General features: G+C 38.5%; 2 protein-coding genes across 3 annotated transcripts; both read right to left on the reverse strand.

Annotated features, from left to right (window-relative positions):
- Positions 1-2,670: 2,670 nt before the first annotated feature.
- ttf2 (transcription termination factor, RNA polymerase II) lies at positions 2,671-19,528 on the reverse strand. 2 transcript variants are annotated; one of them, XM_079619391.1, is made up of 23 exons: positions 19,226-19,528; positions 18,939-19,050; positions 18,685-18,771; positions 18,118-18,187; positions 17,033-17,998; positions 16,778-16,898; positions 15,571-15,750; positions 15,311-15,468; positions 14,805-14,886; positions 12,730-12,828; positions 12,417-12,567; positions 11,839-11,944; positions 11,526-11,710; positions 8,143-8,296; positions 7,491-7,582; positions 7,301-7,380; positions 5,528-5,664; positions 5,289-5,459; positions 5,127-5,179; positions 4,365-4,518; positions 4,142-4,224; positions 3,808-3,882; positions 2,671-3,059 (listed from the first exon to the last, which is right to left on the reverse strand). In XM_079619391.1, exons 1-23 carry the CDS (start codon positions 19,251-19,253, stop codon positions 2,915-2,917), a joined length of 3,489 nt encoding a protein of 1,162 aa, XP_079475517.1. In that variant the 5' UTR covers positions 19,254-19,528; the 3' UTR covers positions 2,671-2,914. The 2 variants fall into 2 exon arrangements, 1 of the variants encoding a protein (XP_079475517.1); XR_013798422.1 differs by lacking the exons at positions 2,671-3,059; positions 3,808-3,882 and having other exon boundaries at positions 4,365-4,520; positions 5,128-5,179; positions 19,226-19,361.
- Positions 19,529-29,314: 9,786 nt separating this feature from the next.
- On the reverse strand, positions 29,315-182,495 carry igsf3 (immunoglobulin superfamily, member 3). The gene is made up of 9 exons (XM_079617521.1): positions 181,437-182,495; positions 142,942-143,322; positions 85,480-85,899; positions 77,252-77,638; positions 71,656-72,063; positions 62,960-63,367; positions 37,206-37,616; positions 33,405-33,827; positions 29,315-32,339 (listed from the first exon to the last, which is right to left on the reverse strand). Exons 1-9 carry the CDS (start codon positions 181,474-181,476, stop codon positions 32,089-32,091), a joined length of 3,129 nt encoding a protein of 1,042 aa, XP_079473647.1. The 5' UTR covers positions 181,477-182,495; the 3' UTR covers positions 29,315-32,088.
- Positions 182,496-238,372: the final 55,877 nt, after the last annotated feature.

Genomic DNA, 238,372 nt, shown 5'->3' on the forward strand with positions numbered 1-238,372 from the left:
TCAGCCTCAGGACAGAGACACCCACATCCACAGAATTCAGCCCAACCAAATTATTAATGCACAAAAGGAAAACTAAATTAGTTAAGACAAAATGAACTACAATGTTATTTGGCCCTAAACAGAGATTACACAACAGCAGAATAGCTGAGCACAGTCAGAGACCACAAACTGAGGAAAAATATGACAAGGTACAGTCTGAAGAAGGGCACAGGCGAGCTTGTTGCCCAGAAATAGGTTATGCCTGTAGCCTACTGTAGGCTACTGCAGCCAAACTGAGTAGGCCTAATATAAACAGAGCTACACTTCTTAACCACCTGCCCTAACTATAGCCTAATGAAATTCAAAAACACTTCTTTAACTTTTTGAAGTTGGGACAAATAATTTCAAATTTGGGAGAGAACGCACAAGCTCAATATTTACGTGGGGGAAAAAAGAGACTGCATTTCACTATAGCGGCAAAGTAGGCTACATAAATTCCTGCCAAGATGGAAGAGTCGACTAAACAGTGATGTGCCCATTTACTCACACATGCACACACACGGAGAGAGAGGAAGAAAGAGAGAAAGGAGGAGGAAACGGAATATTAACATTGTTGCTGTTTAATTACAATGGCGGATCTATCACGGCGGAGAAAATTAATCGTAGGCTAAATGGAGGTTTTAATCACAAGCTAGAATTCCAATCCCCGATTTGCTAATCTGTGTTTAAAATTAAGTGGTCAACACAACTTTATTTAAAATAAAACCCAGATCTAAACTTTGCTTAATTTAGGCTATTCCTTATTGGTGCAACACACCCTTAGCCACTAACAGATGTATAAGCACTTTCTTAAAACGTAAAATAATTATTCTTTAAATATTATATGCATATTGTATTACATTTCTTTATTGTTTTGGCTAAGATAAATGAAAATGTATTGTATAAAATTGCAGCTTTTACAGTTTATCCTTTTAGTTATAGTTTAACCTTGTCTTTTATTGTGTTCACTTGCAGCTATAGAAAAAACAATGATATTGCAATTTTAGTTTGGAGGGCTAATCTAATTTAAGAAGGTTTTGAGCCACAAAAGCATTGTTAGAGGAAAAAATACATTTGTATAATTAGACTTGATTCAAAACCTTAAGATACAGACTTTTCTAACCCTGGTCTTTTCTATAATTATAAATTGTTCATTCTAAAACCTGCTGATGTTTTGTCCATAGATAATCGGGTTGTCAGTTCTCTTTGGCGTCCCAATAATTTGGTTGTTGGTGTCCATGACTATTCAGCTTTGTAAAACACCCTTCAAGTCTCTATTTGAAGATGTATATGAAGAGGAGACAATAACATCTGCAGAGGAGGAAATGCGAAAGAGGGTACAAATAAGTGCTACGAAAAAAATGGAGACAATTTTTAATGCGTGCGAATATGGGAATGATTTGAATTGGACTAACTTGTCTAATGGACTGATTGACGTAATAATTGAAGAAGACCCTGCAGCACTGAAAGAGTCACCGCAGACGAACCAGAACCTTCCTCAGCCAAGCCAGAACACTCTTCAGGCAAACAAGAACCCACCTCTTCAAGCAAATCAGAAGGAGAAGAGAGAGAGGGTCGCAAAGTAGTACAAGTGTGATTTTAGTTTAACACTGGCACAGATTCAACAATTTAAATGAACTCAACATCCAGCGGCATTTCAATCATTCAAAGCACACCTAACCATGGATTATCCCTTAATGAAAACTTTTTTTTCTTTTTTTTTTAATATCTTTTTGTGTAAATATTAAAAAATAAATATTGAATTTGCGTTGTTGCACTCTATTATAGTGCAGGACCTCATACTAACAGTTATTTTCTTCTGCCTGAAAAGATGTGCGACTCATGTTTAATTTTTCTTTTAAGTTTTCATTCTGAACCACTGGTAGGTCATCTTGAGCAGGTTGGTAATTTTCTAATTTGCTCAAGACATTAGAAACTAGAACAAATAAATTAACCTGTTTGCTAACTTTAAAAACTTTGAGCCAAACTAAATGACATGCATTAATCTACGGACTGTCACTATGTGGTCATCTTTTTACTGTATGCTGTGTTGTTTTACATCTTATGGTGTACTTTTTGCTGCTTACCACAATTCGCTGCCCCTGAGCTTCACTTCACTGTTTGAAGAATAAAAATGATTTGTTTATAAAGTAAACGTCTGCTGACACACCGTCTCTCGGTCTACACTATTTCCTGTACTGTCAGAGTTGCAGCCTTGTCACAAGCATTTCAATGCCCAGGGAACCATGCGTAGGCTTTACAAATCAAATCACTTTTGTCAGGGACAGTGCCAATTCATAGTAACCTAAACATAAAAACATTATATGCCTACAAATGCGCACAGACTGAGGATAACTGACCATAGATAAATTAGAGAATTATCTGATAACATCTAGTAGTAACATCTAGTAATGGTTACTACTGTCTTAGTCTGTGATGTTAAAACAACAAGGAGCCAGTGCTGTAGCTTATACTTTTTTCCCCACCGTTCCACAGCGATCCAGAAAATGAGACTTACTGTAATTTAGAGAACATACACATATACAGAATTATACACCTAAAATATAGATGAATAAAATGTACACACATACAATATAATTTATAGACATAAAATAATATATAATAGAAACAAATAATTTAACACCAATAGGTGCCTTTAACTTTTTATGGGGAGTCACTATTTCTTAAATCAAATCTCGTATTTCATATGCTTTAGACCTTTTATATTACAGCTGAGGAACAATTAAAAAAGACAGACAATTACCTAATGACATTCCTTAAATTTATTACATTTAAACATGCAGCATTTGAAAATAAAGGCTTTGCTTTCATGACAAAAACAAAAGTAGATAAAATTATGTTAGATTAACATTTACTTTTTGAAAAGAAACGCACATCATACACCAAAGATGACCCTGAGATCTGCCAGAGACAGTTTAGTGAATGAGGATCCAGTTCCAGACAAAACTTTCTGAGCCAGCTCCTTCTTCTTCTCCTGTAGAGAAGAGATCTTGTCTTCCACTGTCCCGTCACACACAAACCTGTGGGTAGATGGAACCACATGGCACTATCAACTAACAGATAATCTACGGTGTAAAGTACGTTTTTAGAATTGTAAAATGACTGTAAACGCAAGACATAATATATATTTTTTAGTTAAGCCTCAGGGAGCACACTCATGGACCGCCCACAAACTATTCACTGACGATTGTCGGAAAACTGGCAGTTCTGATCGGATTATCTGGCTTCTACGTAATATCTGTCTGTCAGGATGCAGCAGTCTGATTGGAAATGAATGGGTGTTCAAAATGGTCCATGTAGATTCTGTACAATGAGAGTCCTCAAAGCAAGTCTTATTTTACAAGATTAGTGAAGTCAAATATTTGAAAGAGTTTAATTCAATCTTAAGGTGTATAACTATTCAGTTTACTCAGTGATATAACCAGGCTCATGACTTTTGGATGGAAATTAATTCTGTAAAAATTTTCCCTAATTTCTTCTGTTTTCTGTACAGCCAAACAAAAGCAACACAAATGGTACAATTATTTTTTTTAAATGCTAGGCTATGCCTTATAAACCTTTGACTGCCCCTGACCTGTAGTTGATGGTGTTATATGTTGCTAAAATATGAACTGCAAGTCAAAAAGTCAGGCTATATGTCACTGTTGTGCAGATTTCCATCAGCTTCTTGTGAGCTGATTTGCTTGCACGACAGAAAACTACTTATTGCAATATTACTGTATAATTTAAAATGTTTATTACTGAACAAAAGCAACATCAACCCCTCACCTGTGAATTGTAACATCCCGGCATTGTCCCACCCTATAGATCCGATCACAGGCCTGGTCCTCTAGTGCTGGGTTCCTGTGAAGGAAGGTCCAGTTTATTTAGAAGGTCCATCTAGTCTCTTCAGAGCATACCAACTTGCAGTATAAACCGAAGCAGATGAGTTTGTGTTTTAATGTTGATTTTATTTGGTAATAGCTTAGAACCTTGCAACTGACTGCCCTCCTAATATTCAAGAATTCAAACAAGCAGTTGGAGGCATTCATGATCTATTTTTAATGTAAAAATTTACATTAAGCATCATTAAAAACTTTTGAGGACTTATGAAGTGGCTCACCAATGCATGTCGATGAGGAACAGATGATTCCCTCCAATCAGATTGATCCCCACACCTCCAGCACACAGAGACACCAGCATCACCTGCAATGAGCAGAAGGCTTCTTCATTTCAATGGAAACAGCAACTGAGAACACCAGCAGTCATCAAATAAATGTTTGTCTTATTAAACCCTCTCAATATTAAACCCTCTCTTATTAATGATTCTCAATGTGATCACATACCTGTGGTCCTTTAGGGTTAGTGTTGAACTCCTCCACTAGGTCCATTCTGCGTTTGGGATTGACAGTGCCATCAATTACCGCAAACGTCAGACCCATTTTCTTCAAGTGAACAGCAACAATGCGCAGCATGCTGGTCCACTGAGACACAATCACACTGCCAATCCAAAATGAACACTCATCAAATACCAAATGCAAGTAAAAGTCAAATAATCTGACCCTCTAGACTGTGAAATATTCAGTTAATTATTTGATAAATTACCAAGACCTTTCCACTAATTCACTATTTTATAAATCATTTTTGGCAGATTTTAATTTGTATGTCAGATACCCATCATTTGAATAAATAAATGACAATTTTATGTTTAGTGTACAAAGGACTGTGATTATGCTGGCTTGCAGGTTTTACTATACACAGCAGAACAAACTATATACCCATTCATACATTTTTATGTGTCCAAATGTATATTTACTGAATTATTTTCCATTACTTAAAAAAAAAAAAACTGGATAATTCCCTAAATAAAACCATGAATATTTCTCAAAAGGAAGCCACCAAAATTAGAAAAAAATATAAGAAATACACAACGTGTCAATTTTTTATGCAGTTTTATCAAGATATGGAGACTAGTTTGAATTTGACACAATGATCTGTGTCACAAATATGCAAAGAAAAAACAATAAATTAAATTGTCAAAAATATTTATAATGGATGGAAAGACATATTTAGCCAGTTACCTATAGCACTGCCATCAGTTGACATACCTTTTTTGAGCTTTCTTTCTAATTTCTTTTAATTCTGTCAGAATGGCTGAAATCTGAAAAAAAATTATATTTTAAAAAATACATATTTTATAATAAAATATAATAGAAGCTCATATACTGCAGATACATTAGACACAGCAGGGTACGGCAGAGGATGTTCACCTTAGTGCTTTCACGTGTGTCCTGGAAGAGCTCAGAGGAGAATCGAGTGCCATTGAGAGAGACGGTGTCTTTAGGGTCAGAGTCTGAGGGCTCAGAGAGAGACAGAGCACACAGCTGCTCTTCTAGAGACAGAGCTACACCATCCCCCTGCAGCTCTGTCTGATCTAGAGTCTGGAAAAACACACATCAGTATGTGAACAAGAGCATTAAGTGTGTGTGAGACAGTGAGGGAACATCACCTTCTTGAGCAGAGACAGGTGGCAGCAGCACTGCCTGAGACGCAGCAGCAGTGACAGGATGTGGATGGTGCTGGAGGCCTGAGGCTGCTGAGAGGAAGACTGCGAGTTCTGCTGAGACATCCCAAACTCCCGTGCAACTGAGACACAGGCACAATCATTACAGGGAAACTATAATACTGCCAATCTACATCAAATATATTTTATATTGTCTATCATGTTACAAATATGAAAAGAGAAGATCAATTAGACAAAATGCCTTTGTTTTTTCCCTATTTAATGAACTGTGTATTGTATTGTATTGTATTAAAATACAAGGTTTAATACAATACAAAGTGTATTAAACCTCTCCATGGCCACTCATGTGTACAACATTCCCAGGTGTACAAGCCATTAATAATTTAGCGAGTCAATGGTTAAACCTCATCGTATTTAAACTGCCAATTTTGGAACATGTAACTGAAGCTTAAGACTGAAAACGTAAGACTTAAAGGTCCCATGACATGAAATGTTCACTTTCTGAGTTTTTTTAACATTAATATGAGTTCCCCTAGCCTGTATATGGTCCCCCAGTGGCTAGAAACTCCAATCGGTGTAAACCGAGCTTTGGCTATCTTTCTCTGCCTTTGAGAAAATGAAATCTCAGATGGGCTGATCTTGAATCTTCCCCGTATGACGTCATACAGGGGAAAGGACCAAGGTTACCTCCCCTTTCTCTGCTTTGCCCACCCAGAGAATTTGGCCCGCCCATGAGAAAATGAGCTAAGCGAGCGCAACAGCAAGAGACATCATAGCTTGCAAACGAGCGAAAACTTCCCAAAGTTTTGTATGGTCCAAACATTTCACCGACGACTGTTTCCTCAACTTGGGCCAATACAGAGCTGGCCTCGATGAACGTCTGAAAATAAATCGATCGAGCTACCAAGCAACAATTTCTGATGTGTAATTGTTCAAGTTCAGACAGATAATCTTTCTCTCAAAATCGTTCAATACTGTTTATGCATGAGTAAGTCAAGCCAGTGACTAAAATATCAACTTCACATTGTTTCTTTTAGTAGGATGAAAATAATCGTATTTAAATTGTGAATAAATTATATACAGAAAGCGATCAAAGAACAATCTTTCCACACAGCGCAAGTTTATCTGGACACTTGCCAAACTCGTTATGAAATCAATGACGCACGTTACACTGCACAACGAAGCTCTTACTGTATTTACATCATCGTGTTCGCATTGGTGAAAGCATTAGAGAGAGTGCAGAAACTGCGGTGCGATAAGATTGGATCATTTTCGCGATCAACAGACCGTCATCTGCTTGCTCAATGCTCATCACGGCAACATTTTATGAGATGGGAATAGATCTAAATACTTAAAAAACTCCTCACGATTCGTTAATCTCGATAGCTGTAATAGTAAAAACTAATAATAGCTGTAGAAAAAGCATTCGAGAGAGTTTCACATGTATATGTTGCCATTTCATATGCAAGCATGTCAGCCAATCACAGCAGTGGCCGGTTACACTGAAGTCTCACAGCAGACACGCTCCTTCAAACAGAGCGTTCAAATCAGAGGCTAAAATCAGGCTAGGAAAAATGCCTTTTATTTCTAAATTATGACTATTTTTGATCTAAAAAACATACTAACATTATAAGGGCAACCCTGGAAACATTATAAAATAATAAAATAACCCCATGTCATGGGACCTTTAACAACATAATAAACACTTGCTAATATTCAGTCCTTAGTTAAGAACATGTTATGACAGAGACTGCTTGCCTTTCTCAAAAGGATTACTATTGTCTGCCTTTTTAGTGTTTCCTTCTTCATGTCTTTTAAGATAGTTTTGAAGTGTGGACCTGGGGGGGGGAAGAAGACAAGCCAATGTCCATATGAGATACCATGCACGCAACACATTAAGAAATGTACTGAATATGCATAACAACTGGGGTTCAGTGACATGGTATACCTGGATTGTGCAAACACAACATCATATACAGCCTGCTCATCTTCAGACAGCTTCAATCTGTGAACCTCGCAGGTCCGATCAGGCAGAGAAACCTGAAACAAAAGCACAAACGTTATAGGATTCCTTCAGGTAACAAATAAATCTGCATAATCTTTTTTTGCCATTTGTGATAACAGATCACTTAAGATTTTATAGAGATTACACTCACAAAAAATGCTCACAATATAAGTTTCCAGGACATTTTATTAATTTTCAGGTAAGGAAACTACAATTTAAAAAGTCCCTAATAAAGCTTTTCAAAGCCTGAGGGTTATATTAATTTCAAGACTATGAAAACTACACATTGTGTGTGTGTGTGTGTGTGTGTGTGTTTTATGAGGACACAAATTTGTATAGTATGTATTACACTGGTATTACAACTTAAACGTGGTTTATGAGGACATTTCATGAGTCCTCAATTCAAATAGCTTCAAAAACAATGTTTTAGTAAAAATGTAAAAATGCAGAATGTTTTCTGTTATGGGTAGGTTTAGGGATAGGGTCAGTGTAAGGGGATAGAATATACAGTTTGTACAGTATAAAAACCATCACGAGTATGGAATGTCCTCATAAGTATAGCAAAACAAACGTGTGTGTGTGTGTGTGTATGTACCAGTGGTTTTCCAGAAGAGTCCATCTGGTCTTTGGTCCTGCGAAGCAGCAATGCTCTGGTGAGGATGTTCAGTCTCTCTCCTCCTCTCTTTGAGCCATTATCCACTTGAGACTTCCACAGCTTAAACTCATCAAAAGGAGAGCATCTCAGAAACCTGCACAGCATGAGCAAAAACAACAGCAGTTAAAGTAGTCTGCCACATAATACATCTCCATGACGGACTGAATCGTTCAATCACTGTGCTGCAGAATCTTGGCCAACAGATACTTAGCTCTTGTTATTCACTCACTCGACTGAATCAACAATATCAGATTATTTATGAAATAATTTCACTGGATAACACTTGGGATCTTGTTACTCTCATTTCTATCCCAAAGAGAGAATTTTACAAACATTCTCCTCTTTCCTTTGCTTCCAATCCCTTCCTTTACTGAGGGGTTTATTAAGAAATAGAACATGAGAAATAAAATATTTCAGTTAATGCAATCTTTTATTTAATATCAAAGTGACGACTTATTTAGTAAAGGTAAGTGAGATCGGATTTCTCTCTCATCATAGAAGAGATGGATTGGAATGAAGGTGTAACTTTGCTAAACTATATCCAGAAACATCTTACGAAATACAAAACGCATGTTGATGTCAGGTTTAATTGAATGTTCAAAATGTTCATGCATATATTGTGTCTCATTGTCCAGCATGTTCTGACAGGCAGCAAAAATGTTTGACATAAGGCGAAAAAAAAAAAAGTTTGGCATATCTGATTCATATCCATTTTTTTTTTGTATTCCGAGCAGAAAAAAACATGGCTTTTGAAATGTACCCCATGTGTTGTTTGACATCTGATAAAATCTGATTTTTTGGAATGTGTGTTTTTTGGGAGACAGTTTTATCCAAAGAGACTAAGCTATACATTCCATTGTGATGGCATTTCCCAGGCCCATGTCATCAACTTGACATCAATTTTTATTATAAATAAAAATAGTATTAACAATTTCAATGAAACCTTTTCACAGACTGTGATGACATTAACCACAGTTATTAACATCATAAATCTAGCAATGTTTATATATATATATATATTTTTATGTACACATTAGTTACACTATCATTTGTGTTATACATTACATTGGTGTTAAAATAATAATAATAAAAAAGCTGAGGGAGTGACAGTAAATTCTCTCTTTTCTGACTGATATAAATAATATTTCTATTTCTTTATTTTTTTGCTATTTTGAGAAAGTTATGGAAACATTGTCATGGATATATTCTTGTGCTACTGGAGCAAATGGGAAAACAAAAAACATATTTACTCCCATCTCTGAGGACCATGGACATGTGAGAAGGGTCCATATACTTAATTTCATGGTGAAAAATTGTCTTTATGCAGACTATAAACAGAACTGGCTGTAGTTTAATATTAGGCTTCAAGAGTTTTCCTGCATTATGATAGATAATTGCTCAGCTCTCCAGAATAATTGTGTTATTGGTCAATTGCATCACTCCATGATCAAATACCACTAAAACTTAACCCAGGCAACCCAAAAAGGCAACCATTTTGCTACATTGCTTTGGTAGTTGTGTTTTTCTCGTATCAGCTGTATTTTTTATTTTCACATAATAAAAAATAATACAAATATTTAGTGACCATTTCCACTGATTTATTGAACAAGTATAATATGTATATGCTGCCTCTGGGCATGAATTTTTATGTATGCATCTATAACTATCCCTTTAAATACAAATATACAACATATACACAATTTATCTTCCTTTGAAACCAGGAGATAAAGGTGTTTTTAATTCACTCTTGTTGTGTTCAGATAATGTTAAAGAGCTGGATGCCTCACAGTCTGGTTCTGACAGACAGAGATTATGACTAACGGCGGTTTCACACCGCAAGCGTCAGCGGCGCGTGAGCCGAGCGTCAGCGTAACTACATCGCCACTGCTGCTGCAGAGTATTCTGGAAGCGTTTGTGCAGCGTCACAGCAGCAGCTCCAAAGCGTGTTTTCTCTAATAAACGCCGACAGAAGAACCATTTCAAACAATGAAATATTTCAAAAAATAAACCAGTATTAAAAAAATTTCATTACAACTTTGTAAATAGTGCTCTTTTGAGAAATGCATGTTTTCTATATCATTTTTTATTGTAATTGTATAGTAAAATTCTTCCTTAAAATCACTTGTTCATGTTTCATGTATAAAAATGGACTGAACTGGACGGTAAAAGACAGGGGGGACAGCAAAGACAGCAAACTCAGGTTTTATTTGGGTATTGCTAGAGCCTATACCTGTCCGAGTATTACATAATACACTAAAAGAAAGTTTACCATATTTTCTGGCTAGTGTACTTTATTTATTTTTATTATCACAACCATAGCCTACTTTCACTCAAACTGAAATAAGAACAAGTTTAAATGGGTAAATTTTCTATAGCCTATATTTTTGAGTCTTAAGACTCATTTTCTTTTCTGACATAGCCTACTCCAGTTCTTGTTAAAACACACTAGACATGCAAGTTCTGTGCATTTTGGGCACTTGTGTGAAATCATATTTATTTTGTCCATCAAATGTGTGCTTTCACATTAATTGAGCAGGAGCAGCGCAGCAAAAATAGACTCTGCGCCGAAACGATCGCGGTGCTGCTGCTGACGCGCCGCTCCCGCGCTGCTCCTGCTGCCAGTGTGAATGCACTCATTGATTAACATGCACGATGAAAAAAATACGCGCCGCTGACGCTTGCGGTGTGAAACCGGCGTTAGGCATAAGTCATGCTCTGCCCAAAATCATTCACTAATTCTCTATTTACTACATCATAGTCAATGTCTATCATTCAAATGCCTCAGTCATTCATTCATTCATTCATTGTCAAATCTCCATATGAGGAAAGAGTAAAAATGTGTGTATTCAGACAGCTGTAAACACTGTTGAGCACGGTGTGTGGCCTTACATACATGTTGTGTCCTGAACTATGGAAAAAATCAACTTAAAATTAGATATGACTGATCAGATTAAGATGCACTATATTCCTCAGCTCGAACAATAGAGTATGACGCCAGCAAAGCCGAGAACAGGTGTTAGACATCAGAGGCATTGCATGAACTGATGAAATGTATAGCTTAGTCTCTTTGGATAAAACTGTCTACCAAAAAACAAACACATTCCAAAAAATCTGATTTTATCAGATTTCAAACAACATATGGGGTAAATATCAAAAGCCAAGTCTTTTTCTGCTCAGAATACACAAAAAAATATAGATAGTATTCAGATATGCCAAACAAATATTTTTTTTTGCCTTATGCCTACATATTTTTGCTGCCTGTCTGAACAAAGTCCTGGGATATGTCTCGAAATGTAGCAAGAAAAAGCCAAAACTGATCGTACTTGAGCAGTGAATACATATCCAGCAGGTTGTTCTGAATGGGGGTTCCAGTGACAGCCCAGCGGGATCGGGCCCGTAGTTTACACACCGCCATGGACGTCTGGACCTTAGGGTTCTTAATGTTGTGAGCCTCATCGAGTATCACACGTGCCCAAGCAACACGTAAAAGAGGAGACAGGTCTGAGCCCTACAACCAGAAGAAATAGCTACTTAAAGCAACTTTTGGTACTGGGACAACAAAACTAACAGGTCCAGGCCCTCAAACATCTCAGCCAATCTAATGAACTATTCAAATGTTGTGGTCTCTATTCATACCACATGATCAGAGTCCCGAGAGGGTTTATCAGCATCCTCCTTCTGCACAGGGATCTCCTTAGAGACCAGACTGTACGTAGTGATCACCACATCATGCTCAGCAAGGCTGGTGGAGACACAGAATGGCAAGACAGGAACAGAGATTAAGATAAAAAAAAGACAACAGGAAATTATGAGAGCTGATTGAGGCTGATTGCACAGTGACCAAAAAAGTATTTGGACACTTAAAAATGTATGTTGTTTGAGAAAAATAAATAAAATAACCAATACCAATAATAATGCAGTGAGATTTATTTTTAAATAAATGTAGTAAAAACCTGAGGGGAGCAGACTTCAACAACTGTGCATTTTTTTGTGGATCTATTGAGTAAATAATTGTCACATGGTTTGGTATTTTGTTTTTAATGTATTAGCAATTTTACATGTTTGTGCAACTGAAGTGTCAAAGTCATTTTTGGCATCACTAAAAGTGTATGCATGTGAGTTTCATCATGCAATATGTATGATTCGCTAAATGCTTCACAGATATGTGTATATGGTCCTTCTGCTGCTGGTGTGTATGTAAGTGCGTGGCCTACATGCTTGAACTCCTCTGTCGGTTGGGGCCGTGGTACAAATACACACTGAGGCGACTACTCTTTATACGCTTGTCAATCTCGTTCTTCCAGTGATGCACCAGAGAAGCAGGACAGATGATTAACGTCCCCTGAGAAGCCACTATAGTGGAATCTGAGGATGGTAATTATGATACATACAATTCTGCATCTGTTAGAGTATACAACAGCTTTGAGAATAGCAGGCATGGCAGAAAGCCCTAATCAAAACACACCCACACATACCCACACACAAATTGAACATTAAGAGTTTGAGCTATTAATCATTGATGGATACCATTTTTAGAGATCCATTCCTCCAGTTTTTCATCCTTCTTCTTCTGAGACAGAATGAGAGAGATCATTGTGAGGGTCTTTCCCAGGCCCATGTCATCAGCTAAATAAATAAATAAAATAAAAATAATACATTAACAAGTTCAATTAAACCTTTTCACAGACTGTTGACATTTCCACAATTATTAATATCATAAGTCTAGCTATGTTTTTATATATATATTTTTTTAATTATGTACATTTGTAACACTATAATTTGTGTTTTACATTACATTGGTGTTAAAAAAAAAAGCTGAGGGAGTGACAGTAAATTATCTCTCTTTTCTGACTGATATAAATAATATGTAAAAAAAAAAAAAATTCCACTGAAAGTTGAGAAAGTTATGGAAACATTGTCATGGATATATTCTTGTGCTACTGGAGCAAATGGGGAAACAAAAATCATATTTACTCCTATCTCTGAGGACCATGGACATGTGAGAAGGGTCCATAGACTTAATTTCATGGTGAAAAATTGTCTTTATGCAGACTATAAACAGAACTGGCTGTAGTTTAATATTACATACATTATGCTCAGCTCTCCAGAATACTGGTTTGTTATTGGTCAATCGCATCACTACATGATCAAATATCACTAAAACTCAGGCAACCCTTTTGCTACATAGCTTTGGTTGTTGCATTTCTCATATAAGCTGTATTTTTATTTTCACATAATATATATATATATATATACGGTATATATATATTTTTTACTAAAATTTTTACTAAAAGTAACGTATATCACTTCATATCAAACGTCCTATCACTTCATATAATTTATCTCCCTCTGAAACCAGGAGATAATTGTGTTTTTAATTCACTCTTGTGTTCGGATAAGGTTAAGAGCTGGATGGCTCAGTCTGGTTCAGATAAATCAGGGAAAGACAGAGATTATGACTTAGAGTCCGCGGTCAGCCTATTTTCACGATCAAGTAAGCAATCTGGGGGTTATGTTTGTACTGTAATATTCTTTATCTGTGGTCCTATCAGGCCTCTATTTCACGCTTGCAGTTAGTTATGAGTAATCATATGTCTCCTATTTTGGCCTCATTTGGGTGGCTCCTGGTTGAGCTCAGGATAAAATACAAGGTCCTGCTGTGTGTTTTTAAAGCAGTGCATGGAATGACTCCATTTGTTTATGACATCACATCACTGACATCAACAAACAAACGTATTATTTCATGGATGTATTTAAACCTTAAAGGGGATCAAGTTTTCCGTTGTGGGTCTGAGGCTCGCATCTGCCAATAGTTTCTGTAAAGTTTGTGTAAAAATTTTATTTTTATTTTAAGGAGTAGGGCACTAGTGTGTGAGTTTTTAAGGGGATAGTTCACCAAAAAATGAAAATTCTTTCTTCATTTACTCATCCTCATGCCATCCCTGATGTATGACTTTCTTTCTTCAGTCCATCTCGTGAACACTCGTATGACAGTACACTGGAAGCATTGATTTATAGTTAAAAAGTAAAAAATTGGTCATTTCTTACACATACCTATCGTTTTGCTTCAGAAGACACCGATGCATCCACTGAGGTCATATGGATTACCGTCATGATCGATCTGTGTGGTTTTTGAAGTGTCATATTAGGGGAAGCCATTCAATGGCATTACATGGATTCACAGAAATTGATTATTTCCCTAAAATATTTTGGTTTATCTGTAAAATATTTGTTTACCTGAAGAAAGAAAGCCAAACACATAAGTAATACATGATGTAAATATTGAGAGAGTTTTCATTTTTGGGTGAACTGTACCTTTAACTGATACCATCGATGATTCATCTTGTTTTAAGTTTTATTGTATTTTTTGTGTTTGTAGAATTTGGGTCTACATGTGCAGTTGTAAAATGCTTTATAAATAAATTAAATTAAATTAATGAATAATGTAATGTTAAAAAAACCTTGACAGTGTGATGCAAGATCCTATCACATTGGGATCCTGATCATCTTCTCAGGGATTATTTTTCAGTAATGACTGGCTGAATAAATAACATAACATGTTAAATTGAAAAAAACATTCTTATAAGAGCACTGAGTATTACCCAAAATTCCTCCGCATGGTTTCTGTGTCTCTCTCCACAGAAGCCAGGCCAAAGCTCTCCTCTGATGAGGCAACAGCTCCACCTTGAGAAGATCATCATGACAAAGTCACGGTTTAATCATGTTTTTTTTTTTAACCTTACAAAGACACATATACTCATAGTAACTAAGTACAAGATCATCAATATTTTGATTTGGTTTCCTCCAAAGAGAAACACTGTACATGTTTAGTGCATATCTGCTACAATTGAAAAAAGAAAAGAAAAAGAATTGTGCCAATGTTTTAAGTACAGTATAATAGATGATCTCCTAGCTAAAACACACACAAAACAATACATTTTATTTCATGAGGTCGTTCTTATAGCAATAGCTGTATAAATACATTTCTGTAAATTAGACTATGATGGTATTATGGTGCGTTTAGTCACCCTTTATAACCAGTTTTATAACCATAAGAATTAATGAATGGGATACACAGAATACTGATTTATAGTCTGAACTGACTTGCCTTGATTCCTTTGGGATCCTGTACCTCTGTGTCTTCTGTAGGGCAGGACTCCAGTGAGTCGTGCAGATGGTCGATGACCTCAGTGGTGGCATTGCGGACAGCCAGCAGTCTGTTCTCAGTCATCCTGCCACCATAGAAAGCCTGGCTCTGAGGATTCACTGAAGAGACAACCGGCCAAATCAGTACATCAATACACTTACTAATGAAATGGGCACAGAAAACATCAATTTGTAAGAGAAGAATGAGATTAAACACTATACCTCCATACATCTGGGTGTAGCCTTGGCTCAGGTTCAAGCCCAGCGAGGCACCAGAGGATTCCTTCAGCATGGGAGCTGGAGCTGTGGGCAGGAGGATGGTGCCTCCAGGACGACTGAATGGATTGGACAGGCTGTGTGTGGGCTTAAGTTCTGCCTCTGCTCGGTCTTTATCTTGAGACTCTACATTTAAATAATTAGATGAATTCATTTATATTTCAACAGTTTTTCCACAGTATGATGGTATTAAGTTTATAAAGCTAAATTATTATTAATGCATGTTAAACATTACATTTTTGTCCACCAAATTATATTTTACAACTTTGAACACTTTAGTTGTTTTAAAAAAAAGTTTAAATTTTTTTTCAAAAAGTTATCTTATTGAGTTATTGACCTTGACACACAGTCATGAGGGTCTGTGGGGGTCTTCTCTATGATACTTCCTGATTTCCCCCCTGTGTTAGTTATAACAAATGATTTTGCAAAGGCAAAAAAAGTTTTTCAAAAATTGACAAACAAAGCCATAAATCAGTTTTCTAAGAAATAATAATCAAATATTATGCTCAATCATTTTAATTTTTTTAATTTTTATGAAAATGTAATTTCATTCCTATATTGAGGCTTTTTCATTTATTATCGTATTGGGATAGTTGTATCACCCTAACATTTACACTTCCGTTTAAAGTTTGAGGTCTAAGATTTTTTTAAGCTTGATTGAATAGAAAGATCAAAAGGAACTTACCTGAAACGGAAATGTTTTGTAACATTTTACAGGTTTCACAGACAGGGCTTAGACTAAGCAAGAATTAGGCCTTAGTTCAATTAGGACATTTAAGTAACTTTTATAAACGTGCCTTAGAAAAAAACATTACTGATGTGCATCTTGAGATAATATTTTAAGATTGGTCAGTGCAAGTTTATTTTAGTTGAAACAGCTCAAACAAGCATTTTAGTCTAGGACTAGCTTACTGTAAACCTTGTCTGTGAAACCGGGGAAAATGTCTTTACTGTCACCTTTGATTGACTTAATGCATTCTTGCTGAATAAAAGTTTAATTTCGTTCTTTTTTTTTAAATTATTGACCCCAAACTTTTGAACGGTAGTGCATTCCACCCCTAAAAAATACCAAAATAAATTTTAATTTTAATTAAAACCATGCTCATTATAGCAGAGGCATATTCAAGTCGCATATGAATAGCATTAGTTTTACCAGAAAGAGAAGCTGTGGTCAAGCTCAGAGACCCCAGGGCCTCTTCCAGCTCCTTTACCTGACTCTTCAACCGCTCTCCTTTATCTGGCAGAGCAGACACATTCACCACTGAAAGAGTGGCCTGAGAAAAGATGGAGCACCGATAAAGGGATACAAATTTAGCGTTAGGCAACATAAGTTGAATCGAATTCGTATTTTATCACACTATTATTGTTACTATCACAGAACACTAACTGTACTTAAGAAAAAAAGCACCTTCTTCTGCTTGAGCTGGGCTGTGAGATGGCTGTGGAGGTCCTCGCACTGACCCTGGTCTTTAGAGGCAGGCTGGAAACCAGGGTAAGAGGTGAGTGTTTTCTGAACATGTGCAGCTGGAGTCGGAGCACTCTGCTGGGTGGGAGGCTGTACCGACACCAGCTGAACATCATCATCCTCATCACTCCACTCACCAAACCGCGCTATGCCCTTCTGGTCCTTCTCCTGACTCTGGTTTGGTACCGTCTTCTGAACATTGAGTGCGGAGGGCTTTTCAGAAACTGGCACATCCCGTAATGTGGAGCATGAAGGTGACTGGCTCTTGCTCTCCAGGCTTTGAGTTTTATCTGTAGCTGATTTTGAATTAGAAGTGCTTTGCTTGTTTGAGCAGTCATCCTTTGTTTTATTCTCTACTGAAGGTTTCTTATCACGTCCAGATGAGCTTTTTGAAGGGCTTTGTGCAGAGCTGCCTGTTTTTTTTGTAGGCTTCTGCTCCTGCGGGACTTTGATGCTGGTCTCCGATTCAGCCGGCCCTTGAACACTTTCCTTCACAGAGTTTGGACTCTCAGGGCACGTTTCGTCCTCAGTTGTGCTCTTCGGTCTCTCATCATCAGACACTCTCTTCTTTATCTTCATCCCAGCGGGAAGCTTCTTGGTCCTCCAGGACTCTGAACCTCCAGAGTCTTTACCCTCACTGTCCAACACACTTTGACCAACCGGGCCATTTTTATTATTCCCTTCCATCTCTGTTGTCTTGAAACGGCCTTCTTTCTTTTTAGCACTGCCATGATCTTCACCGTTCACATGTTTATTTTCACCTTTAACCTCCTTTTCAGCATCTGGATCCCTCCTGTGTTCTGAAGATTTGTCTTGTTTTGTCTTGACTTTAAAAGGGTTCCTGACTGGAGTGAGGCTGGAGGATTGAAAATCGTTGTCTGACAAATCAGTCCGTCTCTCAGGGTCTTTCTGCAAAAAGGTTGTAAAACAACTGAATTGTGGCAATAAATATATTCAAAAAGTCTTAAGACTGATTTACTTAATACAGTATATTGTGGACACAGATATATAAAAAAATAAAAAATAACCTCTCTCCATGGAACACACCCACACCACTTCTGTCCCTCAGTTTTTCCAAGCATACAGCGATAAAACAACCTAATTATGAAATAAATAAAATATTAATGGTATCGATTCATAATCTTCTTTTCACTGTTATATTACAAAGATTGTTTAGAGATTTTAAAAACATGACCAAAACAAAAGAATGAGTCTCCATGTGTTCAGTTGCTGTCATAGATGTTTAGAGAAGAGTTGTCTTGGATTTATGACTAGACAAACATATAACACTTGCTTATGAATTAGGCTAAGGAGATTGAGTATTTTTTATCTCCAAGTAACCACATTCATGTAGTGGAAAAGAACTCCTTGTATGGAACATTTATAGAATTATCAGAATTGTAGAAATAATACCAACTGAGTTTGCATATGATTTCAATAACTATGTTAATCAGTCATTACTGTATCCTCTCAATTGACCAAACCAAGTTCTTCATTGTTCGTATTTGTTTCTACTGGATCTGTCCTCCCCAACACTTCAAATTTTCAGTCTCACAGTAGGTATATAGTAGATAGGTATAAAGCATAACTCTTACTTGTATCTTTCCTGTTTTTCACTGTAAATTAGTGTTTGAAGTTCAACCATGGAGTCTTCATGCTGAAGGCAGTGAGATGGGGGTATCCTGAAGAACATACATGTCATGATATCCTCAGAGCATGGCAACACACTGACCCATAGGTACACATGAGAAACAAAACCACGTATTCCCATGTGAATGTGTCCATGGATATAGGGGAAATAAAATGATGCTGACATTATTATAATGCATAAAGGTGTAACGTTACTCACTCTGTGGGCAGTGAAAAGTTGCAGGGTGTTGCATCACGCGCAGTGCAAACATAGAAACTTTTGCCTTTATTCGGTCCTTCCTTTACACCAGTCTTCAACAGACATATACTGCCTGAATAACACAAATAGAATCAGCATTTTTTTCTAAATACTTTTTTTTTTTACATTCGCATCCATGCATTGTTGTCTGGAGCTAACGTTACAGCTTGTGAACACGTACGTTACTGCTTACAGAGTAAAACTGTTCAACAATAATCTTTACATTGATAAACGTGTACGGTACTCACCGTGTGTTTCACACAGAACTCTTTCCATCTTCTTATGACAGCGGCTTATTTTATTCACTCACCGGCTTCACTTTCACAATACAAACCAAACTGCCGCCGCTGTCGCGGTTTTGATGACGTAATATGTAATGTAGCCAATGCATGCATTACTGAAAAGACCAAACTAATGTATTTAAATTTGCACATCAGTAACAAAATTAGTAGTAGCTTTGGTATTTTTGCAGAAGCTTTGTTTACTATGGTACATTTAGTACGGGCATGTTGCCCTATTGACCAAACAAATAAATGCCAAATGTAATTTCTTCAGATATTCCAGCAGGTGGAGTCATGTGCACATGAATGGAAGTGACGCGTAGTTGTTGTTTTTGAATATGATTAAGGTTGTTGAGCATGAGCTAATTCACTGTGCTGCTCACACATAGTACTGTAGTCCGGCCTACTATATTTCCCTGCTAACAGCATGGGAATATTATGAATTTGATCTGCGTGAATATGCATACACCTTTGATAACCTAATGATTCATATAAAGTGCTAATAATATAGGCCTAGGCCTATAATGATAATCTATCCATTATATCTAATATTGAGCTATATACCTCACATTTTAACATTGTCTGGGCTAATAAAGTACCCTTTGTTCTGAATCTTCACCAGAAACGTTTTGTTATAGGCAGTTTTCTCCTGTGCACTGTTTAAGATATGAAATCACCTTCAAATATGACCTGTCATATTTTGCTTCAAACAGATAATCTCCCAGACTGCTTCACAATTTTTCAATACAACTTCTAGGTTCATCACCACCCCAAATAAATATCTTCAAAAAAATCGCCATTCAGCTTTCTTCAGGACACCTTTTCATGTAGCCTAGATGTTCTTTTATTAGGCCCACTTCTATACTTTTTATTACAAATATTTAAAGATTGCTCAACCTTCTTTTTATTTATTTATTTAACTATGGACAATCTTGAAATATATATTTTTTGAATAATTGGAAAGTATTCTGTACAAGCCACTATGGGCTTTTTATTTTCGTTATTTTTCTTAAAATGTACAGCTTTATTGCTTGAGTAGCCATTATGCAAAAATAATGAATAACCTGAACCACATGATTCCACTTTAATCTATAGTCACTGTTAAAAATGTAATAAATCTAAAATAAAAATAATTAAAATACATAAATGAAGAGGCTTTATTTGTGTTATGTCATGACTGTAAAACTTTTTAGGCAGTTCATCATTAGAACATTACTGCAGTAATCTATGTGTCCTCCAAACAACATTTGTATTTTCCAAGCCAGCATTTTTCTTTATAATGTATAAACAATGAATTATCTGAAGTCTCATTCTCAGGAGTGTGAACGCCTCAAAAGCACATGCTGACAATACAAATTTAAGCATCTGCTCAGCTTATGCTTCGTCTGAAGTTTCTCCTAACCAGGCAGGTAGCTACCATCTCTGCCTGCTACGAATAAAGAACTAATGAATTATTTGAAATGCCATCTGGAGCAGCAATATTTCTCATCGTCATGAAAAGGACACAAGAGGACGAGTGTTACTCATCTCAAGGATGAGTGAAAACCCATCAGTATGCAGTTAATAACTGCAAAAGCCACACACACTCACAGAGATGTAGACAGTGGCATTTAGAATATGGCTTTTAAGTGTTATTATATAACATGTTTTGACTTTTTCTGTGCTTTTTTACCAGGAAGAATAACTGTCAGAGTACCACTGACAGCAACTAAATACTGACCTTAGCAGGTGACCGTATCCATGGGTAACACAAACAAATAAATAGAGAACTCTCTCTGTGTACCAAAACTGGTGGTGATGACACAGTGACGAAATTGTTGTATTTAGGCAGACAGTCTGTTTGTGCTTCGCTTTGGGAGTCAGATGCTCCCTGAAAGACCAGGGAAATGACAAGTAAAAACAGAGTTTAGCTCACAGCTAGTGCTGAGCGACCATGAGTGCTAGCACAACAACAGACTCCTTAAATCCAAACACGTCCCCTAAAGTTTGAGCTGGTCACAGAGCGTTTGACTTAACTTAGCTGAGTGTCTGTTATTCAATGAATTATTGATTATGTGGGATTGCAGCTATACTGTAGCCCTACCCATAATGCAACGGGCGCTCAGAGAGAGTGAAACAAATTCAAGCTTCCATGTCTAACCGTGACAGTGAGAACCCCCTCACCGCCGCCACATCCACATAACATCACCTGCGGCCGCTCAGAGTGTGAGGTAACACGTTTATTAAGAATGTGATCCGCTCGTGAGTGGAGACAGCAGCGTCAGTGAGGGATAATCCTGTTAGGGAGAGTGGCAAGTGCTTTTAGCTTCTCTACGCTTAGCTTCTCACTCATTCCTTCCCCGAGGTACTACAGCACTGAAGGAGGACAGGGCTGGAGTGAATTGTTGGCTTTGACTCTGGGGAGCGTGTGAGAGACAGGAGGAAAAGAGAGTGTATAAATCAGAATATTAAAGCATTACATTTCCTTAAAACAGAAGCCACCCAAGCTCCAGGCATAGTTCTTTCTATACGGTGTATTATTATGGTATCTCCAAATTTCACACTTTTTACTGAGTTTTACATGTTGTCCCACTTTGCTGCACTTTTCCTCATTTCCATATCTGATGCTTTCACACCTCTCGTTTTGCCATTGTTAAGTATATATTGCAATCTTCATTCTCACTGTTATCACCTCATGTATCACCTTCCTAACTGAGCATGCAACACAACTTCTCGCCCAGGCCTTGGTTATCTCTAGGCTTGATTACTGCAATGCTCTTCTGGCCGGTCTTCCATCATGTGCAATTAAACCTCTACAAATGATCCAGAATGCTGCAGCCCGTCTTGTCTTCAATGAGCCCAAAAGGGCCCACGTCACTCCTCTGTTCATCTCTCTGCACTGGCTACCACTCGCTGCTCGCATCAAGTTCAAGGCATTGACGCTTGCTTACAGATCGACCACAGGCTCAGCTCCCTCCTACTTTCACTCGCTCCTACGAGTCTACATCCCTACCAGAAGCCTGCGATCGGTCAATGAGCGACGGCTCGTGGTACCATCACAGAGAGCCACAAAATCACTCTCCAGAACATTCTCATTCACGGTTCCTTGCTGGTGGAATGATCTCCCTACCCTCGTCCGGAATGCAGAATCCCTGACCACATTCAAAAGACAACTGAAAACTCATCTCTTCCGTGAGCACTTGACATAAAAAAATAATAAAAATAAAAAATAATAAAAAAAACCTCTCCTTTACCCTCCCTTGTTTTGGCTTATGCTACTCTGAGCAATGCCAGAACTTTGTATTTTGAGCACTTCTTGCGTTATTTTTGCCTCTTCACGATGACTCGCTTGCTGTAGTCCTCAGTTGTAAGTCGCTTTGGATAAAGGCGTCTGCTAAATGACTAAATGTAAATGTAAAGAAAATGTAATGATGTAAACTTGTTTTATAGGATGTGTGTTGGTTCTTGCTGAATAAAAAACAAAAAAAGATCTTTTGATATTGTTGCTGAACTTTCTACAAAGCATTTTGTATAATAATAGCCTTGCTTCTTGCCCTTGTGTTTGCTAGTTAACTATTGTTAGTTAACTCTTTTTTTAGCCTATACAGAATTAACTAGATTAATTGAACGCAATTGAAATAGGCTAATTCTAATGATTTACATCAACTGAAAATACTCAACAACATGACAAAAGATGACTACATTTTTTACAAAATATCAGTATTCACATATGAAAAATGTGTCTCCGAAGAGTCTTTTTCTTTGATCTGTGTGCGAATTGTATCATCCACCAGATGAAAAATACAGCTTAAAACAATATGGAGACAAACAAAAGCAAAACTCCAAAGATAAAACATTTCATCAGTGTAATCGTTCATCTAAACAAAGCAGTTGACGAAACTGTTTCATCAGTTTTTGTTTTTTTGGCAAAAACAGGAAATTAGAATATGCTATAAAATATGAAGAAGATGGTTGTGTATTCAGACAGCTGAGGCAGAAACTGTAGTCGCTTCAAAAAAATACCTCAGCAAATAGTAGTCGATATTGGTAATTTCTTTAGTCTTAAAACTAGTTTGGCATGTATTATTAAGTCATTTAATCTTTGTCTCTACGTTACGAATGACTTCAGAAAAATGTATCATATGGAATTGATTAACATTCTTAGCAGTTTCTGTAAGCGATCAGTAGTTTTATTATTAGCACATTAATTAATTCACAATCATTCAGAATTACTCAGCCCCAGAAGAGCGAGTAAGTGGAGCTCAGCTTATTAGCTTGCTGTTGTGACAACATTTAATGTAGGAACATATTTCAGTTTGTGGCAGCAGTGTAAAATGAACTACAAACAACATTACAGAAGAGCTGATAAATGTGCACTATGGTTGAACATCATTCGACATGCGGAGTATGAAAGTAACCTATGCTTCCAGGTATGCTAGCAACTACAAAGCTAACATCTTATCTCTTTATGCGTGTGTGTACATGAAGGATAAACATCTACATTTATGCGTTTACCAGATGCATATCCAGAGATTACAATATGTGGTCAAACGCAATAGTGTGAGCATAATAAGTAACACAATCTTCTTTTGATGTGCCATGGATAGATCAGTATCTAAACATATTAGCATTTTTAGCCAGTAGACACACTCAGGTAAGCTAGCAGGAGTAACTTACAAAATCTGTTGAATAAACAAATCCAGCCAAAGGTGGGTTTTAGCTGGTTTAACTGGTCTTCCAGCCTGACTAAGCTGGTGTTTAACTGGTTTAAGTGTCTGGTTGGCCGGCTGGTTTCTCGTGCGTTTCCCAAAAGCATTTTTAGTCAACCAGTTGCAAATAAATAGATCATGCTACAAATAGCTAAGCAACATAACATGCAGAACAATCATATCTTTCATTCTATATATACTGTACATAATATAATTGTGTGGGAAACCCACAATTAAAACGATCATTTGCAAATAATGCAAAAACAACAGATAACATAAACAGGAAAGTATTCATTAACGTTCATTATTTACAGCAATATTCTGACATTAATTAAATCTCAAACCTATTAATTAGCAGAAGTTATTACTCCACCACCTGAGTGTTGAATCAGCATGGTTTGAACGATGGATGTGCGACAAAGTTATATGGTCTCAGTTGTGACTTACTAGTTAATTTCTCCAACAACTTATAATTAGGTAAGCAATGAGTTACATGGAAAGAAAATGCACGCCTGAAAGTATACATCTCTAAACCATCAATCAGCTAACCACAGAGGCTGGCTTAAGTCGTTTTTTATTTCAGCAGAGAGAGGCAAATTAAAAATGAAAGTGTTTTCAGTTTTTAGTCTCTAATAGAACATTCTTCTGCTGCTCACTTTGTTTCCTCCTCCTCTTTGGTCTCCTCTGGTGAAAATCACAGGGTTAGCGGCGTACCTGTAAAGTAGCTGAAGTTGCATTTGCCTAATGACAGCAATTTTACTAAAGAAAGGCATTTCTTTCTTGTGAACACCACTAATTGGGATGTATGAGAATTTAAATCAATTCAAATCCAGCATTTCAGGTGATATTATTACTCTCAGAAGGGTTCATGTGGATATGCTTCATATGTTTATACTTGAAGCTCAGGTTAGTGAAGACCACTGTGATGCACAGAAATCAATAGTATTAACCAGTGTAAATGACCTCGCTTTCCCTCTGATGAAACCCTTCATTTACATAACACTTAACAACAATAGCTAATAGGGGACTGGATTTAATGGGGAGGTTAGTAATGAAACCCTTCGGCACGATCTAAAACACGTCAACCAACTAAATGAGATGGTAGGAACATTCCCTCTGTAAACAATAACACGTAAACTGAACGATTGCTCTGAGGCAAATGAATAAGACAGCAATACTCACCTGAAATGCTTTAGATTTCACATTGCCTGGAACTAGAGCTCATTAAAGCGGTGCTGAGGCCCCATAGAAAACCACACATTTTAAAGCTCATCTATTATGGATGGCTGTAGATTGTAGTGAGAGTTGGGTGTTCAACAACCAAGCAAAATCAGAGAACATACGGTATACGGCAGTTTCCGGTGATATTTAGCAGTGATTATTGCTGTCAACATGAGAGGCTTGTTTATTTATATGAGATTGAATGTAAATGGTCATCACAAAGGCCTACTGCTATTTAGCGTGAATTAAACTATACACAAACATTCGGCTTAATTAAGATTGGTTTAATGTTTTTGAAAGAAGTATCTTTCATTTGATCAAAATAAAGTAAAATAAAATAAAATTGAGAATTATTATGATGGCAAAGCTGAATTTTCAGCATCATTACTCCAGTCTTCAGCATAATATTAGAATGATTTGTAAAGGATCATGTGACACTGATTTTGTGCTCAATAAACATTTCTTATTATCAATGTTGAAAACGGTTGATTCATGATTCTTTGATGAATAGAAAGTCCAAAAGAACAGCATTTGTTTGAAATAGAATTGTTTCAATGTAAATGTCACTTTTGATCAATTTATTGCTTCCTTGCTGAATAAAAGCATTGTTTTTAATCTTACTGACCCAAACTTTTGAACTGTAGTGTTTATATAATATATATAACGTACAGTCAAAATAATTATTTTGCGAAATAAAATGGCCAGATGCTGAACATATTAAATTGTCTTAAACTTTTACATTGACGTCAATGGAAGAACATGTGGTTACAGCTTCATAAAAATAAATTTTGTTCATAGAGCTCTGACGTCAGTACAAAAATATATATATATCACGTTCACACATTAATATATCACAGAGACATGTTTCAAGGTCTCCACTGGTGTCTATAGCAATGATAGATCCTTTTTAAAAACAAACAAACATTCTAGTCTTTATTAGGCGAACACACCTCTCCTGCTCAGCTGTGAGATATAATAGCGACTTGTTCTTTGTTTTTCATCTGATAGGCCTGTCAGACAGCTCGACCTTGCTAAGAGGCTGGGATGCAGCTGAAGCAGACAAAATAACCTGCATCACGCTGCTGTAAACATGAACACACAATCTACACCTATTCTCCATCCCATCTTTTTCCCAAGGCAGCTGTCTGTATTCTTTTATCCATTTTTATTCAGTCTTCTTTAATCCATCCATCTGATTTGTGCCGCGGTCTGTCAGAAACATGACCCCGGCTCTGGATGTTATTGAGCAGTGCATCCCGTGATTCATTGTAATCCTATAGGCGTGGTGTCTCCTCTCCTCTTGAATGCTTTTTTTGTTATATTACAAATGACACAAAGGCACACACCTGTGGCACAGGTTTGCTTTCATCAGAAAGTAATTCCCATTCCATTCAGCGCTTTCATAGGTCCTGTGACACAAAGCACAGGCGGTGGTGTCAGCAAATTGATTCGACACCGTTCAGACAGGTAATGTAATGAAGGATAGCGGGGAGACTGTATTTACAAATTCTCTGAGCAGTTTCTCCCGCAGGCCCAGAAATGAGAAACACAATCCCACATACATCATGGCGTGAGAGAAGTATTAATATTCATGAGCAGAATGGAGTTTTAGCTGGCGAGTCAGGATGAGTTATGATAGGTGTGATGTGATTTGGTCCTGGCCCCTGGTGGTCACGCCACGCTCGGTTAGCAGACAGGACAGCAACAGCGGACAGGACCATCTATCCCGTATGACAACCTCTCGCTATACTCACATCAGGCCATAATCACAAACACATTAATTACCGTTCAGCACACCATTGCTTCACAAATAGAGCAATATATATATATATATATACACACACACATATATATATATATAAAAACACCCACTGCAAACATTGCAAATTAAAATAATGTGCCACAGAGACTGCATGCCTGATTTAGCGTAAAGACCCCGTGAAATTAAAACGGGAGGTTTGTGGCTTTCACTTCATTTTTGTGGCTTTCACTTCATTTGTATTTTTGTGGCTTTCACTTCATTTGTATTTGCTTTGATGTCATGTAAATTCTAGTATATTTGTATTTACAAAATGTTTACATTTAGCAGATATTATGTACTATACAAGATTTTTTGGTTAAAAATTAACACAAATCTTTAAACAAGCACAAACGTTCTCCTTGCCATACATACTCAGATTCACAACTGTACACTGTAAAAAATGATTGACATGATTTATCAAAAAAAAAAAAAAAAAATTGTCTAATCAACTGGTTCTTATAACATCATATTTTAAGTTTCTGTTGATTAAACCAATTGAATGAACTTAAAAATGTATGGTAAACCAACAATATTTTTTTTACAGTGTAGACTTATAACGATTTATAATTTGAGCTGCCAGTTTGACATTTTTCTTTTGTAACAATATTTATTTTAAAAGAGACAAAACAAAAGTCGAAGACAGTCCCATTAAAAATGTTGGGGTCGGTAAATATTTTTTAAAAGATATTTAACAAAAGTAACAGTAAAGCCATTTATAATGTTGCAAAATATTTATATTTCAAATAAATTATGTTCTTTCAAACTTTCTATAAAAAACACTGTTTCTACAAAAATATTAAGCAGCACAACTGTTTTCAACATTGATAATAATAAGTGTTTCTTAAGCAGCAAATCAGAATATGAAAATTATTTCTGAAGGATCATGTGACACTGAATACTGGAGTAATGATGCTGAAAATTCAGCTTTGCCATAACAGGAATAAATTACAGTTGAAAAATATTATAATCATAATCATCACCTCAAATCATCATTCATCTACGCCAAATAGCTAAGCCGAAGCACAACTCGTGTACTTAGCAAAACAATGTTCTTTCGGGAGTAACTCGCCTCATCCGCTAGAGTACCACATCTTCCACACTGCACCTTTAGGACTTATAGTCTTTCTCGATTATTTGTCCAATTCAAATGCTCTTTAGAATGAGAACATCTCTCCCCCAAATAAAATCTGCAAGTAACTATCAAGTTACAACTTAATTATAGTTAATGACCATGACCTAACAAAAGCAAAAAATGAGCATTTGATATGCCCCATTCAAACTCTGCTTGTAAATCGATTTCAATGGGTCTTTAAATTCAAAAGTGTTTTCTCGCCATTTAAACGGGCTTCATTAGGGGTGTAAGAGACCTGCTGAAGTGACTAAATTGGCCAGTTATATTGTATATTCTTTTCTCTGCCAGTGTATATAAAAGAAGTGTCACCAAGCAGCACACACTTGAAGAGAGTAAAACAAGAATAGTTTTACAAAAGAGAAACTTTCCATTGTGTTTGGTTTAAATATCAGCAATGCCAGGATGCTACATTTGAGGGCCTACTAGGATCTAACTGCTATAATTTGCAATTACACATACAGAACAGAGCATCACAAAACATTAGGTAAACAAAGCGCAAAGGCTCGTCTTCATCCAGACATCATAATTCAGCCAGATGCTGAAACTGGCCACTGTCCATCATTAAACCAGGTTTGTGAGCAGCTGGAAGGGACAGCAACTCTCAATATGATTCCTCCACACTGCTCTGGAGGTTAACAAGCACTGGCCCATTATAATAACACACCAGCCTGCAGCCAGCCAACTCATCCACCCCACAACCCAGAGCATCTGACTGAATATAGACACTGAAATAAGACACTGGAAGATATGTCGGATCCCTTTCTCACCTTTAAGACGGTGTCTTTAGAGACAGGATTTTCCACTCTCTTCAAAGCCCTGGAGGTCAAGGAGTGAAAAGATTCACAAACGCTTCTGTTATTTATTAAGGTGTGTGAAAGAAAAGTACAGAAACCTTATTCTTTAGCTGAACGCAACTGTAATAAAAATTGTAATGTTGAATTCAAAAGCTTATTTTAAAGGGATAGTTCAACCAAAAATGCTAATTCTGTCACCATTTAGTCACGTCGTTCCAAACCTGTATGACTTTCATTCTTCTGTGGAACATAAAGATATTGAAAATTGTCTAAAAATACAATCAAAGTCAATGTAGGAATGTTCGAAAGGTTTGAAAACATATTTCAGTAAACTATCCCTTTAACAGCTGTAACTCTTAACATTTGTAAATTGGGTCCCATGTACAGTAATTGATACATTATATAAACACAATCTAAAATGCTGTGCACTGAACGTTTTATTGCAATCAACTGACAATAGCAAAGTGCCTTTTCATAACAGCAATTGCTACAATTGAATAAAATAAGCATCGATATAAAAAAAAACACAACAAAAAATGAAATTGAGTACAACAAAAACACAGAAGCATAAAAAAACATGGCAACTTTTTTAAATATTCAGTGCACTCTTTTGGTTATAAAAAAGGAACATAAAAATCACCACTTGAAAAAGCAGCACTGGCTGAACTGAACACACATCAACACAATATTTTTTGTCATTTGTTTTGTTTTTCTGCAGCTATACTGCCAGTACACAGCCATGACATGCAGCCCTCGAAATGCATTTACAACATTATGATTCAGCTGGGCATGTTGAACTACAAAAACACTATTTAGAGTTCGGAATAATTCTGTACAGACGGAATGACAGCAGAACGGCAACATCACACTCAATGCCACATTACACATCTCCTGCTTGAGGAAGGCAGACATTATTGATCAGATAATTACATTTCACTTTACATTTGAGGGTCGCTGTGTTAAACTGGCTAACATTCATTCAATCGAACAGGTGTGTTGAATCAGCGAGGCCTTCCACAAGGTGGAGATGGTGAGGATGCCATTGATCTGACATGATGTCACGACACACAGCTTTCAGACATTAGTAAAATGTCCCCCTTATTCGTCATGCACTGTACAGTTCAACAAAATTTAGTAGATAAAGAGAGCTAAACCACTGTATCATCTTTATGAAGATTCCCAGATTGGTTCAGAATCATGTCTCATAAGCCTCTAGACACGCTATTAGCCATATTATACTGTAGTTGCCTAAATGTTCACTGCTATTTCTGCCACATTCTGTCTATGCAGATTTATGAAGTTCACATATTCTATCTAGGAGTTTTATGATTCAATAAATAAGACAACCACAAGCTTCAAGTGGATCTAAATTTCATTTACAGAAAAGCTGCGATGTTGACTATCGAGATCACATGAGGGCGGCAGTGACGCTCTTGAGCGACTGTGAGAACAGAGTGAAAGTTGCACTGTCAGAAGGTCACCAATGTTGACTATAAGTGAGACCCATCCAGTTTGGTGTCATTAGACAACACATTATGTTTGGTAGTCCGTGTTTAAATTGAACAGGAAAGAAAATTTGACATAAAATTCATTCACGCTACAGCTAAGCTCTAAATGCTTTCAGTATGGAGGTTGAATCCTTCTTGAATGAAACAGGACTAGTGTGGATTGCAGAGCGAATGCGATGATCAAGTATTGTTATAGCATCTTCAGTGTTAAAATATGGCAGTGTTTTTGAAATGTTTATGGAGACCGACAATAATTTAGATGCTAAATTCACCCTCGAGAGATATAAATCACACTATTAGGTCTTCACAGGTTACAGGTTATGAGACGGCGCATTAAGATTTCACAATCTTTTCACTTTTTTTTTAGCGGTAACAAATCGGGCACCATATTTTAAACACAAACCCATAAAGAGAAGAAAAACAAGATTTGATGTGACGTAGAATATAGATAAAACAAAATGTCTAATCCCTTCATAACTCATATATTCGGAAGCCTGCCAATTTCTGCTTTCCTCGTGGATCATTACAGGGCACGTATGATGATAAAAAGGTCTTGGCACTGAGAATGTCCCTTGAGTAGGTAGTGTCCTGTCAGCCGTCTCCCTCAAGACATTGTTTTTACAAGAAGTTCAAAAACTCTGGAGCCCTTCATGCTCCTTTTGTTTCCATTCAACCTTGCATTATGAAAATTTGAGGACACTGAGGCGAACGCTCACTAAATGTGGGGTCAGTTGTGTATACTGTATATACACAAACACACAGACACAAATAGAAAAGGGTTTTTTTCAGGAGATAAATTGATATTCTTAACATTTTGGGAAGGTCAAGAATACCTAGAAATGAAGTGTGAAATTTCAGGTCATGTGGAAACATCTGAGCTCCAGTGGTGAGGAAACATGTCAGTGTCAAGACTGTCTTTTCCAACTGGATGACATCAGATGGCTCACGTCACTCGCGTCTAATCCTATTCGGAGTCTTTGAATTTGTGGCTTTTTGAAGTTGAACTGGTCTTTGGCAGTGAGGATGAGCTAGGGTTCATGTATATCCTCGAGTCGGTGGGCAATGAGGGCTTTCTATATCCTTTTAAACAGGCAGTTCTGTGGCACGTGCACACAAACAAAATCAATATACATCCTATTGTCAGCTTTCCGAGGTTTTTTCGAGGAAACATTGTCCTTTTCTTCCTTCATCAATACACCATTGTCACTAGAAACGTTCATGGTCCAGCAATGACCTTCAAGTCTTTTGAAGCAAATATCAGCACAGACAAAATAACAAATTATATGCAATGGTTTCCACCATACTTCATTAACGGGAATAAAAAAAGCAAAACGAAAACGAGGTTGGCGTCAGTCAGGTAAAATACATCAAGGCTCACGGATACTGCCACCTCAAAGGAAAGGTTCTCACAAAAGAGCATGAACGAAAAGTAAAATCATGTTTGGAAAAAAAAAAAGATCAGAAAAAAGAAAAAGCAAACGTCTAGGCATCACCACCAGTAGCCAACTTCAACTGAGGAAGGTCTTAGTCAGTCATATAGATGGATTGACAGGCCAGGCTAGAAGCCCAGATTACTTTCTGGTGGCCTCATCACGGACGAGGAGAGACGAAAAAGAGAGAGAGAGTCAGAGAGAGAGTGTAGATGAGCGAGTCTCAGAGCGAGACAGGGTCGTGTTTGTGTCACGGTTACTCCACAGAGCCAGGGTGAAGGCTGAGGGCCGGGGGGTCCAGACAGGTTGGGGAATAGCTGAGGTGGGGCTCTTTGATCCACAGGAGCGGCGCTCCGTTCTTGCCCTCCTGGTTTTTGCTGGAGCTGCGGCTCTTGTATCGCACCAGCAGGACAGCGATGAGGAGGATGCCAAAGATAGGGAAGGGGTAGAAGAAAACGAAGTAGAAGAGGGAGTCGTTGGAACAAACCACTGACTGTAGGGTAGAGACTAGAGAGGAGGGAGAAGCATGACAGAGAGTTAGAATAATTTAACCTGTGAGTTAAATATTTATTTAAACAAAAAGAGAGCACTGTGTCCAAACCAACATGATCAAATAACAAACGATTAATCCTGTCTTCCGTGTTAATGCAGCTCTGAATAGAACACAAGCTAACTATCTGGGCTTGAAGCCTGAACTGTTACAATGCTGTGTACTATACATTGCATACTCCCAACTATTTATTAAAAAAGTAAGGTGAAACAGTAGGCATTGTGCAACAAAATGTTTTAAGTTCTATACAATACTGTTGTCCCATGACCTCATAATGTTACTTGTCAGAGGTGTCAAGGGGCATCTAGTACACCTAGTATTAAGATGCGTTTTGGTCGATCAGATCAAAAGTAGATGAGGGAGACATTTCGATTTACATTTTGTGTTTTAATCCATCGCTTTTATCCACGTTTAACCACTTCTGTCCTTTCTTTGAGAGAAGAGTCTATGGGCAGGTACATGTATGGGGTTTTTCAGATCTTTGGATCTATTGGACAAAATAAGCTCACGCAATTTACATGTGAACTTGACGGGAGACAATGGAAAAACATGCGGAGAGCAGCAGCTTTTGTTTCTCCTTCGCAGAACGCTGTGCGTGCGTGTTAGAAATCAATGGTGAGAGAACATTGTGCTTGCTACTTTTTTTGTCTTCAAACCAAACAAAGTTTAAATCCCGTCTGGCTAGCACGCTTCCCATAATGTTTACACACTAAGTCAGTAGGCGGAGAGTAGACCGTCTTTTGTGGCTGTTCGAACGCATTTGACTACAAACTGATAGCAATCCAGTTAAATTAGTTTTCGACTACCTCTGGAAGTGGTTGAAAGTGGACAAGCTCAAAAACTTTCAGCCCCCGTTTACACCTGTATTTATTGTTGTCCAATTGTGACCCAATTGGCCAAAGCACATCTTAATACCAGGTCTAAACAGGGCCGGGTGGTCAGTGTAAAAGCAAAAGAAAATATTAACAACCAGAAGTACTTTGTGTTGATGTGGTTAGTGCTTATAAAGAGCAAAACCTCACCCTGCTCCATAACATTAACAATGGTGACTCCTGAGTTGTTGGTGGCCAGGCGGTACCATGCATTGCGTGGGTTCAGCAGCCACTCCTCCACGTGGCAGTAGTAATTGCCTGCATCTCTGGGCCGAGCTTTCTGGATGGTCAGACTGTACAGGTCAGAGGTGGTGCGCTCAAACTGCAGGCGAGAGTTTGGACCGGGTTCCTCTGTAGGGCTGCAGTTCCCATTACCGAACACTGCATCATGACCGATGGAAAAGACACACTCTTGCTCATCCTCCTCTTCTTGTCCCAAACGGTACACGTACCAGGATACAGAGAAGCGGGAATCTTTCGAGGACTGAGACGGAATGCTGCAGCCCAGCCGGATTGATCCATCTTCAGGTACGGTGATATTGGATTCTGCCTCCTCCACCTGTAACTTCACCACTGCAATAAAAACCATTAAATGCATGACAACATTTCTGTTCCTCAGAGACTGGGGTAGCATCTGTTGCAAACTACTTGTTACATGTATTTAGCAGAATACTCTGGTTTAATTAAAGGAATAATTTAGCCAAATATGAAAAGACTTTCTTTCAAGGAGAATCATTTCTGAAGGAACATGTAGCACTGAAGACAGGAGTAATGATGCTGAAAATTCAGCTTTGACATCACAGGAATAAATTACATTTTAAAATATATTAAAATAAAATAAGTTATTCAAATTGTAATAATGTTTCACAATATTACTGTTTTTACTGTATTTTGATCAAATAGATGCAGCCTTGATAAGCATAAGAGACGTACAGACCTAAAACTTTTGAATGGTATAAATGGGGTTTTATGATGTTTTTATGGTGCTTTTTGTCCTTTAAAGGGCCCATTCACACCAAGAATGGTATCTAAAATAGATAAATATCAATAACTATAAAAGCATACACACCAGCAGACAATAACGGTCAGTTTATTCTAAGCGCACGCTGCAGTTTTGCGTCTGCCACTTTAAATGTTTGAGCTCTTAAAGCAGGATGGATTCTGATTGGGTGTCAGTGTTTTTATCATGTATCAGCAGAAAAAGATCATTCTAAAAGTGATTCCAACGATATAGTTTCTCTGTGCCGTTATCGTTACAGCAGGGTTGTGGACTCTAATATTCTTTTACATGTAAAATAATTTTTAGAACTATATCTTTACCATTATAGTTAGTCCCTGGTCACCAGTTTCATAATTTTTTTTAAAGAAAGCAACACGAATTTACCAAAACAAATGTCTTTTTTTTGTGTGTTCAACAGATGAAAGAAAGTCATTTAGGTTTGAAATGACATGAGGGTGAGAAAATGAGAAAACCAACTTTAGAAAAGCTCTAAAAGTACATACACACCCTAAAATGAACTTTATGTTCTAGCAGGGCATCACACATCCAGAGACGTGGAACTAGCTGTTCAATATTTCACTCTCAACTGAAGGTGAGAATCGTCACATTTTGCGCGAGAAGTCGTAAGATACTTCAGCAGGGTCTGAGCTGAGTTGAGGCTAAAAATAAGACCGCATTTTCCGGCAGAATTTAAGGGGCTCCTCTTATCTTCTGCTCATGTAAAAGCACTGCAATTTGACTTTGAAGATGGCAGATTAGGAGGTGGTGAACCTTTCATCAACTATCTATTTGTAAATACATTTATATGGATGCTATTTCAGGCAATCATGCAGCAGGGAGGTGATTTGACACTCGCACTCGCATCCCCAGGGAAATAAGACTTGGAATTTTCAAGCACATATTTAGATATATTATAGAGATATATACTGTGAATATATGAGATGAGAAAATAGAAAGAAATATAAAACACAAAATTCATAAAAGACAGCTCGACTAAAGCAGTGCTGAGAAGATTAGATGCTGTATAGGGAGACGCATTCATGCTGAACAATAAAACAAACTATGCATAAACAACTATGCAAAATAGGACTTCCATAATTATCAGCATATTCATGTGAATTTTAGATTTGCATTATTTAGTAAGAATAATTTATTATATTTTGAAGTTATCTGACCAGTAAAAACCAACAGAAAGTGTGCCAAAACACACTTTTCTTGACCTTGATGAGTTTCAGAGGAGCAGATGTCTTGGCCACCTGTGCTCCTAAAGCAACTTGCTTAACGGACCCGAGGACAAACTACACAACAAAACGTGTCTGTGTAACAGCGGTAAGCCGACGACCCATGCGTAGGGCAGTACTATTGAAGAGTGTGTTGTGTGGAGAGGAGATCTGCCTTCCCTGCTTCTCAAATCTTTGATACGGTGCTGCTAAAGAGCACAGGTGGCCTCAGAGTAGTGCAAACCTCGCAGACAGTCCCCTGAACAATGCTAGTCCTGCATACAGAAGCTAGGTCATGATGTCACTGGAAAAAGTGGACATTATCGGCAAAGAGGGGGGTGAATAGATGAATAGCCGAGGCAGTTTGCATTAGGGGTCTTCATTGGCAGCTGCGCGGGGTGAATAGAGGAGCAGCAGCTGTGTGCCATTCAGATGGCCGTCATAAGTAAAGCCTCTGGGCTCCGGCAGTCGTGATTGTGTCTGTTATGAGGTTCTGACTCCCCCTTGTGAGTGCTAAGGTCTGTGGTCCGTGTGTGTGTGTGTGTGTGTGTGTGGGGGGGCTCCCTAAGGGGCTAATACAGTGTACGTTTGCATTTGAGGAGTCACACGTACAAAGCCCCCCGTCTCTCTTTATGTCTTCTTCTCATAAATGCACACATGCTGATGAATGATTCAGCTCGGGCAGGCATGAGCTCAGGATGGCTGCGCTCCATGGCGGTCTCAGGGGGAGAATGTTTTCATGCTGCACTTTCCGATCCTCTCATGCCAGATGGCCTGATAAGCCCATGGGACGGTAACACCTACAACTAAATCTCAAAGGCTCGCGAGTCTGCTGTAGGAATAAAGGCCAGCTCTGCTAGTTGGGTGCCACTGTAAACACTGCCCGACACTTTCCACGAACAGGATACAAAAAAAAGGACTAAATAATTCCTCCGAGAATTCTTTAGAAAATGTTGATCGTCAATTTCAGGAGAGCTGTTTGCTTTTGTTCATTTTAAGCAGTTTTTGGAACCCTGTCACAAAATTAAAGTTTAAAACCATGACTTGTGTAATTTTGTCATTTTTGGCAAAAAAACGAGCTAAAAACTAAATGGAGAAATTTATAAATTAAATTAAATAAATAAAAAAAGAAAACCACACCAAAATTGGAAAAATATTTGTTTGTTTTTTGGAAAGAAGTCTCTTATGCTCAAGGTTACATTTATTTGTTGATAAATATAGTATAAAAACGGTAATATTTCAAAATATGATTACAATTTTAAATATGTTTTCAAATGTATTTTATTCCTGTGATGGCAAAGCTGAATTTTCAGCATCATTACTCCAGTCTTCAGTGTCACATGATCCTTCAGAAATCATTCTAATATGCTGATTTGCTGCTCAAGAAACATTTTTTAAATGATTATTATCAATGCTGAAAACAGTTGCGCTGCTTAATATTTTTGTGGAAACCGTGATACATTTTCCAGATAAATTTCCCATAAGTTGAAGGAAAACATTTATTTGATATCGTTTCTTTGGGGTACAATGTCAAATAGATTAACTTGATGAATGCAAACACACTATAAAAAGTGCTACAAATCATGTAATTTCTTGGGTGATGTCATATGTTTTAGTAATGGAAAATCATGCAGTGTCAAACTTGGGACACAGAAAAATACATTTACATTTTTAGAAAAAAAAAATTCTTAGAAGTATATACATCAATTTCACAAGCAACCACCTTCTTACCTGGCTGTCTCACCACCACATGTGTGAAGCCGGAGAAGTCTTGTGCCAGACGGTACCAGGCTCCATCCGGGTCCGTGAGCCACTCCTCCACAAGACAGTAGTATGTTCCAGAGTCGCTGGTCTCGGCACGATGCAGCGTGAGGCCGTACAGCCGAGGAGAGAGCGTCTCTGACTGCACACGGCTGCGCAGACGTTCCTCCTCAGCGTACGCTCCGTACTCAAATGCTCCGGAGTGTTTGATCTTCAACAGCAGCTCATCCGGCTCTCCGGCCTCAGCCTTCCGGGCGTACCACAGCACGGCATGCTGAGAATCCGGGCTGGTTTGAGACGTGACGGAGCAGTTGACACGCACCCGACTGTCCTCCAGAAACTGCAGACTCTGGTTGGACTTGTGTACCTTCAGTTTACTCACTAAAGCAGGAGAAAGAAAAAAGGGGAAACGTTAGAACAGTGAATACTGAGATTTACGGCGTATTTACTGAATGCATATCAACAACAACAACAACAACAACAACAACCAAAAGACACTTCTGTCTGTTGTTCTTGTCTGATGGGAGTATCCTTGTTAAAGCAACACTAAAGAACTTTTCCTCTTCGGTCATCCTACAGGTTGGAAGCGGAATTGTTCATTACCGCTGTCGTAAATAATTTAGCGTACTGTCGCACACACGCTCGCTGTTTATCCAGCACCGACTTTGGAATGAACAATGTCCACAGACAAGGTAGAGTATGTTGCATGATTTCATGAAAGTATGATGTATTGCGACATCAGAAACAAAGAAAAACTAAATAAAGACTATTGTAACACTTGACGTAAAGCAAGTCAAATGTGTCGTTTTCTTATGTCTCATTCGAACTACATAAACGTGACCCGATCTGGCAAACTTACATAGTGTGGTTATAGCAGATATGGGGCCGCAAAGCGAATCCAGAAGTGTCTTTCACCTTGTTACGACTTGATGGACCACTGATACGATTTTGGAAACATTATTTTAAGGTAAAAAAAATTCTTTAGTGTTGCTTTAAATAGAAGTGTGTTTAATTGTGTTGAATATACACTTGCATTCTTTCTCACAATCTATTGTTTCTATTCTGAGGTAAATAGGCCTTTTATCCGGATGGATATACGCATGTTGTTGCCGAGGGGATGCTGGTATCACTCGTGTTACATGTGGCAGAGAAATAAGATGTCAGAAACAAGAGAAAAGCTGCGGGATCCTGGGCACACATATTGGATTACTACAGGTGTGTCAGGTGTGACCGCCATCAGCTATTTCACACCATGAGTGGATTTATGAGCACCAGAAGAGCTCAGGCAGACACAATGAAGACGGGAGACACACTTTCACACCTGCGAATACTAGGCCTCACACACTTACAAATGTAGATCATTTGATATGTGCAACAGAGAAGCGCTTAAAATTAAAGGGAGCAGATGTCCTATGTGAATCCCTGCTATTTGGCATAGGAACATGCAAATGGCTCAGGCACACTTTCAAACACATTAAACATATGCCACTGCATCACTCCTTCCATTTTCCCTCAACACACACACGGCGCCTTTTATCAAGAAAATAATAAATTGTTGGGACTTCATATGATTATTTCTTTTACATTTATTAATACCACAAATTAATGAGCATCTGTGGAACTTCACAGTCCATTTTTTTTCTGTGTTAATGGCTCTTTGTTAAAAATCCAATTTTCCACTGACACTTTGGCTCCAGTAATCCCCATCACGCATTTCTGCACTTCCAGCAAAGTCTCCTGATTCATCCCTAAGCCTGGACCTTCTCCGGAATAACAGCGGCATGAACACACTCATGCTTCTAACCAGTAGGCCTAAACTCAATCCCTGCAGCAAAGCTCCTCAATTGTCCTCAATCTCACCGATTTAACACTTTCCACCCCCCTTTTCAATTCCTAAGGTTTAAGACTTTAAAAAATGAAACTGCAAACTAATAAAGGAACTGCTCCTCAGTTTAGACTTTTAAATTTACTGATATGGGCTTTGTTCCATATTCTTAAAAGCCAAGTATAAACATACTCCAAAGATTCAGAGAAAACTACTACAAGTAATTAATGATCATAATTGTATTTGATGCGACACGTGTTGAGGAGTTTGCAGTATAATCGCTGTGTGTTGACATGTTGTCATCGCATCTGATATCAGACCAAGATTCTTAAATTAAAATGTCACACAGCAAAATGAGTTGTGTTCACTCTTGCAGGGCTGTCATAGTTAATATCTCCCCACAGTGCAAGACTCCAACAATACTGACAAGAATGAAAGTGTCAGAACCCCTTCAGTTGTTTATGGTAGTCACATTAGATCAGTTGCTTGTTTGCATGTAGAAAAAAAAAAAAAAAAAAAAAATCACAGATTCATAGTCACCTTTTAATAACGGTATATTTTTTTTTACTCCCCAATATGAGACAACACACTTTCTCTGACAGGACAACACACATGTACATGTAAGGCATGTAAATATACACTACTGTTCAAAGGGTTCAGCAAGATTTTTTAAAGAAATACTTGTCAGTATGGATACATTAAATTGATGAAAAGTGACAGTAGACATTTATAAAATACTTATTTCTATTTCAAATAAATTATGTTCTTTTTATCTTTCTATTCAATAAAGAATTCTGAATCAAATTATCCACAAAAAATATATATATCAGCACAGCTGTTTTAAACATTGATAATAATAAGAAATGTTTATTGAGCAGCAAATCAGCATAAAATAATGTGACATCATGGGACACTAAAGACTGTAATGAGTAATGATGCTGAAAATTCAGCTTCCTTTGACATTACAGGAATAAATTACATTTTAAAACCTATATAGCGAAATGGATTGCTATTATCATTACAATTTAAATAGTAATAATATTTCACAATATTACCGTTTTTGCTGTATTTTTTTATTAAATAAATGCAGCTTTGGTTAGCACATTTTTCAAAGGGACTCAAAAACATAAAAAAATTCAACTAACCCCACACTTTTATACACCAGTCTATTTTCATTGAACTACAGTGTTTAGGGTACTTATAAAGAGTACATTGAGAAACTGCAATGGGGCTGAATTTAATTCAGATCGACAACAATGAACATTAACATTAGTTTTTGTCACAGCTAACAGGCATTTCTCCTGTAAGTGCAAAATGTCATCTTGTGTGGCATTACTGGTTGGGCGCACACTAAAGATGCTCTCAAAGCGCTGGCAGTCGTTCCACAGGGAATCTCTACAGAAGACTCCAGAGAAAGCAGCTAATTGCAGGAGAATGACTCCTCAATCCTCTAAAGCAGAACCACCAATGGATGGGATTGCCACACAACAGATTTCTTAGTTTTCTTTCTAATTTCTCTGGTTTCGACAGAAAACAAAGGCTGAAAAAGAGATGTCAGGGATTAAAGACCCCATGAAATCAAAATTAGAGTTATGTGGCTTTTAGTTCATGTAGGTTACATTTGAAGCCATCTATGTGCTAGAGTACTCGTCAATGTTAATATTTCACTTTTATCTATTATAATTATCATCTGTTCAGAAGCCCTAGGAGGTCTTACATTATTTCCTGTCCTTTTTTCATGAACTCGACATTACATTTATTTACATTGTTATGTTGAGATCATAAAGCGACATCAAGCTCTTCAATACATTGCACACAAGCTTCCTGTTTCCATAGGAAATACGTCAGAAAAGTAAACTAGACTTATCAAGAGATTTTATAGGATCCCCAGTTGTGTGGTGAGATGAATCTTTTACAAGTTCCCTTTCAAAGTGGATCTTCAACGCTGTGTCTGATGATGATGCTATGGGGAATGCCCTCAGCATGACTGGTGTCTAAAGCTTGTGTGTTAAACACAATTCATTGGATGATGACGGTCCATGATGTCACAAGAAGAGCGCCCATTAATAAAATGATTCTGCTTCTCTGTTTGTGATCAGACCATTTCAATCCGGTTAATTCTGGGAAAGTTTTCACTGATCCAGTAATCGAATTCAGTTTAGTGTTTAGTACTCGTTGGTTTATGCAGTCAAGTCAAGTCAAGAATATTTGTATAGCGCTTTTCACAATACAGATTGTATCAAAGCAGCTTCACAGTATTAAATTAAAATAATAATAAAACGTCCATGTTTGGTAATGCTAATCAATAGTATTATTCATTGTTAATTAAATTGAGTATCCCCAACTGAGCAAGCCAAAGGCAACAGTGGCAAGTAAACGAAAAACTCCTTGCCACTGTTGTCAAGTCAAAGTGGTTGAGTTTTTGGCGTCTCCATGTGGTCCTGTTCGGTATCGCAGCTCATCTAAAATGAAAACAAGCTCTTTATTGTTGGTCTTTTACAACCACTATACACTGTGAGTTCTGTAAAGGTTTTTTTTTTTCCTGTAATGTTTTTTCATGGGTGCTTATTTGGTGTCCTTCTCCAGGGTTCCTTGAAGCTTGCAGAAAATACATTTTTGGTAAGAATAGGCCTTCAATCTGATTGTTTACTTTGCTAGATATAGCAAATATTGACCAAATGAATGTGTTAATTTCACGATAAGGTGTAACAAAACTGATCAATCCGATTAAAAAATTGAGTCGACTGACAGCACTAAGGCTATATTAGAACTCTAATAGTAACAATAATATGCTAATTCGTCTCTTCAGTTACCTCACGACAGTAGTAATGTTATGTTCTTCTTCGCACCAATATCCAGATTCCAACTAGCAGCAGCACCCTTTTTATGTTATTACAAAAATGGCCAAACCGCTATCTATGACACATTTATGAAAGAAACGCTTCTAGACAAAGATGACAGGACGCTGTAACAACTTGAAACTTTTGTCTTTTGAAATAGAAATAGCCGATAACTAGGATTACAATGATATTATCAACATTTTAATTTCAAAACCCAGCCGACGTAATGAATTCAATTTTCAAGCAAAGGGGAATTTGAATGCTACCGATTCCAATCTGACTCGTGTTTTGACTTGTGATCCTGAAACATAAATCACACAATTTATTTTGTCATTCATTGTTCAGAGGAGAACTGGGCCCCAGACTGATCCTGTTTTTCCCAAGGTTTTTTTCTCCATTCTGTTTTCACACACCTGATGGAGTTTGGTTTCCTTAGTTAGACACATTTAATATTCAAAATTATTGATCTGTACTGATGCTGTTGTATAAGAACTGAACTGAGCTGGATGATGACAGATGCTGGATTTTTGTTCCCGCAGAACTGCTTTATAGATGAAATACAATAGTTAATAATTGATGCTCTTTACAACGGAACTGACTTCAGACGAACAACTGTAAAGCTGCTTTGAAAAAAATCTAAAGGTATAACGAATAATAGTATACTGTTGTTTGATTCAGGCACTGGGGCACAATTAAATACAATCATACAATATTTCTCAGATTTACATAAGGTTATTTACTGAGGCTTTGAAATCTGAGAAAAAGTTATGCAAGGCAGCTCACATTTGTCTCCTGGGCAACAGAAAAACAACACAGCAAACATGATTGGAAACATTTACCATCTCGGTTTCAAGCTCACTCCTGGTCATACTTTTCTTTCAGCATAAGTGGACTGATGCTCTGTTCTCTCTCTTCCCCCCATTCAATTTTCTAATAAAGAAAATGAGCAGAGAAGGGAGCCTTTGACAAGATCAAATGAGGTCCATTGGTCTTTGTACTCTCTGTCCTACAGGATCAGCTATTCTTTCATTTTCTCCCAAGAGTTGCTGCAGATAAGATTATCTCCCCACTCAAATTAGTTATAGTTATGAATAATCTTGCGTGGGTTTGCCATCATTCACTTGCTTTTAGGGTTACCCTTACTAGGGTATTCTTCTGCACGGGTCTTCTCCTTCAGAGGGCCTTCTACATTTGTCCTATTGAAGGAAAGCGGCCAATTAAAATCTGACAGGATCCTCTCTGACTCCATCAGGCATGATTAAACAATTTAATTAAACAAGATATGTGTTCTAGACAAAAATGCAAGCCATTTCTTTTCTGTTGTAAATCGAATTAGGAAAATCAATAAATGTATGAAAATCAAGAGAGGGGGAAGAAAAGAAAGATGGGAGAGTAAGACTGGAGAAATGAAGCAAATCAAGCAGCACATTTTAAAGAGCTCAGAGCTTGATTACAGGCAGTTTGAGGCGGCTCTCAGGCGGAGTGCGAGGAGGTGCGGAGGGGGAGGTTGGCAGCGGAAAAAGCAAACAGAGGAAATGTTTAGAATGCATTTGTGATTTTCTAAGAAGACAGCGAGCTGCGCTCCCTCCTCCTGCGTGTGTCCAATTTGTTAGCCCCAGTTAATTACAAACACGCTGCGCTGCCGAGATAAAGATGCTTTTATTTGGGTTATTTATTGATGACACAATCTCCAAAGATAATGCAGCCTTTCCCATCAATAAAGGCATATTTATTAATTACATTAAGAAGACATTTATTGTGGTGACGTCCACTTTTGTAACGCACTGACATTTCTTATCATGTAGAATAAAAAATAAAAAAAGTTGGTCATATGAAAACACTATAACTGAGCAATCAAAATGTCCTTGCACATCCAAAAAAAGCATTTATTGGAACTAAATCGTGTAGATTTTGATCTCAGTGAGATCTTGGGTAAAAGTCAGAATGTGCGTTCCATTGACAGGTCGTAGGAGCAGTCAAGCAGCACGAATGTCACACTAAATGGCACAGCCAGAACATTGTCGGAAGCTGAAATTTATTGCAAAGGCAATAAATCAGGCCCACTCAGTCACAGTGAGGTAAAGAGGAATTAATGGGACAAAATGGCAATGCGTACCAATTCTTATGCTGTTCCTGACTGGGTGTAACACCTTCCACTCTGCACTTTCTTCTAAAGCATTCTAATGTTTGGAAAGAGCAGCTTACAGATTTCAATCTGATCTGAGCACAGATTGTTCAGTGAATATGTCAAATGTAATGCATGCTTTGCAAAAAGGCAGCTATTGAACGATAGAGTAGGTAAAAAACTGTATTAGACTGAACAGCGAACCACAGGTGTTATGTAAGTGCAGAAAAACACTTATTAATGCTGCACAGTGGCGGTCTAAATAACTTACATAGGAATCATAATCAAGGGAAACAACAAATCACACAATATAATGTTGATTACTGATGCACAGCGGACCAAAGACATAATGCACACTGAGAATGTGGCTCTCTCCTTGATTTCTTTAACAAGACCGTATCATTTAACAGCATGAAAAACACTAAAAAACATTTATGTAACCTGCGAAGAGGAAGAGATCTATGCTACAAAGTAAGTCTTATTTCTTTATTAAAACAGCGATGTTTCAAGAGTTCTGTTGATGACACAAAATCATGAGCAGTCATTAGGGATGAACAGTTAATCGGTAGCTGCTAATTTCAACCCCCACTGACAGATGAAGAGTTCTTACGACTGTCAATCACTTACAACATACTAATATCCCCGCTCATGCATATTTATGAGTTCCTCACGCACGCCTATTCGCCCCGAGCACGAGTGGAGACTGAGAAATGGTTGAGATGTACCTGTAAACATAAAAGTCTTTTTGGAGCACTTCTCTTTTTTTAAAGGGAGGGAGAGGGGATCCATTTGCTGCCTTGCGGATGTAAAGTGGCTTTGAGTGGAGCAATGACAAGTGGAGGTGGATAATCATCAGAGATGAAAAGAGGAGGCAGAGGAGTGCCTGAGAGGAAGAGAGGAATAGAGGAAAAAAGCACAACATAAAAAAAAATGGGGGGGTCAGAGAATGAGTAAACGGCGCAGAAATATTAAGAGGTGATCATTCGAATCGCAAAGAGGTGGAAGAGCTGCTCACTTTGAACAGAGATGAGGTGGATAACTGAACACAGAGTTGTGAGAGGAAAAGTGAAATTATGAACTGTGGAGTAGAGCGACTGCAAGTGAAAGTGCATCAAAAAACAAATAGTGTTTCTTTTTTATGAAGCACTAACTCAAGCACATTGAAGGCCAGCTTAGAGTCACGTCCAAACTTGACTGCTCTTCCATTAACTGTTAATCCAAGCAGCAGAGCCTGCAATGTGTCATATTAACGTTCGGATGTGTGCTTAATACCAGGGAAACAGATTGTGAGTGTGTTTTGAGAGGGGTGGGAGGTTGTCTTCCCTCAGGAGAGCAGTTTAAGCAGATCTGCCTTGCACAGTGAAGAATGGGGCTTGAGCACTGCTGCCCTCCGTATGCTACAAAAACATAATGGAAGCCTAATATCTATGCTAATGAGGCTGATACATCTCTGATTCCTTTGTGTTGCAGAAGGATTTCCAGCCGTCTTCTACAATGCAATTAGGGCTATATTGTAATTATGTGAATCTGTGCTCGGGCAGGGAGTCCACAGATGAGTCCTCGATGTTTCCTGGGCATATCCTCCCTCCATTAATCCTCAAACTTCTACTGAGACCCCCTCCCTTAACATACAACATATGCATGGGTTCGGGTCTGTGACACAGCAAAAAAACAGCCCAGAAAGCATAAGTTCAGGTCCACAAGAGAGGGCACATTGACATGTGTTTTTTGCACTGAGAAAGCATTCAACTAAATTCCATGTTTTCTTTTGGCCGGAGCGAGTGTCTGGCGAGGATTGAGGCTAAATGGCATCTGGTTAATGCTCCCGGTCATGTTACCCACAGGCCTTTCTGTCGTTTTACAGTCAGGGCCTCAGATGTGCTGTATGATAAACAGCAAAAACAACTCATCCAAAAAGTTAAAAGGAATGGAAACATTACAGGCACTGAAGAGTGAAGAAGTCAAGTGACATTAGCGAGCTCAGTGAGTGAGGAGACATTTTTGAAAAAGATGTGTGACATCCTCAGAGACTTTGAGTAAAAATGCTATGAAGTGTTTATGGATATAGAAAGGGGGAGAGTTGCTAAAGATGAGTTATTATTGGAGACATATTTAAGAAGTACTGGTGATGAATAAGGACATATTTTTGAGAGTTGAAAGTGTTTTTCAAGTGGTCCAAAAAGAGGTTTGAGCAAAAAATATATATTTTAAATATGCAAAATGACAGTTGGAGCACCATCAGTTAAGATTTCTTAACAAGGCTGGAGAGATGCCTTGCTGTCATTCTGAAATAGAGCCTAAAAAGTGACACATTTCGAACACTCTACATGGGTGGCAACTTTATACTTCATACAAAAAGCAAAAATATAAAAAATAATCAACTTATCTCTTTATTCGTCCACCATTTGGATGGATTTTTGTCATTGAAGTCACAGTGTATTGTGGGATCTTTGAAATTTATACCTGCAGTGCTGCTTTAGAATTATGCCAATTTTCCACATTAGCCTGTCAATGTAGGCACTTCACTAGGTTTTAATCCACCGTGCAGGTGTGTGTGTGTGTGTGAGTGCTGAAGGGCTGGTGAGTCTGGTGAGAGACAGTACCCTATATTTTGACCTTGAACATCATTTCAGAGCTAATTAATTACCAAACCCGTATGAAATGGTTTTGAATATGAATGCTTCAGAAACAAATGTGCTTCATCAATCTTCCATTGTGTCAGTGAATGTCATGGAGTAAGGTCTATTGCTTGGGCACTGAGATGGAAAATAAGGGAGCACACAAAGCTCCAGTGATTGAATTAGGAGCAAAGAGCTGGTGGTTTCTGGCTCTGCAAGAAATATAAGGTGCTCTACATAAAGACTCCTGGAATACTGTCTGGAATCAGTGCTTCTCGGGCCAAGAACCATCTTTGATCAAAGCAGAACATCCAAGTACTGCCAACTAACTCAAAGAAACTGACATAACTCTAGAAGCAAGATTAAGGATTGTGGGCAGCATAATGTCATATTAATATTCCTGTATATAAGGAAAACTGGTACTGTATGACCCTAATCAGTCTCTTAACTATAACCTTAACCTATCCCTAAACTTACCCATCACAGAAAACGTTAAAAAATATATATATATGTTATTACTGTCCTTGTATGGACATTTAGCAGTCAATATGATTTTTTTTTCACATAAATTAATACTTTTATTCAGCAAATGATGCATTAAATGGACCAAAAGTGTTGATAAGTCCCGTATAATGTTGCACAAACGATTTCTATTCCAAATAAATGCTGTTCTTTTGAACTTATTACTCAAAGAATCCTGAAAAAAAAGCATCATGTTTTCCACACAAATATTAATCAGCACTGCTTTCAACATTGATAATAAATGTTTATTGAGCAGCAATTAGCATACTAGAATGATTTCTGAAGGACCATGTGACACTGAAGTGAAGACTGGAGTAATGATGCAGAAAATTCAGCTTTGCCATCACAGGAATAAATTACATTTGAAAATATATTAAAATAGAAAAGCTATTTTAATTTGAAATAATATTTCATAATATTACTGTTTTTACTGTATACAAATACATTTTACTGTTTTTACTGTATACAAATAAATGCAGCCTTGATGAGCACAATACTTAAAAAAAAAAAAAAAAAAAAAAAAACTTTTGAACCATATTGTAGTATATAGTGTAAATAAATAACATTAAACACACCTACAACCTATTGCATGTGTTAATATACTTAGTTTATATTAGACTAATTGGTACTAAATAAAGAAATGTGATCTTAAAACCTCTCCCATCTGCCTTGTTTCTGAGTCAGAAGCCACTTTTAAAGCTTCCCTTCATGAAACTGAGCATCTAGATTCTACTTAGAGGGCAAACAAAATCATATCTCGCCTTTTGCCTTCATTTGCTTGATGCTCTCAATTTATCAATCTTGAATAAAAGTGTGGTGCACACACACTGATCAGCACGGCTACACAACATCCCACCTTCCAGAATCAGAGAACCACCGCTGTAGGTCACATCATTCTACAGTGAAATTTGGCACAGAAAGTGTCGTCATGCAGCCAGAAAGGTTCACAGATTTCTATGCTGGATCTCGGGAGTGGTTCTCCTCTCAGGTTTCTGGGAGATATGAAGACACCTGCTGTTCACACTTGCTCAGGTGCACCAGTTTGGTTTAGTATGGATGGTCAAGGAGGAGCAAAGCAGACAGAGGGTGGGAGAGAGTAAGAGAGCGTGAAGCTACAGGGTGTCGTGAAAGGAGAAACAGGGAATGTGTGTGGGAAAGGAAAGAGGCTGATAAATCCTCTATGCCCTGGAGGGAGATTGTGGTGTATGCTGGAAGACTATGCTCCTAATGAAGATGGACAGCAGAGATCCATCCGTGGGACAAAGAGATAGCGGTTCTCCGTGACAATTTAGATGCCGTCAATTACAGGCATGGTGAGAGCCATCAGTGGGCAGTATGACTGGTGCCCACTGGGCACGACAGGTGTGGGAGAGCATTGATCCGTCAGTGCCAGGACCCATTAATGTAAAGGACACTTGGAGCTTTAACAGGGGCCACTGGGACAGCACTGTATTAATGAGAAAGTTTCAACAGAACAGGGTACAAGAACGAGAGAGAGAGAGGGGGGGGGGGGGAGGAAATGTGAGTAATATTGATTGTTTGTTAATTAAAACCCTTTGATTTGTTTTCAAGCTAATAATACTCATCTCGACACCAAACAGTGAGATAACGCTCTAGCAAGTACTCCACAGAGCTTCCTCACATCTAAGACAAGAGAAAGCAGTTTAAAATCTGATGACTGAGCCATAAGTCTCCTCACACATCACTGAAGGTAAGGATTTGTCTGAGGAGAAAGCTTTGAGTTGACACCTCAGGTCTGGTGAGACTGTAAGACTGGATCCAGTCATGGCTGATTAATGGAGGGAAGCAAGTAACACAGCGAGATGTAGGCTAACAGAAAGTAATGCTCAGCAGATGAAGCACCACCTCTATCAACTACAACAAATGCAGGTTTGTCAGTGTGTTCAAGTCGACATGAGATGGAAGTTGCGTTTGTCTTTTCTTCCCTGTTGTGATGTATCTCCGAGTGAAACAGCACAAGCAGAAATGTAGGGCAGTACTTGATTTTGTCCATTGTGAATTGATTGGATGGTTAGAAGGGTTGTGGTTTGCTATCAATGTGATGTCATGTGAATGTGAGGGACAGAAAACACATCATCAGAGAAGAGTAGTGATGTCATTGCAAGAGGGAGGGGAAGTTATTTTGATTAGAGATTAGAATTGTCAATTTTGACTTCATGGTGACTTTAAAGACTGTTAGGAATGCTTCATGATAAAACCCATCAACAGTCATTTTCTTCAGTGTCACATGATCTTTCAGAAATCATTCTAATATGCTGATTTGCTGCTCAATGAACATTTTGGAAGCACTCTATTTTACAGTCCTGTCCTTGATTACGTCCTTACTATAAATTAAACCTGAACCTAATCCTAAACTTAACCTTAGACCATATTAGTTACCTTAAAATACTGTAAGTGCATGTACTGTAAAATAAAGTGCAACCAACATTTCTTATTACAATTAATGTTGAAAACGGTTGTGCTACCTAATATTTGTATATTACTTTTTTTTCAGGATTTCTCAATGAGTAGAAAGTTCAAAGGAACAGCATTTATTTGAAATAGATATTATTTGTAACAATTATAAATGTCACTTTTTTAATAAATGTAATGTCTGCTGAATACAATTATGCATTTTTACTTTATACTTCTTACTACGGTAGTAGAAATGTTTGTTAGCACATTGCTACACTAACAATATGATGTGCTGATTAGTGCAAAAAAACAAAACAAAACAAAAACATGCACAAATATTTAATGAGATGGAGCTCATCATCAATATATTGCAGTACCGAATGAAAAAAGGATATTTGACTTCAGTGCAATGCATTGCGTGATTCTCTTCTCGCTCGGCAGGCGATGCTGCCTTAGAACACGGCCAAAAAGACATCTTTGAAGGCAGAATAATAATGCTGGAACAGCATGAGGCCTTAAAATGCTGTCTAGGAAGGCAGCTCACCAGGTTTGGATTTGAAACAGAGCTAATATGTCAGCATGCACACACACCACAGCTCTGACATTGGCAATTTGTCTGTTTTCTGTGATGAAAGCATGTGCAAACAGCATGTGCTTTATATTTTGTTGTGTGTAGGGGAACTCTTTAGGTTCCGTCTATGTAGGGCAACACTAAATCCTGTTTCGGTTTCATTTCTCATCCTGTTTTCTGCTGAGAAACTAATGAAAAAAATGTTCATATTCCACATCTGACTGCTTCATTAATCTGGAGTGGCAATGGTCCCATTAGGACACATCCACCGGCATTACCACACACAGATTAGATTGTGTCACAATGTTGGAAGGTTAGGCAGCGTCCCTCGAGATCGTCATAAATGAACATGTGTTTTCTTATTGCGTTTCACATTCGCCATAAAAGCACAAACGCAATCATGGGAGGAAAAACAACCCATCATATTCAGATTTAAATGCCGAATCTAGTTTTAAAATGTAAAAAGATTTAGAAAGTTGAGCTCAAACAGGAGAAAATCACATTGCAGCCCCTGCTAAAATGCTGCACACAGAGCGTTTGTGTGTGGAGTCGTCGTCGTCGTCGTGGTGGATTTCTGATGAAATCACAGCTAGAGGAGTTTCCCACTATTGCACTTGAAGACAGAAATTCTAATTTAAGCAAAAGCATGAGCACTAAGGGAAGATGAATATCGACGCCACAAAGCTTTGGATCAACCTGCCGCTGCCGTTTCATTAAGTGGCAGAAGTGGAACAGAGGGACAGTTTAATGAACACAGAGCAACGCCTGAAACAACCTACTCTAGTCGGAAACTTCATACGTCCACCTTCATGCCGTCAGTGCTGGCATCCTCCTGAGAAACTGAATCACATAAACTGCCTTCACAACCCACATCTAATGTACACGGATCTATGACAGGAATCCATGAGGAGGAAGGGGTGGAATGAGCAACTCTCCAGTGTAGGAGTTTATGTGGATACATTCATATTTTAAGTATTTCAAATGAGTGTGCTAAGCAGTTTTGTCATTCTAGAAAGCATGAGAATTGTTTTTCTTGCCAATTATACAGACAGATGGACCTGACAAACGCTTTCCGGTAGCTCAAACAGTAGAGCGTTGGTGCTTGCAACGCCATGGTCATCATGGGTTTGATTCCCAGGGAAAGCAAGAACTGATAAGAATGTAAATGTGTGCCTTGAAATGCAATGCAAGTCACTTTGGATAAAAGTGTAATGTACTGTAAAAGGTTTGAAACGGAAATTGCAATAGTGTTTTCTTCCCTATATATCCAATAAAGTGTCTTCCTCGCCTTGCAGCATTTTTTTTTAAAACATGTGCACGGATAAATCATTTTATCATAATAAATACTATAATATTCCATTAAAAAATGAAATGGCATAATAAACCATCTCAGAGAGAGAACAGCGATCAATGGAGGCTATCATACCAGAGCCTGACAGCAGTGCCAAACACCTTTCCTCAGGCCATAACCACACACACACACATACGCACGCACACAGACACAACCTCCGGCTCTAACACTGCCAATTCCTGCCCCCCAGAAACACCCTGCAGCCCACACACACACACACACACACACACACACACACACACACACACACACACACACACACACGTTGTTGACATCTTCCTTGTCTCTGGGACAAACACAACTTAATACCTTCCTACATGAATTATTTAAATAATACTTCAAATCGAATACTTTTTTTTAGTAAAATGAAATAAATCCACATGATAAGCAATTATAGGATAACACATACTTGAGTTCTTTAATTTACGCACTGTTTAATGCGTGAAGGCAGCAAGAAAAGCAGTATCACTGGTCATTATGAATCATTGGAGTCTATGCGCCGGGAATGTGCGCTATCATTAGAATTCAGAGCCTGTAATATTAATCATCCATCTCTTCCATACCTCAAACAATCCCACTAGTTCTCTCTCTGACACCACAAATTAATAATACTAGAGAACAACCTAAACTCATGTCATTCCAAACCCGTAAGACTTTCGTTCATCTTCGGAACACAAATGAAGATTTATTTTAAATGAAATCTGAGAGCTTTCTGTCCCTCCATTGACAGCGACACACAACTGACACTTTGACGCTTCAATGAGTTAATACAGATTGAATGTATTGAACCGATTGAATGTTAGGCTTTTATTCACATTTAAACATTGATCAGCGAACATAAACAGAAGCTCAACCGAACCTGCTTGTCGTGCGAGAACAAACCTCATTGGTTCTTGCTGAAGCTCAAACGTGCTTCGTAACACACGAGAATGAACCTCATTGGCTCTCACACATCTGATGTGTGAGTTGATGAGTGTTTATATGTGAATAAAAGGCTAAATTCAATCTGTTTATCATATAAAGTGATCGAGTCTCTTCAGAAAATGTAGACTAAACGGCTCAATTCATATGGATTAGTTTTACGGTCTCTTTATGAACTTTTTGAATCGTCAAAGTGGTAGCTGTCAATGGAGGGACAGAAATCTCTCAGATTTCAACAAAAACATCGTCATTTGTGTTTCGAAGATGAACAAAAGTCTTACAGGTTTAGGAGGGCGAGTAATTAATGACAGAATTTTTATTTTTGGCAGAACTTTCCATTTAATACATTGATTATAGAACCAGCATATGGATTTTTTTCAGAAAATAGAGTGCATGTTAACATGGTCACTGTCTACGGTGGTTGAAATGGACAAAGTGACAGAAAAAGACATAGTAGTAAAATAATGAATCTAAAGATCTAAAGCAAAACGTCGACTTTTCACATGGACAGAGAACGTAGTACCTACACTTTTCATCAGTGTTAATGCTGTTTTCGTTTTGCTGGACTGAATATTCTGAATGTCTGGTGAAATGCGCATCGTGCCATTTTACAAACAGAAATCTCAAAGGAGCTGATTTAACGGTACCAAATCGGAAATATGAGAAGGTAGAAGTTTAGGAGAAAAAGTCAAACAATACAAGTGGGTGAGGGGAAAAGCAAGAGACTGTGTGATGTCTTCACGAGCCGCGAGGCAGAAATGAAGGGGTGTTAGCTGTGGCACCACAGTCTGTTCCCATGATGCCGTGAGGAACTCCAGATGTGGGTGCTGAGGTAAGCACACAAGCCGGCCTACATATTAAATATGAATTAAAAGGCTTTAAAGCAGACACGACCTGTCCAATGAGACGAGATGAACATCTACCTTTTCACTGCCAGACGCAGACCTTCTCGAGCTCCCTGAGCACACAAAGCAAGCATCCAACTTGTTTCAGACCACGAGGAACGTGTAGTGTTTGTTTTCACCGTGTGAACGAAGCCATCCTTGGAAAAAATATTCAATTTATTGTATTTATACTGAGCCACTCTGTTCCTCACGTTCACGCGGTGAGAAGGCGCTTCGCCTTATACATATTAAACAGGCACTTCTGGAGACATGATTTAATGTCTCTCAATAATGCATTCAGTCAGTTGCATGATGTTTTCACACATCATTACCCCACTCCAGTCTCCATTTCTTTCAGAGAATTTTCTCCACGCAACCCGTTTCTCCAAATGTCAGCTCGCAACATTTAGCCAGAAGTATTTAACATTTAGAAAACTAGCACAAACAGATATGAAGATAAAGCAGAGAAAATTAATACGTTTATGAAATAAGTTTATGAAGCATATGGGCTGCATTGAAATACTTTAGGGAAGTTCGGTGGCTTGACATGCTATACTCCATGTAAAATTATTTTAAACAGAATTGTTGCTCATTTTAATTTAATACATGGTATATTTGTACTTACAAATGAACACTGCAGGGCTATTTAAAAATAATGTATTTTTAAATGAAGGTAAATGAAGAAATGTACATTTTGAAGGTATTCTTTTAAAAGGTGAAACATATTAAATGACAAGTTACAGGACCTAAAATAGATACTTCCCCCAATACACGTTAATCTGATATTGTGACGTTGATAAAAGAAGTTATATAAATAACACATAACGCAGTATAAGTTTTTATGCCTGGGAGGTATTTACGTAAGGTATTTAAAGGGATAAATATGAAAAATAAGCTATTTAAAGGGATGGTTCAAGGTGAACATTATGTCATCATTTACTCATGCCGCTCCAAACCTGTATGACTTTATTTTTTCTGTGAAACATAAAATAAGATTTTAAAGAATGTCATTGTCCATACAATGAAAACAACACTGGACCCCACTGACTTTCAATGTACGGACAAAAACAAAACAAAACAAAACAAAACACTGAGACATTTCTTAAAACATCATCTTTCTACTGTATTCCACACAAAAAGTCATTCAGGTTTGGAGTTCATTTTCATCTTTGGGTGAACTTTCTCTTTAAAGAGTCTTTCAAGGTTATTTTTCTTCAACATAAATTACACACATTCATACCTTAAATATGAATTTTAAAGCTAAAATTTTAAACCAAACTACAATGTCTGTTCTATTTGTCAAGCATATGAACTCACATCCTTATGGTAGTTGTAGTCCTGTTTTAGAAACTTTTGCTAAGTGGATTTTTTTTTCCAGAATTTATATTTTAGAACAAAACGTAAAAGTCTCTTCAAGTAAATTTAACAGAGCTTATTTTACTCATAATACTCTTAAAAATCCGTTAAAAGTTCACAAGAGAACACACAACTCAAAACTGCTAATTCTCTTCAAAGTTTTGGACTACAAACAGAGCGGATGTAAGTTAGTTAAGAGAGGTCTCTCTCTCTCTCTCTCTCTCTCTCTCTCTCTCTCTCTCTCTCTCTCTCTCTTCCGTCTTTGTGTAAAACTTCTCTTCCGATCAAACGCTCCAATGCGTCCTAGCTGAGAGAGACTGGAGAAGCTGTATTCAGAGACAGATGATGACAGAAACCCTCCGGGACTCCATCAGCGCTGTTCTGAAATGTCAATAATGAAGTAAACATCAACAGCAGGGCCGTGTTTGATTATGTTTATGAAATGTTTTTTGGATACAACTCTATGATGTTAGAACGTCAAATATCCACCAGGACTGCGATCACACCTTTTTAACTCGGTATAGCTGCGAAACTGCCTCTGCGCTGAAGTTCTTCATGAGGCTGGAGGGTAGCTACAACATTTCAAAAACTACACTTTTAAATTCAAATGGATTTAAAGAAAAATCTCTGTGGAAAGTCACGGGCCATTGCTCAAACGTCTCTGTGTTTGCTCTCTAACGGCCTACCATTCAGTGTAATAAACACAGTGAAGCATACACCAGGGAAACTAAACGAGTGCTCAGGATGATAAGTTGATTCCCAAATGCATGCTGAAGGGTCGTGTGGTTTTCCCCTTGAGAGAGTAAGGTCACGGAGCCAGCGAAGCAAAGAGCTCTGCCTCGCTCTGCATCTTAAACATATGTGCGTGATGCTTGTGTAAACCAAACCGTTGGCACACAAGGAGCATAGGTAAGAGACTGAAGAATCTTACTGAGAAAAAGTACTGCAACCGCAGAATGGGTTTACACAACAACAGTCCCTGATGTCACTTGTCACACGCCCCTGAGAAAACGCCCCTCGGAAGGAAGCACGGGCGTTTCGAAATGCCCTGCCTCAATGTGACGTCACATGCACACCGTTTTCTTACTGGTTAAATTGTGTAGAACATGTCCCACAGAGATTATTTTGTACATATGTAATATTAGTTAGTTGTATGTGCATTTGTCTTTTTATTTATTTATTATATTTAAATAATATATATATCTTTAATTTATTCAAATTTTTGTTCAGTTTTAGTTTTAGTACTTCAACCTTAACTTATTTACTTCAATTACCGGTAGTTACCCAGACAGCAATTTAGTTTGTTTAAGTTATGCATCTAATATTTATATTTTATTATACTTTATTTAGTTTTAGTTAACAATAGCATCAAGAGTTAAATGTTACTTTTTCATTTTGTAGTCAACTTACACTGAACTACTGACTAAGCTACTTAAAAACAAACAGAAGGCCCTTCCCAATTCACATACTTATGCACTATTCTATGCCGTTTTGCAGTATATGAAAAGCGCTATATAAATGCCTCATTCATTCATACACACTGAAAATTACAAAAAGAAAAAAGTGCACTTTAAATACCCGGGTGATGCCATTAGTTAACCCTAAAAAACAAAAAGTGGGGAATGTTGGACACTTCATGCACTCAACTGTTGCAGCTTCAGACTCTGATGTTGAATAACAAAATAACCATATAAAGTTCATACACTACACGGTTGAGTATAAGTGCATAAGTACATAATGCGTAATTTGAGACACAATTAGAATGTTAAAAGCACTGCATTGTGGGATCCAGTGTTCCTCTTAGTGATCAACTTATGATGAGTGTAGCAGGATGAAAATGACCCAATGATAATAATACATAAATGCATCTTGAATTGTTTTCAAATGTACCGTAGTACAGTGTGTTTAGTGTAGAAGTGAAACTCAATGAATTGGACAAAGCGGTAACAGTCTACACAACCTCATGCATTCTGTGTTATTCTATCTGGTTTAATACTTCCTGTATGACCCTTGTTGGAACAAAACCTTAAGGCAATTTATCTCGGATTTCAAAGCATCAGGTGGAATTTCCTGTCTCTCAGACATCAGTGTGTCAGACTGCCCAGCAGGAAGTCAAACATGGCAAACAAGCTCACAGGAATCTGGGCTCTCAGCCTGCCTTTACATCCACAACAACTCACACTTCACTTTAAAAGGACCTTCAGGTATATTTCAACTTCAGCTTCAGAATGTCAACAAAACTTACAATAATACAGGAAATATTAATGGCTAAAAAAGGCTTAAATAATTCACCCACAAATATAAATTGTGTCATTTACTCACCCTCATGTCGTTCCAAACATGTATGACTTCCTTTCCTCTGTGGAACATAAAGGGAGAAATTCTGAAGATCTGTACTGGCAAATCTTTTTAAGATTTAAAAAGGACAACTTATTCTTTTGAGTCAGACGTTTTTTTTTATTTAATCACCCTGATCTAGTTCTCCAGTTCAACTCGCTGACTAAATTATCCATATTTAGATGCTCAATAGAGGGGCAATATTCACTGTAAAGAATGTTATAGTTCTTGTGTATCAAATACTACTTTTTGTCTATCACATAGGTTAAAACATTAAACACCTATAGGCAACAGAAGGAATATTATGCTGCTGTCACTTTAAGAACTAATGCACAGACTTGTGTTTATCACATTTTTATAGTTTTTTGTCTGTCACATGGATTCAGAAAACGTTCAATACTTTTACGGTGCTTTTCTGTTTTTAAAAAGCTTGCAAGTTTTTTTTTTTTTTTTTTTTAAGGAGACGTCCATGGCTTCTAATTGCATGGAAAAGAACCAATTAAATTCTCCTTTTGTGTTCCATGGAAGAAATGAAGTCACACGTGTTTGTTGTTTGATCCTCCCTTAAAAGTTCCCCTGATAGACTCATGATAGCATCAGCAGCAATAAAACAAATATATTTCAGGAAGTTAAAGTCTAATAAGGAGTAAATTGGCAATGATGCTGGTAATACTGTCAATGCTAATAGAACTCATAATGGTGATGTTAATAGAACCAATTTGAGGATATTTTGATGCATTCAATATATTCCAAATGCATGACATTTTATATTGCATTTGTTTTTCTGTCTGTATCATTTGAGCCATCTCGCATTCAAAAAGGCATCACAAACACAAAAGCACAATCCTGTTTAGATAAGCTTTGTAACAAGGGAACCTCAGGCTGAAATGAGCTAGTGTACCTACAAGCAAGTCTCCAGCGGGCTGCACTGATTTGAGTGTTGCCGGAGGGCAGGGAGCAGGCCTGCGGGGGGAAAGCAGAGCATGTTTCTCCCCCAGGGTTGTCTTACAGCCATTAACTCCTGCCAAGTCCTCGCATTGATTCTTACTAAGGGGCTCAGCTCCACACCGGGTTAGACAACAGTTACAAACACAACTTGAAATGGAGAGATGGAAGGCAATGGTATGAGGTCTCATGCATCCAAACATTAAAACAAACTTTATGGCACATAGGGTCAAGGTTACAAATAATGTCAACAAAATATACATGTACACATACACCCACACTTGCATGCAAAAAAAAATAGAAAAAAATGGTGTGGAATAAACACATCTGCTGCTGTACTGACTAGTATGTAGAGAGACCATGGCTTGACAAAGGACAGACAGGAGTGTGTTTCCATGCCAGTGAGCTCTATGGAGACGATCTGGCTCAGAAATAAGAATGAGGAACATGTACACTACACCTCTGCCTCATTAGACAGAACTGCTGGGTGGCCGCTCCAGCTGGCACAACTGTGTTTTTGTCATGTAAAATCATAATAAGTTTTAGAATCTGTAAACAATCAATGAAGGTTTCAAAATCTTTTACATTTTTGTTTAATTACTAGATAGTGCCATTACAAGTGCAATTACTTTGGTTGATAAGAATAAATATACTGTGTGTATAAATATATTAATTAAGCAGCACAACCCTTTCAACAGTAATGATGAGTAGTTTGCCATCAGAGGAATAAATTACAGTTTTAATTGAATATACATTTCAATTTAATATATTTAAATATAATACACTTACTTTGGGTTTAATCGTAATAACATTATTTACAATGTTACTGTTTTGCTGTATTTCTGATCGAATAAAGGCAGCCTTGGTGAGCATAAGAGGCTTCTTTCAAAAACACACACACAAAAAATCGTACAGACCCCAAACTTTTGAATGTTAGTGTAAATAAATAATGAAATAAACAATACACTGGATACAATGAGTACAAATACCAATGCCAAACTGAATTTGTGGGTCAAAAGATGGGGTGCAATAAAAAATAAAAAATAAAAAAATCAATCAAATATTATTTCTGCATTAGCACTTGCAGTTTAAAAGCAGCATAACAAACTTTCTGCTCGTAGTACGGTGTACATTTAGGACATGCTCAGACCTCACTCATGATGAAGAAGCGTCATGCCTCACACTAAAAGGCTTCGGTCATTGGACAAAACAGCATCGCGCCTCAGACTGAAAGGCATCAGGTCTCAGGAAAAACAATGTCAGGTGTCAGGTCTCGTACAATTAGGCATCGGACCAAACAGCCTCAGACTAAAAGGCATCAGACAAAAAGGCATCGATGAAACGGACTCGAAATGCCCTGCCTCAATGTGACGTCACATGTCTAGATCAGCCCAATGTCGGCTTCCGATATAACGGGTGAAGGTCTCTGCACGTTACCGTCTTTCCGTGTGGTAGTTACTTCCATTTAAGCTTTTATCTGAGTCCATTTGATATCTGACTCCATTTGATCACAACCTCGAATTTAGGTTAGATTGCCAATTTGTTATTGGTCAATAATAGTTCAGCAATAAATTTGACTGTTCCATTTACCTCTTTATATTTGAGCTGTTCATATTAGGAAGCTATGTCACTCAGAGAACCTCACGCCTTGTTTAACGCGGGTCTAAAGCTCGCCAGCTTCGGTCACCAAACAGAGGTAATTGCTATATACTTGAGAGATCGTATAGCCCCCGTGATTGCATACACTTGGAATTAAAGTAACGTTTACTTCGGTATGGCCAGTACTACAGATACAGATATAAGTCAACGAACTTTACTTGTCTTATAATAGCTTTGGATTGGCCCATGCCGTGGTTTCCCATGTACAGTTATTTAAAGTAACATTAAATTAAAACAGAGGTAAGACACACCCAGATGTAGGTTGGTCAAGCAGCACTTTTGCTGGCCAAAACGAAAATTCACTTCTTGTCTTTGCAAAACACATACACTTGAATGAATGCCAAATTTTAGTCGTCACTAATCTGACGCAAAACTTGCGGTTACATACGAATCTGTTTAATATACTTGGGAAAACAATTTCAGAGTCAGTCAGAATAAAATCAAATGTAACAATTTATTATGTCAGGTAAATGTACCATACCAATGTCCTAATCAGTTAAAAGATAATAAATACAAAACATCAAATGCTCTGGAATAAAGAGAGAAGATGCGAACCTGACATTATAAAAGACATGATGCTGAGAGCCGGCATACACTCCGCATCGCGGGCTAATTTGAGTTACAAATCACCACAAGCCTTCTTCAGCATCTCCCTAAATACTCAGACCAAGGCAGAAACCTCTTTTCAAATGTAAATATGAGTTCACAGTGGGATTTGCATTAATCACCGTCCCAGACTTACTGAGGACAGAAGTTGATTTACATGGGGGCACACCCAGAGCAGTTAACAAGATATCTCTAAACTCTCCGTATTACCTTTTTGGTTTACTTCTGTGGAAATCAGACCTTTGTACCAGTCGCACAGAGATATTTCAAATGATACCAAACATGTATAATACTGTATGATAATTGTTCATATTAAACCATATAGATTTTTGGGTGAATTCAGGTAGGGATGGGTGAAGGGAATGATGTGTAAATTGGTAGGTGATCAACTCAAGTGTGACTGTGTCTCGAATGGGGATGGTAATATAGCAAGAGAGTTGTTAATTGCCTTTGTTTTCTCCGAGAGTAGCCCTCTCTTCCAGTTTCTCCAGTCTTACACATGCGCATGGTTTTCTTACTGGTTAAATTGTGTAGAACATGTCCCACTGAGATTATTTTGTACAGTACATTTGTATTATTTGTTAGTTTTATTTGCACGTTTAAAAAGTTAGCTAAATAACACATTGCAACTAGCTAGCTTGTATGTTGGCAAACTATCGTGAAGTTAAATAAATCTTTCAAGACTGTGTTACTGCTTCGTGTACAGAGGTTACACTAGGGAAACTGCTTAATTTCTCCTGACCAGTGTAACATTTACCGGTAATTAAAACTAAGAATAAAATTTCAAGTACAGCTTCTCTCTCTCTCTGCTTATTTTATTTATTTATTTAATGCTTGAATAATTAGCCTACATAAAGAACATTGCCAAGGGATTACATAAATACATACACACACACACACACACACACACACACACACACACACACACACACACACACACACACACACACACACACACACACACACGTTTTTTTCATGTTTGACTATAAAGCTGCTGCTTTAAAGTGATTTATTGTATAAAGTAGCCTACTATATAAATAAACGTGATGTGAATAGACTGCAGCGCTGAATTGCAGAGATGGTGCGAACATACACATCACTATGATCAGTTGCTTTATTAATTGCTGTCATTTTTGTTGTGTGCACAAATTTGTAGAAACGCTGCTCTCAGCAGCGTGGATGTTCTCAGGACGTTCACTAACAGTATATACCTGCAAAGGTATTTTCCACTTTGTTTTACCCCTAAGCAAAGAAGAAAAAGAACTTAACAGTGAATATATCGGGGCCTTGAGTCCGTTTCGTCCGATGCCTTTATGTCTGACGCCTTATTGTATGCGTCCGTTTCGTCCGATGCCTTTATGTCTGACGCCTTATTGTCTGCGTCCGTTTCGTCCGATGCCTTTTTGTCTGATGCCTTTTAGTCTGAGGCTGTTTGGTCCGATGCCTAATTGTACGAGACCTGACACCTGACATTGTTTTTCCTGAGACCTGAAGCCTTTCAGTCTGAGGCGCCATGCGGTTTTGTCCAATGACTGAAGCCTTTTAGTGTGAAGCATGACGCCTCTTCGTCATATGAGTGAGGTCTAAGGGATGTCGTAAAATGTACACCGTATCTGTGTCATTAATACTAATTTAAATGAGAAACCTTTTTAATTTACAATAAAATGTTAAAAAGTTTTTAAATAAAGGAATGTGTTCAATAAACATACTGTATTAGCCTTTTCTGTCCAATTTGTATCGAGGAAAAATGAAATTTCACTGGTATTGGTATTAACTACTGAAATGTTGGTATTGTGACAAGGCTATATTATGAATGTTGGTTCATTATGGGCACCGGCACAGGTCCATTTAACACTCTCTGTGTTGGTCAACCCGACCAAATGATTACATTGTGGAGACAAAATATCCCCACAAGGACAGTAAAACCTGAAATCACCACGTTGTGGGTACCAGACAGTGATCCCCAGAAGAAAAACAGCTTGAAAACTATACAAAATAATGTCTTAATGAAGGGTATGGATGATATAATTAGCTCAGTATAAAACAGCAGAAGTCAATGGAAAGTTCCACCATGATAGAAAAACAAACGTGTGTGTGTGTGAGGTCAGTGAGGAGGTCTTCCTTTTGCGAGTGACATTGTTCTGTCCGGGGATTGAAGTCCAGAGGGACTAAATTTAATGAGCTCCAATTTTTGTTCTAATGACCCCCACCCCCACCACCACCCCATTCATATTCTTCTCTTCTAATCGCTTTCTCTGGTGTGGAGGATATTAACAACCTCTTCTTTGCGCACTCCAGGCCATTAGGAAGGCCTGCCTCAGCTGCACACACACGCCAGTCATCTCAATTACTCTTATGAGCACACAGAGGCCAATATCTCGGGAAACACACACATGCAGACATGACAAAAGAGGGTGGAAGACTAGTGAGGGTGGAAGTTGTGAAACTAGGCCAGACTACAACATGGTGCATTATCAGTGAAATCTTTATTTCTGTAGTGACAGTAAAGTGTGAGTTGTCATCTGTGCTTCTTTATAATGCTTATGCTATTTTTTTTAAGGCTGGGGAGTGACTCCAGCAGTCTGCCATGAGCATACAAAGTTACAAACCCAAACCCTAAAGGGTGTCAGTGGAACTTATCTGTTATTTAGTGGCTTCGGAACAGTCATGGTCGTTTCTTGCCCTCCGTCAAGCAGCCAGGTAGCCTAACATGCACCTTTCCTGCGACAGAAGCGTTTTTTAGACTCACCAGGCTGCAGTACACTGATGCCCAGCGGGTTGGAGGTGCGGTTGGCCACCGTGCTCCAGGTGCCATCGTAATTCCTCCGATAAAGTAAGGCAGCACATTGGTACGTCCCGGCCTCCTTGCGTCCGGCTCGGGTGATGCTGAGACGGAAGTTGGTGTTAGTGGGTGTACGATCCACAGTGGTACGCGTGCCAAGGCCCAGCAGTTGATCGCCCCACTGCAGAGTGCCATCCCGCGTGAACGTCACCAAATCTCGGAACTCTCCATCGCCCTCTGCTGGCTGGAAGCGCCATGTGACCGCAGCAGGAACGTTGGGATTGTGCCGTGGCTTCACGATGCACTGTAGGTCAAACGAGTCACCAAACGTCACGCTGGGCGTACGAGAGGACGCCGATACAAAGAAGAAAGATTCTGGAACAAGAACAACAAAAGAGAATTCGTATAGCAATTACAAATATATCGTATAGCAATTATATATAGGCCTATATATATATCAACTCATCTAATCAGAACCGAAAGTCAGAACTATGCTTGTATGGTATTCATTTCCTTTTGTATTCGTTTTTTATTCTTTTGAAAGTGTACTACAATTAATAATACAATAGTTATTTTATTTATCTATTTCAAAGATGCCCAAACCTGGGCCCACAAATGCACACGTTAAATTAAGAAAAATCATGCTGCCAATTAAATTTCTGCTTTATTTGTCCATAAATGTGCGCGTCAATTTTTAACAAAGTTCATTTTTGCTTTCTTCCCCATGAAGTTGCAATATATTAGGCTTATGCGGGAATACACTGTGCTATTACTTGCCTTTTGTTTATTATGTGTTATGTAAGAGATACCGGTAATGTGCAATAAACAACAAAATAAACACTGACAGGATACAACAATATTACAGTAATATTAATATTGAACTGAATTTCACTTTTTTCCTATGCAATCAATAAATGAAACCTGAGATGGTGCCAGTTGCATTTGTATGAAACAAGATACATCTTTGCCATGGACAAGTGAATAGGTCCTTTAAAGGCAAGTCATTTCACTCTGCAGCCATTTAGTTGTTAATTTAATTATCATGCATAATTTAAAGATGGTTATTATTCCCTTTTTAATAATAGACTTAATTCATATTTGATTCAGTAAATGTTCAGTCACATGAAACACAAATCTACTTTACACATTTGTATATCATCATAATTTGTTCGTGAATTAATTTAAGCGTTTATTTAGTTTCCTAAATGTTCACGATTCTTTTCTTTTATATTTCATTTTATTATGTCAGTTTGAGTTTAAAAAGTAACTAAAACAATTAAAAACAGCAATAAAGTTTCATTGTACTATAAAACTGGAAATAAAACTGGATTAGTTAAGCAGATTGCTTAATGTTTTCAAATGATGAAATCATAAATAAGGGGAACCAATGTTAACCACTTTAAATTTAATTTAACAGTTTGATATAATGCAACTTTTACTTTCGGCCCACGGACCTCAATCAATTTAGATTTTTGGCCTTCGGTATGAAAAGTTTGGGTACTTCTACAGTATTAAGTAGCACAGTATATAATACACTATGTATGACAAATCATCTTGATCTTATAATAATAATAATAATTATTATTAATATTATTGTTATTATCACCATCATACATCTGTAATTACATTTACAGACCAGTTTTAACTGAATTGACAATAAATAAATTAAACAAATGAATAAATTGATTAATTTACTATGATGTAGGATTTTGGGCATATAGCATAATTCCCTAACGTGATGCTTTCTTAAAAAACAACAACAACAAAAAGAAATATTGGATAATAATAAAGATAAAAGTGTGTGCATTGCTACAATGCTTGTTTTTTTATATATATTCCACTGCAATATGATTGTCATTCTGTTTAAGTACTTATTCTCTCCAGTGGATCATCTATTTTTGTTTGACAGTAAAAACTGAGGTTCAGACCCAAGACCCAAGCCTGTCACACAAGTAAACACGATGAGAGAACTGCGGGTGACTTAATTGTGAATTTACTGAGTCTCTGAATCTACTAATGGGCATATAGACAACAAGATTATTCCCTGGCGTATTGCTACTGCATTGCTCATACTACACAATATCTTAGGAAAAATAAACTCATTACAAGGGAATGTTTTGTCTTTCCATTTGAAGAGGCAAATGGAAATTGCTGCATGAGATTTCCGGAACTTAAATAGTTTTCCCTGTGGAAGGGTAAAGCATCATTTGGCCACTTCTGAGTGTTTGCGCTTGATACGAATGACAGCAGCTGGAGGCCATACGGAGCCGGAGACGGCCAGATCCATTCCCAGCCTACCTGCCAGTGCCCGAATGATGCCACGCTGCTGGGCTGTAACAGAGGGCAGGTTAACGCAAAACCTGCTGGGCACAAGCTTTGCCCAGATCTTAGCAGTACCACAGGGCTCTGGCAAAGTTAAGGAAGTAAATTTCATTTGGTGAGCCTCTATGTCCTTCAATTATGCAAACTATTAAAGGAACGGGGCAGTAAAGTTAGATGTTTACATTATCAGACTACTCTGTCTGCATGCTAATAAGCCTCAAAGACTTCCTGGGAGAAATCCCAAAGTTCAGACGTTCACTGGGCTGAGAAAGGCTAGCAGGAGTTTGTTCTGTTTGGGAGGAAAGCTTGAGATCAGTAGAGTTAATCTACTCTGCGTTATTTTGATAAAATTTGGACAAGGTGACCTGTAGCACGCCAACTCAATCCTGCGGGCAGCAACCGAGGAACGCAGCCAAAAGGAGATTACACACACATCCCCTGTTTATTGAGCACATGCAAACTAATCCTGCAAGAAAGAAAAAATGTAGTAGGCTGCTGGATTCTCTTTTTTTTTTACATTTAATGAGCTCAGTTTTGCTCAGATATTGGAAAAAAATGTCTCAAACGAGGATTATTGGTGGATTTATAACAGTGTTTTCTGCAAAGTCATTCAGCAGCTAAAACTACTGTGCTATAGCAAAAGTAATCATATTTTCCCTGAGTTGTGAGATTGAAGTCAGAATTGAATGTGATCAGATAAAAAGATTGTGTACTATGAAATAATGCCAAGAAAACACATCTTTATATCGTGTTGTCTTAGCTGCACTAAAAAAACAAACATTAAGCAAGACTTGCGTGATCCAATTCAGGAAACGCACAAACTCAAACGTTTGAATAAATCTAAGGAATCCTTCACCAAATTAAACAATGAATCAATCACAAGTCAACTAACTCACTTTCAGTCACTAGGGATGGGCGATACCACTTATATTCTTTCAGATCTGATGCCAAGTGTCATTAATGGCATTATTGATCCTAACACCAATGGAGAGATTTTGTGATTTCTGGCAATAAAATGGGTAATGATTGTTATATCAAATAATACAAAAACTCATTAACCTATAGCCTAATACATCACGTTTAGCTAGATTGTTATTTAATGGACTGAAATAACTCCAGATGAAGCTAGTTTTCTCTGTCATTACCTCACGTAAGCACCTACTTGTTTGAGCGTACTCATTTTCAGATAAGCATAAGGAGAAATAGTGCCTAAACAAACATTTACACTATTATATTTTTAAAGGGAAAGTTCACCCATCTTTTTTTCACCCATCATGTCGTTCCAAATCAGTATGACTTTATTTCTTCTATGGAACGTAAAAGGAGAAAATCTGAAGAAAATTTGAGAAATGTTTATGTCCATACAAAAGGAAATCAAAGGTCAACAAAACTTTGGTTACATTCCTCAAAATATTATTTTATATTCCGCAGAACAAATAAAGTCATACATGTTTGGCACAACATGAGGGGGCGAGTCAAAGTCAACAGACATCCTTTAAAACATTGACATTTACTACTAAAATAGCACAAACGAAAACAACAAAGTTTATTGGATGATTAGACGTGGAAAGAAGAGAGAGAAATGAACAGAGGAGATTCTGAAAAATATAGGACAGGCTTTGAGCATGTGTGACTCACAGATCTCCAAAGAATGATAGGACGTTTATGAAGATTGATAAGAGAAGAAGGCATTTTAAAGGCATGCGTTTCATGTTTTGATGGATTCCAGTGCTTTAGTCTCTTGTCTTGTACAGTAAACACATGTTTAGAAACGGCTTCCTATCCATCCAGTGTTTGACTGCAGACAGCAGGGAACCATGATCAATGCCATCTTCTCTAGAGTGCAGGGCTATTGGACACATGCTGAGAGTGATTCTTTATGGAAACACTAACACAACAGCTTTCACATATACACAACCTTTCTCAAATTCCCACATTTTTCCCACTGTTACTTTGTGTGATCCACTGCACACAGTTTTAATAACTAATCAATGATCACAGGAACAATCACGACACCTGAAGAAGTGGGGAAAAGGGCAGCATGAGCTGCCGTCTGAGAGGAGCGAGCCCAGGCAGACAGAGCTGTATTGTGTTTGATTATTCCAGACGCACAGGCATGCTCAGAAAAAACATGTGGCGTACACCCACCCTCACGCACAGTGGGAATAGAGATTTCAAATCTAGTAGCCTGACACAAGGGCAGGCTTCAGTCGGCCTCTGGATGCCTTTTCACGTCAAGAATCGGCCCTCTACAACTGGCTGTTACTGCGGTTTCTTCTCTTTGCTGTTAAACTGTTTATAACGGATATCTAATCCAAATTCTTCCTTTCTGTAAACGAGTATTATTAGTTAAATTGTATGGTTCATAATAAGGTAATAAACCTTTCAGAAAACGCATGAAAGCAAAGGAAATCTGCGGTCCATTCCACAAGCCATCAGGATGGACGTGAAACTTATAGGGTCCGGGTACATTTTTAAAACGTTTAATTTTTTATTTTTAAGAAGTCTCTCATGCTCATCAAGGTTGCATTTACATAAATGTGATACAGTAAAAATAGGAATATTCTGAAGAAATTATTACATTTCTAAATAAAAGTATTATTTATATGAAAGCAAAGCTGAATTTTCAGTCTTCAGTGACACATTCCTTCAGAAATAGTTATAATATGCTAATGGCGTGCTTAAGAAAGAATTATCAGTGTTAAAAACAGTGGCACTGCTCACTATTTTTACTCATTTTTTACTAAAAGGATTCTTTGATGAATAGAAACTTCAAAAGAACAGTATTTATTTCAAATAGAAAACGTTTGTAAATTTATAAATGTCTTAACTGTCACTTTTGATCAATTTAACTCATCATTCTTGAATAAAAGTATTAATTTCTTTAAAAAATAAAAACAGCGCTTTGAAGACATGGAATTTGAGCAGACACTACAACTACACTGCGTATTATGACGCACAGTTGCACAGTCCATGGCATCTTTAAAAAAAAAAACATAATTCAACAAATAATACACCTGAAATATAAAAATATCCAACTTACTCCACTTTACTGCAATGCTGCATTCCTGCAGATTTAAAGTTTGCATTCTTTTAATTCAGCTAAGAGATCACGCAATAACCTATTCTTCTTCTATTGGTCACATGTATTTACGTGAATTCGCAGGTCAGAGTTCACCTTCGGTTCACCCGTCTCTTACATTTGCATGTGTACGAATGGAAGTCAATGGAATGAAGATTGTAGTGTGATCGTCTCTTTAACCCCAAACTTTTGAATGGTAGTGGACATGAAAATAGACATCTGCATTTTATATTTTAGGAAGACAATACAGGTAGACCACACTCTCAAACACAGCTATTCCCTCAGAGACTTAAAGCGGGCAGAGTTTGTTTGTTTGTTATTCAAATCACCAAAAGTAAAGAAAAAGTTTCTCACAAATATCTCACCTAATCATCTAAAATAGTGTACTCACGGACAGATGTACCATTAAACCTAAAAATGTATATTTATCCGTCATCCAATTAGCATGCTGGGAGCTCTAACTGCTTTCATAGCAATAAAAAAAAAAAGTAAATTGTGGCAGAATGTGTGTCTGGGCTCACCTCTGGGTGTCATGTGTAACCCAGCCAAACGATTCCACCACTACATGGTGGCCTGCAGCCAGTCAGCACCCATACCACTGCCAGACACTAATGAGCATGTTAAGACACTCTCAGCAGAATAACTCCATAAACTGGGCCCTGCTTCACACCCCGTCCTGATCATTCATCCATACAGTCACCCAGAGTCAATGCTGGAAAACACAACACTGCTATTTTTACTCACCACCACCACCAACACACCTGTCAAAAGGCAGGAGCAAAGGACACATACACTGTCTAAGCCACACGGACACATAAGAGTGACTATCACATGATCACGTGCACATCATACTCAAACAAAGTGACTCCTGCTGCATCACACTTGGAGAAGTCTGTACTTTACTCTGTAAAGGCAAAGCAGTTGACATGAAGAGCATCACACTGCTACTCTTTGAGCTTAAAATCAAAAGCAGAGCTGATGAAACACTTCAACAAAGCTGATCCAGACAGCAGAGGAAGTAAAAATGATCAATGTCAATCGCAGAGGAGGAGAATAGATATAAATAATTAAGAGGAATAAATCAAATAAAAAAGATGTGTCTTTGTCATCTCATCAAAGCTTCGATACGCAGAAAACATTAAGACTGGATGCTGGATAATATTCCCAAACTTAAAGCTTCGACAAATGACTTTCCCAATCCTTTGTGATTACCACATACTGTACTGTACATGGAACCACATCCCAAATTATAAATTATACATTTTTATTTAAAGGTACACTGTGTAGTTTTTAAAGTGTGTTATTAGCTAAAATCAATGTCTTTATTCATAAATATGTCCTCAATGGTGTACAATTATCCTCGTAGGTGAATAATTTTTTATCTTTATTTACATGGGAGAGAGGTAACTCCACCAAGGCTTCCATGTCGTTCCGCCATCTTGAAAAACTATAATAGCAGAGAGAGACAAAAAGCACTAGGCTACCTCAACGCGTTAAACCAAAGTTGCCCCTTAGCCTCTGTCCATCATGGCCTCCTAATCATCCCCATATACTGATTGGCTTCATTACGTCTCCTCTCCACCAGTAAGCTGGTGTGTGGTGAGCGTTCTGGTGCAATATGGCTGCCGTCGCATCATCCAGGTGGATGCTGCACATTGGTGTTGGTTGAGGAGATTCCCCCCTTCCAAATGTAAAGCGCTTTGAGGTCCCAGAAAAAGCGCTTTATAAATGTAACAATTTATTATTATTATTATTATTAAAAGTAATATATATATAAATAAACGAATACACACCATTAGAAATTGCTATGCTAAAAAAAAGAGCTACGTTTTACTGCTTTCTAGAGAAAGACTATAAATTACTGACTTACAGATGTTTCTTCAAACCAAGTTGGAATAGAAGTATTTGAAGTATAAAAAAGTTACACACTTCACATTCAAAGCAGAAGACATATTGTATGTTATCAAGAACGGATCAAGTATCTTTTCTAAAAACCACTCATTGTCACGCAACACACGCTGTCACACAATGTGTTTATTTAGAGCATCTGCCAGCTTGCTATTCAGTCATGTTTTTGTTTTCTGCCATGTGCAAGCATGTGCGTGTGTGTGTGTTCTCATTACACACACAGTTAAAGTGCAGACTGGGAAGTCACGGCTATTGATTGTGATGGAAAGCTGACAGACAGCGTGTCCCACTGCGCTACATGAATATGATGCTACAGTATGTAAGCATGATCATGACTGAGCGATTGACTTCATATAGAGGATCCAGCTTTACAGCGCACATGCCACTTCAACATTCACTTACTCTACTTGAGTGAGTACATTTTCCTGTCACTGTGTGAGCTCAAGTGTGAGTTTGCATATGCTTGTGTGTATTAAGCAGAAAACAATAGAATATTTATGATGTCATAAATATGACGTGTTGCTGACAGTAAAAATACACTGCATGAGTACAAATATACTATATATGCAAATACGGTGTCAGGAATTTACTTTATATGAAGGATTTGTCCCCTGCCTGGTGTGTATTGTGGAAACTGTGATATATATATTTTTCTGGTTTCTTTGATGAAAGAAAGTCTCAGCATTTATTTGAAATAGAAATCTTTTGCAACATTATATGGGCCAGATTTACTAATAGCTTACATCAGCGCAAACCCTCTTTTGGCCTTAAAAAATAACTGTCAGGATTTATTTACTGAAGACACGCAGTGAAAAATTAGCGCTGAAAAGATGTGGACAGGGTTATTTTTGCGGCTGACCTTATTGCATATGCATTTGTAGGAGTTTCCCTTTCAGACACACACAATTTATGGGAGGAGAATATTTAAATGATTCATGCATGGTTATTTACTAAGGTTTGCACTCATCAATTTACTGGTACTTGCGCCATTATTTACCGACCAAAAAAGCATGTCTTATTGCATTTCTAAGCATTAAATAATAAGCATTTCTAAGCATGTCTAGAATTGATCCAGCTGCGTCTGTGTTCTTTAATTTGTGCGTCGTCAGTAGATCATGTGCAGAACTTTCCACTCCCATCGGCGCTTTTTTGGAATTGCGCTCACGCTAATTTGCCCTGTTTAGTATATCCGTGCCTAAATGTCTTCAAAGTCTTTTGAAAGTCTGATTGAATTAATATCTTGCTGAAAAAATATCTTACAGACCCCAAGACACACACACACACACACACACACACACACACACACACACACACACCTTTCTTTCCCCTCAAACTGTGTATGTGGTCTTACCAACTGATTTTACTGTAGTGGTCTTGATGGCGGATTCTTCTCCAATCTGCTGCCAAATCCAGTCAGGTGCAGTTCCACTCTGTGACCACTCGGTGGCGCTGCATTTGTACTGGCCCTCATCTGTGGGGAAGGCATTATACAGGAACAGGGTGAATGTGTCGGGCCGAACCCGCTCCACCCGAACCTCTCCATAGCTGCTGCGCTCCCTAAAAGTGGGCCCAGGAGTGACCGTGCCCTCACGATCCACAGAAGCCACGTTCACGGCAGGACCCGCGTCCTCCTTATCCGTCCACTGCCACATCACTGACAGGGGACCCAGGGTGTTGCTAACAACGCAGGTCAGCTGTATGGTCTCCCCCTCCATAATCTCTGAAGAGTTACTGGATAACGACACAGTGATGTTGCTTCCTATGAGAGACAGACAAACAAGAGTGGAAATTAGACATTGTTCTTTGGAAACATGACACTAGTGCTAGTTTATCATGATAATTGTAGAGTAAATTTACATGATGTATGAGTGAATTACTCATGACAAGCTGTACAAGAAACTCCACAAATTCTCATTGGGTGAAAATTGAAAGTACTTTTAAAGTCCTCCTGCACTGCACTCAATAATTGTATCCCTTAAAACTCATCTTTACAAATCAAAATGACATATTTCAACGCATTTTATGTATTGCTCTCTAGAACGTCGGATAACGGTAATTAATTTGATTACCCTTTGGCTTGACTGTTATCAAACAGCTTATATTGCTAATGTTACACAATCCATGTTCCCGTTCACCATCAGCCAGACAATTGCCTTCTAAAAATCAGCATCCTTAGAAATGCTACAAACATAAAGACATATACTTCATCATAACATCATATACATTATTCACCCGCTAAATTGCTATATCTACCCAATTTTTTCTGTCCCTTTTTAAAGGTATCTTGTGCTCACTGTGTTAAAATTCCCACAGAGCATGATAGAATGATAGGAAAAACCCTGCCCCGCACGTTGATGGGATTAGTTGCATGTTTGTGACGGTATAGGAAACAGGGGCGGTTTCAAACTGCAGTTTTCACAGTTTGGTTCACTGCAGTTTTAAGGAGTTAATATGGTTTGCTCGTTTGCATATGGTTTGTCTTAAAGTATATTAAAACACCACATAGAGCACATAAGCAAAATTAAAAACTTGATTTTGACCACAGGGAAAGTACACAAGAACACCATTTTCTGTGTATGCATTATAGGTGAACAACCCCTATCTACTTGAATGAAGAAAGCAGTTTACCGATACATTTAATTAACACATCCAATTAGCAATACATTTGTATCATCCGCTTAGTTTCTTTAGCTCAATTGCAGGCTGGTCAAGCTAATGCACATTCTAGAGCAATATGATGAGGTGATTCCTTTACTAATGAGGCAACACGTTCATTCTACCCGAAAGGTCAGCACTTCAGTTTCTCTCAATAATTTACCACGCTGTTTTCTCATCTTATACTGTCTCTATAGTTGTGAGTCAGTGAGTCAGAAAACACACTGCAAATGGATGCTGATAATACATGAAGCAGAAACACACAGTTCCAGCTCACCAACAGGTTCCTTTGAGTTCTACTGGACAGTGTATTTTTTCATTCATTTTCTTCACATTCATTCTAAAAAGATGTACGACATGACCTAGCCACCCAGATGAATCACACAACTACCAGACTAGATTCAAAGTAATAATAAAAAATTAAGTCAGAAAAAAGTATAGTAAACAGTTAAACTCTATTTATATTTAAACTGTAATTTATTTATGTGATGCCAAGCTGATTAAGAGTACAGTAAGAATAAATCTGCAATGGTTTATGGGAGTGGGCTTAAGTCTATTGGGCTGCATCTCTTTAATTTAAAGAATTCTTTTTGATTGAAGTTGAAAGTGGCTTCTACAGAACATAAAACAATTTGACAACCTTTGAGCTCATGTTAGGTATGAAAGGTTTATACCGCATCTTTCTGTCACGCTCTACAGCAGGCAAGGCCTCAGACTAGCAGGACTTTTAGGGTAGTTTTCTCATCAAGAGGTCTAGAGCCTGAGAGATCTTGTACTGTAAGTATGAGTGTAGATCAAAGCCTTCGTAGACATCTCGACAGGGATTTCACACCACCACATCCCTATAAAAGCAGTGTGTGATAAAACAAAAAATAGGACTTTAAAGAGACAAAGTTTGCACCCTTCCCATGGGTCACCCGAGCCTCCCTTCAGAAAGAGGCTGTAGCAGAACTTCTTGAGAAGAAAACCGCCATGACCAATCGGGTAAGGAACACAAGAGGCTTTGAATTCATGCATAACAAAAGCGAAACATCTGGGGATGAAACCTCTTCAATTGCTAATGTGCTCCTTTTCTCAGAGGACATGAAATAGAAGTTTACACAATGATCAGCTGGAGTACAGTGTATGTGCCGTCGCCCAACCTAGTCTCGCATGTTGTCTGAAAGACCTACTTAGATAGTTGGTGTGGCCTTGATCTTGATCAGCCTTGAGAGAGAGAGAGAGAGAGAGAGAGATGCTGTAGCTATCAATCTACTGTTCTAATAACCCTGCAAATATTGCACATGGTCTTCTACAAGGGGAAAGAAAAAAAGGAAGAAAAAAAAGAAAAGAAAAAAAGAACAGAGAAAAAGAAAAAAAGAAAGCTGTAATAATTTCAACCTTTCCAAGGGTCTTTTCCCTTTTTCTACAGGCCAATTCACACCAAAGACAATAGTGATAACTATATTAGCATCCAAACCAACAGATGATAACATTGTTTATTAAAAGCACGTTATGCAGTTGTCATCTGTCACTTTAAATGCTCGAGCTCTTTAAACTAGTGGATTTTGATCGTTTGTCAATGTTTTTTTTGTTCATTAGCAGGAAAAAATAGTTCTGAAAGTGATTATAACAATATTGTTTCTCTGTGCAGTTATTATAGTTGTGGTGTGGACACTGCTTTTTTTAAAACGCTTGTTATAGTCATCATCCTGGATGTAAACAGGCCTGTTCAACAAAAATGACAATTGTGTCAATTTACCTTTATGTTGCTCCAAACCTGTATGATTTTGTTTTCTGTGAAAGATGAAAGATGATATTTCAAATAATGTTTTTGTCCATACGATGAAAGTCCATGAGGTCTAAAACAACAACATTGGACCCCATTGACTTTCATTGTATAGACAAAAAACACAAAGACGTCTTTCTTTTATGTTCCACAGAAAAAATAAAGTCATACATGTTTGGAACAATGTTAAGGCTAATAAATGATGACATAATTTACATTTCCAAGTCCCATGGTGAAAATTAAGCTTTTAAATGTTGTTTATATGTCTATGTTTTTAATATGTTTTAAAAGGTACACTGTGTAGGAATTTCTCCCATCTATCGGTGAAATTGTATTTTGCATTCAAACGAATAGTGCTCTCTAGCGCCTCGCATTTTCAAATGCGTGTTGCAACTACGGTAGCCGTTATGTACCAGGAAGAAGCTATGACAACAGAAGGAGTGATTTCCCTCAACCTATAGAATCTGATAGGACCGTTGCTGAAAGGGGCTGAATCGGGTGGCCAAGGTCCAAGCAGAACAGATGTATTCCTCCTAACCTCTTTGATTAACCTCCTCTCCCCCATCTAGCTCTCATCAACTCCGTGAGCCCAGTTGTGGTTTCTTTGCCTGGGGACAGTCACATCCACCTTAGGGATCTATCAAGGCTGTGCTGATGGCGACGGTATTCCCACCATCATTTCATGCTTGTTAGACTTGGTTTTTCGAGTAGCTCTAGTTTGAAATGCAATGCTATTTCAAGGGCTTTCAGGACTCCACAAAACGAGTTGTGGAAAAAAAGATGTGCATTAAACAATTTTACACAGTCCTGTATTATCCACTCACAAGCACACCACCAGTGTCAGGGCAGCTACTCTGAAAGTGCAGCTTAGTATATACTGTAAACAACAGTAAAGCTACCCTTTCAAACGGAACTATTTTGAAGGTATTTAAATGGGCATCGTCTTATTAAATAAATAGCATGATCATCAGATGATAGATGTTTTTAACAATCGGAGTAACATTTACACTACTGTTCATATTTCAAATGTTGCATTTATTCTATCAAAAATTATGTAAAAACAGGATTATTGTGAAGTTTTATTACAATTTAAAATAGCCATTTTCCATTTTATTATTCCTGTGATGGCAAAGCTGAATTTTATATATATTTGAAATATATATATATATATTCTGTTGGTGTATATATATATATATATATATATATATATATATATATATATACAGTGTTGGGGAAAGTTACTTTGAAAAGTGATGCATTACAATATTGCGTTACTCCCTTAAGTATCTAATTGCGTTACTTAGTTAGTTTTTAAGAAAAGTAATGCGTTACATTACATTTGCGTTACATTTTCTCACCTTGTCTGGGCGTTTTATAACAAAAAAGTGCTATTTTTGGGCAAATGTAAAGACCCTTTCACACCAAAAGTCAAATAATGAGCCTCAGGTTGAAAGAAGTACAAATTCCCTCCTGTACAGTAGAGTGCGCCGCTCAAAAAAACCTTTTAGCTCTGCTGCAATTCTGGATAACGGACGAATAGGACGCAGGAGAAAAAAAGTTTAACACCAATAAAAACGAAAAATATAAAGTCATTTTTGCCTAAGCCGCAAGTACATTGGTCAATAAACTGAGATTAAATGCATAAAATATTTGTTTTATTTAACATATTTAATTATTGGAGGTTTGCATAGTCTGATTTTACATTTGACTGATTTTATTTATTTTGAGGAATACGGAATCTTTTTTTGTGCAAGTGAGATGAGTAAATGCACACTCACATTTAGTCTAGAACTACAATAACCAGCATGTTTACCCACAACGCCTCTGCACTTTTCTTAACAATGGGACAGGAGAGCTGTCAGTCAATAAATGAGAAAACAAAGTAAGTTGCGCTACTTATTTGAAAAAGTAACTGAGGTATTTTGTTAAAAGAAATGCATTACTTTACTAGTTACTTGAAAAAGTAATCTGATTACATAACTCAAGTTATTTGTAATGCGTTTCCCCCAACACTGTATATATTCTGTTGGTAAACACACACGTGACAAAAACTGATCTAGAATTCAGTCACACACATTCCTTACAGGAAAAGTTTTGCTATTTTGAAAACAGCTAAACTACTTTTACGCCACTGTTATTTTTCCTCCCATTCACTTAGTACTTCCAACAGTGGGAGTCTGTGCACTATGAGAGAGCACCTGGCACAAGAACTAAAAAAACAGCAGATACAATATTGGGTGATACTGAGTGTATACTTTACAAATGATCAGCAAGAATAAGTAGAACTTTAATGGCAGTTTGCCTCCACGATATAACTAAATACATTTCTGAACTCTCTACTTCTTTTAAACTGCTAGCTTATAAGCTAAACTAGATCAGAATACTCCACTTAAGGTGATGGACATCAGAAGTGAGGCCGAAAGGTTCATAATTCCAATTAATAAGCGAGCTGTTGAGAGGTATCAGCCTACTACTCTAGGGGCCAGTCAGAAACAGAGGGCCGATAAAGAACTGTGATACTCACTCAGAGGGGTTACAGTGATCTGAACGTTACGGGACCGCTTGCTGCGGTCAATGAAATCTCCAGTGGGGGTCTTTTCCCGCTCCGTTACTCTGCAGATGTATTTCCCAGAATCCTCCGGCAGTAGCCGCTGCAACTTGAGCAGGTGGATGGAGGGGCTCTCTTTGCGTACGGTCAGGAGGCCGGACGCTTCTCGCTCCACATAGTTGGGTCCTAGTACGGGCACGGCGCTGGGCCCGATCACGGCTACGGGTGAGCTGCTGAAGACCCACGACACCGAGAAGAAGCGCTCTGGAACATTCTGAGCGTCAATGGTGCAGCGGAGCTCCAGCGGCTCACCAGCCGTGTAGGCCCGGCGCTCGGTGTTCACCTGGATACTAAAGTCCCGATCTGCGAGAGAAAGAGAGAGAAAAGATGATTTAGCCTTGGCAAAACAGTCCACATTAGACTAACTTCAAACACAAACGAGTCCTCATTTATAGGACTAATTTTCTTATGATATGCAGTTTGCGCGCCTCATCAGTAAAGCACTTTCTTCACTTCATTTGGCTTCTTCAGAGGTGATTGCCCCTGGGCTCTAATTACTACAACACACTTCCTGAGAAACACTAACTACATAAGTGCATGGCACTGACACAGAGACAGGACTCAGGAAATGTACAAGGGGGGATGATGATGTGTGTTTTTACATGCAGTCATTATTTGCGCTTCATGCTGTGCACTGCTCTCCAAAATAACAGCACAGTAAACAGGCCTGTGCTAAAAGAGGAATTCACAGATCACAGGGAAACAAAGGCCAGTGGCTGTTTTTCCTTTTCTCCTGTGGTACTCAAGCAGCGTGATGCTCCATTAGGACATTACTGCCCGCCTGAACGGAGCCGGTCTGCGTATTAGGACTAAATCAGCACGCTTCAGACAGATTAATTAGCAGTGGAGATGAAGAGCTGCACATGGAAACGAATGGAAAAATCAACAGGATACATTAGGCGAATACATATACCCCTCTATTCTAAATCAGTCTGTTGTGGAAGAGAGGTCATCCAAATCTAAATGATGTCTGTGTTTGTGAGATGACTGCTATTTGACAGATTTTTTCTTCATGGCCAGATCAGTCTTTCATAATAAGCATCAATTGCTAATCAGCACATTCAATATCAATAAATATTCTAAACTCCTACTTTTTACATCTATTATCAGTCCTAGTACATTTTGGATTAAAAGGGTGGCAATCAATGGGCATAAATTAGGGTTGGGTTATGCACTGAATATTCACATTAAATAGTGAATGAAGCAACATTTGCAAGGATTTTAATGTAAAGTTAAATTATTAAATAACAACTTAAAAGCTACATGACATTTCTCACTAGCAATGTAATAACGGCTCTGTTCTTGGAGCAGATAAACTTAGTTTCGCTAATAATAAAAACGCTGCTGCTGAACACTGTTGAGGGACGCACAGACTCAGGTAATTTACACACTCTTAATCTCTCTATCTCTCTCTCTCTCTCTCTCTCTCTCTCTCTCTCTCTCTCTCTCTCTCTCTCTCTCTCTCTCTCATAACTGCATTAGGCTGCTATCAGTGGCTCAAGTCTCTGTTACTAGCTCTAAAATGACGTTTTGTAAATAGCAACGGAGGCTTGGGATCAGATGTGTAAGAAATTAGTCCTACACACAAGAGCATTTTAAGGACAAGATCCTGACAAATCTCTTGAAATACAACATCTGAAGAATGTTTTGAGGTGTGGTATAACCGTAGTACAAGTGGATTAATTGACTCCGGGCCGTTGCACACCCGAGGTGTAACGGCATTAGCTACCACCTCGGGTGTGCATTATTTCTCGAATAATTCAAAGGCCCATCATCAATTATTCCTTACTTCAGGTTTGTTTCAAATAATCTATTTATAACTCTCAGATTTAACAATTTGTTTGTGTCATGACTCAAAAAATACTCTAAAATTAAATTAAAAAATAAATTAAAATATGAATATGAATAATTTAATTCAGCAATGCATTATTATTATCAAAAGTAACAGTAAATACATTTAAAATGTTTGAAAATGTATATTTCAAATACATACTATTCTTTTAAACTTTCTAAAATAAGTATTAAAAAGCGCTGCACAAACATTTTTAACATTGATAACAATAAAAAAATATATATCCGAATGATAGAATGCTTTGAACAGGAAAAAATATATTTAAAAAAATATATCAAAGTAGAAAACACTGCTTTTACTGTATTTTTGAATAAAATAATTGCACTCTGGTGAGCATAAAACATAAAAAAATCTCACTGAAGCCAAACTTTCGAACAGTACTGTAATTATTTCATAGATAAAAAATAAATTGCATATAAATATATAAGCATTGAAAAAAGGCTGGAAAATATTTAACTATCTTGCCCAACCTTAATGTACGTGCATTTCGCGCATATGAGAAGCAGTCATGCATCAATCATCAAGGGCGTTCATTGATCAAGGACCCACTGTACTATGTAATCAAAGCCAAAAAATGTAAGGGAGATGGTACTGAAAAAAAAAGAGATAAAAAACAAAAAACATTTCCGCTTTAAAAAAATAAATCTTGAATTATTCAGCAAGTAATTGTAAAAATAATCCCAGTTTGCAGTGATGTTTTTAGCTTGCTCGAGAGCTCACAGACAGCAAGAGTACACTAGTTATACTTCATAATTTCTCCTCCATGTGATGTGCCCTGAAAGAGATGATTGACAGACAGAAGTACAAAAGTGCTTTGTACGAAAGTCGCACAAAGTAAAGTATGTTCCCAGAACCCAAGACCTCAGGGGTTGGCAACTTATTAGAATCGAATTATGAAGACGTTCTACCTCCTTTTACAGCTTTGTTATAGTCAAGTACAGTACAATAAGATGACTGTGGACAAATGTGGCATTCATAAGGAGAGGGATACTCTCAAAGTCACATGAATAAAGAATTTAGAATAGGAAGGAAATGTCAGGATTGAGGGTTCACAGCATGAATGATGCCATTAGATTTGAATTTAGTATGCACAATAGATTTGTATGACAGCTAACTGGAGAGAGAGAGAGAGAGAGAGAGAGAAAGAGACAATTGTGTTGCGACGGAGCGGTAATAACTGTGGTAGCTGGAAGGGGGCTGTAGGAACAAGCTGCTGTATGGGATTCGCTGCCAAAAGCTTCGTCACAAAATGAGTCCATCGATCTGCTGTAGTATGTGCTTCAATGAGCCGTCTGATGTCCTATTAATGCTTACCGCACAACTTCTGTTTTTCCCCCACAGTTCACCAGAGCAATAAACACATTGACAGTCAGAAGAGAGAAAACACACAAACGTTTACACATGTTATGAACATGACATATGGTGTGCATTGAGCTAATGTCAACATAAATATGCAAAATAGAGTAATCACACATGACCGAGCGCGTAATCACGTGCCTCTCTTCACCAGCTTTGAGGTCCCCTGCTGGAAAATCCAGTTTAATGTGTTTTTTTGGAACATGGTTACTGGTTTCTAGCTGGACCAAATTCGTTATTGGCTGGTTGACCGGCCACTGTGCTCCAAAATCCAGCTTGAGCATCATGACCAGTTGGTAACTGGTTTGTTGTTTGTCCGAGCTGGTGTACAAGCAAATGACCAGCTAGAAAACAGCTACTAGATGTAACCAGACTTTTCCGGCCAACCCAGGCCAGTCAATTCAGTCAACTAAAACTGAAAATACATAAACTGGCTCAAATCCCACAAAAAAAGACCCAACCAATCACTCCTGTACAGACAAGTGCACTTTCAATTGTGCCTAACAGGACAGAACACAGTGAGCATCTTGTCTAGCTAGAAGGGGACTTGGACACAGCCAGCTAGAAAAGGGGATTACAGACAAATCTGTCTTCTCTCGTCTCAGTGTTGCTCTTGAAACGCTCTCTGGAATTTCTAATGGGAATCTCAGTCAGGTGTAGCCTGGCTTGCATACTGAAGGATCAGGTCGTAATGACTTCACCCTTGAACATCTATTAAATATTTGATTAAAAACAACATTCTAATAAAGTTTCCAGTGTTTTTAATGAACCCATCCTGTATGCAATTGCCAGGATCTTTTAAAGAAAATGTGAGCTGTAAAAAAACCTCACAAAATTATTATGTGTCCTTAGTTAGTGTTGTTTGTTAGAAACTGGGACACTTGACCGGGAGGTTCTTAAGTCACAACAGATGACTAGGCCTATCTCTAAATGCTTTCAAAGACCATTTACTGTAAATGGCTCCACATTCTGAAACTTCCACTCTAATCCACTCTAAACTCTGTTAAAAGTCTTCTCTGATGTCCACTCAGGGTCAAGGATTCTCGCACCAAAACATCGGTTATTTAGTGTTACATGACCATTTTTCACTCTCTCTGAAGCGGAATGCATTTTGGTACAGTACATTTAAGATTAAAAAACATTTTACAATTGGCTAGACTACAGATGTAGTTAACATTTTTAAGGTGGAGTCACATTTACCATTGCTTGGTGAAATTTCACGGACAAAATATAGTCATTTCAAAAGAAATCCATGTAAATGGAAGATTTGGGCAAGGGAGGAAATGTCCCAGAAGCAGATTTTGTTCAAGTTGGTCAAGCAAATTCACTATTGACCAACAGAAAGCTACTTAATTTTAAAGTGACTTTATACATTGCTACACTATTTATAATTGACCTTTTTTTGCCCAAATTGCAGCTAAATGTGTCCATAAATTTAATAATCAAATCGGCCAAAGTATTGAATATTGAATATGCATTAACAATTAAATTTGGTGGTTGAATGTTAAAAAGCCGATTGTGACATCATAACCAGGACGGTTTCTTAATAACCTTTAGAGCTTAGTTTCAGTAAATGGCCTGAGCAGACTGGGAACAGTGGGAAGAGAGCTATACATTGTATTTCAGACTTTTATTCAAAAAAACTAAACCTATGATATTTTGATAATTTCTTTTTTGTTGGTCCAATTGAAGTCAGTTGTTGGTTTTGTTACCAACATTCTTCAACATATCTTCTTTTATGGTCCTCAAAACAAAGTCAAAGGTTTGGAGCAACATAATGGCGAGTCAAATATTAACTTTAAGATTTTAGATTAGGAGGATTAAAAATCTTTTTTGCTGATATACCCAAACTCCATTTACAGTCAAGTTATTTAGTGACCATGTAACAAGAATAAATGATCAGGTGAGCTGGATGAGTCTCCAATCTGTCTCTACGAGGAGCTTGTCTGGTGTGCATTCATCGCGCCCTGATCCTACACACAAATCACATGCATTAGACTCGGTCCCCATCTGCAGCCTGGCTCTGTGGAGGTGCCCTTGGGAGACAGCCATCCAACATCCACACCCTAAAATCACAACCTGTCCTCTCCTCGTCCAATCCGCCCACCCCTGGGACTCTTGACCAATAACAGGTCTGAATTAACATGCCACTCGCAGCTTCCGTCCCGCAGCGTGTTTGATGAGGAGGTGAGCTGTCACCTCCCATTCTCATCAAACCGCCGGGCCGGCGTGCTTTGAGATTGAGTTACTGCCCTGTGTTCAGTCAGTCAGAGAGAGAGACAGCGCTCATGTCTGCTCTACATGCTTTCTTATGCTCAGGATGGAGCTACGGCTCTGTAATAAATTGGAAAGTAATGGACTAAAGCCAGAGATGAGGGGGGCATTTTTCAGCCCCAGCCTCTGTCCCATGAAATATAGCTATTCTGGAGAAAGGGAGAGAGAAAAAGTTCAGATCAATGACACCCTCTACATTGTGTTAAAGCATAATCTTACATAATATGACAGCTGCAAAATGTAGTCATTATTGATTGAAAATCAAACTTGGTGCTATTAGACGTGTTACAAGAGGTTTGACCAGTGATATCAAACATCATCGGTTCTAATGGCCAAAAGCCTGGCACAGTGTCTAAAGGTGCCATATTTGATTTGACAACAACTGAAAGGGATAGGTAAAGGTGCAGTATGCAATTTCTCAAAATCGTTGTTGAACACCGTTAATATTCTAAATCAACCCAAACAAACACATCCCTCCCTTCATTGCTCCACCCCCAAAATGCACGAACATGCAATGCAAAGTGTCTCTTTGCAGAAGCAAAGCAAAAATATTCATGAAAAATAAAGCAAAGATGGCGGACAAATGACATAAAAGCACAAAAAAATAACACAGCACAAGAGTACAATCAAGTACATAAGAGTACTGTACATACAAGCAATAGTTCGTTGTTAGACGCCAGCTGCACACCGGCTCCAGACATGACACTCAAAACCAATGCGTACATGGAGCAGAAACAATGCAACCTCAGCGTCTGTTTTTATGCCTTCCTGCTTAGGTCTCTCCAGCACTGGAAAGCTTTTCTAATATTAACGCGGGTCCTAGAGCTCTTGCCTGATCATAGGCACTTTTTCCCCAGTGTTATTCCTCTGAGCTTTCTCTTTTGTAATGTCTCTCAGCCATATCTCTTTCTGAAGTCTTTCTTCAAATCTCCCTCCTGCTCAGCTTACTCTCTCTCCTCTCCCATCAAGACTGGACACGCCCCCTAGAGCTGATTGGCTACAAGTTTGTTGTGGGGTATTTCAAAAATTCAAACATTTCATCCAGAAATGAAAGTTCTGTCATCATTTAATCACCCTTATAACATGTCTTTCTTCTGTGGAACACAAAATATACTTTATATATACACATTTTGAATATGTTGCACTGTCTTAAAGAGATAGCTCCCCAAAAAAACAACATTGTGAGTTTGGAATGACATGAGGGTGAGTAAATGACAACAGAATTTACAATTTTTCCAATTAAAAATGTTGCTCATCAAGCAGATGTCAGCCATTGGTGATTACTCAACTGACGGGTTGGTGTCATAAGAGTCGATGCGACTGGCTCTATGATAACCCTCATGACACTCACAATATCAATGAGTGGAGTAGACATGTGAGAGCCAATGCCTGCTCTGTCCTCTATGACAGGGAGTTAAATATTAAGAGGATCAGCAACCCACGGCTCAGGGACTCTGGTAATGTGCTTAATTTTAGATAGTGATCGGCTCACATGGCATATTGAAGCATTTCTGCAGGAAAGCAGAGTCATGCATACCCCGTTTTACAGAGCAAGGTAACCATAAGCATGACATGCTTTGTTTAGTGGGGGTGAATTATAATATACACATCTGTGTAGGAAAGTTTTTAAAGAAATGATCATCTTAGTTAGAGCAGACACTATATTTAATTTATATAAAACACTTTATTTTCTTTATATTTATTATTCAAAAACAAGATTGTGAAGGATAGTACAGTTTGTTGAATATGTCACACTCTCTCCAGTTCAATATGTCTTAAAGGGATATTCCAAACCTGTATGACTTTGTTTTGTGGAACATATCCCAACCGTTTTAGTGACCACAGACTTCCATTGTTTAGACAAAAAACACAAACTTTTCTCAGATTTACTCTGTGTTCAACAAAAGAAAGAAAATCATTCAGGTTTGGAACAACATAAGGGTGAGTAGGCCTAAATAATGTCAAAATATAAATTTTTGGGTAATTGTCCAGTCTGGTGGTGGTTGAGGAGAGACCCAGACATGATTTTAAAGCGCTTTGGGTGTACAGTAGTACATATGAAAAGCACTATATAAATGCCTCATTCATTCATTCAGTCTTAGGTCATGTAATGGTCCAATTTCAGAGTTGTTTGTCCACTGTAAATGTTTTATGTTTCATCAGCTGATCAAATGACAGCCATATTCTTCAAGAATCACAAATGGAAGAATTTTTTTTTTGTAAATTGTTCACTAACCATTCTTTTGTTAGTTTACATACAGTAAGATTGAATTTATGCACAGTATATGCACATTCTTTCACATTTCATGAATGAGGCCTATTGAAAGCATCATACAATACTTCTATCCCTCTCAGACTCATATCACATTAACATTTTTTCATATCACATTCAATTTGATGTCTACTTTGTCTAATTTCTTCACACGTAAAGTCTTCGCACTTCTTTTTTATCTTTTCAGCTATGTTCCCACAGCAACTGAATGTGGCTCAAATATGTGCTTTTCCACCTCTGAGAAGAAAACAATGCTTTTCTTTACCAACACCTCTTCTATTCAATGTGTTAAATTAAATCAATCTCAGTGTATAAAGCAATTAGGATCTGAAAGAGCTTTTCTCTCAGAAAGGACCCCTTGGACCCCCCCCAAACGATTCACACACTCACCTGTGGGCTGAACTTTGACAGACGTCTTCTCCGACTCCGTCCGGGTCATGGCGTACCAGGAGCGGTCTGGGTCCTGGATCCACTCAGAGGCCTCGCAGTAAAACTCTCCCTGATCTGTGGGCTGCAGTTTGTAGATGGTGAGACGGTAGGATGTGGCGCTGGTCTTGTCTAGCCGCAGGTCACCTGAAGATAGACGTTGGCGGTACTGTCCCCCCGGCCGTAGAACGAAGTCCCGTGACAGAGTGACCAGATCACGTGGATCAGAATTGGGGTCATCAGCAGGACGTAGGTACCAGCCCACAGACACGTGAGTATGCTGGGATGTCTGACGTGTGACCTCACAGCTCAGCTGTAGAGTGTCGCCCTCCACTTTCGAGAGAGTTTGAGCAGTGGCCGTCACTGTCAAAGAGTCTGGAATCACTGTGGACGAAACCAAGGGATGAGGTTAGTTTGAGAGTAGAGTTCATGAACAACAAAACACACCCTTAAAGCCATTCAGTCCGTGTCCTATTAACATTTAAACAGGATTCTTTCCTGCAGGGTAGCGCAATCTCAACCCTTTTATTAACTTATAGCCTCCAGAAAAAACAAGCCTCTTTTTGTCCTCAACAACCCCTTACACTTTTTCTCCCTCTGTCAGCCTCTGGGTTTAATAAAATATGGCAGAATAAAAAAATAAAAATAAAAAAGAGCAGAGAATGTATAGAGCACAAAATGAAATATGTACATGCTTTCTTAGGTCAGAATGTACTCTGCACAAGTATCTATACGATATATTAAAATTCTGGCTGAAACCGATAAGCCAATCATTATTTTTATGTTATAACCAACAACCAATTAATGACTATGTGGCGAGCAGGACGAGGTCGAGGGACGTGAGAGAACGGCGCGAGACGGTCTCGTATCTCTCACAGAGAAGCGGAAGCATACAGTAAAAGGAGGAGCGACGACAGTGGAGATCGAGAGAGGAACAGGCCTGATTTTAAGTTGTGTTTTATTTCTGTTTTGTGTGGCCAGCAGTCGTCCGCGAGGGGCTGCTGGCTTATACTTTCCTTTTTGTATTTGTTTATTTATTTGTTAAAGTGTTGAATGTTCGCCGGTTCCCGCCTCCTCCTCCCCATAACAACGAACCTTGCTAGACCAATATAAAAAATATATACTATTTTGTCCCAAAAATTTACTTTAGGTAATCATTAGATTACGTCAAAGGTTATTTAAATGCAACAATATGCATGCACATAACTTAATTGTATCAAATCAATTTATTTGCATTATTACAATTATAAAACTATTTAGAATACTTTGTTTTACAATACAGCAACATGTATATTAGTAGATAGTTACAGTCAATATGCTTACAGTAACTTAGATCAGTTTTAAGGCACAGGCATTTCAATGTAAATGTATCACCTGCTAGAATAGGATTTGTAAGAGAACAAATTAAGTATGCGCTCGTGTACCTGCCTTAAGTATGTTTCTGGTCTTACCCTTATGGGTTTAGCCTACACAGTTTCTCTCTTTATCCTGTGTACAGTGCCATAGGCTCACATATGCAAACAACTTGCTGCAGATGCACATGTCATGAACACATGTTTGCATGAAGCTGGGGAAGCATGAGAGAAGAACAGACCCGTGGTCGCAGATAAACCAATATACAAACATAGATTTCGTTTTCATGGACAGCTTGCTATGCGAAAGTGCTGCCTGAACCCACGCTTGCACACTCCAGCTCAGCAGCAGGGCATTCCAGCACATTTCTGACACCGCGGTTCCATCCTGTAGCGCCGAGCAGACACAACATGATATTCTGCATCCCATTACCGCTAGATGTCTTTGTGCGGTGCTAGCATTGATTAGCACCAGTCAGATCTTCAGCCCGGGAACGGCGTCTCGCAGGCTGTGAAAAAAACAGCTCTGACATCACTGTGCGAGAAATGGATTTTCGTGACAAACCAAAATCCTGGAAATAAATCTGTGTGACATCTTGCAAACTGCAGCAGCAATATTTATCTGAATGAGGTGCTGACAGCTGCCAGTGGCTCCAATGCCTCAAGTTTTTTATTATTATTTTTTTAATAAAAAATTTAATAAAAACCATTACAAATCCTGATATAGCAGCCCTTTAGCAAAATAAAAATTAACTTTGGAGTTAATTGAGCATGACTATTTGTAGATGTCAATTAGACCTTTTTCTAAACTGTAGCAGAAATAAAAATTATTTAAATGACTTTCCAAAAATAATTGTGGCCATAAAAGGTAATTAAGTAAAACACACAAAAAGTATATTATGGATGGATCTTAACTCGCTGGGCCAGTTCCGGGCTGATCATAGGCCAAGAGGAATGAAAGGAGATGCATGGAAATGTAATATTGCTGGCAATGCATGATGAGGTGCATCTGGTAATTCCTGCACCTTGTCACCCATTCAGTGAATCTAGCACTGCATGTCTTTGCATGTCAGGACTGAAGCGGGTCCAATGTCAATGCATCCAGCCAGCACTTGGAGGAGCACGTAATGAAATGTTCCTGGTGCACCTTGCCACCTTGGTAAAATGTTTTTTGAAGAGCCTGAGGTAAACTTAAGTTCATGTACCTGGCCATGTACCTGGCTAGACAACATTTCAGTGAAGAATATCTAATTAACATCAAATTATTCAAGGATTAAATTGACATAAGCTTCTACCTGAGATTGGAACACATTGCTGTAGTAACTCACTAGCACATGGTGCCAGCAACGGCAAGGTTATTGGTTTGGTTGGCAGGGAATGCATTAATTGCTCAAACACAAGTTGCTTTGGTGAAAAGTTGGGATGCACTGATAATAAAATTGTGGCTGATACTAATATGACAACAGTTATTTTCATATTATATCCTATATATTCATATAATATTTCATATTATATCCTGGCCAGTGGCCATAACTGATAAATGGTTGTCTTCTGTTGTGAGTGCACGGGATGAGCATCCACTGATTCTCAGTGCAGCCTGTCCGCATGTGGGGTTTTTTTCGGTGTAGCACACAGTTTGTATTTTGGACACTTGCTTTCATGTTATGATTTGTGTGCACATGCAGTCAGTGAGAGCTGTGATGTCTGTTATTAATGTAAACCAAAAGAACAAATGACTGACTGCGCTTGACGGAATAACTGTTCCAGCTTTAATAAGGATTAATCTATATTTAATTTATAATTTATAAAGTGAAGACTGTGAAGTGTTTGATAACTTTATCCAGTTTCTGAATATTTCCTACACTGTAAAGAAATGCTGTAAAAAATGTGCCAAATTCTGACAGTAACATACGGTTTTCCATTAGAACAGTAAAGTACCGTAGACAACGATGCATTCTGGGCAATATCTGTTAGATAAAATATTTCCAATATACTGTCTTTATGTTGTTTATACATTAATGTGGAGATTAAATGTGAAATTACATTATTATAAAAATATGTTAAAAACATTAATGTTAGGTGGTGCGATTAATTACAGAAAAATGTGCGATTAATTAGTTAATAAAAAAAAATCTAAATCCAGAGTTTTTCAAATAAAAATTAAATTAGAAATTAAAAATCTAATATATCCGTAATTATAAATAATATATATGTTTATATATATATAAACATATAATTACAATATTGGTTAATGGCCACAATTATATTAGTTGCCTTTAATCAATATTATAAGGATATATAGTGTATGAATAAACAAAAAATTCCTTTCAAATGCATAAATGCAAGTCCTAATATGATAACAAATTAGATTATGCTTTCAGCTACAGTAGCAATAAGAGTCCTCTCCGCTCCACTTAACACATCATATTACAAATTCTTCCTGAAAATCAGCAAAGTCGTCTGCAGATTTAGTCTGGGAGTCGGGGACTAAGAACTGTAGAATGTGCAACTGGGTTCAGCTGAGCCATTTGACATTATATTCTTAAATAGAGGACTTCAAACTCACTCTAAAAATGAGGTTTTTCCAGAGAGCTGCATGAAAGCCTTTCTGAATCAATCAGCAGTCTCTTTCTCTGCCACTGGCCCTGAATAAATAAAAACCTATTGAGATGTAAGCTTCGAGCGAACATGCGCTGCTTTACTGTGACATTACTGCACATGTGAAAATGAATCCACTAGGTTTCAGCAAGTTGGTTTACCTGCATGCACATTAAGAGCTTCTGCACATAAGAACTCAATTATTCAACTTCATGTTTGCTCACACATTATCACTGCTGAGCTAGAGCGCACAAGCCACACAAAAGGTACGCAACACTAATGAAACAACAGCGGGCGGGTGGGGAGAGAAAACAGCTTATATAAAACTAATGAAATGGGAGAAAGACTGCGTGAGAGAGAGATGATTGACAGAGGAGGAACAGCAGACGGCAGCCATGGAAATGAAACGAGGGGAAAGAAATGAAAGGAACGGAGGAAAGATGGCACTGTTTAACAGCAGGTTACTTCGGCAGTGCTTTGAAGAATCACAGATGTTAGACACAAAGACAGAAAGTGAGAATAAAAGAGCAAAATAGTCAAATGAGGCTGAGAGGGAGGGCTGGGAGACTGAGGTGGCGGCCCTCCGCTGGGTTTTTTAATAGGAAAGCCAACAGTGTGTCTCTCACACCCTGACGAACAAGCCGGAGGGACCTACCACTTTACCAATCACAACAGAGGTGGGGAGACACAAGGAAAGGACGGGGCGAGGATAAAAATAGAGGGACTTCGGGCATCGGGCATCTCTGATTAATCTTGCACTCTTCAGTTGTGTCTAGAAGAGTAGATGATGGTGTAGGAGTGAGATGGAAAGAACCCGCTAACACAGATTCCTTTGTGGAGGAGTGTGAGTGTGTGTTCCTATGTAGGCGAGGACCTGAGGGACAATCTTCACTACAGTGGTACCACGTACGCCCACACACTCATTTCTGACTCCATATTATCATCATGCGTTATGATGCAAGTAATGGGAAAACTCAATAAGGGTCCTTCATCTCAGCATAAACGCATCCTAAACAAACAATAAACCCACAGGCTCCAGAAGAAACATGATCGATACTTAAATATTATATATCATATTCTACAGAAACGAGTTCGTTACCATAACAACCACTCAACAAGGTCCCATGGAAACAGCTAGCTGTTTCCATGCCAACATTACATCCTCAACTTGTAAAAGCATAAAGATATTGACGGCATCAAACTACAAGCTCTCCCAGTTAAGTCACCAAATCAAGCCTAAATCTCAGGATATTAGCCTTCAGTTCACCAGCGGACCAGGGCTGAGAGAGAAAGAGATAGAGGGATCTCAGTCATCGATGATTGGCTAACTCTACCATTATTTGTCCAAGCTCAAAGTCATATCCCTGCTCCTGGACATCCTCCTGGGAAAATTACTAAAGATGCAGGCATACAGGACATTTTATTCAGTATCACAATATACACTTTCTTTCAAATGAAAGGTACTTTGTACCAGCTTGATGGAAGAAAACCAAAAAAAAAGTCATAAATCAGGCATCAGTGCAAAAACAGCTGCCACACATTACATAACACCTGAGTTAAAAATAAAAGACTTGAAACATTGTACATTATAAATACCACTGGATGAGTCACGTTCAAAGCTGTAAAACAGTCGATATATGGACTCATGCAATTCTGTAGTAAAGTGCAAAGTTGCACCGATGCTTGGCAATAAAATATGAAATACACAGTACCTTTTAAAAGTTTGGGGCTAGTTTCTTTGAAAGAAAACAATTACTTAAATTCAGCAAGGATGCATTAAATTTATCAAAGGTAAACTTTGATACATTGACACTTTTACATTTTTACAAAAGATCAAATAAATGCTGTTCTTTTGAACTTCATATTCATCAAAGAATCTTAAAAATAAAGGTATAATGGTCTCCACAAAAATATTAGGTTTTCAATATTGATAACAATAATAAGAAATCTTTCTAGAGCACCAAATCATCAAATTAGAATGATTTCTGAAGGATCATGTGACACTGAAGACTAGATTAATGATGCTGAAAATTCAGCTTTACCATCACAGAAATTAAATGGGCTACATTTTAAAATATTTCACAATATTCCTGTTTTTACAGTATTTAAAAAAATTTTTTTAAACTTTTAAATGGTACTATAATTATTCATATAACAATCTGACATTTTTTGGTGGCTGATGCATTCAGTTCAATTCATAAAGAAAAAAAAGTGCTGCTCCAGATGAAGAGGTACTTGAGCATTATTGATGAGGTTGTGGGGGAATCAGGACTAAAAAAAAATGTCAGGAAATACTTTTCTATGGTATTCTGTTTGAACTCAGATTTTTAAAATCCCACTATGGAAATAATAAAAAAAATAACAGTTGACATTTGTACTGTCACGTTACACAGCACTGAACCCTGATGTCAGGCATCTATGAATCTATTTTCAGATTCTGTAACCCCAATCTGGACTGGTTTAGGGCAAACATCCATGCGTGATGCCAGGGGCACAATCTCAGAGATGAGATGCAGCCTGCAGGGCAAGAAGATTCTAGATAAGGCTTACTCTTGGTTTGAGATTTCTGTTCAGGCCATTCTTATCCCACTTCTCTCCGCCATCTATTCACTTAAAATACTATCAGAGGAGAAAAAAATCACTACAGTGTGCAGCTGAACCTTGTTATATTTTATGTCAATTCCCTGACCTGAGCAGATGGTATAACTCAGGTGCTCCAAAGACTCCCTCTTGAGCCAGCTGCCCATTTAGCAACTTTTGAAGAACAACAGTTGACGTTGTTTTTGCCAAAGTTGTTTGTGTTCTTCAGTTGGGGGTAAAAAGAAGCTTTAAATACATTTTCAGCATACAGTTAGCAAACATCCCAACGCTACTGCTGTTTAGATGTTTGTGCTGCACTCTTTCCTCTCAATAACAAAATAAATGCAACAACAAAAATGACAGCGGTGAGAAAACCGCAGTTAAGAAGGCATCAGATCACAGCGATGTGGATGTTTGCATGCGCTCTGCAATACGGTACTTGAGTCAAGCCACGTTTATTTATATAGCAATATATACAATAAAACAAGCAGCTTTGAAACATGAAAAAAATGTGTCAGTGAAGCTTTCAATTAGAATTACATCTTTAGTTTTCAACTATAAAGCAGCTCTCCAGTGTTCATGTTTTTACTCGCGTCCTTAAGGTACTGAGCAGAAGAAAGTAACCAAAAACGATTTACACGTTAAAGAAGATGGAGCCCCTGAGCCACACCAACCAATTACATTATCACCAATCAGTAGTTTAAATGAGTTTACCAGCCGGAGCAAACATTTCCAGAAAGTGTGAACTCCTGAAATAAACTCAAAACAAACATAGTTTTAGCCTGATTTTGTTTGAAATTATGCCACTTTCATCTTTGATTTTGCTTGAAGTATATCGGGTCCTTTACCCTCACAGCTTAAACATGCAACAGGGTTGATCAATTAAATGACTTTACATGCTTCCTATATTGCTTTACATATTTCCTCACCAAAATAAAAGCAGACCACCATGCAATCATACAAGCACCATTTGGCATCTATCTGTGGCATTTGCATGGTTTGTCGGTTGAACTTGAGATACATAATAGATAATTGGTCAGTTTTCGAAAGATTATGAGCAGAAAGGTCACTTAGTGAGGAGCAGGTTTTTTGCCTTGGAAAAGTGTCCGTTCATAGAGCTAATAAAACGCATAAATCCCTGAGACACCTGGCTTTATATGTGTGAATGAGCTGGCAGTGATGAGGGAGCTCTTAGGTGAGGTGCTAACCTCACAAAACCCTTCCAGCGCTTGACAAGCAAGCAACCTGCCTGGGTATCAGAGGTTAACATGACGGGCAACTTGCATCCTCTTATCGGCAATAGTGAATTCAATTTGCTGTGCATATGAGCAAAGACAAATGCTAAAGAGTATGTGCCGATCCCTCCTAGTGCTCCAGCATATGCACTACTCTCTGCTAAACTCATCTCCATTATATCAAACAACCTCTCTGCCAAGTGAAGCCTGGCAATTAACATAATCTAGCAGTTAATGCAAATGCAAACAAGTTAAGGATTCATTTAACAATTAGAGGAGTGGAGAAAGGTTAAGCGGGGAACACCTCGCACTTCTCAATGACACAGCAGCATCCTCAAAACATGAGATAAAGGAGAAGGACACTTAATAGCAAAGAGAAGCTACTGAAATTAAGTCTATAACATACAAGAGGGAAGTTCTGCAGTTACAGTCGGGTTCCTGAGGTAAACATCCTATTCATTTTCTCCATATGGGGAAACAACTTTTGAAATATAACTTACAAACCATTAAAGACAGACCTACTGTGAGCTGCAAGGTTGTGAATTGATGGAATATGCTTTTGTTGAAGCCATCAGCACACATTATATCAACTTATTTTTATTTTATTTTTTCAACAACAATTCCTGGTGAAAAACTACATCAGGATTTTAAAGAGAAATCAAACTACTATGTTTTTAAGCATAATATGCATCGTTTGCAATAAACTTAAAATATATCTTTCTATATTAATACAATTTTAAATCAAGTTTTATATTTTTCCATCATTTTTTTAATTGATGGCATTCACAGTGCTTCATGGGATTGCAGTTCATTCTATCATTAAAGACATTAAGTATGAAGTACTTTTTTATTTCAAATCAAAGTTTGTAATGTTGTAATTCACCTCATAGATGGTTGGTTTGGTTCATGGTGTATAACTCTTTATTTTTCTCAATCTAAAATCCAATGGAAAAATTCTATAGGTTTTTTATCAAAGGAATCAGGGTGATATAACGTCCAGGTTGGTCTAAAAAAAGATGCCGCCCCTGCAGCACTCTGTACACAATGCTGTCTTAAAACAATGCATCTTGGTCAATGTCTCTCACGAGGCATGACAAACAAACAAACGACTGCATGTTCACAATGACCCAGCCTGGACTGGTTTGCTGTTTTATAAGGGATTTGGACACTTGTCAGCTGGTCTGGCTGCCTGCGAGACCAGTTAAACCAACTGAAGACCAGTATGGTAGATCAGCTAGACTATCTTAAAGATCAACAACACATCCTAGTCTGGTTTAAGATGTTTTCTCAGCAGAGTATGATGTCTGAAATGATGTGTATGTAGGCAGCAGCCGCAGCACACTAGGGTTTGCAGCTTGTGTCAACAAAACGCCTCTCCACCCTCCAGTTTTTCACCTGCCCTGACTCATTCAATCCCATTATCTACAAAATTTCCTTCTTTTTTTTTTCTTCACTCTGCCCTCTTTCAAAAGGTGAGCAGTCCTCCCTCTGGCCAGCGTTTTAAGTGCAATCACACAGCCGCTGAGAGCAAAATAATAGGCAATGCGTGACTGAAAGAGAGAGGTGAGTAGATAGACGGGGACAGAAGAGTTTTAAAGAGGTCGTCAGAACAACAACTTTACACCCCACACTCGGTGGGAGAGCTGCAATTGCCTGTCACATCAAAAGCACAGTGGAAAGTGAGAGAGGAAGAAAATGGTACATCTATTCACTCTCAGTCTCTCGTTCCCTGTTACAGACGCGAAGACACCACATCAGACTGTCTGTCAGCACAGTGCACCACCAGACTTTTATTTATATAGTCTCTTCCAATACAACAGTGTCTTCTCGTTCTTTCCCTTCTGCCCCACAATCCTGCTCTTCAATTAAAATGCTTTAGGATGTCCTCGAGAACTGAGATGTTACTGACATCACGCAAACAGAAAAGCATTATGCTTTGTTACACGTTGATAAGTGCATCTAATTGCGAAACAACCACATGCACACAGCTAAATGAAAAGAGGGTTGGATTGGAGGATGAAGGTGAGGAGGTTGTGATAAATGTAATGCAATGGGATGTAATGTTCATTAATAATGGGATGTGAACGAGTACTCGGATATTACAGCGACGATCGATCGATCATAAAAATAATGATTGCCGTGCCCGTGACTCTAATTTAAAAAATCTGATTGGTTATTGCGACATTTTGGGGGGTACCTGAGGTCTGATTGGTTAACGTTAGGACATGCCGTCCAGACTGGCGAAATAAAAAAAAACTATGGATTTGAAAGCACGCAATATGCATGGAATCACTTTGACCATGAAAATACAGTAACGTGCAAGATGTGCAGAGCCAATCTGCCATATACATAATATTATAATGAGAACACTTTTGTAATCTAATGTGTAAATGTTTCAGGGATGTTGAAGAGCGCATCCACAATAGGAGTTCTGAGCATGGTCAAGTTCACGTGCGCATTTGTTATAATTATCCAGCAGTGTTATTTTTTTCTCGTCATGGCTTAGAAAACGCGCAGCCTGTCTGAAAGCACTTGATAAAGTAGAAGAAAATACAGTTATGTGCAAGATGTGCAGCGCCAATTAGCCATTTAACATTATAATGAGAACACTATAGAATGTTGTGAATTCTTTGTGTTTTAGATGCCCGTGTTTCTGCGCGTTTTTACTGGAAGAGCGCATCCACAACAGGAGTTACACATTATGGTTAGCACGTAACAAGTTCACTTGCATTTGTGTCCTTTTGTGCAGAAACAAGTTGTAATGTTACGTGTGTTAATGTTAATGTTATCTGCTATTCCTTTGAGAAGTTTATATTTAAAAAACAGTGATGTATTATTAATAATCTAGCAGTGCTATTTTTCTAGTTATATTTTTTAATGACTTATCAGTAATCGGAGAAAAAGAAAAAGAATAAAAGGAAAAAACCCATCCCTATTCATTACTGGTTTAAGTCATAGAAAGTGCTGATTAAAGGACCTCTTGAATATGAGAGAGAGACACGCATGCACAATTGGTTTCCACCAAGGCCATCTTTGTTCATGGGTGCTCAGTTTCAGATACAGGTAGCCGTATATGTCATGTGACTGCAGGAATGTGTCATGATAACACTGATTGTCAGCTTTCAAATGCAAACAGACAGGGAAAAATACGCTGGTCCATGGTAAAATATAGTTTCGTAATATTTCATGAAGAATGGAATGCTTTCATTTAATTACTTAAAAATAATTACATTCTTATACTTATTTATTATTAGTTAATTTTTTTTTATTTTTTTTTACTTCAAATCACTTAGAAGTGCATTATTTATAATTAGAACATAACATAATTAATATATATAATATAATATATAATAATTAGAAACATATTCTTAAACAAGTCTACTTTTGAATGGCGGTAATTGGATAAAGATACAATAATGATTTAATTACAGCAGAGGGCTAACTGGACCATGCCTTCCAGCAAAACCTTGACCCCTCGGTTTCCACAACAGAGAACAACTTCAGGACGAATCCGATAATGATCAAACCAGCACACAGTCATTAACACACACACACACACACACACACACACACACACACACACGAGGTGTGTTTCTAAAACACACACACACGAGAAGATTGTGATCGAGAGCACATAGCACCACACAATCTTCAAATTAAAGCCGTGGAGAATCGGTCTTGATAGGGAAAGGAGACCCACATGAATCAGATTCAAGAGCTCTCAATTCATAACAGGCATTGAAGAAGAAAAAAAACCTCCAAACCACTGGAGTCATTAGTCACTATCCCGTGATCTATGTGCAATCATACAGGGCTTTCCGGAAGCCTGTTCTAAGTATTGAGTGCTGGGAACATTTGAAAGTGCTTCCATGCTGTCATTAAACCTTCCCTGCCCAGGGGAAGACATCAGTATGCCAGACTCAAATGAGATCTGCTCTCAAAACCAGCCGTCGGTTTCCCCCCCACTCCTTCTGAAAGGTTGAGAACACCATCTTAAAGAGCTAAACATTCAGCTGTATTCCCTAGAGAGGAAAGCAGCGGTTCCTGTCTTCAGCTCGGACATTAAGGAAGCATTTTGTTGGGGTTCTGCGGAGAGCAGTGTGACAGCCCACCCTCAATGGAGACACAGACAAAAAGACTGATACGCACCAGCTCAAGTACCACGGCAGAAACGCAAACCGACTCGAGCCGACACTTACTGCTTATTCAGGAGTTCAAACACTCAATCATGAACATTTCAAGAATACCTAATGAATCTTCACAGAGCTGTGAGGAGCGCAGCATAACTCGCTTTACATTTTTAGACTCTTTTCCTGAGATATAAATATACTCCACTGTGTTTAGACAGTAAATGTCATTTCCGTTGGCTTGCTAAAGAAACAAATCTCTAGGTTGAGTTGCCCTCTTCAATCGTACTGTTTGCACTGCCTAAATTAAGTCCCACTCTCTTAGTCTGTAAAGATGAGTTATCAATGCGCGCAGACGAAGAATATGATTCGCAGAGGTATATCTGGGTGTTGGTTTGTGTTACTCATCAACTCAAATGGTGTTTGTTTTTTTATTGATTGATGGCCATATGTAGAGAGGGAGGACAAAATAAAGTTGTCCAAAATAAAGTACCTAATAAAAACTTTATATTATTTGATTGTCTTGTGATGACTCCTTGGAATGTTTTTAATTAGGCTAGTTTAATAAAAGCAAAACAATGTGTCAAAAAAAAAAAATAATAACTTTATGATATATATATATATATATATATATATATATATATATATATATATATATATATATATATATATATATATATGATATAACTTTATTATTATCATCATTTTAAAAAAAAATCTGAAGTGAAATTAATACTTATTTTAGACAAAAACAAATAATGAATATAGTATAACATAACATATAATATCAGAATATATAATAAAAAATATTTAATTAGTGAATTATTATTATATTATTTCACATTTTTTTATCAATTAATATGAGACCATTTCTGATTATTTATAATAATATATTCATATAATATATAAATATAAATTTAGCCCACGCGATAGTTTCTCGTGCTTGAAAGTCTGTATATTTTTATTTTTGCAAAGGCCCCTTTAGGGGCTCCGTAGTCCTGTGCCGATAATATCAAAAAGATCTTCCTGGCCAAAGTCTTGCCATGGTTAATAACCATTTTATGTTCACAACTGAACGGTATGTGAACAGGCAGTAACCACATGTATCTTTCTAAAACCGGACTGACAACCGTATCCTGCATGCTGTGAGAAAGAAGCCTCATAATAAACCCTGCTAACACCAGTATTTTATGTTTGACGATCAGGGCCAGAGACAAATGTGAGTTAAATGGAAGATTGGGGGAGCAGCGCATCAAAAGGCCTAAAGCAACAAACCGAGAGGAAACAAAAGGAATGGAGACAACATGCATGGGCAGGGCATTTATTTGAGCTTTGTTTACAGCCAGTGTTTGTTGAGCCTGACAGTCTTTGATCCTGACTTCTTGCACTTAGAGATGACAGTAACCACCAGCACTGCGCTTGTGTATACCTGATGACGAGGACGAGAAACCAAGTGACACATGCGCGACATAACAACAGGGGCTGACATGCAAAAAACAAACACCAAAGAACGAACAATGTTACGATACGCCCGAGCGAACATACTTCACCCATGTCTGAAATAGAAGAATTAAGGCTTTCTCTGCTGTTTTTGGAGTGTATGTGGGAACTCTATGGGGGTTTCTCTCCACTCCAAATCTAATTAGAGACCATCAGAGCCGCAGTCATTGTAAAGGCTGCTAAGGTAATTAGCTCCTCTAATTGCATTCTGAAATATTGAATATAGGGATATGAGAATGAACACTGCTAGTTTCTCCTCCAGGAACATGCGGTGTCTCTCCTCGTCTCTGATTTGCTCTCATTCTCTCTCTCTGATAAAGGTCAAACAATATGAACTCAATGAGGGTGGAGTAATTGGTTTGGCGAGTGGAAACACAGAGTAAATAAGGCAATTTTTTTTATCCTGCCCCCAAGAAACAAACAGCTTTTTCATAAATGTGTGTTGGGGCAAACTAAGTAAACAATGTGTACAAGACACACGAAAAGGGCATTCAAAAAACACGTACACACACAACTGATGCAAGTGGAAAAGTAATATGTTTGATGTCTGGTAGAGATGGATTGAGGGCCGTTCTAGAGGAATATTACTGAGGTTAATTGAAAAGTACTATTACCGCTGCTGGAGTGAATTCTCAGATTGCAACGTGCATGAAAATTAAAATAGTGGAAAGCAATCTCACATTAATATTCAGTGCCTAGGATGTCAAAATGCTTAGCAGCAGGTGCCTGGTACAAAAACATAATTATTTAAAATGACACTTTTTGTAATTAACAGTTTCATTTGATTTCTTTTCAAGGACAATCCATATGTATGAGCTGGGTTCTACCATATGCATGGATTAAATACATAACACATTACCGGTCAAAAGTTTGTTTTTTCATTTATTTATTTTTACCCCAAAGAAATGAACACTTTCATTCAGCAAGGACAACATTAAACTGATCAAAAGTGACAGTAAAGGTTTTACATTGTTCTGTTATTTGGAACTTCCAATTCATCAAAGAATTCTGAAAAAATCTATCCTTTTCCAGAAAAATAATAAGCATCACAACAACTGCTTTCAACATTGATAAGAAGTGTTTCTTGAGCAACAAATCAGCATATTATAATGCTTTCTGAAGGATCATGTGACACTGAAGACTGGAGTAATGATGCTGAAAATTTAGCGTTACCATCACAGGAATAAATTACACTTTTTAAAATATGTTACAATATATATATTTTTTAATAAACCTAGAAACTCAGAGAAATAGAACATAAAAACATGTTAAAAATCGCTCAGAACACCAAAGCAACGCTCTGGCAACAGCCCACAATACTCTAGCATCAGCACAGCAGTGCGTTTTACATGAGCCAATTTCTTGCCTTGAAAAAGTAAAAATCTGGTAATTATTGTTATCTGGTTCTTCCTAATAACTATGAAGCCTTAGATCTCATAAAGAATCACTATACATGGCCAATAGAACACACACAAACCGCTGCACTCACACACACATCCCCACTAATGCTTTTGCACACACCATCTCAAATGACAGGAATAGAAAGGCTATTGCCATTGAAAGGATGGTGAATCAGAGATGGAGGGTGGATATGAGAGGAAAGAAAAAGGCCAAAGAGAGAAGAACGATGGAGGCGGAGAAGGGAAAGAATAGATGATGCATGGTGTGTTCATGTGTGTGGTAGGGGTGGAGGTCATGGGAGGCATGCAGGAGGAAGTGCAAATCATAGAGGAAATGTGCTTCAGTATACAGTGTCACAGTCATAAGCTGCTCAGCTGTGCTCTGCTAAAATCTGCCTTTCAGACAGCGCCTTTGCTGAATTCAAAAATAATACACAACAAAGATATTTCTACTTTTCAAACCTAAAAACAGAACCGTTTCGGAAAAAAATGAAAAAATACAACAGTGAAAAAAAAAATCCATTGTTCATTTAAAATGCATGCATTCAATTTAAGTTGATCTAAAGTGTTATAAAAATGTATAAATCATTTTAGACCTTGAATTAAATCAAATTTGTGTGTAAACAAACACTACCATTTAAAAGTTTTAAATAAATGAATACTTCTATTCAGCAAGGATGTTTAATTGATTAAAATGGTCAATGGAGACAGTAAAGACATTAATAATGTCACAAAATGTTTTTAAATTTTATATTAATAGGCTACTGTTCTTTCGAAATTCTATAAATCAAATAAACTTGTAATCAAAATGTATCATGGTTTCCACCAAAATATTGAGCAGCACTTAAGCACTTAATAGAAGCACTTAACTGTTTGCAACTGTTTCTTGAGCAGCAAATCAGCATATTAGAATGATTTCTGAAGAATCATGTGACACTAGCTTACATGGACCCCAATAGTCCAATTGTAATTGGACAACTAGCACAGTCAGAGTAAAAAAAGTAACATGTAGCCAGTAACCACATCAATCAGAATGAATTGGCGGAATCCGATTAAAATTTCATTCGGATTGTAAGGGCTGGTTTAAACCTTTTGTAATCCGATCGAGAGGACATGAAAACAGTTGATTGGATTGAAAACCAAAACTGGAAAGTACTGCGCATATGCAATGACGTAGAAATGACGTAATAATAGTATGATGCCAGGAACAAATTGTTGTTGTTGTTGTTGAATAAAGTGTCATAAAGGGCCGTATCATTCTAAAATTCTACTTCATCTGTGAAGTGGAGCAGGACAAAGTCCCACTAGTCCTTGTTTCGGACTCACATCAGACGCTTTATTTTAGGAGCGGGATTGGCGTTTTTACGGTTTGATTATAAGCAGCACGGCATGTCATACAGATATATTCCGATTTGAAGCTTGTGACATAAACACATCAACCCGATCACTTTATTTAGCGATCATGTAAGCACTATTAGGATTCATCAATTCAACATTTAACAAAAGCTGTCCATGTAAACGTACATTCGGATTCATCAATTCAACATTTAACAAAAGCTGTCCATGTAAATGTAGCTACTGATGAGTAATAGGCCTGGTAGTGTCCTTGCAAACGGAAATATAGTCTGTTTTCCACATAAGCACAAGCACTATGTAGCCTAGCAGTACGCAAATCTATACAATCAAGAGGTCTAAAGACAAAACTGTATTTGACTATCAAGCCTTAGGCAGCACATCCACCTTCTGTTCAATGACCATCTGATGCATAATGCACACAAAAAGGATAAAAGCGTAATGGTAGCTAATCAGATGAGGAAATGGCACTCACTAACATGAGTAAAAGCACACAGTTTGTATTAGTCCACCTGGGAACAAAGTTGTGTTTTACCAGGTACAATACCAAGCATACAACCAATTTACTTACTAATTAACCACTATACAAGGATTAATACATATTCAACAAAACGAGCTGTGATTGGTTGCTTTACATGTCAGATTTATGGTGACCTCCTTTCTAAGTGTACATTTCTTGACCAGAATAAGCCACAATGTGGATCAGACCTTTTGCCATCTGGCTCCGCAAGACTATCGACTACCCAACAGCTGAAGTTCAGACTGCTGCTCAACTGTTTACTCAATTTTGAAAGTTCACACAGCTTTTCATAGGCAAACTGAAAGCTGATTCGGTCACAAATCAAACACTGAAAGTAAATGCTGAACTTTCCTTTTATATGTCCACACTGATTCCTATCTTCTTTCAGGACAGTCTTGACAAAAGCGGAAAAGGGTTTGCAAACTCACAGTAGCACTCACAGTTAATCTCTCAAGACTATGCTGAATAACACGCAAATAGGAATCCAATGCTTTGATCGTGTCACTCAGTGACTCGCCGAGAGCTGTGTCTAAAAGTTTCAGAGAGACTTGTTGCCGCATTTAATCCATTTTCTTCCAGAGGGACTGTGGGAATACCTTCACAAGCAGGTAAAAACTCTTGAGAAGTTCAAATTTGCATCTTTAGTCTGGGGTTTATCAAAAGTGATAGACAAGCAGGAACTGTCTCTCGGTGGACAGGTAACAGGTGTTTTTAACTTCCTTTCTCCATCACTCTTGTTTTTGTTGAATTCTGTGCTGTCGGTTTTCCATAGGATATCTAAAGAAAAGTATTTTTAACTGTCCCTTGCGGCTTCACGAACAAATGCAAAAATGTAACTGTGATGTTTGTTTGAGTCAAGTCATACTGTGATTTCAAGATTCTTTTGACAGTATGAGATACATAGAAAATAATTGCGCAAAAACACGCACGCCGCCTATAGAAAGGTGCTAAAAAGAGTGTTACATAAAGAAAACATGAGCAAAGGAGCTACAAATGAGTAATGAAGTGAGGGGAGTAAAGAGATAACAAGAGAGACAGAATGCTCTCATGTTGTTTGCAGCGGTGAGCTGGCTCGGCTTTTAACCCATGGAGTTGGGATGAGAGCGGTCGTCACAGCGGGGGATCCATCCATAATATAACACTCTGCAGCTGGACTTATGAGTAGGCCGGGCTTGCAGAGAATCGGCACCAACAGAATCATGCAGAAAGCTCGGCAGATTTCAGCACAACTTGAATGCCTGTCCTTAAAGGTGCATTGTGTAATATTTAGGAAGATCTGTTAAAAGAAATGCAATAGCATATACATAAATATGTTTTCAGTGGTGTATAAAGACCTTACATAATGAACCGTTATGTTTTTATTACCCTAGAACGAGCCATTTATCTACATACACCGTGGGTCCCGTTACATTGAAATAGCCATTTTGCGACACGCGTTTCGTCGCTATGTTGTTCTTCGTGCAAAGAAGCTAGCTAAAGTCAGCGAATAAAACACAGACACAATGATGAACAAGTAACAATAATATTCGCAATAACATATCGTTTTACTGAATAAGTAAACCTAATTTCTTAATTTATCTTTGTAAAGAAACCTCATTGCTTAACTGACTACTCTCTGCTGTCTCAGACGACGACATGTTTTCCTTTCGGGCACCGTAACTTCTGTTGGTTGCAATTTGCAACCTCACCACTAGTTGCAGCTAAAAATTACACAGTGCACCTTCAAGTTCTACACATCTTTTGTCCCTTTAATGTACATTCAAAAAGCCAGTGCATGATTTCCAAAACACTAGCAGAACTAAAAACTAGAGCTGCACAATTCTGGATAAATTGAAAAATCACGATTTTTTGTTTATTTGTTTGTTTGTTTCAAACACAGATCACAATTCTAGACAAAAAAACAAAAACAACATCAAGTAATTTACTAAAGGTTCTGACAAAATGTTAATTACTGTGGTCTATTTAATGTTTAATCAATCTAGGCCAAAATTAAATAATAAGTTTTGATTAAAATTTAAGTTTTAATGATTTAAAGACTCAATTTTTAAAGTTCACAGAGCTTTTCATATAGGCAAACTGAAAGCTGACTCAGTCACAAATCAAACACTGAAAGTAAATGCTGAACTTTCCTTTTGTATGTCCACGGACTGATTCCGATCTTCTTTAAGGACAGTCTTAACAAAAGCAGAAAAGTCTGCAAACTCACAGTATCATTCACAGTTAATCTCTCAAGACTATGCTGAGTAAATGCAACGTGCAAAAAGGGAATCCAATGCTTTGATCGTGTCACTCAGTGACATTGTCATTTAGGAATAAGATCGTGTGTTAACGATTAATCTACCAGCTAATCAAGCAAAAACAGGTTCTTGAACTGAGTCTGGAAACTTAGTCGGCTAACATTGAGAATTACAGTACTTCTGTACAGTACTGTATACTGTATAAGTAGAGATATGAAAAAGAGTGCTCTATGAGCTATATATATATATATATATATTTGGTGCAGATAGTCCTAATGTGCTTTACTAATCACACTGGACCTTTTTCTGAAAGTATTTGTCACAGTTTTAGAGAGGCCTGAGGTAATTCCCTTCATCTCACAAAGCATATCTAGATTGAAAATGGAATATTTGACACAGGTTCCACAGCACATTAATTTGTCAGGGTCTTAATTGTGCTGGCGCTTGCCGCTGCAGTGGGGATCGATAGTCGTGTAGTTAAGGGCAGGCAGGCTTCTCAGGCTCCATCTATAATTCATAGCAGCCTATATAATGACAGACTATTAGCCATCTCTCTAAAGAGAGCATCCCCAGTGCTGTCAGAGCGGCTGTCAATCCTCATTCACATCTACAGTCCTATTGGCCCTTGTACTTTATTATTTTCCTTTTAACATGACGCACTACAAGCAGCTCTTTTAAACAATGCATGCAATCTAAAGAGTGCAAAATGAAATGTAGGGTATAAGAAGCCACGCTGTAGCATCTTCACAATGTGTGTGTGGGTGTGCATGTGCATTTCCCACAGCTCAAAACCAACAGCTCTTTAAATCTCACTTTCACCATTCACACTTCATTAGATCCAGTCCTGTAAAAAGGTCACTGTGGTTCTGTAGCATCTGCGCCATTCGCACCGTCGCAATTCTCTCTTTAGCACATACATCTACATGCAAAGACCCAGAAACACTCACTCTAAAATTACACCATGTCCAATCGCCTCTAATCTCAACAGCATGGGGTCTGTTCGGCTTTCAGAGAGAGAGAGAGAGAAAGAGATAGCAAAAACATCCTTGCTAGTGTACCTCTTTGGACAGAGGAAGTTGTGCATATTTGAGAAATAGTGTGGAGAAAAACAGCCTGTTCGCCCACACAGACTCAAAGTCTGCCCGGATGTGACATCTTTACATTTTCTAAAAAATAAATAAATACAAATAAAAGAGTGAGCAGTGATTGCCAGTGCAACAATCACCACCATGATTTTCAGTGTGCTACTATTTGGTTGTTAGGTTTTTCCAGGTTGTTGCTAGGATGGCTTCTGTTTAGTTTTTTTACTGGCAATTAAAGCCACTCTCTAGACTCATATTCCAAGAATCTAGGGACCAGAATATGATATGTATATTATAATTCTAGCCGATGCCAATAAAGTCATAATTATTTCGGTTTATTGCTTACGGGTAAATTTAAAAAAAAAAAAGGCTCATATTAAAATTCTGTACAACTTGGTGGAAAAAAATTATATTACAAATTAAATAAACTAAAATTCTAAATAATTTACATTGTAAATAAATTATATAAATAAAAATGTTAAAAGCACTAAAATCAATTGTTTTAAATGCTACAAGTGAATCGATCAGCATTTAGAAAGGCATTAAGATTGGCTAAAGATTACATTTAACAGTATTATAAAATTATCAATGTTTTTAAAGATTAAGCGTTAGATGGTGTTGCAAAGGCAATCTACTGTAAATGTTTAAAAAAAACACACACAAAAAAAACAGCCAGAAATAAGAATGCAGAGTTAAATAAACAATATCACATACTGATAAAAAATATTGTGAATAGAAAATCTCAAATTTTCCATCAAATTCAAATAACGAGGAAACTTTTTTTTTTTACTTTTAAATTTATTTTGGTTAAACTAAAAATGTAGTTCCTTAAATCAATAATAATAATCATCATCAAGTTACTCACTTTAGCAATCACCCCTATACGAACAATATATAAACAGATACTGATGGATTAATGTTTCAGCCTGTGTGACAAACATGTGGGAACTCAATTGAGGAAGAAAAAAAAGAAGACATTTGTCATACAGCTTCAATCTGATAAACAGAGACATGACACAGGTTAAAAGGCTTTCCACCGCCAAGAGACTCATAATGACAGGGAACTCGACAAGACTGTGCCCTGCTGTCGGTAGAAGCCCCAATTGTGAGGCACTTATAGTGCTGCACTCTGTGGGGCAGAGACGTGGAGACGGTCCTTCGGGCAGCCATTGCATCCACCTGTAACCCCCATCGGACGTGCAGCTCACAGAGAGTAATCTGCCCTCTGCCAGCAAATCTCTCAGCTGTCTACTCATTGCAGTCCACAATCAGGAGGAAGAGCACCTGGGAATTCAGTTGGCACAATGGGCCGTCGCTCAATGTCAGGGCCACAGAATTTTTTTTGCAGTGCTTGTTTGTAGGGCTCCACAATTTGACCCACATTTTTAAACAAACAAGAACAAACACAACAATATTATTATTAATAAATAAAATGAAAAAATAAGTAATATTCCTATGTAATTTCACAGTAAAATATAATAATAATTTTATAGTACAACTGTAAAATTACAATACTAGTATATCAATACTGATATTAATACAAAATAATACTAATACGACTGTGATTTCTTATTTGAAAAAAGTTAAACCATCAAGCTTTTATTTGAACCAATCCACTCCGTAAACACTGAATCATAGTTTGCTTGCATTTAAAAGAACACTGAGCAGTATATGAAGCACACTGAATATATTTACAAAATTTAAAATCACAGCCTTTGCAATTTGATAATCACACTAAGCTATAATTGCCATTTCAGTTTTATTCCGATTAATCGTGCAGCCCTGGATGCATTAAAGGGGTTCTATTATGCTTTCTCACTTTTAGTTAGTGTGTAATGTTGCTGTTTGAGCATAAAAAAAGATCTGCAAGGTTACAAAGCTCAAAGTCCACTCCAAAAAGAGATATTTTGTCTAACAGAATACACTTTTCAAGAACTACAATGAACGGCTCATTTGGACTACAACGCTTATGAACGTCTTATGAAGTCATAATGTTTCTAATTGAAATAACGCACGCCCACAGAATACCGCAACAAGTTGGCGAGGCCTGGTTAACCTGCGCTAGAGAAGATAAGAGTGTTGCACACGCTAATCGGTGCCAATCACAACACACTGGGCCAGCTAACCAATCACAGAACATTTCGTATTTCGGAAGGAGGGGCTTCATCGAAAATGACGCGTTCGACCCAGACTGGGGAGAGAGGAGCTGTAATAACGTAAAATATGTTAAAAATTATACGTTTTTTGAACAATCAAGCATGAAAACATATTCTAGTACACCCCAAAAACAAAATTAAGACTTCGTAAAAGGGCATAATAGGACCCCTTAAACCAATTGGTGTTAGATAATATTTATTTAAACATTTTCCCTATTAATAGATTAACATCTAACGTTTACTTAAAGTCAGGGCTTTACAGTGTGACATATGTCCCACGTCCTAAGGAAAAAACAGTCTGTGCTATGAATAAATTCTCCACAGTAGCAAGGGTGCGATACAGTTTTGCATGTGTGTGAGACAGTGTGAAGTGAGCGCTTGTTTGTGTGTGATCTATGGCTGCATAATCAACCTTAATTTTTCAAGGCTCAATTATTGTGCCACTCCTGTTTAACTTGTATATGCTCCCACTGAGCCAAATAATGAAAAATAACCAAATTGTTTCCCACAGACCCCCAGATCTACTTCACCCCATCGCCTAACGACTACAGCCCCGTTGACTCCATGAGTCAATGCATTGATGTAGTTAACAGTGGGATGTGCCAAAGATTTTCTCAGTTAAACAAAGACAAAACTGAAGTCATTGCATTTGGAAACAAAGATCTCAAGGTGAATGCATACCTTGATGCTAGGGGTCAAAAAACAAAAAAATATCAAGTCAGGAATGTTGGTGTGATTTTGGCGTCGATGTACGCCCGAAAAATTATACTTTATCCTATATCTTTTTTTAGACTTTTTTCATTATTTTTATAACTTATATAATAATTTTTATTCTCTGCTTTTATTGTTATTTTACGGTAATTCCTTTTCGGTATAAAGCACTTTGAATTACAATTGTGTATGAAATATGCTATATAAATAAACAAATTTTAGTTTTAAAGGTGACATATTATGCCCCTTTTCACAAGATGTAATATAAATCTTTGGTGTACCCAGAATGTGTATGTGAAATTTCAGCTCAAAATACCACCCAGATAATTTATTATAGCTTGTCAAAGTTGACCCAAAGTTAACCCCGCCACCGTTCAGAAGACGGTCGATCCTTTAACGCGAGCTTCAGATACTCCAGTAGCAAACCAATATCAAACGTGAATTTCACTCAGAAATATACCAAAATCTCAGAAATAACCACCAGTAGCGGAGTGCAGCCTTACGGAGAGACTCAGGAAGAGGTTGCAACTTTTAAACTGCGCCTGGACGTTTCTGAATGGTTAGTGGATACATGCATGTAGTTGGTGTGTAGTTACATCGATTCATCTCATCGACTTGCATACCGTCATCTTTAACTTTTACACAAGTTGTAAAATGTGATGTTTTTATAAGACAGCTGTGACATTTTTTTTGTCAAATAGTGTAGTGTGCTCGTCTGTGCAGCCAGCGACAGAACAGTTTGCATGCTTTGCTCGAACTTGTGCCATTACGTTAGAACCGGTAACACTGTTGTCGCATGCGAAAACCAAATGGCGGCGCAGTGGGTGGAAACGTGCAGATTAGGGGCGGTTATAATAAGATCCCCCTCCTCCGTCAGAAGGGGAGCGAAATCTGATCGGCTTATTTTTTGTCATGCTTGCAGAGAAAGGCTTACCAAAACAAAGTTATTGGGTTGACACTTTTCACATTTTCTGGGTTGGTAGATGCACCGGGGACCCAATTAAAGCACTTAAACACGGAAAAAGTCTGATTTTCATGATATGTCCCCTTTAAGTGTTTTCATTTTATTTCAATAAAATAGTATAGAATTTTTATATTGAAATAATGAAAATAATTATTGAATCATCACATAACTATCAGCCAAAATGTAAAAATTGGTGCATCCCTAGACATGATAGTCATCTTGACTCTTGTGAAACTTGGTTAGTTTATTATTCTTTCAGGGCTCATCAACCTGAAATTGCTATATTGGCAGGAAGTCTGTCTCCCTCCTTCTCTAGGGCACCGTTACCCTTTCACTGTGCATCTACCTCATTCTTCTCTCTCCTGTCATAATATCAGTCTTCAAGCTGAACTACCTTCCAATCCTCAGTCATCATTACTTTTTCCATCTTTAACATCCAATTATTCCTATTCTTTGCTATTCCTTCTCCATCTCTCTCGGTTCGGTTGTGAGGCGCACAAGTGCAGAAGCAAACTCTTTCCAGTAGTGAAAAGTCATTGAAAGTAACAGGATGCACTCTTACCCACAGTGCATCCATCGATGTCAGCACTTCCCTTAAATCAGTCTAAGTAATCAATAGCCACAAAGTCTAGCTCTCAAGTTCTGTAAAATATTGTGGCAGCCGGTTGCAAGCATATCACTGTAAAGGGTCTGGCCTTCCCTTCTGAGAAAGAAACCTTGGTCTGGGTAGAGTTATGGCTATAGTGGCTGCACGAAGGCTAAGGAAATGCTTCTCTTGAGTAGCTATAAAGCAGTGGTTGCGAAACTAAACACATCGGGCCACGATCTCTCTATCATGAAGCTGAGCTGACACATCGGTGATGAGATGCGCGCAATGTTTTTCAACAAGAGAAGTACTCGCATCACTAAGTCAAACACAATATTTTATAAATCGACACAGAGTGGGATAACCTCCATTCCCACAAATTCATCAAGCAGTCAGTCAGAGGCTCCAAAAGTATGTCTCGCTCCAGTGTTACAGCGATTTATAGCTATATTTCAGTTATGTCTCCCTTTCACTGGTGGTCATTCATCAGGAATGACATAAATCACCCTCCAGGCACAAGGGAAGACCTTCTCAGGAAACCATTATGAATTACAAAACCTAATGAGTCGCCTCTGTCGGCAGTATTCTAAGGCAAAACCTGTTCCAAAAGTTTCTACATCTAAAATACAGTCCCAATTTTTGGCAGAATTATATGGTAGCATTATATGCATCCTTCAACAGAGAAGGCAATAATATGCATTGATTATAAATGTATCATTCAATAAATAGTATATAAAATGTGTCAAAAAGTTCAGTCTAACTAAAATGGACTATTTTAATTACGTTGATGGAGATGCATTAAACAAATCTTTTCCAGTTCAGACCACAAAAAAAACTGAACAAGATCAGTTTTGAGGTCCAACTTCAGTTAAGATGCTGTCTCAGAAGGTAGTTGCCTATGTAGGCTGTAGGCAGTAGACAGCAAAGCAAATCACTAGAGTTCAGAACAGAGCTAGACCATCTGTAGGAGGAGAGCGGTTTAGTCCAACACTATCTCAACAAGAGCTGCCAACATCAGACTTCTAATAAACACCAGAAGATGCATTTTAAGACACCTACACCCATAATAGTTGTGCATGCATTCACAGTTTGCAGAACCCCTAAGCATGGCATTTCCTTACATCTAATCTGTCGGTGGAAGAGTGATGCCCATTTTGCACTGAAAAAGAACACAGCATCTGCAAAGTCACGACACTCTAATTTCCATTACATTTATCTACACATCCATCAGACCAGTCTTAAGATTTAGAGCCCTCTTTCTCTTTTCTTCCTTCCAATCTATCCACAGACTGCTGCTTTCAAAATTACCAATTTGCTGTTACCCAACTTCCCAGTTTGAGATTGTTTCTGGTTTTATATGCATGTATGTACACGCATCTACAATTCGCCACGGTGACGCAAAAACTAAATGCATGCACCACCGTGGATATTCTTGCTCATTATACCTGTGTGCAGATGGAGACAGGCTTCAGACACCAGGCTGAGACGGGCCTGCGTGTCCCCAGGGACAGAGCTGCCCTGCAGGGGTCCAGACAGCCCGCGCATCAAACACTGCAGCACGCAGCCATCTGTCCCCAGCTGCCGCACAACTGCGAACGGCTGCGTCCCGTCTTGGAGACGCCGCACATCTTAATGCTGATCTGTGTACTGAGGCGGTACAGGAAGACAAAACGCACTACATAGTGTGCCGCAGATGACAGATTCACTACTGATGCTCAAGAACTAGTTTGGTTTAACCCATTACAGATCAGTGTTTGTTATGTAAACAAGTTGAACTAAAATCACTAGAATGAAGCGCTCCTCATTAAGTTTGGGAAGATGGTTGGTGTATGTTGTGCATACACCATTATAAGCAGTGTTGAAATAGCCAAGATTATAAAGGACCCAAACTCACAGGACACAGCATGACAAAAGCCAATAGAACCCATTATAATTATTGATGCTGTCTACACACTGGATGCAACGAGACAACAAATTCCCAAAAGTAAACTGATGGCAAGTTCTGACGTACTCAAAAGTGCTCGCACTACTTCTGACAAGAACAACAAATGGATGTGCAACGGTTGCTTTGTCCCGTCTGCGTAGACAGCCTCAAATATGTAGACATGTTCAAACCATATCACGATTTCAGTTTCAATACGATTCAAACATGCAGACCTACAGTCAGTAAAATTCAAATATTCTCACTAAGCATGCGCATGCCGATTCTTATTGTATACACACATAGCATTGAATTCAGAATTACCATGGATGTGTAACTAAAGCCAAAGGTAAAACAATAAAACATTACGCTACCTACACATGAGGCTTCTTCACATTGTGACTTAAGCATCAACTTGACACTCAATTGAACCATCTTGAAAATAAACGTACATGATATACATTTGTCAAGCATATGACATATATTACCACCCTAGTCACAAAAATGATACTTAGAATGACGGTATGAGTCAGTCACACACGCTACAAACAAAAACCCACACATTCTCGCAGATGAGATGCATCTGTGGAGTGAATCAAAGACAACAGAAGACATAAAATCACTTTGATTTTCCCTACTCTGACTAATCAGCGGATGAATCTGCAGTGAAGCTGATGGAGAAAACATGACCTCAGAGAAACTCTGATACCATCTTTTATGCAAAAGGCATCCTTTGAAGAAAGATGAACGATTAATAACTCCCCTTAAACTATCAGCATGCAGCGTGGTGATGACTTCAACAAAGACAAGAAATGGCATAAACGGACTAAACAAAAAATACAATCAGACATTTATCTCGATACCATTCTGGTTCTATTAACAATTATTTTAGTACTTTTGAGGAAGAAAGATAAAAAAGTGCAATTCCATTGTAAAATAATCAAATTATTTAGATAATACATTTAGATCTTCATTAATCTGACTAAAATGGTCATGCTGTATGCTTGATTCATTTATAAGAACTGACTCATAAAGAATCATTCATGGTAATTGAACAACACTGGTGGTCATGCTTTATGTTTTTGATTCACTCAAAAGAACTGACATAAAAGTAATTCATTTAGAGTAGGACTACACTCATAATGCTTTATGTTGTTGATTCACTAAAAATAATCTGCGCATAAGATTCATTCATTGTTGGCTGTGAGTGCAGTAGGTAGAAGTTACTAGAGTAACGTCCCAGCATGGCTATGTCTGATGGAAGTATTGACAAGCTGAGCAACCTTGTGTGGTGCAAGGTGAAATGTGTCTGGAAAGTGAGTTAGCTAAATCCTCCACAACCCGTTTTTACCCAGCATACTTTTCTCAGTTTATGTCATGCTAATTATACGGTAATCCCGTGGACACACCAGACACCATCACTGACATAAAACACTGCTGGTAGAGGGTGTCCATAGCAACTCTTTGTCTATTAATTTTTTAATATAGCCATACCTGAGCAAGGAATGCACACTAATACACACAAAAAAGAGGGAACAGAAAAGGGCTATGGGGAATTCAGAAACATCTCAATATATTTACCTGCAGAGTGAAGTATAATCTGAACATGTAAATCTTTGTACTAGAACAATATAGAACAAATATTTATATTTGTACAAATATTGTACTATAAAAATAATTTTCTTGTATTAGAGCAATGCAGAACAAACTGTGAAATTCTTCTTACAAATGTCTTTCAATTAAAAAAAATATTTACATTTAATCAGAGAATTAATGGTAAAATATCAAAAACCTTGCATTACTTTGACAGTAATGGTTCTGAAAATATCTAGACCAGTTGTTCTCAAGGGGACCAGTGCCCACTAGGGGGCCTCAGCAAACTATCAAGGGGACATCTAGATATTACTTATTTTAATTCATCCCCAGCAGGGTAGCCTTATTTTAAAACTATTTCTAGACCTGGAAAAAAGTGGAAATGAACAAATACTTTTAAAAAATGCAAATGGAGTTTTAATGAATATACATTCTTCTAGTTATGCCAAATCGAAAGAATTTTATCGGGTAGAAATTGTTAAATCCTTATCCAGTAAATCACAGTGGCTGGAAAAGTCATGCAAATTCATAGGTTTAAAAAAAGAGTGGGAAGAACATTCAGCTCTTGGAATCATTAATTATTCCTTTTAATTATGTAGATTTTAATTGACAGAAACTAGGAGTAAAAATGAACACTAAATCAGGGTTGGGGGGCATTTGAATGCTGTTGAGAACAATGGGGAGCCTTGGAGTCAAAAAAGGTTGCAAACCACTGATTTAGAGATATACAAGTCAGTGTTTGCAGTCAAGCAGCAGTGGCTGTTATCAACAACCTTCTGGAGTGATCTGATCACAAGTGGTCAGTACTGTGGCAAATGTAGAGTCAACGGGATTCAAAATGCTTTATAATCCAATCAGAAACAAGCCTGAACACATTCAATTTGTAGTGCAATGAGTCCTGATGAGTCCCAGCAAAAAGTTAAAGGAACACGCCACCGTTTTTTTAAAATAGGGGTTTAATCACCATCTCCCCTACATTTAGATAGGTGGGCAAACACATTTTTGTCTCAGTGCATGCATCGTCTTAGTCTGGCACTGCCGCCGCTAGCTTAGCATAATGAATGGAATCCTTTGTTGCCGGATAGCAAGTTGTGAGTAAAAGTGATTTAAAAAATAAAAACGATTACTTCAAAAAACAATTACTTCAACGATTACTTAAATAATAATAAAAATTACTTCTTGTGACCTGCGTATTCACAACGAGTACAAATAGCAATGCAGATTAAGACTAGGCGATTTCCAAGGCCTACTAACTTGGAACTATATTGGGGTGAAGCACAAGCGAAGCACTGCTACTTGGGCACATTGATATCACGCAACACCGGAACCAATCACCACGCGTGATATCTCAGCGTGGTGTTAATTGTATAAATGTTAATTTGTATAAATAAAAAAATTATAAATAAACTTAAAGTATTTAAGCAATCTAACTCATACGTTTAACTTAAATATGTAATATGTTTAGTAGTGTAAACATAACTAGCTTATTCAGCAAACGCTACCATGCTAATTGGTAACACAATGTTTTGATTAGCATAGCAATTCCATGATGGTAACCCCCCAAAAAACCCAACATAACAGAAACTCTTATCATAGCATAACATTAAACACTACTAAATATAACACTTAGCTTATCTTGCACAAAATAGCATTACTGCATCCAAAACCGAATACTTCTCTACTATATAGTATGCAAAAAAAAAAGTAAGCCAAAAGAGTATGTACAGATCCCTAGTTTTCGAAAAACAGTAGAAAAGTACCCGGACGACCTACTACTTCAGGAGAGATTCTGAAGTGAAGATTCGATGGACATTTTACTATCTCATGAGGCCAGAGGAGGGGATTTAGGAATGGAAGTAAAGTGACGCAACTAACGCTGATAGGTCATGTGACAGTAACAACATGGGATACGTCCAATTTTTTTCACACTACACATATGCACACTGTATATAGACAATGCTTCTTTAATGGTCACAAACAAAGTAAATTCAACTTCAAATGTAGTACCTAACCATTTTAGCATTTACTCTCCCTTTCAAGCGCCATGAAAAGCATCCTGGGAAAAATAGGAGAGCTCGATTGCTTACAGAGAGGTTTTAAAAGCTGCTAGATCTGCTTATTTTTCAACCCTATTAGAAGAAAATAAACATAATCCTAGGTATTTATTTGAAACAGTGGCTAAACTAATGAAAAAGAAAGCTTCAAGCCCAGAAGTTTCCAAACAACACATCAGTAATGACTTTATGAACTTCTTCACTTATAGGATCGATAATATCAGGGACAAAATTATAACTATGCAACCGTCTAATACAGTATCGCATCAGGAAGTGCATTGTAGTCTCCCTGAGGGAAAATTTGATTCATTCATTGCTATTGGAGAGGAAGAATTTTGCAAACTCGTCAAATCATCTAAATCGTCAACTTGTATGTTAGACCCTATACCGACTAAGCTGCTGAAAGAGATGCTTCCAGATGTCATAGATCCTCTTCTTAATATCATTAATTCATCTTTGTCTCTAGGATACATACCAAAAACCTTTAAGCTAGCTATGATTAAACCGCTTGTTAAAAAAACACAACTTGATCCTTCAAAATTAGTTAATTACAAGCCGATCTCTAATCTGCCTTTTCTGTCAAAGATATTAGAAAAAGCAGTATCCTCACAACTGTGTTCCTTTCTTGAAAGAAAAGATATCTGCGAGGATTTTCAGTCCGGATTTAGACCGTACCATAGTACCGAGACAGCTCTCGTTAAAGTCACAAATGATTTGCTTTTATCATCCGAATGTGATTATATCTTTCTATTAGTATTACTTGATCTTAGTGCTGCATTTGACACCATTGACCACAACATCCTTTTAAATAGACTCGAACATTATGTTCGAGGCATTAGTGGAATTGCAATAGCATGGTTTAAATCATAGTTATCTGACCGATATCAGTTTGTAGTAGTAAATGAAGAGATGTCTTATCGATCACAAGTACCACAAGGCTCAGTACTAGGACCGCTGCTGTTCACTCTGTACATGCTACCATTAGGAGATATCATTAGGAAACATGGAATTAGCTTTCACTGTTATGCCGACGATACTCAGCTGTTTATTTCTTCAAAACCTAACGAAACCTACCAATTCACAAAATTAATGGAATGCATAGCTGATATAAAAAATTGGATGACTAGTAATTTCCTACTACCAAAAAAAAAAAAACTGAGATTCTAATTATTGGACAAAAAACTTCCACACATAATAACCTAGAATACTGTCTAACACTTGATGGCTGCTCTGTTAAGTCTTCGTCGTCGGTTAGGAACCTGGGTGTGCTCTTTGATACCAATATTTCATTTGAAAGTCACGTGTCTTGTTAAAACCGCATTTTTCCATCTTAAAAATATATATAAATTACGCCATATGCTCTCACTGACTTATGCGGAACAATTAGTTCATGCGTTCATGACCTCAAGGCTAGATTATTGTAATGCTCTACTGGGTGGTTGCCCTGCACGCTTAAACAAACTTCAAAGCAAAGTTCAAAACGCAGCAGCTCGAGTTCTTAACAGAACCAGGAAGTATGACCATATTAGCCCCGTTCTGTCAACACTGCATTGGCTGCCTATTAAACATTGTATACATTTTTAAATATTGGTGATTACTTACAAAGCACTAAATGGTTTAGCTCCGCAGTACTTGAGCGAGCTCTTAACGCATTATAGTCCTTCGCGTCTATTGCGATCTCAAAATTCCGGCCAGTTAATAATACCTAGAATATCAAAATCGACTGCTGGGGGTAGATCCTTTTCCTATTTAGCACCAACACTTTGGAACAGTCTTCCTACAATTGTCCGGAGAGCAGACACACTATGTCAGTTCAAAGCTAGATTAAAGACACACCTCTTTGACCTAGCATTCACATAATGCATTATAGACTTCTATAACTCAATGTTAGGCTGCATAGATTAGGTCAGCTGGAACTGGGAACACTTCCCTTAAATCCTGATGTACTCGTTACATCATAAGAAGAATGACATCTACGCTAATTTTAGTCTTTGTTTATCCCGAGGTTTTCCCGCAGCCTGTCGGATCCAGGCCGTATCTAGATCTGACGAAGGACCTTCGCCTGGACCCGATGTCAACGCAGTGCTGAAGTGCCAACTAGCCTCTCCCTATGGAGGATCCCTTTATCACTCTACAGATAAAGCATTGTGGAAAATTCACGTATCTACCCCGTAGTGATAAAATAAAATAAAATTATGTATCAAATTTATAGGCAGGACAAGTAGTTTATTTAGGCTTGGTTTGTAGAGAATTACAAACATGCGCACATATATATCTAACTATAGAATTAATTCTTGATGCGCACGTGAGCGCCATCAGTGTTTATCACAGGTTTGCGTTTAAAGTCTGTGTAGAGAGAACGGTGTCGTCTTAGCGGCCCCTAATTTAATAACAAATTATCCTTTCGACGGAAGTAAATCAATCAAAACTAACTTTTGCTAGAAAATAACATTATTCAAGAACTGCTATAAAGCCAAAACAATCTGTTACCTTAAATTATATGTTTATCTCTGTAAAGCAGCTTTGAAACTATCTACATTGTTAAAAGCGCTATATAAATGAAGATGACTTGACTTGAATATCGGATCACAAGTGGTAACAGGAGACTCAATCGGAACAGGTGTAAATATATCTCCCTTAACCACCGGTGTTCGGATAATGAGACTGATGTTAAAGGCAAGGGTAAAAAGGGCTATTCTCATTCTGTAGTGAAACAAGACCTGTCACACTCATCAACTGACAGCCACGCCCTGATATGCCCGTCCTTGACCCCAGGGGGCACAGCTGCACGTTTTTAATACTACAATGGATAACAACAAAAGAAAGGAGATAAAATATCCAATTAGAAACGGTCTCATCAATCCTAGCCTTGGGCACACAACCTGTATTTGTGCAAATTTGTGTGTCTATATGGGTGCAGTGAGCAACTTGACACAGCAGTGCGGTCAGCTTGCTGGCTTTGTTGCCGCCAGACAAAAAGGGAAACAAATCTGAGGGAGTGTTTGGGGGCTTTCCCCCACCCTCAGCTTCTGAACAACTGTGTGTCTTCTGTTTTTACAAATCCTCTCATGGAAAAATTATGCTTATAGACCTGAAACAGGACAACTGGTCCGCCTCAGCGGAAGATCGCTGATGCCAGAGAGACAACTGGAGCTGTAACACAGTTAACCAGAGTGCTGAGTCAGTGAGAGAAGTCTGGGGTTTTCAAACAACAGCCACGTGGCGCCTGACACAGTGAAGAGCGCTGGCAGATATTTGGACTTCATTAGCGCTTGTCCAGCACCTCAAACAAAATATTAAATCTGTTTGTGAAGCGGATAATGTGACAGTCATATTACCATATCCACTTACTTACACTCTCAAGGTAAAACAGGAGAGAGGGTGGGAAGGAATGAAATGGGGAGAGAAAGAGGGATGACAGAGAAAGTAGGTTACAGTATGTTGTTGTGGGTGGCAGTTTATGAAGCCCTGAACTTGACCAAGTTGGCTGAAATTAAAATAGGTGTGCTTTCACACCGGTTAGTTATAGGAACGAGCCAACTAAATTATCCAATGGCAGTTTTGGCCAGGACTATCTAGCCTACTTGTTGACCAATGTCAGACAAAAAAAATTAAGACCCGTTTGAAAACAATGATTATGTTAGCATCACACACGTTACATTTAATAAAGCTATCATCAAAGACCAAGAAAAAGGAGTAGATTTATTTCCCTAATAAGGCAAATATTAAGAATGACACAGTTCATTCAATGATATTACATGGCAATGGCTAGAAAATGAGATTTGTTGTCATGTGACGACTGCTAGAGTTTTACACTCTGCAAAAATGTGTCAAGGCAAAACTAAGCTAGCAATAAACTTTTCAGAAATCAAAAGAACAAAATGTAAAGAACAATTCACCAGGAGGAGTTTTTCCAGCGGGGGAACAAACCGTACAAACAAACAACAGTCACAGGAGGTTCTCCACTTAAAAACCTTGATGGAGGCTCGGTATGTGATAATTTCATCACAATTAACCATTCCAAACATCATCGAATTAACCATTCCAAACATCATCGAAATGTAGATAAACATGGAGAGGTCTGTCAGGAGAGTCTGCATGTCTGGACCCAGTTTGCTCTCAGAGCTGGGATTAGTGCTGCATTACCAGCTCTTTATCATCGGGATAATCAGCCCATCATTAAGGGGGAAATCTAATGGGATGTTAGGGGTACAAGAGCCCTGTAATCCGATTACAGCGATGAGCTCATTAGCCATACCTCTATTCCCCAAAAACATCAAGCAAAGTTCTGCAATTTGATTTCCAGAACAGGGAAACAATAAGGACCGCAACAAATCAATAGGCAAGCGGTAATCTGTAAATCTCATCAAACGAATCAAGAATTTTTAGTGCTGTAATTGAAAGTATGAAAATAATTACTGATAATACATCTGTGACATCTAGTCACCGTTTCATTACCATAATGTGTGTTGTTGGGGCTTCCAAGGCCCTTTCAGAAACGAATCAGACAAGTGATGTTCCCACTTGAAGCAAGGCCCAGATACACCAAAGAAAAGCGTAGATAAAGGAACGGCGAGAATGGAGAGGAAGGAGGATAACACACACACGAACGACATGACAAAAGCAGGAAGGGAAGCAAGATAGGAAGGCAGAAGGATGAGAGGGCACAAAGGATTGATGTAGAACAATGGGACAATGGATCCAAGAGGAAGAAAAAAAGAGAAGTAAACAGCAGAGGACATACTTCTGAGTACTTCTCTCTTGGCTCTCAATATTTTTCAATAACTTCCAACCCCCTCCAGGAATCGGTCTCTCTTCTCGAGCTCTAACTCAGCTGTCCTGCTGGAGTTTATAAGCGAATCGGGCCAATCGCCCCGACATACGATTGCTTGGATCAGCAGAAACGCACAAGGTATAGAGACACACAGGAAAGTGATTGCCACTATCCTCCACAAAACACATGAACATCCTCCCCGTATCCACACTGCCTTGCTCCTGGAGCAGAGAGCCAATCAGATCACTGCGCTGCAGCTAATAAACATCACAACTTTTACAGTGAGCAAATGTCCACTTCTGAATTAGCATGAGAAAAAAAGACAGCCAGTTAATCTTGTATGCACTATTTATGTAACATCATGCTTTTATCTGGTTTGGCATCATTTACTCACCCTCATGTGGTTCCAAACCCATAAGGATCGTTTTTATTTTCGGACCACAAATGATGGTTTTTTTAACAGGAGATTGATGTGATTTATATCACAGCAATTTAGATGAAGATAAAGAGTGAAATTTCAAGCAGAATAGCAACATTTTAATTGTTTTCAAAAAAGATTTCCCAAGAACATACATCTGCTACTGGTTATGGTGAAGTTGAGAAATTAACAGAGTTGCGAAATTTATTTATGCCAAACTATTTTTGAAAACAAACAGTTAATGCCATGTGTTAAAGGATAACTCTCGCCAAAATTGAACCTAGGCTATTTTTTGTTAATCTACCTGAGTCAAACATTCGTATAAAAGCATAATTAGAATGGAAACTCCACTTAAGTTTGACCGTATTTTCGTTTTCAGTCAAAATTATTTTTGAATGGGAGTGCATGGGGCACTACAATGAGAATATCAAAATCGTTATTTTTAAAACACTAAGGAGGCTCGAAACAACAAGAAACTGTGCTTGAAGTATCACCACCTCTACACATGAACTCGAGCATTGACAACATTGTTTGTATACACAAAGTTTGCTAAAAAGAAAGGTTTTGTACGACTCACTTTATCAGTTAGTGTTTCCGGTGGCTGGAATTTGTCAGTCAAATAAGTCGATCTCCGAATGCAAAGTAACATGAGGAGAGTAAAGATGGAAAGCTCCTAAAGCTTTTGCATTTTTACACAAATGTAAATTTCAGGGTGTGAAGACCTATTTTTTTTATTTTTTGTAAGGAACTTAAATCCTACCTGGACACTCTCAGTATATCCAGCCACTACAAAGCTCTTAAAACTGTCTTCACTGTGTCATTTGCATGATATTCTCCTGACTTTATAACCTGTAATAGTACTCTCAATTATATTTACCCCTGGCATTGAATTTGTATGTTCTTAGCTAAATAAAAATAAAAAAAACTCCTAAAGCTTGTTTCCATGAGATATTGCCATGAGCTAAGTGTCTAAGTTATCATGCTTTTCATTAGAATTACAAGTTCATGACATTTCCTCATATGGAGTCAGTTCATTACGTTGCATAAAGAGATCGACTACTTTTGACTGACAAAATGCCGGCTGATTGAAACACAGAGAGTTGTTCAAAATCTTTCTTTTTAGTAAACTCTGTGTACACAAACAATGTTGTCAATGCTCGAGTTCATGTGTAGAGCCCCTGGTGATACTTCAAGCACAGTTTCATGTTGTGTCGAGCCTCCTTAGGGTTTTAAAAATAGCGATTTTGATGCTCTCATTGTAGTGCCCCTAGCACTCCCATTCAAAAGGGATTTTGACCGAAAACAAAAACACGGTCAAACTTATGTCAATGTAATTTTATTTCTATAGCACTAATAAACACAACACCAGTTGACCAGTGTGCTTTACATCAATACAAGAGGCAATAAAAGCAGCACACAAACTAAACACAATGCAATACAGTTCATCAGCTTCAGCGCATAGTTAACACAGCTGGGAAGATCATTGGTGCGCCACTCCCCTCCCTGAAAGACATATACTCCACCAGCCTCATCCGCAAAGCGACCACAATTGTGAGCGATGAAAGTCATCCAGCTCACAATTTGTTCAGCCTCCAGCCATCTGGGAAGAGGTACAGGAGCCTCTACTCACGCACTACCAGACTCAAAAACAGCTTCATCCACCAGGCTGTTAGGATGCTGAGCTCTCTTCCCTCAGTCACCAGGCCGTCAAGAAGATGCTTTGCTTTGTATGTCTGGAACATGTGAAGAATCGACAATAAAGCTGACTTTGACTTTTTACTTTTTTGACTTTCATCCTTGACCATATGCCAATTTAAAAAAAGTAAGTTTTTAGCCTAGATTTAAAAACTAGACATGGATGGAGCAAATCTAATACTAAATGGTAACGCATTCCACAGTCTGGGAGCAGCCACTGAAAATGCACGGTCACCCCTACTTTTCACCTTTGATTTCGGAATAAGTAGTAATCTCTGATTAGACCACCGGAGAGACATAACTGGAGGATGCTCTGTCAGTAGATCCGAAAGGTAAGGAGGGGCCAAACCATTTAACGATTTAAATACCAAAAGAAGAATTTTGAAATCAACACGATATCGTACAGGCAACCAGTGCAAATAACGTAGCACTGGAGTAATATGGTCCCGTTTTCTATGTCAGAAGTCTTGCAGCCACATTTGTACTGTACCATCTGTAACCGGGATAACACTGATTGGCTGATCCCATAATACAGTGAATTGCAATAGTCTAGCCTCGATGTTAAAAATGCATTAAGTTATTAAAAGATAAAACAGGTTTTACTTTGGCTAAAAGACGGAGCTGGAAAAAGCAGAATTTGACCACTGAATTTATCTGCTTGTCAAATTTCAAGTTTCAAAAGTGGAGTTTCCATTCTAATTATGCTTTTACACAAATGTTTGTCTCGGGTAGATTAACAAAAATAGCCTAGGTTCAATTTTGGTGAGAGTTATCCTTTAAGGTGATATTTTCATCCACCATTTTTAATTTGCTTAAAAATAGTGGGAAATCTGACATTGTTGCTATGTTGGACAATTACCTATGTATAGCTGGTAGTTGTCTAGGCATATTAAATAGGGAAATGAGAAAGTAACAGAAAAAAAGATAAACTTCACCCATACTAACTAAATCAGACCATCCTTAAAAGAAAAAAAGAAAAAAAAATACATAGAGTAGAAAAAAACATTTTTTTTTTTTTTAATGGAGCAGTATTTTGCTATTTGCACACCCCCCTTAGCATTCCTTCCTAAAAATGATTAATAAATAAAATTAATTAATTCATGATTGGCTTATTCAAGGCTCCATTATGGCATGGTGACATGGATTATAAAAAAATAAATAAAAAAAGGTATTAAGGCAAAGATTTTGCCCCGTGTGCTCCAGGGTTTTTGGCACCCACTACCTCCCCTATCAGCGTGCCCCCTCACAGTCCTTCTGTCACTTGCTCTCCATCCCTCTTCTGCTCCTCTTTTTCTATCCCATCTCTCAGTTGCACCCTCAGCAGCTCCCGCCCCTGCTCATGTCTCTCCTAACTTTTCCATTTGTCTTTTCAAAAGCACCGCCTACCACAGATGGGCAACCCCGGTGACCAATTAAACAACTCCTCAGGATGGCCACAGTCACAGGCTTTACCATCTGATCAGTCTGTTGAGGTGTGTTTAACATTCGCAAGTGCACGCAAATGTTACATTGTGAGAAAGTGTGAGAATAAACGAGTTTATGATTCATTACATGTGCCATGGTGTGTGACTAACAGTTAGTTTTGCCAAAGTGTGACAGCATTATGTGTGGGTGAGGAATTGCTCTCATAAACCATGCGTGGGGAGAACCGAGGCTTCGCCGAAGGATTAAGGCGACAAAGGCCACAAAGGCTGCATGGCACTAATGCGGCGGCTGGTTATAAACCACAATGGAATTGTGTGATATCCTTCATGGCGAGCCAATAAAAAAATCCCTCTGATTAAACAACCACAAATACTATAGAGAGACTGAGCCAGTCTGGACATTAGAAGTACAAAAGAGTCGTCAGGAGAGGTCAAATCCATTTATTTGCAAGACTGAGCAACCACCGTGGACTCACGGTGAGAAATCAGCCATACGAAGAGCCAAGCTAATATAATAACTGGCTGCGTAGCATGCACAGAAACAGAAGGAAGCCATCCAAACAGGGCAAGCCTTTAGCTGGACTGTGAGGGCAAAATAAACAGGACATCACACAATTAAAGGAACAGTCATTACAAACCTGTTTGAGTTTTCTTCTGCGGAACATAAAATGTCCAAATTTTAATTTTCCCAACCCAGGCTCATTGCAAAAATGTGCCTGTGGTGACATTTGTGCAAAACGATATAACACTGCTTCTTGCACGTTTCATGAAACGTTCCAAGTGAAATGTCCAGTGAGCAAGTAAAGAGTAAAGTAAACCTACGGTAAAAGCAAGTTCAGTTTTAACGTTTTATTAACTTGGTTGCTGTACAGTTGAAAAAATGTAATGTCTGGTGAGTGGAGCTAAAAGTTTAATGCTTTATATATAAAATAGCAATACCACCTACACTAAACCCTATCCTAAGTCTAACGGATAGTGTTAACAAAAGCAAATGTGAAATAAAAGCATTTGCTGAAGCAACCATTCCATATTGGCTTGCTTCTACAAGTCTTTGAGGTTTTTTATCGTGATTCTTGTTTCCCAAGACTCGTACCCAGGTGCTCTGTATTGCAAGTGAAATGCTAGTAAGCTACCAAACAAGTTTATTACATCAGAAATACAGATGTAGAGCTACATATATGTAGAGCTGGTTATGTGATGCAAATGTCAAAATGCATTAGTTCTAAAATCATGCACTACGGTAAAAGTGTTTTGAGGTCATAATAACATAGTATTTTACCAGGAACCAAATGAAAGTAAGCATTTATTAATCTGCCCGTGTAATAATAATCTGTGTGAAAAAGAAGAAAAGTTGGTGTTTCACTGCCACTATATTTCATAGTAGTATGCACACATCCAGAAAACTGTAGGCAGGTGCGTGCGATCAAATCAAGTACTTCACTAGAGAGTAAACAAAAATCGGCACACTGCCACTGCTGCTTCCAAAGAATTAATTTATTGAACAACGTTTCAACCGGAAGGTCTTCGTCAAGCATGCCTGACGAAGACCTTCGGGTCAAAACGTTTTTCAATAAATTAATTCTTTGGAAGCAGCAGTGGCAGTGTGCCAATTTTTGTTTACTCTTTACTGCCACTATAGTTCATTTCAATTGGAAACTGCAGTGATAGATATGTTTTTGGAGTTCTGCAAAAATCTAGGTAGAGGCAATTTTTTTCTAATGAACCTAGGTTGTCTTTTGCATGTAGTCAAATTAAATGGTGACCTGCTGTCAAGTTCCAAAAAAAACCACACGCTATAATAAATGTAGCTTTTACAACCCGTTCACAACATTCCATACTTCTGAAATCATATGATAGACAGCCTCGGTCACCATTTATTTTCATTGTAAAAAGATCTAATCTTCTCGGCTAATCTTCTTTTGTGTTCCACAGATTTCAAAAGACATAAGGGTGAGTAAACCGTGACAGAACTTTCATTTGTGGGTGACCTATTACTTTAATGCCCGGACAGACTGCAGGATCATGGGTGGTACTGAGGGCAGGAGCAGAGTATCTGAACGGCAGGGTCTGCGAGTAAGAGGATGCCCACGGGTCTGGCCGAGAGGCAAGAAAACGGGAGGGGTGTAGAGGCACACATCCAGGTGGGCAGCAGATGCAACCGACGAACACCCGTTCCATCTCAACCATGAGAAGGGTGGGATGTACGGATGGGGTGAATGAATTTTCCTACAGAATAGCAGGCTGGGTGGAGGAGTCTCTGAGCGGGCACAGGTGGCAGCATATGTGCACTGTCCTGGTCTATTGAATATGGCTGACATAAGCTTTAGGGGATTAGCATCCACAACCTCCTTTATATGCCTAGCAGAGGGGAGCAGGAGAGACATGTACATTATTCAAGGTCCCACAACTTCTGACATTGACTAGATTCAACAAAAACTGTCCTGTCATGTTTTTAGATTAATTCAATTCTTTAAATGTAGAAGAATACAGATGTCACATTTAATGCACTGGCTGACTGTAGAATTCCTTGAATATAAAATGAAGTCAAAGACTGACTGATTTTGGCTAATGGGTCAAGGTTTTGCAGGTTAGCATGGCCCAGTTAGCCTCTGCAGTCTTAACAATATACCATCTGGTTTCAAAGACCATCTTTCTACATCATTCAAGCTATTTATATATCGTAATGTAGATGTCGGTCCAGTGGCCAATTTTTTGAAGGGCTCAAAAAAAAGCAGAAAATGGACTGATATTTGTCCCCGTCTGCTGTCAGGCCACTAATATTCATGTTGAAAAGCTGAAATTGGAAAGCAGTGCTGGCAGGAGTTAAGGGTAAATCATGAGCGTGACATTGCTTTAATGAGTTGGATTTTAAAGACAACAGATTGTCAACTTTGCCCTGTGTTGGCACTGCAACGTGACCTGTAATATACGGAAGAAAAAAAATACTTAAGCCTGAGTGGCTGAATAAGCTTAATGGGTAGGCGTTTGGATAATTAATTCGTTAAATTCCCTCTCTCATTTTAATTAGATTCTTTCCAGCTGAATGTAAATTGTGCCTTTTAGAATTTCTGGTCTTGGGTTGAGTGGTTTAAAACGTGCTTCAGATTAGAACTGAAATAAGATGAAAATCTCTAGACAGGTTTTAAGGATATGAATATAGTTGGTTTGGATGTGGACATGGTTGATTTGGATTTAAAATGCACACTCACCCAGCTCTTTACCTCAAGAAAATGAGACATGCTGGAGATTTTCAGTAAGTGTGCATAAATGCTTGGTATGATGCAAGCAGAGAGGACGAATCAGCACTGAGTAAATGATGCACTTATCTTCAGGGCTTTGAAGAACTGGCTGGCTGGGCTGCTGATAAAGAGGGGTTTTAAGGGTGTGTTGTCCCGGTTATACAGTTAAATGAGCTACAGGCTGACTACTAAGAGTGGGAATCAGTAATACCATATTATATCGACATCTGGGTCACAATACAGCAATATTGAATATTGCAATTGTCATTCAAAACTGGTGATATATTGTTTTTACTTGTTTCTCTTTCATCTGCCTTGGACATCAGCACAATTACATACAGATGCATGGCTGCTGGTGCCAAACGGGTTGGTCGGAGTATTTCAGAAACTGCTGATACTCAGATTTTCACACAAAACCATCTCTAGGGTTTACAGAGAATGGTCTGAAAAAGAGAAAATATCCAGTGAGCAGCAGATCTGTGGGTGAAAATGCCTTGTCGCCAGAGATCAGAGGAGAATGACCAGACTGGTTGGAGCTGATAGAAAGGCAACAGTAACTCAAATAACCACTAAGGCAGTTCTAAAGGCAAAAGGGGTGCAACCCGGTACTAGCAAGATGTCCCTAATAAAGTGTCCGGTGAGTGTATATGAAGAAGAAGAAAAAACTCATTGTGGAGTTATTCATCATAACTGAAAGGGGACACAGAAACCACTGTGGCCCTTTAACTCAAATTTAAACTAATTATCTAAGACATTTTAAGTAAATCAAAAATTTCAATTCCAAATAATGAGAAAAGTGATTAACATTTTAATGAGCTGGGTGAAATGGTAATATCTTTTACCAACTCAAGGGAAGGTTGATTATTGATTCAGGGCTACAGTGCCGTTATCCACGCACCAGTGCACCTCGACAGCCTCCTTTTTATGGCTTATGCAATTATGCATTTGCATAGGTGTGCATTTGAACGCACACACAAAGCAAAGGTGAGAGTGCGATTGTGTACAAGACAATACACAGGGATTGCTTGCAACAATAGGATGTGAATTTATAGAGGCATTACCATTTCAATGTCGCAAATAACCTGACGAGCAAAATGTCTGTGACAGCAAGGTCACCCCAGCAGAAGACGTAGCGCTCATTCAGGGGACATGATCATGGCATGACAGGCTTTAATGGGCTGCTGCAGACACTAGGAGTCAGAAATGCCCGGAATGATTTATCTGATTTATAGGTATCTTATTCATCCGTTCTTCAGCTTCATTTATTGCTTCATAACTCTGCACTGACCTGAAGGAGCAGCAGTCAGAAAGGTGAACCGTCTGGGAATAATTATAAGCTTTGGTGAGCATCATAAAAGGATGTGCGGTGATGAGCAGATAGGGAAAAGACATACTGATGGGCTGTATGCAAATAAGTTCACAGTGAGAAGTGAAGGGCACCTTGAGCGTCACGTTTGCGTATGCGCACAGGAAGAAAACACAAATATATTCATTTGCGTCCAACCAAGGGTGTTAAATCTTTCACATGGAGATCTACAGTCCTGCAGAGTTGATACTCAACCAGCTAATCAAGGGTTGGAGTTTGTTTGATTAGACTTTGAAGTAAACTCTGCGGGAACGCCGATCATGCGCGAGGCGTTGTCAATAGGATGCCTGAATGCGGTGTATGGTAAAGGAGCAGCTACTGAATTCATTTACAAACCATATTCATATTCTTTTTTTTTTATTCCAAAGGATTTGTTGCATTCATTAAACACTGCTGAGGAGAGAATGCCTGGGGTTTAGTGGTTTAAGCAAAGCAAATCAAATCGAAAGCGACGCAGCAGAGAAATGCTTTGGCCCATTTTTCCAATGTAAAGACAAACCCGGTTGACACCCTCGTAATATAAACCCATTAAGCCACTCTTATTAGCAGAGAGCTTGTTATTGTTCATGTTCAGGCCTACGTTGGTTCGAAGTCACATGGAGCCAAATAGCTAAAATAGAGGCCCTTCTCCCTGGTGCACCCATTATTTGAGGAACATCTCCATGATGCCGGATTGATCAACCAAACCCAATGGTAGTAAAAGAGCAGATAGCAGAAGGTTGATTCCCTGTATTCTTGCTCTTTCTCCATCATGCTGTTAAACTTTCTTCTCTCCTTATGCATTTTTTTCTTAATAGGTCTCTCAGCCACTTACCGTTCAGTCCACTTCAATCTACTGATAGCCTTCTGGCAGCTCCTGGTTGGTAACGGTGGAGATTGTTCAGAGCAAATTACAGCTTTAATATCTTTCAATTACTGCTAAAGCCAATCTGTCCGTGCCGGAGGAGGCATCTCAGTACACTTTATACCATTATGTCATTACTTCAGGAGCCCCTCCGATCACCGAAGGGACTGCCAGGGAAATTGAAAGAAAGAAATCTCTCCAACAGAGCAAACAGTGCAAATCGTACATGCCAAATGAAAGAATGTGAAAAAAGTAGCATAGACACAACTGAAAAGTGTTAAGGACTACTCACACCCATGTACTACGCGACCATATTTTCAGCACAACAGAATTTTAAATCCAAACGACTGATCTCTGGGATTTATTTCTTGGAACATCACATTTAAAATGGTTCTACTCCCTGAAAGATTTCACTTTAATAAATGTCCTGAGAAATTACACCTTTCTCTGTAACAACCTAAGCCTCTGTAACAAGGAACAAGTTGAGGGAGCTGTTCTTTTAAAACAAATCTGAAGTTTTCTCTGCCTGTCAATCATTATTTATGCTTTTGGAAAGAAGACATGCAGTTGTGATAGGGGATGTAATTCAATGGCTAAGTGTGGCAGTTGTTAGCAAAACATCTGGATCACCTTAAATGGAACTATGCACCCAAAAATGATATTAAATGCCTATTTGCTCAACCTCGTGTCATTCCAAACCCTCTCATGTCATTCGTTTTCTCTGTGTAACACTAAAAAATATTTTAACATTTTATTTCCATACAATGGTAGTTCAGAGTGACCACTAGTTGTCAAGCGCCAAAAACAAGGGAAAAAATCATTATAAAAAGACACTAATAAAAGTGCGAGCTAAACAAGTCCTTTGAAATCAGGACTGTTTGAGGAATTATAATAATTAAATTACATTCTTATAGAAATATTTTCTTCCATCCAATATATCATTTGAGATTTGACATCTGGTTAGAATTTACAATGGAGAACAAATTACCAAGTTACTGTAAAGCTTCAGAAGAGTCCCTTGAATATGAAATTAAATGTGAATTTCATTGTATACAAAAGATTTGTTGTGTGTGTTTGACAGTAAAACAGCATACGGGTTCGGAACGCTTGAGTAAATAATACCAGCTTTAGTATTTATGGCTGAACTTATCTTTTTCACTAAACTACATCCAGATGCTTCTGATAAAATAGAGGGGGGAAAAAACACACAAATTTTTTTTTTTTATATATGACATCTGCAGGCGCCAAAGGAAAGACATGTACATAGGTCAGACACTGACCAGCTCTCTTGACAGTCTGATAACTGGCTGATAACAGCCAGAAAATAACCTCCAACACTCCTCCACTCTCTCAGTTTGCCTGTCTCATTCCTTCTCAGCAGCCTCCCTTTTCAGTTCTCCTCTGTTGTCATCTAGAAGCTTTTTTCTTCCTTGTACTCTTCTCCTCTGGTCTCCATAATTTCTTTCTCCTGTCTGGCTGGTTTTAGGGCCTTTTCGTGACTCCGGGAGAGTCTGTACAAGCAGTCTTCTAATATAAAGACTGTCTTTTCTAAGACAAGAGGTGCAATTCTAGTTCTCCGACTTCAGTCTGGCCACAAGATCTGACCTCACAGCATAGGCTTGGAAATATCAGAGCAAACAAGATGTGGCACACACATAGTAAAAAAATAAAGGGATAGAGACAGAATAAGAAAAATGTTCTCACTGTGACACTCTCACCCCTCTCCTCCTCACACAAGAAAAGACCAAACGTCTACCTAACTATGGCAGGCAAGACAATTTAGTACTTCACAACCACTCAAATCAATTTCCCTCATAAGTAAATGTACTGAAGTCACAGAATAATGGGAAAGGACATTTTAGTTGGCTAAAAAGAGCTTTAAAGAAAGATAACATATAAAGGAGAAACTGATTGCTTTCTTCTACGCTGATTCCTTAAAAGAGATGAGGAACAGCTATCTCCAGCCTTAGCTCTCCCGCTGATCTCAGCAGAACTGCATTTAAAACTCGCAGCCATTACGCTACATTACCCCCGCTACAGGACTCCAAGTGAACTCTTCACCTCTTTTCCTTGGCAAAATCATTCCAGTACCATGTCCTCTTTGTGAGGAGGAATACAGCTGACTCTGTCCTATGGTTTCATACTTAAAATACATCATGTTTGAATGATTCATTCTGTTTGGCTAACCAACATTCTGAGGCTTGGATTTTCAGAAATTGCACATCAATTAAGTACACTACCATTTAAAAGGTCAATACGATTCTTTATTAATATTAATATTATCATTATTATTATATTTATTGAAAATAAAATGTATATTTTTATTAAGGAAGGATGCCTTAAACTAATCAAATGTGACAGTAAAGACCAAGTTTTTGATCAAGTAAAAGCAGCCTCAGTGAGCATAAAAACTTTTTTTGAGAGACACACACACACACACACACACACACACACACACACACACACACACACACACACACACACACACACACACACACACACACACACACACACACACACACACACACACACACACACACACACACACACACACACACACACACACACACACACACACACACACACACACACACACACACACACACACACACACACACACACACACACACACACACACACACACAATACCAGGAAAAGTTAAAAAATAAAATAGGTTTAGAAAACTTGGATAAAACTGACAAACAATTTATATCAACATGGAAAGCACAGCAATTGTAGCAGCTGGGACATTTGAATGGGGCAAACATCTGGCCAAAAATACAGTAATTATTTTTTCCCACTAAAACCAATCATAAGATATGCTTTACATGGACACTGATGCCCAACATATAAAATGTGAAAGAAAACACAATCCCACAAAAATGTCAATTAGAAAACACTTTGGAAACACTCAAAGAACTAGTTTAAAAAAAAAAAAAACTAGTAGCCTTCTCTGTAAGAAAAGGCACTGTACAAAATACGTATTTGAGGCAACATGCCTTTCTTATTCAAATTAGAATCGGACTCGAAAGTAACAATGTGACAACTACGCCTCCAGACAATATTATTCATTGTGAGAATCATGCAGGATGTTGCTGGAGTAAACATAGACCTCATGCTTGCACAATGTACCAAATTCTCATAAAAACTAATTTCCTTCCTAGCAGGATCATAACTCGATCCTCAACATTTAAAAAAAAAAAATAATTTATCTCACATTTTCTGAGAATACAGAACGTCTCTAGAAGCATCATCTAAAAATTTACAAATATATTTTATTTGCTGTCTTTGTTATATAAAAAGATGTATTTGCCATAATATTTGGTGGCTCGAGCATCAAAAAGTTTGAAAACCAGACTAGCCTACTATGAAAATGTTGTGCATCCGTAGCGACGATGTTGCCATTTTGGTGGCTCTGAAATTACACGCATCAGCTTTACACCACAGCAGGTCCAGACATTTGAACTTCATTAAACTGAAGAAGTTCTCAAGACTATGTGATGCTTCACTCCGAGATTTAGGTTGCTGTCCAGAGTTCTTTGAAAGCCAGACCAGACCGCGCTGCTCTTCACACTCTAATGAGGTATCGAGCCAAACACCAGCCTGCAACCTCTGACTCACGCTAACACACTTCTCAGTGCAGAAGCTCAGCTCCTAAATTACTAACGCCCCTCTGGACTCCCCTTGCTGTCTGAATAGGCTCACTGACAGCTTTGAAGAAGGGCAAGCGGCGTAGCCCTTTATGACTCAGGCGCTGCTGCCCAACTTGTTCATGTGTTTTGCCATGATTAAGAGAGGGGAGGTCTCTCATCGGCAGCTCGTGCACATGCTGATAGTCTGGTTCAGCGTGTAATATCACTCTCGGCCTAATGTGAAGTAGCAAGCATGTGATTATTGGGGGTGGAGGGCTCCCAGCGACAAATGCTGTAAAGTGCAGGCTGTCGTTTTGCTGTGTTTCTTGCGAGGGATGGCGCGTAGGTTGTAAAGCTCGGCTCCAGATCTTCTCCCACTCTGCTGGATCAATGCTGGTAGAGTCTGGGAAAGTGATGTTCCAAAATCTCTCAAATGCTAGTATTGCACATGTTGACAACACGTATCGCAACCAGAATTGGGGAACGTTACCTATAACATATTACTACTCCCAATAAAAAAAAAAAATTTAAATAAAAAAAAATTTTGTTTAAGGAAATTAATGTTTCTTCACGTTATCCAACACAGCAACACAGACTCAACCAATAGCATTAGTTTGGCATCTGTTTGTCAAACTAATGGAAGACAGTGGGAGCTGGGGGAGTTATTGGTATGAAAACAATCATATTATTAACATTCAGTTTTGTAACGCTATTGCCTTTTTCATCCCAAAGAGTAAAGACAAAATATTGTCTAACTGTATACCAAAAATGTGTTAATATATTTAAAAATAGGAAATTGCCACATTGTGAGACAGTATTAACTCTTTCCCCACCATTGAATGAGATTTTCTGTCCTTTATGACAACACCTCCCCGCCATTGACGAGTTTCTGGCAATCTGTTATATGTTATAGAGTGCTATTATGCATCTTCTGAAAGAGCAGAATCTCTGGATCCAAACACAAATAAGGAAGCAACAGAAACAAGCGATAGAATATTGCTTACGTATATGTAATGCGATCATCAAACAGTAAATGGCATATACACTGCCTAATGTTACAGAATAAAATGTCGGCCCAGGAAGAGGTAGCGAGCGTTGATGGACTCGATCTACTCCATCTATGTTTTGATCATTGTTCTGAATCTAATCCTGGTGAAGTCTTTGATAAAAAAAGTTTTCTTTTTGTTCAAAAAAATGCATGAAGCTATGTTCAGATATTCATACAACAAAATGGGGGCCATGAAAGTTTTGTGATAATGATAAAAAAAATATTATACTTTTCAATTATTCACAATTACAGGAAATAAAGCTCTAAGTATGAGATATAGTTAGAATTGAGAGACATAAAATTAAATGACAAGAATTGAGAGACATAAAATTAAATGACAAGAAATGCAGTAAAGTTAAATAAAAAGTTGCAAAAAAATAAAATTAAGTTGCACCTGTGAGGTATAAAGTTGCCATTGTGGGATACAAATGACGAGAACTAAAGTAGCAATTGCCAGCATTTATTTGTATTTTTTTATTTTGAGGTAAAACAGGCTTCAGTTAAACTAACTTTAAACTTAACAAATAAAAAAAGTAACACGTTATACAATACCGTTAAAAAGTTTAGGGTCAATAAGATTATTACTCCAGTCTTCAGTGTCACATCCTTCAGAAATCATTCGAATATGCTGATTTGCTGCTCAAGAAACATTCATTTGTATTATCAATGTTGAATACAGTTGTGCTGCTTAATATGTTTGTGGAAACTGAGATACATTTTCAGGATTGTTTGATAAATAGACATTTCAGAAGAACAGCATTTATTTGAAATAAAAAATATTTTATTATTTAAGAGTCTTTACCGTCACTTTGGATCAATTTAATGAGTAATTGCAGAACACAAAGTATTTATTTCTTTTAAAATTTGACTGACCCCAAACTTTTGAATGGTAGAGTACATTTGAAATAAAAAAAGTCAACTATTTTTGGTATCATGATGTAAATTTAAAGAGTAACATTAATCGTCTAAATTATTCAGAATATAAATTGTTCAATGTTTGTAATACGCTACAGTACCAAAACACACCCATTGATACAAACTATTGACACAGCAGCATTAACTCTTTTGGGAAAAACTCCATACACTGTCCTCAAGGTCAGCAAAACACTGATTACAGTGAAAGCGCCAGTGTTCACAGCGATGGGAATGAGGGTTCAAAACACTGCCAAATCTGGACAAACAGATAAAGACGGACAAGAGAAGAAAGATCATCTTGTTCTTGTGAAATTCAGAGTGACACCACACATGAAGACTGCCACTGACAATGTTCACAGATTAATTTCAACACTTTCAACACTGCAGGCAGAAACCTGCGGGGGAAAGTGAGTGTGGCTTATAGGTATATCATGTTGCAGCATGTCCAGGTGCGCTAAGGGTACAGATGTACTCGGGTATACATTTTCATTCTGCTGCAATCACGCTTTTCATGAAGATGACACACTTCTGTTCTGACGATACGAAACTGACTGCAGCTCGCATCCTGATTTCAGCCTGACTCACCACTGAGTCTATTCTCTCTGGCTTTCTCTTCTCAAATTTCAGGTTGTTTGAGGTAGTCTGGTGCCAGGGGCCTGAATCACGTCAGGTTATAGAGGAGAAGACCTTCTTTGTCCCTGCAATTGCTCACGTAGCACTTTTGAACAACAACAACAGCACATGAAAGAGTATAAAACTGAACCTTCTCTAAGTCCTGACCTTAAAATGTTACTGAGTAATTCTACCTTAGCAACTGTCTCACATAAAAAAAAGAGCAAAATCTGGTATGAATATATGGAAGTCTATGAAGGGAGTCCCATCCCAAGTACGTGGCGGCTCCCAGAAAGAGTTAGTGAGTTAATTTATTTAAGTATTAATTCAAGTCACAGTACTAAAGGTGATGATAACTAAAAAGGTCTAATTGCTAACAAGCTGCAAATGCTTTCAAATGAGATTTCTTTGAGTAGCATTTACCTTCTGATTGGAAGTCTTAATGGTTTTTAAATCACGTTTCTGTGTAATTTAAATTTGTTAGAGAAACATGCAGATAAAAATGTTTTGCAAGTCATTCATTTAAGCCCACATCAGAATAAATGTAACTCATTTATAAACATTTTCTCTACACATTCTCATAAATTCAAGTGTTTGTAATGTTTCCCTATTAAACTTCAGACACTAGTATGAATCCAGAAATAGTTTTTGACAAACTTCAGGACTGGGCCCGTCTTGAAGGACAGCTGATCTGGGCTTTAGAGGAGAGAGCAGATAAGGAGGGATATGTTGGCATGCACATCCAGTGGAAACTTCAGAGGAATGTATAACACCCTACATGCATATCAGCTCAGCTCTCCAGCAAATGAGCCTCAGAAACAGTCCAGACCACAGCTGTCTGCAGCAAGAGTCTGCGCGTTTCAAAACACCTGGGGATGAAACGGCTGAACATATCCACAGAAGGTAGTAAAAACCTCTTTTGAGGACATTCTAGAATATGAAAAAAAAACATTTCAATAAAATAATAATGTTTTTATCCATATCTTAAAATTGGCATGAAAATTGAAGTTGTGATCTTCTTTTATTCCCTATGACGTGCATCCGGAGTGAACCGGCTTCTCGAACAAGAAAAAAAATTTAGGGCGGGACTTGATTTTGTTCATTGGGAATTGATTGGATGGTTGTGTTTTGCTATTGCTGTGATGTTATGTGAGTGACAGGTAGATCCCATCCTGAAGAGCACATGAATTAAAAATATTTAATGATGTGCACGGATCAAATATTTATAATAATACTGAAAGATTCCATAAAAAACAAGAATTATCCATTTTGATTTCATGGTGACTTTAAAAAATATATATTAGGTGTAGGGAGTGTGTACTGTAAGTCTATTCATCTATATTATAATTATGTTTTACATTGTATCGCTGTGTATTTCTCTCATTTATAATGATATTTAAATGATCATATATATTATGCACCCCTGTGGAGTCCAAGACAAATTTCCCTTTAGGGACAATAAAGCATATTTCAATTCAGTTATAATTGGTTTAGTGAGAACAACAGATTACAGTGGGAACTCCTGATTAAGCTACGTAATGTTAAGCTATGTGTATGTGTGTGTGAGAGCTCAATGACACTGAATGTCACAGTGAACCCTGATCCTGCAAAGCAGAACTAATCACGCCCACATGATCACACACACACACACACACACACACACACACACACACACACACACACACACACACACACACACACACACACACACACACACACACACACACACACACACACACACACACACACACACACACACACACACACACACACACACACACACACACACACACACACACACACACACACACACACACACACACACACACACACACACACACACACACACACACACACACACACACACACACACACACGATATCTATAGGAGCCTAAGATCAAAGACCGCACCACAAAAGAGACAAAAAATAAAGATTAAAATGAAAAGTTCAGGTAAGTACATCCACACACACACAAACAAACCTTTGGTGTTTGGTCAATATGGCTGCGTTTAGACTGCAAAGCCATGTTAACACTTATGACCCACCGAGAAGTACTAAGCTGTCCTCAAATGTTTCACTTTACTCTATCGAATCCAACCTTAACCTACATGTCCTCAAAACATTAGAGGATTGCAATTAAGTCTGAAAAGGAGAAGAATAATGTGACTTCATAGAGCCTACATCTATTCAGAGCACTCCTGTATACAGTTATTCAGAATGAATTAAGACACGATCATTCTTCACCCACTATTCTCTTTTGAAAATACTGGAGATGCTCACTCATGCCATCCATTACTCTGTTAAAATATGTGCACACGACTAGTCTTGAGCGTATCGTAAAACTGGAAAAGAGTGACTTATGGTGCTTTCACACATTTAATTGGTTTATACTAATTTATTTTCACTTTACAAAATATACATCTACTCGCTGCAAAATATGTGCTTGACATCTCAGAGAGACTCAAAAATACTTTGTTTGGACATGCACAGACATTCAAATCTATTACATTGAATATTAATTACAGAAAATTGTGAAATGTGTATCGGTTAAGACAAGAGTGTTTATATACTGGATATGCATGGCCCACAAAAAAGCAGGGAGGTGTGTAGGTAATAGGGTAAATGCAGCCCATTTTACTAAACTGTTAGAGGAACAGAATTTCAGCCTGAAAGCTCAAAGCCATACAATGTTTCAAATAACAAATACATAAATAAATTGAACCCAAAACAAAAACAACACAGTGCCAAACACCCAGTAGTGATTGTCTCGCTCATGTTTGAACAGAGTTGCATCACTGGGGACCGGGCTGAAAAAAAAGCACCAAGCTAGAGAAGAGAAGCAACCATTTGAAATGTACAACTACAAAACTCAAAATGTTCTTCAGAAGCAAACTGTTAAATAAATCATTGCAGCGGAGTGAAGTAGATTAAAAGAGGATGTTATGCCCGTTTGCTTGAACCATTTTTCTTTGGCAGGAGTGAGGAGAGCTTCCTTTCTGCCCACTGACGTCAGAAGCAGCAAGAAGCCAAGGGAACGCGCGTAGATAGTCGTTTATTCAGGAGAAATGAACTCTATCATCTTATTTCATCATTCCATCGTGCAGAGAGACCAGATTGGCACAATAAACACCAGAGATACAGGGACACCGCTTTTACCAGACCGAGTTCAAACGGAGGAGAGGTAATAAGACTGCTCATTTCACAGAGATGCAGTTGACAACACTAGAAGAGTGAATCTCACCGAAACATGCTTTAGTCGCATTTCACCCCAGAACCAATGGGTTCTGAAAGAAAGAAAGAAAGAAAGAAAGAAAGAAAGGAAGGAAGGAAGGAAGGAAGGAAGGAAGGAAGGAAGGAAGGAAGGAAGGAAGGAAGGAAGGAAGGAAGGAAGGAAGAAAGGAAGAAAGAAAGAAAGAAAGAAAGAAAGAAAGAAAGAAAGAAAGAAAGAAAGAAAGAAAGAAAGAAAGAAAGAAAGAAAGAAAGAAAGAATAACGATTGGGTGGGTACGCCTCCTTTAAAACTAAATATTTTCTTAATTTATTTTGTTGAAACTGCCAGTGAAGCGTAGCATAATTATTTTGTTATTTTGATTTTGGGGTGAAATATGATCTGAAACATTCTTGACCGGTTCACTGATTTACCCAGAATTATCTGTGGCTATGTATAAACGGAGTTTCACTGTGATTAGAGAACGAATTAAGGGGAAAAAATATCTACATAACTGAGAAAGAGTGGAGGAAAGAGAGGGCTGAGTGATGTTTTATGACAGCACGCGTACAGATGCCAGGCGGTGAGGAATTGAAAAGCATGCGAGGGGAGGTGGTGGGGTAGTCCTGTTATGCGAGCAAGGCCACAGGGAAATGGGTTAAGAGGTTAGAGACGCACAGGCTCCAGTGAGTATTTGTGCTTCCTCCCCTCACCTCATGTACACTGCCTAAAAATACAGCCTACAATGAGCACAGCCATTACTCCTGTCAGCAGCTGGGAGCAGCCCAGTCATGGCCTACATTCAGCTCGCACATTCCTAACCCAGTTATGAAGCATACTGATCATTCATTAATCTGAAAACACGCATACTAATTATTACACAGGGCAAGGATGTATATATGGCATCACATTTGCTCTTGCCAGCTTCCACAGCTTCGATCAATCACATGCTTCAGCTGTTAGCTTAGCTCAAACGCACACACAAACAGCATCAGGCTACAGACTGTGTCATCCTACACACACTAACACTTGTGTATGGCTGACAATTTTGATTAGCCGAGTTATTCCTGTCAATGACTAGAAAATCCCTGAAGGTCAAACACATGCTGCGTCGTTTCAGTGGCTTTGTTCTAAATGCTAGTGAGCGTGCTAACAGTATTTTTAGGCACTCCTAATCGAAGGCTTTTCTAAGCAATGGGTGTCAAAAATATTTTGCCTTATACCTCAGGTTGGAACAAATGAAAGGACAATCACATGTATCCTTTGGGAATCCCAGTCGCACTACATTAAAAGTAGCACACAAATATTGGGTGAAATAGTATTAAATAGTCCAATATTTAAGTGTTGTTAGCATAGCAACATGCTAATATAAAACGTATCTGTGATTATTAATCAAGTCTCTCTTTTCATGTAGGTAGCTTCCTGTGTGGGCAGCAGCTTGCTATGTTTTGAAGCAGAGCCGTCGTTATCCGTTTTTTTAGCAGAGCATGTGAACTTCAACTTAGCCACAGGTTTTACTTCTGACCTTAGCTTTTCTTTCAAGCATAATCCTGTCTGATAGAAACATAAAGGGTTGAAGGAGGTTTTAGAGCAGATCCTGGTGCACTGTGGGAATTTCAGGATGTGAGGAAAGATCAGGTTGAAGAACAGATGCAAAGGTCACTGCTGCCTGACATATAAACAATGTTTTTGTCTTTAAAACACGCTAATGGTTTCGTTTCACACTGTTCCAAGAGAAGGGATTAAATTTAGATCAACACCTGCTTTTCATTTTCATATGAAATCCTGCGTATTAGTGGAAGTAACTGAGACATAAAAGTACAAATGCTTTACTATTAACATTAAAATATCACATTTTTCATTTTCTTAAGTGCTTTTTTCTTCTTATTTTTAACTAAAGAATAAAAGATTTAACAAAAAGTTTGTATTCCCAAAAACATTATCTTTTTATTTGTTTTTAAAGTGTATTTATTTTTTATTTTTTTAAAGGTCCACTATGTCAATACATCATCAATCATTCTTCCTAAATGTGTTTTTGTTCTACCCTGATTCACTATGGTAAGCCTATTATAAATACTTGACCTGAATTTTACTAAATGTTTGACCTGACGGGACGGTTTTCGCCTGTGCATGTGTCATCATATCCGTAAATGGAAGAAAATTTGCTCCGGCAGTCCGGCTACTTTAATGTATCTTCTTCCCAAACGTATTTTTGTCTTGTTCGTATTTATCTTCAGTCACGCAGAGCCGAAGCACAACCAAAACAATGTTCAAGGGCCAAAACGTGCACCTTTAAGAAGAATTTGAACTCGGAGCCGTAAATGTCATGAGACTGTATCTCAACCCTTTGTTTAGCACAGGTTTGATGTAACTGGTGACAAATGACTAACTCTGGTTATTTTTCAACCCACAACAATGGTTATTGTGATGATGGGAATAGGACTCTAGTTAAAAAGGAGCTCTTTCATGAGGTCTGTTAGCACATAGAGGCAACAGAAAGGATGATGGTGTGTAAAAAGAAGCACAGAGATCTCGGAATGGGGCATCGAGCAAGGACATGCCTGTCCTTAAACAGGTGGCACTCAGTGTGATGCTCTCCAGCCCACACCAAACACGACTCATGACTCACCGATCGCATATTAAAACTGTTCCTGCTGGTCCACATGTCCATTTGTGCAGCCTCTCAAGACATGCGGTGCATGTGAGCCTATGCAGCAACGCCTGGCATTGACAACTCAGCCCACACGGTTAGTCACAATCAACCGCCGAACTGTTAACAATGAGTATTTTGTAATAAGTTACAGTCACTCACAAGCCCATGTGACTGCTAACAAATGGATGAGACATCAGCGGTATGTGTGCGTGAGCAGAGCTGGAAGGATAAAGTTTAATTACAATTATAATTAAGAGGACTATTGATACTGATATCATGGCAGGTGGCAAGGCAGCATTACAAGCCTGTGCCCTACTTAATAATAGGGTGGGCTGGCACACAGATGGACTGGCATTCTGTCAGGTAGCTTCTCTATTTAAACCACCAGAACAGTGACTGATTTGTGCAGCATAAATCCACTCAGGCATTAAAAGTCCACCAATTAGCGCAGATCCATTAACATGAGCAATGACGAGTTGGAGAGGATTCAGGCTGACGGCTCCAAAAAAAAGAAAGAAGAAGCTACATTTCAAATGTCACTTTAAAAAAAGATCCCAAACGTGACTTTCCAAGCATATCCAAGACTGCATTGCCAGAATTGCCTGGAGATAAACTCTAAAATCAAAGACCCAATTAAAAGTAGTACTATTCAGATGAGATTTGTTTAATAAACAAGGTTTTAGTCACAGTTTTTAATTAGGACGCACCAATATTCAAATTCTGGCTAACATCGATAAGCTGATCATTTTTATCTACATTTTGTCTAAAGAAATTCACACAATTTTGTCTAAATAAGTTCAAAATAAAAACTAAAAGGAATCATTTATAAATTATACAAATGAATTCAGGCATCACAACAGTACAAAGCACCCTATACAGAAAATTTGCTAACGATTTAACAGCGTTATTAAATCGTGTTTTTAAACATTAACATCAAGTTAGATTCTGGTAAAAACTCATCTAAATGTAAAAATATGGGAAATGAGCATGAACAATATAATACACAATAAATGTAAAAAATAAATAAACCGATATTGTACCTATAACAGTGTATCATTCATGTACAGTGCAAGATGGCACTAAAACTTTGTTTCTGATTGATTTAATTCTCTTATTAATCTTTTATTGATTTAATTCTCTTTTTAAACTGCATGGGGTGTTTAAATTATCAATTTTACGCTGAAAGCTGGAGAAAAAGGTTCTAAACCCAATGACAATACCATAACTAAACTATCTTGCTGAGCTGACTGACAGCTTTAGTTATGGTTTATAATGAAAGGTCAAAATAAATGTGAAGTTGTTTGAGGAAAAAAATGATATAACAATATCTCAAAAATCCCACATTGCTATCTGGATGGAATTTGATTTCTCAGAGGACCCCCGAGTTATCTTAAAAACAGTAGGTAATTTCCTCTGTAATTTGTACCAAGGTTGTTAAAGAAAATCACAGATGTGTTTGATTCAGACGAGACTAAAATCACAAAGTACATCTGTGAAACACGCATTTACCCAATCTCCTGCGGGAAAACCTGTCCTGTCTGAGCGAGGCTCATGAATGCAAAAACAGTGCTGTTGGAAGCATACTATATTATAAATGAGTGTTAAGTGAGAGTTCGGAGGAGGCTCACCGGTGAGGTTGGTACGGGCGCTGTAGGAGCCCAGGTAGCGGCTGTCTGTGTTTGGGGTGTAGCACTCGTACATGCCCTGGTCGGCGACCTGCAGCTTGGTGATGTGCAGCACGACAGAGTCTCCGCTCAGCCTCTCGATGTAGATCTCCTTGCTGTTGACACGCTGGGCGTACAAGGCGTAGGCGTAGCTGTGCTGGGACGTGCTTACGATTCGGATCTCTCGATCGGGAGTGGTGTAAAGGTACATGGACCACTCAAAGTCTTGCTCCACTCCTTCCTTGTAGCCGGTCACATTACACCAGATGGTGATGTGAGATCCTTCCGTTCGAATTAAGGGCCCCGGCTGAACTGTGACCTGCCGCTGGGCTGAGCAAGAGCCCACTGTAAGACAGACAGAAGGACGGGTCAGTAGTGGTCAAATATGACTATATTCAATATAACATCTTCTCAATATTTTTATATTTGATCTGAAATTACTTAAAGGTGTTTTTGCCATCAGGTAAACTATAATTTTAACCAAACAGCGGTTTATGCATTCAGGATGTTTTAAGTAAGAACCAAACCAGTTCAAATCTATTTCAGATTTTTCAGAAGTCCACTTCTTTTCCCAGCTTTTGAGTCTTGTAGTGTGTGTGTGTGCGTGTGTGTGTGTGTGTGTGTGTGTGTGTGTGTGTGTTCGAGTACAAAGTATACACAAATTTGTACAATGTCGTGTATTACACTTAGGGCTGGGCGATATGGCCCAAAAAAAATATCACGATATTTTTTTTATATCAGTCGATATCGATAATTATCGATAAATGTCAAATCTTTATTTATTTCAAGTTTAAAGACAGATTTGTACTCCTAAGTGAAAGCTGTAGAAACCAGAGCGTTGTGTTTTTAAACTACTCTTTATTGTCAGAACATATCATGACAAACACTTGCCAAACAGGGGAACATTCACAAATCCGAGGTAGAACATTCAAACATTTGACATTTTTCCCTAACAAAATAAATATCTTTATTTCAGTAGTATTAGCTCGAGTTAGGATGCAGATTTACTTCATACAATTTATGTTCATTAACAAAAACAGTAACATCTGTTAAAAAAAAAGTAACAACATTATTTTTATTTGGTAAAATGTAATATTCTTTAGTTTTATTAAAATTAACCATTGGTCATCCAGCATCATGCATTTAGATCATGATAACCACAGATAAAATGTAACTTTATGGTTTCTATGGTATTTATGAAAACCAGTAGCCTAAATACATTATTAAAAACTGTAATCATAGTCCATTAGTCCTTTAATACATTGTCTACATTAATAATATTATACAATTCAATATATATATATATATATCCCACGCACATTTAATGGTGCAGTTATATTACTACAACAGCATACAATATTACTAGGCTAACGTTACAGTAACGTTAAATCCGTGGTGAATGATGGGAATGTGTAGACGGAGAAGCTTCTGACTGTATCGTTGCGCACAGTGTTTCTCCTGTTCGTCAGCGCTGTTTCATCTGCCTTTAAACTGGTTTAAACCACTGAGACATTTGTGTTCCTCGCTGAATTCAAGCGCTTCTCACTGGATCTCGTGTCCGAGACTGATCAGAGTAAACGCGTCTGCTCGAGTGAGCTAGCGCTCGCGCTGCCGTTTGGACTTTGAGCCGAGCGGATAAACGGTCCGTGTGGCGCGAGCGGTTCAAATGAGATTCGTTCCGCTTTTGGCGCAAAAACATTATCGAACATTTATCGAGCTCTTGATATCGTTTTATCGAGAAAAAATATATCGCGATAATTATCGTTATCGTTTTATCGCCCAGCCCTAATTACACTGGTATTACAACTTAAACGTGGTTTATGGGGACATTTCATGAGTCATCATAATTCAAATAGCTTAAAAACAATGTGTTATTAAAAATGCAGAATGTTTCATGTGATGGGTAGGTTTAGGGATAGGGTCAGTGTAAGGGGATAGAATATACAGTTTGTACAGTATAAAAACCATTACGCCTATGGAATGTCCACACAAGTATAACAAAGTGTGTGTGTGTGTGTGTGTGTGTGTGTGTGTGTGTGTGTGTGTGTGTGTGTGTGTGTGTGTGTGTGTGTGTGTGTGTGTGTGTGTGTGTGTGTGTGTGACCATCGGCTCTTCAAGAAATCAAGTGGCCTTCAGCCAAGAAACCCATTACACACTAAACACAGCCACTCAAAAGAATTACACTGAACTACAGACCCTTTACGAAACACACTGCATGTCTGCTGAGATAAAAAAAACTCACACTGTCAATGCTACAATTAAGACACAAATAAAGGACAAAGCATGAGCAGCTCATAATGAGTTTATATAAACACACTCAGATATATATATATATATATATATATATATATATATATATATATATATATATATATATATATATATATATATATATATATATATATATATATAGCTGTGCAGAAAGCACAAGGGATAAGCCAGACTAAGCAAGAGATGTGCCCAGACAGACCTGAGATTTTTTCCATTGACAGCCCTGACCTGTCTTTAATGCAGAAGATACCGAATAACACTTCTGCTAAAAATTGTTTACCGTTTAGTAGGTTTGTGGGGATAGGGAAACAGAACAAAATATGTTTTCAAGCTGGACAGACTTTGAAACGCAATATATTTTCTCCCTGCGAGCAGATAAAGAAATTAGTCGACTGAATACTGAAACTAAAGATTATCATCAACTATCCTCCTTTGGAAACAAGCAATGCAAAGGACCAAAGACAAATGACTTAAAAATAAAGTTTTATAGCATTTTGGTGCAGATGAGTGAACGGTAGCGAAACGTGAATAGCATATGCGGAATACATTCTAGAAAAGGTCATCAGGCAATTTTAATGCAATTTAATGGGTTTCATGTGTGAAAGTGGCAATTATTCATCTGTGTGTCTCTACAGTTTTTATTTTCCTGCTAAATTAGCTGTGTTTATGTTTATAATATAAAATATTTGGAGAATGTATTTGAAATATATTTTGCACATTTACTCCTGATTATTTTTTGTATATTATGTAATTAATTTACAGTTCAATGACTATAACTACAATTATTAACCATATTAATTATTATTAATTAAAATCAGACAGTTTAAACATTTTTTTAATGCTTAAGCATTATTAGGGTATTATTAAGGAACTATTTTGTTGATCAATTTTAATCTACATTCTAGAAAAAGTAACCTATATGTAAATATTCTTTCAGAAAACAGTAACAATACCACAGTACAAACATGTTAACTGTAAAATTGCACTACTATATTTAGGCCCATGTTATTAATTGTTTAACCAAGTTACCTAAACATACATGTAATTTTACTGCAAAATTATATTTTATTTAAATAGTTTTGTTCTTTCTTTGATCTTTCTATTTAGTTAATGTTAATTCTTGTATTATTTTAGTGTTGTGTGTGTTACCCTGATGGGGATTTTTCCACGGGACACAAAAGTGGCATTACTTCCTTTGCTTTTCAGAAGTTTTACAGCATCTGCATCTCTGAGACAACGACAACACCTCTCTGAGAATAATGAATGTTCTGTAGAGAGTGAAAGATGGCGACTGATATGTTAATGTCATCAGAGTTTGACAAAAACATAGGATTAAAGGAAGACAAGTGTGAACAGTTGGAGTTGAGGGAACAGCGAGAAAGTCATTCCTCGGATGTCATTGTCCAATCTGTAACAGAAAAAAAGACACAGCCCATCTGCTAGCCCATCCCGTCTGGTATGGCTCTGTGACAATGAGTGAGCGTGCGTGGGTGAACGCTTCCCATGCCTCAAAAGAGATGTCAGTGATGTAATTACTTCTAAATATGCACACGCATCTGCATCTCTAGGCCATCCCGTAGTGAACTGTAAGTGGCTTTTAGCACTTTCTTTATCCATTTCCTTCCCTCCCGTAACCCTTATACGCCCACACACACCTGTGCTTTACTAATACATTCCAAAAAAAATAAACACCAATGAAACCGCATCCTAGTGCTCTGTCAGTACGGACAGGTCTATAGAATAGCTCCAGACCTATTGCACAATTTACACTTCCCAAGGTGATCTGATGTTTGTCATGCCCTGCGTTTCTCTCACTCCATGACATCTGGCTTTGTGAGTAGTGAGTACAATGTTACGCTCTGCCAGCCTGGCTCCCCATAAACCCCTTCATGTGCAATAGGCCTAGATTTTTCTCTATTCCGTCTGGGATATAGCTCACCACCATAGAATCAAGCTATTGACTTCATTTAGCCCCGCCACTTTTCAGCGCTGCTTATCTTTTGACTTCCGGTCTGTATTTTCACAGCGATCTTGCGTATTTATGAATGAACAGCTCGTTTTAAAATCTTCCCGGTCTACTGACAGTTGTTAAGACATCTGCTTAAAACATTACAATGCTCATGATAACTTTCGTTAACTCTCCAATAAGTAAATCCACTTCACCAGCTAATTACTCCTCAACAGCGATGCCATAGAAATATACAAAATTTCACAAAAACAAAAGTTCAAAGACAATATTCTAAAGACGACTGCATGCTGGTTTCTCTGGCGCATAAGGTCTATAGTCTCACAGAGACAGGCATGAGTTCTGGACCACAGTGTGGCATATTGCAAGTGAAGAACCGCCTTCATAGATGGGTAGGAGCCGTCTGATGACATGTAAAGCAACTAATTATAAGTTATGTACAAATGGGGGAGGCAGGAAAACCCCTAGAATATTTAAATTAGCAACATTATGTATAATGTACATGTTACGTGTACATGTTATGTTGTGTGTGTATGTTATGTTATGTATGCACGTAGGCTATGTTACAAATTAATACTTGTTTAGCAATTATACATTAAATGGATGGATAAAAAAATAATATCATATATGTATAATGTTACAAAAGATTTCTATTTCAAATAAATGCTGTACTTTTGAGTTTTCTCAAAAATCATGGTTTTCACAAAAACATTAAGCAGCACAACTGTTTTCAACATCCATAGTAATCAGAAATGTTTCTTGATCAGCAAATCAGCATATTAGAATAATTTCTGAAGTATTATGTGACACTGAAGACTGGAGTAACGATGCTGAAAATTCAGCTTTGCATCACAGGAATAAATTACACATTATTCAAATAAAAAAGTTATATAAAATGTAATATTATTTCAAAAGATCGCTGTTTTATTGTATTTGTATATCAAAATCATAATATCTTAGAGACTCTAAACTTTTAATATACAGTGGAAGTGTATATTATCCTGGTATGTTTGTTTTTACATTGTTGGACGTACAGTATACAAAACTATGCAATTCAGCCTTCATAAGCATAGCAACCAACCAACCACTGGCAAGATTACACTTTTCACGTGTGTAGTGAAGAATGGGAGTGAGATATTCAGTGAACACTGTAGGTATTCTGCAACTTTAGGTCTGATCCCAGGGCCAAACTGACTCTCTTTCCCATCTCTGTCTTGTTTACATTCCCACAGACCATTAAAGATTCATCCTTTTTGGCACTCCATATAGACTGTGTCACTCTCACTTTTAGTATTCTCGTTTCAACCATCTGCCTTATTGAGGATGTGGCCGCTGGTCTGCCTTCGCTGGGCCAAAGTCCTTAGAGCTACTGTTCATGCTACTCAATAAGTCTGAGACTCAAAGACTGGCTAGGAGACAGTTCCCCTGAAACAAGACTTTACCTGTCAGCACAGTGCATTGCAAGAGTTCTGGTTGTTACACAGTTCACCATGCACTCAGAGCTTGTGTTTGCTCGTACATCTGTCAGAGTGATTTAGGGAGTCTCAAACTCTACACAAAATCGTTTATGTCCACTAATAAACAATGCCGTCTCATTGTTTCAAAGAAAAAAATAACTTTTAATGCCTGTTCACACCAAGAACATGAACTATATTTGAATCCCCACAAACACAATATCGTTCTGTTTATTATAAACGAACGCTGCAGTCCTGTCGTCTGCCACTTTATGTATTCAAGCTCAAACCAGGATGGATCCAGATGGATCCAGCTGTCAATATTTTTATCGTACTTCAGCTGGAACAAAATCGTTCTTAAAGTGATTCCAACGATATGGATCGTGAGTAGACTGTGCTATTCTTTTATATTTAGAATGATTTTTAGATCTATATCTTTATAGTTATCGTCCTTGGTGTGAACAGGCATTTACAGTAGGCTATATGATAACGAAATGTAATCAAACAGGGTTTAGATTTGTAAGAGCACCAGGGTCCATTTTGTAATTCCAGCACGCCTGGAGTGACCGGCCAGCATTTAAGCCCTGTCATTCAACGGATGGAGGCGACAGCCTGCTAGACCATGAACCATCAGTCTGATTTCTGCAGGATGAAGATTTCATATGACATATTAAAACCAGAGACATTTCGGAGATATTTAACCGGAACATTCATGTCAAGCTCATTCGCCTTTTGGAGCTCAGCTGATGAAAGCAGCGTTTTCATGTGGGTCACAGAAGACTTCCTCAGAATAACCAGCTCTGGCCTGCCATCAGCTCTGCAGCATTAAATATGGATCACATATAAAACACCATGCGTCTCTAAGAACACGTGCTCTTTCTCCTGGGGAAGAGGAGGAGGAGAGGGGCATAAATGAGTTTTGTAACCGTTTCAAATACAGTACATTTTAATACCAGTTTACAGTACTTTATTGCAGTGAGTACACCACAGGAACTTTTCCTCCTCTGAGTGCCAAGCAAAGCATTTCATAAAAGTTGCATTACACAAACTGGCTTCTGCTCTTATGATCTTGAGCAACCTTATACTTTTGACAGCAATGAACCTCACTAAACAGTTTCAACTCTCATCCAGCTTTAGCCTACTAAAACCCTGCTAACTAGATACACATTAATATACAAGTAATTATTATCCTATTTTTTTTTTAGAGATTGGATCTGTAGCCTACTTCTTTTTGGTGAAATAATTAGTCCTAACTATGTATTTTAAAAAATTATTAAAAGCAACATTACTTTTCAGTCAAATATAACGGATGGGAACTGGAGATATTAAGCTTTCAAAAAAGACAACAACAACAACAAAAACGCACAAAAGCAACCTAAAACATGGACCAACCAATTCACTAAAAATATTGTACACACAAGAATGGATCAGTCACAAATAAGATACAGTAAAAGCAACCTTTGCTAGGTTTCACCAGTTTCACTTGAAACGGCCTCGCAACAGAAGGGGTCTTGCTTGCGCTCTAAAAAGTTAACTAAACTAACTTTCATTAACTAAACTGAATTTCAAATAATTTAGATCCAGTATTTTTTGACAAATGAAAACACTCAATAAGAATCAGTTCTCGGATCCCAACCATAATTATTACCTTACAAATGTAAAAAGAGTCCCACGGGAACAAATGAAGAGAACATAAAAACATACAACAACTTCAAAACCACAACAACAATTAAAGACGACGTGGGTAGATAATAAACAAAGAATAAAAGAGCAAAACAAATCACCCTGGATCAAATGCGGTTAAAACTGCAAGGATCAAAAGAAAGTATGCCTGAAAGGTAAGTCTACAGTCTAGTCTATGGTCAGCACAAAAGTCTCTGATAAATACTGGTACATGAGAGACAACCACTTTCCCAAGCCTGCTGTTTGTCTTGCTTTAATTGCCTCTCACACATCGAGACCTAAAGCACTTTAATGGAGCCGCTGTGTACGGACACAAGCCATGATGCCGCGCCTCCAGGCCCAAGAGAGTAACTCAATATCCCCCAAAAGACATTCTCATATACACACAGTTCTGGTGTTTTAACAGAACTCGCACATGGAACAAATTGGCCCAAACCATTACCACCATCACTACACCTCACAAACTCCAAACCCAGCGGAGCAATTACAAAAATCTCTTCTGCTCGTTTGATGCAGGCCGGAGTGAAAGCACTACTTCACAAAGAGAGCAAAAAGAGGGCTTGGCGGGAAACGGTAGCCAATTAGAGGAGGCTGCAGCGAGTCATATGGTCAGAAGACAGGATCATATTGAGAGGAAATACAAATCCATGGCACTTGGCAACCCAAAATCCCATTTATTTTGTCTATGTTGTGACATAGATTTCTTTTCTTAGCAGTGTGAAAAAAAAAATCCAATCTTTTCAATCCGATTTTGGCAGCTTTGATATGTGGTCCTTGATCCGATTATGTGTCCAGTCCATGGCAAATTGACCTGAGCATGACCCACCAGAAGGGAATTGAATAGTTTCTTTAACCCCTTTTTTTTCTTTTGTTATGTACACATAAGAGATGCCCGTGACTTACAGTTTTTGTAAATGTGGGTCGTTCCATGGTGGCTGCTGTTTAAGTCTGTTGTAAGTGTGATGTGAACAATTTCAAAACAATGAGATCACATTTGAGCCAAAACAAATTAAATATGATTGAGTTGAGCTTAAAAGGGCACAAAACAAATGGAAATTGTCATTTACTTTCACTTTCCCACTGTCATTTCAAACGTAAAAAAAAAAATTAAGCCTGTTTTGTGATTGTAGTCACAGCTGAGGCCTCATTTACAACTTCAAATCATTAAACAACAAACAACATAAGACCGAAGGGGAGGGGAGGGGGGGGGGAGGAAGTTTTTCTCATTGTTTTGGAAGGAAGTAAGGAAGAAAGGAAGGAAGGAAGGAAGGAAGGAAGGAAGGAAGGAAGGAAGGAAGGAAGGAAGGAAGGAAGGAAGGAAGGAAGGAAGGAAGGAAGGAAAATTGCTAACTTAAAATTCTACAATGTTTTAAATTATTTAGAAGTTAGATAAAAAGATTATTAGTAATGGTCCACATTTTTAAAGTGTGTGTGTGTGTGTGTGTGTGTGTGTGTGTGTGTGTGTGTTGTATGAGAAAAGCATATGCGCTGCCTCTTCCAGACCAGGACAGGGACTCCAGTCAGCACCTCAGCTGTGCTGCATTAAAAACAACACAGGTCTTTTAGTAGGCAGACGGGGGGGCACACTGCTTCCTGTGTGTGTGCGAGTGAGCAGCTGGCAGCACAGCTGTACTGGTGTGTGTGTGTGTGTGTGTGTGTGTGTGTGTGTGTGTGTGTGTGTGTGTGTGTGTGTGTGTGTGTGTTGATGAATGAGTGTTGAAAATTATTATTAACAATATTTAAGAATGTTTTTTTTGTTTAACAGTTCAATGGCAGACAGATAGGGGAAAAAAATAATATGTTGGCTACACCCCCATTGGGAGGACAGGAAATGAGGAGTAAGACAGCATGCTCTGAGTTTGATTCGATCAATACAAAAGCATTCTGTGAACAAGACAAGACCACAGCAGTCCTGATATCTTCTCTGTAGGGATGTAAGAAGAGGTGAATCCTGGTCACGTTGCTCTGTTGAGTGGGTTGTACTAGTAAGGCTAAGGCTCGGTTCCAAAATGATTCAAAGGCATCACAGGAGTGTTCCCACAGTGAAAGCTGTTCCATAAGGTAGGTAACATAATTATGAGATGCCTTCATAGATACTTTCTTTTGGAAAAAAAGCACTTTTGTATTCTATGTAGAGAAAAAATAACAATACCAGAATGCATGCTGATGATCAAGATGGCAGAAAATTTGAAATATTGATTATCGTATTATACCTAAGTGTCCATAAAATATGCACTATCGTGTATACAGTATACTGTTTGGGGGTGTTCGTTAAATTCATACTTTCATTCCGCAAAGATGCTATAAATTGATCAGAAGTTATACATTGTAAATAATAATAATACATTTTATATTGTAATAATATTTCACAATATTAGGCTACAGTTTTTACTCTGTGTACAGTACTTACAAACTTACAGTACTTACAATCTTACAGACTCCACAATTTAAAAAAAGTTAGGGTTGAAAAAAAAAATGTTTATTAAAAATTGATTATCCAACCAAAATATGTTGTGTATTTGTATGCTTATTTGAGTAGTGTGTGTGTGTGCGTGTGTGTGTGCGTGTGTGCGTGTGTTGCAGATGCAGATGCAGGCCTAGTGTTTGGAGAAAAACATGTAGCATGTAATATCCTGAGAGGGAGACGGGCTGCATGGTTTTTAGGGTAGAGAACAGAACAGGACAGCAGGAAATATAGAGTACACAGAGCATCATGATAAACCAAAGGAGGTAAAATAGGTGTGCATTAGGAGACTGTAGGACCACAGAGTAGTCGGGGAAAACATCGGCAGACTGTGGATGTAATTTGTGCAACCGCTGGTCGTGGCAAAAATGCAAAAAAATAAAGTTCAAGTGAGACATTAGGACAAACGCCATGTCTTTAAACACAAATCACTTTGTCAATAAAAATACCATAGTATAACATTTTTAAGTTAATGCATGCTGGACTCTTTCTTTCAGTCTCCCATTCACTTCCATCACACTGGCAGTCAATGGACTTGCGCCTCCGAGCAGGAGCGTACATGCCCGGAAAGGCCATTTAGATGAAAAATGAACGGCCTCATACACCGAGCTGCACCCAGCCAGTCGAAAAAACGATATAAAATGGAAGACATTTATTTCTGGGTGTGTGGAGCCATATTTACAATATATGCAAAGCTACTCCATCTTTATTCTCCACCCCTCCAGCACTTTCATTGTGCTGTTTTGTCAGGCCCTCAGTCTCGGGATACTTTTTTATTCCTTGAGCTCATAAATCCATCTTGAATTCTTTCTGTATTTTTACTCCATTTTTTTTTTTTTGCAAAAGCGCAGTTTAATGGGATTTGCATTCTGAGTGTGACATAATTTCAGAAACATCACTGCTCAAGGCCCTTAAGATGAGACAAAATCTTCCCATAAACTCAAACAGCCCTGTTGATATTATTTAGGCTAAATGAATTAAATGCAATAAGCACGACTTTAAAAAGGAGGCCCAAAGGAATGCGAGCGGTTTTAGACCTCATTTTAATCGCGTCCTGGTGCATTGTGGGATGGCTTTCACAATTTAATACATTTCTGGAGAGCTGTCTGCCAAGGCAAGTAAGAGTCTCTTTCTCCAGAAGGCATAAGAACCACTGCAGGACAGAAAACATGGCGCCTCGCTGTCTGACCAATGCTAAAAGGAATGACCACAGTGACAAAGCATTGCAGTAACAATGAGCAGCACTATAAAGGGATAGTTCATTTAAAGGGATAGTTCACACAGTTTTTTTTATTCTGTCATCATTTACTCATCCTCATGTCATTCCAAACTTACTTTCTTCCCTGAAACACAAAAGTAGTTTAGCATAATGTACAAGCCGTTATATTCATACAATGAATTTGGATAAGGGATTAGGTACTGTCAAACTCCAAAAAGTACCATAAAAAAAATATAAATGTAGTCCATCCATACTACTTAATACTTGCTTAATACAATGGCTGTGTGAGGAACAGAGATGTTTTGTTTTGTTTTTGAAAGAAAGAAATTAATTAATACTTTGTTCAGGCAAGATGCATTCAATTAATTAAAAGTTACAGTAAAGATATTCATTTTTAAAAAGTAAACCGCTTCATTGCTTACAAAAAATTGTAAAACTCAGTTGGTGCGACCAGCTACATTAATATGGTCCAAGCCCATCATCCAACATGCAGAAAACAAACAAAACAATGATATCATAGAGAAGAGCCTCATGATCCTCATGACGGTTTGTGCCAAGGTCAGTAAGTATTTTTAAATACAAAAAGTACATTTCTCAGTGTGTTAGATAGATTTTTAGAGACTTTTTATCTTTACTTAATGGTGGACACTCTCACAAATAGCCCACAAATAACTCATTTAAGGTTCAAAGGAAGAAGAAGAAACTCATATGGGTTTCAAAAGACAAGAGGTTGAGTACAGACTATGTCATTTTGACATAAATTATCTTTAAGTACATAATGCCCATATACTCCTTCAAAGAGTAGTTCTGTTAGTGCTTGCAGAGTTTTGCTTCAGTCAGTAAGACGATTGCGGCAAATTGAGGTCCACACACGACTGCTCATAAAAATGTCATCACTTAGCGCTAAACATATGTTCAGAGGAGCGGATGCAACCTAAAACGAAGTCAAACACCATATTTTATCCTTTCAGACAGAGCAACATCACTCTCTCCATTTGTATTTTTCTCCCAGAATCAGGTTCCCTTGTTTTTTTCCTCACTAACCCTCCCCCTCCCGTTCGTTCTGCCCGTGACCACATGTGAGAGAATCCCTGCTGCTTGTGTCTGTCTCAGAGATCTTTGAACCCTTTCAGCGGGGTTTAACGGGCTCAGAGAGACTTCAAAGTGAAACGACGGCTCACGTAGGCAGAAAATGAGGTCCTAAATCCCTCATCAGAGGCGTTCTACCTACGTTCTGACCACAGCTGCCCGTCCTAACAGGGCATTAACCCACATCTAATATCTAGTTTCACCTGCTCGGATTCTGCTGCCAATATAAATCTATTCAACCCACCAAGCCGACAAACTGTTCGTTTCTATCTAGCTTGTGATTGCTGGACTCTGAATGCCAGTGTCCCATTGAGAGTGGGAACCAGGACAAACGTTCGCATGGGATGTGTGTGTGAGGATTATGCACACGGCAAAGATAAGGGGAATAAAGAACTAATCCAGTGAGAAGCACGCCACATCTCCTCCACAGAGGCACAATCTCACTGCTTCATTATAATGTGACACCATGTTCTTAAACCGGCTGTGGATAATCCCACTTCTTGTGCACCTTGGAGTGTCTGGGACTCACTGTAACTCACGCGAGTTAACAAGAAAGCCCCGTTTCTGTGTAAACCATTCTCTCTTAGGGACACAAAGAAGTTACTTCAAACGCTCTCATAATACAAGCTCCCAAATTTGGAGATCCACAGAGCAAACCTTGTTTACCATCTTTCAACTGCATATTATACACATAAGAGAAAAGAGCAAATGAGCAAACATGCTCGAACAAAGTGGTGCGTTGTGCTTGAATAAACACCTGTGCTGCCAGATACGGCTGGCCGAGAGGGATAACAAGCACAGGGCAGAAAATCCACTGGACGTGCTCCACTTAAATCAAACAGAGGCGAGGACAGACACACACAGACACCCTCCAGGAGACGACAGGGAAGTCTAATTACCATAAAATCACACTCGCTCTGCTACAATAAAGTCATAATAACACCTGAGCGCTTTATCTTTCAACCCACCAGGCCTAGATACTGTAAATGTCATAGAAGGTGATAAACCATGCAAAGGCCCTTTCACAACTCTCATCGCAAGTGGCTTTGACCTCAACATGACAAGCATAGCAAATAGCGACATGGAAGAGATATTTTACGAGGTTGCTAGCAAAACTGGGTCAGGATTGTTGACTAGCAAGGTTGACTAATTTATCGAGAGATTTTTTCTTTAAAATCAATCCCTTTGTAGCACCACACACTGTATTTTATGATCAAGTTATAACAACATATGTTTTTACATTGCTTTAACTCATCAAAATAAGTTCAGCAGTTTTCTACTTTATGTTATACAAGATTCCACTCAAATTTAATGCCAAATTTAAGTCAATTTAATGCAATTTAAAGCAACAACAGGTAACTTTTGCTCTCGGGGTCCCCCTAGAGTTGGGAAACAGTATTGTCCTCTACTACTGTCGTAAACTCTGTCATACATGCACGTGCATTTGTTGACAACCATGATCGCCCTGAACACTGTAGGAGGAGTTCACATGCAGGTGTTTTGCTTGCGTCGCGTGTGAAATGTCTTCATCCAGGTACAGTGGCATATATTTCAGCAAGTCATATGAATATAATTTCATGGGTTTTATTATTTTTTTCAAACGACAAATGATCGCGATGCTCACGTTTACAAGCCAGCGTCATTATAGTAGCCTAGTCTATTGGTTACCGTTTTACTGAATCTATATGATACTTCAATGCAATGTTTGAGTGGTAGATAATAGCCTATATCGTCAATATTATAATATCAAGCTACCATAGATGAATCTGCAAATTTTACAAATCGATTTGCATTATAGCTTGAGGCAAGACAAATAAACAAATATCACAGACATGTTAGGTATCCTAAAATATGATTTTGTACATCTTATATATTTCCTTGCAAGAATGTAGCCCCTACCAAACTTGTACACACCCTTTAGACATAGGCTTTCATTTGATATTTGAAAGTCCGCATCGGTCGGTAGGGTTGCCACCTTTGATTTGTGAAAAACCGGGACACTCAGATTATTATTATTTTTTGGGGTCGGAGTCTGAGTTGTAGGTTGTAAAAATAGTATTTTCTTTGACACTGGTGGCTCATCCGATTTTGTTGTGTTATCCTCCTCGTCCGTCTCTCCCCCCATTTCACACAATAGATGTAAATAGACAGTTTTTAAAAAGATAGCTAGCATCTAAACTCACACTGTATCATCTTGGATGTGTTGATGCCGACCGACCGACAGCACAGGCAGTTGCTTGGCGATAAGTTGAGCTGTTCCAATCAAATAAAAGTAAACGCCTGGCATTGGCCAATCCACTGTTTTACCCGTTTTTTCCCATGGTTTTTACCCGTTTACGGACACAGGATTGGATGTACTGTACACAACTATGAAGAAAACACAGTAACAGTAGACGGAAACGGTTTAATTTGAAACCAGGAAATTCTACTTTAGAAGTACATTTTCACAGAAAAACGGGACTTCGTGTCCTGGGAAAGAATATAAATTTTCCGGGACTGTTGCTCAAAAAAAGAGAACAATCCCTGGAGAACCGGGACGGGTGGCATCGGGCACCCCTCCTCCTCCTTCAGCTCACGCCAGCGAGAAACAATGTTGATCCTCGTTCTGCCTTTTAATGCGATCACTTTCTCGTTTCCTCTTTTTGCTTTCCTCCGACAAAACGTTTGCTTTCTTGCTTTTCTGTGCTGCTTCTGCCATGACTATAACATTTGGCAAACAAACGCTAGTCTGGCTCGCACGTCCGATTTTAAGGAAGTGGGGGTGGTGGTGGAAGTGACGTATATGCCGTAAAGCAGTCGAATTTTGTAGTTCTCTTTGTTCGCCGGTTACTACCCGAAACCCGAAGTTTAAAAGTACGATTAAAAACGCTACAGACCCCGTCAGGCTATGGCAGACGTGTCATTCAACCTATTGCAAGTTGATGTACCATCACAAGAGACTTGGAAATATATTATGAAGGTTGAAATGTTACCTAGTGCTGCTTTAAGTTGAAATTAATTAAACATCCACAGTCTTCTCTGAGAAGCTCCGTCTCTGAATTCCACTCCTATAAATCAACACAGTTAAGTTACCAAAGTTCCTCAACGGAAACAAATGAGCAGACTTCAACAAATTTAAATCATGTGACACAGAAGACTGGAGTAATGATGCTGAAAATTCAGCTTTATCATCACATGAATACATTGAAATGTTTTCAAATTCATAGAGAAATTTTATTTTTAAATTGTAATATTTCAGAGTATTACCGTTTTTACTGTAGTTTTGATCAAATAAATGTAACCTTGGAGAGCATAAGAAACTTTCGAAAACATTTTGGACAGTAGTGTAGGCTATTTGACCTTCTGTCTTAGAGTTTAAAATTAAATGTTAAAGGGATAGGCTAGGTCAGCCTAAAATGAAAACATTTGATCAAAACACGGACTGACTTTCTTTCTTCTGCGTAACACAAAAGAAGACATTTTGAAGAATGTTTCAATATTTTTCTCTATACAAACAGCATTAGGCCCCACTAAATTTCCATGGATAGACAAAAACAGAGAATTTTTTCATACCATGTTCTGCAGAAGAAAGTATTTGTTTGGAACAACATTAGGGTGTACTAGCAGTAAATCGGGAAGTACATGAACTGTGTCATGGCATACTGCATTGTATGCGGCGACAACCCATATAATAATACATCATGTATACTGTCTGGTAATCATTGGTTGCACATGAAAAGGTCAGCAGCAAACAGGAAAAAATGCTTGTAAATTGGTTGACTACTGCCTTCAGATTGATGTGTGTGACAGAGAACACCGCTCTTAAATGAAACGTGTCATAAATGAGTTTGCCTGGTGACTCTCCGTTTATGTGAATAAAGAGGAATAAACCAGCCATGGGAGTGCAGGTAATGTTGAGAAAATGAGGAGGAGAAGGGGCCTCCAGTCAGCAGTGCTGTGCTGGGCTCTCTCAGCTGCTGACCTCCTGTTAAAGAGGCTCACATACTACCAAATTAATTTGTTTCCACTCAATTTCCCAAAAGGCAATTTCCTCCAAGTCTCAGCTGCAGGGGACCCAGATGAATAAAAAACCAAGAGGATGGAAATCTTCAGGTGCCTTTCATACAGCTTCATCATAGGACAACACGATTAATCGCAATAAAACAGCACGCGATTTGGCAAAGGCTGCGATTATTTTATGCGAAGCTTGTCAGTGCAGTGCGGCTGATCGGTAGTAAATGCTACTCCATCTGAACGCCAGAGGGCGCTCTCACGCAGACACGCCAAAGATGCCCCGCCGCAGAAGTACGATAACACACATCATTCCAGGGCTGAATCCAAAATAACCCCCTAGGCCTATACCCTCAAATAGGGCATTATTTGAGGGGACAGCCATTTGTAGTGCTGTCCGAAACCATAGTGTACATTACTAAGTGCACTTATTCAATCCCACATTGCACTGCAATAACGAGTGTACAACCGATGTACACTCAACGGCTGTCTGAATTTACGCACTCATTTTCATTCACTCCTTCAAGTGAACAGTATTAGGTTAGTGGATTAACGTAGGGAATAGTGAATGAGGGTTTAGGGGGAGATTTCAGATTCAGCCCAGGAAATCCCTATTGGGCATCATACTGTAGCTGAATAAACAGAAGATTGGAATGCTTTGATTCATTAAACATGACCAATAAACACACAAGAAGCCACATCATCTCACAGAAGGATGCTCAACTGTCGTTATGAAGTGAGTAGAGTAAAAGCATGTTAATAAATGTCGTCTTTTGTTGGACAAGAGGTTCATAAATGCTTCTCATGTTTGGAAAGATGTTTGACATATTATAAGTGACTCAAACTCACAGTGCTTTCAGATAGAGTAGCGTTTACAGAGCCGTACATCAATGACAAGCTGCGCAAAAAAAATATTTGTTTTTGCGATTTCATAATCACGATAAGCCAAATTGGTTTAAGTGCGATTTCATGTTAATTGCGATTAATCGTGCAGCCCTATTCATCATCAACGAGAACATGGACCAACACACCACCATTATCCTCAAAAAAAGATAGATTGTACAGAAGAGGCATAAATCAATAAATGAATATATAGATTAAATATATAGGTTAAATATAGATTATCAATATGAAAGCCACATTAAATCATTGTGGGTTTAATGTCGACGCGGCATGCCATGTTTTAGCCATTTTACAGTTTGCATGTTAAATTAAAACATTAAAATTCTATACTGTTTTGTGAACAATAAATAAATAGTTGTAAATGCTGCATGTGAATAGACAGCATAATGTACACTGAAATATAAAATGTTAATTTTGCAAAAGATTAGCAGTGTTATTAAATGATCAGTGTTTTTATAGATTAAAGCTGCAGTCCTCTTTGTCGCCATCTCTGTTCGCAATCTGAATTATCAACTGAATTATTTGCAAACCGTGCAAATTATACTTCGTTTTCAAATTGTTAATGTTAACAAAATCCGCATTGCGTGACTACATTTGATGCCCTTCCGATATTTATCCTTGTTTTCTCATGGGCCCAGTTGCAGTCTCTGTTTTTCTGTAGCCACTCCGAAGTCTTTTGCATTTTACAACGGGTGAATCTCCAGTTGTCACTGGGGATTGTTGTTTGAACCTTTCTGGATCCGCCATCAAATTGATAAGTTTAATTATATCAAGCGCTGTGAGAAAAAGACTATAGGCCTACATCTTCACCTCCAACATTCTCACATGCAATATAGCCTACTAGCCTAAGAGACATCATCTCGCAAAGACATGCTCGAATTTCCCGCGGAAATCCACCGGTACCACTGGAATTAAAAACATTATTACAAGCTTACCGTTTTGAAGGCAAGCAGATAGTTTTAAACACTGGCTGGTTATGTACTTGCTCAAAGATTTATTTTGGATCATTTTTAACCCCAAAAAGTTACGGACTTAAATTGAATCAAAAATGTAAAAATATGAACAAATGAGCAAGCCAGATCAAATATGAACTGATTAAACAAATAGTCACAACAAGATCAATCACAGATACCAGCCAATCAGAGAAGCGTGTGGGCGGGCCCTCTCTGCAAGCACACTGCATTTGCAACTAAATTAATGAGTGCAAAATCAAAATGAATAAAAATTCATCATCAACAAGGAAAAGATGCGTTTTATCATGTCACGCTGTTGCATCTGGTGTTGGGTTAACTATACAGGTTTTCTGACTAGTTATTTCGTCAACCCACTGACTAGTCATATTTTTTGAAAATAGGCTATGTTGTTTAGCTCATCCCCGCATATGTAAGTGCTTCGCACTTGTGAAGACAGCATCCCGCATTAGGCCCTGAAGTCTACATTAGCATGTGCCTTTTAAAATGCTGATGCATTAGCCAATGTGAAGCAAAAAAGCACTTATAAAGGCCAACACAGGCAAGCCAGTCATTAGGATTGAGCATTCTGCCCCTTCCTCCTTAATGGATGTATCACACAAACAGAAGAGTAAAGGCTATTCTGTGGCCCGTCCCTGTAATTGCCAACAATTTAGCCCTCTACAGCCACTCCATCTTTCGTTTCAAAAGGAAGCCTGCTGCTGCACACAATAGGTGAGAGAGCTGGCCTCTGTTTAACACGGATTCATTTCTTTCAAAAGACGAGCATGCTGTGAATTTATAGTTACCCATTCAGAGTATTATCAGAACTGAAGTAAAAACATCGACCCTGAACATAAGACAGTTCATGGATTTTGCAGCTGGCTGTTTATGGAAGCTCTTTTTTCCTTTGTTGGGCTGGGGCGGTTCTCTTCTGGACTCTGGGTCAGGGTCAGGGTCTTAGACGAATCGGAGTGCTTGTGTTAGCCTGCCTTCATGCACAGCACACACAAACTCCAAACTGAACAACAACATCCTCGGGAGTCGGGACACATGAACAGGAGGTGTTGGCTACTACAGTCCACTACACGCTGCATGAGTACAAAAACAGGACACCTGATGCTCAACATGAGTCTGACTGAAAATTACAAGGGTCCTAAATATAATTAAAAGGCCTGGGCCTGATACAAAACATGTGTGTGACTTCAATGGAACGTGCAAGTTCTTTAACGCAGGTGCAAACTGTTACATTTAATGGATACTTAAAGCACATAGAAAGCTGGAGTCGGGGCTAAGGTCAAAACAAACGCATCTGCAATTCTGTATATCAATCAAATCCTAATTCATGGTACACTGACTGCATAGAAAAACGTCCTGTCAGAGCAAACTGTATATTAGGGCTGCACAAATAGCCTAATCAAAATAAAAATAAAAATTTAATTAAATAAAAATATGGGCCTATGTGCTGTATGTTTTTGAGTAAAGCACGGCACTCTGTTATAACATATAAGTGTTTGCATGGGCTCGGTTTGCAGTAAATGCTGCTCCACACAAATTCCATCTCTGATATTGATATATTATAAAAAAATGGGACCAAATTGTGCAGCCATCCAAACCTGGATTTTTTTTTTTTATAGCATTTAAAAAAGTAATCAGGCTACACATCTTTTTCAGAAACAAAAGAAAAACTGCAATTAGATTTTTTCCCCAAAAATGTTGAACCCTACTGTATAGACAGAAAATGTTTTCCCAAAATCTAGTATTGTCAATCAATTATCACTAGCCTAAATGTAAAAATTAGATGTGATTCATCTAATACTGAGAAAGTAGGTGCTTCTTGGCCATAATCAGCTGCAGTGTGGTCCAGAATGTATGCCAAAAGTCAAAAGTCTGGTTTGTAAGAATACACCCTAAAACACAACAAACTAGTGTAGTCAAAAATATAGCCTAGATACTTCAATATTTATTGATACTAAAATATGTGAAATTGTGCCAATACTCCTTTCCTGCAATATCGATTCACCGATACCAGTGTGCATCTTCGCTCTCTCTTCTCTCCGACGGTCAATTGACACACACCCATCTCCTCTCACTCTCACATCATCGTCTCATTCGCTCCAGTTAAATAGTGCTTGTGTTGCGCATAATTTTACTCACTCCCACAGATTTCGCGCTTTGTCTGATCTATACAAGTGGCGCTCTCATAAAGCCGCCTCTCAAACAGCTCGTGTGAGAACCAAATTTACTTATTTTTCATGGCTTATTGCGCTTAAACGGTCAAATACATACAAAATTAAGTCAAAATCCCTGTCTTGCCAAGTATTCAAGTAAATACAGTCAGTTTTGGAACGTAAATAATTAGAAGCTTTCCCACCACCGAGCCAAGTGGTTCTCATTCCTTAACCGTTCCATTGCGTGCCAAGCGCTACGGTTAGGGTTTCATTTTCTATTGTGGGGCTGATAGCGGCCGCTTGGAATGTAATACAAAAGCGTCAGTCGTTGCCTTGGTAACGCAAGAGTTTACAGACGATGCGATGTAAATGGCGTCAGCGTTATGGAGGATAAGACATTTCTTTTAATTTTATTATTAATTTGTGTTTACGTTGATCAAATAGCGTGCTGAGCCAGCTACGGAGAAACCAGTAAACAGGCAACAAGTGACAATTCCTGAGTTGCAATGTCACAACACGCATTCCAGCAGCATGGGAGAATTGAGAGAAAACGCATGTTGTGTAACAGTGTATTGGATCCCTGAGTTACAGCAGCCTATAAACCTGTTATGTTAATAAGAGAACAAAATATTTATTTTTTATTTTATTTTTAGAGAGAGAAAATCACTCGTTTTTGTTGTTAACTGAATAGTTAACTTTTGTCACTTTAATTTTAAGCATTAATCTGCATTTCATTTTTACAATGAAAACTATTCTGTGTTATTTTACATTTTATTGTAGTATTTCTTACTTGAATACTACTGTTAGACCCACCTGAAAAACTTAAAGCCATGTTTATTTCATGTGTCTCTTTATTATATATTGTATGCTATCATCTGCAATTTGTTCACTGTATTTATTCATTTTAAGTGCAATTCAAATAAAGCCTCCCTGTGCTGTGTGTAGACTAGCCTATATCAACAAAATTACACAAATCATCAGAAAACAAAAACAAATGAGCTTTTTGCCAGTATTTATGGCAGTTTTCTCCATGGTATCAAAAATCAATATTTTTCAAGGTATCGTATTGAAGTTGAAATTCCAGTATCGTGACAACACTAACGCGAACACAGCCAATCAGAGATCGTTCTTCCCTCCCGACAGGAACATACAGGCCACAGAACAATCTGCTGCTCTGCTGAGCACTGTTTTCTCCATCAATAATCCATGTAGCCATCTAACACTTAGCACTTCAGAGTGTAACACAAAGGTGAGACAGAGAGGTTGACGTCTACACATCTGATACACACATTTTAAATATTCATTGAGCACATTTGTTACAAAGACTTTACAGAGGATGACACAGATAGATGTACATGTGTAATACTACATGCTGGTTACACGGACCAATATGTCGGTTCCACATCTTTGTCTGTAATGTTACTTACTAAAATACTGTGACAATTAGGCCTAGTAATTGATATTTAAATAAATGCTTGCTGCTTAGCCTTACTCTTAGTCTATAGCCCATAATATACAAACCCCCTCACATCTAGCCTGTTTTCAAACGGAGACAAATGGATTATTACAATTAGTATAATTCTAATTAATAATAGTCTAATTATTATAATACAATTTTTAAATAATTATTATTATTATAAAATTGGATCTTAATTCATGAAAATATAAAGTTGGCTTGTATATTTTAAAACTGAGGTCCTATAATATTTGTGGAAACAAAATATATTTTTTAATCAGTCTAGACATTCAAACATACAGACAAAGAGCTAGCATATATAATCTAAGTTATTAAACACTAAACAATGAGACATAAGAGAAGTAAGACTCCCACAGACTGATACAATGCTCCGAATAATCTTCTGATGAAGGCTCTCTCATATCAGATTTGAGTCATGGGCATCCAATGTTGTATACTCTTCCATTAAGTAGACCATTCTCGTTACCAAAACAAGAAACATATTCTTTCTAAAAACTGTTTCTTGCATCATAGTATAACAGGGTCCAGAAGATAAATGGGGGAGGCTAAAGCACAAACTATATTTCGCAATACACAGATACTTATTTCAGCTTTCACTTAATCCTCAGGCAGAGGAAGCAGTAAATGTCATTAGAGCTATAGGCAGAGGAAGTGGCCGACAGATTCAAATTGTCAGCAGTGATTCAAACTGCATGCTTTAAATGTAGCTGTAACATTTATTGATCTGGCTAGTTCATTTACTAGTTAATTTCAGTCTAGATCAATATTAATCATACTGTAGCTTCCACTTTCTAATTTTATCACATCATCAGGAAGGTAGAAGAGACAACAGAAAAACTCCATTTCTCTGCATCTTAAAGTGAGTCTGTACGATGTATTATTCAGGCTATACATTTAATCGGTGCATAATCTGCATGCTCCCTGAGAATCAAACCTATGACCATGACACTGCTAGAGTCATGCTCTTCAAATCGAGCTACAGGAACTATACTTTAGCAGATTCAGTTGCCTTTTATTAGCAAGTCGGATCATGTATCATTTTCCAGCAGGCGAGCACATAGGGGTCTCTCCCAAAGAGCCTTAAATTACACATGTGCCACAAACAGTTTAATGACCTCGAATGTATGACCGATGCTGCACTACTTCAGAAGTAACTTCACCTGGAGCCCTTTTTAGATGTAGCACAATGAAGAAGAGTAAGTTGAGTAAGGGGTCAGCCTAGACAGACACTCTCCAAGCTCCTCTCCCCAGTATCAAAGCAATTTTTAATAAGCAGGAAAAATATTCGACTTTAAACAAATAGGCCTAGCCTAGCCTACCCATTTAAATGCTTAGGATGTTTGCATTGCGTTAAAAACGGTGTCTCGTTAGGCAATATTTTCTTAGTCAAATCATAAAATTTCCTATTGATTTAATAGAACGCGTGAGCTCACTAGGGAATACCAATGTGGCGGCGCGGTGGCTTCACTGTTTATGACGTCTTGAGCTATCCAGTCATATAGCTTAGTGTATGAGCAGCATTTCCATCATTGGGCCATTACCATGGTTCCATTCCATGATGATCCAGGCCAGTCGACACAGATATCCTTGGTAACGCAAGAGTTTACAAATGACGAGATGAACTAGTGACTAGTGACGTGTTATGGAGGATGATCAGATATTTCTTTTCATTTTATTGTTAATTTGTGTACGTCGCTCAAATAGCGCCATATAGGCTACAGAGAAACTGGTAGACAGGCAACAGACAAGTGAAAAAATTCCTGAGTTGCAATGTCACAACACGCATTCTAGAAGCATGGGAGAAATCCAGGCTGAGAATGGTTTGTAATTGTGCCGTGCCAAACCAGGCTCAAGTGCAAATACAACTGGAACCGTTCCTTAGTTTGAACGGTGGAAAAGTGGCTGTAGAGTGACAAAACAAGACAGGAGTGTCTTGACAAAATCCAAACAAAAGTGGTCACAGAAGATGCATTTGAAATGCATGTTAATAGCAGGTGTAAACAGTAATGTCTCAACTGACATAACAGGGCCTTAACGTAAACTCGATTTGATTTAGGCAAGTACGACATTTTTGGTTCTTTATAAATGTGTACTGAGTAAACAATTAGTTACTGAACCCCTAAAATCTCAGAGAAAGTATGGTTAAAAAGCACCTAACCCCAACTTGACAGGAATGCGTCCTACTTATGGTCAATCACTAAGAACAAGAACAATATGTCTCTTCACTGCATCCCATCTTATGACTCCATCTATTCAATCAACCCCCACCCAAAGACGTACCCGCCTTCTTACTGTTCCTCAAGTACCCCTTTGAATTATTCATGAGCAGGTTGCAGACACTGCACTCCACAGTTCCATCCATCAGTTCTGTGGACATGCTAAAATATTTAGTGATTGTGACCAGGCGACACGACCATGCTTTAGCAGTACCCCCACATCCCACAGGGATCACCAATCCACTCCCGTCTGTTAAGTGTCTAGTCTAGCCACCCACAGACCCCCCAGACCGTCTCCCCACTTGCTACAGGAGCACTTCTTCCCTACCCCCCTTTCCATTGCCACATTTTGTTTACATGGCGGCACAGAGGGGCGAGTAGACCCATTTTAAAGCACTTAATCATAAGTCAACTAATGACTTATTCCTTTTAACAAAGATGACCTGGAACAGGAATAAGTCATGGCAAAACCAAACTTGAGTTTCTTGTGTGAATGACAGCTTTTAGCTTTTAACTCAAAATCTCCATCTGCATGTTTGGGCATAACATTGAAGCAAAACATTAGAAAGGAAGCTAATTAACAATTAATTTAGTCTCTTCTGACTGACTTCTTTAGGAACTGTCAGTCACGTTCTGTCTTTGAATGGAAGTGTGGCCTAAAGTAGAAGCCTTTATCCTCTAATCCCTCGTTTCTACCCTACCATTTTTGCCCGTCCACTCACTTGTTTGTTCTAAAAGAAAACCAATCAGACACCAGAGTTACTGACCAGAGTTAATGAAGCCCTGTCAACACACAGCTCCTGATTGACTGCTTTATTCTGTCCTTTTAAGTGCGATCACTCAGATGCTTTGGGTTTGCTAAAGTAGTAATGGCGGTGTGTCTCGAAAGAGTCAGGCTTTCGTCTGTTTCCAAAAGCAGTTTCAGGAGTGACAGATGCTAATTATTAGGGTTGGCTCTGTGACTGGCATTCAGGACTTACACAGAGGGAAGTCAGGACTATTGGAAGTGTCTGATATAAGGGCATACAGGAACTCTTACCACAATAAAGCCAAACGACTTGGCCTTCTTTCAATATCCCTAACTCAAGACAAAACTTTAATACTCATCTTTCAACCTACATTCTCCAAAATTAGCCGGAGAAGGCCTACTACAACCTGTCCTGAATCAGACTGCTACATCTTATTTGACTGATTGAACCTCAAACAGGAGCAAAATCCCATGGGTTTCCATTAAAAATTTTATACTGTAATTTTATCTAGAGAATTCAAGTTATGTCCAACAAACTCAGTCTGTTCTGGCTCAAATTGCTACATCTTTTGGACTCATAGAGGGCTCACAAACAAGAACAAAATCCAGTAGGCTTCCACTGCTAACTTCTGACTGAAGGCTCTAAGAGGAATTACAAGTTACTTTAAGCTCTCAAACAGAAGCAAAAGCCTACAGTATAAGTTTCCATTCAAAACAATTGTCTCTAAACCTTTCTAGAAATCTCAAGCCATGTTCACTAAACTCTGCACAGTCCTTCAGCCTGTTTAGACTCAGATTGATGCCTTTATTAACTTATCCAAGTCTAATAGAGCTGCAATGATGAATCTGTATATGAATGGTAAAGAACTCAACCTACTACGGTCAAAAATTTCAAATGTAAAAGTTTACATTTTTGACAGTAGTAGTAGGTTAAGTTCATTAGCATTCCCATTCAGATTCGTCATTGCAGATCTATTAATTCAAAGTATTGTTACTTTCAACAAATTTAAAGGACGCCTATTATGCAAAATTAACTTTTACATGGTGTTGAAACACAAATGTGTGTTGGCAGTGTGTGTGACAACCATCCTGTAATGATGACACATTCCCTTTTTTCTCCTGACATCAAAGCAGCTAAAGCCGTTTTATTTTTGAAGAAAATTCAGCCCCATATGCTTAAATTAATTTATGTCTGTGCGAATCATTTTACACGAGACTGCTTAGTAAACGAGGTTCAATAAAAAGGGACAATAGAAAACAGATTTTTCTAAAAAGTTGTTACTAAAGGATGGATCAGTTCAAACTGTTCATGATCCAGCTTATAGTCTCCAGAGCGATACTAGTTATGGCAGTAATGAAAGGAAGAGTGTGCACTTTATTACAGTTCATCTTAGTTGTTTTACTCATAAAGAGTACCAGTTTATTAAGCACCCCTTGAAAAGGCATAAGGTTTGTATGCGTGTCACAGTTACAATTCGCCGTGTACTGTATGTTGATGATAACTGCAAGGGAGAGAGAGAGTTTATGGATATGACTTTAATGCATAGGCCTATTTGATTCAGCTCTTACTGTGATTTCCTGGAGATACTTCATCTTTTGTGTGATGATCATGTACAATAAACTTCATAAAATTCATCAGTAAAGTTTTGGCCATCATTCGGACGAGAGCTACTACTGGAAATGTGTTGTTAAATATACACATATAGGTGTAGGCTATATACCGGTTGACACGATTAGCCGCTAGAGATTTTGGACTATTGTCTCTATCGTCATTACGTTTATGTGATTACGTTCTGTCCTACGCAGTCCCGAAAGCTTATCACTTGCATGCGTTTCAAGCATTGCGGTTTAAAAATGTATTATTTAAAAACTGTTGAACCGCAATAAGCAGTGAAAGAGAACTCATTTCACTATGTGCACGCTGTCTGGGATAAATTGTGTCACTGTTTACTTGTCTTCAAGCTTGAGTTGTTGTTTTTTACTTAGGCCAGTACGTCTTTTGTGATATTGAAAATGGTGACAAAAATTATTAAATTTCAATGGAATCAAACATATCATAAAAGTCTTATTTAAAGCTAAAATAATTATATTGTGATATTATCGTGAAATAAAATGTATCATATAAGATTTTGTCATATCACCCACCCCTAAGCACATATTAAATTGTTGAAATGTCTTGAGTGGGTGGGTGGAAGGGTTTATGCAGGGGTGTGGGTGTTTGGGGGTCATGATTGTGTGTGATCTCAGCTGTTTGGAGGTCGGGGGAGGAGGAGGAGATTTCTTAAAGAGAAATTCAAAGAAGTCACTGCAACACAGCAACTTGAATGAGGTCCAGCATGCAGGAAATACTTTTTATATCTGTTTCTTGGTCAGATCTTGAGAGCTGGTCTGGTCTTCCATGATTTTCTGTAAATGTGGAAGAGCCAGAGGCAGGTGCCAGGCAAGGATCAGAGCCAACTACGAAGATCATGTATAAAGCTAAGGGGGGCAGAAAAGAGCTTACCAACTCCAACCCCCTGCTGCATGTTTCCATTTTGTTTAGATCTAATCTGAGCCACTTCAGGCAAGCGCACACCTACCAGCACACACAAATGCACAGGGAAGGAACTAAAAATAAACCACAAAGAACCTGAGAGAACACACAAGTCACGATAAACACTAGTGATTCAAAGTACAACACAATTCAAGCTGATAAAGTCTCACAGTGGTAGACCTGATAAAGACGAACAATTGGAAAGTGACACACCCACACAAAACTTCTTGACTTTTCACTCTTGATAGCACAACCTTCCAGCATACTATTCAAGGGATGAAAAGTAAAGTATAAAGCTGTGGCTTAGCGGTTAGCCCAAAAGTTCCAATACGTTGAGAAGTGTAGCATTCATGTAAGCAGCGCAAGTTTGAGTACATTTCTGCTCCAGTATCCCCCTCTTCTCCCCATCATTTTTATGTCAGCAGCTCAGCACTGTCCTATACTCCTATCAACAAAAATGGCAAGGCAAACCAGTCAATAAATACATTTTACATAATGACATGCTTCCTTTAAAATGTCCATGAATAAAATATATTCACTTTTTTGGACAGTTTACTATATTTGACAATATAAAGGTAAGGTAATTTATTTATAAAGCACATTTAAAAACAACGGGTAGTTGACCAATGTGCTGTACAATTTGTAGAAAATGCAACGAGCGAATGTACAAAACATTTAGTGTAATACATATATCTAACAACTCTCACAAAGCAAACAAGTTACCAACATATCAGTAGATAGACAAAAAAGCCAGAGAAAAAAGGTGAGTTTTTAAAAGAGATACCACTGTGGAGGCCGTTCTAATGTGCAAAGGCAGACTATTCCAGAGTTCTGGAGCCAACACTGAAAAAGAACGATCACCCCTAAATTTACGTCTTGACCTTGGGACAGTTAAGAGTTTCTGGTCAGAAGACCCAAGTGATATTGATGGTGAGTATATCTGCAACAAATCTGAGAGATAGGGTGGTGCCATACCATTTAGAGATTTAAAAACAAACAACAAAATCTTAAAATCAATCCTGTAACGGATAAAGCACACTAAAACTTCAGTCAATTCTCATACATTTTTAAACCAGAACTTTGAGTTGAACATTAAAATGTTCATAGTGAGTTCTTCCAGGACATGCTGTCTTTACATATTTTAAGAGAATTTTAAGAGTATCAAGATAAAAAAAATCCTTGCTAAATGTATGCACATATTTGAACACTGTTAATTCTAAATTATATGCAGGTTACAGGAGTTAAATGAAGTTATATAGACTAGGATATGATAGAGATATTTTCCCCACATATTATCATAGAACACTATAGGCCATTTAATCAAAATTTCTGTATTAGAATGGAAGTCTAAAAACAGTGACAATAAAACACCAACAACAACAACCCCGTTAATTTAAGATTGAAGACCAATTTAGTTTTTAAAAACACAATCTCACCTATAGCAGAAAATGGCAGGTGCAAATTAAACAACATCTGAAATTAAATTAAAGTCAGAAAAAGAAAATACAAAGAGAATGCTAGAGAAACAGGTTCTCTTTGAAAAAGAACCTTTTTTGGTCATGTATTGATTACAATTAAAGGGTTAGTTCACCCATTTTGATGAAATCCGAGAGATTTCTGTCCCTCACAATGCAGAGACTGCAACGTTATTACCACTTTCAAGGCCCAGAAAGGTAGAAAAGACGACATCTTAAAAATAGTCCATGTGACTACAGTGGTTCAACCTTAATGTTCAAGCAACAAGAATACGGTACTTTTTGTGCACAAGAAAACAAAAATAACGACTTTATTCAACAATCTCTTCTCTTCCATGTCAGTCTCCTACCTACGCTGTTCACATATACAGTGAAGCGCTTCCAGGTTCTACGTCAGATCGCTGGCTCTTTATTGGCCAGCGCTGTTCACGTGAGCATCGCGACGCGTGTGTGTAATGCTGATGCAGGAGCTAGCCAATAATGTGCCAGCAATCTGACTGACGTAGAACCTGGAAGCGCTGCGCTGTGTTGTGTGTTTACTACGTGAACAGCGTCACAGACTAACACGGAAGAGAAGAGATTGTTGAATAAAGTTGTTGTTTTTGGGGTGGGGTTTGCGCAATAAAAGTATGCTCGTCACTTCATAACATTAAGGTTGAACCACTGTAGTCACATGGACTATTTTAACAATGTATTTTTACTACCTTTCTGGGCCTAATGTGTGTTCCGATGATGGATGAAGGTCTTACAGGTTTGGAACGCCATGAGGGTGAGTAATTAATGACAGAATTTTCATTTTTGGGTGAACTAACCCTTTAAGCTGTCAGTAGCACAAAACACAGCGTTCATGGGACCAACCTGCCAGTTTCGTGTTCAAACAGCTATAAAAACACACCATGTTAAATATGTGAAAAGGAAGTCTTTCAATCACTAGTGAAAATCTCCAATCCTGGATTACTGTTTAGATAATTTTTTTACATGTCCCACTGATTTATGTTTCAGTCTGAAACCGTAACCAAAATGCAAGCCTCCAAGCACTTCCCTTGTTAGCTAATCCACTGTGGGACATCTACAAATACGCACAACAGATCCCTGACTGGACCTTTTACATCTTCTTAAATAAAACTTCATGTCTTCATAGAGAAAAAACTTGTAAACATGCTTGATACCATCTAAAACCAGACCCGACGTTCTTTTTCCACCAATCAACAAACATCATATAAAAAGATAAGCCCTTAACATCACCACATACACACACTGCTTGCTGGGAGCTTGTAAACCTTTTTTTTTTTAAATCCAATATTGATGCAATTGTTTGTTCAGAAAACTCTGTTAGACTAGTTGGTACAAGATTTAAGAATATTGGTTATTATGTTGATTCAAAGTAGGCTAATTCACATTTTTATTAGGCCTATGTATAACTCAAAAGCTTATAGCCTAACTTTGTGGAAAGTAATTGCTTTTTTTAAGTGTATACTACAGATCTTCACCACGGTAATAATCTCCTGAAGCGTGGAAAATGAACAGTATGCCATGAATGTAAACACGTGTAGCGCTGGCCTCATCTCAAGGCAGTCCTGAACGTACACAGGATGTATCAGACAGATGACAAATAGGGCCCTGGGACCCTGGCTAGACACTCATAGCCAAACATTCATGGATCAGCATTCTGGAGCAACGGGTCATTCGGGAGTCAGGCAGCTGAGAGTTCCTTCAACTGCCATGACATTCTCAGGTTTTCGAAGGACGGCAGTGTCCTGCAACAACTGAGTAACACTAGAGTGACTGAAGAGCCATGGCAAGATAGCAGAGAGTTGTGTGGGAGGTGTAAATAGCCTCTTTAGAAAGAGTGCAATGACCATGTCCCCTATGAACAGTGTGTATCTGTGCAATGTGTGTTCTACGAGAATCTTACACACCACTGGGACTCTTAACTCCATTGTGTTGAAGTTGAACGCTGGGTGTAAATAGCACTGACGGCTTTGTAGAGCGCTAACATGGCAGGGTTATAGAATAAGCATTATGGTTTCAGCAGTCAACCAGTCTGTCCTCCCCGCTCTGACCAAATCCATCTATAAATCTACACATTTAAAACTTTATATAAAAACAATATTTTAAAAATGACAACTTCAAAATTAACTTTAGAAATGCAGAACCACAATAGTGATGGGTTTGACTGCCTACATTTTCTGGAATCTTCTACCTGATTCACATCACTGTGTGTCCTGAGTAATGATATCCTGTATCTGTGACAGCCCTAGGCTATGTAACCAATCAGAAACCCTGTCTGAGATTAATTTTGATGACAGGTCTTTGGAGGATGGAAGTTTTGGAGAAAGCCAGGGTTTTCTATATGCCACCACAGCTGAATCTACAGTACTGTGGGGGTTGTTTTTTTTTTTAGGGCTGCACGATATGAGGAAAAGCTGCGATGTGCGATAACATTGTTTAATATTGCGATGACGATATGACTTGCGATAAATGTGATTGTTAACTATACTGTTCCCATGTCTTAGTGCTTTAATAGGTTCTTTGCGTGATGGGTCAAACGTTCAGAATACACGATTTTAGCGCGATTTTGGCACGATCCGTTTGACGTATGGGTGTCGTGGAGATTCATAATAACGACAACGGGCGTCGGGACGCAAGATTCGATCGTTTCATCTCGTATAGTGTGTCATAGTGGGCGACAACCTACGTCGCGTCTGCGATGCTTCACGACAGAAAGACTATAGCATGTTTAATTCTTTAACGGTCCTCCACGACGGGTTGAATATGTGAGCGAGGCGAGACGTGAGTGAGTGCAACAGTGAGTGTGTGTGTGTGCACCAGTGAGCGTGTGAGCGTATGTGTGTGTGTGTGTGTGTGTGCGTGCGTGCGTGAGTGAGCGAGGGACAGTGAGTGTTTGTGTGTCTGTGCGTGCGAGTGAATGTTTGCGAGTAATGTGTGTGTGTGACGGCACGCGATGACTGGTCGGAAAGCAACGTGTTGTCTGACATGTTTCTTATCCACGACAAGATTTTAGGAGTCAAAAACGTGTAAGTTAGTGCTAATCTGAACCAGGCATTATTCATCGTGTCAGGCTGTCTGTTGCGATGTGTTCATCCCGGGAGTTCATATCGCGATGACGATGAAAATTCGATGTATCGTTCAGCCCTAGTTTTTTTCTTTTAAAGGGGTCCCATTATGCCCTTTAACAAAGTCTTAATTTTGTTTTTGGGGTGTACTAGAATAGGTTTTCATGCTTGACTGTTAGAAAAATATTGTACATTATTGCAGCACCTCTCTTTCCAGTCTGTCTCAAACACTCGGCTAAGTTTCTGTTTCGTTGAAGTCTCCCCAAAATAAAATAAAATGTGCTCTGATTGGTTAGCTGGCCCAGTGTTGTTATTGGCGAACCGCTTTGCGCGTGTTCTGTAAATGTCACACCCCTCACCATAACCGCGAGTTTCATTTGCTCAGGTGTATTAACGGTGGCATCAATTTTGTCATACCCCTTCGAGCCAGATTCAGACCCTGAGAACGTTTGTGAACAAGAGGATTGTGCAGAACATTTGCAAGCACAGGATTTTGACGTTTCAGAGTGGTAAGTTCCTAAGGACTGTGAACAGTCTTACAAAAGCAAGAGCCCCGTAGCTAAACACTACAACAACACTATAGAGCTGGTAAGTCCCGCCCCTCCGTAAAACCCCGCTGGACCTCAAAGTTGAAAAAGCGTCAATGCAAGTGAATGGGAGAAAATAATTATTTTCTGGTCCCGTTTGAATTGTGCCATGAATGTGAACATATGTTGTCTGTGAATTTTTTATATAACCTTTCGTGTGAAGAATGCTACAATTTAGCGGGTAGAAGTTTGATACGGGTAGACTTTGTGTGAGAGCACTTTGTGGACTACAACTCGGCGCTGCTTTCGGCGCGTTTGAAACGTCAACAACACTAGCTCACGGCTCTAGCTCACGGATCCCGCTAGACATGGCTGTCTTTGGTGCACTTCACCGCCTTCTTTCAGGGAGAGGACAAAATCGTTGAGGTTGGCGAAAACCACGGGTAAGTCAACTTTATGGGGTGACGTCACATAAGCGACATGTAGTCTTTCTCGTTATGTCTTTTCCACAACTGCTAGCCGACGAATCATACCATATACTGTCAAACTTGTAACATGAAAGATTATATAAAAAATTCACAGACAACATATGTTCACATTCATGGCACAATTTAAACGGGACCAGAAAATAATTATTTTCTCCCATTCACTTGCATTGACGCTTTTTCAACTTTGAGGTCCAGCGGGGTTTCACGGAGGGGGCGGGACTTACCAGCTCTATAATGTTAGCTATAATGTTAGCTAGCAGGCTAGCGGAGCCAAACAGCTTTGCCTGTTCTTTACATTGTAGCAACAACATAAAAGTTATAGGCCTAATAGAAAACACAACAACAAATAATAAAACATAGGCCTACAGGTTGTGATCCATAAACAGCTGATTGTCCCAACAAAGTGGGAACTGCTCTGTTTTTCAGGAGAAGCTTTTGAGTGTAGCCGGTATTGTACTCTCTTAGGTTCTGGAAGCTGTTCTCCGTAAAACGTGCAGCGCACAGATAAACGTTGGGGTTAAAATGTTCAGGAACAGTGTTAAAAATAAATTTAAATCACACTAAGTTTGTCCACCTTATGAAAACCAAAACAAAATGGTTTTGGACCCGGGGTGGAAAAAGCAGCATCTCTTTGAATGGCAACAAGACGCTACTAAAGCAGGTCTTTGTTTTCTCTAGTGCAGCTTAACCAGCCCTCGCCCCCTTTTATAAAGACAATGCCCCCTTTTTGCATATTATGTGGGCAGGGATTATTTAAATGAGTGACATTGTGACTTAGTCCCAATGAGCCGTTTGTTGTTATTCTTGAAAAGTGTTTTCTGTAAAATAAAATATCTCTATTTGGAGTGGACTTTGAGCTTTGTAACCTTGCAGATAGTGTTATGCTCAAACAGCAACGTTACACACTAGCCTAACTTAAATTGAAAAGGTGATAAATCATAATAGGACCCCTAATGAAAAATATCCAAAAGGATGTAGCCTACACAGTTTGAATCTCTCTAAGGCAGTGGTTCTTAAAAAGCGGTCCTCAGCAAACATACAAAGGGGGCCACAGGATGACGTAACAGTATTTAAATTGATTTATTATTAATGCTAAAAAGACATTAAATGAAAAGTATCACAAAATGAATGGTTAATTTAATACATCAATATTCCCAGTTTCTGTTAATAAATAAGTTTGAAAACAAGCAGCTTTACCATAAATATAGAAGAAATACTGGACATAATTTAGCTTATCTGAGGACGGAATCCTTGACTGAACGAACTCGCTGAATCGGTCTAAATCAGCTGAATCAAAACTCACTTTCTAAACGAAGTTATCATTACATTATCAACTTTTTATGGATGCACTAGGCCTATGTGATTCTGAATTAGGAAGGAGAAAATCAATTGATGGTGTATTTATTCTTAATTATGGAAATGTGATTTATATAAGCAAAGCTAATTAGGCTACGTATTTTACTATTTTGTGACCATTTTGCCTTTGGTTAGAAACCGTTTGTCATACTAAGCACAGCTTACCGGTTAAGTAAAGCTCTTTTTGAATGAGCTAGAAAAAAAATAAAAAAATAATGTGCAATGTTTTTAATAGTCATCATTGCAGAAGGCGGATATGCTTCAGGGGGGTATGATCTTGTATTGAAGTTAGCAAAACAGTGTAAGAAAACGGCCGAAATTGCTTACAGCACCTTTAATTTCCTCTATATTTCTAATAAAACCAAAATCCACTCAGTGAGGCTTTAATAAGGCCAGCCTAGTGAGTGTCGGGAAATGAGAGCATTGGTTTTTTTTATACTTCATGCAGGGAAGCTAAGCTCGGCTAATGTGCCTGAGTCAGTGGGAGTCTAATAAAGACTTCAGACAAACACCTTGAATAATCTCACTCTCTAGCACACACTTTTTTTTCCTTTCTATCATTCTCTGTGACAGCCTCCTCTATGGTGTTCAAAAAGCTGAATTAAAATGGATGAAAAGTAGTTAAAATTAGCATACTGTTTGGGCCTAGTGTAGTCGTGTGTTTTTCAAAAAGGATAGGCCTAACATTTCTTCTGGGTACCACTTTTTGCATTACAATGTGATCAGATAAACACAGTTCAAGACTATCAAGCACACACAAACTGGATCTATCCGCAGACCACAATACAAGTGTAACATCTTGATTTAAGCATTCATGTCACATGATGGTCCTAAAAAAAGCATTTCCCATGAGTGAGGAAAGCTAATTATAAATACAGTGTCAATACAAAAAAAAGAAGCTTTTTACAGTTGCGTTTACCAGTTTGTGGGCCTATTAACTTTATGTGAACGAGGAAAGTCTTTATGGCCTCTCCTGCTGTTTTGCGAGCAGTTTTAGAGAATATCACGGGAACAAGGGGTGGTGGGAAGCATTTCACTCCGAATGAGAACCTGAATATTTTGTCCTCCATCCGTGAAATGTTTGCTTCTCTTGCTCACATACTGTAGGCTACACCTCACCTGCTATTGTGCATGTGGAAATAAAGCTGTTCATGCACATGTACATTTCCTCAAAAACGCTTGAGCTACCCTGCTTGCAAACTTTGAAATATGAAATACGAGTATGAAATATGATAATTTGCATGTATTTTAATATAAACTCAAAGCTAAAGAACAAGTATGAATCCAAGATGATTTAGGGAATTGGTTTCCTACGATATTGCAATACCAAAAAGTACTCGTGTTCGTTTGATCAAAGCCTCCTGCTGAGAGCAAACGCAAAATCATGCACCTCCACAGATTTTCAGATGAAGTTATATGAGAGCCAACAGTAACCAATGTTCCATTTTCACCCAGTCCCCTCCCTGCAGAAATAACATGCCTCTTGTCCAGGAGGGTACAGCCATCTGTTGTTTGTGAGGAGGTAGAGAGTTTGTGTGAATGAGTATGACAGTATTTGTGTGTGTGATGAGGGAGAGAAAGGGGACAAAAACTAATGGGGGAGGGAGTTGCGAGTCGAATATGTAAATGCAGACATTAATGGTTTTGTCTGTGACTGGCACTTGGGGAAAGACTGCGAGTGAGCGCTGACAGCGAAATGAAAAGTGTTTTGCATGTGGAAAAAGAGTTTTGATTTATGAAATAACAGCCCGTTTCATCCTGACTCCACTTATCTGCATGGATATGGGGGAGACAATCTGTGTGTGTGTGTGTGTGTGTTGGGGGGGTTAATCCAAAGAAAAAGTCATAATGCAATGTCATATTAACCTAGTTCAAGGGCAAAACATGCTTTCTCACAACACACACACAGAGCTCCAGCTGTCCAGCAGAGTATAACCTAGACAATGGATTCATCATCAATAGACAGACAGACAGTAAAATCATAAACTGTCACATTGGAATCACATGCACATCTGTTTTGACTAAAATCACACTTCTGTGTGACTAATTATTCTGTGTTAATCAACCCAATGACACACTAGAAACTCTGACGTCACACGGGTGAGTTTGAATCCAGGTGTGTGTGTGATGTCTGGCTTTCAGGGACAAGGTGTGTTTCTGTGTCATAAACTTAGACATGTAATGAACCAAACTTGTCAGCCCTCAAGCGGTAGGTCAAGATTTAAAAGATGAAGGTATACTGGCAAAAGTTGTTGGGTGGATTAAAGGTGCACTTGTTGTTTACATTTAGCTGTTATTCATCAGAATAGTATCAGTATTTTTCACGGTTAGGCTATATATTGTTGTTGTTGTTGTTGTTGTTATAAATAGTAGTAGCAGTAACTGTGAGTTCAAGTCTTCCGTGGAAGTGTACAAGGTCAGTGTCGTTCTAGTCACTATGGTCAGAGCAAGATGGCAATATAGCCTACCTTTTCTACAAATTAATACAGCAAGGTTTTAACTGTACGTGTACAAAATTATGAATAAAGATTGCACATCAGGTGTGTTTTTGCGTTTTTCACGAGTTGACACTTACATAAGTAGGCTAGATGGAGTAAAGCTTTATGCGTATTTGGCGTGCTGTCCGGGGGGAGGGCTCCGAGCTCCGAATTTGACCCGAACCCAGAGTACTCCCCCCGTGTATAGAAGTGATTAGAACTAGAAGTGTGGAGGGATGCTGATAAACTGTCAACGAATGGAGGTAGGTCTGCTATATCCTCTTACCGTTGATTAACTGTCAATTATGTTAATTATCTGAACGTGCTCCTCCCGAACTTTGTTAATAAAACATAATTTGTTTTTATTAAGTTCATGGCGATGCTGTAAACTGAATCGTTATCAGTGCTGTATTTTCTATCTTAATTGTACAATACTATCTTTACTATTTTTTCATGTAGGCTAACTTAGTTTTATTGTAAATTAAATAATTTCACATTTCAATAAATTTACCATCAACTACAGATGCTTCATCCACTATGTTTTCTAACTAAGACGCTCCCACCTTGGAAATTCAAGGCTCAAAGAAAATCCAGAGTTTTCCACTCGTAATTATGACATTGCTGCGACTCATAAATGCGATCTGTCTGAGATTAGGCTATTTGAACGCACCGTAACTACATTAATTTCATAATTTATATGATATGATGTCAAAATGCCGGCACCCATGCCATTAGAGGACAACCCGCTCCATGTAAATAAAATCAGCTTTTTCTAGAGAACTGACATGCCTGAAGTCCTCATATCATCCGAGTAAACATTTTTTAATGCTAGCCTATTTCTCAAAAGTTGTGTTAATTTCTCTTTATTTAAAACATTTCTAATTAGCTAAAAAAAATACTGAGTTCACCTTTAAGAGTGGAATGATCTGTAATGCCCTCAAATCAATCAATGTGCTCCAGTGTTTACTTGATTTAATGTCCCCCATAAAGGAACATTAATCTCCTGCTGGGCTCTCTAAACCAACGTTAACCCCAAAACAAACCTCACTCATCTGACCAGAGCTGTTTAGACCCAGCTGCTGTTTGTCAAAGTGGGGGGAAAATAAAGAAAGAAAAACAATTCAGAGCATGCTGCTGGGTCACAATCAACTTAACCACTTATACTGTAGCTAGCCTACATGGATTCACAAACAGATAATTCACATTTAAATCCATTCTGCTCTAAACATTCACAGAGATGTTTCAAGTGTTGGTCCCCATGAGGAAAACAGGTATAAATTATACTAAGTGATGGTTTTTTTTTATGTAAAAATGCAGATTTTTTTTTTCTGTAATGGTTTGGAGTAGGGCTAGTTAATAAGGGGGTAGTAGAATAATACAGTTTGTACAGTATAAAAGTAATTACGTCTATGAAAAGTCCCCATAAAACATGAAGTGTGTGTGTGTGTGTGTGTGTGTGTGTGTGTGTGTGTGTGTGTGTGTGTGTGTGTGTGTGTGTGTGTGTGTGTGTGTGTGTGTGTGTGTGTGTGTGTGTGTGTGTGTGTGTGTGTGTGTACCTGTTTGAGATAACCTGAAATATCCTTGGTCATTTACTATCACTGTCAGTGTTCAAGCGAATGCAACTTTCAAGCTGGACCGCATCAAAGAGTTAATATGCCAGTATGTACTATACTTCCATAGCCTTATAACTTGGGTTTACATGAATCCACAGGCAGCGAAAAAAGATCGGTGAAGTTGAGAAATTAACGTGTAGTACGCGTCATTGTATCATCTCAAATACCAGGACCATTAATCAGAAATGACACGAAAACTGCAACAAGTGCATGTAATGAAATAAAAGGGCACCTTATTAATCATCTCTATCTATGGGTCATTAAACAGTGAGGTCACGGAATGATGAATTATGTAGTAAAAAAACAACTTACCCAAAACCGCAAAGGCTATAATAAGCCAATTGATATCCATAGTTCTCTTTTCTGCACTGGCGATTAAGTCCAGATATTGCAGAGAAATGCAAAATGTGGTTATAAATTCCTAATCGTCACTCAGACCTTCCGAAATCAGTCCGGATGGAGTTATGAACGCGTACACCTGTTCGGACCGCGTGGAAGTGCGTATGCCGACTCCACAACGGTTCAATTTCTCCCGAGGCAGAGGACCTTCGCGCGGTGGTAAGACGGTTATCCAGCCTCGAACAACACCCGTATTTTTTTAAGAGGCGCTTGTGTGATTGAATAAAGCCTTTGGATGGTTTTCTCCCAAAAAATTACATCCGCCGTTCAGGAATGAATCCGAAATTGTGAGTTGAACGCTGGGGTCTCAGCTCTCTTGTGCCGCTCTCCAACGCGAGAAGCCTAGTGAGCCCACGCGTGGAGGAGGAAGAGTGAGCCCAGTTTGTCCAGTTCGCGTCAAATAACCGGTTTACTGTGGCCGTGGATAAACTTATAGCTGCTAGGCTATCTGTCAGACGGATATGAGCAGATGTGATGCCCGTGTCCGCTCTCCGTGAAGAGCGATACGGTGATGCTGCCGCTCCCGCGATCACCTCTAGCTCTTCTATTGTCACACAGACACTAGGCGGCCCAGCCCATCTCTTACTTTCAACCATGGGCTGTGTCTGAGGCTATTAGAAGGGGGAGAATCCTACCAAAGCCCACTATAGTTGTGTCCCGGTCAAATAAATCTGCTTTAGTCAGTCGTGGGGTGGATACATCACTTTTGTTATCAGTATCACGTTGCCTAGATTCAGTTGTCCTAGCGACGGCGCAATTTACTCTCTCTTTTAGACGCACGCGCGCATTCAGTTAATTTCACTGGTGTTAGCATCCAAAACGCTGCTTAGCCTATTATCTTTGGGAATTGCGATTCAAGTGTTCCTTTTCATTTTAACAATATATATTTTCATTTTACAGTCTGTTTGACAACATCCTCGCTTCGCATATTGCGTGTTGAAGGAAATGACACGCTTCATTTGTCGCCACTGAGAGAGCAGTGAGCTCTGTAAACAGTTATTATAGTGACAGGTGTTGTTGATATTATTAGCTTACATTGTTTACATACGCGACCGCAGGTGAAAGGTTCAATTAGGAGAATTTGAAATTATATTTTTCTTTTGTCCTGCTTTTGCACTTTCAAACTATCACTCCTCCCACCTACCGGCAAACCCCGCCCTATATTGTCGTAGCGCCACTCTAACCACTCCTTTTAACCAGGTAACAGCTGCCCCCTAGTTTTGAATCTAGTCCTTGAAGAAATGCATATTCTTTTGAATAGAAAGGTTAAAACGTATAACAAATTTCTCCATAATTCCTTCTGACTAACTATAATTCCATCTAAGATATGTTGATATAGGCCTAATATTCCCATCTTTTTTGGCTTCTTTTATTCAGCAGGGATTGCATGAATTGATCAATATAGTGACAGTAAAAACATTTATAATGTTACAAAAATCAATTTCAAATAAATTGTGTACTTTTGAACTTTCCATTTATCAAAGAATCCTTGAATAAATGAATCACGGTTTACACAAAAAAATATATTAAGCTGCTGTTTTAACTGATAATAATAATACATGGGGTTTTTTTAGCAGCAAATCAGCATATTGGAATGATTTCTGAAGGATCATGTGACACTAAAGACTGGCATAATGATGCTGAAAATTCAGATTCAGAATTAAATGACATTTAAAAATATTGAAATATTAAAATAATGTGTTTTTTATGTAATAATATGGTATTTTTTTATCAAATAAATGCAGCCTTGGTGTTCATAAGCGATTTTCAAAAACATTAACGTTTTCTAACCCCAAACTTTTAAACAATAATGTATCTGCAACAAATGAGTTTAGAATATTATCACAAAACTGTGTAAATTTATGTAAAGTATATACTGACATTAATACACACATATTAACCTATACTTTAGTACCAGACTTAACTGTATAACATTACCAATTGAAAACAGTGGCACATTGTGCATGAATTTATTGTTGTTCTCCAGCCACCTCCATTTCATTTTAATATAAAACAGCATATAAAACGAGAAACTCTGAATGTACATTGGAAAATCACTACACTACTTGACTCTTTTTTTTTTTTGTTTTTTTTACAGATAAAAAGTTGTGTGGATGTTTTAAACTAGAAAGAGAACCTGCCAATTCAGATGTCATGATACAAAAAAAAAATTAAGCTAGATATTAAATTAAATTATACCTTTTTACATTTTACCCTTGTCCTGTAATTGCTTTATATTTTTTTAAATATAGCCTACACTTCTGCCAAATCCTCCTGTAAAATATAAACTGTAAAATATGCTCGTAATTTAATTCGTTGCTCATTTCTAATTGATTAAATTGATGGTGTTACAACTCACCCTGCAGCAGGTCTCCCTATTAAATGTATTTCAGTATTTTCTTGATTTGAGAAAATAGTCAAAGATTGATCTCATGAGGACAATTACTCTATTGTTATTGCTGCATATACAGTACTGCCCTGTTTTTAATTGGGAGTTAGCATGGGGAACAAAACATATTTGAGTCAATCTAAAGAAAGAAGATCTAATGAGAGTACAAGCCATGTGCATTATCATCATATTGTTCACTATAATGAACTACTTTCTTCATTCCTTGCTATTTTGTTAGTGAAAACTGTGGGCAATATATTCGCTCTGACATTTAGACAGTTTTTTTCCCCCTATCATTAAAATAGCTTTAATCACACATTATTAGTTTACCTCTTTTAGGCGTAGAATACGTGTGTAGAAGCACAGATAATTAGGAAGATCTTAATTCCAGCAGTATTGGGAATCTGAGTGAAGCCGTTCCTGGAGGATTTCAGTTGTCCTGCTCCAGGCGCCACCATTGTGCCCCAAAGCCAAGGCACTTAAGGTCTACATCCGCAATGAGGCTTAACAAAATCAATTCAAATCCAATCCTACTTAAAGGTCAAAGATAAGATTGCTGTCAGTCATTTGTTATAAAGAGTGATGGCTGAGTGTTTTATAATAGAGTAAGCGGTACAAACGATAAACTTGCCAATTTTTCATTACAATTATCTGGCAGTTTCATTATGAACAGCTTGTCAAGTACTAGGAAACATGCAAGAACCCTTTAAAATGTTTACATGTTGTTCATTTTGCACTGGTCAGTATGGCAGTGCAGCTCTGATTGAATGGAGAAATACTGAAATCAACTATTGCAATTGAAATCCCTCTATTTAAAAGGTGATTAGTGCTTTCATAATTACAATTCATATTCATACACCAGGTCAATCTCCTTCTCTATTATTTATATGGTAGTAGTTGGCTAGTCATGTGATCCCCAACTTTTATAAGGCAACCCACTCTATGTAAAATAAAACTGCTTTTATTTGACTGGAGTTTTGATAATATTTAGCAAAATTGATATTCCTTTCTAAATCGCCTTTAAATGGTATCTGATATATTTGGCAGTTACCTGAATGTTTAACAGCTGTGTATATTTGTTCAATTCTGCTTCTATATCAGTTACACACAGTCAACCGTGCTTAAATCACATACACAATCTTTGCAATGACAGATTGCCCCTTGAGGCACCTTCAGAGACACCTTCATTATGAAAGCAGATCATCTACTTAAATTCATTCCCAAACCTCATATGTAAAATGCACAAGTGAGGCATTTGCTTAATAGTTTTGAGTCCCATAATGAGAAAAGGAAAAATGGTTTCATGGTCAGTTTTAAAGCTTTATGCCGACTTCAAGAAGCAACTTAAAGCTAGAGTAGGTAATGTTGGAGAGCTAGCCAGATTTGAAAGTGGCACCTCTTCTAAGCTCCGCCCCCTCCTGTCAGTGCTCCGTCCAAAGCTACGCCCCCCCACAAACATGAACGCGCATCCACATTTGGAGTCAGCTGTATGTACCTAGCAGTGATGCGCGGGTTGATCCAAAATGAGCGGGTGCCTGCGGTTACCCGCGGTTACGAGTCTTCCAAAAATATTTTAATGATATTTGGGTCGCGGTCGGTCGGGTCGTTTACCTTTGTAATTTATATAGTACTAGACACAATGTTCTATGAAATACATAGGTCTACACTTTATTGGCTGAATGCGCGAGGATGACTCACAAGCAGTCTGCAGATGAAAGTGGGAAATCCTTATTTACCTTTTGAATGTTGAGCGCGTTATTAACTTTTGAATAAAAGCTGACGCGGGACAAAATGCCCGATGTCCCAACACGTTGAACTGAGCAATGCCATTGTGCCATTTTAATAGGCTACTTTTAAACGCATATAACGTTAGCTCAGTAATGTCAGTTTTATGTATTTGCTGAGAGGGGGCGGGATTTTTGTTGGGAAAGTCCGGGGAGAGGACACGTCGATTAGACTGGATAAACACATGCAGCATCTTAATTGTTAAGAAAATGAAACGAAATAAATGAATAAATCAAGCCTTTATTACAAAACACTAAGCTATATCATACAGCATTCTGAAAAATGCGCACCCCTAGTTCCTCCGTCTATGGCCCATGACGCGATGAGCATTTACTATAGCTACTTTAAAAAACGCGGGTCAGGAACAATATTTTCTTTCCTTTTTTTTGCGGTCCGAGTTGCGGGCGGGTAGTTGAAAACGTCGGTCGGGTGCGGGTTGTTTATACATTGACCCGCGCATCACTGCTGTGCACGCAGTGGTGCTCGGGCACGAGACATGAAGGCATCTGATTGGTTCTTTACATTCGCACCGAATGGCAGTGATTGGTCAGAGTTTTTACTGTCCTACAGCTGCTACAGAGGTCAGATTTTTTTCATTCCTTTTTCTGAACACATAATGTATTGACTACTATCAGAATGAAAGGACCATTTCACCCAGTATAAAAAAAAATGTTTCTGAACAGGATTACCAACCCTACCTTTAACACAGTGTTGTTGCCTGAGGGAGATAGATTTGCTTAGGCTTTTCATCTGACGTTTGCATATTTTGCAGCGCATTCAAAAAGTAAATAAATCATTCATTTTCTCCATTTGCCGTGTCTCTGGAGCTCTTTTGGGGGCTCATAAGGGATACTGAGCTAAAATATGAGTGCGATGTTTATCTCTTCCCCTTCATCTCTTCCAGTGTGTACAATCACGTGCACACACACACACACACACACGTGTGCAAGGATACAAGCACTCATTAGCACAGGTTAAAAAAAAAAGTGAATACAAAATGGCTTACTGTACCATGTACAACAATGTGCATCATTTTACATTGGACATCAACTACCAAAATGTCCTGTAAATCAAACTTTGGCATTATTATAATGAACTTCATAAGCACAACAATATTATACACTCTCAGAAATAAAGGTACAGTGAGGGTACAATTAATTACTTTGAGGTACAAAAACAAATTGGTACCATCTAATGGGGTACCTTTTTGTACCAGTGGATTAAGGTACAAATGTATTGCTAAGGTACCAAATTGTCTCTCAAAAGGTACAGTATAAAAGGGTACAACTCTGTACCTATGGTAAGGGTACCATGCTGTACCTCGGGGGTACCACCCCAGTGACGCGCCATTTGTACCCTCAAAGGTACATATTTGTACCTAAAAGGCACAAACTGTAGGAGTACTTATTTGTACCCATTAATATGATACAAGTTTGTTGCCCTTGGGGGTACTGCCCCAGCGATGAGCATTTGCACCTTTTTTTGTCTTTTCTGTACCTTTATTTCTGAGAGTGTACAAGACATAGGCCTACTGTTTGCTGAATAGGAAAAAAATACTTTTTCCAAATAATCAATCAATAACAATAACCAGTGTTGGGGAAAGTTACTTTTAAAAGTAATGTGTTTACTCCCCAAAAAACGAACTAATTGAGTTACTTCTTATGCAAATTAATTGCTTTTGCGTTACTTTTTCTCACCTATGCTGGGCAGGGCTTACTTGTTTGTTTTTCAATACCAAAAAAAAGTTACATTTTTGGCGAATGTTACAACTCACATTACTTGTAATGCATTACCCATAACACATTTTTCAGATTATGAATCAAATCTGAGAAAAAAAAAATTGCATTTAAAACTGTGCCACTTTGGCTTGAATTTTGCAAGAAAATTTACTTTTACCCTATAATCATGACATACTGTATGCTGAATGGAAAAATTAGTCTTTATCATTTGAGTTTAGCTTGTAAATGTTTTCTGCAGCCAATAATTCAGAAAATATATTGTGATCAACAAACCATGTTGATATTTGTTACAAAGGAATGTTTATTAATAGTCTAGGTATTTGAGGACGAGGGAAGTCATGTAATGTGTTAGGTGTCTGCATAATTTGGCTAGCTAGTGACAAAAAGAAGCTAATTTAATGTATAACAAATTTCATGCTTAAAACCTACTTATACAGTATTTGTATGTATTATTTTATTGATGTCTGTGAATCAACCAGTTGAAAACCACTGGTCTAAGAACACGAAAAGGAAACCGAACTGAACAATTAATGAGTAAAAGTAAATGCATTCCATGAACATTTTGCAAATTCAACTTTTTTTTTTAAGCTTATGTTCAGCAGAGGCTCTTCTTGCAAATAGAAACGCTTGTAACGCTTTGAAGCATCAGTAATGAAGTGTGTGATGCATACCCAAAATAACACTGGGGAGTTGTGTTGAGAGCTGATCTGCAACAGTAAACCATCATCATCATCACAATAATTAAAGTGCAAGGGGATGTAATGTGGTGCGTTGGTTGGATGCTCTCTTTATAGCAGATTATATCAAAAACAAATTGGCGACAAAAATTAAGTCTGAAACAATCTTGTTTTCACAGTTGGGGCTCATAAATACCCCAAGTCATCCAAAGTAGTTGCTTTATTATTGCTGCTGATGACAATGGTTATTTTGATATTCCAGATAAGAGAGAATCAAATCTTTTCATATTTTTGTATACCAATCACTGTGGGCCGTTTTCGCTCTCTCTATATTTAGATGCGTTATATATATAATATGACCAATATGAGCTGCACAAACATATGATCTGACTGGAAGTACCAATTCCAGAACAATTGAGAAATGCTGAGGAACAAGCACGTGAAGTCTCGGAGAGAGGAAGAGATTGAATACAAAAGAATTATTGAATATTTCATTATTTTGTGTTAACTTTACTCGTGTCTAATGCAGAGACTGTTTGAATAAAACATGACATCCATTGCGAAAAGGCTTTGGTGAGGAAATAGCTCTTCAAAGATGAAAAGCTTGTATTAATGAGTTGTAAGAATGAGAAAATGTGCTTTTTGTTATTTTTCTCCTTTTTCCCTGCCTCCATTTCTAATATGAGCAGTGCCGACAACAGAATGGCAAGGTCAATATGACCTGACAGTGTAATATCTCTCATAACTAAAATTAGAGTTTAATGAAACAGGATATGAGTACATTCTGACACGACAGTGTGATTGTCATTGGAGAGGCAATTCTTCCTTGTCTCCGGCATGGACAAGAAGCTTTCACGCAGGCTGTCCAGGCTGTATGAAGGGTGAAGATACAACCTGGAGAGCAAGAAATCACTCTTTATTACAACTCCTGAAGGAGCTGATGTGTAAATGAATGTAACAAAGCGATGTATGACAGCTTGCGAGAACCCAGGGAGATTCTGACAGGATAAACCAGACACACCAGATGTCCAACAAAATTGTCTTCATTTTGATGATGTTCCCAGGACCTTAGTGAAATATTATCAGATTAGAGGAACCAGAGAAAGATAAATGAGAAAAAACAACATTTTTTTACAGAGACCATACTTGGCTTTAGTCACCAACAGGCGTATATGACAAATCATATATTTCTGTCAGTTTAGGAATGAAGTAGGCTACATTTCCACAAACACGAGTACAGGTTTTCCCTGCAGACTTGTATCCATGTACCCTGACTTAAGGATAGAACAAGAGAAAGCTGATATGCCATTTCATTAGTACACAGAGATGTCAAATCGCTACATTTTCCTCCATATCAATTATTCATCAGAGAGACTTTTAATGTGAAGTATTAATATAAAATGACTCTTTCCTCTGCTCTTTCCTCATTGCTGTTTTTAAAAGAACACTCCTTCTCTTAGACGCTCACACAAATTACGAAATTGATAGTACATTTCCTTTACAATTGTTTCGTTTGCTATTTATTACTTCAAATCTGTTACGAACTGCGTTGGTTCCAAATGCTGCTTTTTTGGAACAACCCAGAATAGCAATCCATATAACACACAGGCAAACAATTCAAATAAGCAACAGGGCAGAAAACACAGGCAAAGGGGTAATCCAGAATACAGCCAGAGAATTCAAAACCAAGACAAAGGATAATGTCAGAAATGCAGTGTAACGACATACAAGACTTCACAAAGAATGAGTGAAAACACAGGGCTTAAATAGGCGTTAACAAGATAATGAGACACAGGTGTAAGTAATAATCAAACATATTGAATCCAGGCAATAAGTTATGGGAATTGAAGTTCATGATGGGAAAGCATGAAAATCATGGGCAATTTTCATAAACGGACATTTCCCCCCTCTCCGTTTTCAAAAATAACCGTGCACACCTATCAGTTTTCAGAAAAGTTATCGAACACAAACCTGTGTATATGCCATCAAAAGCATGCCAAACCTGTAGGTGGCAGTGTCATGAGAAGCTCAAGCCCACGTTAGCCAATCAGAATCCCGAAAATAATCAAATACTGTGACGTCGGCTGCATAAAACTCAGTTTTTCTCAGTTTGCATGCAAACGTGCAAACAAAGTTTCCAAAATCTCCACTCTGGCCGGAGTTTTTAGAAAGAATCGTTTTCAGAGGCGAATTCTCTGTTTGCGTGTAAACGAAGGGCTCAAACGAAGGGAAATGTCTCAGTTTTTCAAAATAACCATGTACGTGTAAACGGGGCCTCAGCTGGTGGATGTAACAAACCAATCTTATGAAAAAAACATAATTATACATAACTAATAATGATAAGCATGAATGTCCAACTCTAATCCTATAGCTCTCAGTGTGGTGTAGGCGAATTGTACCAAAACATATGAATGAGATTGTACAAATTCAACTGAATTAAACATTTTTTTTAAAATGTGTCATGACTGTTGACAGAATAATGTGTTTGTTCCTCTGGGGTTGTTATACTTACAGTATTTATAAGAAGCTAAAAAAGCTGGATACAGAGAACAAAAAGAAGAAAAGAAAGAAAAAGTCATTTGAGTTCTGCCTGAAATTGTGTGAAAGGTGAATGTGAATTGGTCCAGGGTTAGTGCAATCCAGAAAGAATCATTTCCTTTTAATGCACTCTTTTATTCTCATGACAGCAGGTCATCAGACACGTTCTTTATTTCTTCCATTTATTACACCCTTCGCAGTCTGTTGATAATCTGTGAGTCGCTCTATAATAAAGGTGATCATTGTGATGAGCAGCTCTACAACTCCATAATCATTACATTAACTGTGAAGGTTGGCTGATGTGTGGGTGTGCTTTAACAGACGCACATGTGCTTATATCTCATCCAGGTGGATCGTATGTGCTAGAGGGATTCAGGCTGTATACAAAACCAGAGGTCAGTGACTTGAAAGAAATAAAATGTTGTGTAAAAGGGGCCTTCCAAATGTTCCAATGACTTGAAATTGAGGGTGTTTTCCAACTTACTGTACCTCCTAAGGAAACTGGTTTCAGATTCAGACAGACTTTCACACCTCAACAACGTCACATCTAATGATAAAGAACAAGTGGAAGTGAGATTTAGAGAAAACAAAGCACATATTTATAGCACCAAATTAACTTGAAAATACATTTTGAGCGGATGCTAGGCAAATAGCAATAGATGCTGAAATGTATTAAATGAAATTAACTACTAGTATTTATACAAAGAGCACATATTGGCTTTTTGTGACCATAATATCCAAGACCACCACTACATATATTGCTTACTTACCATAGATTTTTGTTTTTTTGTTTGACTTCTAGACGAGTTAGCAAATAGCCTTTGCCAACAAGACAGGCTATTTGCACTAAGTGTAAATATACATTTTGTAAAAAAAAATAATAAAAAAAACAACCTGTGTTTAATTCTTTAAATTGTTCCACCCAACAGCATTTTATTCTTTCCACCAACCAACAAACCTCAAACACATGACTGTGTGATATTCTGTAACAGGCAGGAAAGTATACAGCTGTGCTGCTTTACTTTAAACTTTGAATTTGGATGTGCCTTAATGCTTCTCTACCTCTATATAGGCTACTTCCTATGAAGGCAGGTTTTGGAAAAGAGTGGGTCCAGAGAGGATGAGTCAAGGAGATAACTCATTTCACATTTCTAAACTATCCTTCAGCAATCAAACACATCATTTTTAATAATGTATATTATAAATTACTTATTTGTGCACATCACCAGGGCTTGACATGAACACCCGCCAACCCACCAAATGCAAGTGTTTTTCTGCAGTGGCGTGTAACACAGTCACTCCTACTAGCCAATTGGCAGGTTGAATTTTATAATATACATATTTAATATATAATATTCAAGTGTAGTTTTTAAAAGGGCTGAAATAATAAATAAAGTATTGTTTTGTCAAAAATATAGATTATTTGATATTGATACTGAAATATCTGAAACGCTTCCAATACTAATTTTTTGCAGAATAGATACTAGATACCAGCTGCACTTTCTCACTCTCTCCTCGTTGTTTCCTTTGCTCCGGATAAATGTTGTTCGGGGTGGGATTGCGTGTATTGCACATAATTTCACTCATTCCCGCAAATTTCGTGCTCACACCCAAATTTTGCGCACATAAAGCTGCCTCTCATTACCAAATTGAGTTCTTTTTTGCTGCTTATTGCACTTAAACAGTGAAATACACACAAAATTATGTCAAAATGCAGGTCTTGGGGAGTATCATGTAAACACAGTCAGTAAACAGTTGAGAAAGAAAATGCATGTGTAACAGAATAATGGATCTGTGCGTCAGGTCTTAAAGTGACAGCAGCCTAATATACCTGATGGCAAATTATGAGATAATATTACAAATATCTATATGGCAGTTTTTTCCCATAGTATCGATGTCAAAATTGTGGCCAGTGAAATACTGGCTAGTAACTTTGAAAAAATCAATAGCCACAGTGCCTGGTGAGCAAAAAAGTTAATGTTAGGCCCTGCACATCATATATAAATATATATTTATTTAATATATATATATATATATATATAGGCTATATATATATATATATTATGTGCCCTCGTAAACTTTAATCAAAATAAATTCTCTCCCTCTTGAAACAGCATCTCTTCTCTGATGGCGTGAGGGCAGGACAACCTGTCACACACATGAGATCACAGAAATAGCAAACCACGACAACAATCCAATCAATTCCCAATGGAGACAATCAAGTCTTGCCCATGTTTTTGTTAAAAAAGTCGTTTTTATTGAATACACGTCACAATAGGAAAGATATGACTATCTTCTAGACTATCTGACTAGAAACTTCCATTTCATGCCAACTTTAAATGAATTTGAAACAGTTTTTGTCCACATCCCAGCTGCAGTATAAGTAGCCACATTTTCAACATTGCCATTATCATCATCATCATCATCATTATCATTATCAATTCAGCTGTTAAACATCTTTTTTTTCCTGTTGGGGGTCACAGTGTCCTCCAGAAGTCGCCGCTATGAATTGTTTGCTCTCATCAAGAGAGGTTTGATGATGAGGAGTCCAGCTGCACACCGAGCCCACCTGTTCTGAGAACAACGCCAATCACTCCTCGCCCGACGATCCCGGGCAGCTGCAGGAGCCGGGCACAGCCTGGCACAGGCACAGCATCTGCGCTGATGAACACGCTGAAGTTTAATCACTCCCGCAGCATGCCCGATGCTGTACGTTTCACAGCAGTGGCAAGCTCTGTTGAGCAACAGTCAGTTATGTAATTGTTTTTTCAAGCTTGAGAGGGTGTGAAAACAGTGGGCTGGTTTGGGACACGCAGTGGAGGTGAAGTGGTGGTGGAGGAGGAGGAAGAGAAGGATGATAAGCAGAGAGCTGAGCAGGGAAAAAGGAAGGGTTGAGTGCTGATGATTAATGTGTAGTGAGCAATATTCACTTAAAGGAATAATTCACCATATGTCGTTTTTTTTTTCTTCAATGGAACCCAAAATAAGTATTTTTTTTCATAAAGCGACCAATGGCTGTCCAGCTCCAAAAAAAAAACAGCTCTATAAAAGTAGTCTAAAAAATATGTTATTAGTGCTCCCATAAATTCAATCATTTACTAATTTACCCTCACGTCGTTCCAAAACCCAATGAAAGTCTGAAGCAAGTCATACAGGTTTAGAACGATATAAGGGCAAGTAATTGTAAAATATCCCATAGTTTTTAATGCACATGTATTATTAACTATACATGTGTACATTTAATTTTGTTAAAACAAAATATCAAGCACATATATAATACAAAAACTTCAGTTGATGTATGATGTATGAAATCACTAACCAGAGGTGTATTTCATCATAGTAACAACATGATCCACAAACATTTTGCATTCATTAAAAAAAAAATGTATATATTATTGTTTCATCATTTCACACTGATTTTCAATGTTTTGCTTTAAAAGTTTGTTTGTGCTATCTTTAAAATTGATACACTTGGTTTGATAACTAATGCAAAGAATTCTATTCAATTTAAAGTGTTGCCGAAGTATGCTAAAAACTTGGGACCACTGCATGTGAATCTGTTCTTCTTAAGATGTTTATCACATGTTTGTAGACACTAATTAGAGCGTTATGCTCCCCAGATGATGCGCTCTAATTTATTGTCTTCAATGTGTATGTTACTGGGTACTGAATACTAAAGTCCTACTAAAGCAAACAGCATGTTGTAATCAAAGACTCACTTGTTTTACATCAAACTGTTTTACTGATTTTTAGACACAGAAATGCCTTGTGTATTTTGCCTCTGAATCATTGATTAGCACATGTGCTACATGATGCATGTGACTATAAGCCGACAGAGCACAGAAAAGCAGACACGGTGGGACACAGACTATGTTCTAGCCAGGTGGACCAGTAATGACTTTCATTGACTTTCTGTGGTGCTTGGCAATTTCACAGGCAGGATTTATTTGGAGATTTCAGTTCACACTGAGCTACTGTCCTCCCTAGCAGTGTTTGTGTGCATGTGTGTGTGCTTGTCACATAGACTGACACAGTGTGCCTCTCTCTCTCTTTTAAAAGTTCTGACTCTCTCCCACTCACTCACAGTCACATTCCCATCTTCTTTCTGTTTCCTTCACTCTCTCCAATTGTATAATGCACTTAGCAACACACAAAGGGAAGAGAAGGAGGAGAACGAAAGACAGACAGGAGGAGGAGGTGGAGGAACAGGAGGAGGTAGCTCAGGGAGAAATAAGTGGCTGTAGCTCATCCATAATGCAGTGTCCTGGTCAACAATCATGTCACTACGGGTAGAACTGTCCAAAATTCACTCCATATGGCCAAATGCAAAACTCCAAAACCATTTCAGACAAACAATGTGATGAAGATACACAAAGCAAAACTGTTGTTGAAGATGAAACGGATAAATAAATAAATCATAATCTTGCCTAATGCAAAATGCACATGCTGCTCTGTGTCGTCTAATACATATTACATCAAAAACATTCACGCCAGCCACATGCCAGCTAGAGTCTGGCTTACGGTTTTTTTTCAGTTATTGATAGTGTGTGTGTGTGTGTGTGTGTGTGTGTGTGTGTGTGTGTGTGTGTGTGTGTGTGTGTGTGTGTGTGTGTGTGTGTGTGTGTGTGTGTGTGTGTGTGTGTGTGTGTGTGTGTGTGTGTGTGTGTGTGTGTGTGTGTGTGTGTGTGTGTGTGTGTGTGTGTGTGTGTGTGTGTGTGTGTGTGTGTGTGTGTGTGTGTGTGTGTGTGTGTGTGTGTGTGTGTGTGTGTGTGTGTGTGTGTGTGTGTGTGTGTGTGTGTGTGTGTGTGTGTGTGTGTGTGTGTGTGTGTGTGTGTGTGTGTGTGTGTGTGTGTGTGTGTGTGTGTGTGTGTGTGTGTGTGTGTGTGTGTGTGTGTGTGTGTGTGTGTGTGTGTGTGTGTGTGTGTGTGTGTGTGTGTGTGTGTGTGTGTGTGTGTGTGTGTGTGTGTGTGTGTGTGTGTGTGTGTGTGTGTGTGTGTGTGTGTGTGTGTGTGTGTGTGTGTGTGTGTGTGTGTGTGTGTGTGTGTGTGTGTGTGTGTGTGTGTGTGTGTGTGTGTGTGTGTGTGTGTGTGTGTGTGTGTGTGTGTGTGTGTGTGTGTGTCTGTCTGTGTGTGTGTGTGTGTGTCTGTCTGTGTGTGTGTGTGTGTCTGAGTGTGTCTGAGTGTGTGTGTGTGTGTGTCTGTGTGTCTGTGTGTCTGTGTGTGTCTGTGTGTGTGTAGGCCTATGTCATGTTCGATAACAAATAAATGGCTGGTTGATTAAATGTACCACTATTGGTCTAAATAAATAAAGTATAAAACACACTAAAACCTAAAATCAATCATTTTAAATGCTATAAGTGAATTTAAGCATCAGTATTATTATCAGTAATATAACGTGCAGTATAAAAAATGGATGTTCATTTTGAGATCTGCTACAGATTGAATTCACCAGTGTTATTTAATTCTTGGTGTTTTTAAAAGATTAACTAAGTGAGCGCTAGATGATGGCGGAGGTAATCTAAAAATAAAAGACATGAGCATCCACAATTAAATTAACATTATCAAATGATACCGTTAAAGTAAAAAAAATATACATTCTATGGTACTGATATATATATATATATACATATATACATTTTTATTATACTTTATATATTTAATTTAGGCAATATAAAAGCCATTAGCTCAATTTCAAAGTCACCACCACCAGAAAAACAAGCGTGTGTTAGTGTTAGTGTGTGTGTGTGTGTGTGTGTGTGTGTGTGTGTGTGTGTGTGTGTGTGTGTGTGTGTGTGTGTGTGTGCGTGCGTGCGTGTCTTGGTAAATCCAATCCTTAGGGGACATTTTTTTGGTCCCCATGAGGAAAACAGTGTATAAATTATACAAAGTCATGTTTTTTTTTTTTATCCAAAAATGCAGAAAGTTGTGTGATCAGTAGGCTAGGTTTAGGGTTATGAGATAAGATATTCAGTTTGTACCATATAAAAATTGTGTGTGGACATACAGTATTCGTACACTGTTACACCACACTTGTAGAGTACATAGAAGATCTGAGTCAGGTGAAAAGCATCCTCAGAACATCGACTATCCTCTTACGCACAACCTGTCCAGTGTTTGCATATGCGTAATTTGGCTGATTTTACAAAGTGACATTAGAATTTGTGCCAAAATACTGTAGAATTTGAACCTTGAAAAATCTCATACAGTAAGTGTACTTATTTTGCTAAATACCTTCATATGTATTTTTGGTTATGCATATCATGCAAATAAAGTCAAGCAGTGTATTTTAAATGCAAATAGCAAAATGAATATGTTCAGTGGTAATTAGCAAGTGACAGTTATAACAGAGGCTTATGTTTTAGGCATATATGACACTCAGAAATGAGAGGGAGTGCCAATGTCAATCACCTCTGAGCATTAATACACACAGCAAACATCTCTTCAGTCATGGGGCTGTGGCAGTAATAGCTGATTGAGTGTGTCTCTCTCTTCTCAATGCTTAAGCTGTCTCAGGTGTAGAGCACCCAGAGGAGCAGTCACCATGACAGCAGCTCAGCCTGAAAGAGGCATCGGGGAGGAGAGCTGCCACTCATTCCTTCAACAACACTAACCACACACTCCAGGCTTGAACGTTCACAACCAATCATCCACAATAATCACACATACAATGTATCTCCTGCTAAAACATCTTTGGTGGTAGACATCGTCTTGGTCATTTGCATACCCTCTAAAAAGTAAAGGTTCTAAAAGGTTTTATTTTTATTTTATTTTTTTTGCATAGAAGCCATAGAAGAACCATCTTTAGTTCCCCAAAGAACCTTTAAGTGAAGAGTTATTAAAATAACAATTTCTTACTGTGAAGAATAATGTAAAGAACCTTTTTCCACTGTAAATAAACTTTTGTTCAATAGAAAGATTCCATGAATGATAAAGGTTCTTTGTGGAACCATATGCCAACACTGTGAAAAAATATTTTCATATTTTAACTTTTTATATTTTGTCAAATCAACTTCGATAACTAATGTGTGAAGATAACATACTATTTTGAGTTTCTGTTTATTAAACCATTCTTCTTCGTGGTATTAAAGGTCCCATGACATGGGGTTATTTTATTATTTTATCATGTTTCCTGGGTTGTCCTTATAATGTTTTTTAGATAAAAAATAAGTCATAATTTAGAAATAAAAGGCATTTTTCCTAGCCTGATTTTAGCCTCTGATTTGAACGCTCTGTTTGAAGGGGCGTGTCTGCTGTGAGATTCAGTGTAACCGTAAAGTACACAAATAAATGAAATATATCACACTGTGGAAGAGGTTTTTGAATATTTTATTACAAAAATCTTACATATGGTACCTTTAACATAAAAAAATACTATTTAAAGGGGTGGTAAAATGCCCTTTTCACAAGATGTAAAATAAATCTCTGATGTCTCTGAGTGTGTGCGTGAAGTTTTAGCACGAAATACCCCACAGATATTTTTATATAGCATGTTAAAGTTGTCACTTTTTGAGAGTTTGCAAATGGAGGGGGACTCTCGATGGAGAGAGACTCAAGAAGAAGTGACAACGTAGAAATGCAACACGATGTCTCTGAATGGTTAGTTTATGAATTTATGTTGCTGAAGTGGAGTTAACTATCTTCAATTAGCATATTCTGTCATGCTAATCTATAAATTGCTCGTATAGGAACTGTTGTGAGATGCACACAGAGTGAATTGCATGTGAAAAGACGGATGCTAAAGTTTGAGCTGACTCACAAACGTACTCTTATACAACAACGTTTCCTCTTCTCAACATGCACTGCGTGTTTCCGGGGGCGGGGTTTATGTACATTTTAGGGTTGGTGATGTCACTAACCCGGGAGGAATGTCGTGTAGTCCATACCAGCCGTTTGTTTCTTTAAAAGCAAATATATTCCTTTGCTTTGAACTTTGAGTGTTTGTAACTTTGCAGATGTTGTTTATGCTCAAACAGCAACATTTTACACTAACTAAAGTTAGAAAAGTGAAATCATACTCAACCAACCCTTTAAGTGTCTTTACAATCTAAGCATTATAGTGCATGCCCCCAGTTTCACAGACAAGGCTTAAGCTAGTCCCAGACTAAAATGCATGTTTGAGCTGTTTTAACTGAAAGCAACTTGCACTGACATATCTTAAAATATATTAATGCCATTGTTTTGTCTCAAGATGCACACCAGTATTTTCTTTCTAAGCCACGTTCATAAAAGATACTTAAATGTCCTAATGGATCTAAGGCCTAATCCTGGCTTAATCTAAGCGCTTTCTGTGAAACCGGGCCATGGTGTTATAGGCCGTTAAAATGCAACACACATGTTCCCTGCTCTCTCTTCTTCTTTTTTTTATCCACCAGGGGTCCTGTTCTTGAACAAGTTTAAAAGACCTAGAATATAATTTGCTTTTATTATAAATTTTTTGTAGCTCTCTTCCAAATGCATGCTAGTAGACATAGTCAAAAGAACTGTGCATGTGCAATAAACATATGATTCACTCCACAGGAAATGTTTAGAGATGTGGGAAGAGGGATGCAGGGCAGTGGATTGTGCTCCGCAGGTCCAACGGAGCTCTTGAAGGGTGAGGTGTGCAGATCACAGTGTAGGGAGAAAGACACGGGCAGGCATGTCGGTGTACTCAAATGGCAGTGAGGGAGGACTGAGTTGTGATTCAGTCATGACTCAGACTTTGGCACACACTGTTTTAGATCCACAGCAGAGCTCTCACAGTGGCCGCCAGTTAAAGCTCTTCAAGCTCAATGCTAACAGTTACCATGGAGATCTCCACAGGGGCACATACTAAAATCTATCAGTTTTTACTAAGTGTGAAAAGAAGTGCTTTTATACCCTGTAGTGTGTAGTCTGTGTCTGGTGGTTGCTACAACATGGCTTGCTCAGGTCAGGTGGATGTTATCTTTAATAGCTGCAATAAAATGATGACAAATAACCTGTTGATCCACATGGTCACTCTCAGATCCCCTCTGCAGTCTGATTTCAGAGATGTGCCCACTATGACTTTTGTCTCTTTGTCCCACAGTCCCTGATTCTTGTCAAGGCTTGCTGTTTCTCTAAAAAGCAGAATTGTTTTCAAACGGGTTTCCTGGACACTCCCCATAAAAGATAGTCTCATCCTAAAACTCAATGGTTGGCACAGACATCAATTGGTTGAGCTAATATTGCTGTTTCAGAATAGAAGGGCCATGGTTCAAATAATTAGCATTCCCCATTTGCCCCTGATGAAAAACAACCCACACTTTTTTTTGACAACCTCAAAATTAGCTGTGTAATCTGTATTATATTAGATGTATGATGCGCAGGGACCAGGAGTCATCATTGAAGAGGGACACTGTGGTGGAGCGTTATGGTGGGAGAAGCCAGGATGGAGCTTTGGCTGAAGGGCTGTGCAGAACCTGGGGACTGACAGACGAAGGCAGAACCAGGGTGCTTCGAGTATTCAGCCGAGCAGAGAGGCCGACGGATGAGGGCCCAAGGGAGAAACAGGAGCTCTGCTGACCTGGGCGACGATGAAGCCGGAGACCCGGTAGTCAGTGGAGGAAGCTGAGCAACGACCGACTGATGTTGATCTGGAGGGACGAGGGAGCGCAGAGGAGCCCACAGGCCACGGTGGAGACGAGGGAACGCAGAGCCGGGGCGGGCTGACAAGCCGAGGTAGAGACATGGGCCTTGAGGCCCGAGGTGCATCCAGGGACTGGTGGAGGGGAAGCCCGAGGCGGAGCATAGAGCTAGCTGTGGGGGCAAAGCCAAGGAACTGAACGACACCAGTGGAGCCGATGGATCATGGGACCAGGAAGTCGGGCGGGAACATTGGAGGAGGAAGATTTCGGATGGGACTGGAGCATCCAGATGGCCGGACGGGACCGGCGGAAAAGGCGGATACTTGAGGGTGGGGACTTGGGAGGGAACTGGATTCGCAGACCACAGATCGATTAGGCACAGGTCCGCTCCTTGCTCTGAGATGGATTGAGTAGCTTGTGTAGACTCCGGGGTATTGAAGGTAGCCGGCTCTGGTTCTGGGACGATGGAGCGAGCGAGGACGATGGGGAAACTGGAGGAAGGGAGTAGCCCGGTGGAACCAAAGGAGTGGAGGGTTGAGGCGCAGTCTGAGACCCGGTAGTCAGTGGAGGAAGCTGAGTGACGACCGACTGATGTTGATCTGGAGGGACAAGGGAGCCCACAAGCCACGGTGGAGACGAGGGAGCGCAGAGCCGAGGTGGGCTGACAAGCTGAGGTGGAGACATGGGCCTCGAGGCCCGTGGTGCATCCAGGGACTGATGGAGGGGTAGTCGGCTCTGGTTCTGGGACGAGCTCTGTGGTTGCCTTGGGCTCACACGCTGTGAGGGGGAGCATCCAGGCTAAATACTCCAGCAGATTCTGGGAGGAGGAGAAGGCACCATGCTGGTGAGTACATTATTTTAATATTTAGCTGTTGCAAGGACAAATAGTTTTTAATTCAAATGAACACAGAAAAACAGAGATTACAGCAATGAAACATTGACGACACAGAACCATGAGCAAACAAAACAGGAAGTATATAATATAGGCTACACAGGTAACAGAGGTAACTAAACAGGTGAACCAAATAAAAACTAATGTGTAGCCATGGAACTAATGCAGACACGACAGGAACTAAACTAAACAGAACATGACTTTTTTTTACTTTGAAGCAGAAACAGGGATCCATATTACAGTGTAAATGGGCTGTATTTTAACATCAAACTAAATTAAATTACGCACTTGCCTTTCAGCACACGCTATGTGTGCATGTGTAAATGTGCAGAAGAGGGGAAGAACAATGTGCAGAACACTGTATCAGATACCTGCACAAAGTTGACAGAAAAGATTCTGCAAAGAGAACACACTGTAACAGCCTAACATCTACCCGAACCGTTTTTATGCCCCCAATACGGCAGTGTTGCAAACTGGAATCTTTCACCTGAGCATTGACAGATCATGCGTAAACTCTCACTGTAGGTCACAGAGAGAATCAATAAACAGCTTCGCTTCGCAGATGACAGTTCAATTGCGGGCAATAAGACAATACTGCAGCTCTCAGTTTTATTCCCATGACTGATAAAGTCAGTCTTGTGTAAATAACGTCAAACAGCAGTGATGCCACACAGAAGTGATGAACGAGATATAAATAATCTATTATATAATTTCTCAATACAAAAAAAACAGTTCAGTAGTGGTACTGTCAAAAATGTTTTGTACTTCGCTGTTCAACAATTGCAAAATTATACAATGTGCTAATTTATATTGTATGCCTGTATATACATACTGCCAAATACACTTTCAAATATGTTTTGGGAGTATTGACGATATAAAACAAAGGTCCATAACAGAACACTGAAATCTGCACAGACTGTACATGTTTGATGCATGTACATACAGTCAACGGCCACTTTATTAGGTAGGCCTACACCTGTTCAAATGCTTGTTAATGCAAATATCTAATCAGGCAATCACATGGCAGCAACTCAATGCATTTAGGCATGCAGACATGGGTCATTTCTCAATATGTGTTCTTAAAGTGCCCCTATTATGCTATTTTAAAGGTTTCTAACTTTGTTTTGAAGGTCTCCTACAAACAGGTTTACATGCAGTAAAGTTCAAAAAACACTTTTGTGTCCTCATAATATACATCACATCACCTCATTTCTCATTGACTCTAAAACAAACTCGCTCAAAGATTCAGTCTCTCTAATGGCGCAGTCTGTTGTGATTGGTTTACCGCTTACAACGCATGGCGGAAACGAAACGTCCATTACCATAACTGAATTTCAGTTCTGAAGGCTTCCTAAAGCTCAGCGACTGTACACACCCGACCCGAGCTGACCTTGCCGAGATTTGAGAAGCAGTCATCAAAAGGTTAAACTGTTGTATCTATGTGGTAATTTTTACCGCTGATTCTTCACATCCTCATCATCTGGAAGAGTATACAAAGAGAATTTGCTTTTGAAGAGCAGAAAACAGCAATCTTAAACTGGTTTCTTGAACATGGCAATGAGTTCACATTACTCAAATGGCATCCACAGTCACCAGATCTCAATCCAATAGAGCACTTTTGGGATGTGGTGGAATGGTAGTTTTGCATCATGGATGTGCAGCCGACAAATCTGCAGCAACTTCATGATCCTACAGTATCATGACAATATGGACCAATATCTCTGATGAATGTTTTTAGCACCTTGTTGATCTCAAGAGGCGCTCTAGCAACTGATGCTAGATGCTGCGGTCTTTAGCCTCTTTGTTAGAGTGCCCGCCTCCCACACTAGAGACCACAGTTCGAATCCTGCTCAGAGCGGGTTGAGTGGGACCGGTTACATTTGGTGCCATGACCTGGATGGGAGTACAGTTTAGGGGGTTGAGTGTAACTGTTGTAGGCCAGTAAGAGCTGTGAGTGAAAACCTCACTCCCTTGATCTCAAGAGGCGCTCTAGCAACTGATGCTAGATGCTTCGGTCTTTAACCTCTTTGTTAGAGTGCCCGCCTCCCACACTAGAGACTACAGTTCGAATCCTGCTCAGAGCGGGTTGAGTGGGACCAGTTACATTTGGTGCCATGACCTGGATGGGAGTGCGGTTTAGGGAGTTGAGTGTAACTGTTGTAGGCCAGTAAGAGCTGTGCGTGAAAACCTCACTCCCTTGATCTCAAGAGGCGCTCTAGTGACTGACGCTAGATGCAGCAGATTTTAGCCTCCATGTTAGAGCACCCACCTCCCACACTAGAGAACACAGTTTGAATCCCGCTCAGAGCAGGTCGAGTGGAACCAGTTACATATACTGTGATTATAATTGTGAGAGTTTGTGTGTGGTTCAGGTATTTCCTATGTTATGGGGGGGAAATTCCCCAAAAGGATGGTATCACCAGAAATCTTTTATTTTTTTGTCCCCTTGAAGAAATAAGCTTTATATTCAGAAAAAAGAAGGTCACACAGGGTTGGATCGTCATGAGATTCAGATGAGATTGGGAGTTTGTTACAAAGGTTGACGAAAAACAAAGATGTGTTCTGGGAAACAAAAATGAACCCAAAATTCCTCAGAGTAAATGAGTTCCATCCAAACAGGGCTAAAGTCAGGGCTGTGACTGAGGAAAACAGGCGTCTGTGGTGATTACTGCAAGGAAATGTATCAAATCTACAACAAGAGACTGGCCAGCATATATTTAGAGTGACTAAGCCCACCCATTGGTCTGTGACTAAGTCCATTATACAAAATGAAACGCATAGAAACGGAACATGCTGTAATGAGGTGGATGACAAATCACTGAAACCTTCTTGAGTTTTTCCATTTGCTTCTTTTCCATTTGCATACACAGATTTGTCATAACTATGAGTGGATTAGCAGTCTTGCAGTTCAGAATGCAACGAGTCAGGAGAAAAACAAAACTGTCAGAGGTCGCCAAGTACTAATATATCAAAAAAGCATTTTTGAATGACTGACTTTTTCATAATTGCAGAACTACAATCAAAAGCAAGCTTTGCATTTGAGTGTGTCTTATCCCTGTGAAGTTATTCAGAGTCACCGATGCACCAGATCTCTGAAACACCAGCAGCCGAATCAGGAAGACTGGGAATAATGAACCACACCATTGTTGTCATCCTCAATAATTCTCAACATTCATTATGACTTAATAAACCTAACTGTGTTTGACTGGCCAAACAAGCTGCCTTCAAAGCTTCCGAGGTACACGAGAACTCAGGGCTGAATTAAGCTCTCATCTCCAAACAGGTTAATCTGCAAAGTGAATCCACTGAGATGTGGGTTTGAGGACTGAATATTCAGATAGTGAACAGTAATATGTGTTGCATGCCAAGACAATATTGCTCATGCTTAAGAGTGGTTAGGAACTCAAACAAACTCCTCTTCCTACAGTAACGTTGGTTCTCAACTCGCTTGTGATACACTAATGAGTTAAAAAAAAAAACACTCTAACACCCACTAAGAAAAACCTAGCAATACCCCAGAAGACTCTAGCAAAAACCAAACAACCCCTTTGCAACTACCCAGAACACTCTAGCAACAACCAAGATTTCCATATCAACCATCCAGAACAGTAGTAACACATAGAAAACCCTGAAAACCCATCATCTACAACCATTCAGAAAGCCCAAGAAACCATCCAGAATACTCCAGCATCACATAGAACACATTAATAACCATCTTTAATCAATATCATCCATATCAACCACCCCATAACACTCTAGTAACCACCAAGAACACCTTAGCAACTAATTAGAGCACCTTAGCAACTACCCAAAACATTATAATAACCACCAAGAACAATCTAGCAACCACCCAGAATACTCAACGACCCAGAATTTGCCACTCTGAAAAACTTAGAAACCACCCAACACACTCTAGTAACTAACTAGAACACCCTAGCAACTACCCAACACACTATAGTAACCACCAAGAACAACCTAGCAACTACCGAAAACACCATAGTAACCACCAAGAACAACCTAGCAACCACCCAGAATACTCAATGACCCAGAATACCGTAACAACCACCCAAAACACCCTAGCAACAAGCTAAATGCACTCAGAACACTATCGCACCTGAAAAATAATGTCATCATAACTCCCATTTTGGCATGATCAAGCAGCATTAACATTTTCTTCAGAATTGTAAAAAAATAATTATCTTGTAGCAGAGTGCAATAAATATTCTTACATATTACAAGTACATATTCTTATGTGTTGCACTAAAGTCGGTGATGTTGGTGATGGCTATATAGCACAATATGCCACAAATGTGATTGAAGCACCCATACTGCTTTATTGATTGAGTATCATGATGGCTGGATGTTGAGGTGTGTGTGTGTGGGAGGGGAGGATTCAATCTGGGCCCCTAAGGCAGGTTCCCTAGAAACCTGGCATATAAAACAATTTCAGACTGTATTCTGAAAGGCACTTTAAGAACAAGCCCCAACTCTGATCCTGTGAACTCTGTTTCCCTCTCGTAAATACGAATCACTGAGCATGTACAGTATGAACCACTTGTCTTTGTTCTTGCATGTCACACACTGTCACTATCCACGGGCCTTTGATGGTGTGTGACAGCAAGCTGTGCTGGTCTGAATGTCAGCCAGATGTGGGTGAGAGGATGAGCATGAGGAGCAGATGTCCCCTCTCATCACTCATCAGCCACTGCTTGATGATAGCCACCTCAGGTCACATCAGCCGTGTCCACACAACTGCGCTTTCAGCAGGCTGTCAGCAAAGCTCTGGGATTACGCTAGATATTCAGACTCCCCATCAGCCAGACAAGTCGCACACTGCAAAAAAATTTAATAATAATAATTCCAATAATTATAATATACTTTGGGATAAGAAACTGCTTTAATGCTGTCAAAATACTTGTTTTCTAAGAATATATCTTGAATTATATTTATATTGAAAATACATATTTCTATATAATAGAAAATATATTGTATTTTTCTTTTTTTTAAAGAAATCTGAAATTAAATCTTATTGTTGGGTTTATGAATAATATGTTTGAAATACAGGATATGTAATGTAATGTAATGTAATACAATATATTATCTCTATATTCTTTATTTTTCTTGTATTTTGTAAGTTACTAAATATAATATAATATAATATAACATAATATCTGTTTGCATTGATAATTATTTTCCTGTTTATGACTGTAAAGCTGCTTTGAAAGAATCTGTATTGTATAAAGCCCTATAACAAATAAAGGTGACTTGACATGACTATAATATAATATTCATGATATTCTGATATTCTTATTAGGCTTGTCATAAATTTGGTTTGTTAAAGTTGTTTAGAAGTTTTTTCTGGAAAATGAGACAAATATACAGTGGTAAAGAAAGTAGTATGTGCTGTGACACAAAGAATCATATTAACTTTTATTTGAATTAAGATCACATGTAGCTTGTAACAGACTTGATAACTATCATCCATCAAACAGTTGACAGGTTCCGTTACTGGAAAATGCAAGGAAAATGTCAGAGTAGTGCAGTCTGGCCTGGAGACCCAAAGGTTGTTGATCCAAACCTTAGAAGGTGTAATCCATTAAATGCTTGTGTTTATGAACAAACCCCTTCAGCCAGCCCAGGTGCTTATATAGACATATATTTCAGTTATGATCATTTAACAATTGTTGTAATCACAGATTGCAGCAAGTCTAATACCCACCTACACAAAGCTCGCACTGACACATAAAGTAAGATCTTGATGCTATCTGGGAACTGCAAGATCCTGTTTGTTTGGTCTCTAATTGTGGAGCAGCATTGTGGTAAATGGGAGACGCATGCTCAAAAACACAAAGAGGGAGAAACTAATTGGTGCAGCGAGTGTGTGGATGGCAATGAAGCGACCCAGTGATGGGTTTAATTGATTTAATGAAGTCATCAGCTCAGTGGATCCGTTGCAGCACCTGTCACTGTCGAACATGCCGCTGCGCTAACAACGGACGGGGGCATGGGAAGAATTAAAGAAGCTGTTTTTTGGAGATAGGAAAACAAGCTGAGACAATCTTTTGCCTCTAGAAATGTTTGTGTTGTAATGTCATTAAGAAAAAAGACTTAAGGAAACACTCTGAAGGGAAAATGCCATGTTGACAGAGATAAACACAAAACCACATTTTACCACACAGGTCCAAATGTTTTGTCATTAGCTGTGTGATAAGAGCTGACGACTTGTCTTCTGCTAGTTTCTCCTCTCACACAGGATCTTCTGCAAGGGGCATTACGGGGAAATGTCATATTGACTGTGGCATTTCTTCCCTTCGATACCATTATTAATACTGAGCGACGCAGGTGAGTGTGTGAGCTGTCGTCAGATAAGAGTATTGGGTTTTAAGAGTTTTTAGATTGAATGGAGGATATATTTATCTTGTCTATGACTGACGCAATGTGTTGTTTAAAAAAAGATGAACTTTCTTGGCAACATGGGATGCAATATTGCTTAAACTAGCCTAATGCTTTCCAGTAATACCAAAAGATTGCTCTTGCCCTGTGTGAAATGACATTTTCAATTTTGTGTCCTTGGCACACACTAAACATTTCCACTACAATATGACATTTTTATTGTAATATGAGTAAGTTTTGTGGAAACCTAAATCTATTAGGTTATGTTGCCTATAGTATTTTATAGCTTAAAGTACAAATGTCAACGAGAAGAACAAAAGTGAGTTTTATCCTTCCTCCACAAATGATTTGAGTCACTTTCCCCGTAAAATTGCTAGTGATGCTGTTGCCTCAACAATATGTGTGCCAGCCATCCCAAGCGTCTGCCGCCAAAGCAGCTCCCCTCGCCGTGTGCCGCATACAATTATATGCTTGAAAATCCCAGTGCATTTGTACCGTATGTCTCCTCATTACTAATTCATCTGCTCTCTGTGTAGCTGTCACTGTTATTTGTCAGACAGGGATGCAAAATGATTTATTGAAGACATATTTGAGTAATTCCACAATGAAGAATTGCAATAATGATACTAAAAACAAAACAACATAACTTGGGAAAAGCCAAATGTCCCCATTGTCAGAGATGGTTGGATATACAAGCCTGCAAACTGATAAAAATGATATGTGTCTCCATTTACATGCCAGTTTCCACAGTGTCCTGAATTAGTGTTGCTAAGCAATGTTACTTGTAACTGTCCTGTTTTGTGTTGTTCTCCATCATAAACCATCTACAATCAGCTAATTAGCTGCTGTTCGTTTAGGATGATTGTGCTGTCTCACAAGGTCTGTGGGAGAAACAGATTTGAACAGCTTATTGCCAAACTTTGGAGCTATATGGAGAAGATTTCACTTCATACACACTGACAGTCAAAAGTTCAAGTAATGATATTCCTGTTTAACAGAGCGGATACATCCTACTTTATATGTTCAACTGATATTATTGCAGTATTGCATATTATTACAGCAAATATTACGGAATGCGCATATATACAAAAGATATCGACAGTATTTTCTAAAACGATCCCCGTTCAAAACGGTTCAAACGGAACCCAAACATGATTAAAAATGCTGTATTAAGCATGCCAGGCCAGTAGTTGGCGATGTCACTTTGTAAAAGAAACATACACACCCATAGACTGAACATGTAATGATGTCACCATTTTCAGAAATTCACGTTTTAGTAGTTTACACGGAGATGTGGTATGGTTTTCAAAAACTTGCACTTTGAAACCCATTTTCAAAGTTTGTGTTTTCAGGCCCCCAAAACGCCGTTGTCATGTAAATGAACCGCCAAACACATAAAACTTTTCCGTTTTAGTTGTAAACAGTGTCGTGTGTAAACAACCCGTTAGGTTGGTTTTAATGAAGTAATTGCTTAAAAAAGCAGCATTAAGAATTCCAAAGAACTTTGCTGCATTCAGCAAACAAAAAGTTTACTCATTTAATACACTTTAAATTTACATACAATTTTAAATGTCATTTAATATTTTGCAACTCTTTATTAATTAAAATTTTAATTAAAATTTAAATAAATAACAAAAAAATGGAATTAAATAAAAAACATTTTTAAAAAAGCCTTCAATCCCCTCAGTGAGCAAGCTAAATGCAACTGTGGCAAGGGAAAAAAATTAAGATATTAAAGTAGATGAGGACGAAACCTTGGGAAAGACAGAGACAATAGCAAGTGTTGAGCAAGGTTGTTAACGCAGTAATTGTTCACAGAATCATCAGTAGGACACAACTGATGCTTCGACCACACAAACAACAGTGAAGTTGACAATGATTCATGATGGCCTTTATTATAGTCTGTCCTTGCAGCATTTGAAAAAGGTTATAAACTGTTTTGTCAGCAAAGAAATAAAACTGGTTTGGTCTGAGCTCAAATTAAACCACCTGGTCTGTGCTTAAAAACACAAATAAAAATCAAACATAATTACATTCACACCCATTCATCAATATTTCCATTATGTAGCTGTCAAGAAGGACAAGTGCTGAAGTTTGAATTTTTCATAAAAATCTATAGTTTATTTTTCACAGGAAAACGCTGTTCAAAAACAAGTACATACACGAATGCCACTGGCAGTGGAAAGCACAACAATACCTTTCTGTCCAAACAAAATTGCAAATGGCTCTTGCAAGTCAGACCGAGACTTATTAATTTGTGACTGACATTTTAATATGTTGCACTATGGCCTCAAAATAGCATTAATTTTACTCGTACTAATTTATTATACAGTGACTATGAGAGAACAAAGAGTGACCAAAGATAAAGAGATAGGAACTCCCATTCATTAGCACAAACACATTACTGTGCTTGTGTTCAGTGGCTGAGAGAAGCCTTGTTCAATGACAGCGCCCATGTCTCGTGATTTCAACCAGCGAATCCGCATTATTCAGTGTTAAGAGCCAGTTGGAAATAAATAGGCCAAATTTGCAAGTGTAAGTTATTAGAAAAATGCTCTGTTCCCCCACCTAACATATCTGTTGGACTGTGAATAACAATTTCTTCAAATGATTATATAAAACTCTGAGCCTTTCTTGTAGGAAATTTAGTTAATGTTCAGTATGAACTCTACACAAACACTCGGATAGCATACAATATAGACTATGTTTACGGATATTTTGAAATCCGTGCAAATCAGCTGCTATAAATAGGTTTACCAGACTAGTGATTCACTCGCATTTAGAGAGAGGAAAAAGAAGAGCGCATTTATAGGAAAAGGAGAGAGAGAAAGAAGAAGAAGATTAAAAAAAGAAAGAGGAAGTATCAGAGTTTACATGTGCACAGATATGAGTATAATGTCTTTCGAGGAAAGGCCTTGTATCTCCTTGAAGTGGGTTGTCACCGTAACGCCCCTGGATGTTCCTGGACCTTTGTGGTCGATTAGTATCTTATCCTTCCCCTCATCCCCTAAGAGGAGCAAACATCCCTAAAAGCTTCCATTCTTCTGGGAAGACTACTGGGTGTTGTGGGAAAAATATATGATTCTTTGTCTGAACTTAATTCAATTGTGGTTCCATGGTAAATGTAATTTTCTTCTGACACGCAGCAAGAAATAAAGGTATTGGTAGGTTATGGTGTTGGCCGGAAACGCAAGGAAGACGAGACCAATCCTCAATCCTTTCAGCCCTATAAACACAAGATCTACAACGGTAACTCAAACATGACAGAACTACATTTCCACATACCAGATAATTAAACACTACAAACCCACTTTGTCATATTGCTCGGATACATTTAACATTCACTTTCACTCTCATTCAAACCCTGCATGCAAAGCATGTTAAGAACTGTAAACCCGCTGCTCAGTTTAGTAATGATACAGTGCATTAGCATACATTTGAAATTACTACACAGTAATTAATAATTAAATGGATGGATTTTAGGATGATTAGATGTTAAGAAAACAGAGCAGAAAGAAAGATGCATTCCTACAGTGTCAAAAAAGTGCCTGCAAATTTAATTGAGAGAGTTTTGTTACCAAGCATGGAAATATTTCTCCCTCACTCCCTCACATTTTTGTGATTTATATCTAGATAGATAGATAGAACAAGGGCATGTCGACGCACTAACACTATGTATTCTCCACTAAAACTTACAAACTACTTTCCACTGTTGCTCCACATACAGAGTTTTTGTTTTGTGTGATTTTTTTCCACTTTACCAGCAAGCTTTGTCTCAGGGGATGCTAGAATGTCTGTGTAAAAGATTTAAGAAATACACCCATTTGTACAAGGGGTTGGTGAGCAAAACGAGTACATGAGTGTTTGGTGGCAAAATGAAGGAACCGCTTTCAAAATGTAGCTGGAGACGGAAAGTGAGATTTTACTGGCAGAGATGAGAATGCAAAAGGAAAGAGAGAAGAAAGATAAGTGATAATGACCTGTGGTAATGTGTAGATGCAGGTGTGAAGAGGAGTGTGTTAAAGAGAGAAAGAAAGCTTTTTTTAGACTTTCTGTAAATATGCTGTGGAGACAGCAGAACATTATGCAATAGACCAGATTTTGCAAAGGCTTTTGCATATATTACTGCTTTACGCCCTTGAAATTTCAGTTAGAAAGCAAAGATTCCTGTATGTCAACCAGCATTCAGTCACAAGCACTTTGGCTGTTTTTTTATCAAAACAAATAATATATTAATGCATGAAATATTGTGCTAAATTGCGACCGGTATTGCAAATTATGCCTGGAGGAAATCAAGCAAGTATGACAGAAAGGAATGTGAAGTGAGAAAAAAAATGGGTAGGAAATAAATGTATGGGTGAAATCATAGGAACAGAGAGGAAAAATGAAGGATGCGAGGCAGTATGTGAGTTAAAAACTGAAAAGGGATCAAGGCCTTGAGAAAAGATGAGAGAGAATGAGCTTTGATTTCACGCTCGTATGCATTTGCTGTCTTTGGAGATAGAGACAAACAGAGTACAGTGCCAGGAGAGATAGGTGACTTTCTCTGAATACTACCTCCCTACATCTCTATATATCTGAATTGCTGCGTGCATTAAAATATGTTAACTAATATATTAACTAACATTAAAATATAAACTTGAGGACTTGACTGGGTTAAACACATGAAGAGCTATATCCATTAGCATTGCCTCAACAGTTGCTCCACTGTTTCATGACCACCCAAAAGAAAGCCACATAAAATCACATTGGAAGATATAAAGTCATGTTTAAAGTAGCATTTGCGAGATATAAAGTTTCATTGCAATATATAGTCACATTGTGAGATATAAACCAAAATTATGAGAAATAAAGTGACAGTTAGGAGACATAAAGTCACAAAACAAGAAACAGTCACAATTGTGCTAAATATTTTACAAGAAATACATTTGTATTTGTGAGTAATACTCACATTGCAATATATAAAGTCACGTTGTAAGGTATACAGTCACAAAATGAAAAACAGTTGCAAAGTATAGTCACATTGCAAGATATAAAGTCCTATTTAAATTTATTTGCGATATAAAGTTACATCGCAATATAGTTGCATTGTGAGATTTAAAGCCACAATTAGGAGAAATAAAGTTACAATTGGGAGATAAAAAGTAAAAAAACAAGAAACAGTCGCAATTGTGATGCATAAATCGCAATAAGGAGAGTTTTTGAACAATATTCACTATGTAAAGTCATGTTGTGAGGTATACAATTGAAAAATAAGAAATAGTAGCAGTTGCAAATTATAAAGTCACATTGCAAGTTATAAAGTTGCAATTATACTTTTTTTTTCTATAACCATTAAACTGGTTTAGAACACTCACAATCAAACTACAGTAAATAAGAATTTCCAGTTAAAAATCACACCCAGAAAACACAAAATCAAGCACTGGTCTAACGGCCATCATGGCACTTTGTCAAGAAAAGCAGTCGTTCTAATTGTCTCATGAGCTCATAATACCGGTATGGTAAATATGGCATCTTGTTCCCCACAAGAGAAACAAGAAGACAGCCCTAGAGGATAATGTGACGAATGTGTAACTGAAGGCTCTCTTGCAGAGTGAGTTAAGGATGCGAAATCCTGCTCGTCGCCTAGCCGCAGGAGTCCTGCTATGATGGGCACTGGTTTGGGTGGTTTCAAGAGCGCCTTTTTGATCATTCTAACTGAGCCCATGAAATCGGATAGAGTGAAAGGTAGGAAGTCTGATAGAGAGAAAAAATTGCATTCATGCACTGGTCAAATGGCTGGCTGAAGTTTGCTTACAATTCAGTAACAACAATTGCCAAACCAAGCCATTGTTAGTCTGTGTGTAAACAATTTACCATTATTGATGAAAATCAGGGACACAGATAAATTCTCTAAAGATTCTCTAAATTGCTAGCACCATTGGAGGCAAAGCTCTTAAACTGAAGGATTTATCGCAGCTTTTTGCAGAAATGCGCATACTAAGTGGAGGTCCACATTGTGAAATCAACACATACCTACTCTCTAGCTTCAATGTAACATATTTTTGCAGCCATAAAGCTTCATTCATAACCATACGGTGAGATCTTTTCAGCCCTGTTCACAATGTTCCATTCACTCGAAACAACTCATTACACTTTTTGGTGCTTTAAAAGACAGCTGACTGGAGATAATATTAGAATGATAAGTCCTAATTGGACAAAAGACGGGTAGTTAATAAGGCTTAGCAGTCTAATCTAAGTAGTAAAGACATAACATGAACATTTCAGTTGCAGTCATTACTACGGAGATGCTAAAGCAGTGGTTCTCACATTTTTTGACTCCAATGCCTCCCTTGTCCAAGACCATATTTGCAGGCCCTCCTATTTAAACTAATATGTACCTCTCTTACATCTTATGTAATAAAAATAAATCTCAAAAAGTTGATGTCAGTTTAATGTTGTCCATCTTTTTTTTTTGTGGGCTTTTTAACATTTTAAGATAGTTAATTTAAAATAGGGCCCCTTAAGGCCCTGAAACACCAATCGGACGTCGGCCAACATCAGGTCATCGTTGAGCGTCAGCTGACACAGTTATTTTTTTCACTAGTTGAGACATCATCAGGGCTATTTTAGCCAATTGAGAATGTTGAATCAGCGTCCATCGGCGTCGGCACCGCCAGTCAGCCTTTTGGCCCTGACTGAGACCTGGATCAGACGAGAGGACACTGCCACACCGGCTGTGCTCTCCGCTAACTTCACTTTCTCACACACCCCTCGCCTGACTGGAAGGGGTGGAGGTACTGGTCTGCTCATCTCAAACGATTGGAAATGTAATCATTTACCACCTTTGTGTAACAACAGCTCATTTGAATCACATTCTATTACCATCACCAGTCCTATTAAAATCCATTGAGTAGTTATATATCGTCCCCCAGGTCAGCTTGGCAGTTTCTTAGAGGAGATTGATGTGCTACTCTCATCCTTCCCCGAGGATGGCACTCCTCTCATAGTTCTACCAGAAAGACTCAGGAGAATTATTTAAACAATCGTACATTTATTGACAGCTCAGCAAGCTGATAATATACAAAGTCATTTGGCGTAGGCCCCGTCCGTAGTGCATAATCCGAGGGTATCGGATCTGCAATTCCTGCCTGAAGATGAAGGCAGGGGCGCAGCCGACCCCCTGCAAGGTGTGGGAAGGGACCATCCTGGTGGTGGTGGGGAGGATGGAGGTGAATGGAAGCATCAGCATCTGCGAACTCAAACATGTGTAAGTACTGAGCTTTTATACAGTGAGCATGAGAATATGATTGGATAGAAGTGAAGCAAAAGATGACGTAGTAATTGAGTCTTCCCGGCAGAACTTATGCTAAAGCTTTCATTTCTTGGAGACTTCAACATCCATCTTGAAAAACCTCAAGCTGCTGATTTCCACACTCTGCTTGCCTCATTCGACCTCAAACGAGTATCGACTGCGGCTACTCACAAATCAGGTAACAAACTGGACCTTATTTACACACGCTACTGCTCCACTGACCATACTCTAGTCACTCCACTGCACACCTCAGATCACTTCCTCCTCACTCTCAACCTCAACCTGCCCCAGAACACAACATGCACTCCTCCACAGGTCACCTTTCGGCGGAACCTACGCTCACTCTCACCCTCTCGTCTATCCTCTTTGATCTCATCCACATTTCCTCCACCAGACCGGCTCTCAGCACTAGATACTAACAATGCCACTGTGTAACAAGGTTGGATGTTATGGGAAGAAGGAGGCGGGAACCGGCGAACATTCAACAACTTTTAATAAATAAATAAACAAATACAAAATGAAAGTATAAGCCAGCAGTCCCTCGCGGACGACTGCTGGCTACAGAAACAAAACACAACACAAACACAGGCCTGTCCTCTCTCGTTCTTCACTGTCGTCGCTCCTCCTATATGCCTCCGCTCCTCCGTGAGAGATACGAGACCGGTGCGTCGCGCAGGTGTCGCTCATCAGTAATCACGCCACCGGTCTCGCGCCGCTCTCACGTCCCTCGACCTCGTCCTGCTCGCCACATACCCCCATCGCCCCTCGCAGGCCGGGGGGTACCCACGAGACTGCGCTCGACTCCCCCCCTCCCCCTCCCTCCGGGGGAACCGATCACGGTGGCCGCGGCCCGTGGGGGTATGGAGAGACGAGGCGAGAGAAAGGAGACGGAAGCATGGAGCGACAGTGACGAGAGAGGGGAGAGAGGAAAAAAAAAAAAATTGGTCCGGTTCCCACAACGCGCTGTCATCTGGTCCTCCACCAGCTGGGCGATCTTCTCCGCGGTGCCTGGCAGTGGCGCTGGATAGCCCTCGGTGGACGGCTCGACACTCCTCCGCCGCCTGGTGGACGGCGACGACTCCTCCGGGTTCGGGCAGACGGCAGGAGTCCCCCATTCCCTGCTCCTCCCCGTCATGGCGGATGGCAGCAGGCTCCGGCCCACGGCGAACGGCGGCGACTCCTCCGCTCCCTCACGGACGGCAGCCGCCCCTCCAGCACCCAGGCGGCCGGCCGCGAACTCGACCGTCTCCCGGGCAACTCCAGCGCGCCGCCTCGAGCGTCCATGGTGACGGAAACTGCCCACCATGCTCGATGGCACCGCGGATTCCACAGCGGCGAGGGCTCCTTGACAGCACGTTCCTCCTTCTTCCCGGGTTTCGGCACCAGTGTAACAAGGTTGGATGTTATGGGAAGAAGGAGGCGGGAACCGGCGAACATTCAACAACTTTTAATAAATAAATAAACAAATACAAAATGAAAGTATAAGCCAGCAGTCCCTCGCGGACGACTGCTGGCTACAGAAACAAAACACAACACAAACACAGGCCTGTCCTCTCTCGTTCTTCACTGTCGTCGCTCCTCCTATATGCCTCCGCTCCTCCGTGAGAGATACGAGACCGGTGCGTCGCGCAGGTGTCGCTCATCAGTAATCACGCCACCGGTCTCGCGCCGCTCTCACGTCCCTCGACCTCGTCCTGCTCGCCACACACTGATACTATTTTCTTCACTTTAACATCCTGCTTGGACAACTTCTTTTCAAAACCTTCTCCTCTCTTCTTAACCCTCATCCTCCTCCCCCTCCTTCATCAACCCTAACAGCTGATGATTTTGCCACATTCTTCACAAATAAAACAACCACCATCAGCGGACAATTTACCCATCCACAAACTGACACACACTTTTTTACCAGCTAACACACACATTCTACCCTCCTTCTCCTTGCTTTCAGAGACAGAAGTCTCAAAACTCCTCCTTTCCAATCGCCCTACTACCTGTCCACTTGATCCTATTCCCACTAACCTACTTCAAGCTATTTCTTCCTCTGTTATACCCACACTCACACACATCATGAACACCACTCTTCACACTGGTACATTTCCCACAGCATTCAAGCAGTAACCCCACTGCTTAAGAAACCCACTCTAAATCCAGCACATCTAGAAAATGACAGATCGGTATCCCTTCTTCCATTCGTCGCAAAAACACTTCAACTAGTTGTTTTAAACCAGATCTCCTCCTTTCTTATGCAGAACAACCTCTTGGATAACAATCAGTCTGGCTTCAAAAGCGGACACTCAATGGAGACTGCTCTGCTCTCAGTAATTGAAGCTCTGAGACTGGCAAGAGCAGCTTCTAAGTCCTCAGTTCTCATCCTGCTAGATCTGTTTGCTGCCTTTGACACAGTTAACCACCAGATCCTCCTGTCAATCCTAAAGATGAAGGGCATCTCGGGAACTGCACTCCTGTGGCTCAAGTCTCATCTCTCGGATAGGTCCTTTAGGTTGTCATGGAGGGGTGAGGTGTCTAAGACCCAACATCTAGCTACTGGTGTGCCTCAGGGCTCAGTGCTTGGACTACTTCTCTTCTCCATCTACATGACATCACTAGGATCTGTGATTCAGAAACATGGCTTTTCCTATCACTGCTACGCTGATGACACACAACTCTACCTCTCATTCCAGCCTGATGATCCGACGGTAGCCACTCGCATCTCAACCTGCCCGACAGACATTTCTGGCTGGATGAAGGATCACCACCTTCAACTAAACCTTGCGAAGACAGAGCTACTTGTAATCCCGGCGAACCCAGCACTTCATCACAACTTCACCATTCAGCTAGGCTCGTCATCCATAACTCCGTCAAGATCAGCCAGGAACCTTGGAGTTGTAATTGATGACCAATTGAACTTCACAGACCACATTGCTAGCACTGCCCGGTCATGCAGATTTGCCTTGTACAACATCAGAAGGATCAGGCCTTTCCTATCAGAGCATGCTACACAACTCCTTGTTCAGGCGCTTGTTCTATCCAGACAGCTTGCACTGTCAAACCTCTGCAACTGATCCAGAATGCTGCAGCTAGAGTGGTCTTCAACGAGCCGAAGAGAGCACACGTCACTCCTCTCCTCACAAAATTGCACTGGTTGCCGGTTGCTTCTCGCATCAAATTCAAGTCACTGACGTTTGTCTACAGAACAACCACTGGCACTGCTCCCTTATACCTTAACTCTTTACTTCAGACTTATGTGCCATCCAAAAACTTGCGCTCTGCAAGCGAGCGGCGTCTTGTGGTGCCATCTCAAAGAGGCACAGAATCTCTTACTCGGACCTTTACCACGACTGTTCCCTGCTGGTGGAATGATCTAAGAAACTGCTGAAGACGTATCGGCAGCACTTGATCCAGTAATACTAACAGTTTCTCCTCTATTCTATCTTTAAAAAAAAATAATAATACTACATTAGATTGAACTGCGAAGGGTCATAGCACTTATATACTGTTGTCCTACTGCTAGTTTAATTGCTTCTATTGTTCTCATTTGTAAGTCGCTTTGGATAAAAGCGTCTGCTAAATGAATAAATGTAAATGTAAAATGTAAACTTAGCGAACGAGTCAGTGCATGAGAATTAAAGCAAAAGTGATGAACGCGAGTCAAGACAGCACAGACAGAAGGCTGCACTCATTTTACGTCATCTTACCTGAGACTTCCAATGCATGAGTATTTTCATAACATGAGCCACCTGGAATGAAGAAATTGATCAGCATGATTGATCAAAATCATATATGTGCTGCTTTGTTTACGGTTTGTATTTCTGCAGTCCTAGTTTTGGTTCCTCTTTTGAATGATGAATGATGAGCTGTGTGAATGAGCCTACCTAATTTGTTAACTTAAAGAGAACAGATGTGTGTTTTCTTTCTTTCTTATATTTCACTCTAAAAAGTGTTTGGTGGGTCTCGAGCTTGATTATGCTCTTTGTGGGACCTAGCATAAAAAAAGTTTGGGAATCTCTGCCCTGTACTGCTACCCATCATGGACCACATCCCTACCACCAGTATAACGAAATGCCCTAAAGTAACAGTTATCATGCATTGGCCTTTTACAGTATGGTCTAATGCACAAAGCCTTAACCTAATGCTCTTTATAATAGCACAGAGTCCTTCCTCTTGCATATTATGGCTCTGTTTTCCCCTCCAATCTCCACAGGCAAATTCTACAGCCTTTAACCTCACAAATTATTCACAAGCATTCACTCTTCCATTTCAAGGCCTCAAAGAAAGACATAGAGTTTACATTAGTCTACCACTTAGAGACTCTGTAAAGAAGCTATTATTAATTCCAGAGTGCTGACCCCCTTAAAATGGCAGTACAGAACAAAAATAGACACTATTCCTCATAATGGATCATATTGCCATATTTTACAATTCATGTATTTTTGGAAGCAACAGTAGGCTATGCCGTTGTGTGACGCATCGAATGACGTATCATGAAATCGGAGACACATCTCACGGCAAAACCTGATTGCAGGTGGTCACAGGAGACCACTCAAGACATGTTACAAAAAGTAAAAAATTTAAATAAAGGGATGGGGATAAATATTTTAAAGGGATTATATTTTTAAAATAAATACACAGTAATAGCAACAAGGCAAATTAAAAAATGACAGTTACGATTTATTATCTTTATCTTTGCTACATGTCAGTTAATGCAGAGTGCAGACATTTGGGATCCAACAATAAGTCAAAACTTGGTTTCTGTAAAAAAAACTAACACTGACAGGCAATCCCACATGGCATAAAGTTATAATGCTTTCTTTATTTAAACAATACTTTTTTTACTTAAGCAATTGCTGCATTTTGAAATGGGGTTAATAGAGGGTTTTCACCAACGTCACGTTCTGGGCGGTAACCCGGATGCGCGGCCATTATGGAGGTACTCGGATGTAAACAACAGCATGGATTGCACTGTGTATGTACGACTGAACACATTGTTGCACTAATAAACCATAGAAAAAACACGTGGAAGCTGCGAAAATCATATAGAGAAGGACTTGGTAAGCAGGAAAGAGCGTGAAATTTTGACAAACTAAAGTTAATATGTTGTAAAGATCCGAACGAGCTAGCTTCTCTAGCCCTTACTTCAATTCTTCCTTCTATTTCTTATCTTGACATAGGTTACATGCAGATTGTCAGTCCAAAAAAGCACATGAAATCCGTTTCAAGCTACATTCATATGCGGTTTGAAATCCTATTCAAATCCTCATATAAGGACATCAGCATCAGTCTGAACGCTCTGATTGGATTTCGCGTGGTATGTGACCCACGCCACGTAAAATGTAAACGTCAGACGTTGTTATAGAGAACCATAGATATATAGGGAACATGCTAAAAGTCGCTGCCGAAACAATGCTGTGTTGTTGCAAAGTGCCGGACGAGCAGAACATTTTTATTTTTGAAACCGGCGCAGACAAGAGCGCAGAAAAAAGCTGTACATACCAGCCTCCTACAGTTCTGCTGCAGGCTCAAGACGTAGTAGTCCAGCGCGGCGGCTACACATTTCCATGTTGTAAAATTTAAATAAGACAACATCTCTATTGCAAATGCAAACCCCTCCATCAACGCAACGTCATTGCTAAAGAGCTGCATGGACACACTAATCGGATCTGAACAGTTGCGATACACAGCGTGGACATAATTTTAGATCAGATTCCAATCGGATACAAAGATAATCGGATTTGGACTGACAGTGTGAATGTAGCCATAGGTCATATGTCACCGGGTGACCAAGCCGGAACCAAGATTCGGCGCAGAGTTCCCCGGGGGAGCACTTCCGGGGTAACAACAGGCCGGTTCCGGTTTACCGTCATGGCCGACCGCAAGAGAAAATTAGTCACAGCTGAACGAAATTAGAGTTGATTACGGTGGCAAACAAGAGCGTGACCGTTTTGGAGAGGATATAAAAGGAGCAGTTGAAGGAAGGAGAAGGTAGTCAACAAACGGGGAGGTACGGAGAGTGAAGCACTGGCCAGAAGCGAGCGGACGGGCGTGGGTGAAGATTGTCCCGGCGAGTGTGAAGATCGTCCCGGCGAGTGTGAAGAGCATCCTTTATGAAAAGTTAAATACCCAATTCCAGCTTGTTGTGAAAACGTCGTGATTGAGTTGATGGAGGCAGTGTGAGAATCGTCGTTTAGGAAGAGTTAAGTACTCAAATTCTAGCTTGTTGTATAAATATCGTGAGCGAGTTTATGGAGGCATTGTGACCTATTGGAAGCTCTGCACCTGTTTTACTGTTCTCTCTTCGGTGAGGCTGAGGCTGGTGATGGGAAGGCACGTTTGTTTTCTGGAATAACCCCCCTATGCAGTCGCCTCATCGTCACACTCCACTTGAATCCACCGACCTTGAAGACCGCTACTTCTTGAGCTTCCTGGTGGCTCCAACGATCCTTCATCTCGGGTACATCAGCTCTACTGCTGTGTTACAAGAACAGAGAAAGCCAGTCCTCACGCCGCCTGGAGTTATTCTCCAGATCCTCGTAGTCGTCTTGAGCTCCATCGCTACCCTAGGGAGACAAAGGAAGCCTGTTACTTGTGCTGTTCTGAGTCACTTACCTGAAGGTCCCTTTGTCTGAGCCCCCTGAGTCCCAGTGCCGTCTGGGTAGAGTAGAGAACGTCAGTCCGCACGTCGCCTGGAGTTATTCTCTTGGAGACCCTCGTAGTCGTCTCGAGCTCGATCGCTACCCTAGGGAGACAAAGGAAGCCTGTTACTTGTGCTGTTCTGAGCCACTTACCTGAAGGTCCCTTTGCCTGAGCCTTGGAGCCCCACTGTTGTATTGAGAGGAGAGAGGAAGTTACCCGTCCGAGGGCCCGTGGGCGTCGAGCAGTTGGAGTCCCCCGATTGACTGGAAGAGGGGAACAAGTTTTAGCCTCCAGGCAAATGCCCTTTTAGATACGTTTTAAAATTTAATAAAGACCAATTACTTACTTTACCTTGTGTCCGGCCTCGTGGTGTTCCGTGGTGTTGCTCCTCAGAGTGGTAGTTGGTACGGGTGGTGGTTCCTCCCCACCCCCGGCCTGTGACGTCATACGTCAACATTTTAGCCATAGTCAACGTTTCACTTACAATGATGCTGTACCTCTCTCAACCACAAGCGCCTTCTTTCATCAGTTTTTTGCACTCTTCTCTTTAACTTTTGACAGTCTATACACCTCGAAATGTTTTTTCCCGGTGCGACCGATTAGTACAGACCAAAACTCGACCATTTTTCAGCAGCAATAATCAGCCAAATTTGCGAGTCCGTTCAGTGGCATTGTTTACGTTCAGTGCCTCCAAAATGGCCGACTTCCGGTTTGATGAAGTGTCGTGAAAACCCTCTATGTCAATTAACAGTAATGAAATACTACAACTATGGTAAACAGAATAGAAAAAAAAATTGAGGACAGAAAAGTATAATCAAAAGTTAAAAATAGATACGAAAACAATAGCCTATATTTCATATTGTAGGCCTAGACGTCGGTGGGCGACAAGCCTATTCCCCGGGGGAGCAGCGCGATAAAAATGAAAACTAAAATAAAAAAAAATAATAAAAAAAATAACAAACAAAAATAAATTAGTTGCAATGAAGCTGATTATTTTTACTATTCCAGCTGAGGACCGTTGATAGGTCCCAGGAGGGCACTGTATGGGGCGTGGAGGGTTAAGCCTTCTTGCTCCCCTTAGGAAGCGGACAATCATGTCGCTTTTCCCAATCGACTGGCCGGCCACCGGGGCACGGAAGGCTGCGATGGCTGCCACGTAGACATTGAGCATGGATGAGTGTACGGCCTGCATCCAGCAGCTCTTGGAGAAATTAAAGTATCAGATATACTTTACATAAAGTAGGGTTCTGGGTTCTGGTTGAGCACCAGCTGGAGAACACAGACCACTTAAGAGCATGGAGTCTCGCTGGTTGTGCTCAGGACTCTCGCTGGGAGGTCCGCAAGCTCCCGTCGAGAAACCACAAACGGAGGGCCCATTGTTTGGGACGGGGCTGCCAAATTGTCCTGTTTGCCTGGGAAGGAAGGTCTTCCCTCAGGCGTATTGGCTACAGGGCTGCTGTGAGCAGCTGAATCAACTCGGGGAACCAAGGCTGGTTCCGCCAGAGGGTGGCCACAAGTAGGACTTTGTGTCTGCCCTTCCTGATCCTTTTTATGACCTGAGGGAGGAGCGTGACTGGAGGAAAAGCATACAGAGGAAGGCTGGGCCATTCGTGGGCCAGCGCATCCCTGTCCTTCGAGAAAAATATTGGGCAGTGAGAGCGGTGTCCGTGTGGACCTTTCCAAGGCAGGCGACACACTCGCTGCATCTGTCCTCGTCAGGCAGAGGGGGTCTGCATTTGAGCTCTGCATCACAGCCGTGCCGCGACATTTGAATCAATGCCGCTGCTCTTTTATAAAAAATACCACCTTAAATCAGCTCGCCGGAGAGCGCAGGGAAACAGCACGACAGCTCGCTGTGATGATCCGCCGGCTGATTGAGCGCGCTGGATCTGGATACAGTCCGCTGGCTTGCTCGCTGTTGTGCTGCTTGGCTATGCTGTTCTCGGCGAAGAAGGTGAAGGCTTGTTAGTCGAGCAGTTCTGCGAGGTCCGTAGATCGTCGCTGAAGAAAATCGAGCGTCTCTTATAGGCAGACGATCCGTCCATTCTGACGGGCTCTGCGTTCAGCTCGGCAGGCTTGCACCGATTGGTTCGCGCAGTTACGCCGCTCTGCCATAGGTTCGTGCAGTTACCACTGACCAGCCAATAGCGTGCAAATAGTATCTGCACTGTTATGGCTCTACATTAGCACTGCGTTATTATACAAAAGGCTTAAGTATTCAGAGAAAAGGGAGTTTTCCCCAGCGTATAGCTACGCAATACAACTGACCATTCGAAAGGGAACCATCTCCACGACATGGCGGCGCTGGCGGCAACAATAATTCCTATAGCCAGAATAAAAGTTTCACCTTCTTTCTTTGCGTATACTGTACATTGTTATGAAACTCTGCCAACACATACTGACGTATATTTGTGTGTGTGTGTGTGGGGGGGGGGGGGGGGGGGGTGTTTGAATTAAGTGTTTTAGGGAGGCGTGGCTGAGTCTTATAAAGAATATCTCTTTAGGTTTAATACTTTGAGCTTTGTAACTCTGCAGATCTTATACTTGCACTAACAGCTACAAAACACATTAAAGAAAAAGGAAAACAAGAAATCACATCATATGATCCCTTTAATGTGCATTTGTTATTGAAGACAAAGTGTGCAATGTGTAGAATTTGGAAGAAGCCAAAGGTATTACTGAGCATTTACTTTTTACTCAAATATAATACATTTACAGTCGGCGCCGATAGCATCGTTGGCAAGTGCGCTGATGTAGTGCCATGTGCTTCGGGAAACCCAAGTTCAAGTCCCAGCTTGTGAACCTTTCCCGATCACGTCCCCTCTCTCTCCCACCTGATTTCCTCGCTACTGTCCAATCCTAATAAAAGGCAAAACTGCCACACAAAAAAATATATTCTTTCTGTATGTGTAATGTACATGAAAGACAAATAAAGTACACTTTAATATCACTAATCAAGCATGTAATTAGTCCCTACACATACTTAAAGTATACTAAGTACACTTGAAGTTGTTCCAATGTAGCACACTTAAAGTTATGCTTTACTACAATTTAATTACAACTAAAATATACTTAGTACAAAATTAGTACACTTCAAGTTAACTAATCATTAACACACTTGAAGTATACTAAATTAGTCTGGCTGCAATATACTTAGCATATATTTATTTATTTTTCACCAGGGAAGTGCTTTCTAAATCATAATTTTTTTAGGTTATTCATCTTGACAAAACACTGGGCCCAGTTATTGAGGTTTCCCCCATTTAAACATTGCCATTCAGTCTCACTGCTTTATTTGTTGGTTGTTGTGCCTTGTCTTCACCTTTTCTGGCCTTTAATATCTGTGGCCATAATAGCATGTGACTGGAGGGTTAGGAATTCTGAAGTTAGTTCTCAATTCTCTCAGATGATGAAATGGTGATTCTTTGTTCTCTCAGAGCATGGTGAATATCTGATGCTGGTGTAAATAGTGAGATATTAACTCGCAACTATGACTTTATCATTCACATTTACGAGTTTATATAGCAATTCTGACATTATATCTTATCGTACAAGTAGTCTAATTTGTAGAGTCAGTCTCCTTAAACTACTTTAATACTTATAATAAATAGGCCTAATATGCAGTATAATATATCAATAATATATAGTACAAATAATATATTATAAATAATATATAAAATATATTTAATTCATTTCAAAATGTGCATATATGAATATTTACCATTTACCAAACAAATACAATTGTCTGTTGATTTTTTTTGTTTTTTTGTTCTTTACATCAAAATTTGCAATGCTGGGATTCACCTCGTAACTGGTTGGTTTGGTTCATGGCTTATAACAATCTAAAATTAAAACTTTTTTCTAAATACACATGGGAAAAATGAATGGGACTGCAGAATGTTTTCAAAAAAAATCTGAAGACTTTTCCTCTTTGCCATTAGTCAAACGAACAGATAGTCCTGCCTCAATCTAACACCATTGGTTTAGTCAGTGTTGCTGTGTTGAGGTGGTTGGGTCTCGAAATGCTCAAACAAACAGAACAGTGCCACAGAAGGGAATCAAACTGTGCATTACTTGAACTTGTCTCTGAATTTTAAGTTGGATAAGAAAAGTATTTAAACATCAACAAAATTACACACTTCCCCTTTAAATATTTAAATAAACACAATTCTGTCTTCACAGGTCCTATATTGTGAATTCAAATAATATCTAGATCTGTTAGATGATATGGATTTGTTAATATGATCTCTGTGTTCATAGCCTTCAATGACAGATTAGCTATTTATTAAGATAGGAACAGCAAACAGAATCGGGTCTTCTTCCTTTCAGCCTGTGTTGCACCCAGACCCAGATGAGCTTTCATTTATTTATGCCAGAGTCAGTTTCAATTTTATTCATCTCAGTCCCTTCTGTCTTCAACAAAGGTGGATTAAAAGAGTTGTTCCCTGTGGTTAACGACAGACACAAAAGAAAAGCAGCATTTCCCTGGGCATGCACATTTCATTCCCTCTTAAGCTTGCCAAGAAAATAATAGATATTTCACAAGGACAAAGAAAAAACATTAAACCAAATACCTCACTTAAATGGCACACAAAGCATGCAGTGTTTTCATTCACTGCACAAACACAAGCATTGTGATATTGTTACTCAAACACTAAAGCTAATTTGCTTGCGCTAAATGTATACAGTGATGTGTGTAAACTGCTGTGCAGGCCATTAGGCCAGCAATCTCTGGGTAAAGGTGATGCTAATGAGTCTCGCCTTGAGGATGTGATTAACGTACGGTGCTGAGGGGTCACCTGGCACTTCACCAACACTCCATCAGGATCTTCAATGATCAAACACACAATAACATGTTCCTAAACTTTGCACTGCTCACCCACAAACAGTGTGGGATCCTGTATAGTGGAAAAAAAACTTGATATATAGGGGTTGGTTTAACATACAGACAAACAAAGACATATAGCTATTCTTTCTAATTAACAGCTTTTGAACCACAAGTTGTGCTTAGATCTGTGTTGAATTAAATTCACACTTCACATATGTGTGACTTGTTCTTTCTATAGCACACTGAAGGCATTTGAGGTGCCTCATATCTTGAACCTTATTGCGCCTTTTTTTTAATACTTGCAATTACATTGTCTTGTTTTCATGCGCTCTTTTAGAAGGAGGGGTTATATAGAGACGGGAACTAAACAAATTGTTACTGACAGACAGGGAAAAGATGTGCTGCAATAATGTAAAATATGTGAAAAAGAATGGGTTTTTAACCTAATCTAGTAGACCACAAACAAAAATTATACTTTGCAATAGGGCAAAAAAGTCTAATCATCTTTGGTAGTGATGGGCATGTTCAAAACACATTTTTGAATATTATGTTTCAAATTTGTGGTCCGAAGTGCATAACAATCTTGCCACATTTTTGCCTAAGGCTTTGCTATGTCATTGTTTATCTTTGTTTCGAACCTTGGAACTGGGAATCTTTCAGAACTGAGTATTCTTTCAAATGTTCAGTGAAACCCAGTGGGCCACATTATTTAAACATGATGAAATACACTAAGGTTGGGCGACCCGCAAAACACGTTTTATAGAAAACTATTATGAGTACAGTCTGTACATCATTCAGATGACAAAATATAATTTCTTAATGTGTGTTTTAATGCATGTTTAAATTAGCACTAAATTGCTGAATGCGCCATTAAGGAGACCGTAAAAAAATACGGGAAATAAGGAAAGATTGTTCACCCCCTCATTGTTTGCCTCTATCTCTCTCCCTGTATCTCATTTTCTCTCCATAAATATGAAACACATGGCTCTTAAATCAGATCCAAGCCATCAGAAAGGCCATTAGAAGGATATGGACATTAGCCATGTGAAAATGCATCTAGGGCTTTCTCACAAAACAAATACATACAGTTTATGGATGACTGAATGTCCATTTTCAACCTATGAAAGTGCAATTTCAGCTGAGAGAGAAGAAGAACTTATCAAAATGTCAGTGGAGATGTATTTAGAGTTGTGGGAGGTGATAAAGAAAATGCGGGAAAGAGCTCTGAGAGAATAGGCCTAAACAAAGAGGAGGCAGATGATTGAGGAAAACTCATGATCATTTACTGGTTGTGAAGATGGGCAAATTTTTTTCTTTTATTTGTTTTCTGTCAAGTCACAAACTGAGGAACATTTGTGGGCTTCTGGATGCAAAGACCACCAGCAGTCAACACTTGTTGTAAAGCCATAATGTGTTTTACTGTAATCATTTCTGTTTCTGGTACAGACTGCCTTAGCCTATGGGGCTGCCACGTGATGAACGAACGAGTCGGACCCAAAGGCTCGGAAGTCGGAAGGTGAAATAATAATTTCTGTTTCCAGTAGCACAGAACCTATAAAATCTTGCGCGTGTGCTGTCAACACAAAATGACGAATCACTCTCTGAGGCAACTCGTTGTTCCCGGTTCATATTAAAGATTTGTTCAAAATTGACCGGCCTTGGCTCTTCCCAAAAACACCCTCAACTTGAGGTTCTCTCACACTTTTAGCAGTACTGAACGCACAGCATTAACACTCAAGAGGCGTCCACCCACATAAAAACCATCTATTTTCTGAGTTTTTGGCTTTTCAGAAAATTAAAAGAGATTACAGTAATCATTGCTGTTTCTCATAATGTGGCCTTGGCTGCATTATAGTTTTTCTTATTCGAAATTTGATCAACGTTTGCAAAAACATGTAACAGAATTATACTGCTAAATGATCCGTACTTCCCATCATTACAAGGCAGGGCATTAGTATTACAGAGAGAGAAAAAAACATTACATTTCTGTGCTGGGACTTGCCTTTCTGTGTTTGTTCCAGACAGACTGTCAGTCTGAGAATTAGTTGTGGAGATTTTTCAGTGGTGACAAGTCACTGTCTTAATGAGTGAGTCTTCTGAATCATTCATTCTGCCAATGCATTCAAGACACTGATTCAGGAAGGAAGGCAACAAATGACTAGAGTGATTACAAGTGAGTCATTGAATTATTCACTTAATACATTCGTTCAAAAACTTTAAACACACGGATTCAAGAAACAAAATCAATGAAACAGCCTACGATCAGAGATGTGTTATAGTTTATTTTTAACAATTTTCATTGATTAAACAAAAATAGTAACCAGCAATTTTGCATTTTTTAGATGTAAGAGATATTCAATATAAGCAAATCGCTTAACATAGCTATTCAGATGAAACTTCATAGACATACACATTGGCCCCAAAAGTTTTTGAACAATGAAACTGTCACGATCCACACGCAGGAAACACAAAGATCCAATTGCAGTAAAGAGTTTTAATGGGGAAATCCGTACTCACAAACAGTCCAGGCAGGGGTCAAAACCAAAAGATCAATCCAAACATAAAACAAGAACAGACAAGAAACCAGGACTCCGAAGTGGCATGATAATAGATAAGGACTCCGTGACACATACTAAAACAGACAGGGTATATATACACAGGGAATAGACAATGATAATGGGGAAATGGCTGAGTGCAATGATCAGTGATTAGGAAACAGCCGAGTGCAATGAGAAGACAAGGATCGTGGGAAATGTAGTTCACTAGTGTGATGGACACCGTGAGGAAGGAGGACATCTAGTGGTGACCCAAGGAACATAAACCAGACACTGTGACAGAAACAGTATGTATTACATAAGAAAGAATGTATAGCCTTTTTCTTCACTTTTTTGCCAATTTTTGCAACTGGTACCAAGGTCATTTTGGTCAAAGTATAAACTGTTCCTTCAAGTTAACTGCAGGAATGTGTCCAAAATACTTTATTTATTTATTTATTTATCTATCTATCTATCTATCTATCAGTTTATTCATCCAAACATTTATTTGACCAAAAGTAACATTTGGTCATCATTTAAAGTTTTTTCTAATTTAAAACAACTTTTGTGAAATATTTTGTTTGGAGAGTGAGTTTGTGCTCCATTCCTTTAAAAAATAAATGTAATTTTACTGTATTTTATGGTATGGCTTAAGGGCCCAACAAAAATATATTATATGCACAAGTATAAAAAGTTTAACAAAATGCTTCTAGATGGGTAATTACTGGAAGTTGGAAAGGGAATAAAGAAGGTTTGTTGGGTTTAGGAATGCTGGGGGAATTGTCCATGTTGGCAGGAACTCTGGCCTGGGGAAAGAAGCAGTGCAGGTGTCGATTTGTCCTAGTTTCCAAGGCATACAGTAACTGTTTTCTGTTGTGCGGTGAGACACTGTAAAAGAAAATGGCTATGGTAGGATGGGAAGATTATGATTTTCCCCACATTCATTTTCGTCCTACTGTAGATGCTTATGTCTGTGAGTGAGGAGAGCTGGCAACCAATTATTTCCTCTTAGAGTGTGATGATGCAGAGCCAAACCACCAGACGAGCAGAAAGGTTGAGAGGACAGATTCAATCACAGCTGTGTAGAACTGAACCAGAAGCCCACATTTCCTATGCGGTCTCAGAAAATAGAACATTTCCGATGTGTGCCTTTAAAAAGAAGCCTTCAGTATTATCAGTATCAAAACATCCTTGAAAATGTCATTGAAGGAAAAACTGCAAATTACATACTTTCACACAAGTGCGTGATATTAATTGCATATTGTGGAACTTCAATATATGAAACTATACTCACCGGGAAAAATTACCTAGGGGTACAACAGCTTATCATGGCAGTACACTCAAAGGGACATATTTACCCATAAAATATAGTACCATAAAGGGTACATATTATTAATATTATGGCAATCTGGAGAAAAATGCAAAGGTCAATACAAAATCTAGGGCAAAAAGTAAGGGACATTCAAAGGACAGGTACTTTTTTTCTCAGAACAATCAGATTAGTTACAAAGATGAGACTAGCAATATATATATGGATTGTTCCGTGTGCGAAATATCCCAATAATAGCAGTGAGTATTAGTTGACATAAAACAAAACTGTCTTTCTAATGAAATGGAGTTTTGCGCGTAGGCCTACTTGATTTTAAACAAACAACATTTCTCAAACTTAATATTTATCCTTTTTACAAAATAGAATAAGACAGAATGCATTTTTAAATACAAGTAAATATATGAGCTGATGTGTCACCAGCAGAAACATTTCTTATGAGGGCAAATGCCTCCCTCTGGTGTTCAAGAAGGAAGGTTCAGGAGAATATGTTGTCAATCATTACATCACATTTTTGTCTGACCAGTTTTCTGCTTGACATCATCAAATTTCAGATCATGTAGAGAAACTGAGAGATTTGACATTGACACTTTGCCATTAATGTCAAGATGCACAAAAGTAATGGATGACACATTTCTCGGAAAAGGAACACAATGAAACACAAAGAGCAGCATGATGTACTCTGAGTCATGTCATTATCTGAGATCACAGAATCTTCATTATGCAGAACAGAAGAGTGTTCCTTTGAAGTACTGCACCTCAATGACATTCTCTCAGGCACAATTGCTGATTTGATTTACAGTATTTTGAAAAAGCCGATTTTTCTTTTCTTTTCTTTCAATTTTAACATGTAAATAACACCATCTAACCATGTTTAGCATTGTGTGCTGAGAATTTATTAAAGTTAGATTATGCAAATTTAAACCAATATTCATGTTTACTTTGTAGCAACCTGGAGTCAAGGGCACATTGGTGATAGTTCACAGCTTATTCTGCAGGACTTTAAACAGCAACCTCATACTCATGGCTTTGAGCTTTAGCCAGTACACCATATATCAAAACAGACAAGGCCCACAAATCAGTCAGTCACAAAATTACTGCAACTGAACATCTGTGGCTTCTCAAGACACATGCATAACTTCAGCGTGCTTTTAAAAATTAAAACAGAATATGTGAATACAATTCAGCCCTAACAATAGTGAGGAGGAACCCCATGTGGAAATCCACCTTGGCACATATGACAATATTAAAACATTCAAGGGCTGGGATAACAAATATTCAAAAAGTTATTCATATATGACGGATGTAATTGTAGTTCTTAAAATGCTATATAAACACATGCCATAGAAGTTCTAGTTGTCTGTTGATAATACCACAACAACAATAACGCCCACAATTACCCCTGCATTTTAAAGATACAATATGTAACTTTTGGCCCTCTAAAACAAAACTATGCATTTTGTTCAAAAACATTGTTTTGGATGTGCTTTGGCTCTGTGTGACTGCGGATGAATATAGTTATCCGACTGATCATAAAACATTTACTACTAGGCTTAATAGATAAGGATCTCAAGATGACTAGCTGAAGATGTTACTGTACTGTAGCTATACCCATTAATAGACAGTACTTCCTTGAAAAAAAAATTCCAGCACAGTGCTACAACCAGTGTTAGGGAGTTACTTTTAAAAGTAATGTGTTGCAATATTGTGATACTCCCTAAAAAGTAACTAATTGGATTAGTTACTTTTTATGGAAAGTAATGTGTAACGTTACTTTTGCATTACTTTTTCTCATCTGGGCCTTGCTAGTTTGTTTGTTTTTTGACAAAAAAAAAGTTATATTTTTGGCAAATGTAAAGGCACTTTCACACCAAAAGTTAAATGAATAAACCTAAGCCTGAAGGAAATGCAAATTCACGCATGTAAAATAGAGGGGGCAGCTACAGCTCAAACAAACCGTTTAAACAAATGCAGCAGAAGAAAGTTCACCAGGTGTAAAGTCCAGGTTCAGAAAGTAAAAGTCCTCCTCAGTATTCTGTTCCAGTCACCTGGATTTGCGAATTAGCACCGTTTTTCAGCCAGGAGATAGAACTAATGAGTTCATCAGTGGAATAAACATATGGCAGGACATTTCTGACCCCTGGACTTTACACCTATGATAAAAAAAAAAAAAAAAAAAAACATTTTTAAACCACAATGTGATGTTTGATTAAAGTCATTTTTGCTTATGGTTGAATTTGATAATCGAAGGTCAGTAGCAAATACAGTAAATAAAGTGAGATTAAATACATAAAGTATATTTGTAGTATTTAACATAGCCTATTTGATTATCGCAGCTGCTAGGTTAGCATAAGTTTCCATAATTCTGAGTTTGCATTTCACTGTTTTTATTCATATTATTGAGGAATACTGAATCTGTTTTTGTGCAAGTGAGATGAGTAAATGCATACTCACATTTAGCCTAAAACTACAAAAACCATCATGTTCACACAGCGCACACACACTGAGTCTGCACCTCACAATTTCTCTCAACACAGGGACAGGAGAAGTGTCAGTTTATAAACGAGAAAACAAAGTAGCTTGCGTCTATTTGAAAAAGTAACTCAGATATATTGTTGTAAATTTAAAAGAAATACATTAGTTAGGCAACTTGAAAAAATCTTGATTATGTACAAGGCTGGATTAGTACTCCCAGGGGCCCCTGGGCACTGAAGCTCATGGGCCCCCCTCCCCTACCTGACAACCACACCCTCCAAAGGAGGCGATAAAGTGAAGAAAGTAAACATAGGGTCAACTGTTTTTATGAATGATTTTCTCAGAGATGTTAAATTACTGAAGGCTACCAGGAAAGCTAGGTAACTAAGTTTATTAAATTCATTCACAATGTACACATTCATTATTGATCTGCCTAATACAGGGCCATAGGCAGGGCTTTTTAATCACTGAGGTCCTAAATTGAAGTTTTTAGGGGGTTCGGGGGAACTTTTGATTTCTCCGATGTGCATTTCAAGACGTTTGAAGGCCAAATAAAAAGGATAAGAAATAGCTTTAAAACCTTATCAGTGGGCAGTACATTTATTTGTCAATACCTGCACTCTCCTCAACTCCATCAATCTTTCTTTTTCCTCTCAGTCTTGTCACGGTTCCATGAAGGAAGACTCAAATGCAGAATGAGTGTTAACAGGTTTATTGACAAACAGTAGACAGATGACAAGATGTGGTGGGAGAGGTGAACAGTCCAGACAATAGGCAGGGAAGAGACACATAGACAGCCGTTGTAACTAGCCGAGCAGCAGTTGTAACTAGCACAATATGACTGTAGGCTGGAGAGTAGTAATGCAGAATGAGAGCTGAGAATACCAGCAATATATATGTTATCAATTTATCTCTTCAATAAAATACCTTACGTTCTAATAAAAACACCATCTCTGCATCGCCTTTACAAAATTTCACATCACTCAGTCAGTTCTCGCCATCTCTGAATAGCCAAGACAATGTTGACTCTCGTTATATTACAAGCTCTGTCACGTTCTCTTTTTGCCAGCAGACTCCCCTCCTCAGACTCTCCTTTTACTAATATGACGAGACATACAGGCGAGTGTATTACAGTGTATGCTTTCCTGAAAAGTCCATCCTGTCAGGTCTAGAATATAATCTATTATAATATGATTACCATAGTGAATCAGGGTAAGATAAAAACACATTTGGGAATGGTTGATGATGTATTTATTTGTATTAAAGGATAATTCCGGTATTTAACACCTTAAGTCTATATTGTAGTTTGTTTTGGATGAACAAGAGTGGTGGACAAATTTTTTTTGACAATGGTTCCTCTCTCGAGTTTTTGACTATAATAGAATTGGCCATGGACCCATTTAACATTGGAGTCAATGGGCATGTCCGAAAATGTCATTAAAACAGCCAATAATGTTCGTTTATAAAACTGTTAAACTCACCGAGTGGTTAGTGGTGTTCGTTGATGATTATAAACAATATATCGTTGCAATATATGATTCCAATCCGTTTATTTTGCTATAGTGGAACTATTTTTTCAGACACTTCACAACTGTGTAACTTCCGCTCAATATTTGAATCTGAAGCGTTAGCACACTCCCGACCACTTGATGGCGATAACCGATGTTTATGTCTCGCGGGACACTCACGGTCACAGTCGAGTTCAACTTCATATTACAAGTAACAATAAATGAAGGTTTTGTTTGTTTATTTCGCTTACTCTCCCGGAGCACAGTTGCTCTGCTCGCTAGCCTTATGAGAAACGGAAGCGAACAAAAAGACTACATCGACCAAATGTAAACAGCCCCCTTTCCGTTTCCGGTAGCGCATTTATATTAACGAGCACTCAGTCCTTCAACAGAATTCAATGGGATTTTACAAAATGACGAATAAAACACGACAGAAACTGTATTTTGCAACACTTTTTGTTTCTGGAACATCAACTAACATCACTAATCACTCGGTGAGTTGCACAGTTTTGAAAACTAATGTTAAAGGTTGTTTTAATGACATTTTCGGACATGCCCATTAAATGGGTCCATGGCCAATTCTATTATAGTCAAAAACTCGAGAGAGGAACCATTGTCAAAAAAATGTTGTCCACCACTCTTGTTCATCCAAAACAAACTACAATATAGACTCAAGGTGTTAAATACCGGAATTATCCTTTAATTTCAACAACAACAAAAAGTGACAGTGTACATTTAACAAACTTACCTTCACCTGTAGAAAGAGTATGGACACAAGATTTTGTGTTTCAACAGTTAAAAGTCATGCACAACAGTAATGTGCCAAATAGTCTCACCTTTTAACCCATTAAGTTAATAATATTTTTGTAAAGAGAGAAGTGAATCTTAGTTCACAAAGAAATAACATCCACATTTATATAGCTGAGGAATTGGGATTTTTATTATTATTTTATTCATAGAATCAATAGAAAAACACTTGCCTCAACTACCATTATATCTAAAAACATTTCTTCAAGTTGCTGCCCCACACACATAGTTAAAAATAATAACTTTAGTAATAATAAAATAACAGACAAACAGAGAAATAACTACTGGAATCCCAGTCAATTTACTGAGGCTAAGCAAAAAGTTATGGATCTATTTCAGTGGTCGTGATACAGTAAAAAGTTAAAAAAAATTGTAAAAAGTTTTGTAAACAAATAAAATCAAAAATAGATCATACTGTTTTTATGTTTGGCCCTTTAGTCTGAGAGTTTCTCATACATTATACAAAAAAAGTACATAGTCATGAGTTACTTTTGGAGTAATAAGTCTTTTTTTGGTTCTTGAGCACAATTTGGAGTCGGTAAGAAGTTTTTGAAAGAAGTTTCTAATGCTCACGGAGACTAGACTTATTTGATAAAAAATAGAGTACTAATTTGAATTTAAATAGCGGTTTTCTATATTTTATGTAATTTTCAGCATCATTACTCCAGTATACAGTGTCACATGATCCTTCAAAAATCATTCCAATATGTGGATTTGCTGCTCAAGAAACACGTATTATTATCAATGTTTAAAACAGTTGTGCTGCTTAATATTTTTTTGTTGAAACTGTGATACATTATAGTCTTCTTTGATGAATAGAAAATTCAATAGCATTTATTTGAAATAGAAATCTTCTGTAACATTACAAACGTATTTACAAGTTTTGTTGTTGATCAATGTAATGCATCCATGCTTAATAAAAGTATCATTTCTTTCAAAAGAAAATCTTATACCCCAAATTCCCACATGGTTGTGTATCCTCACACAATAACCTACTCGTACCTCTGTATTTTATTTAGAGTTCTATTAAAGGCAGGGTAGGCAGGATTTGTCTAAAAAACTTTTTCCCAAATTTGTTTAAACTGTCTTTATATACCAATACATAACTCAAATGTAAGTACTCTGAAAAAGAGAGTATACAAATCGAGTGTCTGTAGTCACTCAGACACATGAACCCGCGATGCTCAGCTGGATGACGCGTTTACCAGCGCCGAGCGGAGAGGAGCGCAGTGCATAGTGACATCATGTCAGAATCACATGTAATAAAATACCTAACTTTATCATTATGAATATAAACAACTAACATGGCTGTTAGTACTCACTATCAAGCTAGCATATCGATACTGGTAAAGTTTAAAATATATTGAGTTTGATTCGGTAACGAGCAACATAAGGCAAAGCTAAAAACAGGTTGCATTGATACACGTGTTCCCATTACCATCAGTTACACTGTGATGAAGGTGAATTTCGTGTAAGATTCATAACATATACGGTGTTTTTGCATGTAAGAGCTTCCACGATGAAAACATTGTTGGCTCTGATGAGGACAGAGACAAGTACAGCATCGTCGGCTCAAGGACAGGTCCTTGCCTTGTTTTTGCCTTGTTTGCCTTCGCTGACTGTATATGCAGGTACTGGGAATTTTGACTGCTCTTTCTCTGCCATAATAGTGATTCTTCCTAGCTTCCGTGCCTCTTCCCCTCCTCGAGTCAAACGGGTGCGCGCATGTGGGCAGCTCCTGTAGCGGCAGGGGTGGTAGCCATGGTAGCGAGGGAGAGTGACAGTCGCCCAGCCAATCATTTCATTCGTTCTGAATGGAAATAAGTAGCTGTGTTTATTGCAGCCCCGAGAGGACTACATACACTCGATTTTTATACTCTCTTTTTCAGAGTACTTACATTTTAATTATGTATATAAAGACAGTTTAAACAAATTTGGGGAAAAGTTTTTTAGACAAATCCTGCCTACCCTGCCTTTAAATGTATGTATAGCCTAGCAGTTTTGCAATGTAGAACAATGTAATATTGTATAAGTTTGCTTGTGTCTCAGTATTAAACATAAAATAACACCACAATTAAAATGTGTTATTAATATGCAAATACATGTGAAAAACAGTGATACACCATTACTTTGACAAGATGCAGGGGAGGCTCAAAACTGACATTGCCTACGGAAACTCTGTTAAATGTAGGGCCGGATCTGATATTTGATGCCACACGTCTTTTTCAGTGTTCCCTAACGGTTGATACTGAACATGACGAGCATCGCCCTGAGTGGTGTTCGTGTGTGGATTTGGAATGTTTCTCAGTGAAATCTCACAGATATGCTTAGCCCTGTCCACTGCTTTTTCATGTAGTCTCTCCTCCAGAGCGGCTGAAGTCTCCCGCTCCAGATAAAACTCATAGAGCGATTTATAATACGGCTTCCATCGGGTCATGAGAAATGAGCTTATCGTCAACAAAAATGAAAGGCCAAGAATAAGAATTAGGCCAATTACCTAGAAGGAAAAAGAAAACAAAAGAAATTGAAAAAATGGCATAGGTCAAGGTCACGATCTATTTAACCATTTAACAGGCCTCTCTACCATTTGGTAGAACATTTAGTGTAAAATGAACATTTTTTAAACATATTTTTAAATCAACTTTACAATCATTTCAGGATGTTAGCAGCAATGAAATCCTTTAACGTATGATCATTTTCATTAATTTTAGAAAGGTAATAATTAATTTTGTATAATAATATAGTTTCAGAGGGCATGGTGAACAGATTAAGTAAACTGTTTTTTTTTTTTAAAGAAGGAAAACATGCTCAACCAATTGGTAGACATGTCTATTAATTGTAAAACTGAAAACACTTTCAATTCTGCTGCAGATTCAATCCTGTGTTATTAACTACTAAAACTGTTAAAAATTGTTTTCAGTTACTGAAAATAAAGGTGAAATAAAATATAATATACCAATTAGATGAAAAACTTAAATTTAAAAACTGAGAAACTGAGAAATAAGAAATGCTGCCTTGGCAACTAACTGAAATAAGTTAAAGTTGAAGTATTAAATGGGCTAGCTAAGACTGAAAAGATAAAGGTAAAGATAGAAATATTAAAATAATAAAAATGACAAAAGCACATTAGAAAATTACTTAAAAACTAAAATTATAAAAATAAAAGCTAAATACATTTTTAATTTTTTAACAAGATATCGCCTAGCCTAGAACTAGGCTATTCAGAGTTAATTCTCTGAATGTTTTTTCTCCTTTTTTTTTTTTTTTTTTTTTTTTACCAAAAACTTCCCAGTAGCCTACGTTCTGGGAATCAAAATTGGTAACTGTGTGATCAAATATGAGGGATAGGCTAGCAATATAATAAAGAACACAGATCAAATTTACCCGTGATTCACTGTCAAATTTTCTTAGAGTCTCTGCTTCTCCTGGAGTTGGTAGATCCTTGCA

The sequence above is a fragment of the Phoxinus phoxinus genome (genome assembly GCF_949152265.1).
Source record: "Phoxinus phoxinus genome assembly, chromosome: 7".
Lineage (NCBI taxonomy): Eukaryota > Metazoa > Chordata > Actinopteri > Cypriniformes > Leuciscidae > Phoxinus > Phoxinus phoxinus.

Bases quoted from the DNA above. Each gene is read 5' to 3' on its own strand.
- ttf2 (XM_079619391.1), bottom strand. From the start codon at position 19,253: ATGGAAAGAGTTCTGTGTGAAACACACG. The intron at 19,051-19,225 runs GTGAGTACCGTA...TGTGTTATTCAG, and splicing joins AGTTCTGTGTGAAACACACG to GCAGTATATGTCTGTTGAAG. The intron at 18,772-18,938 runs GTGAGTAACGTT...TATGTTCTTCAG, and splicing joins AACTTTTCACTGCCCACAGA to GATACCCCCATCTCACTGCC.
- igsf3 (XM_079617521.1), bottom strand. From the start codon at position 181,476: ATGGATATCAATTGGCTTATTATAGCCTTTGCGGTTTTGG. The intron at 143,323-181,436 runs GTAAGTTGTTTT...TCTGTCTTACAG, and splicing joins TATAGCCTTTGCGGTTTTGG to TGGGCTCTTGCTCAGCCCAG. The intron at 33,828-37,205 runs GTAAGAAGGTGG...TTTTTATTGCAG, and splicing joins TGTGGTGGTGAGACAGCCAG to TGGTGAAGTTACAGGTGGAG.